The sequence below is a fragment of the Lepisma saccharinum genome, chromosome 16, assembly GCF_977018435.1.
Source record: "Lepisma saccharinum chromosome 16, izLepSacc3.1, whole genome shotgun sequence".
Lineage (NCBI taxonomy): Eukaryota > Metazoa > Arthropoda > Insecta > Zygentoma > Lepismatidae > Lepisma > Lepisma saccharinum.
This window is the reverse complement of record NC_139244.1, coordinates 35,410,023-35,646,780: the sequence shown is the minus strand read 5'-3', so window position 1 is coordinate 35,646,780 and position 236,758 is coordinate 35,410,023. Positions and strand designations below refer to the sequence as shown.

The following is a 236,758-nucleotide window of genomic DNA, read 5'->3' as shown; positions in this document are numbered from 1 at the left end:
GCTTATGATTTATCACTGAGAGTCTTTCTCTTAATTTAGAAATTACTAAATAATGGTCACTGGCACAGTCAGCACCTCTATGTGTATGAACGTCAATTATACTAGTATGCCTTCTCTTATCAATGAGAACACAACACCACATTATTTGAGAAAGGACCTAAATACATGGCTGTTCACTGTTTCAATAACCTTCCAAGTGACATAAAAATAATACAATCAGCTACCTCATATAAAAAGCATGTAAAAAAATACCTATTAGATCATTGTTTTTATTCTGTTAAAGAGTACCTAACAATAAATTGCAAATTGTAACATCCTAAATGAACTCCTAGGACATGTATAAGCATGTATTGAATTTTATCTATTATATGTATGTAAATTACTGTAAACCTTGCATCTAACAGCAAGAACAAGGAGAATCAATTATAATGTAATCAATGTTTTTTAAATGTTATGTATAATATCTTCACACTTGTACCTATTTGAAAATAATTATTAACTGTAATGTGCTGACATGTTCCATACCATGTGTGGAAAACAACCACTGTACAATGGTCAAAGGAATGAAATAAATCATATCATATCATATCAATATGATCTATCTGATTATGAGTTTTACCATCTGGAGAAGACCAGGTATATTTATGGATATCTTTATGTTTAAAAGTGGTACTTTTCACAATTAAATTCTTTGAGGTTGCAAAAGTAATCAATCTTATACCATTATCATTACTTAATTCATGAAGACTTTCTTTACCAATCGTGGGTTTAAACGTCTCTTCTTTGCCAATCTGTGCATTACAGTCACCTAACAGAATTTTCATATCATACTGAGAAAATTTATCAAAGACCTGTTCTAACTCTGCATAAAAATCATCTTTAGTATTATCATCTTTATCTTCCGTTGGTGCATGTATGTTTATTAAAATAATTTTACACCACCTACCCTGTAAAACTGCATATGATATCCTATCATTAATAAATTCTACTGTTTTAAGAGCCGAGATAATTCTATTATTTATGAAAAAGCCTGTTCCAAAATTATGATTTTCAGTACCACCATAGAAAAAAGTGTTGGCCGCGGTGGCTCAGTCGGTAACGCGTCTGACTACCATACTAAAGGTCCCGGGTTTGATCCCCGGCCGGTTCAAATCCGGGAACTTTTCTAACGATGGAAGAGGCCCCGGCGCCCACCCAGCATCGAATAACATGGGTACCTGGGGGAAACCCTGGGGGGTAAAGGGGGTCAGGGGCGTGATGCTGATCACATCACCCCCACTCACGACCGGATCAAGAAAGTGTGGGGCGTTACCCCCACACCCCCTATACGCCTTCATGGCGTGGTGCTAAGCACAGGGGAGCACTTTACCTTTTTTTTTACCTTTTACCATAGAAAAAAGTATAATTTTTAGTTTTACAATTCCCTTCTCCTGGCCACCTAACTTCCTGGACAGCTACTACATCTAATTTATACTTAACTATCTCATTAACTGTACACTGAAATGCCCCAGGCCAGTAAAGGCTCAGAACATTCCAGGTGCCTAATTTAATATCCTTATTCCTAACGTAGATCTTATCCTTAGTCCAGGGACCTCCCAAAGTAGTCCCCACCCCGAGATCCGAACGGGGGACTATTTTACCTCCGGAATATTTTACCTTGGGAACATCCATGTGCTTATATTGCTGTTTCTTGACATTTTTTTTTTTTACAGTGCAGAGTTGTCAGCTCTATGCCTAACCCCCAATATGAATGGAGGAACTACTACACAAGACAAACACAAACATATTAGACAGCACAATTACTACACAAGATGAACACAAACACTTTAGACAGGACAACTACTACACAAGACACACACAAACACATCACATCATAAAAGTAACGTTATTAATAACAAATCTCACTATTCCATATTTATTTTTATATATATATATATTGCCTACAACCTCCAATAATATAAGTTATTATCGATTTCTCAAGAATTCAACAATGAAATTTTTAAAATGAAGAGTTAAGTGACGTATATTTTCTGAAATAACATAAACCAAATTTTCCGTTGATGGTAATGGTTATTTCTATTCGTTCCCTTATTTATTTTATCATTATTTAATCCACATTGGTGGAAAGTAACATAAATAACCAAAATAGAAGTAGCGAATAATTTTATTTTATTTTTATTTCATCTAGGCAGTCGTAGTTTAACTCAGGAGCCCCCTCTATATCATTGTCACATTGAAGTATGTAAAGGCATAAACTTTATTGGGATCAAGGATAGGACGAAATCCATATGCTGTTGAAACATTTTCTAGTTATTTCATGGAGTCTTCGCTACACATGTAAGTTATTATTAACGATACACATACATTTTCTTCCCTTTTTGCTTTTGTATTTGTTTATCGCTTTATTTCTTTCTTTCATTTTTCCAATTGCTAAAAGGGGAGAAATGTAATGTAGCCTGGAGTTGTGCTTGGAGTATGTTGAAAAGAGAAAAATTCTAAGTACACAAACTTTTATGTTCTATTTCTGTCGTCATTTCTGGCAGAATGTCAGCTTCTTTTCCCAAAATGAACTAAAATTAAGGACTCATTTCCCGTGATGCTCACTTGGAAATATCTCCGAACTGCTTAACCACATATCAGGGTCGACATTGAAGGGTTGATCAAACGCAATCGATGCCAATAAATTTAGTCACTCACTATAGAATTTTCTGATGCAGCTTATTGTTATTGTTACTTTCTAAACTTGGAAGTTAAGTTTCTCTTGTGTGTGTTTGAATGTATGCGAGTTGAGTGCTTTTTCAGCGGTTCCCATGTTTTCTCGTTTGGCTGGTACAGTCACTGTCAATAAAAACGGGACACCTATATCCTGAAATACCCTCCTCCCCGCAAGGTGCTATATGCGTTGCCTAACTACGACGATAAGTGGATTTTAATAACTGTTCTTCAAAAGACACTAAAAAGTAAACGAATTGAGAGAATTCTGTTTTATTTTCCCTGCAGCTTTCTTTTCCTTTCTCGATAAAAATAAAACCTATACTGTAAAAAAAACTTGCTTCAGAGCATTTACAAATATGTATAAATGAAACGGAACTTGGATTAATAAAAGTTGCAATTTTTCACGTCCACAGAGAAAAATTCACGTAAGCGTCACGCAAAATTCCCGGACCTAATAATTCATGCAGAATGCCAGGAATTCCCGGTGAGTAGACAACATGGATATAACACATTGTAATGTTCATTTTCCTACCCTGTTTTGTCACGAAATAATGCAAAATAGACTCTCAAACACGAAATTTAGAGTTTTATTTACCGACGCGACACTTTCTGACGTCTGTGACTGTGCAACTACTTCAGTGTTCTATCCCTTTATCTACTCTCTCACTTCTTGACCTTTCTCTTACCTGCTGTTCCACCTGCACCAACTGCAGCCAAGGCACTAACGTCATCACGAGAAGGTCCTATTATCATATCCAATATGGATTCATATGTTGCCACATACAACCCGGATGCTGGAACATCTCTGTGGATATTCATATGCATGCTTATTTCAGTTGTTCTTAAAATTTCACATAATCACTGTTGTATATTACAAATAATACTATAAATCTTATTTCAGAAGTCACTTTTATTCTTCTGATGACCTTTACATTTAATTATAATCATAACTGTGGCAAACCATGGCATTAATAATTTGGAACAAATAATTGGCCAAAAAGTAGCTTGAAACTAACTGCTACTTGCCATAAATGTTCAGAAAATTTTAAGACTTTGATATTGTTTAAACACACTTGCTGGTGTTGGAGTAGCATTACATTTACAGCGTGGCCACTCTAGGACCATGATAAAATTCAAGTATAATTCCCGGTTTTCAAGGCGAGCTTTTCAAAAATTCAAGGGTGCAAGCAGATGCTTTCTCTATTCCAACCTTATCACCTCTCAACTCCCCCCCCCCTACAAACAAATACACAAATATATTAACAATATAAAGGGTTTGTGTGATTCCAATGTATCCAAAAATTCTAAATCAATTCAATTAAAATGGTGTGTGTGTGTGTGTGTATATATATATATATATATACATACACACCGCATGAGGCACCTAAAAGTACCACCGGAAATAGCGAAGAAACCAGAAACAGTAGCTATGTGAGGTTTGCGAGAAACAATAATATCAAATGGGGCTCGTAAATCGGAGGTATGGGGTGGTTCGAAAAATATATGGCCATGTGAAAATATGTAAACAAACTAACAAGTGGCCCACTTGACTGTCAGTACCACGGCATGTACAAGTATGAGATGTCGGAAGCCATTGGACAAGATGAAGACAGAACGTGTTAAAGGAAGAAAAAATACAGTAGACATCGTCAGCACCATGTATTTGACAGTGTTACAGCATAATGAAAATGACCATGACAGTATGTCGAAGAACCACTGCGTAAGAAGCGAAAACCTGTCAAAGTGTGTGTTCAAAGTGGTGGCCGTCAGCTGCGATACAGGCAACGAGGCACCCACGCAAAGATCGTTGCACAGAATGTAACATCTCGTAGGGAATGTCCCTACTGGCCACAGTAATGCGGTGTTGCATATCCTCTGGAGTTGTTGGCACATCCCGGTAGACAATGTCCTTCAGCTTTCCCCACAGGAAAAAGTCTAACGGTGTCAAATCTGGGGAACGAGCCGGCCATTTGACAGGCCCTCCACGTCCAATCCAACGATTTGGAAATGTATTTTCCACACATGCTGTAGCGCGTCTTGCACTGTGAGCTGGGCACCCGTCATGTTGGTACCACATTTCCCTCCTTGTCTGAAGTGGTATGTCCTCCAATAGTACAGGCAGTTCATGTTGTAAAAACTGTATGTATTGGTCAGCATTCAGTGTCCCTTGTATAAAAAAAGGGCCAATGAGATGTTCACCCACTATACCACACCACACGTTCACACTCCATGGGCGCTGGCGTTCCACTTGGCGAAGCCAATGTGGATTTGTCACCGACCAATAGTGCATGTTCCTTAGGTTGACATTTCCATGATTGGTAAAAGTTGCCTCGTCAGTGAAGAGGATACGTGACAAATCGGGTGTGTCGTCTCGTAACATCCATGTGCAAAACCGAACACGGTCCACAAAATCATTCCCGTGAAGTTCCTGATGGAGGGAGATATAATATGGGTGAAACTTGTGTGTGTGCAGAATGCGCAATACACTTCGCTGACTCATCCCAGCATCCCTGGCAATTTCACGAGAGCTAACATGCGGATTCACAGCAACAGCGGCGAGAACATTTGTTGCACCTGCATCACCTGTAGTTGGCTTGTTCCGCACACGTGCTCGTGGTGTTACACTTCCGGTGTCTCTTAATTTAATAAATAACTTACCAAACAGACGTCGAGATGGCTGTCGTCTGTCCGGATATCTCTCTGCGTACACACGGTAGGCTTCTGAGGCATTCTTTCGGCATTCCCCATAAATCAGGATCATGTCCGCTTTTTCTATGTTTGTGAACACCATAATCTTCGCTCTTACCACTACGACTGCTTGCTATGAAGTAACACGATCTCGTAGACCTGCTATCAAAACTTGCTCTGCGTAAAGGCAGTTCTGTCAGGCACCTGAGAAGTCTTACATGCCGTGGTACTGAAGTGGGCCACTTGTTAGTTTGTTTACATATTTTCACATGGCCATATCTTTGTTCCTATGTGCAGTAGATGGATGAGATCAACGGCGTTGTGTTTCTCTGTGTGTGCTCTTTTATATTATGTATGTTATTGTATATCGTTCCATTTAAAAAAATATGACTTTGCTCCAGATGCTCCATTTGTCGATATTTTTCGACCCACCCCATACCTCCGATTTACGAGCCCCATTCGATATTATTGTTTCCCGCAAACCTCACATCGCTACTGTTTCTGGTTTCTTCTCTATTTCAGGTGGTACTTTTAGGTGCCTCATGCAGTATATTTAAAATATTCAATATATGGTGTGGAGTTGACATTTGCCATTTCACATACACAGACTGGAAATATATCTACAAACACAAGTCACCAATGTTACGGAATATACTAATCTACGAAAAATTGTTAATTGTGTAAGGATTTCAAACTTAAATTTACCTAATCAAATTCAAGATATCTTATCTTGCAATAATCTTCCCTCTGCCAGATATTGTTCTGCAAAGCACACTAGCAAAGTAAAAGAATTGAGAGAATTCTGTTTTATTTTCCACGCATTTCCTTTTTTTATGTTTCTTGATAAACATAAGAGCTAAACTGTGAAACACTCGGGGCATTTGAAAATGTATGAATTCATTTGGATTAATAAATCAAAAAAAAGTTGCAATTTTTCACGTCTATGGAGAAAAATTTACATAGAATTCACGCATAATTCCTGGAGCCAAAAATTCATGCATAATTCCCAGAATTCAAGGAATTCCCGGTGAGTAGCCATCTGATTTAGTTCATCAAAGGTGCTTTGTAGATGTAATTGAAATTCCATGACCAAGTTTTGATGTGCTTTGGATTTTTTGTTCATGGATGTTCAAAGCATACAACCCAAAAAATATATGGTTAATAATAATAACAATAATAATTATCTAAGCTGGAAAGTAAAAATTGTTGGAGTAAATGTATGGAATTCAATACTTCAACAATTGCTAATGAAAGGGTTGTCATTTTCGAAGAAGTTTATTTTTTCCATATAATTTTACAACAGTCGTCATATCATCTAAATATCAGGATTTTTTTTTTTGATTTTTTTTTACATAACTTATTATCAATATTCTAATGTGATAAAGGCTGGTATTGTATTGCAGTTTTGGTTATTTTATGTCACTTTCAAACTCTGCAATGAGATTAATGGTGGTGACACATATGAAGGAACAAAGATAATGAAACATAAATGCCTTACTCAGGATTCGAATATAGAACTCCAGTTGGAATAGATTTTCATCCATGAATCACATGCTTGTATTTATAGGCTGTGATATCGCACATATCAATTTGTGTTCATATTACAATATGCTAATACACAGTTAGTGTGTTATGCCACCATGACATAGGTTGGCTGATATTGGTGATTGAATCTGAATTGATCCCACCCATTCACCCTTAACATACAGATCATTAACATTATTTTGACTACGATTTTGTTAGTATTTATGTGAATGTGCAATGTACTTGTAACTCACCTCATCAGCATGGGAAGAAAACCACGGTACAGACCCAATATTCCATTCTGTCTAATGACCTTTCTGAAGCACTGAATGGGGCTATGGCAGTGGCTGTCATGATGAAGAAGTGCCTCAGCAGGTGCCTCTACCTCCCGCAACAAAGAATAGTAGACAGTAAGAAGTCATAAGATCCATGATTATAAAATCATATGGAAATAAAGATACTTTTGACATACATTATCCCATTATTTCTTTGTACTTAACAAAGTCTACTTAAGTTTCTTTAAAAAAAATATATATTTCATACGTCATGATGTGATCAACATTAAAATAATTCAGAGCACTCAGAAAATGTACCTGAATAGATCTTCAAACTCTCAGGTTGCAATTCTGATCCTTCTTTAGGAAGTGGTCAAGATTATTAACAATCATTATATCATTCAACACAGGTTTGGAAACATATGGAAACTAAGATTAGATTTAGGAGTTCAGGAAATTGAAGGAATGCCATCTCATTAGTAGTTGCTGCGGTAAATGTTAGAAATTGTTCAAATGAATTATTTGACATTTAGCGGACGGCTGCTTGTGATGCTGGTTAGTGTCTCGAGATGAGAGATTTTTAAGGAACGTGCTTTTGCGTTCCAGCCTTTGGAACACGGGGATCAAACCAAGGGGTGTTCATCACTTCCACTAAATATAGTACTTGATGGTAGAGACGGCCCTAAAAGGGCCAGGTGTGTGTACCTAGCTTAGCATTTAGGTATTAATGTAACAATCATGTTATAGATTTAAACACTTCTTGTATGTACACATTGCTTGCATTATAGAATTATTTTCCTGTAGTTTAAAATTTAATATAACAGAAAACATCAAGAGACTTTGTGAAAACATTAATGACTTAATTTTAAATAAAAAATAATGTGATCAAATTTTTTTTATCTAAAATAAAAATAAAACAGACTGCCTCTTTTCACAGTTAAGTTGCTATATTACAACAATGTAACATTGACAACATCCATCATATAACGGATTCATTTTGTTTAAAACATTGCTAACCAGTGTTATAACTGTATCATTAGTCAAAATGAAAATAAATGTCTGATGAAGGGAGCGTGTGTTCTCCTGAAACGTCACAACAAAAACCTGTTTTCTTATGCTTGTAATAACCGTAAACTACAGGAAAATAATTAAACACTTCTGACTGAGCAAAGAGAATGGCAGGTTAGGGTGAAGTAAACTTACCCTGCTCGGAAAACGAATACATCTATAGCTCTAGCTGTTGCTCCTTCAGATGATTCCCAACAAAAGACCCCGTGCTATCCCCTTCACCTGGTTTTGTTCTATTTCCTTGACCTTCGCCTACCTTGCTAAAGGTAAGCGTCCTAGCCATTTTCTGTAAAACTCCTTATTTGACAATATTCTGAGCAAGTCCTTGCAGGATCTTTATTCGTTTGCCGGGCGGGGAATGTTATGAGTTAACAAAAGAAGAAGAAGAAGAAATTTGAAATTTTTAAAAAAAAATATATTTGGAAGGGAGAGGAAAGAGGAGTTTACAGGATTCTTGTTGGGAAACCTGATGGTAAGAGACCTGTAGGAAGGCCAAGACGAAGATGGAGGGACAACGTTGAGATGGACCTAAGGGAAATCGGTAGGGATGGAAAAGAGTATATAGATCTTGCTCAAGATAGGAAAAGATGGAAGGCCTGTGTTGCTGCAGCCATGAACCTTCAGGTTTAAGAAGGCTAGAGAGTTAGTTAGTTAGTTAGTTGTTATGGTCACTGCAATGAATTACAAAGATCTATTTATGTAGCACTGTTATGTTTGTACAATCATATGAAGTTGCATTGAAAATAGCTCAATACTTTTGAGAGGAAATATTAAACATTAATAATGCACCCTCAAAAAAGTATTTTTATCAGTTTTGGGGGGGAAATTTGGTTCTTGCATCAGTTCTATGGATGATAATTACTTGAGGTTTTGAAGGGAACAGAACAAAAGACCTGCCTTTGATGTCATGTGGATTACGTACAAATATTTTGTAATAAAAGCCTCCAAAAATCATTTTTTAAAGTTTTATGCATGTTCATTGTGCAGCATTTGATCAATTTACATGTGCAAGGTTACACAAATAAATTCTCTATTAATATAAACATCACAGTTTACAAAGTTTGTAAATCAACACTGTTTTTACTCAGTCCAAAAGTACATAGAAATGATAAATAGAAGACATAGTATATATATCTGTGTGTGTGTGTGTGTGTGTGTGTGTGTGTGTGTGTGTGTGTGTGTGTGTGTGTGTGTGTGTGTGTGTGTGTGTGTGTGTGTGTGTGTGTGTGTGTGTGTGTGTGTGTGTGTGTGTGTGTGTGTGTGTGTGTGTGTGTGTGTGTGTGTGTGTGTGTGTGTGTGTGTGTGTGTGTGTGTGTGTGTGTGTGTGTGTGTGTGTGTGTGTGTGTGTGTGTGTGTGTGTGTGTGTGTGTGTGTGTGTGTGTGTGTGTGTGTGTGTGTGTGTGTGTGTGTGTGTGTGTGTGTGTGTGTGTGTGTGTGTGTGTGTGTGTGTGTGTGTGTGTGTGTGTGTGTGTGTGTGTGTGTGTGTGTGTGTGTGTGTGTGTGTGTGTGTGTGTGTGTGTGTGTGTGTGTGTGTGTGTGTGTGTGTGTGTGTAACCATTGAGCTAAATTTTATGAGATTTGTTATTCTTAATTTTGTATTTATTGTGTTATTTGTACAGACTTGTACTATTATATATATTTATGTACAACATAGTAATCTGAGTAACCAATTATGAAAGCAATCTTTGTCTTTTACATTTGTAATTTAGTATGTTTATGTTTTTTATATCCAGATTTGCATTATTGTAGTTGTCTTGTTCATGTAGGGAGATTGAGTAACCATTTGGTACACTTGAATATGTGAAATTTGCCTGAGCTCACTGCATTGGTCTGCATTTAGATTAAGTGTTGATTGTTGTGATTTGCATGTAGTTTTCTAGGAATGGCTTATGTGCATGTATTCATTACTGTACTGTATATACACTATGTGCAAAAATTCAAGACGTATTGGAGAAAGGATGATAAAATAAACAAACTAGCTAAACTTGACTAGAAGAAAATAGTACCACTTTCTCTTTCTTTCATTACCATTCCATCTTACCTATGTCAGTTTGAAGTTGAATCTTGATTAATTCAGGTGGAGATGCAACAACACATTGAGCGAAGCCACCTAGCAAACCTGCCCAGTACACATCCCAAAAGCTGGGCTCTATGACAGGGGCACCGGTTATTCTCTCCCTGCGTTCCTCCAGGATTCGGTAGGTCATCCCGTACACTCCAAAAAATACAGAATTCACTAAGCCTGCAGATATTAATGGGAATGACAGGCCTTTGAAAAATCCATGCACCTAAGAGGACAGTTGATATAAATCAAGATTTTTTAATTTACACTATGAAAGGTTAATTAATTATGTAAATTGATAAAAGAGTTATAATTACCACAACAACACAAGGCTAGTATAAACAATACTTTTTCATTGATCTACAAATTGTGTACAGCATATATTATATGCATTATATTCTTTACATTCAACATGGGACAAGATATAATTTACCTGTACAGATAGCCGCCATTCTATAAATTTGATATAAAGTTGTAAATGCCTTATAAAGAACGTGAATGACTCATTCACCTCCTTAATAAAAGTGAATGGAAAAAAAATGCTGGGATTGATTCATATGCTAGTAAATTATATGCAGATCATTTCATCGACTCTCTGTGTCCAAGCAAAGCAACTGTAGATTATCTAATTTTATGATGCACAGCAATTGCTGAGATGAAGAATTTATAGATTTAAACATGTAAAGAAGATTTTTCTATGCATGACCTGTCCCATATCATTGTCTATTGTACTGTATATAATATTGAGGCTGCAATCAATCAATTAATCATTGCCTTTCTTACCAGAGACACTTTACCTAAGTTCACATATTAGTTCTCCATGATTTGGCATTCCAACATGGTATGCCAGGGAAACATTTAAAATTCAAAGCCTGTTTAGTCCCTTGATATGTAATGAAATTGTTTTTCTAACTTACCCCTTCATATTTATAAGTTGCTGAGATTGTCTCACGCATACTTGTGCCAAGAGTCTGTTCGCGTACTTTAATGGTGTCAGCAGGATGTCCACAAATAATTCCACCAACACCTAGAAAATGATTTTGCAGTGCAATTGACAACAGTTCTATACAAAGATGATATTCTGGAACAATCAAATGTTGAAAATGCAAAGACAAAGATTAATGATTTCAAATTAAAGTTATCTCCTATCTTATCCAGTTAAAAACTGTGCTGAATATATGCTCAAGATATCTTGATTCAAATCACAGATGTATAATCAATTGTGCAATCATCACTGTGCAACCACCTGTAGTCTCCAGGGTTGACCCAGTTGCTATTGTGATACAAGCATTTTGAATGGTCTGACAGAAGATATTCAGTCTAAGGCAATGGCATTCAAGCCAGATTTTTTTAAAAAACATGATCACCTCAGGTTCAAATGAATCTGCTTCTCCAGTGGTAAAGACCACCACGTGCCTCTGGTTGCAGCTGTCAAGAGTACATTGTTGAAAAAACAAGCATATGAAAAAATAATAATAATAATGATGTGATGCAGCTGAGGCAGTATTGACCAACTACTAGATTTTTTTAAATTAGGCACACACAGGAAATGCAGGCTCGACCAGGACTCGAACCCAGGTCTCTGGCATACCGTGTCATTGCTCTAACGTGCTAGTGCTATCACAACAGGATCTGTTGCCTTTGAAACACTGTAGACATTGACGTTGCCTGGTTCCTCCCTGCGTAGAGATGTTAATTCGAGTCCTGGTTGAGCCAGCATTTCTCGATGAAAATTCTACATACTTGAATTTTGTCTGCATAAATTATCTATAGTGATCATAGATGTTTGCACTGTGACTTCTTGGAAAAGCTAAAACTATAAATTATTATTCTTTTCAACTGGGATGTGAAAATATTTTCACATAATGTTTGAAGTAAGTTACAATACATTTCCTTTGTTTTTCTTTTCATCTTTTTGTCTATAACATTTCATAATATGATGAGTAAGTTTAAAGACATATTTAACATATAAGAAAATATAAAACACAAATACTGACATACTCATTTTGTGTTTTGTTGTTCTTAGTGTTTCCTCTTTTTCCGAATGGTGAGAAATTAACTGTTTTAAGACAACAGTCCAATGCAATTAAATTAATTTTGTTCAGCATCTTAATATTTTTTTAAACATTTTAGAAGAGACAATTATCTGGAGCAAAATTGTAATAATTTTAATAGTGATTGAGCATTGAAAATGTTGCTATATTATAATCTAGTCTTGCATGTTGCCAGTGCCATGCACTGAGAGGTAGTGAGTCTAGTAGTAATAGATAACTCAATCTTACTGTTTTTGAAAGTTATATCACAAGATTTATTGTTGTGTCACAGTTGCATTTAACATAATTTTATTTCATTATCATGTGCTCTTTCATCCCTCGATGTGGCTATGGAGATGGAAAAGAGCTTTTCCATTATTCGATTGGTTGGGGGTGGCACAGATCATAGAAGGCACACAAAATATATTTTGCCACTTCCTCACCTTCAGTGGTTCAAAGGCCATGGTTTCTGGTAGACGAGTCTATCGTTTTCCCTCGACACTCATCATTTCATTTGAGGAACTCAGGGGAGTGTTTTCTGCAGTTATTACAAAATATACACTGCAAATTTTACATATTGTAATTATGAGTGATAGCACAATGTAATAATATGTAGTTTTATTATAAATTTCCTTTTTCTCACTACGAAAGGTATAACAAGTACGTAAATAATAAACAAGAATCTCTTTCTCTCTCTTTTTTGTTTTCATAGTATTTTATTTCAAATGTTACTCTCACACCTGCATGTGTGAGAACTATTCAATGCAGTTGAATGAGCATACAATCAAAAACAAGTGTGTGCACTTTGTATAAATTTCACTGAAAAAAGGCAAAATAAATATTGTTGCAGAAATGACACACAACTTCTTATCAGTTTTCCATACTTTACTCTATTGCATGTTTGTCATTGCACAACATTTTTTTATTTATTAAAGAAATTAGTGCATAGTTTTATAAGAATATACATATAACTATAATGCAAATATCAATAAAAATTGATCTACCTGCAAGCCATCCTGAAATAAAGTCACACCCACCAGACATATTTTGAGGAATACTATAATAAAGTGTGACCCACAATTACATGTTTCAACAACATATGTGAAGGGTTCTTTTTTCATGTATGTGCACTGGATGCCTGCAAAGCAAATTTGAATAGATGTGTTAAAAGTATTTAATATGAGGTTTAAAAAAAAATATTTAACTACATTCATACATGGAGAGAACAAAAACCCCTTTGGACTAACTCTCGCATTCAGATTCAGTCCCTGGTGATGTTGATTTTTTTATCCTTCCATAGTAAGCCTGGTCAAAGCAGTTATGGAGTACACTGACTCAACAATTACGAGCAAGCCCTAAGGAAGGTATTGGGAGAAGGGGGAGAGGGGAGGAGTTGCATATTTACAGTGCACTTCACAATGCTTAACACTTTAAACTTGCAAAAAATAGAAAATACCCTACGTATTTGGCACATCACATGCTAAACAAAATACACAATGTATTCATAACTCCCTCTAGGATTTCGGAAGTCAGTAGCTTGGGGGCCACCTCATACAATCATGACATGAGAGCATGTCAGTGAAAAGAGTAAGTATCAAAGTTTTTAATCTACCCTACAATTGTTTGATATGTTCTCCCTTGGTGACTCAACAGATGTCAATCCCGTAATATAGCTCCTGCCACACATGTTCCAACATATCAACGTGGATGGTAGCAACTGCATCCATGATTCTTTGTCAAAAATCTGGTAAATCTTTTGGTAAAAGAGGTATGTAAACACAATCTTTAACATTACACCACAGAAAAAAAAATTACATGGTGAGAGGTTGGGTGAAATAACAAACTGCAGGATACAAGAAGCTTTCTGTACATCTGAGAATGCCAGGTTTGCACACTGTTGCAGAGAATGGGTAACTAAACCACGGTATGTCTTGAAACAAATTTGTACACCCAACAGCAAAAGAAATAGTAGGCAAATTGTCCTTTGCCATTTCCAATCCACAATAAGCAGAGGATAACATGTGCTTCACATCAACAGAATTCCATATTTTGAAACAACACAGGAAGTAGAATAAAAAAAATAGAAATAGTGATGGGACAATTTGCCTACTAGAGTGGATTCTTTTTAATTTAAGGTCGAAGGGGACACGAAAAGAGTCCGAATTATCCAAAACTTGAATTAACAAAAACATCACATCATTAAAGATGATTTCAAAGGGAATAAACTTATGTTTGAATTACCAAGAAATTTGAATTAAGAGTCCACTGTATTATCTTTGCCATTATCTGTACATTCCCCCTTCCCATTGACATGCTTTCATCCCTTGTATGAGGGGTTTGCTACTGAACGACTAAACTTCAAAATCTCAGATGGAGTTATGGGTAACACTTTACTATACCTGAGACGGATTCCTTCAAATTTACAGGAGAAAGTACTTACGGAATTAATTTTCTGGAGTGTTGTTGATGTTCCGGAATGTAGTTTTGGTCCATTTTAATGCAAATCCATGTGGATTTATACGAAAATCTCTCTCCAACGTGCTATTTCTGCTCCCGCCATTTGCTTTTTACGAGAGCGCGATATTGCTGCTGCTACAAGCCGATGTTGTCCGTATATGCTAAACTGAACGAAAGGAGTGCTAATGGAACCTAACCTAACAGGCCTAACCTAACCTAGTAGGCATACCTCGTAAGTAAAAAAGTCAATTTAAAATTCCTAAAGTGTTTTTAATGTTAAAAAAATTATTTCCGACGCGCTATTGCGATCAACGGTAAGCTACCGCCATGTTGTGTGTGGAAATAAACAAGAACAGTAAGTACTCGTAAATGTAAGAAATATACATTATTTTCGTTACGAATTCCATTATTTCACCTAAATAAGTGTTCCGGAATGCAGAATAGTACGTTAGCAATGTAAAAAAGTGCGAAAGGAATCATTTCCAGGTGTCTCAGGTATAGTAAAGTAGTACCGAGTTATGAAACATGGTGTGTTAAGCTAAAAACTTATTCTAAATGACATACTAACGAGGTTGCACACTATTCAATGATATGTAGAAAGATAAAAGGATAGGGTAGTATAAAATTACATGCAAAAATTGTAAATTCACTGCAGCATGTCTTGTGCAAAAAGAAAATTCAAAGCTTGAATTATCTTTCTTGGGAGGCATGTTAGAGAATGAATAACAAAGCACTGATATACCTTACAAGAATAATAATTTCAACAAGTTCATCAAATTTAAAATTGTCTGATTGTCAAAACAAATGTCCACTGAACTTATATTATTTTTTTTTTTCAATTCTTAAACCTCACATTGGATGACAAGTAAATGAACATGGCCATGAACAATTTGCCTAGTAATGTTCTTCAAGTCCATTGTACACTCTATTACAAAAGCTTGGTAAAGGAGACAGAAAAGCCACCTCAGATATGTAAAACCTTGTTTGAGGAAATTTCAAATGTTTCAAAATGTAGAAGAAAACAAAAAGGGGAAGAACTGAGAATTTCAGTCATAATGAAAATACATGACAAAATCATTTATGTTCAATCTCTGATAGTTTTTTTGTCCTCAGATTTGAATTTTTCTACTTACTGAGTTATGCAACAAAAGGAAAACATCTCATCATTTTTTAAGAAACTCTAGAAAAGAAAATTGTTACCAAAAATCCACAATTTATGCTGTAATATTTTAAATTGTTTCTTATTCAGTATTGATACCAAGATATATTGAATATGGTTGCCTCGTGACTGTAGGAGTTCATTCATTGGTCAATATAAAAGCTTCATTTCATAGTTCACACATAAATGTAAAAAATTTCTAAAGAAAAGGACAAGTCTAAAAACCTTTATACTCAAGCATCATAGATATGGGAAAAACTGCTTAGCGGTAATCCCAAGTAAAATGTAAATAAATAAATAAATACTCTAGCATCATGCATGTTTCTTGGGATACATCTCAGAAACAATTTGCAGATTTTGTACAAGAGAAACAAGAGAACTTTGAGTTACATAACTGATATGCTTAAAGAACAGATTTTATAGTTTCATAGTCTTTTTTCTTCAACATACCATTTCATAATTGATTGAGACTATCTTAGGATATAGTAGAAACCACTCTGACACATGGAAAAATAATTTATTAGACAAGAAGGTTGAATTATCTTCCTTGAGAGGCATATTGGAGAAATAATAACAAGGAACTGACATATGTTACAAGAAGGTTAATTTCATCAAGCTCATCAAATCCAAAAGAGAAGTGGGAGTATGTGAGTGAATTAATAATACGAGGGACGTTCCGAAAGTAACTTTCATTTCTTTTCACAGGGAAGCTTTATTACAAACAGAAGAATACAATGTCATAACAAAATACAATCTTTTGGCTATTTTTCCACATAGTCGCCACCAACATTGATACATTTGTCGTACCATGAAATCAATTTCAAGAAACCCTCCTGGTAAAAATCTGTGCCCAGCGATTTAAGGTAGTTCTTCACAGCCTGTTGCACCTCTTCGTTGCTTCCAAAGTGACATCCCGATAGTGCTGACTTCAACGTTTCTGCCATACTGGTTTGCACTCGAATGAGCTCGGGCATGTCGGTCTGCTACTTATCTCTACTCGTAGACACTCTCCGCAAGCGCCATCGCTCCTCCCATCGTGAATTCAGGAAACATTGTCTTTTGTTATGGCATGTGTTTTCTCACTTTGTAATACAGCTTTCCTGTGAAAAAAAATGACGAAACTTGCTTTTGGAATGTCCCTCGTAGTTTGTTAGTTGAATTAAAAAGCCCGACTTCTGCTAATTTTGTATTTTGTCTTAAATATTATTTTCCAGTACATATGTTACATTAGGTCATTCGCCGGCCTAACAGCTTGGCTACGAGAGGGGTTTAAATGTGAGAAGGGGGAATAATTAATGCTCCTTTGTCCTTCACCTATTTATTATGCACAGGCTGAACAGATAAGGGGCCAGATGCCTGAGCCAGGTTTGAACTACTAAACACTGGTACTTAAATTACTAGTGTCATCACTATACTTGATCTGGCCTATCGGGCTGGTCGTGTCGATGCCGTGTGGTCCGTTGATGGTGTGTACTTTGGGCACTGCCCAACCTTTGGACGTACACTCTCCACGAGTCGCACCACTTAAGCTACTAGCTTCTGACTCTCTCTGCCACTAACTTCTGACTGTCCCGGCGACCTCTCGTCACCGGGGACTTGGCTGGTGTTTGCCGATTTAGCATTTAATGCCGTCTCGTGACACATACACCAACCATTTTTTTCCTTTGTTAGTTCCTAACATGTGATCAGTCAGTCTGTATCTCTAAGCTTACCCATTGTAGTGTTACCAGATCTCCTTTTCTCCCCCAGAAATGTCCTACATTTCAAACTAATATCAGGCACCTGGGAGGAATTTGAAAAAAAAATCACAAATGTCCTACATTTTGAGCATCATATAATTTGAGTTAAGAAAATATGTTTTTGGACAAAAAAAAAAAAAAAAAGAGTAATCAAAGGAAGCATCATGCATTAAAATTCTGTACACTGCACTCCCACATTCAATAGTGGATTTAAGTTCGATCCACACTCTGCAAAAAATGTGGTGCCAGAACAAAGACTGATACAGAACAGTCATTGAGCTACGTGTAAACCACCCAAATGAAACTTCTGGAACCATTTCAAGTTATATTAAGGGCATTGCGTTTCATATTATTTCAAGTTATATGAATTGCTGAATATTTGTTTATCATTCCAGATAATAATGCAAATGTTGAGAGTATTTTCTTTAATGGCAGCACAATGTAGGGATGAAATAAATACACTTCTCACAGAGTCTGTAAAGGTTTGGTACTGGTTCAGTATAATTTCAAAGATTTCACAGTTCCACAAGTATACTAAATCTGAAATTTTAAGAAAAATTGCCCCTCCGAGAAATATGACTGAAAACAGGTGTGATAAGAAATGTATTTTTTTATTATTGACTACATGTTTGGGAATTTTATATTTAAGAAATCCTTAAAAAAATCATTATTTTCAAAACTCAAATGTACCAATTTTACATTATTTACTGCAAATGATTTGTGTCCTACATTTTGGAATAGGAAGTCCTACTTTTCCCTTATAGTGATCTGCTAACCCTAACCAATTGCAACAATAAATCCAACTGAACACAGTAGTAAAGGTAAGATAGCTTTTCCTATTCAGAAAATGTGAGGTACGAGGGCTATAACTCTCTTAATGTCTGCTCACTTGATATGCCACTGGAAGAGAAAACAACACAACAATACCACAATATGAAATCAGTACAGTAAGGTGTATAAATAATATCACACAGATTGTAAATCATGATGATTCCCTATTCATTTTTAGCTTACGATTTTGAGGATTCAAATTGTACTGATGCTGGTGCACAATATTCAAATTCTTTGTAGAAATTTGAGGAAATAATGCAGGCTCAACCAGGACTTGAACCACGTCTTTGGCAGAGCTGTCTTTTCAAAGTGCTCAGAATTGGAAAATGTATCATCACGGCAAAAGTAATATTTCAATTGGAACTAAAAACACAAGGATTCCTTGGTTTATTGCCTACCAAAATGTGAACTATAGTAAAATTTTAAGCATAGATAACCTGAATATTCTCAACCTACATCCATAAACATGTCACTTTCCTTGATGTTGATGTGTATATTGAGGAAGAGCATTTAATAACATACACCATATCAAACCCACCAACCACATTCAGTACTTACACTTCTCACCCATTCCACACCAAGAAAGCTTTCTCATACTCCCTTCCCTCAGAGAACAATGCCTCCTTCACCTCCCGACCGAATTACAACCTCGGCCACACCAAGCCCTGGTCAATCTTGGTTATCCTTCCACCTAGTCACAAAACAAATACCCTGAGCTGCCTCATACACCCCCACCTCAACAAAATCAGGCAACCATACCTTCCCTCCTCGCCATTCTACACAGTCATCCTGACACCAGAAACATCTTTCCTGATAAGCTCAGAGTTGTTTTCAAACATCACCCTAACCTCCAAAATAAGCTGGTGCACAATATCCCCTCACCACAAAACCATAAATGCAACCAAAAGGCATCTGCCATACCTCAAACCTGATGTATATCCTTACCTGCAACATCTGCAGTGACTTCAACCTGGGGGAAACATCCATGGTCCTCAACCTTAGAGTCGACAACGACAGTGACTCTACCTAAAACCTGGACTTCACTGTTGCCATCCATACCATCACAATATCCCCTTCAATTACTGCTTCCAGGTAGCGATCACCCACTACTCCAATCCGTGAACACCTCAATACAAAAAATATGGGAGAGATCCCACATATCAGCCATGAGTAAAAATGCACCACCTAGCCTGAACGAGGCCACCCAGTAACTTCCACAACAAAACCCATCTCTATCACCCTCACATTACAACCTCCTAAACCCTGAACCCCTCCCCCCTACCACCCACAGTTTTCAATGAAACCTCTACATCTTTAATCTGGACCTGATAACTCTCAACTCACTTCTCTACCTCTGAAGATGCGGCTGGGATTTTTTTTTTTCCTTTTTTTCTAGTGTCTGGCGAGTGTTTCCTATTTCCTTCATAAATGTTATTTAACCCCTTTTGACCCTCTATCTTTTAATTCACTACAAACAAGATGTATACTACAAATCAAAAGATGATAGATAAGAAGTAACATTACCAGGAAACATTATACCCAAGTTTTGATGTGTTATTTACATGTGGCAATATTCTATTATTTCATTCACAATATTTTAGAGTATTCCTAACAAATGTCAAAGAAGCACAGTAACAGAAAAGCTTTGTTAAGTTTATAAAAAACATATTTATTAGGCTCTGATGTTCATGTACAGTGAAAGAAGCTATAATACAAGCATTGAACAAAAATGAACGTTTTCCATATCAAACTGTGAAAATAAAACAGGGTAGTGCTTGGTTCGGTGAAAATCCCACTTCACTTTGAAATATTAATCTGTTCACCTCCTGTGTTGGTCCATTCTTTAGAAAATGTGTTAGATGAGATCGGCAACTGGTGTGGAAGAGAGGAAAAAGAGCATTAACACATATATACAAAATACTGTACTAATATATCACAATTGTACCTTCAGTCAGGTAAGCATAGTGTCTTATATGTATGGGTTCACTATTAGGTGATTAATCTAGCAGAGTTCTCACTCACAATGGTAAAGAGTATCCATTTTGCTTATGGAACATTAATTCTATAAGTTGCATTACATATTTCATGAATGAGTCCATATTTGTTTGTAATTCTCTTGGGCACACTACATTTTATTAAAGTTTACAAGCACACAAAATGGGGAACCAAAAATTCTACTTTCTCAGACACCTTGAACGAAAATCATATTGAAAAGAACAAATGACAAGAGCTAGGACTAGTAACTTATACAACACTTTAAAAAAACAAACTATTATAACAATGCTTTATTTTACTTTGCTTTTGGGCCACTTTTGGTTAATTACGAAGATGGAGATGAGTGATGACATGATGAAATTGATGAATGGACACTCACAAACATCCATGACCACGCTGGGATTCGAACCTGGGTGCAACAATGCTTTAAGTTTACACTTAATGTCACTCTACAGCAGTGAATAGCATTATTTGGATTACTATCACTCTAGGTATAATGGAACACTACTTTCATTTGCAGTTCTCTCTCCTAATTTTGCATTTCTCCTTTTTTGTAAATTGCTATAATTTTGGAAAGCACATATTACACAGAAAAGCATATTCAACAATATAAAGGGTATCATTTTGTAAGTTCTGAACTAGTGGCGTCTGTAGTTCAGGGGAGGGCTTCCAATTTTAAATTGGGAAGGGGTAGAATCACATATCTTGTCATCAATCCATGCATTCAAAAATGTACGCTTGTGCTAAATTTTCATGCTGTTACAACACTACAATAATGAAAAGTTGCTTTTGGATGCCTATTTGAAAACTACTGTCACAGTAAAAAATATTTCCAAAAAATTTGATTCAAATAAAAGGCCATATCAAATGAATGTCACTTGACCTAATTTTTTCCCATTTAAATATTTCTAGGTACCCTGGGCTCTACCCAAGTTTAAATTTTAACCTGCAGACGAGCCCTTATAAAAATACATTGTTATATTTTTTGTAATTTATTACCCATTTAAAAAAATAGCCTGCTATGACTTACTGAAGATGCATAACCATTTTTGAGTAGCAATTAGAAAATCATGTGTTCTTACATTGCGTATTTGTTGTGTTTTTGCATTTTATTATCTAATTCAGAGGCACGAATGTCTCACAATCTTAATTATATTAATAAACCCACAAAACAGAAAATAATACTGTACCATTCATTGGCATTTCATCGATCTGTGTGGAGTAGTACTGTTCAATATCACGCAGAATTCTGATGTCATCACTTTTGACGAAGTTGATGGCCACACCCTTTCTTCCAAATCGACCAGAACGGCCAATCCTAAAAGAAAGAAAGAAGGCTTTTATAGTCTTACTGGTTGCTATTCTATAGTATCTACTACGGATGGAAAATATTCCCATATGCCTATAAACAGTGCTCGAAAAATCTTTATCAGAACTAGGCGCTAGCTCTGAAATTCAGGTGCCAGGAAAACACCTACTGGCAATTGTGCATACTATAAGAAGTTGAGCATCACCGTATTCAAAACATTGCTAAATCTGTGAGAAAGCAGAAAATTAGGGGTTGGGGGACAAAGAGTAAAGAATAGTTACTGATTCTATGAAATGTTCACAACGTTGATAAAAAAAATCATAACACCATTAAGCCTTGTTTCCATGATATGAAAAACTCAACATGCTGAGTTTTCTTCATTTTAAAACATAAACTACACGTAACGTTTCAACCTTCTGGCAAGGTCTTTTGTACTTGGTACAGAGTCTGAAGAAGACCTTGCCAAAAGGTTGAAAAGTTACGTTTAGTTGTTATAAAATAAAGTAAATTTCTGCCTTGGTCAGCATATTGAATTTTTCAGGAAAATTATTTGCTAACTTACGCTGTACTGCAATTTGAACTTAGAATCTTCAAAATTTCGTACATGCAAACTTAAAGGAACAGCAATATTACAGCAAAAGATCACAGTCGCCATGGCAACTTGGCTACTGGGATTTTTCGAGCCCTGCCTATAAATATGCTGTAATTTACTGCAAAGTTCTGCAATTTTTACGAACGTAAAGGTATAATTCACATACAGTCAACTTTCGAAACAACGAGCTTTTCCAGTTCCCGGGAAAAGGGTCGTTATTGGAATTTGCACCAATTTTCAGCTTAAACCGAGCTCAAACAGACACAAAAATTCCTAGGAGATGGTACCACCATTTATCCTGGTAGTTATACAACCTGTTATGCACATGATGCATGTTGTGAGAAGGAAAATAGAAGATGAAAACGTTTTCATATAAAAGGATTTGAAATTATCTTATTTCCTTCTACTTGTGCACAGTCATTGATCTTCCACAAAATTCTTACAATTCCAGTTCATAAGAAACCAGTTTGCACTCTGACCTACGGAAAAGAAAACAATCTCTCGTTTATTGGAAGTGAAACTCGAAGAATCTTGACACCAGTCACACTGTCATACGGGTCTACTAGAGCATTGTCTGTTACAAGATTAACTGGTAAGATAAAATCTTTCGGGAGACACAACACAACCTTTGTAGGCACCAGACAAAAAAAGCAAAAGAAAAGGGGGGGGGGGGCCTGTAAATTTCGATTTGCTTCGACTATGTAAAATAAATCGTAAAAAAGTCATATTTTCTTTGCTTCAACCAACTTTATATTCATCCCCCTCCCCCCTTCCAAGGAGCAGTCCAAACTCTTCAACTTGCATTGTAATCCAGCCTGAAAAAAGTAACATGCAACTTGCGATCTGTTTGCATCCAATACGTATTCTAGGACACATTAAACAGTATTGTACTCGATAATCAGTCGGGTTTGGAATTGGATTTCAATTTAAACTGTATATTTAGTACCGATTAGCCCATCAGCATAAAATGAACTCAAAACAAGCTTTATAAAACCTGCACATTTTTAGATATCAAAATGGGAGATCGTTATTTACTCTCACGTTAATCGACGATTTAATGTTAGATTTAGGAGTATTTTCTATGTCAAACACCTGCTCCTCCAAAAGTTTTCCCCTTGAATAATGTTTTTTAAAATCTGTCTCAGCGTCCATTTTTACATTGAGTTAATTGCAAATTAGGATGAGTGATATGATGAAATTGATGAAGGGACACTCACAAAAACCATACATGAACATGACTCTCTAATCAAGAATATCTGTCATGATAGGTTCCCTGAAAATCAAGACTCCACTCTATTTTCTCATTCATGGAATGTCAAAGACCTACATTTGCTTTGTGGTTCAGCCTCAAATTCTCAATAACTGGTCAGTAATTAAAAATCTAATTTAAAACTAAGAATGTTTTACTGTAAGAATAAATTTCCAGTATGATATTAATGAACTGCCCAGTCAATTTTAAATTGATGGCATCTTGAAATGTAAGTTCAGGCATAAACACAAACAGTAAAATATCAGCAAGCTTCCACCCATGTTTAGGATGTCTAATACTCTCACCTGTGAATGTACAATTCTCTGTTGTTTGGCAGATCGTAGTTGATCACAAGAGATACTTGTTGAACATCTATGCCACGAGCCCAGACGTCAGTTGTAATGAGTACACGGCTGGAAAATAGATTTTCATTTGCAATGATTAGAGGCACATATTTTTGGTAAATAAAAAAGCAAAATTTCGGTACAAAAACTGAGTCAATTTCGGGTTCAAAAGCGGTAAATAAAATGAAATATCGGTGTTATAGCGGTGAAAAATTGGATGAAAAGTGGTACATAAAAATACATTTTGGTTTTAAAATTGTGAATATAATCCTAAATTTGATTTAAAAACTACACTTATTCCACAGAATTAACATTTCACTTCTAATAGCACATTTATGTAGTTATAAGAGTATTAAGTTTATTTCTGTGTAAAGGAGTCCATTTTTGCTTCTCCAATATTAACAGCAGAATTAATCAACTTTCCGGGAATTGCATAACTCACAGGATACTTCAGACTTCAGAGTGTCGCGTCGGTATATAAATGGTAAATTTCGTGTATAAGAGTTAATTTCGCTTTTGGAAGTTCATTTCGCATTATTTCGTGACAAAACATGGTCACAAAATGCATCACACACCTTTCAAAAACATGAAAAATTAACACTACAATGTGTTTTTTTCAAATTTCGTTTTTTCGTCAAAAACGAAATATGCATGCCCCTAGCAATGATGGATACAAAGAAGTACGCTAAAGCATCATAAATACATGTAACTACAAATGAGCATGAACATAATGGAAAGATTATTGTATCACAATTTAATCTATAAAAATACACTAGCAAAAACTTTCTATAGATTATATAAATTTATTTGACGAGCTTACACAATAGATTCAATGAACTTACATTTACACAATCCATGCATGTTTTGTGAGAAGCATAAAATGCAATTTAAATTATACAAAAAGTTTTAACATAAATTTAACATTTTAGGGTGTTACAGTGAAAATAAAGCTAATTTTGCACTCGACATATTTGAAATGTCTCTTATTATGTAATTTTTATTAGCTAGCTTATTTCTATTTCAAAAATAAAACGGTATATACAGCTTGTGGCTAAATTTCACAATCTTATTAATTTCTTAATACATTGACCTTTAGCTGATACACCTGTCATGATGTAAATTCTATCGAGTCAGGAGGTCCAGAAATGGACCAACCAGCTTAAAAAAGTTAGTATGAAAATATGTATGCAGAATTCAATTTCAGATCTAGGGCAGTTCCTGATGTCAGACACAGATTTAAAAAAAAAAAAAATAATCACTTCAAATGTTAATAATAACTTGCCTTTGGCCAGAACGAAATTCTTTCATGAGAGCATCTCTTTCTTTCTGAGGCATATCTCCATGCATCGAACTAACTGTAAAATTTGCTTCCCGCATTTTCTCTGTCAACCAGTCAACCTGTAACAAAATGCAATAATGAACACAACTGAATATTGAAAATTTTCTATCAAAACAAGTTAGTGTTACAAAAAGACGGAAAGAATGGGGTTAACAAATTAGCATCATGATAGGTTTACACACCAAGGAATATGGAAGAAGGTTGGAGAAATACACACCTTCAGCATGAATTGAAATTCACTTTTATTTGCAAAGTGCAATATACAAAGAATTTTAAATGAAGTACCATTTTGTCAAATTCATTAATTCGAACAAATTTATTTTCCCTCGAATCTTCTTTAATGACACATATGTTTTAGTTAATTCATTTTTTTTTCATGTCCCCTTGAAGTTTGAATTTAAGACAGTCCGTTATACTACATACATAAATGGCGTACATTCTAAAAATTCTAGGGTACAAGTAGACGTTTTCTCTATTTCAGCCTTACAAATTATCGCCTTTCACCACCCACACACACACACACACACATTGACAACATGAAGAGTCTGTGTGATTCTAATGTATTCAAAAATCCTTATTTAATTCAAATGAAAGGTTCAAGGTGTGGAGTTTACATTTGACATACTCAGACTAAAAATACATCTACAAACACAAGTCACAAATGTTACGGGATATAGTAATCTATGAAAATTATTAACCCTAGAACACTACCGTACGTAAAATTTACGTGTGCTTCATGCTAATTTCCCTCCCCTACCTCCCATATGGCACTCACCTACCCCTCCGCCTATGGTATTCCTGTATCATTCTGTCAGGCACGTGGCAGCACTGTGGTAAGGAGGGTGGAAGTAGTGAACGTCTTTAGTTTCTGCGTTATGTGGGACTCTGTATGCCAATAATACGTAGCGATAGTAACAGAAGAAAAATCTTGCACGTAATTATGACGTGCATGTAGTAATAACGCCATTTGTATTCACGTAAGATTTGCGTGAATTTTTCTATATCTCATTTTTCTATAATATGATCAACATAGCAGCGATCAATGGATACATTATTCACACTCACAACTTCTACAACAAACAGGGCAACTCAGAAGAGAGACTATTCTCACGAATTCAGTTCATGCTTTTTGAAGGTACTGGGTACTCAAATTCCTCCCCTACCTCCCACCCACTCAACCTTCTGCCTAGCAGTGCCTCAAGTTGTCTGTCGGACATAAGGCAGCACTGTAGTAAGGAGGGTGAAAGCTCTGATCGTCTTGATTTGGTTTGGTATGTTGTGCACTGTACGTCAATTTTACGTATCTGTGTAAAACCAGAAATATCTTTCACAATCAGATAGATTGTTCTGCAAAGGATGCTAACAAAGTAAATGGACTGAGAGAATTCTGTTTTATTTTCCATGCAGTTTTCATTTTTTTCCTTCCTCGATAAAAATAAGAGCTAAACTGTGGAAAACTAGCCACTGTGCATTAATAAGTATGTGTAAATTTAATGGAATTTGGATTAATAAAAGTTACAATTTCTCACATCTAGAGAAAAATCCAAGCAGAATTCACACACAATTCCTGGAGCCAATAATCCACATGTAATTTAAGGAATTCGTGGTGAGTAGCCACCCTGCACTTACCTTTCTCTTTGTGTTACAAAATATCACAGCCTGTGTGATGGTTAATGTATCGTATAAATCACAGAGTGTGTCAAATTTCCATTCTTCACGTTCCACAGCAACGAAAAATTGTTTGATTCCTTCCAGGGTCAATTCATCACTGAAAAAAAGAGGTATAAAATAATAAAGATTCCCTACTAAATATTTCTATAGCAAACACTACAAAAATACAGAAAAAAAAACCTCAAGCATTCATGTGATAAGTTCTTCATTTCTCATCCATTTCAATGCAAGTCTGCCTGTACTGAGGCTGCACACTTTTGTTACTACTTTCAAAGCTGTTTGTATGTAGCACATTAATATTCTGACAATATACAGAGGAAGCTTTGAAGAACATTAGGTATATATTCATGATGGATGTGGTAAACTCAGTTTAAAATTACTTAAGTGATATTTTGAAATTTCTTATTTCCGCATTGCACAATTTAATAATTTATAACTTCTACCACAAAACATGAACAACTTATATTATGTATCAATTATATTATATTATATAAGTTGTTCATGTTCAAAGGATTATGTAAAACAAACAACAATGAAAATTGCTATCAGATGGCATGAACACGATTTGGATATTATAAATTTAAACCCAAGAACAGGTTTGTCAGCTCACGTCACCAAGGAGATGATTAAAAAGAGAAGGGTTTTAAAAAGTGACGGGAAACATAGATTTGAATGTCTGGGAAGCTTCATTCATTGCAGAACAACACTGGAATAAATAAAATAATGAAAATGGTAACATAGACCCACCACTATGGAGTTTTCTATTTCACAAGTGGAGTAAGCAACCATCTTTAAAATTTAATGTAATGGAAAACATCAAGAAACTCTGTGAAAGCAATGATGATTTTTGAATTGCCTGATGATATTTGGGATTCATAATTTTAGAATTTCTGATCAAATATTTTTTTTATCTGAAATAAAAATAAAACAGACTGCTTGTTTCACATTTAAGTTACCATATTACAACAATGTAACATTAACAACATCCACTGTATATTCTTTTTTGTTAAAAACTTTTTAACCATTGTTATAACTGTATCTTTAATCAAACTTAAAATAAATATCTGATAAAGGGACTGTGTGTTCTCCTGAAACATCACAACGAAGAACTGTGTTTTTATGCTTGTAATAACTGTACTACAAGAGAAATGCAAAATAATCTAACACAGTCATTTTGCTTCTACAAAAAGTGGTTATGTGAATCTTTAAGAAGAACATAGATAAAAGAGAAATAAAAAAAACTGGTGAGCTGATCAATACTCTACCACAAAATGTGGAGACTTCTTTTGCATGGGGGGAAAACTATTGTGTTCAGAACTCAGCAACGATCTTGAATTTATTTTAGCACATCCTGGTGTGTTACCTGGGACAACAAAGGGGTGAGCGAAATGCAAGTGTATAATGCATCCTAATTAATAAAAAGAGTAACATTGCAAAAGGCTGGTTTTCAGTATGTTCCAATTATTATTAGACAAAATAGGCAGATAATTTTTTGCTTTCAATAAAAAAAACATGCAACAGATGACTAAGAATAAAATAAAAACCAGAACAACCACCCCTGAGGTTATAAAAAAGTAGCACAATATTACAAGTAAATTTCTTTTCTGCATATTTTTACCCCTTTTTAGTGTCTTATTTTTCTTATTTTCAAAGGCATTTTACTTCTACATCTTAGTTAATGTAAATACCAAAACTTCTGGACTTTTATCTATTTAACACAACTCCAGGAGAAATTTTCAAATTGGAAAGGAATAAAAACTTACCGTTTCACTAAAATTCGAATGGGATCTGTCATGAACTTGCTTGTCATCTCCAGTATTTCATGTGGAAGAGTAGCTGATATTAAAACAACCTACAAAATAACACAAAAGATGAATTCACAATCAACAATATTTAAATTGGAGAAAACGTCTATATCATTAATCACAAATATGATATGAATGTACAATAGGATTCTATGCAAACTGTGAATGTAGATACAACATAGGATTATCCAAAAGTGAAACATCACCAAATTTGACAAGCGAAGAAAAACCACAAGATATATTCTATTAAGATTTTTTTATAACTACAAAGCCCCAATCGTTGAAATACAGCAGAACTACAATATTACTGATCTACCATATTTTAAGCTCTGGCCTTGACACTAGCTGTCATTATGTGAAAACTGGCACACAAAAACTTGGTCAGAATCTTGATAGATTTCAGCAGCAATGATTTTCTTTTCGCTTGCTTGTACTCATACCACAGTTGTAGTGAAATGATTGGCAATGTCCTGTATTTCAGAGCCTAATAAGCAGCACTGTCAACCTGAAACCCATGGAAGGAAACTACTCTATACAATTACAATCCTAAATCATAAGTCTGTATATTATTATGCAAGACTCAAACATGATTTATATGAAAGTATGCAATATCTCCAGACTGAAAAGTAAAATGGAACCCTTGGATACACATGCTGCCAAACCTGTCTAGGCAATTAAAAATATCGTAGTGCAGTGCAACACATACCTGTACATCATTGTCCCCTTACCAAAAAGGATAATAATATTCTGTGAAATAATGACAACATTTTAATGTTACAATAATCGTAGAAACTTATATAAAATGCCCGCTTAATCAGTTTCAGACCATAACCATCTATTTAAATTTCCATATATCACTGTGTATTGGTAAGATACAGGGTGACAATTAATGAACTATATGAAATAAAATGGAAATTAGTGACAAACCACGTAGTACACAAACTGTATTGCACATGCAAACGGCACTACAGACATTCGGATTTAGGTTATGACATGTTCAATATGTGTGCCATCTCTGGCAATGATGTGGGGCAGACGAACAGCAAAATTCTGCATGACCGCTGAAGTGTCGAAACATCGATGCAGTCGATGACCTCCTGAATGGCAGTTTTCAGCTCGGCAATAGTTTTGGGGTTATTTCTGTACACCTTGTCCTTAACATAGCCCCACAAAAATGAGTCACATGTGTTCAGATCCGGGGAATATGGCGGACAAGCGAGTCCCCTTCCAGTGGGCTCTGGGTACCCCAGAGCCAGAATGCGGTCCCCAAAATACTCCTGACGGTGATATTTTCACTTGCAAATGGCTGACATCAACACGTTGTGTACGTACGCATACGAATACGAAGTTAGTGTATTTTCATTTATCCAAACTCTAATACTCACCAATAATTTTCAGTTGCAACCTGTAAACCTTCAAAATGATTGTCAATCAATTAAAACTTTCAAAAGAACATCTTTGTAGCCTTCATCACTTACCTGAGTTGCTGGTGGTAGATATCGATAAACATCATAGATCTGTTCTTTAAAACCCTTGTTTAACATCTCGTCTGCTTCATCTAAAACTAGCATCTTAATTGAACGAGTACGAAGTACCCTTCTTCTGATCATATCTGAATGCAGATGTGAGAGAAAAATCACATTTTAGAACTGTTTGCAATAAATTTAAAATTTATACTTTTAAAGGTAAGATATCAAGATGATGTTTATGAACAAGTAAGAACAGTTAATATTTGAAATTGGAAGAAGCATCCAATGGAAAGGAAAAAGTAGTAGCAACTCATCAAGTTTGCCGCGACTTGTAAAGAGTTTTGGCATGCAAAAACAGTAATAATAGCATTAAAAAAACATCTTACGTCACATGCCGGCAAGATTCTTGTAAAAAACCACAGAAACAGCACGATACGAGACACTTTAGAACTTTGTCCGAGCTTTTAACTCCATCTCTGAGTCATCATCAGGGCTAACACATTCAAATTGAAAAACCAATCTCCCTCAGCCATCAATCAAAACAACCAGGAACTTACCACACAGCAAGACCACATCTTCCGGCAGACACAGCAAGCAACATCATCGGAATCTCAACCATGTATTCTTGCGCCGTCTCTTGACCAGCCCTGATGATGACTCCGAGATGAAGTCAAAAGCTTGGAAAAACTTTTGAAGTGTCTCGTATGGTGTGTTTTGTGTTGTAATAATAGCACTACGTAATGCAAAATATCCCTACCACATTTGAACTTAGTTGTGTCACAAGTTCATTACAAACATATTAAGAAATTACGAGAAATATATATTATTTGTGAAAGCATAGAAATGATTGCACCACAAAAACAGGCACTTAAATGCAAAAATATTCTGATTAGTTTCTAAATTCAGTGGAATCCTGATCTTACATTCTGGGATTTTACATTTTCCCGCAATATTGATGGTTCTAACATAGCAAAATGTTATTATACATTTTCCCGCATTAGAAGTTTTTTCTGGCTTGGGCCCCTGAAAAATGTAAAATCAAGGTTCCACTGCATACATTAAAACACATTATGCATCATAAACAAATCTACAGAAGTATGAACAAACTATAAAATATTACAGTGTCAAAAAAAAGAATATTACCGAACACTCTTCCAGGGGTGCCAGACACAACATGCTGGCCATAATCTAGTTTCCTGATGTCCTCACCAAGGTTTGTCCCTCCAATGCATGCGTGACACTGCACATTCATGTAGTCGCCCAAGGCAAGAATAACCTGTAAAAAAATTACAAAATGTTTAGTGCTGGCTCAACACAGAATTTTTTTAGCCTTAACTAGCGATCATAACTAGTACCACCTGGCACAAAAAAGAGTGTGATTTAACGGTACTTTAGTATTATACGGACTACCTCATTTCAGACAGTTTGTTTTCTGGGAAAGCAAAAGAAAAACTTATGGACATAATACTGTAGGAACACTGTATTTGAAAGTTTACAATATATGTTAGGTTAACACACATACCTCTTTCACGTAATTGTTCCAGTCTGTTACCGTTTTATCGGCCATACCTAACTGCTTAGCACACCATTTCACAGTCCTAACATATATTGTAAACTTTCAAATACAGTGTTCCAATTATGTCCATAAGTGTTTCTCTTGCTTTCCCAGAAAACAGACAGTCTGAAATGAGATAGACTGTAAAATACTAAAGTACCGATTTAACTACAGTAGAGCGTCGATTATCCGAAGTAATTGGGGGACATGGGTGTTCGGAAAACTGGTTTGTTCAGATAATCGAACTGTACATGTTTATTTGCCAAAAAGAAGTACTGTACAGTAAATTTATTCATAAAAACAGGCATCTCTTTAAGTATGTATTACAAAGTAACGTACAAAGGCAACTTTAGTAGGAATATATAGTATGTGGTACAGTTTATTAAACAAAAATATGTACATATTACATACGCATTTTGCATGAACAATACACACAGTACACAAAATTAACGTTTAAAAAAATCCTTCATTTTGGTCTGTCTAAGCAAGCCTACACGCTTACGAGCAGCTAAGTCACGTACTTTTTTCATTACAGATATCTGAAAGTGAGCGAGTACACAGTTCGGTTAAGCGGTCGTTCGGTTGACCGACGTTCGGCTAATCGACGCTTTACTGTATGACTTTGGAGGAAGTTTTTCAATGTGGAATCCACAATCCGAATCCACGGTCCAACATTTTTTACAATGATCACTACAGATACTTGGAATTCTAATGAAATAAAAACTGCCTATAAAATTCTTGTAATTTCCCTGTGCTACCAGTTAAAAACTTTGATTTGATTTCTTATGTTTTATAAAATTTATTGATATAGATAAGAGATATTCTGCCGATCTGATATAAAGTTGTAAATCTTCCTTGAGGAAGATGAAATATTCATTAACTTCCATAATTAAAGTTTGTAACCACACGACAGCAATGGGTTTTGCCTTTGGAAAAATGTATATTTAACCATTTACGTTACATATATGTTTGTATTCATAAAAATAAGAAAAATGGATAATTTTTTGCACTATTATCACAGAATAGCCACAATTTTTTTTATCCCTTTCTTTGATTCCTTAACACACAATATGGCGGCCCCGAAAAATACCTACTATCGTGTTCATCACCAGTGGAAATTGTACATTATGCACGGGTAGCAGACGGATAGCCCCACGAACGATTCACGAATAGCCTCATGAACCATTATGCACGGTAGCTGACTGTTAGCCCCACGAACAATTTCCGATAAGGTTAGGTTAGGTTCGGTTAGACAAGCATAGTGAAAAAAAAGGGGTTGGAAACACTAACAGGGGCTTACGTCATCAAACGTACGCAGCATGCAGTTCATGTAGCGAAAGTAATGGCAATTGTGAGTCGGTGAGTTATTTCTCTTGAAAAATACACGATTTCCCGGTCAAATAGATTCCACGATGAAAGAAAATACCCTGACAAACGTTGGAAAGCTTGCAGAAACTAATTTCCGTAAGTAGTTTCTTCTGTAAAAATGAAGAAATGTGTTTCCGATATACGGAACGGTTACCGGAATTTTAAAGCATGAAAACACCAAGAACGTATCACAGTATACCCCAGAAGGAACATTGCGTTTATCAAAATTTCATAAACTTAGAATACAATTTGTGTAAATCAAAACCTACACCAAGTGACATAACAATTATATATGAAACTGCAGCAAATTTATTTTCTCCACACAATGGCTCAACTGTATAATTCTTCAATTCAACCAGTGATTAACCCAACTGTCCCAATTACTATTTGACAGCATGACCACAAGCCAATATTGATGTGAACACATTACTAATCTCAGGGAAAAATAAGTTGCAATCTAGGGACAAAATGAGATATCAAAATATTCCAACATATTTCTTTCTGTGTGTGCAAAGTTTAAATGTACAATATAAGTAAGGCAAAGATTAAAATTACTAAGCTTTGCACAGCAAATATTTTTGATAAATACCTTTTGAATTTGAACAGCGAGTTCTCTTGTTGGTGATAAGCAAAGTACTTGGCTTTCACGAACTTGCGTATCCAGGGACTGGAGGATAGCAACAGCAAACGTTGCTGTTTTTCCAGTACCAGACTGTGCTTGTGCTATAACATCCCTTCCCTTTACAATGGGCTTGATGGCTCTCTGCTGTATTGCTGATGGTTTCTCAAAACCTGAAATATAAAAATATTTTTATTATAATTATGGTGGAAATTTGGGTAACAATAATTAAAGAATTGGATTTTTAAGTCAGATTTTTAAAAGAAGGGGTTTAGTCTAAGGCTTGAATTGTTTTCTATGCGTAGACCTACCTGTAGAGTGACTGCAAATAAAATATCAGTGCTTAGAAATGAAGCCTTTCTTTCAGCATGGGTTCAAAAAATGGTTGTTTATGGAATTTTGACAGTTTTCGGGGTTCAATATCTCAGAAGATGGATCCTCATGAAAAAATCGGTAACGGCTCCATTTGTTTTATGATTTCTCCTAGCACAAAGACTAATTATCGTAGAATTTTGGAAATCATTGTCAAACGAAATTTGAACTTTCCTGAAAGTAATGAGCACTGTTTGGACTTGAAGAAAAAGTTATATATGTTGAAAAAAAAAACATGAAAATTACCTTACGCACTTTTCATGGACAGGATATTCTCCGTCGACAAGCGACAGTAAATATCATAGAAGCGTCGGAATGAATGTACAAGTAAATCGGAACCTTAGTAGAATGCATTTAGGGACTTTATTTTAATGCTAAAGGAACCTAACCTAACCACTAAAGCATATATTGAACAAATTTTAAGTAATCGCTAAAACTCCGCAGTATGTGTTAACAGACATACATCAAAATCGATCCATGTAAAAATTGCATTCGTAGCATGATGAAATCACAATAAAATAAAAGGAACTTGGGCCCCGAAAATTGCCACAATTCTATAAACAGCCATGTTTGAACCCATACTGAAAAAAAGGGCTGCATTTCTAAGCACTGATATTTTATTTGCATATACTCTACAGGTAGGTCTACACATAAAAAAAAATTCAAGCCCTAGACTAAACCCCTTCACCATAATTTTTATACTTTGGGTGCAATTTTGAGGAAAACATACTTCAATATCATAGAAAGTATACTTTATTACCTATAAAATTAATTTCCTTTCAGGCCTCTAGCTCTAAGAGTTTTTGAGATATTAAGGTTTCTGTAAAGTGCTACATGAGCTAAAAAAAGCCATACATGATGTTGGAAAAATGGCCGCACCAGAAGAACCAAGGACAGGAATTTTTTTTTAAAACATTGGTTTTGATCTCTGCAAAACATAATGGAATTACCCCTACTAAAAAAACAAAAATAGTATGACTTAACATGTACAACAGTAATTATAATGATGAGCAACAAATAGAACCTGCATGACCAACTCAAGTAAGCAGATTCATTACATACCTGTTCAAACTACTGCCTACCACTGTTTATAATTTAGCTCTTATAAAACATATTGGTAATTATGCGATATCGCCCGAACACCTCTCTCGTTTATTTCGTTAATTTTAGCATTGATACTTACCTATTCTGCATTGCGGAAGATTCTTTAAGGTGAAGTTATGTCCTTTTTCCATAAAATAGTGTCAACTTTTCATATTACAACTCATTATTTGTCTTCCTTGTTCCGCTTGGGTAACAGACAATATGGAATGCACTCATCATGGATCATCGTGCGTCGTGCTTGTGTTTTGTCGATTTGGAATGGGTATGCAGTGTTTCAATTTTCTTCACCGAAAAATACATACTTTCGTGTTCATTATGTCATCACAAATCATTGACGGATAGCCCCAAAAAAACATTCACGATAGCCCCACAAACCATTCACAGATCGCCCTAAAAATTATTCACGACAGCCCCACGAACCATTAACGGATAGCCCCAAAAACCATTGACGAATAGCCCCACGGACCATTTCCGGCAAGGTTAGGTAAGCATAGTTAAAAATAATAATTCTCGTAAAAAAAAAGGCAACTTTGGAAAAACTGGCGAGACCGCGTGACTTTCGACGCTCGCGCCATCTGCAGGTACATAATGGGGTAACACTTTACTATACCGGAGATGGATTTCTTCAAATTTACAGGAGAAAGTACTTACGCAAATCATTTTCTGTAGTGTTGTTGATGTTCGGGAATGTAATTTTGATCCATTTTAATACGAATGCATGTGGTTTTCTACGAAAATCTATTTCCGACGCGCTATTGCTGCTGCCGCTATTTGCTTCCTGCATGAGAGCACAATACGCTCTCGTATTGTCCGTATATGCTAAATTGAACGAAAGGAGTGCTAATGGAACCAAACCTAACAGGCCTAACCTAACCTAGTAGGCATACCTCGTCCCCGTGATGGTTTGTGGGGCTATCGTGAATTTTTGGGCTAACGTCAATGGTATTTCTGGCTCAAGGAACGACCAACGGTAAGCTATCGCCATGTTGTGTGTGGAAATAAACAAGAACAGTAAGTACTCGTAAATGTAAGAAATATACATTACTTTCCTAACAAATTCAATTATTTCACCTAAGTAAGTGTTCCGGAATGCAGAATAGTACGTTAGCAATATAAAAAAGTGCGAAAGAAATGATTCCCAGGTGTCTCAGGTATAGTAAAGTAGTACCTAGCAAAATAATCGAAATTAAGTTCTTATTTCCACACCCTCGATTTCCGAATTTCCCGCCGGTTCCGGGCTCCGCCCCTGGGGTAATCGACCTACCGCCCCCAACCGCTATCGCGGCCCCGCCTATATCTATAGACTCCCTGTTAAGGGCATGTTAGAAAGTGGCCGGATTCACCTGCCCCCAAATAAGCGCCAAATTTATACGTGAGCGCCAAATTTTAAGTGCAGATTCGTGATTAGGAGACCCAAATTAGTAAGTAACCGAAAATTCAAACAAATTGGAGAAATTCCCTGTATTGTTAAATTATACCGAAATCCGTTCGGGCGATATCGCATTATTAACAAATCACCAAAACCAAAATAGTTATTGCCGCTGAAAAAAAGGGGGCGAGTGTCTGGGCGCTCCTATTCTAATAGAATGAATTCATTTAAGAACAAGAGTTATAACTTACATGTAAAATATATTTTGGGACAACTTCTGACTACATTAATTTGGGTGAATTTTTTGCGGGAGGATGGGATGGTTGGTAAAGTCCGCCACTTACTTCTGCCTTAATCTTGATCCTAATATAATGATGCTACTTTTCCTAATAAGACTATAATTACATGGAACACTGTCCAACATTTAAAGTAATGAACCGATAAATCGTAATCACACAACATAGCCATATTGCGACACACTTAATGTGGCAAATAAGATGTAGCCTACATAGATGATATTTTTAACGTGCAAAATTTCGAGAGCATCCAAGAGGATAATAAATGGCACTTAGTTGTAAAGGACAAATGGAATTTGTAAGGGACAACGATATATGCTTGGAAAAGCTAAAACATCACAGCAATACAAACTTCTGAAGTTAATAGAGCGAGTACATCAAAAGCAGGTTACAAGCATAGGAATGACCCATGATGGTGTTACACTGCATAATTCAGTTCAATACATAATAACTTACCGTATGCATATATACCACGAAGAAGATCTTCCCGCAAGCCCATACTATCAAATGTTGGAATAACTTCAACATCTTCGCTTGTTTCAAATTCAACATTTGATAAATCCTCTGTCTGCACAACGCGTCTTACACGCACAGCCATTTTGCCCGATTTTTGCCTCCTGTTTAAGGAACGCTGGAAGTGAACCACGTTGGGTGTGAATGAACTAGGAATAGAGAAACACAGGAACGGACCAAAGTGTTGACGACGAAAAGATACGAAGTAGTAAGTATTCGTAAATAGTTTTCCGTTGTGTTAATGAACAGGACGAAATTAAAATACTGTAAGTCTATTCTTTAGCAGTGACTTATCTATTTGGAAATGCTTGTTGCGTGCTGAAATGCGTTGAGAATCTCAATCGACTGATTATTTCATTCATTCCCAGCAGGTGGAACAACGAACATGGAAACCGAGCATTCCAGTTACCTATTGATGGAGCTGGTCTCCCCAACAGACTGTTGTTGGAGTAAATATTGTAGACTCTCCGTATAAAGACGGCTTAACCCCCTTAAAAGAATGGGCTAAGACATGCGAGTAAAGGATATATTAGCATCTGCAACATGTGCCAAAATGACCGAAGAAAAAAGCAAGAATGGAGGACCTGAACTTGAAGTTGCCAGTGGCAGAAAGAAGAGCTTGGGGCCAAGCAACGCCAACGGAGCCAAAAGCCCCAACTTGACATCAAGTTTAAATTCAGATGGACCCCATTCTGGTACAGGCGGCAGCCTTAAGTTTTTTATGGGTAAGTACTAGCAGTTAAAGCGACATTTCCTGTATGCATGTTAACCCATGTGGCGTTTGGTTGTGTACTGGTTTCGTACACAGGACTGAACTTCAGTGTTACCTTGTGCCCACAGTCTTTGATGTAAGAATAACTTCATTGCAAGTGCAAGGTGTAATTTTTACTTGCCATATTCGTTGAAAACTAGGGTTTTCTCGTCTGGTTAGCCATAACAGGTACAGATCAGTGGCTCATCTGTAGTTTAAGAACCATAGCAGTTGTGTATGTATACTTTACTTATAGATAGAATGATACTTAGAATTTTCCAGTCTTTTTTGAAGGGGAGGGCATGGAAATCCTATTTTGTGTAAGGAAAATTACCTATATCAAAAAACGTTAGCAGTAAGAATATGTACTCTGTATGGGCTAATAACAAATACATGGCAATTCTGACATGTTGCCAATACATAGTAGTGTTTTAAATTTTGACCAGTGCACAGTCTACATCCAGACATGAGATAAATAATGTTGATACAATGAAGTTTAATGAAATATATTACTTAACTTTCACTTTGTAATCCTATATTGAAAGATGGACATTTTGGTACTAATTTGCTATGCTTCGGACACATTTCTTCATTTTTACAGAAGAAACTACTTACCATAATAAGGTCCTGTAGCATTGTCCACCATCGGGAAGGTGTTTTGTGTGACGTGGGAATGTTTCATGGCAGAAATTCATGTTCTTTGTTGTAAATTAATTCTCCAACGGACAATAGCCTTTGGCGCGTATACCTTCGTACATCATCACGCGTCGTGATTGTGTTTTGTTCATGTTCATTGGGTATCCAGTGTTTCAAACTGTTTGCAACGAAAGTTAGAAACATGACGTGTCATGGATGTGTGGTGAAATTCGTACCGGGTGTGGAAGATCCAGTGGATTTTTAATTTAATTGAACACAGGATCGTGAAGGACGGAAAGGAATGTCGAAAATCTGGCAGTGAATGTAAGCTACTCGTTAGAAGGAATGGGCTGTGGGTATATGCCTAATATGACGTGTCGTGGATCCGTGGTGAAATTCAGGTAAGTTTTCCATATCCTGGATACGGATTTCTTCAAATTTAAAAGTTTGGGTCTCATTTTGGGCGCAGGTGACTCCGGCCAATTTCTAACATGCCTTTAACAGGGACCCTATAGAGAAAGCCAGGGAGTCGGAGCAGAGGCAGGGCCGCGACGGAGAATAGCTAGCCCCACGAACCAATGGCGCGTGGATAGGATTGTTCTGTTAGGTTAGGAAACATAGTTAAAATTTGGTGTCGTGTTAGTATCAGGATCTAGAAATTGGAAATAATTGCGAACCATTGGCGCTAGCCCCATGAACCATTGGCACGTGGTTAGGTTAGTTCTGTTAGGTTAGGAAACATAGTTAAAATTTGGTGTCGTGTTAGTATCAGGATCTAGAAATTGGAAATAATTGCGAACCATTGGCGCTAGCCCCACGAACCATTAGCACGTGGTTAGGTTAGTTTGTCTCAGGCAAGCGAAAATACCTATTAGAAAGACATACTGGTAATGTGAAAAATTGCAATTAATTTCATCAAAACAATGTTGATATACCTTCAGGAATGTTCCGCGAAGCAGATACGTAAGTACGAATGTCAAAAATTGACAAAACGAAAAAATTAGAGGTGTCCGAAGGATAGTAAATTTTTACCGAAGCGGGTTCCTTGAAAATAGTCTGCTATGGAAACAATTAAGTTTCAACGTAGTATACGCGAAAATACATGGAGAGATGTTTACGAATTATGTAAGGGTTCAGAAAGAAATATATCAGAAAACAGAACATACCAGGAAAGTATTCATCACGTCACATTAGTAGATAAACTTGTTTGTAAACCAGTAACTTTATTTTGATCATTCAATCAAATTGATCTCCTTAGTAAATATTAAAATTAGCAGAATGGTGGTGTACACAACATTAATCAGGATAGTATTCACTAATAATAGTATTATTGTACATAGTATCATAAATATAAATGTAGTAACTGAATGGTTTGCGACATTTTCTAGTACAACGAGGGTGGTTTGTAGAATGTGCAACAGGGGCCAAAACGTCCCAGTTTTCTTTATTCCATTTCGAAAGAATTTCTTGCGAATTGTAAGAGCCATCACAAACCCAACAAAGCAAGCGGTAATAAACACAACAAGTGAAATACCACAGGCTACTTTGACGAGTGCTTCTCCCTGCTTCCCCTCTAGCGTTTGGAATCGTCCTTTCCAGGTAGTTTCGTCTTCCTTGGCCGGACTGTAGCACTAGCTTCCTCACTGCACAAGATGCCATTTTTCTGGAAGAAAACCAGTGCCAAACCTACCTCTAATCAAAGTCCGCATTCCACATGCTCTTCTACCTTGTCGTTCTCACTGTTGTACAACTAATGCTCTGCAAGTATTGAAGGAACAGTGTGGCAACGCCGTAGACAGCCCAAGAATGCCGAATGTCAATTGTTCATATCATAAAACATGGTTGTTATGTTTATGTATTTAGAATGATTGTGGTAATGAAGAATGTAATTTTGCAACATATATAGACATAAGTGTACAATTTTTACACGTGACCCCCAAATCTTAACTCCAGATACATTACCAGGACTGCATATTTAGTGAGTATAAGAAGTAGGAAGGGAATTGGAGACATTCTCTATATTCTACATACCTTTTCTCCTTTTTAGTTTCCACAATTTTCAACTGCTGACAGAACCTTTAGATTGGAAAATATTTCAAATCAACTAGACATGTCACCTAGACCTCTTTATATTCATGGAATTGAAAAGCTGGTGGGGCACTGGAAAATGGGGTGACAAAGTAGGGGATTCTGTACCAAAATAGTACAATTTGTGTAACCATCAATAAAATGTGAAGTGTAGAAACTTTAATACATATCATTAGCTATTGGTTATTCAATCTTCTGTAAATGTCCAGCTAAAATTCCAGTTGTGGGATTCTGATATTGTCATTTTGCACTTGCATTTTCTAAACTAATCTAATTTTATATATGTTTAGAGATGCATGCCCAAGATGGTTACTCATTACTTACTAGGTATATGTTGTGTGCAGAACAATACTTTCCATCCCATATACATGTTTCACAGAAAGTGGCCATCGATTGACTGTTGCCCATGGTATGCACCACTGCTGTCATCTGTGAATTTTTTTGTGCACCACAAAGTGATTTGATTGCAGGATCAGTTGATTTTTTTGGTGTCACCTGCTTTATAGAACCTTCTGGATGGCATAGAAGTGGCGTGCCCAGGGTTTTGAAAAAGGGAGAGGAGTTGCCTATACTTTTTTTTAGTAGTCAGCTATCATTTAGCCATCTTTTCCTGTCTTTGATGTTCTTTTTTTTTTATACCCCCCACCCTCTTTGGGCATGCCACTGTGGCATAATGATAAGGCCTTGAAATCAAGGGGCCCAGAGTTCAGTTCCCAGTGTAAGCACAATTGCACAGTTCTTTGGATCCCATTTCAAATTGTCGATTTTTAGTCTGCGTTCGCGACTTTCATGGATAATTGCTCTTACCCTAATTGACGTAGAGAGCTGGTTGTAATCTTGTTTGAAAGGACATGAAATAAGCTTTCCAACAGTGTTTCACATCACTATATTTAGAATAAAATCTTTTCAAGGTCATCCACTTTGAACTTTGGACCTTGAACTTTTGAAGATGCATATCTGGGATTTCCTTGGAACTGAAATATATTGTTAACACAAGGTTACACTATAACATAACTGAATTTGAAGTTGGGACGATTATGGGATAATTAAAGAAAAACAATTTAATTAGTATCAGTGTATTTTTCAGCCAGTCACTTCTAGTGGGAGTTTGCAACACTGCACTATTGCATTGCAGACTTGCTAATGTGCAATACTTCTGCAACTAGAAAGTGAAGAATTTGTGCAGGAGTCTTGTTTGAAACAAGTGTGGTAGAATGTTGAATAGATAGTGTGTTTAGTGTGACAGTTTTAATTTGAGCTGACTTTTTTTAAATAAGATACCTTGAAGGTTTTGAGATCTGTGGAAACCTTGACAGTCCATATTTTGAAATGAATAAGTATCAGCTGGAAATTAACACCAAAGCAGAAACAAACAGCGGATATCCACAGACAGATCAACACTTCAAACATTAATGAAGCCTGCAGAATTCATAGAAATTCTAGTCGAAAAAAAGGAGAACCTGACTGGAAATTCTTTCATGCCAACAAGCTTAATTTCTCAAGCATTTAAAAGAAACAGTTCATGATAGGCACTACATTGTACTTTGTGATTCTGCAGAAACTCCTGTGGTTTGCAAGATGCTTCACAGGTTTTCACTGGAATAATGGTCAAGCAACAACAATACATCCATTCACTATTTATTATGGAAATCACAATACTTTGATTGCCATACTTTGATTACTTTGGTTGCCATATCAGATAACATGATACAGCATTAGTTTACTTACTCCAGAAAGTACTTATTACATTTTTGAATGATAAATTTGGTTCTGACAACCTGGTCAAGATATTTTACTTTTCTGATGGAGCAGCAGCACACTAAAAAAATCGCAAAAATTTCATCGATGTTGCCTACCATGAGGATAATTTTTCTATGTTGAGAGACCGATTTCTATTCCAGGAATCCAAAAGGTTCATCCAGTACTTCCTTTTACAAAAGATGTCATACATATGAAACATTATTCTGCATGTGATGAATTTATAGAACATCATTTCATTATTTGTTCAAATGCCTTAGAATTTCCAGATATTACTGGATATTTTACTTGTGTATATAATAACAACTGGTGGCTAGTGTGTGTTCAGAAAGTGTCTGAAGACACCGGTGATTTACAAATTAACTTTCTTCAACCTCATGGCCATCAGGATCATTTGTATGTCCCCCTTTGGTCCAACTGGACATTTGTTGGGTCCCAACGTGCAATGTTCTAACAAAAGTGGACCCTTCCACTGCTACAAGAAGAACGTACACTTTAACAATGGACGAAAGCCAGCTTGCCGTGCAATGACTGAATGAATGAATACTGAAAAACAACCTGTGAACTATGGTGCATTTCTCAGGAAACAAACATTCTTGTCCATTTTAAATTACTATAGATAATCATATTATTCTTAAATGTAAACAACACCAGTGTTGCAAACTACCATTAGAAATGACCTGAAAAAACTACACTTACTAATTAAATTGTTTTTCTTTAATTATCCCATAATCGTCCCAACTTCAAATTCAGTTATGTTACAGTGTAACTTTGTGTTAACAATATATTTCAGTCCCAAGGAAATCCCAGATATGCATCTTCAAACGTTCAAGATCCAAAGGTCAAAGTGGATGACCTTGATAAGATTTTATTCTAAATATAGTGATGTGATACACTGTTGGAAAGCTTATTTCATGTCCTTTCAAACAAGACTACAACCAGCTCTCTACGTCAATTAGGGTAAGAGCAATTATCCATGAAAGTGTCTAGCGCAGACTAAAAATCGACAATTTTTTGTATTTTCAAGCCCCCAAAACTCTATAACTATGCCACACAGGAAGCTACAATTTTTCAGGATTTCATATCTTCATGAAGACTACCAAATAGTAGAGTTTCAGAAAATTCTGAGATGGTTGCATTGTGGACTTTGTTGATTTGGCATGGAATGACCCAATACATGCTGCTGCATTAAAGATTAGAGCAGGGGTTTTCAAACTTCTCCTTGTCGTGGCTCCTGTCAGTTGCATATGCCTTCCTTAAGTACCATGAAAGACCAACAAAAAAATCTGTTGATGTGTTTATATATACACATAATGGAATTATAATGTGTGATTAATACAGGTGATGTACAATTTTTAGTGTTTATAAGCTGGTGTCAATTCATTCAGCGATATGATATTCGTGAGTTAAAGGGATGAACAGAAGCTGTAAAAAAAAACTTTGTTTATCCTTTACAAAATTGGAAAATGCAAGGCACATCTCATACTGGATATTTATTAACCAATTTGTGCGTTTCAATAATACAGGGAAAAGATATTTGGGATTGACTTTTGATGTAGTTCACTAATATTATTGCTTCTGAGAGTATGTCATGTAAGTAAGTCACTGCTGAGGGTTTTGGAAGCAGGGACCCGATGTGAATATTGCAGTTGGTCCAGGTTATGTCAGGAGCTTTCTTACAGATAAGAGTCTGCAGTCCTCTGTAACATCCTGACATTGAGCTAGCACAATCTCTGAATATTCCAATATCTTCCTCTCCCCCCTAAAGTTGTAGTCAATTTCAAACAAGTCATTTACTGTTGGGTTCAGTGTGAGATCGTCACAAAGCAGAATACCTTAAAAAAAAATTGTTTTTAGCAATGAATCTCACATGGCAGATCAAGTTCGCATCACTGTTGCTCTCGGTTGCCTCATGTAATTGTTTCATAAATTACTTCTCATTAATTTTTTCCTTTAATTTCTCATTTATATTTTTGGCCAGACCACCTATTCTTCTAGTTGTGCTATCAGACGCAGGCACACTTGCTGCAGATTCACTAACCGTAATTCTCTCCATGACATTGGTTCTTGTCAAGGACATAAAAAAAAAACATGCTTATTTCTAAGTGAATTGTGGATAGTTTGTTTTGAAGATAAAGCTATTTTTATTAATACATTTTAAATTTTTGGAAGTTCTCGTGCCTCCCTTGCAAAACTTTGATGCCTCCCCAGGGAGAGAGACCGCACAGTTTGAATACCAGTGGATTTGAGGCACCCAAATTTTTTTCATATGCATGTCCAGTAAGGCTGGTTAACCATTGATCGTGGGCCATGTTACATTTTCTGCACACAAATAGTAATGCAGGACAATAAAGTTACATATTTTATAAGGGAGTCCATGTTTCTCTCTGTGTGGTGCTACTGAACTAACATCTGAACTGTGTGCAATTGAACTACCCAGCAGCCATTTCCAAGCATGTAACATTGCATCTGCTTCTTTACACACCAGTTTACTGACAATTTTTAAAAATTCCCTTTATTTTTAAACCTGCTCTCATAGATCTCACATGAAATACTATGTTTTAGCATAGAGCCTTTGTCATACGTGAAGTTAAGGATACAATATTAAAACACACTTTTACAATTAAACGTATAAATTAAGGGTAGGACAAATCAGTTTATTTCAATTTCGTTTTTCAGTAAATTTTTAATGTTTATAACCCATGTGGTATTTCTGTTTAATACAAATATATATATGTAATGCACCCATGTTTTGTACACTCCTGTTTACATAAAGTGGCAAATTTTTATAAGGTTGGACAGTTGACATATGTGCCACTTTATCTGAACAGGAGTGTACAATAAATGCCTTAATATGCAGCCTTTTTTCCTAAGACAACACAACAAATCAAACTTGCACATTATGATGAAGTTGAATGATTCATTCAGGCTCTTCACAAAACGATAGCCAGTTTATAGTAGATCAGTAGTAAAGTTTAGGAAGCTATCTCTGTAAACTTCATATCTATCCATTTCTGGTAAATATAAATATGCATCCATTTTTTTCCCCCACAAGTTTCGTTTGACCTTTTATATGCATGTTTTTTGTTGCTTGAAAGATCATAACTTTTTGCCATTAGTAAAGCACGAAACATATTATTGCCAGCTCAATGGCTGAGCATATTTTGTCAACTTTCCATCTTGCCACTAAAGTTCCCAGGTTCAAGTCCTGGCATGGGCATGGGTGTAATTTGCAAGTGTCCCTTTGTCAACTTCTAATCATCACTCTTCCTCATTGTCATGATTAGCCAAAAGAGGCAGGACAGTGGCATAAAGTTCCATTCATAATGGTAATGGGTTTCTTGTCTGCTCAATGGAGCACAAAGTTCATTGAAAGCCTGGGCTCAACGAAAGTTTTTTGTGTGCAAATTAAATTAATTTCAGTGTCATGGGATGTGACATTTTGTAAAGTTACATAACAACAATTAGTGGGTTTTTATGGTGTGAATAGTGTACTATTCATTCTTTAGGATGGAGGGATGATTACTTCAGAGTCTAGTGTATTTACTGGTTCCGCACCATGGCTGTGCAGTGTTCAGCGTCATTGTCAGGGCTCCAGCTACGGGATGCATGCAGGTTCGATTCTCCTAGGGGAAGCTAACAACTTTTCTCTGGAAATTTCGGCCAGTCTATGGGACCGTTGGCCACCCACAATCGTGAGGAAATTGGGGATCTATGAATGAGTAGCGTAACCCGATCATGGTCAGTCCTAGTTCATTCGTAACACACGAGACATGAGCATTTTGGAAATATTCAATCAACAGGCCATCACTGATTGTGCGTCTGTACAGGATTTCTGTGCATACAGGCCCAACATTTGATTTCACCACTTGCACAGCCCTTTCTGGGCATGCCGTTCACATACAGTGCCAGTGGAACACTGGATAGTACACCCTACCTTCCTGTGGATATTTTTTCAATAATATTCAGTGACCACTTTCACCATCAACATTGAAACTAGTAGTTGTCTGGAAGCCCACAAAACGGACAAGTAGTTGTAATCTTTTGTTATTTATATTTAAATGATGCCATAGTGCTTTGATTAAGATAGATATTTTTATTTATTTCAGATGGAAAATTTATTCTTGAGCTGTCGCATAGGAAGGATGGGGAACGAACGTCATGGGTGTCTGTGCCGAAGAAGACCTACTGGCCGCCATCTGCTAATTGCTCTGCTCGCCAGGAGAGCTCAGCATCTCTAAGTGGTAATTTTGATGCCCTAACATTGAAATCATAGTGTATTTGGTTGGCATGTTGAGATGCCAGATACTGCTGTATAGCCAGAGAAGAATGAGAAATAAATATATTTTTTTTGTAAACTAGGATCTTGCTGACAATTTTTTGGTCCAAAGATATTTTAATTTTTCATCATTGTTTTGAAATAGCAATCCAAAATATTACACAGTGATTTTCAAATGTGGAATTTTGAACTATCAAAGTTAGTTTTTTTTTCTTTTTTTGCAGCTATTGGTAAAGCATTTTAATTACAGTAATGAATTGAGTCATTTTACTTATACAACGTGCAAAATATAATCAATGATTATTACAGTTGAACCTAGATTGTTCTTCAGGGAGGTGAGTCTAAAGGACTTATAAAGTTGTAAAATGTGTAATCTGTGAATATAAAATAGAGTTCCACTTTTCTTTTGTGAGGGGGCGGGGTTGCTTTTATCATTTATGGCATGGAAGGACATATTTGAATAGGTATACATTTAGAAACATGATGTATGTTGACTAAGCATCAATGTTCTTGTTACAGATTTGCATATACAGTTTTGAATATTACAAAATGATAAAGTACTGTGTCTCTTATTATTAGTATTTTTTATTCCTTTGGAAATATTTCCATAGTTTCCTAGATATTTTTTCACAAACACCGAGCTCATGGTGATAGGACACATACTCTTAACAGATTCCCACTGATTCATGTTCTTGTGTATGTAACAATATCAGAATGTTCATGAACACTACTATGTAACTATTGAAACTATGCTATAGCAATCTGCCAGAGTTTTGCTTTAAGATATTCATAATTTTTTTTATATTTGTGGTATTTGGAAAAGTAAATAGCTGCTATTTAATTATAAAATCTCTTATTTCTACAAGATTATGTTGTAAAAGTAATGAACATTGCACATTTTTTTCATCTGAAATTATTATCCAGCATTTTGTGGACATTTAAATTTGAACCAATATTTTCTGATACCAACTCCACACACACACACACACACACACACACACACACTCTCTCAAGTCTTTGGGAACTGGAATGAAACATCATCAAAGGAATGAAAATCAACTCGAAAAGACGAATAACTATCATTCTGTAAAATTTTGACTAAATGTAAGTTTTGAGACTTGATAGGAAGCAATCACTGATTTATAGTAATTGACAACTTGCTGAGGTAAAATCTAATTAACTACCAACGTGGAAAGGGATTTCTAAATTTTACACATGAAATTCACAATATAAATTCAGTTTTACTTATGTTTAGACATTCATATTGTGATGTTTAGACGCTCATAGTGCGAACTATACTCACAAAAAACGTAAGTAAAACTGAATTTATATTGTTAATCTTGTGAGCAATTCGCACATAGTAAATATGAACGTCTATTGTAGTACGGGAGAAAAAGTGCGAGAATTCCAGAAGAAAAGGATTAAGATCAATAATACCATAAATATGATTTGGTTTCTCAAAGAATGTAAGAAATGGGGAATTCCAAACTTTCTTAAATGGGGATATAAACCACTGGGAATAAGAGAGGAAGAAAAGAGAAAGAAACTTGAAGTTAAAATGATTAACAAATGTATAAGGGAAGGATACGGGACAATAGATAAACTGAATAGGGAATGTTTGCATCTCCACTTAGAGCTAATCGGCAAATTTGACTGAGTGACGTGGAACAGTTTAGAAGAAAGGCACCAGAAATTCGTTGAATTCGTAAAAAATCAAAAAACGAACTATACTATATATACGTAAGTAAAACTGAATTTATATTGTTAATCTTGTGAGTAATTCGCACGTAGTAAATATGAACACATGAAATTGTGCTGCTACTTAATGTGTATGTAATACAGTGGAACCCGGATTTTACATTTTCCCGCACATTCAATCTTGATGGTCCCAACATAACAAAATGTTATAAAATTTTCCTAAATTTTACATTTACTTGCATTTTAAGTTCTTTCAGCTTGGTCCCCTGAAAAACATAAAATCAATGTTCCACTGTATTTAGCTTGAATAGCTATCATATATCAGCTTCAAATGTTTTCCTCCTTTCTTTTCAGTGTCGGATGACAATTCATCTGTTCAATCATCTCCATGGCAGAGAGACCATTGCTGGAAGCAGACCAGTCCCCAGAGAGGGATAAGCAGGGAACTCTCATTTGTAATGAAACCAGTTCAGAACATTCATAACATCAGAAAACTTTATCACTATTCACATAATCTGCGCAAAAAGAGAAGACGGCCGTACGATACGGGAAGTTTGCCAGTGTGTGAAAACGATAAGTATTTATGTAAAGTGAAAGTTGAAAAGAGGGAAGATATGTATTTATGTAAAGTGAAAGTGGAGAAAAGGGAACTGAAGCAACCCAAGTTAACAGAGGTGGTTAAGAAACTATGGGATAGAATCAGTGAAGCTGAAGGTGCTAGTGTTTCAAGTTCATTACAAAACAGTGTTAAAACTGAAGTGAAGTGTTCTTTTGCTAATGCTTGCGGTGGGAAAATGGACCCAAATATTATCTCTCCCCGGAAGAGAATCCTGAGGGAGATGGAGAAGGTGAGCCTGGAGGATTTTGGATCCTCCAAGCGACACAAACCTCGTTGCAGTGCCTTGGTGGAGTGTTCGACTTCCACGAATAACTTTTCAATGTGCCAAACACAGAGCGTGTCTCCGAGATCAAGTGCCAAAGGTGATAAATTGAATAGCAACTATAGCATAAACTCGTTATTGGGTAAGGGACCAAGTGCAGACGATGGGGAGACTAAGCCCTCGTTTTTGCGAACTTTGTTGAAATCGCCCAACCGGCCTTCGTCGAGAGGAGAGCCTGTGCCAGTGCCAAGTAGTTCAGGAACGTCCGTGCCCGTCGCTGCTTCATTCTCGCCTGATTCGAAGGCAAGGGGAGCCTCGAAATCCAACAGCAAAAAGACTCCACCGCGCCATGCGTCTTCATCCAGCGTCACGCATCTCGCCTGCTCCTCGCCAGGACTTGGATTGTCTCCGGATGCCAGAAGTACTCGAACGTCCGTTCCGTCCATTTCTAACTCACGACTGTCTCCATTCCTCTCTCCAGTGCTTAACTCACCCCTTGCTAACAGTGCTAATTTATTTACCCCGATTCCATTTCTACCTCATCACCCTTCGCTAAACAATCCATTTTATTCCAATTTGCATGCAATATCCAGTCCATTTCGAAGTTCTACATCTCCTATTTCACCTCTTTGGGTACATAATCCACTTCCTAGTCTTCCAAGGGAAGAAGCAGCACTCCGTGCTCTCTACCCAGGCCTTGGGCCACCCTGTCAACCCTCGTTGAGTCCCTGGAGCCAGTTGACACCACGACCTATTGAAGACCTGAAGAAAGAAGATGGAAATCCAGGTACATAGATTCTGTACAATTTGTATTTACTGTTACATTTTTCTTTTATCTGTGGTTGTTTGTGTGTTGTGGGGAAAGGGTGTCCTATAACATTATCAATCATCCACAACAACTCTTATTTAACGCATTAGCTGCCATGTGAGTCATGCTAGTTTTACGCCCGTGAAGCATATTTAACTCAAAACGTCTCTTTACCTTGGGAGCTTCATAGTGCACCGCCAACTCACGCTACCATGTTATAACATACATGTTACACAAAAGTGGCCCCATGGGCAGAATTTTGCAGATGGTTCGTGAAAATCTTATTTAGTGATGCTGTTATTGTTACAATTCATACAAGCAATATAAAAAGCATGGATGAATAGATGTACATGAACTTCTTTTACATTTATTTTTGCATTTAAATTTCACTTAAATCTGACAAGAAAACAAAAAATCATTTTCACTCATAAACAGTTCTCAAGTTTTTCCGATTTTGCATTTGGCCTTGAATTATTGCTGACCAGTCCCTCAAACTATGTCGAGACAATAGTATACGACAGTCATGTTATAAATAACAATGAACTCTATGAAAAGGAAAAAAACAATAAATATGCTGCGAGTCAGATATAACTCACGTGGCCTATGTATATATATACATGTGAAAATGGTCTTGGGTTCCAAAAGGTTAAGAATGCTAGAGAGTTAGTTAGTAACAGTTTTTTATCCATTTTTCTCCCCAAAGTTATGATTTTGGAAAATTCTAAACCCAGTGTAAATATCTGTTCGACTTTTGAAACACACTGTAGTTCAAATTAGGTGTTACGTACATGTATATAAAAAAAATGTGGTCACTGATTGGTGCAGTTGGTTGCAAACATGTTCACCAGAGGTCAGTTGTGTTCCAGTTGCAGCATTCTGATGTTACCTTGTGGCTTGTACTATTCTAAATTTATCATTATTTTCCAATTGATACACTCCATTGGTTGCTCTCATGTGAGCTTTCATATTTTTTATAGTTTCAGACCGTCTTTTTTTAATAAAATTTAATTGCTTATTCTGTTTCAGATGTTCCTTTAAACCTTTCCAAGAATGCTGGTTGAAGCTGAACTCTTCGTTTACCTGTGACCAATAGGAGAAACTTGAAACATCTGATGCAAGTGGGTACTTCATAGATCTTTGAAGTGGTACTAAAAGTAATCCATGGCATTTATTATATGGGGTAAAAGGAGTGGCGATCGCGACTGGAATGTTCCAATGCAAATACTCATTTACCTGTGGAATATTAGCATTTCATTCTTTTGAACCATTTTTATCTAAAGGAAAATTTTGCATTCAGGATGGAAAAATTTAAGCATACGCAAGACTATTGTGCAGATACGTTTTTTGATGGCAGCTTATGTTGATCAAGTCAGCTACATTTCTCATTTTGCGCAGAGAGATTTACGCTAGTATGACTAGTGCTCTATACGTTTGGTTGTATGTAGATTTTTTAGCAGCACAGCATTCTGAACCCAAATCTTTTAGCAATACTGCACTCTGAAGCAGCTACAAAATTGTTTTTTGCTGCCATTTTCTTTACTTTGAATATTTAACTGGTACACACTGACCATGTTTGATGCAAGGTATCAAGTTCATTTATCGCCGAGGACCAAGATTTTGAAGGTTAACCAACATTTTGAGAATGCTAATTCATAGCTTACAGCTTGTGTGCATTCATACTTATTGTAACAAAATAATATATCACTTATGTGTGTTTTATTTATACTTGTGCTACTTTAACACATTACTTCATCAGTGCCAATCATCATACATAAGTGTTCATATGTTATTTGTATTGTTACGATAAATTACAAATGTGCCTGCTCAGTGGTAGAGTGCATTAAGTGGTCAATTTTCGAACTTGCCACAGACGTTTTTGGTTCAAATCCCAGCATGGAATGTTGCACTCACATTCGTGAGTGTTCCTTCATCAATTTTATCCAATCATTTGAATTGAAATTTTTGCCACTACTGATATAAAATTTACCGATAACAATCTAATATATAATTGTAAATGTTCTTTCAAGAACATGATTTGTTTATTAATTCCTATAATTAATGCATTCAACCAGGTGACTTCTGTGATTTTTGGACATTTACTTTACAAACTGGGGTCATATTTGTAAAAAATAATAACAAAGATATTTTTTTACACTAAATTACAAGGCCATTTTCATATATATCAGAACAGAAAAGTATCATCACTTTTACTGAAAAATCAATACCAATAGTAACAAGGTAGTGGTATAATATTTTGCATTTTCAACTTTGATGATACTGGTTATCATACTGCTCTGAAAAGTCCGTGGTTTGAGTTGAATTCTTGGGTAATGCATGGACATTTTTTTCTGATTGTTTCTTTTATTAAATGAAATTTCTCAATTCATTTATCATGTGGAAATGATTTATCAATACAGAAAAAATGAGATGGCAGTAAATAATTAGTACATTTAAAATTGTTATTTGAGATAGTGTAGATTTTACATTTCCCACATTATTATTATTTTTCAACCAGTGAAGTACTGAATTTCCATTCATGTATGCAAACTTAGATATATACTTAAATTGTGCTGAGTATACACAGTCCTTTTTTTTCCAGCACAGAGAAAAGTTGAGTTCAGTGGCAGAGTGGTTAGCAAATAGTGCTACAATGCCAGGGGTCCCAGGTTCGAATCTTGGCCTGGGCATGGATGTCCGTGAGTGTCCATTCATAAATTTCATCATATTGTCCGGTTCGTGACAATATCATCACTCAGCCCCTTCTTCTCAATTAGCCAAAAGTGGCACAACAGCGAAGTAAAATAAGGCAAATCAATCAATAAAAAGTTAGGTTCAGAATGCTAAGTGCTGGTTAACTTTTGTTATGCACACTGTCCTTGCCATAAGTGTAAAGTTGGAAGAGGCAGATATGTAGTAAAGCCCAGTGAATTTAACCTCATGCTCTTCAGTTTTTTTTGTTTTTTTTTGTTTTTTTTTCAAATGTAATACGTAGCTCAATTGAGTTCATTTGTAAGCATTTTTATGTATAGTTGAACATGTTCTTATCAATCACTGCCGAAAGATATTGCATTACATTTGATAAAGGGTCATTAGTTCAAGTTGAAAAACCTTATATGCTACGTGGTACTATTTCATGCAGTAAAATTATGCACAAGTAATTTCTCCACATCAAAATTATTTCAACACTTTTCTTCAGTATTAACAGTAGTATTGAGAAGACAGTGTATTCGCGTGGGCAGCATTTGAAGACTTTTGCGCCCCTTATCCCAGCACAAACCACAACCATAAATCGTACGGTTTTAGAGCCACAGATAAGAAGGGGCTGCTTGTTAGTTTCCAAACCTCTGGACGCAAGGAAGGTGGCATGGGTTCGTGTAAAACATAATAGAGGGTAATGCGAGGTTCAGTATGTAGCACCTCTTTCAGATGTTGGCTGCAGCATACCGTGGTTTCTGCTGGGGCAGAGATATTTTAAGACTTAATATGGATTGCTTTGTTGTGAGACGGATTGTTTGGTAGTGCCTCTTGTGCCTTTTCAGTAATGTATAAATTGCCTTTAACAGGGAAAGTAGGGTGTGCTTAGAGTGGCAACAGTAATAATCTGGTTATGAAAAGATTCTCTTGACCTATTGACCAGGTGAGTTGTGGAAAGGGCTCCAAGCCTTTGAGAACTGTCTTCAGGATAGATAATGAGAGTGACGTTATATCTCGAAAGCTCAGAATCCTTTCCAGAACTCACCTGGTTGATAGCCCGAGAGAATCTTTTCATCATTTGTTAAAACCATTTATGCTCTTCAAAGCAGTATTTTTCCTTTTTTTGATTGTATATCATATACTCTTGCACCTCTAAAATGAAGAAAGCAATCATAATGATTAACTTATACAGGGCCAGTGTAAACGATGTTCTCAATTTGAAATGTATGTTACTCATAAAATGTAAAGCTATCTCTTCACATTGCATGAAAACTTAGAGGTTATGTGATCAGCACCAAGCTCTGGCTGCCTTTGCACCCCCGCTCCTCTAGGGTTGTCCCCAGGTAACAGTTTATTAGAAGAAATAAGTTATTTCTACTGGGCTCACACAGGTGTTTGCAAGTTACTGTCTGCCTGAGAACTGCAACAGAATTCCTGTGCTCACGCTTATATAGACCCTGAGTGATACTGGCAAGTGGTGCTCTGTGGCTCTACTTGATGCTGTGCAAAAGCATGGAAGGTGCACATGCCCTCAGTCAGCCTGCAGTAAAACTGCATGCACTTGACATAACACTAAGCACATTGAACGTGTACCTGCTTAATCCAGAATACAATCCTGTGCTAACCAGATACAATATACAATAAATTACCAGTTTACAATAAAATTGATAATATGCATTGTAGGGTTTAGTTAAGGACATTTCCTTTCTGGCCTGAGGACAAGAAAGCTCTCATGATGCTGAAGTAAGGAAGCTGTATTTCTAACCTGAATTCAGGACTGAGCTGAGTATCAGTGGACTGGCTTAAGAAAGTACATATCCAGATGAGGGAGGGAGTTTTGTTTAAAGTCAGCATTTTACTTTTTCCACATTTTTTATTTGGACATTTTACTGAATTTGGTTTGTCTGTGATGCTGGTGAATTTAGGCATTAAAGTATTTAATACAACATTGAATTCTATCAGTATATACTGTATTTCACTGCATGAGCATCTCAGATTTTACATTTTGCCCATCTGAAAATGAAGTTAACACATTAGATGTTATTGATTTGTGCATTATAGTCGAAATATTACTATGAGAAAATTTACGACTGTGTTGCAAAGTACAAAGTTACAAAATTTAATCATTGTGTCTGAAGAATCTGCGATGTTATCATTGGTTTCTTTGTCTCTCATGCCGATGCGATGAATGTCCAATGAAAGGTTATAAACCAATTTTTGGACTGAAAAAGCAGGGTACGATGATTTTGCTGTTAAATACGGTAATCTTAATTTTGAGTTCAAATAGGACAGCTTTCTTTCATTTCTAAAGGAAAGTATCAAATCATCAGAAATTATTTTTGCGTAAGTGAACTTTACCTTAAAAAGTTCATTACGTTAAAGTGTAAATTATTTTCCCTGCTTTCTACTTGTGGTATTCAGATAGAGCAGCCATGATTGTTGGAAGTAATATACATTATTAGCAAATATCATTTTTTTTTCATGGAATGACCTAAGTAAAACTTGATTTTTTTTCTGTGTGCCCATTATGGTCATATGTTTTGTTTGCCCAACAGAAAAAGTAACATTTAAGGTTTTCCAATCTTGCAAAGTTTGATCCTAATCTTCGGGAAAAAATTATCTTTAAGTGCATTGTGTATTGCACACTAAATACAATAACATTGTAATTGTGAATGTGTTTTATTTTTATAAATGCTAGGACATTCAAGGAGTGTGATTGTTGAGAGTTTGAATGTCGTCTTATGTAAATAGTACTTTTTCTTGCTTCACTCTGTGAATGAAAGGTGTGTTGAGCATAGTGATTTTTTGAGAGATTAGAAAAGAGTGGGAGAGACTAGAAGAGGTTAGGATTACTAGCTTCTCTTTGTTGTTTGTACTTTTCATCACCTCTTTGCCTTTTGATCATTTGTCCCTCAATGTTTATGATTGGTCCTTGTCCCGTTGTAACTATTCCCATTACATATATATCCAATTTCACCCTAGATTTTATTTTCCTTTTTATTCTATACTAGCTTCATATTTTTTTGTAAATACCTTCTTTACATTGTGAATTTGTTGATTGTAGATATCATTTGATTTTGTTTCTTTTTTTTTCCAATCAGTTCAATTAAAGTATTGATTATAAAGATCACTAAATATTAATATTAAGGAATGTACTTCTTGCAGCTAAAAAACTTGTTATTTACTCAGAGTTTAGACACACACACGTGTCTCAACCATATTGCTTAATACTAGTATTTAATTCAAAATACCTGTGGCTACAAGATAATTCTACAAAGGTTTACATTTGATTGTAAAGTGTTTTTAATTTGGAAAGGAACATCTTCATGGTTTGGTTCATGATTTCAATTCAGTTTCTCTGTTTCGTAATGCTTCATTCACTCTGTTTTTACTACTTATCGTATTTACGCGTGTGTAATGCGTACTATAGGTTTTTGATGGGGGAAAAGTGACAAACAAATACTATATAAGACTCACCATCTTTCTTGAACACATTTTTGAGGAAAAAGCTTTATCATTCAATTTACAATTAGTTTTCAGTATTTCAAAAAATAAAGTAATATGTAGGTGTACTTTCAACAAATAACATACCTAATCTAACTAGGAAAGAATACATTTTAATCATCTTTGTCACACACCGCAAGGAAGCAAGAAAGAAATTGTCTTAACTCGGAACAGAAATATTTCCAGAAATCAATGTAATCGAAAACTGAGTATCGGTGTATAAGACGCATCCTGTTTTTCAGACCTATTTTTGAAGGAAGAAAGTGCACCTTATATGCCAGCAAATATGGTATATCTTATACATAATGTGCACTGCAATTCAGGTTCAAGAAATGGCTTTCTTAGTTGTAGGTTGTAAAGCTGTTGCTATGCCGATCAAGAGCAAATGACATTATACCTACTCAGTGAGTCACAAAACCCATGTCACCTCACCCCTCCTTTCACTCCTGCAACCATATTGTTTATTGTGTAGCAGGAGAAAGCGAGATCAAAATTACATTATGGATTTGCAGTGCTCAGGAAGTTATTTTCTATTATTTCTTGCTCAACAAGTACAGCGTGCTGCTTTTCTCGGTGTCACAAAATGTTCAATTACAAAGTGAAAAATCATATGAAATGCCCATTTTATTTTTATAGTGTTTTTTATTATTATTATTACTAAAGAAATCCAACCTACAATTTGTATTTGCACCTGTTTATATATCCATGTTATATGCAGTGACATAGTGTAAACATGCATGGTTTCATGTTGGCTGTCCAAATTGTTCCATGCATAATACACACCACAGTTTTTGGGGGCAAAATTTTTAGAAAAAAGGTGCGCATTTTACATGAGTAAATATGGTATATCAAAATGAACCAAATTCTTCACTTATGGTAGTGCAAACATTTAGTCCTGGGTTTGTTTTTTTCGTTAGGGATGGACTGATAAGAAAATTTTGATATATTAAAATATAAATCATTTAGTACATAATATCAATGAAGTATTTACCCTCTCTATCAGTTTATACTGAACAGTTATTTACTCTGGAAAGTATACTGCTTCATTAAAATTGTGGAATTAACTGTTTTTTATGTAAAAAAATGGTTTCACACAAAAAATTGTCATGAAATGAACATTAGCATTTCATGGTAACAAATTCTTAGTCTATGAACTAGATCTTTTTTAACTTACTCTATAGGATACAAAACATTTGTTTTTGAAGAATAGTCACAATCATACACAGAGAGTAAATAAATCCATTTCAAAATGTGGCAAGAAATTTTAATTCCATGTAGTCCACATGTGTTTTTATCTTGGTCACTTTATGCTCAAATACTTCCTGTGCATATCACCAACTTATGAAGATACTCTTATTTTCATGGTTCTTTTTTTAAAATTGCATCGTGCGTGTGGAAATTAAGGTTGAGTTGGTACCGATACCGATTGTATTGACTGATACCAGTTGGAATTTTATCACCAGTACCAATCGGTACTTTTCCGGAATGAGATGTCTCACTGAGTGTGCAAAATGTTTGCATAATACGTTCATGGAGTCTGAATATGCAAATTGCACCATTGCAACAACATGGTCGGGAGAAATGAATTTGTGATTATTGTGTGTGAATTTGAATATTCTAAAGCAGAATTCTGGTATGTTGTATTATAGTTTGAATAGAAAATTTGTCTTGAGATTGATAAATATCTTGATTTTTTTTTTTATTTGTTGTAATTCAAGTCTGTGGGAATCTGTTGTAGTTCATCAGTGGTATTGGTTCAAAGTCGTGTCGGCTCAACCCTAATTTAAAAACTTAGTTTGATCAACACATAACTGAGCACTGAGAACTTGTAACAAACAGGAAAGACATATATGTTTAATTTGCCATTGTATGGAGCATTGTGAATGAATAGAATATAAACGTTGAAAAATAAAAATTTTTATGTGCCTTGGTAACAGTTTTGTGAAAAAATAAAGTTGCAAGTTCTTCAGTTTGCAGCCTTAATTCAGAGCCTTCAGATGTGTGACTGAATGTGGCCATAATGGACAAGGAAGCCTAGATTATCTTTTATTTATTCTCCATACTGAATTTCCTGGTGATGCATATTATGCTACAAGAGTGTGTAAAGTTTCTTTGTAAATTTTCTTTTATGTACAAATATTTTCCTGTGCAACTACTGTAAAGTTTGTTTCTTAAATGTTTTTACAGACTTTATTGGTAGCTTAATCAGATGTCCTTTATAGTTTTGGTATCTGCGTAATGAGGGAAAGTGCATTATGCGTAAGAAATAATTTTGTTCATAACAAAACCTGAAGGTGAATGGCAAAGTTCTATCTCAATTTATAATAAATTCTTTGTTATAAAATGGCATATAGATAAAGTAAATAAGAAGTGTTCATGTGTACTTTCGGTATGGCTGTGCAAAGGAGTGAGAAATAGTTTTCGAATAATGTGTGCGAATGAATGAATGTGTTAAAGTATATGAAGGTGCGAGTCACTTGTCTACTCTTAGTGGATCTGAGCTATTTGAGGTGTAAATTGTTGTATAATAAAGACACATGTTTCAATACAATGTGGGAAAGGGCTCAGGTGTAGTTTAAATAAATAAATAAAAAAAAGCATTCTTCATCTAAAGAGAAGAAATGGTGTTTGTTATTGTAAAAAATGCTCCATGAGAAGCTGTGCCATCTTGTGACATTATTATGTTAACTTTGATAGACAACTCTTCACTTATTTATTGTGATATGGTTTTGTAAACAGAATTTCATTGTACATGAAAACATAGAACAATAATAATGTATAGAAAGTTTAATAAATGTTGTAATTTTCATAAGAACATATATATTTTTTTTTTCATTAAAACCATAATGAACATTTTCTTAACATTAGAAATATAAGAACATAAAAATTAGATGGGATGAAGTGATAAATTGATAGACATTCCTTTATTTGTTTGTTAGTAAATTTGCCAGTATTTTTGATCTAATATTTCAAATTACTTGTTCTTATTTCTTATAATTATTTATGGGCTAAGAATTTCATACGAATTGAGTTTCCATGGATTTCGTTCAGATGTGGGGCATATTTAAAAAAATGCACACATTGTTAAACTGTAACAGAGCAGGTACTCCATTTTTAAGTTAATACACTTGAAGTATTTAATTGGAGCGTATACCCAGCCCAGTGGAGGAGGTGCTGCACAACATGTAGTTGCCAACCTAATATCTTTTTCACTATTATCCAAGACAAACTAAAAAGCTGTCGTTATTTGTGTATTTTACTTAACAGGAGAGAGAAAATCTGTTCCATGCATTATTTGCACCGAAGTATAAGTTTGTCATATCATAATAATCTTTTCATTTCCTAAGAAGACGAAAAGGCCCACATCTACCACCACGTAACGTTCTCCTAGGAACAGGGATCGAACTAGGGACCTTTAGGTGTCCCAATGGGTGATGTAGCTCTCTGTTCATTCATCCTCTATTCTAGAGCATCTCTCTTCTGATGGTGAGCTTGATGGTAAGGTGCGAGAGGTAATAACTATACACTTGATGGCAAAACACAACACTTGAGTTTAAACCCCTACAGACTGGATAAGCGTTGTGAATGGAAAAACCTGTCTTTCACTGTGTGGAAGTGCTCCCTCAAGGTGTCAAACCATGGACTTGGTTAAAATGAGGTGTCCGTTTGTAGTACAAGTCTGGAAGCCCAGACTTCACTCCCTTCTCCTAGACTTTTAGTTTGTACTTCTGCACCCTCTGACTTGTGATTTAGAACTGACCTCTCTCTCTCTCCCAGACATTTATTCAGCTTGATTTTACTAAGTCTGTTTACATGTTTACGTTGCAGATGAGCTTAAGTAATGTCTGACACTGCATTCCTAATTGGCAAGTTCCTATGTGGAAATAATGACTGAATAACTGGGATTTGAAAGTTCATTGTATTGATATTTCTACAGATTGTTACGATATTCATTCACCGTACTAATTTCCAGAGCAGACCAAAGTATGTGGCCACCAAAAGTTCAAGATCTAATTGTAAGTTATTTTGTGATTATTTGCTGCTGCACTTTGACCATCTTGCGAAGTTGGGGATGAGTGATGAAATTGATGAATGGACATTCACAAACAACCAAGCCCGAGCGGGATTCGAACCCGGGATCATAATAAAGATAACTATATTTGCTAAAATTACTCATATTTTGTATTCATAGATCCAGTCATCTAATAGGCAGCAAGTGTTTGGGGGGGGGGGGGGAGTGCTAGAGTAGTCTGCCCCAGAGCCCCAATCAGTCTCATTATGCCCCTGGTTATGAAATGTCCTTATGTGCATCGGACCTAAAGTCTGCACAACACCTGTTTTACTGGTCAATTTTCGGTTAGATATTCGAAATAAACATGTCAAGAGCAGGAAAGAACCACTTATATACAGGGTGTCATTAAAATGGCGCCCGGGGACCACAGAAACGTAGACTATAGAGGAAAAGAAAAAACAACTTCCTCAGTTAATTTTTTTGTCGTTGGTGCGTCGTTTCGACGCTACGAACGTTAAAAAAAGAGCTCGTTTTGCCGGCTGTATGCTGGCAACCCAACATAACATTAAATCTCATCGGTGACGTCGCTTCCTGTTGCAAGTGTACCAGTGTTGCAAGAAACGCACATATTCTGCGAAAAATGGCATACTACCAACCAGAAGCTAGAGGGGAACGTGTCCATTAACCCAAAGGTAAATAAAGCAATGATACAAAAACGATGGAAAAATAAATAGATACGAGGGTCACTATTTATATTTTGAGCCTAACAATGAAAAAACAGGAATTTGGCATTGAAAACTACTTTATTGTTTTTCGAAGTATTCCCCTTTATGGTCAATACACTTTTGCATTCGTTCGAACCATTTGTCAAAGCAGTTTTTCCAATCTTCTTGAGACACCTCCATAATATGGTTTTTGAACGCATCAACGGCGTCTTCCGCCGACGAAAATCGTTGTCCACGCAATTTATTCTTGACATTCGGGAACAAGAAGAAGTCATTGGGTGCCAAATCAGGACTGTAGGGCGGATGACCCATCAATTCGATTTTTTGACTGTTCATAAAGTCGGTTGTTAGACGAGATGTGTGACAGCTGGCATTGTCTTGATGAAGAATGATCCGACGGCGTTTGTTTGTTTTCCGTATTTGACCGAAGACCTCTGGCAAACAAATTGTTGTGTACCATTCAGAGTTGACCGTTCTACGTTCCTCAATAGGCACATTTGCCACATGACCAGTTTTCCCGAAAAAACAGGCGACCATTTGTTTCGATGTGCTTCGAGCGCGAACAACTTTTGTTGGATTGGGTTCATCTTGAAACACCCATACAGTCGACTGCTGTTTACGTTCCGGCTCATATGCATATATCCATGATTCGTCACCTGTTACAATCTTATATACGTCTTTTGAAGTACCACGATTGTATTTATTGAGCATTTGTTTGCACCAATTGACGCGAGCGTCTTTTTGAGTTTTTGTCAAATTGTGAGGGATCCAACGAGAACATACTTTTCTCACAGCTAAATGATCATGTAATATTTTATACATGCTGGTGGAACTAATGCCTATGGTTGCCTCAATCTCACAGTATGTCACATGACGATCTTGCAGTATTAGGTTTTGCACAGCATCAATGTTTTCTTGAACAACAACTGATTTTGGACGACCTTCGCGAATCTCGTCGGTGAGCGAATGGCGGCCACAATTAAATTCGTTATACCAGCGTTTCACAGTGGCAAAGGATGGGGCTTCATCGCCAAATGTGGAAGTAAGTTGATCGATGCACTCTTGTCTTGATAATCCACGTCGAAAATCGTAAAAAATCATCGCACGAAAATGTTCACGAGTTAATTCCATTTTATTGTTGTCGCGCAATCTCCAAGGCAATATAAACAACACAAATGAAGCTATTGACAAAACATTTGAAGTACGTTATGGTCAATAATGCCAGACAATTCCGTGCAAACGTCAAATCGCGCCTAACTTCAAAATATAAAAAGTGACCCTCGTATACAAAAGAAAGTGGTGGAATGGTAACTGGGAGAGAAACGAAATCTCGCCTCATGCGTGTCCAAGGGCGAACCAGAAATTCCTATCTGAAGGGCAGGGAGGGAGGAAACGCCTCCAAGGACCAAGAGGTTTGTAAGCTAGCATTCACCGTGCATGCGCTACCCAATAGACCGAGCGACACTATATATTTTAAAAAGGCCAGTCCAAGCGACACGTGCAGCTTGTCGCGTCACTTCGTTTCGGAAGGTTGCAGTTATTTATAAATATTAGTTTACAAGAGACAGGTGTCGCTTGCTTCGGTCTGGAAAGCTCGCAGAGAAACCCTGCCGCGGTTGTAAAATGCGGCTTGGAAAAAGAGGACAACCCATCTCCAGGACCTTGATACGGCGGTCTACTCCCTTCTTTTATCATTTCTCATTTTGGTTACATCATACATTCCAAGATCGCGGGACGGCACACGCCACAAAAAATTGTGTGTCAGCTTCAACACAGGGAAATACGTAGTTTATAATACTATATTGTCTGTTTTTTCCCTTTATTGTAATGGACATAAATGAAATATTGGTTTTAGTTTAATTTAAATTAATAGTACATTAATTGTACTATTAGTACATATATTTATTTTTTCTGTATCTTATTTTTTTCTACTGTAACAGTGATTTTCGGGAAATGTTATGTAAAATACGAATTGTATATAAAAAGTATTTAACGAGGATTTGTTGCAAAAGCTGCCTGTGAGTCCGCTCTATTCTGTGATCGCGCTTGTACAAGGAATAAATGAATAATTCGAAGCCGCGAGGCCCTGTGCGATGACGCGTGTCGTACATCCCTAACTGCGTCCCTGTCACCGCTCTCCTAAAATAAAAATCCAACTCCCGAAAATGCTGTACGTCTATTATAGTTATACGGCGCACGCTTTTAGAAGGAACATGAGTTCGGCCAATACCCAGCCAGTGCTACTGCAAGCGGAAGGGAAAGACAGAGAATTCGCTGTGTCCAATAGTTAACTATTTTTGTGTAATGCATACACAGTATGAATGAGTACAGTGAAATAATATAGTGAATATTTCTACACAGGATTATAATATCATATCACTGTAGCATATGCGAGAAACCCATACCTGAAAGAAACTTGAAGGTATTTATTCATCACCGCTCTCCTCGTCTTCCTCGGTCTCCGTGTCACTGATTTCACTCATTTCCGAGTCACTCTGCACCCTTGGTGCCTGTATACTACTGGTGCTAGGTTTTGAGAGTGACATTATTTAAAATATAAAGAACACACGGAGCACACACTATTGCACGAAAGGGCTGTCTTTAATCTTTTCACAAACTGTTCTTTGTGGCGCACGAGTGAACGATAAGCGAATAATATTACCCCGTCCTTGCTACGAAAACGGTGAACTCAAACTGACCCAGACTTTCAATGTTCAAGAACGCCCAGAACAATGAAGGGTCATTGTTTATATCGAGGCGAATTTAACATCCACAGTTTTCCCTAGACACAACAACTCAGCTGCGTGAACACGGTGGCAACGAAAAAACAGGCGGAAGGAAATGAAAGGTGATGTTTCCCTTGTTTCTTCAAGGAACGATAACTCCGGCTGTAGGCGACGGAAATTCATGGGACTTGGACAGTCAGGTTCAAAATGTATTTCTTCATCTTATGGTGAGCCTTAATGTGGCGAATTTTATGAAAACTTCTTGCGCGCAAGAAAAATACAGAACACGGCTTTTAACTTCCGCGCTGCAGTCTCCTAACTGTACAACGTTGCACTCCTGCCATTGGCTCATCGCCACGCACACCCTCTGCGTGGCCCCGCCCGATATCGCTTCTAAAAGCGTGCGTCGTATAGCAATATTTGTCATGAAAGTTAAATTTCCAGAAAAGTTCAGGCCGAGACCACCCGGACTTCTAACGACGTCCATGCACTCAGGCGCGGATCTACGGGGAGGGCGATAGCCCCTCCCAACTGCCGGGTTTTTGGATATACAGGGTGATTAAAAAAGAATATACGTATTTCAAACCAGTATGCTGTCGAAACTACTGATCATTGAACAGCACGGCGCACCCTGGCGGTAGATAATGTTGCCTACTTTCAATCAATTGCCGCTAGATCACTCGTGCAGCGCTGTTTGTCTTCACGATCCCATTATTTCAGTCAGAGTGAAAATGGCGACTCAGCAGCAGTTGGCCTTCGCGGTCACCGGATTTGTATCCCTGCGACTTTTTCAGCTGAAAAATCGGATCACTACTGCTGTAGCATCAGTGACGATGGACATGCTTGCCCGAGTTTGGAATGCATTTAAGTACCGGTGTGATGTTGTGCCGCTGATGGAGGACATATTGAACATCTTTAGATATTCGTAAGTAAGTGTCAAAACTTTCAGTTTTTTACTACTTCTATTTTTTCAAATATACCTATTTGAAACACGTATATTATTTTTGAATCATCCTGTATTATTATTTCTAATGTTTTTGAAGACTCAAATGTTCTTTTATTGCCACGTTTAATGTCGAGAATATTTTCAAAGTTTGATTTCAATCAACTTTATCATCAGCAGTGGCGGTCCCTCCATGGAACAGAGGGATCAGGCTGTTCCCGCCTACTTATCGCCCATTGAAGCTATTTAAATTATCTATAATAACATAATAAGAACACTTCTTTCTCCCGAAATCAACATTTTCAAAAGTAACGCCGAAGAAGAACATTCACCGTGACCGGGCGTTTGTTTACTTCACCTAGCCTCGTCGTTCATCCCTCTGCGGCCTGATGCCGAGTATTTCCGACCATGCGCGAAGGTAAACGATCCTCACCACGAATTCTTGCTATGTGCTAAAGTTTAATTGCGTCGTAGTGATAGTTTTGAGTGTAGTAAGTCCATATTTTCCTAATTTCATTGCAAAATTGCGTCTGTCATTCATAACGAACTGGAAAAATGTTCTATAGTCTAAGCGTCTGCTAAATGCTTTGGCTAAATGCTGCGAAATAGCTTCCGAGGGGACAGCTCGCATCCATCTGTTACACCAGCCCCAAGCCAAGGCCCAAGACGCACGCAGCGGCAGGACAAGAAAGCGAATGTTGCGAGCGTAGGGTTGCGAATGTTGTATGATCGACCGGCTGAAGACGAAGACGAAAGCTTTTAGTTCATTGAACTTTACAGAAAAGACAGCAAACCAATACCTATCCTAACTGGATTAAAGACTAAAACGAAATCATACACAAGGCATTTTCAAACAAGTTACTACAACTCTGTAAAATGATTAACTGGGTACTCTACCAGCGACAAATTATTGTTGTCTTTGTTTGTTCCAGAGAAGGGAGTTTGGAACAGTTCTGGTTTTGTCACAATTTCTACAAATCTAGCGGACGTCATGAAAAAACTCGGCCATCTGAATGGAATTATTTAATTGAATTACAAGAATACTCAACTCTACAAAAAAAAAATGTCTACGTAATCTACAAATAGAGAGATGAAACACGGTTTGACCAAACATTTATTTCCTCTGATCACTCATAAATTGCTTTCATTATTTTTTTCTTTGTTGTCCATCAACAATTTTGTTTTTAATGTTTTCATTATATCATATTTGCTTTAACAATGTTATTGTCATAATTTTAACGTGCTTCATGTATGTCACTTCTGACAATTTGTAACACATGTATCGTATATTCATTTAGTTCATTTCAGTAAGGGTTGAATTTTACTTGGTCTACTGCATTATATTACGACAGGCATGGGATGGGGGGGGGGGGGGGCAAGTGCAGGTCATTTGTTCCCCTGCCTGATTTAGCACCGCACGCCACTGATCATCAGATAGGTCAATCGAAACTGGACCTACAGTTTAAATTTGGATCCGAACAACGGTGCGATGTGCCTCAAAATGGGATCGAACCCGATACCCTTCGAGAGAATTGCTCTATCTCCCTGATTGCCCATCCAAACAATTTCAATAAATAAATATTTACGGTCTTGAAAAATACGGATGTTCAATAAATCAGTGTAGAGCTAATCTAGTTTTTACTCGCACGTTTTTTTCTTTTACACAATAATAGCCATTTATTCCAGCCCTGGCTGGGTACCTATTGTTGTGAAACAATACTCTAATCTTTAAAACATGAAAGTCAGCATGGTTCCTTTTTACAGTACGATAAATTGTTTATACGTATAAAGCAGCGCCAGTGTAGGTTAGAAAGGTGAGGTGGGCTACCCGACTGAAATTCGCCCCTCCCAACTGTAACTTCTGGATCGGCAACTGTCAGCACTATACCACATTTTGAGCTGACTGGTGTACAGTTGCTACTTCTAATCTTACGAACATTTCCAAACTACAATATTACGCTCATTTGTTCTCTATATTGAACAACGAGGAAAAGAGAAAAGCAAAACCCTTTGAAGTACACACAAACCGTAAATTAACATTTCCCTGGTAATATAAAAGATAATAATTACACTGTAACAGCTGTAACGATAGCTTCGCTGAGTGAGGCTCGAATATAACATCTGTTTTCTTTCTTCTGATGATTAGCGCTCTTTCATGAAGAAGATGTTGCTGGGGTATGAAAAAACTATAAAAACGCCTCTGCATCGTGTTGTTAGTTCGTCTTAGGACGTTTTTAAAATGTTGTTGGTGAATGTGGTTGGGCTGTTCTTCCTGGCACAGCTTGTCGTGTGTCAGGATGACGAGTTCTACTACGACACGTTTCCAGAAGGTTTCCTGTTTGGAGCCGCCACGGCTTCTTATCAGGTAGAGGGAGCTTGGGATGAAGATGGTAAGTTACCTTCAGTGGTGTATTCTAAAAATTTGACCTGGTTAACAGCAACAGCTCTTATTATTGTATACATATATTTATTATGTACCCAATCTAGATTAATTAGATACAATGGAAATAAAACACCAATGCAACCATGCGAGTAAAACAAACATAAGTCAGGAAACTTCAAATTTTTCGGCAACTCTATATTTTTCCAAACAAAATCCCTTTTTACCTAAAATTGGACCTGGATTTCCCTTCACCAAGATAAATTTACCTTCATGTAGCAACACTGGAGGAGGAAACTAGGCAAATTTTCACCCATAATAGAGTTGTACCCTCAAACAACATTGCTTCAATTTGAAGTTATCATATTCATGCATATTATTGTGGCTGAAATGAAATTATATAATTTTTGATTGACTTTCATTTGCCAGGGGAGACCGTGGCCTCCCCTTGCCTCTCCTTCCGGACGTCCATGACTGCCTCTGCCATGCAAAGGGTAATTCTTGGGGGTTTCATCCTGCGCCTCTACTAGCATGTTCCTGTTTCCGAAGAGTACTAACGTACGTATATTATTCGGTATCTGACAGAATATTATGTCAATGGCAAGGACAAATATGTGGTGTATGGTTGCATACATACACAGAAAAAATATTTTTCCGATATCTCGTAGCTCCTAAACAAGGTTTCAACTAGAAAAAAAACAACATTAATGTCATCTACCCCTACACGCTGCCAAATTTTAAATGTTATTGGTGGTTCACGGTGATACCGCAAGTGCACGTGTATTTAACAATAGGCAATAGTTACACAATACTAAAAATCATGCTGGTTTCAGCATAGATTTGTATGAGAAATGAATGTTGTCTAGGGCCTTGCGTTCCCTAACAACACCTGGTTAAAGGAGTCCCTTTTGCTCGGACCCCCTCTACGAACTATCACTTTCTGCCTGATTATTATAGTAAAGAACGACTCTGCTTTGTTGGAATATCCACAAAACTCTCCGACTAAAGGTACTTTACAATTAAACTAAAATTTTACGAGTTGTTAGTAATGAGCAACTCGCTTGTACCTGCGGAGGAAGGGAACGTTCTCGTGCTGTGCGAGCTTCTCACCTACACACTGCATGAACGCGATCGACGAAGCCTCTTGCATCGCCCCTTCCCTCCATTCTGCCCACGTCCTAAGAAGTGAGACTACATCTAAAAGTGCTCCCCTGTGCTTAGCACCACGCCATGAAGGCGTATTGGGGGTGTGGGGGTAACGCCCCACACTTTCTTGATCCGGTCGTGAGTGGGGGTGATGTGATCAGGATCACGCCCCTGACCGCCTTTACCCCCCAGGTAGCCATGTTATTCGACGCTGGGTGGGCGCCGGGGCCGCATCCAACGTTAGAAAAGTTACCGACTGAGCCACCGCGACTACACCTATTCCAACTTATTATCGTTGTGTTCGATGCCCGGTGGAGGCACATAGTGGTTCGGATCCAACTTTGAACTGTAGATCCAGTCCCGATTAGTCTTACTGTGCATAAAGTGGACTTAAAAACACGAACTCAATAAATCAATCAAATGTATTATTTTCGTTCAATGCATTAATATCAGTGGCGATGCTAGATAAAGGGCAACTAGGGCACTGCCCCACAACAATTTTAACATAAAAAGTTCATCTGAAGAGACGATCGGTATATAACTATTTTTTCCCCTCCACTCCTACGTTGCTGCAACCAGACGTACAGGGTGTGCACCCTGTGCGAGGCTAATATATTTCTGCGTCCTGTTGGAGAGAGTCAGATCTCAGCTCTGCCCTGAGACGTGACGTCACTGACTGATCCAAAGCTTTACAGCATATGCAAGGGACGGTACCCCCTCACAATGGAAAAGCGCAAAATTCGTAGCCGTCTCTGGGCAGTAAACGAGGTGCCCTGCCCATTCATGTTTGCCTCATTCACCGTTCAGTGTTTCCAACTCTTGGCAGGCACTTCATTCGTTCTTCCAGCCTTCGTACTTTCACCTTCCTCAGTAAGATGCAGCAATAAGCTAGAAAACAATCCCTCGAATGCTTTTCTTCGCGCTTGTTCCGGCGACCTAAATAGCTGACAACACTTTTTATTGTCCAAACTAGTCCCTCGGTGTTTTCAAAAAGATCCTCCTTCCTTTCCATTGTATACGGATTTGGATTTGAGTTAGTTTAGTGTGTGAGTTTGCGTTGCGTTCCATCTGTGTGCGTATTGATCGCTTATGAAATAATTAGTTTTTTTCGCGAGTGAAAGAGTTTAGTTACTGTACGTGTGTATTTATTTGTGTGGTTGTGTCTGTGTTCCAGACAACTTGACATGCAGATTATCTTCGTAAGTATAAACGAACTTTTTTTTTTGGGGGGGGGGGTACATGGACAATGAAAAGTGTTGTAACTGAACTTAACGGTGCATCATCTTCCTAGTTAGTTATTGATATTAGATCGGAATTTGTTACATTTCATTCCAAATAGTGACCCATTGTTCGAACAATTTACTTACTCTATGTCAAGGAACTCTTCTCAAGAACCTTAAAGAAAAATTTAGAGGTTATCTGCCCCCACCACCCCCCAAAATAAAAATATGCCCTGCCTGCCTGGAAACGCACGCGCCGCCCCTGATTAATATAATTGTATAATATAGAATTTGCAGTAATGCAAGCAGTGAAAATATAAAGCAAGTCCGTCAGGTTCGTTCTGAAACAGAAACAACGTTAAAAAAAAGAAACATAACGTGAATCGAGTGTTATTCCATGTCGAGAACACGAGACATTACGTCCGACAATCTTCATCTCGTATTTCTCTTTGACATTCCCGCTCAATTTACCGAGATGTATACCCGTAATTGGTATGCAAGCCGCACAATTGCAATGTTGGTTGGATTGTCTATACACAAGGCGCTTGGTGGTCAGACATCGCCAAGGAGTCATTCCATGCCAAATCAACACAGATATGTGCAATTTTTAACCTGACCACCTCCGATTTTCATGAAATTTGGGGAGTTGAAACTATGCATAGAACTTAGTAACTACGAAAATTTTTAGTCTCGTGCGTCTTGTAATTGTTAAATTATTCAAGGTCAAAATTTGCAGAATTTGCCTTTTTTGATCCCGCTTAGCTATACTAAATGTGCTGTCACTCCGCCCCTATTTCACCTAGGAAGCTCAAATCAAGCTTATTGTACAGGGAATTGAATAAGCTTTCCAGTGATATATAACAAGCCTACCTTTGAATAAAAATATAATTTTGTCACGTGACCTTGACTTTTGACCTTGAATATCTCAAAACATGGCATCACCAAAAATCGTGAAAAAAATATATTTGGTTCCTCATACCATACTATAAAACATACCAAAAAATCATTTTGGGACTGCAATGGGATCAGAAGATACAAAATAATATGTGTAACTATGTGACTGATAAAAGCCCGATTACATGAACTATGAAGAGTCAAATGTCCCTTAACACTCCCTACAAAATGTGAAGGAGTTATCCTGGGTATAATTGGTCATGAAAGAAATAGGTTAGGCACAGGGAGATCCCTAGCCGTGTGTGTCATGCGCAGGTCCGGCATATTGTTGACCGCCATATTGAATTCAACGCAAAAATTTCAAAGGAAAGGGGGTGATGTGATATATCAAATGAGGCTAGAATTTCACGAGAAATGAAGTGACGAAGCTTTATCCAACATATATTCAACCAGCAAGAATTTATTACTGCATGCTTGTAACCATTTTCTCCTTTTCGAGGTGTTAAAAACAAAGCATTGGAATGCTCCTAACGTGTTAGGAACTCATCGAGATCACGCTGACATCTTGGGAGAGAAAGAAGTATACGCACCATTGCATATTATTTTAATCAGCTACATTCACCAAATAGTTGAATAGTGAAGAATATTGGGAAAAGTATCTCAAACAATTACGTGACACTTCCTTTGGAATGAAAAATTCTTCAGTGACGAGGCAAATTTTTATGTTCACGGTGAAGTTAATAAAAATAAAATGCAATACCTGTGATTTACTCAGTCGAATGGTTGTTGCTGGTAAGCTAATTATGTGGTATAATGTATGGCGAACGGAAATGGTTGGTCCATATTCAACAACGGAACCTTAAATGGTGAGGGCTTCTTGGATTTGTTAAGTGAACAGGTTTTTTCACCCTTGCTTACGGGATATGGCACTTTTCGAGAGTTTTGAAATAGGACAGAGTGTGACCACACTATATAGGCATTTTCGCAATTTCTTCATGGTAATTTTCTAGGTAGATTGATGGGCACAAGGGGATCTATTAAAAGGCCTGCACATTCCCCACATCTAACATCTTAGGAGGACTTTTACCTTCAGAAACATTTGAAGAGAATGGTGCATGCACTAAAAGTCCCTGATATTGACCATCTGAGAGAAGGCATAGTTGCTGATTGCGATGTTGTTGCACATGCTACATTACCAAATGTTCTATGCGAGTGTGAGAGACGTCAACGATGTGTTCACAGGAACATTGACAACATTATAATGTGCATATATCGTAAGTGAAAGATATGTGTATAACTTTTTGCTGGCGTAAGATACGTTGGAAAATCCTTCGTCACTTCATTTCTCGTGAAATTCTAGCCTCATTTGATATATCACATAACCCCCTTTCCTTTGAACTTTTTGCGTTGAATTCAATATGGCGGTCAACAAACAATATGCCGGACCTGCGCTTGACACACACGGCTAGGGATCTCCCTGTGCCTAACCTATTTCTTTCATGACCAATTATACCCAGGATAACTCCTTCACATCGTATCGTACCCAAGGTATTGGGTAAGAAGTATAAAGTCTTAGCATAGCAGGTATCAGAGAAAGGAATGCTGAATAAGTAATCAGGCAAAGGTCGGGTGATTGACTTGGAAGGCGTATGTGGCATGAGTGTTGGAATTGTCAGGAGGTGTGATCAGTTGGCGAGAATAGGAGAGAGAGTAAGGTCTGCGGATTGTGAGAGAGGAGCAAAGTGGGGAACGACTATTGGACGATGGTGTGTGACAAGAGACAAGTGATAGTTGAGAGGACAAGCTAGGAACAATCTCCATATATTTGTAAGGCAAGTAATATCCTTTCCTTACAAATATATGGAGATTGTTCCTAGCTTGTCCTCTCAACTATCACTTGTCTCTTGTCACACACCATCGTCCAATAGTCGTTCCCCACTTTGCTCCTCTCTCACAATCCGCAGACCTTACTCTCTCTCCTATTCTCGCCAACTGATCACACCTCCTGACAATTCCAACACTCATGCCACATACGCCTTCCAAGTCAATCACCCGACCTTTGCCTGATTACTTATTCAGCATTCCTTTCTCTGATACCTGCTATGCTAAGACTTTATACTTCTTACCCAATACCTTGGGTACGATACGCTCCTCTACCCCCTAAAGAAAATCTTTTGATTTTCACCTAAAGATGAAAGATTTAAAGTTGTATTCCATATCGATCCATTCTATGGAGAGATTTCTTTTTATTATAAAATATAGTATACTAAAAATATTGTAATAACATACCATTACCCAGAATATATGTAAATGGAATAATATAGGTCCTGAAAATATAAATATATCACAAGTCTCGATAGAAAAAAAAAGAGAAGAAAAAAATACATGTCTGCATAAAGCATATAAAAGGTAAACACTGGCACGTGAGTTTGTTATGCTAACTTGACAATCTGCTCGTGCGCGTATTCATTGAGAGGCTTACGCTACAAATCTGAGTTCCAATACTACATGATGACGTAGCGAAGTCCGTGCATAAGCATGCAACACTCTGACACCACGTGAGAAAATTATAAAAGCATTGTTCCACAAGAATGGATCTTGTCAAAATATATGTCTCAATGACACACTAGCGAAGTAGTGTAATCGATCCTGCAAGCACTGACACTGCACAACACTATGAAATATTTTGAAGTTAATATTTACAAAATCAGCAATGTTTGTGATACCCATCCGAGTTACACTTGCACACATATGTCATTATCGATGTAAATTCCACCGTCTCTTACTTTATTGTATCATTTAAATATCGCTGTCGTTTTTATTTATAATATATGTCAACTATCACAGTAAATATTTAATTAGGAAACTTGAAGTTATTCAAAATATATACACTGTATCAGTAACTGTCCTTGAATAATAATATATGTACATGAATTTATGTATTTGAAAATAAGAATATAATAGTGTTCGATAGATAAAATCACAGCACTAACATTTGTCCATAAAATTAATGATTGAGTTATCCTGATTCTCACAAAGAGTTCAAGTAAAATACCATAATTTTACTCTTGTTATCATCACTTAATAGTCTTTGCGCATAGCAATGAAGTTTCTTCTTGAACCAAACCACGTATATATGTATATATTAGTTCCTTGTGGCCGTGAAAAATGTTTTTCACTTTGATGCATTAACTTTGCAGCTACAAATATTGTCATTGATGAAAAACGTACAGTAGAGAACTGCATATCGTCGAATTGTGAATGTGAAATATTTAGTTGTACGTAAATATTCCTTCAAATCGATGTATGTATTATCAGCGTTGAATATCGGGTCTCACTACTACTTGACTTCAGTAGGAGTTAATTAGAATAGAATGAAGGAGATCCGTGTTAAACGATTTGGTGCTTATCAACTGATTTCGCTGAACTGCGTAATTAAAATTGATGAAAGGTATAATTGTAATTCCTGTTTCCACGTGTCGAAAAATTAAAAGAAAAATCTCAGAAATAAAAATCTTGAGAAAATCTTAAGAAGGTTCGTATATCAAAATAATTTCTCTGCGTCCTTCAGGTGTAAATCGTGTTGATTTCTTATTTCTCCAAGGTTTTAGCTGGTGACCATCTCTAGACGTTGACATCTGTGAAAAAGCTGAACTGAGGACTGTTAACATGGTTTCATAATATTGTTAAAATGTTCATTTCACCATTAAAATTTGAATTATCTGTGAGGCAATTCAGGTAGGTTTTGGAAAGGAAATTTGCTTCATATACCGAACAGGCATTTCCTCCTGATCGTTAGTGTAATGTTGTGTGTGAGAGAGAACTTAATATGTCGGTATGTGTAGAGGTTTTGTTGAGACAAGGGCGCCTCTAAGTCACCCTTATTTTAAGAAAGTAGTACTTGTAAATATTACAAGTATGAAAAATCTTGTAGTTGAGGGTTGTTATATTTGAGGAAATGGAATTTGAAAAGGAGTACCGATTCAGTCATAACATTTACTCTTACTATAAATTACCCAAATTCTGATTAATGCCATCCTTTACACACCAAATATAATTACAATCTGGAGAAGAGAAAATAAATAAATATAACTACTAATAATTACTAAAAGCAAATTGAACTTTACATATGAATGTAATGTAATGCTGTAAATACTCTTGAAGATTTAATGAGTGTATACTGTATACTACTGCAAAATTTAAATTACGTATAATTGATTTCTGAAAATATATGAATGCTTAAATTAACTGAAAATATTTATAAATAACAATTGAATTGAATGAAATACTTTAAATATTACTAAAAATACTGTGTCGAACGATCGTCCTTCTGTTAGTATAATTGTTAAAAATAACGTCATTACTAAAGATTAATTGTAAAATACACAACTTGGTGATAGTGTCCATGACAATTGGAATACGTAAAATAATATTCTAAAAATCGGAAATTTCGTTGTCCTTTATAGATTCTTTCTCCCTTAATGATATTGCAATCAACCTAAGAATACAAAAAAATATGGAGAGAAAAAAAAAAGAAAGTTGACAATTGGTAGTGTGTAACTATATGCATATGCATCTAACATTAAATAACATAAAAATAAAAACTTAATTGCAATTTATATTCCAAATGTTGCCAGATGAAGAAATAAAACAGACATAAAATTCCATGTTCCCTTGTATCTTTCGATCTGATCAGTTCCCCGGCTAATGTGGAATGTAAGATATCTGCTGTTTAATTTGCAACGTGTTGGTTACTTCATGTTAAGAGAGAATTTTGCTCCTGTCGATGTAAATAGATATCGTTGCCGGAAGAAACGAATAGAATGCCTCACTTGCATATTTCTTCAGTTGTTCTGTCTTCCTGAATGTTACTCCAGTTTCCCCATTGCTTAAAGAGGAAGGAATTTTCCCGGTGCATCCGAGTTGAACTTTATCCTTTTGCTGATGAAACACATTTTACCATGAAGGCAGTTGAAATTGACTTTGGATATCGCTTCGAGAAGTATGAAATACATGTGAGGGAAATTTTAAGTGGGAATTTTACAAGATGGGAAATTTCTACCATGCGGAAAAAAAATAGAAAGTACTCTAACTAACTTGATTATAATATTCAATAAACTAACTGAGTCGTATTTGGAATGAAGTATCCCAAATTAGATGGATTAATGTAACTTACATGTTTAATGAAAGATACTTTACTTCTTCAAAACTGTCGTAATTCATCTCATGACTGTGTCGTTAAATTGTTAATAAAATGTGACAAGCGGCTGCTGATAACTCACGATCGTAGCTGTAACTTCTCCTATGCTCTTAATTGACTTATTACTCTTCATAGATTTCAAATGTAAAGTTATATAAGAAAGATATACAAAAAATTTAATCTCAATGTAAAATGCGTATAATTATAAAGGTAATCTTAATATTTATATTATTTCCATGTGATACATTTTATTTAAGCTTTATAATTATCCAAGAACCAAAATATTCACTATTCTCTTCGTATTATTATTATCTATATTATAATTCTTATTCTCGCAATTCTTATTTAGTTATTATTGATCTGTAACTCGTTTTTTGAATAATTTACTGGCTGTACGCCTAGTCAGCTCTTATTATAACTGTTCTCTTTATTTAACGTTATTTAAATCTTATAAAACTGATCTCATATTTCTGTTATTTATTTAGTTATTAAAATTATAAATGTAATTAACTTAAATTTAACAATTGAAATATTAAAATGTGTACTTGTTTAAACCCTATTTTGACTAACCACGCTAAATCATAGAGAATTTTAATTCTCATTTTTCCTTACCGAATGTGTTTAACACATTTTATTCATAAAAAATACTAAAGTCTATTATCGACTTACACTACTTATCTTTTGTAGTTCACAAAAGATTATTTCCATCAGTTCTCTGCAGGCCTACAGAAATCTGAGGAAAATTCCTTGCGCGCAATTTATATTCATCAACATTCCCTTTGTTCACTATCCGTGAATACAATAATATTAATTATTATTATTTTTGCGCGTTACTGTACTTGTTGTTCATTATTATGAAACCTCGATGTCTACGTGTTATAACTAATGATTTTAGTGTGGTAATAACTAGTTTTACACTTCCGTGCAATTATTAAGGGCTAAACAATAATATTTCACATAATTTTAGTGTTTGTTAGTTTAAAAAGAATATTTGCAAGACGTAAAATTTATTTAGTGCATAAGAGTACTGAAAAGGAAGTTACGTACAGGGTAAAAGGTATGTTCTCACTCATTCACTCCTGACTGTTCCTGTTCTTCATTCTCATCATCAGCATTTACATTCTCATCGCCGCTACCGTGTTCCGAAGCATAGTATTTCTTCAATCTCTGGACCGAAATTGAGTCTACGACTGTCTGTCCCCGTTTTGTCTTATATTCCACTTTGTAAACATTGGGATTTTCTTTTGCTATAATTTTACAAGGTCCTTTATATATTCCCGAAAAGCATTTAGCTGTGTGTACACGATGACTGCCATCGTATACTAGAACCAATTCTCCTGGCGTAAATTCAATGGACTGATGACGTTTATCGTAGTACTTTTTTGCTTGTCGGTGGCGTTTCTGTAAAGACTCATAAGCTGCTGCTCGTGCTTTTTCGAGAATCTTGAATCTCATCTCGTTGTTTACATTCACACTGGGTGTTAAATGTAGTCCGCTCTCCCAGACTAATCTAGGCGTAAATCCATGAAGAAGAAAAAATGGACTGTTCTTCAAATTCTCCTGGTAATTAACATTGTACGACCACACGGCCGATTGCAAGTATAAAAGCCAGTCTGTGTGTTTTGAGTTCACGAAGTTTTTCATAAGTCCCTGTAAAATAGCATGTGATCGTTCCAATAATCCAATTAAATTGTGATTAGCTGCTGGAGCGAATTTAAGTTGGATTCCACATTTCTCCGATAGTTCTTTAAATAAACTAGCTGTGAATGAAGTACCTCTGTCCGTATCTATACGAGAAGGACATCCAAAGCGTAGAATTACATTTTCAAAAAGGAAGTTAGCTGCTGTCTCACTTGAAGTATCTGCTACTGATTGAGCAATTAAAAATCGAGTACCATGATCGATTGCACTTAGTATATATTTATGGCGGAGCAAACCACTTGGTGGATACGGTCCGCTAAAATCTAAAGCGATTCTATCGAATGGTTTCTGTGAGTTGAACGTTAAAAGTTCTCCATATGGTGCTCCTTTTATGCGTTTATTCTGCTGACAAATTACACATTCCTTGACCATTTTCTGAATATGGTTCTTCATGAATGGAAAGTAAATCCTATCCAGTGCATTTTTGTATGTTTTAGTGAAGCCGTAATGCGCTCCTCCAGCTGGTAAACTATGTAATGTCTCAATAACAGTGTTGCGAAGTGACTTTGGTATGCATAATAATTTTTTAGTCGTAGCGCCCAGTTTATGTTGTCTATAAAGAAGTCCATTTTCCATAACATAATAGCAAGCTTGCCTCTGCAGGGAGGGGTTGGGTGGGTTGTTGCCCCTCTCGTCTTCTTTTCCTTCCAAAATATTAATGATATTTCCAAAAAAAGAATCCTCTCGTTGGTGTATAGCAACATCAATTGTCTCATCTAACAATAACAATGTACGTGGCTCTGGAAGCTCCTCGTCTTCATCCTTTGGATCATGTTCTGTTTCCCTGCTGATAGCATCCGCGATATTTTGTGTAGTTTTACAGTGAATTGGCGTAAAATCGAACTCGGCCATCAACGTGTACCATCTAAATAATTTGTTTGAAAGTTGCGTTGAGGAGCGAATGAATGTGATTGCTTGGTTGTCGGTAAATAATTCGAAATGTCTCCCAAGTAAAAATAATCTGAATGACTTAAATGCGTATATGATTGCCAACAATTCTTGCTCGATGGTTGAAAGTCGAGTTTCATGGTCTTTTAATCTGGAATCATCGGAGAAGCAGGAGCTACTGGTCTTATTTCTAAACCGAACAGGGTAAGCTAGTCTACACCCATTCTGCCATTTGCATTGCTCACTTCAGTCTAGAAACGAATCATGAGTCTATTTTAATGAATAGTTAGATATTTGTACCTGCCCGTTCAGGGCTGTCTCTACCATCAACTAGTACTAATAGTACATCCCTATTTAAGATCTCCGCGTTTAGAGGAACGCTACGTGGTTAGAGATGCGTGGCTTTTCATCCATTTTTACGGAAATGTGATGAAAAAATTAGAGCAACGTGGTTCTTTTGGAAATGAAAAGCGTCATGCCTTGTTTTCCTAAACAGACATGAAAATTGAAAGGGTAGGCTGCGGATTTTTTTTCATTTAATTCACTCTGAAATAAATGCAAATCGAAATGCATTAATATCATGTTAGACTTGTTTCTTCGCGGAATTTTTTACTAACGGGGGGTTATTTTTTTTAAAATAAGGTACGTCACCATTGTTAGTAATGCCTTATGTCATTTATAGAGTTGGAGGACGAGCTTGATACCACATTGGATAGGCTCATCATTCTCGCCAATAATGCTGTTGGTCCATCTTTTGATGTGGAGGGCCTACCTTGTGCCTCATCCACCCCAATCAGAAGTCCTCCATTAACTAGAAGCCGCGCACGCGCGCAGGCTCACTTTCAAATTGATAATCGTCCCACAGTTCTTGTGGACCCACCCAATAGGCTAATCACCCGCTGCATTAAAGCACATTACAATGCGGAGGAAACGAAAATAGAATGTTTCCTTTGGTAGCCACGGGCAATGAGGCAACAGCTCTGCGCCCTTGCTTCGTCGCGGTTTTCCGCGTCGATGCGATGTGGCATAAGGTACGTCCGTCATTCCGCGCGCCGGAAGGTTCGATGTCGGACATTCGAGTGTCATATTCCGCCCAGAATTTGCCCAGCACCTCCACCACGTAACGCAACTCCCATGCTGCGTTTGGGATCGAACCTAGAACCTCTAGATTTAATTGGGTGATGTAGTTATTTGTTATTCATCTCTCAGATGGTTATCACTCGCTTGGCCTAAATGTGATAAATGCAAGAGGTTACCTTTTAAAGGAATGGCGATAGAAATTAACTTAGATTAGATATGGGTTTTATACTCTCCATGACTGAACCGATATGGATTGGTTAAGGAAAGGATATTACTTGCCTTACAAATATATGGAGATTGTTCCTAGCTTGTCCTCTCAACTATCACTTGTCTCTTGTCACACACCATCGTCCAATAGTCGTTCCCCACTTTGCTCCTCTCTCACAATCCGCAGACCTTACTCTCTCTCCTATTCTCGCCAACTGATCACACCTCCTGACAATTCCAACACTCATGCCACATACGCCTTCCAAGTCAATCACCCGACCTTTGCCTGATTACTTATTCAGCATTCCTTTCTCTGATACCTGCTATGCTAAGACTTTATACTTCTTACCCAATACCTTGGGTACGATACGACATTTTGTAGGGAGTGTTAAGGGACATTTGACTCTTCATAGTTCATGTAATCGGGCTTTTATCAGTCACATAGTTACACATATTATTTTGTATCTTCTGATCCCATTGCAGTCCCAGAATGATTTTTTTGATATGTTTTATAGTATAGCATGAGGAACCAAACATATTTTTTTCACGATTTTTGGTGATGACGTGTTTTGAGATATTCAAGGTCAAAAGTCAAGGTCACGTGACAAAATTATATTTTTATTCAAAGGTAGGCTTGTTATATATCACTGGAAAGCTTATTCAATTCCCTGTACAATAAGCTTGATTTGAGCTTCCTAGGTGAAATAGGGGCGGAGTGACAGCACATTTAGTATAGCTAAGCGGGCTCAAAAAAGGCAATTTCTGCAAACTTTGACCTTGAATAATTTAACAATTACAAGACGCACGAAACTAAAAATTTTTATACTTACTAAGTTCCATGCATAGTTTCAATTCCCCAAATTTCATGAAAATCAGAGATGGTCAGGTCAAAGGCTGTGTTGATTTCGCATGGAATGACTCCAAGGGCTTACTTCAATGATTTTCCAATAGTATCGTTACAACCCAGAAGTGTCTGTGACTGTACTTACAAATCGGAGGGGAACGGAGAGGGGCAGAGGATAACTTATCTTTTAATCTCTTGTTACTATTTCCAAATGCATTGTGTGAATGGCCTCCGAGATACTTATACTTATGCCCGACCCTGTGGCCGAGTGGTTAGCACATCGCGCTGCGACGCCAAGGGTCCCGGGTTCGAATCCCGGTCGGGCTTGGTTGTTTGTGAATGTCCATTCATCAATTTCATCATTTCATCACTCATACCCATCTTCGCAAATTAGCCAAGAGGCACAAAAACGCGCAGTAAAATAAACTAAATCAATCAATCAATCAACTTATACTTATGTACGGGCCTCACACCAGCTTCCGTGACGTCACAGGATTAGTCAAGTATAGTCCATTTACAACATTTAACAAAGTGCATTGTAATATTTAGTTTTCTGAGTGAATAGTCCTCTCTTATCCGTTCAGAACGTTGCTTTCACCTGAAGAACATTTCAAATGTTATATGACATGAGAAAATACGTAAACAATATTGATAAAAGTAAAAATCAATCTTTACCGTTCTGCATAATGCATATTTTTCAAATTACCAATGGAAAGAAAGGCGATATAGATAAAATTTCATCCTACATTTGGAACTTACTGTAATTTCGTAAAGAATTATCATCGTTAGTATATAATTGCTGTGGAATAAAAACTTACGGTCCAAGTTATGTATGCAATATAATTTTGTAAACGTTTGATATGTTGATTGATATGTTGTTTTAAGTCCACAGTAAGGCTAATCGGGACTGGACCTACAGTTTAAAGTGGGATCCGAACCACTTGTGCCTCCACCGGGTATCGAACCCGGGAGCCCTTGATTACAAGGCGACGACGCTACCACTGCGCCATCGGGGAGGTTGTAAACGTTTACGTACATAAGGTTGAGGAAAGAGCTTGTAAAGTTGGAATTTCGTATTAAACAAGCCTTCCAACTTTGGAAACTTAATTCACGTGTCTAATTTGAATAAATGTTTAATTTTCTAAAAATCTGGTAAATATTTGGATGCATAAGTTCCCGTGGTTTGGTTGTAGGTTACATTTTTTAAAAAAACATTTTTCGCATCAAAATCTTACATGCAATCAAATTAAATGTATTTCACGCTGGTTGAACATAGTTTTTTTTACTAACGTGTAATTAAATGTTGTATTACATATAAACGCATACATTTACTTGTAACTGATCAGGACATAAGTATGTTTAATTTGAGATAATAATTATTATTCTTACTGTGAAATAAATACATTTACAGAACAACTCACTCATTCAATACATGTACGTATTGCACCAAAACACACGACTAATCTTTTGACGTCATCAGGTTGAGGCCCGTATATGGAGTATACACAAAGTATATGCGTCTTGGAGGCCCCGCTCCAAACCGGGTGAGGAAGGAGAGGTAGATAGAGTGAGCTTGATCCCTCTCTGGGGAAAAAAGGTTTGCGAAGTGGAAAGAATTTGAGACGAAACTGCGCTTTTCAAGCGCAACGAGACGAGACCATATCTTTCAAAGTTTGTAGAAACGCGACCAAATAAGAGTCGGATCTCTGTAAAATTCCAGACGAAAGAAAACGAAACGAGTGTTTATATACATCGAGGTGAATTCCAGTATGTGACACGCATTTAAAACTGGCTACGAGAGAGAGAGAGAGAGAGAGACACTGAGAACAAGGTAGACTGGCGTCATGAGACGAGACAAGAGACTTCCAAGTATGGTCTCGATATATCATCTCTACTCTGCCTTCTCGGTATTTTAGTATTGTCAACTTTGAACTGCATACATTGGTTGTAAATGAAGTAGTAGCAACATACATTTATATTTGAAGCTACAATCTATGATCACCCCCACGCCTTCTGTCATAGGTTCGTCTCATATAATGCTTCTCTCAAATCTGAAACATCTGAGAGGAGTCATTGATCTGAAAAGACACGCACAGTTCAGAGGTGTAAAAAGTCCGCAATATTGAAACACCTTGACTGATTTTGTTCAAATCCAATACCAGTACCTAGCTGTTATGAAAATTACAGATCATCAAAATATCTAATTTTAGCCAGTTGGCATGGCGAATTGTTCCATTTGACAATCCAGCCCTCTCCAATCATTTGAAAGTCTTCATTGCCAAACTTTAGCCTAGCAAATGCGCTAAAATTAGTGAGTTTTTGTTTCTGGAACTGGATATCCAGTAGGTATGCCCTAGTTGGCGCTGGACTGGCTACCAATTTGCTAGTTTTCGCCTCACACGATACTTATCAGCGTACTTGTCGATAGACTTTTGTTCCCATACGAGGGAAGTTGTAATGGCGGCCGCGTGAGATGTAAACAATGTATCACTTCACATTTTTAAAAGCCGATAACTATTCAACCGAGAGGAATAACGGTTCGTATAAAACGTTATTAGGTACAAAACAATGGCGCTGCTTAAATACATACTTTAGAACGTTTACTGTACACGTATGGAATAATATTTTAGTTGTTTCAAATGTAAACACCGTGCACTCAGCATAGATGGTGTAACTCAACGCGCCTTTCATGCTGTATACGTTATATATTGCTGGGGTAACACTCGGAAACCACAGACAAAAGCGCTGCTTTGCACACTCACAGATTATCTTCACATGACGAAACTTTGCTCTGATTGGCTGTTCCACAGAATCCAGTCTAGGAAAGCAACCTATTCCTCCAAACCAGTCAAGCAGTCAGCCAGGCGGCCATGATTACCTTACCTTACCACATGGCGCTACAGCTCCTCATGGGCTTTGGCCTCCTCAACTATGTGCCTCCATCTATTCCTGTCCTCTGCAATCTCCCACCATCTTTTCACCTTCATGTGACGCAAATCTTCCAGGACACCATCTAGCCATCTTGTCATTGGTCTTCCTCTTCTCCTTGTTGAATAGATTTTTTCTTGCATCACTTTCCTTTGCATTCTATCCTTTACCATTCTCTGTACGTGACCCAGCCACCGCATTCTTTGTGATTTAATAAATCTCACAATATCCTCTTTCCCTAGTATATGGTTAATTTCTTCATTAGTTCTTATTCTCCAGAAATTATTTTCATTAACCGGTCCATATATTTGCGTATCACGCTCCTCTCAAATCTGCGCAATGCTTCCTCTTCTGTCTTATTCATTACCCATGTCTCTGAACCATATATTATTATAGGTCTTATTAACGTTTTATATATGGTAATTTTGAGATTCCTGTTTATTAGTTTGCTCTTTAATAATTGCATGTTTGCATAATATGCTCTATTCCCCAGGTATATCCTTTCCTTTATCATGCTATCTTTTTTATTTTGTTCATTTATGATCAGCCCTAAGTATTGGAATGATCTGACTCTTTCAAATTCCTTCCCATTTATTTCTATTCTTTCCTCTCTATATTTGTCAGGTTTTTGGATAACAATCATGTACTTTGTTTTATTGACATTTGTTTCTAGTCCTAACCTATTTGCAGTTTCTTCTAATTTCTGATATGTTTTCTTTAAATCGTGTCCTGTTCGTGCTATTATTGCAATGTCATCTACATATGCGCATATTTGAGTGCTCTTTGTAAAAATTGATCCTCTCTTATCTACCTTTTGAATGGCCACGTGTAATGCTAGTATGAAGAGTGTGGTTGACAGTCCATCTCCTTGTTTGACTCCTCTGTAATATGGAAATTCTCTACTTGTTTCATTCCCTATTTTCACTTTTGCTCTGGTCTGTTTCATTGTCATTTCTATTAAATTTATTAACTTGATGGGGATTTTTAATTCTTGCATAGCTCAACTCAGTTCGGGTCTCCTTATACTATCAAATGCTCTTTTGCAGTCAAGGAATAGAATTAGGCGGTCTATTGCATATTCATAGTGTTTTTCAATTATCTGTTGTATAACGAATAATTGATCTGTTGTACCCCTCCCTGGTCTAAATCCACATTGATATTCTCCTACTATAGCTTCAGTATATTTCTTCAGTCTTTCATTAATAATACTGGTAAGGACTTTGTACACCACATTTAGCAGCATTATTGGTCTATAGTTACTACATTCCGTTCGATCCCCTTTTTTGTGTATTGGGCATATTATTCCAACTTTCCATCCTTCCGGCATTTGTTCTTCTTTCCAGATCCGTTCCAGAAGTTTATGGATTTCAATTTTCATTGTCAGTCCTGCCATCTTTAGCATTTCTATTATTATACCGTCTGCTCCTGGTGCTTTGTTATTTTTCGCTTTTCTAATTGCTATTTCTATCTCCTCCATTGTTGGTGGGTCTTCAATGCTTCCCTCATTGTATCCATCTATTCCTGTTGTTCCCACTAGTTCATCTTCTTTTCCTAGTTGTTCTTGATAATATTCTGCCCATCTCTCTAATTTTCTATGCTGATCTCCTATCACTGCTCCGTTTTTATCCTTATAGCCAATTTCCTTTGGTTGGTATCCTTTATTTACTTTTTTGATTGCGGTATATACTTTTCTTGTTTCATTTTGTCTACTCAAGTCATCTATCTCCATCAGCTGTTTCTTCATTATCTCCTTCTTTTTCTGTTTGCATGTTTTATTAGCTATATTCATTTTTTCTCGATACCTTTCGACATTTCCTCTCGTTTTTCTTTGTATCATTTTTTGTCTAGCTTCGTTCTTTTCCTTTATTATTTTCTCACAATCCTCATCGAACCACATTTTTCTCCTACTTGTTTATCTTCTCCTATTATTTCTTCTGCTACTTCTTTTAGAGTTCCTTGTATTTTCTCCCAGTGTTTTTCGGTTGAGCTCCTCTCCTCTGCTGTCCAACTTTGTGTTTTTTTTTAGCTATTGCATCTTGGTATCTTTGTCTGATTTCTTCTTTTTTTACATTTCTGCATATTCCATTTTATTCTTTTTAGTTTTTCTGTCTGTTGTGTTGTTCTTATTCTCTCACGAACTTTTACTTTCAAAAGAAAGTGGTCAGAGTCACAGTTAGGTCCTCTGCAACTTCTAATATCTGTGATTGAAGAGGAATATCTGTGACCTACCAAAACATGGTCGATTTGGTTTGTTGTTGTTCCATCTGGGGATCTCCAGGTCCCCAAATGTGTATCTTTATGTGGGAAACACGTGGTTTTTATTATCATTTTGTTTCTAATTGCAAACTGATAGAGTAGATTGCCATTATTATTGCTTTCTCTATGTAAGGTATAGACTCCACTTATTCCTTTTCTCCTATCCTCCTTGTCAATTTGTGCATTAAAATCTCCCATGATAATAAGTGAATCATATCTAGGTGTTTCTTCTAATGTTTCCTCCAGCTTATCATAAAATTCTTCTTTCTCTTGATCACCTTTGTCTTCTGTAGGTGCATACACTGTTATAATTGTTATGCTTCTGAATGATCCTTTAACTCTGAGCTTGCTTATTCTATCACATACTGGCACAAACTGCAGTATACTTTTTCTTGCTTCCTTAGTTATTATGAAGCCTGTACCTCTCTGCCCTGTCCTTTGTTCTGTTCCACTATAAAACATTGTGAAGTCTTTTTTGTCTACTCTACCCGTTCCAACCCATCTAATTTCCTGTACTGCTGCTATCTGTATACCATTTTTTCTATTTCTTGTGCTACCTCCTGCATATTTCCTGGGGCTAGCATTGTCTTTATATTCCACGTGGCCATATTCATGTCCGTTATCCGTTTAGCTGGTCCGTCATCATGTTTATCCACTTTCCGAGGCACAAGTTGTGGTTTCTGAACTATTGCTTTTTTCCGGATAAGGTTGTCAGCCTCACGCCAACCCCCAACCTGAAGGACCAGGTAATTTTCTGTTAGGGTTTTCTTCCCTTAGCCTTTATAGATCCCTCTATGACTACAAGGCAGCGGTATTTGGGACTAGGAAGGAATATTAGGATAGGATAAGTAAAGATGGGACGTTGTAGAACACCTTAGTCTGGCTTCTCTTCTGAGACCTGTCCAGCATGGGTGACCCTGAGGCGGCCATGATTGCTACCTAGAAAGTTAGTTCAGCGCCAACTAGGGCATTCCTACTAGAAATCCAATTCCGTGTGATAGGGGCTTTAATCTCAATTTCTGTGTAGTAATCTGGAGATTTGAAAATAATGGTAAAAGGTAAAAAGTAGTTGTTTTTGGACGCCATCATTAAACACGTTTACTTATTTCGCTCAAGTACTATAACAGAGTCTACGTATCTAGTCCATGGGCGTGGCCAGAAACTTTCGTGGGGGGGGGAGGTCGAATCGAAGATGTCGAGGACACCCCCTCTCCTAAAATATATAGTGATAAAGACCAGTGGAAGTATGCAGAAGTATGTCAAGGGGGATTTTAAATTTTAAAATTGTTGCATTATCGGCAGGGTTGGCAAAATTTGTGTTTTTTTAAAAAAAGAACAAAACAAACTGTTTTTTTGCTTAAAACATGTTTTAAACAAAACAAATTCAACCTTTTCCCAGTAAATTATAGTTAAAGTCGTTAAAGAGAAAAAATACTCATTTTTATGAGTACAATGGCGACAAGGACAGTTTATTTACCTTTGGAGATAAGGTTTACCATACTGCAAGGTAGGGGTGTGCGGGACAGAATGTTTTGGGTCGGGACGGGAAATTCTTTAAATCCCGACATTCGGAACGGGAAAAATTCTCAATTTCCCGAAAAAGTCGGAATGTGTTCGAAATTTCCCAAAGCTCTTGAAATCTCGAATTCTACCCGTTTTTGCACTTCTGGTAAAAAAACACAACGCAGAGAACATCTAAAATTGACGACGTTTTAAAATGACCATTCGGAATTTCCAGACTGCTTGGGATCCCAAAAAGTCGGGAAGTTATTTCCTGAAGTCGGGATCGGGACAGAAATTTTCTTTCCCGATCCCGGTCCCGACTTTTCGGGATCCCGCACACCTCTACTACAGGCATAGGCACCGACTCCATGGGGCTTGGGAGGAGGGGGGGCTCGAACCCCCCCAATATTAACAATGTGGGTGCAGAGCCCCCCACATAATTTTGCTTAAGATGATCTAATGTAGCCTATTATTTTGCTTCTCTTGTAAAGTTTACTCTGAATTGTGCCACATGAACTTAACTTTTAATACACATTTAAAATTTTCTAGACCATCAACTTTGGGGGACTGAAACCGCTAAACCATCAACTTTGGGGAGGCTATGACCAGAAACAGACTAGAATGACAGCACTATGTTCCTACGCGTCAGCAAAAATTTGATGCGGCTGGTGTTATGTTACATCCGGTGTAGCGGGCCACGAGCGGTTTTATTGTTGAGTCAGCAGAACGTGTCTGATCACCTTGAAGACATCGGAAGCGGGGGGGGGAGGGGGTCAATGGATTTGTCACGTTGTTTCTTGATGTATGCTAACCTAACACGTGCGTATGTTTGTGTGTGTGAGTGTGTCTGTGGAGGAAATGCGCGCGCAACCATTGCGTATGATGGAAAGATATGAAGAAATGATTTAAAGATGGCGCCGAAGGTGCTTTACCCCGAAAGTTTAGCGGCTAAGGTTATTGCTCTGTAAAACAAGAGGCGTCGAGGGTTCGATTCCTGGTAGAGTCAATATTGATTGATTGATAGATTGAGTTAGTTTTTTTAAGTCCACTTTATGCACGGCAAGACTAATCAGGAGTGGACCTACAGTTGAAAAGTGGTGATTCGGACCACTATGTGCCTCCACCGAGTATCGAACCTGGGACCCCTTGATTACAAGTCGACGATGTCAATATTGAATGATTTCGATTAGCCTGTGTGTAAATAAAGCCAACAAAATGGTTGAGTTCGAAAATCGAGTTGGGTTAGTGGTTAATGTTGTCACCTGGCAATGAAGAGGTCGTGGGTTCGATTCTCTAGGTAGTTAAATTAGGCCAATTGTTTAATCCCGCCATTATAGGTTCCGATTAGTCCATCTATGCATAAATAGTGATTGAATAAAATCAATATGGCGGCCTTGGGGTAGTGGTTAATGTTGTCGCCTGGTAATGAAGAGGTCGCGGGTTCGATTCTCTAGGTAGTTAAATGAGGCCAATTGTTTTGTCCCGCCATTATAGGTCCCGATTAGTCCATCTGTGCATAAATAGTATTTGAATAAAATCAATATGGCGGCCGCGTTTTGTGTTTAGCGGCGGCGGCGGCGGCGACCGGGGCGCGGCGCGGGGCGGGGCGGCGCGGCGCGGGCGCGGGGGGTGTTTTTTATTCCGCGAGATGTTTCAACCAAGTGGTTGAGGGTTCGATTCCCAATGTTGGTGAAAATTGGATATTCAATTGTATTTGTTTAAAAGTTTCGATTAGCTTTTTGTGCACAAAGAGAAAATGAACTAATTGGAAATAGGATGTTTATGCTGTAATGAAAAGGTCCCGGGTTCGATTCACAATGTCAAATTGGCTGATAATGATGTTTTTTTTTTTTTTAAAAAAAAAGAAGTGTGTTGAGTTCCCATTAGTATTTAGGCAGGAACAGATATTAAAAATCAAAACAAAATGCCTTTTGATTACAACGCAAAGACTTTACCGATAATGTATAAAGATAAATTAGAATCTGTTGTTTTGCCGTGTGGGGCCCCAGTACCGATTAGCTTAAATGCATAAAGAGTAGGTAAAATAAGCAAGATGGCCGTCACTATTGTTTTGTGATCAAAGAGGAGTCACAGGTTCGATTCAATCAAAGGAGGCAAGATTCTATGTTTCAATTCCATGTAAAAGTCTAAAGTTATGTTTCGATTAACCTCAATGCATAAAGAGGAATTAAACAAAAACAAGCAAAATGGCGACAGATGTGATAAAAGAAAAATTGAATTAGTTTTTTATAGTGACAAGAAAAAATAGCGAATCATTGTTAGAAATAGAATGAAAATAAAGATACTTGCCTTTGCGTGTCCAGCGCTGTGCAGAAAAGCTCTCATGCTTTATCTCCGACAAATCCACAATACACACTTTTTCATTATATAGTTAATTATTAATGTTGTTATTAACACCGAGTTTTACCAGTGTGAAGAAAAGCTCTCATGCTTTATTTTCGACAAGTCCACAATACACACTTTTTCATTATATAGTTAATTATTAATGTTGTTATTAACGATTGTTACCAGTAAAAATATAAACCATGAGGATTTTTAAAGGGGTGATAAGTGAAAAAAAGCCAAGACATATATTTTATCCCTGTTTATTACCAATATTTACAAAATTCAAAAGAGCCGCACACACACACACACACATACATATGTAAAATGTTTATATTGTGTCACCAGTTTATCAGCATGTTATTTAACAAGTTTTTATTCTTCAAGTTTGTTCACTCACCCACATAAGGAATTGTGTCACTATCATATTCATTTTCTGCTGCAACCACTGAATTAAAATGTTTCACTATTTTTTCCACAAGCATGTTCTCGCAAAAAACAAACACTTCTTTGGAAAGTCTTTTTCCGTCGATGTTTTGTATAGACAAAGGCTCAGGTTTTGTACATCCATGTAGATGGGAAAGCACAAACTTCTCCTTATTACATGCATGGACAGGGGAAATATCTGTGCAACCGAAACATTGTTCGCGAAGGTCGAGAATGCAAGATTCCACACAGTTTCCAAAATATGATTTCAGATACGGCGACACTGTTTCACACATAACTTTCGCATGCTCGATGCACACAAATATCTTCATAAAGTTCCGCCACGAACTTTCTGCGATGAACACTATCTCCAGGGAACCGTAAGCTGGTTTCTTCCTTATAATGATCTGACGGCGATTGTACAGTGTGGTTATCAGCAATTCATGTTGCTCACTTAGTGGGTAGGAAACACGAGGCTGCTCACCTGGAATAGCGATGTAATTGTCGATTACTGGAAACAATTCCTGAAGAGCGTGCCACTCCTGCAACTGTAGTTCAACACCGGCCGCCCCGCTTCTGTGTAGCCTGACCACAGGTTGGAAATCCAGATGAGAGGAAAGTCCGATTGAGATAACTTTTGTTTTCGAAGCATTCAAATAGTAGACGTGATCAAATAATATCGACTGGCGTATAAGACTAGTTACTTGTTTTTGTTCTTCAGGTAAATGCTGATCGCTCTCTTTCTGAAGAACCCCCTTGAAATTAGTGTACGGTTGAAATCTTTTTTTCAGCGGCATCGAAATAGAGGATTCCATGACTAAGAACTGCGAGATACTGCATGTCGCAGCGTGCAGGTATACATTTGAAGAAATGCGTGGGTGTGTTTTTGAGACGCATGCGCGCGTAGCAAACCAAGCATGTGCTGGACAAAAAAGGTGGAGGGGGCGGGGCATTACAAAGATCAATGGTGAGAGAAAAATCAGCAGAATATCATAAACGTCATATTGAGGAAATATTGGATAACAAATATTAATTAATTTAATTAAAGCATCAACCGCATTGTCGATCTGAAATTAGGTTTATAGACAGGGGGCAAAATGGAAAATATCGACGATGTTCTAGTATTGGATTGTTTCTGTATTTCCATCGGTATAATCCTCCACCACATTTGAAGCATACTGTTTTATCCTCTTTTTGAATGTAAAATAATCCTGCTTCGGACAGAGCTTCTACAAACGGGAATTCTTTTGATTGCCAGTTTCTGAAAGAGGACAATCTAGCATTGAAAGATCCCATCTCTGGATATTGCGTCATTGTTCTGTAAAGACACAAAACAAGATAAATATTATAAGTAAGCTGTTGTAAACTGTAACGCTACAAAATTATTAATATACTATTAGGACTATATGTAATTTGTATAAAATTTCAAACAGTATTTACTGTCAATATTTTCTAGTATACGTACCGAGTATTATAAATTTAATTTACGAGTCAGCAAATAAGTTGTTATAATATTGTCGTTTTTTATCGGTACTGGGAATAAAATTTGAAATTTATGCATGGGTTTACCAGAGGCTCTATGGAATAAATACAGAAAACAGTAATGCCCACAGTACACAGACCCGTAACTTTGTATCTGATGAGTGTTGTACGTATAGAATTTAGAGTTATTTTCCAAAAATCGCAAATGGTTATGCACATGTGGAGGTTTTCCGTAACTATCAAAAAATTCCCCCCGGGAGTTACTGTCTATGTAAATTGCTACCCAGTGCTTCCCGGGGCTATCTTTGGGATCTGTATTTACAATCAACGCTGCTGGTAGTTCCACATGTACAGGTAATTCATTAGCTGCGAAAACCCCAACATGATGATTGTCAAAGGCTCTATTTGATATTAACCCGTGAAGCAAATTTAAAGTCGACAGCATTGCTGGACACTAAATAGTAATATTGTGCAACTCACCTTGTTATACAATTAATCCAGATGAATATCTCTTTGATTATTAATTTCCATGAGAGCGTCACATTCAGAGTAGATAACACAAGTCACAGTAGATTCCAAAGCCGATTTCAAGTGGACTTCCAAGCTAACAGCCCCTTGCCGTTGAAGACTGCAGTGGGATATGGCACTTGCAGCTGCGTCTGGTTTTATATCGAAAACAAGTAATGCGTATCCCTGGGGGTATTCCTCACGCGATATATTGTTTCCTTCATCCATATAGTGTATCCCTGTTCCAGAGAATAATGTGTGATATGCTGTTATGTACTTGTTGTTTTCAAAGTCTGGTTGAAGTGGTTTGCCGGGAATTTGGACTCCATCAACATATAAAGTAAAGAAGTTGTAATTGAAATGTTGAAAATTGAATGGGTTTGTAGACAGAGTGCCGTTGAATGCATCGTTGGTAACAAACCCCACAACTAATCGTTTCGGAAGACGTCCAAGTATCATATTGTCAATTGTTTTTGAAACAATATCTTTTGGAATAGTTACAGCTTTAAGTTGTACTCTTGTTAGAGGGTATTTTGCTGTATGTTTTTGCAATATGCGATTGTGACTAAGTTTGATGGATGAACTGACCGATACTTTTCTCACATATAGTGTAGCATCCAGAATTTCCACTTTGCCTTCACTGTCATCTAATCCCATCAAGCAGAAAGTGTTTTTCGAAGGAATCAGTTTTATTCGCATTTCCACTCCATTGATCAAAAATTTCTCTTGATTGAAAATATCAGAATGCAAGTAACCAAACATATCAAATGTTTTACTCTGTTTTGTTAGTTGGTTACGTTTTGTAAAGCCTTTGTTGTCTTCCGAAACGTTATCAAAAGCGCCTGCTGTATCTTTGTACCACAATGCACTTTGGAGATGAGATGATTTTGCAGATATGTCATAGTTCAGTGCTTTTTCAAAATAAGACCTGTATGGGTGCATGTGAGATGGAAACGAGATGAGTTTGTTATTTAAGTAGATTTGTACTTCGCTGAACATTGCATTGAGAAAATCATTGACAGGTCCAATTGTTTTATCTGTGGGTAGCAATAACTGACCATTCGCTTTTACAATTCTGGCATCTATATTCAACATTGTGTGTGCTAAATCCATATAATCATCACCATGTCCAGGTATTACAAACTCGGTGGGGGCATTATCTGCCAGAGAACTAACAGGTTTGTATCCGATGGTGTGGTGTTCTAAGATGCTTGTCTGAGTAGGTTTTACCGAGAAAATATCCAATTCACTTTTAAAACACTCACATGATTTCTCCCTAATTAGCGCCATATCTAATCAAAAATATCTGATGTTATTTGAATTTTCTTACTGTTGCGTTTGGTTGTTTTCTTGGTGTTTGTATTGGCACTGGATCTCTTCTTTCTCTGAGCGATCCTTCCAGTTCGCTGTCCCGAAGCAGAGTGATTCCTTTTGAAATGTTTATGCCCCTGATAACCTGAACCAATCATTTCCTTTAGCTTTGTTTCAGCTTTTCTTTTAAGATTTGATCTGGCATCCGAAATTCTGGATTGTAGTGACTGTTTTAGGGGTGTTTTGTCTACAACATCACCTAACACATTTACCCCTGTTTTTAACATTTCTTTCCCTACAGCTTTCGCTCCTTTTTTGATAAGAGGCAAAGCTGACCGAAAAAGTCCTCCAAGAAAACTTCCAATGCCATGTCCTTTTTGATAGGCAGCACCGTAATATATGTTACCCACACCAGATCCAGCTTGTTGATGGTAGTATTGAAAATATGGGTCATTCATAATCAGAGCTTTTCACCACAACGTCTAAAATGAAGTTTCAAACACACTAGTCCGAAGGAGAATGGGATGTGTGCACCAGTGCTATCCCTTAAGTCAATTTCTATTTGTTCGAAATTATGTTTCTGCACTGGGATGTAATGTGGTGAATCGAAAATTTGCACACCATCACTTCCAAAAGTATGTTCCATAGGATTAATGTTTATAATACGTAATAGAGGGGCGACAGCATCTCCCACCATATGTGATTCCGCAATATCTGTGTAAATATACATCTGGGAAGGAATTTCTCTCACAACATTTGGAGGCGAGCGTCCAATTTTTACTTCTGATAGATCATCGGTCGGTTTAAAACCTAATATCCGTGCCAGTTGAGGTGACAATCGTACATTTATGTTTCTCTGCTTGGTAGATATATCAACAGTCACATGTTTGTACGCAGGATGATTTCGGAGACTAAAATTTAATGTTTCAGAATATTTATTGATTTCTGCAACAATGCTGTTTATAGATACATAGCCTTCGGATATTCGAAGTTCGTTCCATTTGACATCATCCATAGATTTATATTGAATATAGTTGTTAAATCTTGTAATGTTTAGTATTGAATAAGGATAATGCACTTCTACCAATGCCATCTCCCATTTGTTGGTGTCCAACTCCACACGGTTCTGAAGCTTTGTGGTGTAATTAGTTAGAGTATTACTTGGGAAATATTTCATGGAACTGTTACTAGGCAAAGTAAGGTAGAAAGCGTTTGCTTTTCTCATGATGTGTTATGAAGGTTATTTGTACCACTGATGAGAATACCTACAAAAATTTATGCCTCTCTCTCTCTTTTTTTGACTCCAAAAACGATGCGCTAATCCAACTGTCAAATAATCTGGAGTAACCTTTCCAATGAACTAACAACTTTTTACTGGCTCCTTTACCTTTGGTCGCAAGGATTTTATCAATTTCATGCATATCCGGTAAGCGGACCAATTGCAACTCTTCCGTATAAAATGTTCCATCGATTTTCTGTCCTTGTAGATCTTTTAATTCATACACTTGAGGATTTCTTTTCAAAATACGTTCCACCACAAATATTTCTCTTGTCCAATTTTCCATGTAACCTTTGTCAAAGCGTTTTTTGGTTTTTGTTATTCTCACTGTATCTCCTATTTTGAATGGCATCTTCAATGACAATAGTGGAGATGAATCAGATTTGAGTTTTTTGTCATACATATTGTGCCATACTTTCAAAACCTCCTCAGGAGTAACATCTGCTGGTGCCATTTTAATACTCGAGTGAATTTTATGATTATAAGCTTTCAAAAGCTTTGGGAGTACATTAACGTAACAGCTGGTTCTTTGCTTAGTAAAATACTTCCACATGCGTTCCTTTAAAGTTCTGTTGAATCTTTCAACAATACTAGCTTTAATATCAGGATTCTTTGTTGTAAAATAAATTACATTTTGTTTTTTGAGATATTCCTGCACAATACTGTTGGTAAACTCACGGCCTTTGTCAGTTTGTAATTTCAAAGGTTTTCTTTTGCTTTGTTTGAAAATTTGCTGGAAAGCCTTTTTTATACATACACCAGTTTTATTTTTTACAGGGACAGCCCAAGCATGCCTGCTAAAAATATCGATAACTGTGAGTATATATCTGTACCCTTTGTTGTGATTCCGCAAACTCTGCATGTCATTCAAGTCAGCCTGCCATTGGTCATCGATATTATGCACAAAATAAAAGTTTCTCGGAAATCGACGCTTTACAGGTCTATGCAAAGTGTATGCAGTTTGCTTTGTCAACCAATGTTTGATTGTTGACAATGGTATGGATTTTTTTACAGCTTTCCATAGTGTTGAAGCTGTAGAATAGGATGCTGGATGAGATGGATTGTACCAGATATTCTCTAATATTTTTTCGCTCATGGTTTGTATCTTGACCAAACTGGAACAGTACGTTTACGTTTGTGCCCTGGAAATGATGATACAAAAGAAATTGGTTCCTTTTCTTCTTCTTCTTCTTCTGTTAATTCTTGTGCCTCTTCTTGATTAGCTCCGGACAGCGGAACATGGCGTCCGGGGTTGCCAAAAACAATCTGTTGAATAAACTCCTGTCTCCGGGGGTTTCCAATATATTCTTGAGGAATATTAGATAACGCCAGAGCTCTATTGAATAGTTGCCACCCAACAGGATTGCTTGTTTTTCGTGGTCGAATTATATCCGATACTAGATCGACAATATTTGAGCCTTCAATTTTATTATTGTTAATAAAAACTGCCCCATATTTATCCCAATCAATATTACTATTATGTAAAAGACGTTCATACAACAGTTCGGCTTTTCTACGATACATGCTAGGTGTAGCAGCTAGAATTTCTTCTTTCATATCAGTCAACTTCTCAGTAGATTCTGTAATCGGTAGCGACACAGGTTCTCTTTGTTTTCGAGTAATAGACAGAAATTTTTGGAGCACAATACTGACGATTCCATTTTTCATCATCCGAAAGACTTTTGAGATTCAAAATTACTTGCATATCCTGATCCAATTGCGATAAGGATGTAGACGGTGCAGACATAACAGGATGTCTCATGTTATCCATAAATTCTTGAGGTATTATAACCAATTTTTTGGCATGCTCCATGTTCAGATTTTTTTTTCACTTAAATAAACTTGATAACACACCTCCTATTAAAGGGGCTAATAACGCAGGTAGAAATCCTCCGTGTTGCACTAGTATCTGTTTCTTCTGCTTTGTAGAGTGTCTTTTGGCAGAGAGATTACGTATCACCTTCTTGTACCGGCTCAATCTTGTTTTCTGAGGTGTTGAAAGAGGAACATTCCCTTTTAGAACATTGTAACAACACTCACAGATTGAATTAACTAAGGAAGAATCAGCAGCTTGTAATATCGCTGTGCGAAGAGCTGGTTTAGCATCCGACAAAACTTGGAGCACTTTAGCGTGTTTCACTCTTGGAGCCATGATGACAGAATAAACGACTAGTGATTATGCTTGCTTTTTTTGTAGGAATATATACATAATTGATATCATCGTCGGGAAATATCCGCGACCGAAAACGTACTTCTTCCGGAGTGTTCTGCTTCAGATCAAACAGCAAATATCCATGGGGTTCAGCGGTGGCATTGTAATATGCATCTTTTATAAAATTTGGATTCTCCGGGTATACTTGTCTAGATAAATAATTAATTTGGGCTCTGTCTCTTGGATTTTTGAAGCATACAATATAATGACTATTTAAAGATATATCCCTATTCCCTTTTCCCTGATGGAATAGATTTTGAGTGATAAAGAAAAGACTAATATCACGATGATGACACCCTTTTGTAAATAAATCTGTGACTCTTTGATCGCATTCCCTCATCTGATCATCGATAATAATAAGATGAGGTCCAGAATTTGGCACAAATTGGTCAATATTAGGCATTCCTTCCCGAAATTGTACAAAACCAGGGAAATCATTGTATGCAGATTGCCATTCCCCGTAGCACACCAAAATATTGTTGAATTTTACATTTACCATTTGGGGTAAACACTGGAGAAAATGCTTCACAAAATATGTCTTTCCACATCCTGATGGACCAGCCAATATTGCAGAGAACGGGTGCTTCCACAAGCACTCCATTTCTCAAACTGTGAAGAATGTTTTAAATTACATATAATATAAAAGTCGAATGTTATGAATATTTTTCTAGTTGTTAGATTTTACTGATATGTTGTATCTTCAAATTACATATATATATATTATATTGTATTGTATTATATATATATATATATATATATATATATATATATATATATACACACACACACTTCATCAATAAATAAATATGCGTGTGTGTCTGTATATATATATATACACACACACATACAGACAATTTTCTTATAGTACAAAATTCATTTTACAACAGCACAACAAATGCCTGATAGCATTGTACGCATGCGCGTTTGTAAACCCCGCCTACATATTCCGAACATCAGCGTTGTGTTAGATAGCTCTCCATTGTTTCAACAACGATAAACAGCTTGGTGGCCCAGATCAAATTGGTTCTGGAATCTACTGTGACGTGTACCGTCTACTTTGAAGTATAAAAAGGTGAGTTGCACAATATTACTATTTAGTGTCCAGCAATGCTGTCGACTTTAAATTTGCTTCACGGGTTAATATCAAATAGAGCCTTTGACAATCATCATGTTGGGGTTTTCGCAGCTAATGAATTACCTGTACATGTGGAACTACCAGCAGCGTTGATTGTAAATACAGATCCCAAAGATAGCCCCGGGAAGCACTGGGTAGCAATTTACATAGACAGTAACTCCCGGGGGGAATTTTTTGATAGTTACGGAAAACCTCCACATGTGCATAACCATTTGCGATTTTTGGAAAATAACTCTAAATTCTATACGTACAACACTCATCAGATACAAAGTTACGGGTCTGTGTACTGTGGGCATTACTGTTTTCTGTATTTATTCCATAGAGCCTCTGGTAAACCCATGCATAAATTTCAAATTTTATTCCCAGTACCGATAAAAAACGACAATATTATAACAACTTATTTGCTGACTCGTAAATTAAATTTATAATACTCGGTACGTATACTAGAAAATATTGACAGTAAATACTGTTTGAAATTTTATACAAATTACATATAGTCCTAATAGTATATTAATAATTTTGTAGCGTTACAGTTTACAACAGCTTACTTATAATATTTATCTTGTTTTGTGTCTTTACAGAACAATGACGCAATATCCAGAGATGGGATCTTTCAATGCTAGATTGTCCTCTTTCAGAAACTGGCAATCAAAAGAATTCCCGTTTGTAGAAGCTCTGTCCGAAGCAGGATTATTTTACATTCAAAAAGAGGATAAAACAGTATGCTTCAAATGTAGTGGAGGATTATACCGATGGAAATACAGAAACAATCCAATACTAGAACATCGTCGATATTTTCCATTTTGCCCCCTGTCTATAAACCTAATTTCAGATCGACAATGCGGTTGATGCTTTAATTAAATTAATTAATATTTGTTATCCAATATTTCCTCAATATGACGTTTATGATATTCTGCTGATTTTTCTCTCACCATTGATCTTTGTAATGCCCCGCCCCCTCCACCTTTTTTGTCCAGCACATGCTTGGTTTGCTACGCGCGCATGCGTCTCAAAAACACACCCACGCATTTCTTCAAATGTATACCTGCACGCTGCGACATGCAGTATCTCGCAGTTCTTAGTCATGGAATCCTCTATTTCGATGCCGCTGAAAAAAAGATTTCAACCGTACACTAATTTCAAGGGGGTTCTTCAGAAAGAGAGCGATCAGCATTTACCTGAAGAACAAAAACAAGTAACTAGTCTTATACGCCAGTCGATATTATTTGATCACGTCTACTATTTGAATGCTTCGAAAACAAAAGTTATCTCAATCGGACTTTCCTCTCATCTGGATTTCCAACCTGTGGTCAGGCTACACAGAAGCGGGGCGGCCGGTGTTGAACTACAGTTGCAGGAGTGGCACGCTCTTCAGGAATTGTTTCCAGTAATCGACAATTACATCGCTATTCCAGGTGAGCAGCCTCGTGTTTCCTACCCACTAAGTGAGCAACATGAATTGCTGATAACCACACTGTACAATCGCCGTCAGATCATTATAAGGAAGAAACCAGCTTACGGTTCCCTGGAGATAGTGTTCATCGCAGAAAGTTCGTGGCGGAACTTTATGAAGATATTTGTGTGCATCGAGCATGCGAAAGTTATGTGTGAAACAGTGTCGCCGTATCTGAAATCATATTTTGGAAACTGTGTGGAATCTTGCATTCTCGACCTTCGCGAACAATGTTTCGGTTGCACAGATATTTCCCCTGTCCATGCATGTAATAAGGAGAAGTTTGTGCTTTCCCATCTACATGGATGTACAAAACCTGAGCCTTTGTCTATACAAAACATCGACGGAAAAAGACTTTCCAAAGAAGTGTTTGTTTTTTGCGAGAACATGCTTGTGGAAAAAATAGTGAAACATTTTAATTCAGTGGTTGCAGCAGAAAATGAATATGATAGTGACACAATTCCTTATGTGGGTGAGTGAACAAACTTGAAGAATAAAAACTTGTTAAATAACATGCTGATAAACTGGTGACACAATATAAACATTTTACATATGTATGTGTGTGTGTGTGTGTGCGGCTCTTTTGAATTTTGTAAATATTGGTAATAAACAGGGATAAAATATATGTCTTGGCTTTTTTTCACTTATCACCCCTTTAAAAATCCTCATGGTTTATATTTTTACTGGTAACAATCGTTAATAACAACATTAATAATTAACTATATAATGAAAAAGTGTGTATTGTGGACTTGTCGAAAATAAAGCATGAGAGCTTTTCTTCACACTGGTAAAACTCGGTGTTAATAACAACATTAATAATTAACTATATAATGAAAAAGTGTGTATTGTGGATTTGTCGGAGATAAAGCATGAGAGCTTTTCTGCACAGCGCTGGACACGCAAAGGCAAGTATCTTTATTTTCATTCTATTTCTAACAATGATTCGCTATTTTTTCTTGTCACTATAAAAAACTAATTCAATTTTTCTTTTATCACATCTGTCGCCATTTTGCTTGTTTTTGTTTAATTCCTCTTTATGCATTGAGGTTAATCGAAACATAACTTTAGACTTTTACATGGAATTGAAACATAGAATCTTGCCTCCTTTGATTGAATCGAACCTGTGACTCCTCTTTGATCACAAAACAATAGTGACGGCCATCTTGCTTATTTTACCTACTCTTTATGCATTTAAGCTAATCGGTACTGGGGCCCCACACGGCAAAACAACAGATTCTAATTTATCTTTATACATTATCGGTAAAGTCTTTGCGTTGTAATCAAAAGGCATTTTGTTTTGATTTTTAATATCTGTTCCTGCCTAAATACTAATGGGAACTCAACACACTTCTTTTTTTTAAAAAAAAAAAAAACATCATTATCAGCCAATTTGACATTGTGAATCGAACCCGGGACCTTTTCATTACAGCATAAACATCCTATTTCCAATTAGTTCATTTTCTCTTTGTGCACAAAAAGCTAATCGAAACTTTTAAACAAATACAATTGAATATCCAATTTTCACCAACATTGGGAATCGAACCCTCAACCACTTGGTTGAAACATCTCGCGGAATAAAAAACACCCCCCGCGCCCGCGCCGCGCCGCCCCGCCCCGCGCCGCGCCCCGGTCGCCGCCGCCGCCGCCGCTAAACACAAAACGCGGCCGCCATATTGATTTTATTCAAATACTATTTATGCACAGATGGACTAATCGGGACCTATAATGGCGGGACAAAACAATTGGCCTCATTTAACTACCTAGAGAATCGAACCCGCGACCTCTTCATTACCAGGCGACAACATTAACCACTACCCCAAGGCCGCCATATTGATTTTATTCAATCACTATTTATGCATAGATGGACTAATCGGAACCTATAATGGCGGGATTAAACAATTGGCCTAATTTAACTACCTAGAGAATCGAACCCACGACCTCTTCATTGCCAGGTGACAACATTAACCACTAACCCAACTCGATTTTCGAACTCAACCATTTTGTTGGCTTTATTTACACACAGGCTAATCGAAATCATTCAATATTGACATCGTCGACTTGTAATCAAGGGGTCCCAGGTTCGATACTCGGTGGAGGCACATAGTGGTCCGAATCACCACTTTTCAACTGTAGGTCCACTCCTGATTAGTCTTGCCGTGCATAAAGTGGACTTAAAAAAACTAACTCAATCTATCAATCAATCAATATTGACTCTACCAGGAATCGAACCCTCGACGCCTCTTGTTTTACAGAGCAATAACCTTAGTCGCTAAACTTTCGGGGTAAAGCACCTTCGGCGCCATCTTTAAATCATTTCTTCATATCTTTCCATCATACGCAATGGTTGCGCGCGCATTTCCTCCACAGACACACTCACACACACAAACATACGCACGTGTTAGGTTAGCATACATCAAGAAACAACGTGACAAATCCATTGACCCCCTCCCCCCCCCCGCTTCCGATGTCTTCAAGGTGATCAGACACGTTCTGCTGACTCAACAATAAAACCACTCGTGGCCCGCTACACCGGATGTAACATAACACCAGCCGCATCAAATTTTTGCTGACGCGTAGGAACATAGTGCTGTCATTCTACTAACAGCAAAACGCATGATTTATTACTAGTATATACTAAGTATGTAATTATGAGTATTGTTAAAATTTTTTACTAAAAAAGAGTTTCAAAAGACGATGTGCATGAACTAGGGTAGTGGATTGGACGTTCGGGCTACAAATGGCTCTCGCATGACATTCAGAACGAGATCATTGATATATTAGGGAGATCTCTTTCGCGCTCCGTGGTAGCAGATAATAAAAGTCGGAAATATTTTGCTATAGACGGTGTTAAAGGCTTAGCTACTGCGGAGCATGCGCACTCGTTGGTCCCCCTCGAACATCCGGTTACGCTTAAGGTGCTATGGACGTTAATATGAAAAAGCAAGGTGGAGATTATTTTACAAAGAATAGGGTGTCAACTGTGTAGTATATGGTTTCACAGTTCGATCGGGAACACATTTATTGAGTCAAGTATTACTTCGTAGGTTTCCGAAGGACGTAGAGAGACGAAACCTGTTGATACAAGCAGAACGAAGAAAGGATTGGTACACGAAAAGGATTTGTACGACTTGCATTTTTTTAAAGCATGTTGATCGTTTATCTGCGTATTGTGTTGTGGTGAAAAGCACGCCTCTTAGTGAGGTTTCAAACCAAAGCGACACGCGACAGCAGTGGTTCGTACCAAAGTGACAAGCGACACAGGCCCATTTAGTCTATAAATAAGCATTTACCGCTCATGGAAAATCAAGTCTCAGGCGGCACAATACACGCCATTGGAAATCTGAGCGACACGTGCAGCTTGTTGTGTCGCTTCGGTTCGAAAAAAACAGCTCCTTTACTCTAAAGAAACAATTCACCTTACATACGAGTACAACAGACCGAGGCGACACGATGCATGGTGCTAACAAAACAACAGTCCAGTCCAAGCGACACGTGCATTTTCTCGTGATGAATTGGTTCGAATGGAAACTTTCAGACTGCAGCGATACGTGTTTCTTGGAAACCAACATTCAAAAATAAAAAAAAAACACCTTCTGAATTAAAGCGACACGACAAATTGGAGGTGTCGCTTGTCGCTCGGACTGGACCGTTTTATCAATACCGTGCATTGTGTTGCCCCGGCCTGTTATTTGCACAAGCGTGGCTGGTGAATGGTTTGCTTTAGATCCAATGCTTCTGTGCGAAATCCCGTTATCGCTTGTCGCTTGAGTCTGAAAACTCCCTTGTTGTTTGAAGTATATTCGTGCAAGTGAAAGTGGCATGCCATATCATAGGTTTTCCCTAAATCCCTCAGGCGGAAAGGCGAGGTTGAAAGCACATATATTGACTTTAGCATTTGTTATGTGTCATTACTTCTGCAGATTTGTTGGCAAAGATTCACTTAAGCTTTACTTTACTTTACTCTACTTTACTTTATAATATAATAATATCACTAGTTTTATACAATTATTTTTCCCTCACTTTTCAATTTACAAAATAATTGAATATATCTAAACTTTTGTACGTTTTGACTTCGTCGTGCGTGTACATGAGACACTTGTATGTAGTATGCTATACAACTGGCGGCCACAAAGACACGTCATATTTTAATAATCTGCTCTGCAGTTGATCATCCGACGTCCATTCCTTCATAGTAGAACTTTAACAAATACCTTTCTTGACTATCGTCGCACAACTAATGAAAACAAGCGCCCATTTCTTACTTCGTATGCCGGTGCATCTGCACTTGCAACAACGGGGACTGGCCTAAACCGGAAGTTCCAGGGGGACCGGGCAAGACCTCGCCATTGTTTATGTTTACATTTTTAACACGGTCTATTATGGTTGACGAAACTTGTGACATATCCATCCATGGACAATTAATATTCTGCATTCGAGCTGTGAATAAAAAAATGATATTTTTGAGGAATTCATGGGCTTTTATTAGGGGTGTGCGGGAGGGGAAAAATTTTCAATTTCCCTACTGAGTCGGGAAATGTTCAAAATTTCCCGAAGCTCTGAAAATCTCGAATTATACACGTCATTTTCACTTTAAGTGATTTCTGAATTAAAAACTAACAATTTACTTCAAGTTCCAGAAATTGACAATGCAGAAAACGTCGAGAAATAACGACATTTTCAAATGAGCATTCGGTATTTCCCGACTACATGGGATCCCGAAAATTCGGGAAATCATTTCCCGAAGTCCGGATCGGAACGGGAAATTTTTTCCCGATCCCGGTCCTGACTTTTCGGGATCCCGCAGACCCCTAGCTTTTATGAGATTCCGAACACTGAGGCGAAGCCCCCTCCCCCCCCAATAATTTTGACAAGTCGGCGCCCTGGACTGCAGGGACAAAAGTTGTGGGTAATAGCTCCCCTTTTTCCGCCACTACTGAAGTAGATTAGGATTTATATTCATCTAAATTTGAAGAAACTAAATATTATAGAATTACTATCCTCGTCCTGAAAAAATCACGGTGAAATATTTCCTGCTGCCTGAACAGTTTATATAGCAGAAAACAGCCTGCAGTGTCATAATAGATTCTCCAGATGAATTTATCTTTCAAAGTACAAAATTATGTTACCAAAAGTAAGCATCTGCGCTTCATTCAGTTATACAGACCAACGAATCGTATCGCAAAAGAAAAAAAATCACGTCATGATCACAATCACGCATTGTGTATTTAGTTATTAGTTTCCATTTCAAGCTTCCACCAGACTCAAACTTACAGGACGATACGAAACAAGGAACTGAGAGGTTTCGATTTCTACAGTAAAGCACGAGTTAAAACACTTTTGTTTTAAACATGCCAACCCTGATTATCGGTATTTTAAATGGTTATTATTATTATTATTTTATTATTATTACTACTACTACTAATAATAATAGTAGTAGTACTAGTAGCAGTAGCCGTTTTAGTTTAGTATATTTTAGCATCCAATAAGTGTATGATATGGCGCAGGAATGTTTTTTATTTGGGGGTACAAAATTCAGCCTCCCATATTATATATATATAAGTACCTATACCTAGCAGGCACGTATCTATAAATACATTTCGGGGGGCCAACCAAGTGTCGCAATAATAATCAAAATAAATAATAATAATAATAATAATAATAATTAGAATACGTATATTTAATTAAATATGTAAATTAATTCATACTGTTTTGTTATTATTACATGAATAGGTAAAAGATAGTAAATAATAGAGATATAACAGTACGCCCTCATTATCTAGCTTACGTGTAGTTAATATCGCCAAGATTTGCATAAAAACAAGAAACACACGAATGTCCTGTTATTTAATGCAAAATTTGCATAAATATTTTTTCTTTGTTTTTCTTAGAATTTTTTAACATATTTTAAACCAGATAACAATTCAGAAATATATAAAGCTCTCGAACTCGTTCTGGGTTTATTTGGATTTAACAGAACGGAAAATCAGGAGTTTGAAATGTAAAAATTGCGAACAAAGATACATCTATTCATTTTAATGCAGGTTGTGATTAAAGGGTTTGATTGATTGATTGAGTTAGTGTTTTAAGTCCACTTTAGGCACAGTAAGGCTAATCGGGACTGGACCTACAGTTTAAAGTGGGATCCGAACTACTATGTGCCTCCACCGGGTATCCAACCCGGAACCCCTTGATTACAAGGCGACGACGGAGATGAAAGGGGCTGAGGAGGATCTTGAGTCACCCCAACCAGGAATAATCATCTCCCACCCACTGGATATAGAAACCACATTATTGAATATATCATACTTAATAGAGGTCCAGTTCAGTTCATTCTGTTTTTAAAGTCCCATAGCTACGCATAAAAATATCTTTAAGCAATTTATGGCAGATGTGTACCACATCCAATGCCTTTTAGAAACCATGTATTTGGTATTTTCTCAGACATCTATCGGCCGTGGTATTAAAAAATAAAAATAAAACTAACAAGGGAGGTTATCTAAGTGTACCCCTCCGATTTTAATGAAACTTGGCAGTTGTATAGAGTGGTCCAAAGGAAGAAATAGGTGTTTTTTTCGGCTAAAAAACTGTTTTAGGGGGGAAAACCTCCCCTCTAATGTCAAGATGAGGACAAATTGAAGGGGGGATCTGACCCCTGTGTCCCCCTCCGATTTCCATGAAACTTGGAAGGTGTATAGAATGGCAAAAAGGAAGAAATACGTATTTTTTTTGTTTTGGCTAAAAAACTGTTTTAGGGGGCAAAACCCACCTTAAATGTCAAGATGAGGACAAATTGAAGTAAGAAACCGACCCTTGTGTCCCCATCCGATTTCCATGAAACGTGGCAGATGTATAGATGGGCCCAAAGGAAGAAATATGTGTTTTTTGTTTCGGCTAAAAACTGTTTTAGGGGACAACCCCCCCCCCCAAATGTCAAGATGAGGACAGATTGAAGTGGGGATCTGACCCCTGTGCCCCCCTCTTGTGTCCTTGGCTATGCATATCACCTAGATGATATCTAGGTGATGCTTGATAGGGTTATGGTACCCGTGTGAGGTTATTTTGATCCTCCGTTACCCTGCGTTAATCTGTCTATTGTTATGCCCACCCCTATCCGGGAACAACGGTGTCTATGAATTCGGCATCTCTCTACAATTGCACTGCGTTTGGTACCGACAATTCTACAGTTCTGTGCTGTGTGTGTTCCAATTATAATTATATGAGCCTCTTGTTCCTATGCCAGATTTATGTGGTTTCGGAGTCAGATCCCCACTTCAATCTGTCCTCATATTGACATTTGAGGGCGCTTTATAACCCCTAAAATAATTTTTTAGCCGAATCAAAAAACATGTAATTCTTCCTTTGGCCCCCTCTATACACCTGCCAAGTTTCATTGAAATCGGAGGGGGACACAGGGGTCAGATCCCCACTTCAATTTGTCCTCATCTTGACATTTGAGAGGGGGTTTACCCCCTAAAACAGTTTTTTAGCCGAAACAAAAAAAACACGTGTTTCTTCCTCTGGGCCTTTCTATACAACTGCAAAGTTTCATGGAAATCGGAGTTAGACACAGGGGTCAGATCCCCATTTAATTTTGACATTTGAGGGATGGCTTTGCCCCCTAAAACCGTTTTTTAGCCGAAACAAAAAAATACGTATTTCTTCCTTTGGGCCCCTCTATACAAATTCCAAGTTTCATGGAAATCGGGGGGGGGGAACACAGGGGTCAGATCCCCTATTCAATTTGTCCTCATCTTGACATTAGAGGGGAGGTTTTGCCCCCTAAAACAGTTTTTTAGCATAAACAAAGAAACACGTATTTCTTCCTTTGGACCCCTCTATACACCTGCCAAGTTTCATGGAAATCGGAGGGGGACACTTAGATGACCTCCCTTGTAAGTTGAGATGGTTCCCGATCAACAAGTAGGATGTCTAACTTTGAAATATTTGTGAAACATTTGACAAAGCATTTATTTGTTATGTAATTATCTGTACCTAATGGCACTCTTCAAGCACTGAAACTACTATCATTACAAAACAAAAACGAAATTCTTCGGATCTCAAAGGAAGCAAGGAGAGCCAGCCATACGCTCAAAAGTTATTTTCCATCTCAATCTTTGGTGGACAATGTGAAGACCCGACCAAGGTATTTTTTTGAATATAGTGGTATTAAATGCCGATACATGCGTGTGTTTTAGAGTGGCATGTCAATTTCTCGTTTATGTGAAAAGGTAAACTATAATATAAGCAAAAGCATGTGCGCGTCACAGTTAAAGATTTTCGCATCTACAAAGAGAATCCAAAACACATTCCCACCTCGCCGGCCTCTGTGGCAGAGGGATTAGCATAGCACGCTATGACGCCAGAGGACCCAGGTTCGAATCCCGGCCCTGGGATTAATGTTATTTATGAATCTCCATCAATATCATCACTCATCCTCATCTTCGAGAAAAGCCAAAAGTTGCAGAAATGCGAAGTAAATGAACCAAATAAATCAATCACACATTCCCATCTCATTCAAAGACCTTGTGAATCCAATCCAAAATCTACGAATGGTACCTGCAATGCATTTATCTCCTGCATTCATCTGGTTTGTGTTGCATTCGATATCAGAATTAGATTTTTAAGCAATTTATGTCCAATTATAAGTATACCTAATACATAGGTAAAAATAAAAAAAAATCGCAAATTGCACCTTTTTTAAATGTCTAGGAAAAGTTTCATTTAACCTAGGAATGATATCGCCATGCGATGAGTGGAGAATTGTCACAGCTTCATCTCGTCTCCTGTGTGGTGAGGTCTTTCTCATCCTTGTTTGTGCTTATTTTTGTTTCGGTTTCCACTCTGAACTTATTAAAACTTATTACAGATGCAGATAGGCTATTCGAGACTCTATTTTCAAAAAAAGTCTTAATATGTAGATTTAAGTATAGTTTTCCGAACACCCTCTTACAAAGTTATTAAAAATATGTGTGTGAGGTGCAGGAATACATTGTACCCCCCCCCCTCCCCAGTTGGTCTGTCGTGTCTCGTCTCGTTCGTGTAAGTATTATTTCGTTTCGGGAAATTCCATTTGAAATATTCAAAGATAATGGGATCACTCATATACTCTTCTCATGAAGATTTGTATCTTATCTTCGAATCAACGCGACCTCCCCTTACCCAAAGGAGCATTCGTCTGCAGCGTGATTTTTGATGGCAAATCTGATTCAATCGTTCCACACACATTTTAAACAATTTTCATCTCCTTAAAGAGGTTTCCAAGAACATAGGTCAGTGAACTAACTAGTAGCAAGCACAATGTAGTAGAATAAGTTTACAATGGTTTGAATTTCTGTGGTAAGGAAGATAACACTTGTAAGTTATAAACAAAATACACTTTTTTTTTATTGGGTGAATTGAAAGTAGCTATGTTCTTCTAACAGTAGCACCTTGCGTCTGCTGTCAAATTACCAAAGGTGGGGGGAGGGAGTACAGGGGGTACAACTCGATTTACGAATTTAGGGGGTACAGTACCCCCTTCAAAAATTTGAGGGGGTACAATGTACCCCTGTACCCCCCCCCCCGTTCCTGCCCCACTGGATATGAATAATATAGATCTAGTACTTGTTACAACCAAGATAGTTACTTCTAACATTACTAGCAGTAGCAGTAGCAGCAGCAGCAGCAAACGCAGTAATATGAGAAGCTTCGGAACGTGTGAAAGTTACAAATTAACAGAGTTTCAGTGTTGCCAATTATGAAAGTTTCGTACCAAATTCTGGTAGCGTCGTCACCTTGTAATCAAGGGGTCCCGGGTTCAATACCCGATGGAGGCACATTGTGGTTCGGATCCCACTTTAAACTGTAGGTCCAGTCCCGATTAGCCTTACTGTGCATAAAGTGGACTTAAAACACCAAATCAACCAACCAAATCCTACCAAATTCGATATCTCAAGACCATTTTTAAACAATGACGCGAAATGAGGTGAAATAAAGTGCTTTGTTTATAAATTGCCATAAATTGAAAAAAATACATAGACATTTCCAGGGGGGTCGACTGACCGGTTCTACCCCCTGCCGACACACATGATCTAGTCGCTTTATGAATTTAATCTTAAAACCTCTACATTTGTTACAAAGTTGGTGGCACCTTCATTGTATTTGAATTGCTCTATATTTTTCAAGAATAAGTAAATATCTTTTTTCTCAGCGATGAGAGAGTACAAACTGATTGATACATAATGTAGTTTTACCAAAACGTGATGGTTTAATAATAATGCAACGAATGTTGACAGATAGCAACTCGCTATTTTTTTTTTTTTTACATTGATGGTCTGCATCTGATAGTCTTTTCGCCACACACATCCAGTACTTGAAGTGGCAATTCCTAGATGTGGAATCTAGGATCTAGAATTTTATTCTGGGAGGGGCACAGAATATTCTGCACACATATGATAAAAAATAACACTGGAAATATAATGTGCAATTTTTTCAATATACAGAGAGGTCCAAAAAAATGTATTCACTGTTTGTAATGCAATGATTTCGAAACAAACAGACTTACAGGTACTAATCTCATTTGGACGTGTAGTGTAACTGTTTAGTTTGTCACAGGTAAGTAGCGCTGGCAATTTGCCAGCCGGTCTAGCGTGAGACGCATTCTGAAGGTTGCACAGTGGAAAGTGTACATTCCAAGACTGCTACACGCGATCAACGAGGACGATCCGGATCGTAGGGTCGAATACTGAGAATGGTTTGAGCACATGATTCGCGAGGATAGAGAATTTGCAGGGACAGTTGTGTGGTCTGACGAGGTGCAATTCAAACTTAACGGTACTGTGAACTGCCACAATTGTGTCTACTGGTCTCCCATCGATCCTCACGTTTATGTGGTGAAGACAGGGAATCTACCGTGGCCTAACGTGTGGTGTGATTTGTCATCGCGTGGTTTGATTGGTCCATTCTTCTTCTTTGAGGGTACCGTAACCGGTGAGGTGTATCTTGAAATGCTTCAGTCAAGAATTTTGCCTGCCATCCGAACCATGTTTGGCGATGAAATGTTTTACCTGCAGCAAGATGGAGCCCTGCCTCACTACCATTGCGATGTCAGGTCATACCTGGATGACACTCTGCCCGGATGGTGGATAGGTCGACGCGGTGCTATTGAGTACCCATCTCGGTTCCGTGATTTGACACCACTGGACTTCTACCTGTGGGGGACCATCAAGGATGACATGTATCGACAAAACCAACTACACTCAACGAGCTACATGAAAAAATAATAGCATCATGTGCTGCCATTATGCCAGATACACTGACGGCCGTAGTATGGTCTCCAGTTCGGTGCCATCGGAGTTGTTTAGAAGTTGCTGGTGGTCATTTTGAACATCTAACATAACTCTCTCTCAGTGTCAAAAATTGTACCCACAAGTCAATTTTGTCAGAAGATATGAACTATCAAACAGTGAGTACATTTTTTTGGACCCCCCCTGTATTAAGAACTTTCTGTATGCATCTAATGGTTTTGTTTTAGGTCGAATTTGTGGCAAGATAAGCTAACCGGGACTGGGCCTTCAAAATGGAATCTGCCCCATGTACAATGTTTCTTCACTAAGGGATTAACCCAGGACCCTTTATTTATAACGTGATAGCCAGTGGCGTAGTGTTATAGTATGCCCGGCATTCCCAGATTTAAAATTTCAAAAATGCGTAAATGCTGTGAATATAAAGTAAAACGTGACTAATTTCATATAAGTTTGACCTTCATGGCATTATAATAGCTATTTTTCGGGATCCGCTTGCAACGCTCCACTAACAACACTCGTTCTAGCATTTTTTTTCAATGCCTTTCCTGGCTGGATGCTGAGCAGGTTCGGCGTAAAGGACTCTATATTCCTTGCTGCCTTTCTGGAGGGAAAGCTTGGATCTCTACAGCACGCGCGTAAATGGGCTCTCTTACGCCAGCGTACGAGAGGTCTACCGTGATTGGTTCATGTGACCCTTCCTGCCTTCTGAAGCAGACAACAGCGGCAGAATTCCTACCCGGTTCTTCGCGCTCATGCAACTCGTGCTATGTGATGCTACAATACGCAATATTGACTGACGTAACTTTACCAATCTCAAATATACTGCTTCTTAATGGCCACTGCATTGTATAATTTATCGCACGAACAGCGATGTGTATTAGAAACTAAAAGATCAACACAGTTTTTGTCAAATAAGTTGGTGAAGTCCTCGTGGTAGAAATTCAGCCTGTGGCTGCTCTACCACTTAACCTGCAAAACTATTAATTTTTTTATTGTATTTTTTTCGTTATTATTTAACTACTTAATATTGTGTGAATGGAAATGTTTAGCATTCATTTGAAAACTCTTAACATCGAATGGTCTCTGGACAAAATTATTTTAAAATGTTTATCAGCATTCTCAAGATGTAATAAACAGTGGTTTGAATTACTAATCGGCACTGTTACGTCAGTAGAGTGTACGATAGTTGGATCATCAACCCACCTCGGTGTCAGAGTGTTTTGCACACCATGCCAAGACGACAGAGGTCCCTGGTTCGAATCCCGGCGTGAGCACATGTGTTCTTTGTGAGTGTCCCTTCTTCAACATCATCACTCATATTCATATTCGCGATTAACCAAAAGTGGTAGAAAAGCGAAGTAATATATACCAAATCAATCAATCAATACTATAGATATTGTTTCTGTATGGTTAAATGAGAATTGGACTTCATCCTCCGAGAAATCCCGAGAAATTGGTACGTATGTGCCCCCCCCCCTTTATTTGGTTGTACTTTTACGATTTCATCTTTAATTATGAGTTCATGTCATTGTTGATTGATTGATTTGGTTTATTTTACTTTGCTTCTCTTCCACTTTTGACTAATCGCGAAGCTGAGAATGAATGTTGACATGATGAAAAACCCTGGCTGGGATTTGAACCTGGAACCCTTGGCATCATAGTGCAATGTGCTAATTACTTTGCCACGGAAGCTGGATTCAGCTCATTGTTGTCTCTGGAGAATATTTACATCCCCCTTCTTCTACATTTAGTTATAATGGCATTTAATTTAACAACTCTTGAATCTTGATAAATAGTTAAACATTAAGTATATTTTTATATATTGATGTATGAATGATTTTATGTTACTGGAATATAATTCCTATCATATTCATTTGGTAAAATAAGTTGATGCAATGAGACTTCATTTCAGGTAAAGGAGAAAATATCTGGGATCATATGCTGCACATGTATCCGAACAAGACAGACGATGGCTTGAATGGAGATATTGCGGCAGATTCCTATCACCTCTATGAAGAGGATGTTGCCCTTCTGAAGGAAATGGGGGTTAGTGTCACTCTCAGGATTCAACAATTTTAGCAAGGATTATGGTTCTCCATTTTAAGATTATCGTCATATAACTTCTCACCCTGCTTAACATGTAAGGTGTGTTGGAATATGAGAAGACGACTCTTTTCTGTTGCCCAGAAATCCACTCACTCCTTCAAATGAACGTCAGGTAGCTAATTTTATAGTTGTGAGCTTTGAATCAAAGGCATTGTTGTTAAGCAGTTATCTGATTTCAGGTCCAGCAAAGAGGCTTCTATTTAATTTTACAATTTTTTTCTAATTTATTTCCAAATCTTTTCATTAGCACCAATCATATGTTGCATTGAATGCAGTAACATGGAATAAAGAATTTGATAGCAATACTGAATTGGTTCAATGTAAATACTACGTACATTAATTCATCTGTTTAATATTTAGACAAATTAATAGTCACTATCAAAAGTAGGGTTGAGGTGGATGGACAGTGACTGATCAGAGACTGGTTTCTTTTTTTTTTAACTGTTAATTCATGATTCATTTTTTCTAAAACATCTGACATTTATAGTGAAGTATTCGCATAGCAGAGGTTAATACTGATGATAACTTTGTTGGCAAGAAAAGTAATGATTGCTACAACAGCAACCTCTCATGTTGTTTTCAGTGATTCAGTTTTGATTATCTCTTTCAGTTGGTCGTTGTCAATTTTTGATGGATGCTCATGACCCTCCTCATCTTCGAGACTCATATCGCAAGTACAGAATTTTTTGAAACACTTGCACAATGTACACCAAAAGACGCTTCCCTCACCCCATTTAGCAACATTTTGAGTTGCTTATGTGGCACTGTGACCAAATTTGAACTCATGAAGCAAGACAATGTGCATTTCTTTCTTTGACAGTGTCATTGTAAATAGCCTATAATCGAGATAAATCAAGCGATAGAAAATCATTCCAAGGCAGATAGATTAAACAATAAATAAGCTTTAAAATGATATATCAATGGATATGTATTAGAAATAGTTACTTGCAAAACACACATGATAAGATGTATTAGAGAAACAATGCTTGCAAAACACACAGTGAAACAATTTGATCATTATATTTGCATCAAGCCTAATATTTATATTGTCACATTTGAAAGCATGCAGTTTGAATAGGTACTAGTAAAGAGACCACATGCAGAATTCAATACACCTTGCAGCTAACAAATGCTTACTAGGCAGAGTAACTCAGTTATTTTTTATTTCTTCCACTGACTAATGCTTGTGAGTATGTACGATCCTATATAAGTAGCTTGTACAGGTCCAGAGTTCAGTTTTCTGCTGAATGGTTACTGCAGAACATGGTCTGAGAGAACTGACCCCTGGCCTAGTACTACAAGGAATCCAAGTTCTCTTTCCCATCCAAGTAGTCCAGGAGGTGTAGATGAAGGAGGCTATTGGAGAAGCTTCAAGATTAACCTTCCTCCAATACTTGATCATAAACCCCCCCACCCTTTAAAACTTCATAAAATCAATTCTGTCTCTCCAAAAGACCTTCCTAACAGTTTGATGGTGGTGCCGTAACTGAGCAATCCATTACAGCCTTTTCATGGCTACTTGGTGAGACCATGATGGTAGAGCCATTCTATGTTGTGAAATGAATCAAGTTGATTTTTTTTACTCCAACAGAAATGCTCTGTCTCTTTCTCTCTTTTTCAATGTGTCATATTGCATTAGTTTAGCACTACTGTCAGACATGAAGAAGCTTCTTCTTAAAGCATAAATAAATTATTATCACTTCAATTAATAACCAGATAGAAAATTCCAATTCATCACATAGTAAGGCTAAAAAGTCTAAATCAATGTATAATTAATATATTGCCATAATTTCATTGTGATAATAATTTTCCCACAACAACCAAAGAAATCTCCAAACGAAATCACAAAATATCAAGGACTAAAAACAAGAAAGTATGGGCTGGGCACAAGGCATTAATACTGAGTGAGTAGAACTTTTTTTTATGTTTGTTTGTTTCTTTTTGTGAATGACACATATTTTGAGTCAGTAGAATATATGTGTATTTTCATGACTTTTGTAAATCCCGCTCAAACAACTGTTCTATTTTCAGGTCCATTTCTACAGATTCTCACTGTCTTGGACGAGAATTCTGCCAACAGGTGACACTGATGTCATCAACCAGGCTGGCATTGATTACTACAACAATCTTATCAACCTGTTGTTGGAGAACAATATTGTTCCATTTGTAGGTTCCATTTATGATTATTTGTTTATTTTGATTCAAATTTCCTTCAATCATGGATTATTTCTTACAACATTGTCATAGTTCTTTCATTGAGGTTTACTTAAGTTTTATTCACTGTTCCTTTGTTCGAACTGCATTTTCCTCTTAAGATCAGAAAATGTAATAGTTATTATCTTGTTTGAAATTTATACTTTATGTTTATTGTTTGTAGGTGACACTTTTCCATTGGGATCTACCACAACAGCTACAGGACATTGGAGGATTGACAAGTCCAGTTTTAGTGGACTACTTTGCAGAATATGCAAGAGTTGCTTTCAGAGAATTTGGTGATAGAGTGAGTGAAAAATTACGTTTAACAAATGTCAATGCAATCAATTTCAAATGAAGTCATCAAAATAGCAAATGTCAATCGGTTATTCAATAATTTAAAATTATTCTTATGTACATCTAGTCAATCATGAATGGTAAATATTGGTATTAGGCAAGCCATTAATTATAGTTTTGCATCAATAATAGATGTGAGTCTGCATACAAAATGTATATTAGTTTCATGTGATAATGCTATTATTATTAATTATCTTAATTATGAAGGATTCCCACATAACCAAATGGGTAAACCTTTCAACCTATTATTATTGTTGTTGTTATTATTATTTGAAGTTTCTGTTTTGAAAATGCATAAACATTGTATAAACATGTAATATTGCTTCTGATAATGCAAAAATTATAAATAATTATACAATCCCCTGCATGCATCTTGAAATTACAACAGTTAATCTTATGAAAATATTAACTTTTTGATGAGTGCATTTATCCGAATTTGAAGGCATTTGTTATTCACAATATTACCACTGAATTCCTGTTATATACATCTCTCTTTAAAATTTCTGGTGCCTATTATCGTGAATTTTAGTGCCCTTTCCTGGCTTGTTTGGGTTGTTTTTGGTTTCTAGAAATTGGGGCTCTAACTATAACTTACACTTATTTACTTCTTAAAATGTTCTCCCTGTAGGTGAAATTCTGGCTAACGTTCAATGAACCACAGACACAGTGTATTTTGGGATATGATCAAGGAGGAAATGCACCAGGAATTAATGCACATGGCATTGGTGAATATCTATGTGCCCACACAACACTCCTTTCACATGCTAAAGCCTACCATATTTACGATGAAGAATTTCGAGCTTCACAGCAAGGTAAGTAATGTAATTAGCAATTGAAGACATTACTTCATGTTACTTCATATAGAACTACAATGAAATATGTTTTTCATGCATGAAGTGAATTTTTGGACCTTTGCATTACATTTTTTAATGATTACTTATTTAGTTTTCTTTTTCAAATTCCAGTTTGAGATGAAGCGATTCACTACAACTTATTTTACTTCAGTTTTAGGTTACTAATCATCAAAGTTGAGAAGAGTGTGCTTATGTACCACATCCTGTCTGTCTGTCCATCCAACTATATTTCCATACCAGAACATACTACAGCTATAAAGACAAAATTTAATGATTTGAAAAGCATACCAAATAGTAGCAAAATGCATAATAAATTATCTTGACAAGACAAAGTCCCTGTCTTTGAGAGACAACAATAATTTTCAAGTTTGTTAAGGACAGGGTGATAAAATTTAGTGAATCTTTAAGACTCAGTAAATTTTAATTTAATGCATTCGTAAATTAACACAACTTTTCTCTCCATCTATCTACAGGAGTCAAAAATCAAAGTCAACAAACAGTAAAGTACCTTTACATTGCAATATCTATGAAACAATTTGAGCTATAAATATGAAGTATGATAAAATGGATTTTTTTCAGAATACCAGCTTGATGGGTTATTTGCATTCTCGATTAGCTCTTTCCTTGAACTATTCTAAAGAACAATAAAAACTGATAAGTACCTAATTAATTCATTGTTTTCTACCCAATGGAAGGTTTTTCACTACAAACTGCAGTTTTTCTTGCATATTATGTTCACAAGAACATACTCATTTCAGGTCAGGTTGGCATCACACTGAATACTGGCTGGTATGAACCAAAAACAAATTCCACAGAGGATCTGCAGGCAGCAGAAAATGCTGTTCAGTTTCAGGTAATGGCTTATTTTGCTCTTTAACAAGCATTGCAAACTACACAGGTTATTTACTAAATTTAATCAGTGTCCTCACTCCTTCTTCATCCATAATATGATACAGCAAAAGTGGCAAAGAGCATATAATATTGACAGATGTAAGATATTCCTTTACTTTTGACAACAACATTATTTTTCACAATTACCTTAACCTAGGATCATCACAATTTCACCTGCTACATATTTGGATCCATGACTCTTCTTATGTTGTTCCTTGAGCACTCCCTTCCCCAGATGAAACAACAGGATAAAAATTTGGAAGTTCAGAATTCATCATCACGTACATTGTAGAGAGACCAGTCCATCGCTGAAATCCGAGGAGATGGTCACCTCATACATCCTGTAAACAATGCGTAACAAATCCACAGCAGGTAAAATTATTTTCAAGCATGGTCATGACTACTGTTTGTTTCAGGTAGCCCTTTTGTGGGCGTCTTCTATTGATGATAATGAAATGGAACCTTGAGATGTGTCAAGCGATAATTGAGACTGCAGAGGTGTCAGAGTACCAGATGACCTGACCGTTATGGACACGACTGTTCAGTGGATGCAATGTTCATTCAAACAAGAGGTGGAGAGAGTCGATATATGACATTACTCTCACCAGACAATATCCTAATTTTATATTTCATGGCATGGTAATAACTAGCGAACAGAACCTTATGTGCTAAAAAACTCAGAAATATTTATTTTCTTTGTGTCATAAATGTTGAAAATATGTGATAAAAACAGGAAAATATGTGACAAAAATAAAAAAAAAAAACTTTTGGTAACAAAAACAAAATATTACATGCATTTTAAACACCTGAAGTCAGTTTCTAAATGCTCCTCTTAGCGAGCTATTTTTTGGAAGAGTTGTAGTCGATCACCATAGTTTTTATTCTTCCAAATTCTCCATTGTAAATTTGTGACGATTATCTCTAAAAAGCATCTTATATTGTGAGAAAGATTGCTCTATGTCACTAGAAACAATTCTTGCATATTTGAAGCACGAAATGTCACTAAAGCTTCCAAAGCTTCCTCTTCCTCTACTTCACCTTCCAAAACACGTGCAATTTGGCACAGGGTTTGAAAACCTTGGTTTTTCCCAAAAAAAAAAATCTGTACATTTAGACATTAGCACTCACTTGTGCGTTAGATTCAGTGAGTTCTTTCAGTTTCGTTTCTACTATACAGACTTCACCCACAGAAGCTGCCTAAATGTTCACAGACGATTCAAACTTTCGTATGGAATTAAAGAGAAAGGACAGGTTTGTTGAGATGTATGTGAATTCAACTTTTAAGGAGGGATCCTTCAACAGTTCTTGCAGAATTTCTATAGATGATGCATCTTCTTTGTCGAGATAATTTACAACAGATACAAATTTATCAAAGTTCTGGGCATAATGTACAGCTGCATCCAACCAAGTGCCCCATCGCGTAACTACAGGTGTAAGGGTAAGGGGAATCTCAGGACATTTTTGTTTAAAAATGTCTATTCTTCTAGGTGACTTGATAGCCGTGGTTGTATAAGGGGGGAACCCCCGAAAGTTTCGTAAATCAGGGTTCTTTAATTTGAACAGTGGAATATCTGCGGACACAAAAGCTCTGCACAAGTCCATTGAAAAAGCAGACAATTTTGATGGTTCTCCAGAAGGAGATTGAATATGTTGCTCGATAAGTGCCTGTTTGCCGCTCGAATGCGAAGAAGCAACAACATGCTTGTTGCTATCTAAATGCTGCATAATTTGCGAACATTGGTCAGCTGCGATAGATTTACCACACGGTTGGCAAAATAATATTTTCTCCCAATAGGATCATAGGCGAGGCATCAGAAGTCTGCCAGCGAGCGTGCTCAAAGACAAAACAAACCTAGCACTCTCTCGATATGAAAGAGGTGCGAAGAATAAACATTTTTCTTGGAGGATTTCGAGGTAGCTGAACTCAATAAGCGATTTTATGTATTTAAAATGAAAATTCGCAAAATATGTATTTACATACTGAAAACTGGAAAATATTTGTTTTTATGTAAAATATAATTTGATGTGTTGACATATAAGGCTATGATCAGAATTTTGGCAAAAACGAGGGTCTCTATCTTATCGCAGAAAAAACATTTATTTACCTAAAGTTCCGTTCCCTAGTAATAACAGTGTAGGAAGCCATATTTTAATCTATATTGACGATGTGAGAAAGTTTGTAAATGTACTCTCTATTTTATGCATGCACTTCATTTAATTAAATAAAGACATACATATATATTGGATTGATTATATTGGATTGAGTTAGTGTTTTAAGTTCACTTTATGCACAGTAAGGCAATTGGGACTGGACCTACAGTTTAAAGTGGGATTCGAACCACTATGTGCCTCCACAGGGTATCGAACCTGGGACCCCTTGATTACAAGGCGACGATGCTACCACTGCACCATCGGGGAGACCATAAAGACATACAGTATTTCAATACAACTATGACCATACACACACAATATAAAATTTTGCCCCCAAACTGATATTTGTATTTATTTTTTTTCAGTTTGGCTGGTATGCGCATCCAATCTATTCAGAAGACGGGGATTATCCCTCAGTAATGAGAGAGCTCATAGACCAATATAGTGCAGAAGAGGGAAGGAATCGATCAAGGCTTCCAACATTCACACCTGAGCAAATAGAATCCATTAAAGGTAAACAGGAATATAAGGGATTGACCAATATTAAAGTTTTGAGCCAACATTGATAAAGTACCAGTATAAAATTACTACCTCTCTTACACTGAGGTGTATCTTAATAATTTATTCCTCTTACCGGCTCTCTGTAGGCATGCAATATCTAAGGATTATGGGTTCTTTTATAGCCATTTTTATTTTTGTCAACCTCTCAATGTATATGCTCAGGGGCATTGCACATTGTCATTGTTGGTACTTCACTTCTCAGGCCAGAGTTCAAGTGGGCTTCCTTCAAATAGATTCAGGTAACCTTTTCAGCACTTCCAAATAACACTGTAGATTCACTATTTGTCCTTGTGCAATAAATTCACAGTGAATCAAAGAAACACGCAAGCATAGTCTTGATGTGTGAGTAAGACTGAGTGCTTTTTTCAGCTGGCTTCATGACCAATGTGTAGCAATTAGGTCAGTGATTCATGTTTATCAGTAGAGTTGCCAGGTGCCAAATTTTCAAAGCCTATATTTGAGGAAGTTCATCATCAAGAAACATTGTAAAAAATGGCATGAGCATAAAACAGACAAATTTGACAGTATCTGGAAACTTTTCGCCAGCAGTTGTTATAACATAATAATCAACCCATTCTATGTTTATGTACCAGGAACCCATGATTTCCTTGGTCTCAACCATTACACAACAAACTATGCCGAAGCAGGAATAGCAGGACCAAATCCATCTTGGGAAAGAGATCAGACGAACATCCAGAGTTTTGATGATTCTTGGCCAGAATCTGCATCTTCCTGGCTTAGGGTGAGCAGCATTTCCATTTTTATCAGATCCATTATTAGAGCCAGAATTTTTATGTACAATAACAAATACGAAATATGGTAATCGATATTTGTAATGAAATATGAACTTTGCAAAGCATGTTTATTGCAAATTTTCACTCAAATTCTAATTTTTGATGAAAATATATGCATTCATCCAACTCTGAATAAATACAAGGAAGTGAAAATTATAGTTTACAAATATTAAGCATTTTGAACAAAGATATGACATTTTATTTCTCATCCTTATGGAAGCTAGAACAGGGGAATGTTACACAACCTTTATAATGCAATGTGATCAAGCAGAACCTGTGTTGTTCTTGTTTTAACAGTCTGAAGATACTAAAAATCTCATGAACCATTGAAGATAGGAACTCTCTGGGAGCTTTCACAGTATAACTTGTTTCTGCAAAAAAATCTCATAGAGCAGGAGAAACTGACAGCAGAAGGAAGCTCTAAGGAAGCATGGAATCAATACTCATTTATTTGCATTGTGCACAATGTGCAGTGTGGCTGTAGCAATTTTTAGGTCTTAAGAGCCAATGTAAATATAATTCATGTTGTTTTACTTGTAGACAAATTGATTTTGTTACATATGGTGGAGTTAATGAGGGGGCAGGGGGGATAGGAATTTCCCTCCAAATAGAGCCAGGTGTATCTGCAATAGAGGTAAATTTTCAACCCTGACAGGTATAATTATATCCCCCTATAAATAAATCACATTTGTAACAAATATTTCCAAAATGTAAACTTGGTCATGAAGCAAGAATCATTTTGATCAAGAGTACAATTGCTGAAAACGCATAAATGTATTCCAAATCTCATGATATGTACCCAATTAACAATCAAGAGATTCTCAACAATATATAAAGTATATGTAATTATTGGCTAAATATGGAGTAATATGTTAATAATTTTTATATGGAAGGAGTTTTAAAGATGGAAAAATCTATATCATTTTAAGACTTCTCATTTCATCATATTCACATTAAATACTTATACAAAAGGAAGATAAGAAAATGTTAATTTATTTTGAATATTGGCTCTATAAATTTGTAATGAGGAGATACTAATAAACATGTTGCAACATGCAGTAAGAATTAGTAACGTGGATGATGTGAAAGATAAGTATTTGTGTAAAGATAGGAATGAGACTTGTGTGATTTTCAATATTGTAAGATTTTGTTACAGTTATTGTTAATAATATTATGTATTTATCTCCTCTCAAAATGAGAGTAAGGTTGATATCTTGCGATAATGAAGGCCACAAAATATCAGCCTTTCTTTACTGTGTTTCCTAAACGTTTAATATCTCCTACTTTATATATTTTAGTTTATCCGCCCTTCTGGCTCTTTTCCTCATTGTATTACTGTGTGTGTGTATTTCCTTGTTTTCACCTGAATCGAGCAGTAACTGCATTTTCTTTAAAGAGAATTTGCTAAAGCATTTTTCTTTCAGATTGTTCCTTGGGGATTCCGTAAGATCCTGAACTGGGTCAAGACCGAGTACAACAACCCACCTGTTTATGTGACTGAGAATGGAGTTTCTGATAGAGGAGAGCTCAATGACACCAGAAGAGTTGACTACTACAGAGTAAGTTCTTTAGTCCTTTTTACCTAAATTAAAATCAGGATCACCAGATAAAATGATAAGTCATCATGATCATGTGCTGATGCTCATACAACTCATTATCTTTGTTCTATTCATTAAACATGTTGTGAATATTGTAACTTGCCTTTACAGAGTTATATTAATGAGATGTTGAAGGCAGTCAAGTTGGATGGCTGCAATGTCCTAGGATATACAGCATGGAGTGCCATTGACAATTTTGAATGGTTGAGAGGATACACGTAAGTTTAATCTTTTTTTTCTTTTTTACTTTTTCTGTGTCTTGCATTGTTTGGTTACTTTTCCCACTTCTCTATTGAATTGAGAGGTTGAGCAAGTAAAAATCCATGGTTTTTTAAATTAATACTATTGCCAGATTTAAAGTAAGTAAGTTTATTAAAAATATTTTTGTCATTAAAAGCAATATAATACAATACAGCTATTTCTGTAAGAGACATAAAATTTAAACTTTGTTACTGAAAACAAATATTAGTACATATGATTTGATAATGGCAATGTGAAATACAAGGTGCCCAGTAATAACTAATTCCGTAGTATGCACAATTTGGTTTTGAAAATTTTGAGCATGTGGGTGTATGTATAGTGGGATGCACAAGTATGGATTGGTAAATTGTCCATAACTATTTTCATGAATTTTTCCCTTGCATCTTACATGTTTTTAAGGACTGGATTTTTATGTATGCTTGTGCAGAGGTTCTCAGTACCTTAATAAACATTTTGTTTCAACTCTTGAAGCTATCATCATTGCATGAAACAAAGCTGATAACCATGGTAATGGACAATTTGCTTGGTAATACTTATGCATCACACTGTATGTATCGGCATCACTGGTGGGAAAAGGGGACTCCTTATTGTCCAAAAATAACTTATCAGCAAATCAACAGCATTACTTTTTGAAGTAACTTACCCAACTCTCAGTGTGCTTGTTTGTGTGTGTGTATAAAACTTAAAATTGAATCATAACTTGAAATTTTATTTTCAATTTTCCAGGGAAAAGTTTGGGCTATATTTTGTGGACTACAATGACCCTGCAAGGCCAAGAACTGCTAAGGAATCATCTCGCTTGTACAAACAAATCATCGCTGACAATGGATTCCCAGAGCCCACATCAAAATAGATATGAAGGTTAAATATTGTAAACTGTAATGTATTTCATTAAAAGCATTGATTAAGATGTTTTTGTTGTTCTTCTTATTTGAGATACCGCTTGTTAAAACAAAAAGAAAAAGAAAAATGAGTTAATGCAATAAGAAAGACTATTGTTTCATTTACTATGCATTTCATGAATTATTTTTTTAAAATTTATTTATTGAACGATTGTAAATGGAAGTATAAAATAACAGTAATATATGTTTGCTTACCTCTTCCTTAGAACAAACATGTGTACTAAACAATTTAAATCTAATATTGGTGCATAAATTAGCTCTAAGTATCACCCAGCCTCTAATCACTGGGTGGAGCCAGCTATAGAATGTAAAGGTGGCTGCAGTGTGATGCTCATTATATTCTTTCCTCTTTGGCTGATACCATGACTCTAATGACCTTCAACTGCAACTTCATGAACTGTGCGAAATGGAGCCAGATGTTAATTGACACAGCCAAACAAAATCGTGAATTTACCACTGGGCTGGATTGCTTACAAACAAATGGCTGATGTTTAGGTATTTAGAATCAACATTGAATAGTGGAAATATAATAAAAGACAAAATTTAAAGTTCAGCTGGATGTTAGGCTGGAGACAGCAAATAAATTTTCAAAATATTTTATTCTTTCTAAAAACTGGACAACCTTAGCCTTCTGTAAAAAATAACGTAGGAGAGACTTACCACCAAGTGAAAATATATTAGGACAAAATATTAATCTTTGCAATCTCCTGTCCTGAATGAGGGTCAAAATATCCCAGACAAATTTACACACTGTCCAAAATCTTGTTGATACTCCTACATGGTTTCATGATGGGCTAAAAATATACTTGAACAAGGTTACATGGTTTAATGGTGAAAGGGGGTTAAAATATCCTAAATAAGTTTATCGTCTGTACAAAAGCTTATTATTTTGTGGTTTTGTGGCGAAAGCAGGCAACGATATCTTAGGACAAGTTTACCCTCTGTACCAAAGATGATTATTTGGTGGGAGGGGATAAAAATATTCTTGGACAAGTTTATTCCCTGCACAGAAGCTCATTATTATGTGGTTTTGTGGAATGAAGGAATGTATTACAATTATGGGTGTATCCATGGGGAAAGATTCCCTTTTCTAAAATCATTACTTGAAATTTGAATCACAACTTGTTAAAAAGGGCAAGACCAGACACTAAAATACTTCCTTAGAGACAGTGTAAAAGACTCTCGTTTCTCAAAAACCCTAAAAAAAGTTTTTAAACCCTGGCAAATGACAATATGTTGTGGAGGTGAAAAGTTTGTCTGGGGGCATTAAATTATGCATATTTGATAAGAACCGGTGTGGTTTGGCATATATACTGCACAGGAGCAGTGAATTCTAATGTATTGTATCCACTTCGAGAATGAATTATAAACAATGTCTTTACCTTTCCACAATTTTTCGCTACACAATAAGCAATATTGTACTTGTTGCCAAAACACGGCAAATTCTTTTGCTAGAGAAACCATGAATGAACCGCCGTGGTGCAGTTTGTCAGTTGAACCTCCACCAGACACCCCCTACCATAGTGAAAGCATTGAGAGGCAGGCAGAAAGCTCGGTGGGTATAGAGAAAATACTAGGGCTGATCCGATACCGATGTATCGGTATCGTCCAATACCGGCGGTATCAGCATTGATGAGTATTAGTTGATTTTATTTTACCGATACCATCTGATATCAAAGATTTTTAGTGGCTAGAAAAGCGGGAAAAGGTAATAGCTCGTCTCAACATTTGTTCTTTTTAAAAGTTCGTTCACCCTTCCTTGGGACTGATTGGGAGACCAGCACAGGAAGTTCCATGGAATCTCCTAGAAACACTGGATAAAATCCCACCCTCCTGGGAAGCAGATGACAAGATCAAAGGCATGGGTAAGTGAAAGTTGAACCAAAACGTGACCATGAGGACATGGAAGTGCTTAGTTAATGCTGTAGGAAATAAACCATTCATTGCCAATTCTTGCTTGAAGCTCATGGTGGTATGATAGATGGATGTTTCTAAATCACCCACCGGGCTAATGCCAGATCAGGTAGTCAGGGAGTTCTTGGAAAAGAGGGATGAAGTTCACTGTGAAAGTAGCTTTGTTTTATCTACGTTCAAGTGGGGAAGAGGAATCAGAAATTTATTCTTGTCCTCTTGCTTCTGTGTCAGTGTTTTGTGTGACTGGTGGTATCGGCCAATGAGGGTTATTTATTTCTTCCGAGATTAGATAGGGAACATACGACTTTGAGTGACAGTATTAAGGAAGGTTAGTTTTTGAAGTCCACTTTATGAACAGATAGGCTAATCGGGCTTTTTCTTGTGGGGGTACATTAAGGAAACCAGCTGAGAAATTGGATCACTACTGCTGTAGCATCCGTGATGATGGACATGCTTGCCCGAGTTTGGAATGAATTTAAGTACCGGTGTGATGATGTGCCGCTGGTGGAGGACATATTGAACATCTTTAGATATTCGCAAGTAAGTGTCAAACCTTTCGGAGTTGTACTACAACCTTAGTGACAATGAAGTTCGACCAGTCACAAATATAGGAGTGCGTTGTGAAAGAAGGAGAACACATGCATATGCTGAACATATTTTATTCAGCAGGCTACATGGAACAAAGGAAAACATAAATTTCCACTGCAATGCAGCAATGTATGGTGTCCACACAAAGTAAAACATTTTCGTCCATCTACACGTGACATTGAAGTTCGACCACTGTTAGAGGGGATCCTGTTTACCATGGTGTGACGCAGCCCCGTCGGCGAATAACTGTGGCAATACGTCGGGGCATGCTGCGGACGAGTCGTTCAAGGTATTCCACATCGATGCGGTGCCATTCCTCCTGCAGGCAGGCGATAAGAACAGCCACTGTCGTGGGTCCCCTCTGTTGCACACGTCGCTTAAGAACACGCCACACATTCTCAATGGGCGAGAGGTAGGGACTCGATGGTGGCCATGGCAGACTTCGCACGTGATGGCGAGTCAACCATTCTCTTGTCAGCCACGCTGTATGAGGCCTGGCATTGTCGTGTTGAAAGATGAGACGCCGCCTGTGGAACAGGTGCCTTCGCACTGTGGGAAGATGCCGCTCCAGTATGCGTGTATAGGCGTGTGCATTCACAATGCCCTCACAGACGTGTAGTGGGCCAACCCCAGATGCCGTCATGCATCCCCATACCATCACTGACGCAGGTTTCTGTACCCGACGTGCATAACATTTTGCTTCATTCTGTTCCTCCTTCCGACAAATGACTGTTTTCCGTATTTTCCCGTACACAACATTGAAAATGGATTCGTCCATCCACAAAACCCTGTTCCACTGCCGAAATGTCCATCCCCGGTACATTCGTGCCCACCGTAGTCAATTGCCTTTGTTCAACATGGAAAGGAAGGGTTTACGTTTCGCCTTGTACACTCGGTAACTGCATCGCTGTAGGTAACGGCGAATGGTTCTGGTTGACACTTCAATGTGAAAGCGTTCTCGAGTCCACAGTCGTAATTCGGCCACAGAAACATGATTGTTTGTCTGGATATAGCGCCTGAATATCCGTAGGTCACGCACGCTCAGCAGGCGTTTTCGACCGGGGGCCTTACCTGGCTCTGTAGTACCCGTATTTTGGTGGTGTTTGATAATGCAGTGGACGGTTGACTTGGGTAAGTTCAGTTGGCGCCCTATTTCCCGTTCACTGAGTCCATCCCGTTGCAACTCCACCACTCTTCTCCTCACGGTGTTGTCAATAGGTTTGCCCCTGGCCATGGTGATGATGCACTGTGGTTCCTCGATGCACAGCATGCGCTTATATACGGCGGACTCCCTTATCGTGTCCATGACGTCATGCTTCCGTCGAATGCTCCACTATCTGGAATTTCCGTATGGGTCTGGTGCCTGGTCGAAGTTCAATGTCACGCGTATTGTTCCCCGTTTTCGTTCTTTACGTGACCTTGGGTGCAACATGCTGGGATCACGATTCTTGCCTGCTCACACGCCTCCTCTTACACACATGCGTCACTTCTGCGGGTCACCCATTCCACCGCCTATGCCTCTGTGCATTTAATCACGTATTCCTTTCTGGTCGAACTTCATTGTCACCAAGGTTGTACTTCTATTTTTTTCAAATATGCCTGTTTGAAACACGAATATTATTATTGAATCATTATTATTATGCCTAATGTTTTTGAAGACTCAAATGTTATTTTATTGCCACGTTTAATGTTGAGAATATTTTCAATTTTTTTTTAAAATCAACTTTATCATCAGATAGGTCAATCGAAACTGGACCTACAGTTTAAATTTGGATCTGAACAACGGTGCGATGTGCCTCAAAATGGGATCGAACCCGATACCCTTTGAGAGAATTGCTCTATCTCCCTGATTGCCCATCCAAACAATTTCAATAAATAAATATTTACGGTCTAGAATAATGCGCATGTTTAATAAATCAGTGTAGACCTAATCTATAGATCGACCAGAAGGAAAAAAACCTTGGGACGGAAAGTCCCCGCGCAGCTTTCCCTTCTTCCCTCCACCTCGGGCCATAAGGAAGCATGGTCAACTCTCCCCCTCCCCTTCTCGCGGGAGTACGGTGCACAGGAGTCGCGGGTCTGCGCAGGTTGTTTTGTTCGTGGTTCCACTATAGTTTTTACTCGCCCGGTTTTTTCTTTTACACAATAATAGCCATTTATTCCAGCCCTGGCTGGGTACCTATTGTTGTGAAACAATACTCTAATCTTTAAAACATGAAAGTCAGCATGGTTCCTTTTTACAGTACGATAATTGTTTATAGGTATAAAGCAGCGCCAGTGTAGGTTAGAAATGGGAGGTGGGCTACCCGACTGAAGTTCGCCCCTCCCAACTGTAACTTCTGGATCCGCAACTGTCCGCACTATACCACATTTTGAGCTGATTGGTGTACAGTTGCTACTTCTAATCCTACGAACATTTTCAAACCACAATATTACCCTTATTTGTTCTCTATATCGAACAACGAGGAAAAGAGAAAAGCAAAACCCTTTGAAGTACACACAAACCGTAAATTAACATTTCCCTGGCAATATAAACAGGTCCGTAGCTAGAGGGGGGCAGGTGGGGCAACTTCCCCCCTGTGAAATATACAGAACACAATCCTACCTGGTATTCTCACTAATCTTTACAATTGTATCATGTCTTACTGTAGCTACTTAACAAAGACACTTATTGATTTTGTGATTTAATGAGGTGTGTGGGATTCCTAATAATGTCGTACTAGAATTGGGGGGGGGGGGTCCCTTCCTGATTCAGACTTTGGGAAATTATTTCATAATTTTCAGTATCTAGAACAGTTATGACATTTTGAGAAGTCGTATATTAAAGGTGCCTAATGTGTTTGGATGTTTTTCTTGGATGTGTCGCTATGAAGTTTGTACTACTTAATTTTTTGTTTCCAAAGTCTACCATTTGGTAATAGTGATTCATGCAGTAGAGATAGGGAATGGATATTTAATTTCTGTTACTTAGCTTTGCTTTTCTGCCACTTCTAGCTAATCGCGACAATGACTGATGACGTGAAATTGATGAAGAGGCACTCACAAACAGTGTCGCAACCACAGGAGGCAGGGGGCATTGTCCCCCCACCCCAAACCTTGAACGGAAGTCCATTTTAGGGGGGGGGGCAAACATTTAAGTAAAAAACGACTAGCAGAATCTAAGAATAGTAGGACAAATGGATACTCAAGATGGAATTAGTTTTTTCTTCCAGACGGGCAAGGGAACTTGCAGGAGGGGATACAGAGGGTCAATTGCCCCCGTTGGTATCAAATTTTCCTGTTCGCTTTGCTCGCAATGTCTACTATTGTTATAGTCCACTTCAGAGCCATAGCTATGGGGACAAAACGGTCTAAATGAAATAAAAAATGTGTTAATGAAAGTGCCATGGTGCCCTGTGAAATTATTTGCACCCTAATAAGTCAATATGTTTTCAGTTTGAAAAATTTGGATCTAAAAATTTTCTTGCTCTCATCGATCCCAATATGATTGTTTTCTAGGTATAATGCATTCTAAATTACCTGAGAGAGAAGTAAGACCAAATATGTAGCTACTTCAGACTGTTGCTGCTATAAAGTTTTGTTTCAAATGCACGAATAATTCTTTTGAGGAAAAGGAGACAAAATTTGTATTATTTTTACTGTCGATTTGTTATGAGGCGGTAAAAAAAGGTAAAGTGTTCCCCTGTGCATAGCACCACGCCATGAAGGCGTATAGGGGGTGTGGGGGTAAAACCCCACACTTTCTTGATCCGGTCGTGAGTGGGGGTGATGTGATCAGCATCACGCCCCTGACCGCCTTTACCCCCCAGGGTTTCCCCCAGGTACCCATGTTATTCGACGCTGGGTGGGCGCCGGGGCCGCTTCCACCGTTAGAAAAGTTCCCGGATTTGAACCGGCCGGGGATCGAACCCGGGACCTTGGGCATGGTAGTCAGACTGAGCCACCGCGGCCTATGAGGCGGATGAATTGATTATGTAATGTATGTAATGTATTCTCATAAATAATATATATATTAAAGAAACTTTGAATGCATACACAATTAGCGTTAACATGTTGCATACTTATGTATTTTCTTATTTTACGTCGTACCATGTTGCATAAATAAAATATATGTTGTACATGAAAGTAATACATGTCATATGTACAAATAGAATTATGTTCATCACGCATTTTGTGTCTTTCAAAAATACAGTTGTGTGCTTGTTTTCCAGTATTGAATGTGTTGGAAAAATATTTTCAAATCATTTGTTCCATCACAAATGCTTTAGCACCGACTTGTAACCCCTTCTTGCGCGATTTTTAATAACGTCTTTGATGCTACTATTATTACTACCACTACCACCACTGTATTAAAATTATTATTATTTGCATGTTTGTCCTGGTACTGGCCCCCCTCCAGACAAAAATTCTTGGTTGCGCCCACTAGCGTACATAGGATTTTCTTTCTGGAGGGGCTGGAATTGTATAGGTGGATGCTTTCAGTGATGCAAACTTATAGGGGTCCGTGGGAACATATTTCACCTAAGAATTTGTCGTGTTATTATTATTATATTTGTTATTGTTATATATTTTCGTATTAAAATCAATAAATAATATTTTTAAAATAGCGAGTATGGTGTGTATTAATATACGCATTATGTATGTACAGTATGTATGTATGTATTATGTATCACATAATACATGGAAGGGAGAATTTGAGATTTTTTAAACGTATAAGAACCCAATGTTTTTCCAAATTTGGCATCCCTGACTGCTTTCTAGTGGGCCACTCTCAAAAATGTCACCTGGGGATAATTTTATACGGCTTGAATTTACCACTCTGGTTTTTCCAGAGTTTATGGTGCTTTTTCTTGAAAATGTCGATTTCTCAAAATTTATGAGGGGCTGTAGCGTACGCCACTGGTTACGCCTATGCTCACAAAGAATACTCATGCCAAGGCTCGAAACTGGGACCCTTGGCCTCGTAGTGTGTTATGTAACCATCCCACCCTAGAGGTTGGCTGGTGAAAGATGTAGGATAGCTTAGTTGTTCAAATTAGTATCAAACATGATGAAAATGTGATAGTGTTTCACATTTATTATTTTTGTAGTTGGATTCTCATTAGATTCCTTTGTGCGTAAAAATCTTGCATGCTGGAAACTAGAGGGAAACATTATGAAGCACGATTTGTAAAAAGCTCCCTTAATCAGCTCTGCAGAGAAACTCAAAGCTGTGTAACGAGTGCACTCACGGTCCCCGAAATGACATGTCAGTCATACCCCGGCACGGGGCCAAACGTCGTTATGTGTACGGGAGACCGGTCGTGACTCTTACGGTCCAGGTTTTCAGGTTCGATACTGAGACGGTCGTTTATTGTCGTACTAGTGCGAGGCGGAGATAAATACCTTGAAATGTTACACTGTTTTGTTTACCTTTGATATGTAGATTCGAACAATCATAACTCACTAATACCATAATATCAGATACCTGAAATACATCAAATAACAACACTGACGAATGGTAAAAAGTGAATATATATTGTAACAACAAAAAATATTGCAATCAACAACTGTTTACATAGCCTCCTCAAACGCTCACTCATTCACTCTATCTCTCTTTCACACATCTGAGGTATTTTTACATTTGAAGTATAGATACAAATCATGGATCTCATTAACATATCATTCCTTTTTAGTTTTAAACCTTTATGAGAATTTAGGATATTTGTCTGCCAGCTCCTGTGCTCTTTTAAATTAATTTATGTGCCAGTCCTCGGAAAGCGGTTAATTAAGACAATGGGGTCTGCGTGGTTAAATCTTTCGTTCGAAGGAACGTATGCATCCAGTCGTAAGCACGACATTTAACAAGTTTCTCGGATGGGGGAAATACACATAAGCCTCTCTCGTCCAATGAGAACAACTATTCCATTACATAGTGATGAAAAACTTAATCGGCTCCAGCTGCCGGAATACACAAATCAATCGTCGGCGCGAGCAAAAATTACATTAATAACCACTATGCAACAAATAATACTACTTCACGCGCACGACCTTGCAATATAAAATTACGCTTTCCACAATTAAAAAGGACTCATCAGTCAAGTATTGACAAATTAAATGGCGCGACGGGGCGGTTTGTTACAAAAAAAATGGAGCACACTTTGACAATTTACACTAAATATTAAAGTAATGAAATGGAGCTTCTAACTATGAATGCAGACAATTAAATTAGAACATCTGAACATGTAATTACCCTTCTTTTATATAACAATATCAAAAATTTATCAGACACTGAAGTTAGGTTCGGGGTTCCTGAGTCACTTTGCAAATAAGTGAGACTTAGGCGTTAATAGTACGGTGTTGATACTAACAAGGCACGTTTACATGGACATAGACCATCTGAAGAATACTCTACCGGACTCTGCTTCATTGCGTGGTCATTCATCTCTCCTGGACGCGGGACTTGCACACGGTTCCTTTGTGGCGAAATTGTTCTTCGCGGTTGATCGCGACGAAGGATAATTGCGACGATATGGTGTACTTGCACCTCCTTAGCACTTCGGGCGTTCCTCTTGTCACTAGCGTCGGGTGTACGTGGTCACGCGCCGGTCCGGAATCTCTCTAGTGTCGTAGTGTCGGGCATCAATTGAACGTCGATCTGGAATCATCTCTCTCTGGTAACGGGCTTCGATTGGACGTCGATCTGCAGTCGTCCTTCTCTCTCTCTCTCTCTCTCTCTCTCTCTCTCTCTCTCTCTCTGGTAACGGGCTTCGGTTGGAACGTCGATCTGGAAACGTCCTTCGGGCTTTGGGCAGTGTTTGGCTTTGGTGTCGTTTTTGGCGTTGGCTGGCTGGCTTCATCGGAAGATAGTGATGCATCGTTGCGGGGCCAGGGAAGTCGACGAACTCCCTTCTCTATCTCCTTTAGCCGCCCATTATTATGTAGTCCACGCTTGGCAAAAACAAGTCACCGCGTAATACTTCACCAAAATAATGCGCACACTGGTAACTCTCTATCTGCAATTCGCTCACGGTACGTACGAAAACGAAGTCCACGGACACAAAACAATAATCACGCGAGAGTGTAGCGCGCAGATGCTCTCTCTATGAAATCCGGGTAAAAACTGTGTCTGGAATCGTAGTACTCTTGTTTTTATATCACTTTCGAATTCGTCCGTTAAGAAGCAAGCTAAGGTGGCTTGGCTTCGGTTTCCGAGGAGATGGAAATTACCTCTGTCCATTGTCTTGAAACGCGGTCACCAGCGCGTCCTCGATCCTTGCAGGCTTGGGCCCCAGCTGATTTTCCTGATCATCCGTGAAAAATGGGTTCGCCCACCCGCTGTGACTTCTAGCACGGTCCCGACACACATAATCCTTCCTTTCCTCCGTGTTGGTGCGGCTGTCACTCAGGAAAAACCCGTCTCCCAACTCCCGTCGTCTGGCTCGGGTACAAATTTATCCACAAAATAAAATCAAACCTCACACTTTTATATTTGAACATACCATGAATCAATAAACAAAAATAATTTATATCTAACTGTTTTCACATGTCACTAGATACCGTGACAGCTGTTGGTACATATTAATCGTCTATTAATATTATCGACCTGTAAATATCCCGACTAGACTTCATCTTTGTATTCTTTGGCAGCCCGGAAAGGTCATTATCGAAATACTGTTATTTGATGTTGCTCGAACTTTTTTGTTCGTTGGAGTTTCAAGATATCGCCCCTTTCCTGTTACTTATAGCTTTTGGGGGAGGGGGGCAAGTGCACCCTGCTATATCTGCCAATGCGACACAATATATTAAAAATTGACTCCCTCTGGGATTGACTTTGCCTCCCCCCCTACTAAGAATTCCTGGCTACGGGCCTGAATATAAAATATAATAATTACACTGTAACAGCTGTAACGATAGGTTCACTGAGTGAGGCTCGAATATAACATCTGTTTTCTTTCTTCTGATGATTAGCGCTATTTCATGAAGAAGATGTTGCTGGGGTATGAAAAAACTATAAAAACGCCTCTGCATCGTGTTGTTAGTTCGTCTTAGGACGTTTGTAAAATGTTGTTGGTGAATGTGGTTGGGCTGTTCTTCCTGGCACAGCTCATTGTGTGTCAGGATGACGAGTTCTACTACGACACGTTTCCAGAAGGTTTCATGTTTGGAGCCGCCACATCTTCTTATCAGGTAGAGGGAGCTTGGGATGAAGATGGTAAGTTACCTTCAGTGGCATATTCTAAAAATTTGACCTGGCTAACAGCAACAGCTCTTATTATTGTATACCAGAGGCGTGGCGTGCATGTAACGGCTGTTACCATGGACGTCCGCAGGATTTTTTCCAAGGGAGGGGCAAGCAAGGCATTTTTTCCAGGGGGGGCAAAGGACACATATTTCCCTCCAAAATAGTGATGCCCCTCAAAAAACACTGTTTCAGTCTGAAATTATCATGTTTCTTCAACGAATTTATAATAATTAACTTAAATTACTGTGATTGAAATGAAATTATGTGTAAATTATATAAGTTTTAGGTACACATTCATTTTCCAGGGAGGGCCGTGGCCCCCTTGCCCCCCCTTCCGGACGCCCATGCCTGTTACCGCAGGTAACAACAAAATATAAAGAATTGAAGAACCTGTCTTAAAATATTATTACATACATAAACTGGTAGTATTGTCGTAAAGTAAATATTGTAGACTGACATTTTTTCTGACACCGGCAAAAGCGAAGAGGAGGACTGATCCGGTACCCTCCTCAGGCAACATGAGGAGAGGGCCCTGAGCCCACGCAAGGAAGAGTTCGCGTTGCGGCAAAGACTGACGGCGGGAGGAGGAGGCGGGTTATTGCCATGCCTGTTTAGCCGCAACAGTTGCCTGTGATCCTTACCGGATACGATCAGTGTTGCCATATTCAATTTACAGAAAAGAGCTAAGTCGCCTAATCGGGTCTATCTTACTCTGAAGGTGTCCACTCACACTGGGGAAAAGCAAACTACGAAGTGATATTTTGTATTTACACTAAATATAAGCAATTACGAAAGTCCTCTTTGTCCTTCTTCGACATCATGGGCGAGAAGGAGAGTAGAGGGATGAGGATGGTCAAGGGGTCCGCTGTCCTAAAAATGCCAACCTAAAATTCTATATTTCACACATATAATATTATTTCGGTTACAGGAATTTGTGATAATTGTTGAAAGGGCCGATTGAGATTGACGTACGTTGTCGCAAGAATGCGATAATTTCGGATTGGAGCAATGTTTTTGAGGTAGCAGCACAGTTTTTGGGTGAAAACATTACTTAGAAGCATAATTTCCCGATTGTTATCTTAGCATGCTCTGAAGTGTCAGGTGTCGCAGGTTCGAATCCTCAGCAAGAAATGGTTATTTCAATGTTTGTTGTTATTCTTTTACTTACATAATTATAAAAATTAATTATTACATACACAAAATAATAATAATTTTTTTTCAATAATTCACCATGCACCCTCATAGTCACGATTACGATTATCCTATAAAGCGAAAGCTCTAAAGGTAGCAAGGAACGTAAAATATACGAAATAGTAGTGGTGTCAGAAATGAGATTGCTGTGGATTTAGCGAAACATGGGAGTGGGAGTAGTTAGGAAACAGATGAAGACTAAATCTACTCTACATACGTCTTATTTGAAACGAAAAGTTCCGCGATTTGGGCAAATCTGGATTCAAAAGAACTAAGATGGCAACAGTCGTAGAACTGGACTTCTTGCAGTGTAAGGTTCCGAAGGAAATATTGTCTATCGGATAGGCGCCGATGCTGAGAGGGGAGGGGGCAAGGAGGGTGCTTCACATGTTACAAAAGTAAACAACTGTTGGTGGGAGGAACTGTGCAGTGCGAGTTTTGTGAGTGGTGTCTTTCGTCCTTTTGTTGTTTTCGGGCATTGTCAATTAATTAACAAGCGGCGTTAATTACTTCGATGTTTCTGTAACTATCAAATTACGTATTTCTTTATTAGGCTACTGTTTATTGGGAGCGAATTTACAATACCGGAAGTATCTTCAATTGCTTTCAAATTCGGCATACTCACTAATTTTGGCCTCGTAATCATGAATCTGCAAATATTCCGGTATTGTAAATTCATTCCGTTTATTGTGTCAACAACCAATGTTTGCGATTTCACTTCAGTGCTTATCCCAACAGTAGACCTAGTGCCCCGGTTCTAAGCCCTCATTTGGGGCTCGAATCATCATGTGGGGCTCGTCGTAGCCTTTTATGATGTATATTTTGAGGACAGAGTTGGCAACACTGTGGGCCCTTACTGTAGCCTTTTATGAGGGGGGTCCATTGCCCTCTGTTTACGTCTGGCAAAATTGCCGTAGATTTTCTGACAGTGTTGTCAACCTACTGGGTTTTTCACTGTAAATTTTCATTAAAGGGCCTGAGGGGCCCATGTACCCTTTATGTTTGGCAACACTGTTGGGGGCCTAGTGTTGGCGACCTGTGGGCCCTTACTGTAGCCTTTTATGAGGGGGGTTTATTGTTTTTTTTTTATATTTGGCAACTCTATTGGATGTTTTTTTTTTAGGCTTGGGTTTTGCCAACTTATTCGAAGAAAATTCCACTATATGATCTTTCACTGGCTAAGCTAACCTACAAATAGGAATTGGCAGCACTGACGAGGCTCGAATTATCATTTGAGGCTCGAATTATCATTTGAGGCTCGAATCATCATTTGAGGCTCGAAATCATCATTTGATGCTCGTCGGTATTGCCAACCCACTTCACAAAAATTCCACTATATGATCTTTCACAGGCTAAGCTAACCTACAAATAGGAGTTGGCAGCACTGACTTATAAACCCACTGGGTCCTCTTGGCATGTTTTTTCATGATGTGTTGCTAGGCTATTGGGCATCTTGGCGTATACAATGTATATATTTTGAGGGGGGGGGTTATGGCTTTTTATGCTGTACGAATACTGGGAGCTTGACAGTGACAACCAACAGAGTAGGTAAACCTACATCCAGGAACTGGCAACACTAGTTTCTGACAGTGAATTTGAAATAAAATATTAAACAAAATACATGAGTAAGCACTGTGGGTATTTTTTTTTAAAAAGAAGAAACGGACAAATAGTACCAGTGTTGTGCCCCCAACTCCAACTGGGCAACTGGGGGAAATAATTGTACAACAATTTGTACCTAATTATACAATACTTGTACCTAATTGTACAACATACATATACACAGACATAAAAGAGAGAGCCTTCTCGCAACTTACTTTATGTACAATTTATATGATTTTACAACTGTGAAAAAAATAAATGTGTTCCGTATGCACACATCTATTCTTATTTTTCGAAGTTGAATGAAAGCACATGTTTTTACGTTCTCGTAATACTAACCTTGCTCCACTGATTTTAAATTGCTTCCATCCGCTTTTTTTTTCTGTGTTATTTTCGTATGCACGCAACATTCGCTTTCAATAGTATAATGAAACACAGAAGGAATGTTAGTATAACAGGCTCTGAGTTTACAATTTATTAAATTAAACAATAATTTATGTAAGAATATACTTGTACTTACCGAACACAAAATAATAAAAGCACATGTGAATGTTTGCGTGTGTTCATGTTATATGACGACTGAGTAAAAAAATAATGTTGACCCCCCGAAAGATAAAGTTCCTAGTTCGACATCAGATGCATGCAAATTTTATGTTTTGCTCTCCAAAATCTTGATTTTATGTTTGTGCTATTTGTCATACAGCAGAGGAGGAGGAGAAAGAGGGGGAGAGGAGAAGAGGGGAGAGAGAGAGAGGAGGTACTATCAGCGCCATCTATTAGCAAACAATAGAAATAAAAAGTAGGTCAAACTTTTTCAACACCCAAACATTTTGAATGTCTTCGCTTAGTAATACGATCTAGCTAAAGACGTTTAAAAGAGTACTCTTAGTCGACGAAGCTAATTGCTAGGGCCCTTATATTACTAAAATATTCTTTAATTTGCATATTTCTCATACCGCCATATGTTGTTCTAGTTGACTTCTTCCAAGAAAAATGCTAATTAGCGAGAGTTAATTAAGCAAGGCAAGTAAAAGAAGCAAAATAGAACAACATATGTGCCGGCGTGAGAATATGTAAAAAATCGATTCAGAGGTGGATCGAATTAAAATTGGGGGATATTTTGCATTTTTTCCCTATAATGTACAAAACATTTACCGTACATAATTCTTTCCATTTACAACAGTATAAAATAAGAGGAATGTGTGACAATATCCATATTAACCCATCCGCATACCATTTAAATGACAATTTTTTTGCCATGAAATACCATTTAAATTTGGCTATCTCCCGTGAAGGTTGCACAGCAAGACAAGATGTCAAATATTGTGAAAACTATTCAAGCAATTTTATATATTGAAGTGGAAGTACAGTAATAAGTTTGCACATATGCAGTTTACTTGAAAGATAATTAGAAACTCACCTAATAAATTTGATCACACACACCTTTGCATTCTATTTCCATTCCTCAACTTTTTATATTTTTCCTGCCACAGCCACCTCTTCCTCACTTTCACTACATTCTTCAGTTTCACTAACACAAAATGAACCCCCGTGTTCACCTCCACTTCCAAAATCCACATTTTCCTCTTCATCGCTATCGAAAAGCAACTTTTCAATCGCAGAATCTTCTACAACATTCTTATGCAACATGTTTGCAAGACGTAACAAATGAAGGTTAGTTTACATGAGAAATTACTGAACAAAACACACTTGAAATGGTATGAAAAACTTAGCAGCCCAAACATACACGTCATAGATTTGAAAGCTCATACAACCTCTGCCATCTATTGAATGAAAAAGAAACTACGTGATGAAAATCGGGAACCCGTCAATTCGACGAGTAGGTAAGCGGATGGGTTAATTAGGAAGGTATGTTGTATGCTAGGTTAGCTAATTGTGTCTTCTACAGCTTCACTGTATAGAGGGAAGATGGAAAAAAGAGAGCTCTACAGAAACTGACGCTCTTAACAATATTGTACGCCCGTGAAAATTACATATAAATAAGACTTAAGCGTATTATCTGCTTTCATGTCAGATTTTGCCAACCTGTGAGCTGTAGTGTTTAGGTGACAAGCGACCTGCTCAAATATGATACTGTTGACAATATTGTACGTCCGTGAAAATTATATATAAATAAGACTTAAGCGTATTATCTGCTTTCATGTGAGATTTTGCCAACCTGTGAGCTGTAGTGTTTAGGTGACAAGCGACCTGCTCAAATATGATACTGTTGACAATATTGTACGCCCGTGAAAATTACATATAAATAAGACTTAAGCGTATTATCTGCTTTCATGTGAAATTTTACCAACCTGTGAGCTGTAGTGTTTAGGTGACAAGCGACCTGCTCAAATATGATACTGTTGACAATATTGTACGCCCGTGAAAATTATATATAAATAAGACTTAAGCGTATTATCTGCTTTCATGTGAAATTTTACCAACCTGTGAGCTGTAGTGTTTAGGTGACAAGCGACCTGCTCAAATATGATACTGTTGACAATATTGTACGCCCGTGAAAATTACATATAAATAAGACTTAAGCGTATTATCTGCTTTCATGTGAAATTTTACCAACCTGTGAGCTGTAGTGTTTAGGTGACAAGCGACCTGCTCAAATATGATACTGTTGACAATATTGTACGCCCGTGAAAATTATATATAAATAAGACTTAAGCGTATTATCTGCTTTCATGTGAAATTTTACCAACCTGTGAGCTGTAGTGTTTAGGTGACAAGCGACCTGCTCAAATATGATACTGTTGACAATATTGTACGCCCGTGAAAATTATATATAAATAAGACTTAAGCATATTATCTGCTTTCATGTCAGATTTTGCCAACCTGTGAGCTGTAGTGTTTAGGTGACAAGCGACCTGCTCAAATATGATACTGTTGACAATATTGTACGCCCGTGAAAATTATATATAAATAAGACTTAAGCGTATTATCTGCTTTCATGTCAGATTTTGCCAACCTGTGAGCTGTAGTGTTTAGGTGACAAGCGACCTGCTCAAATATGATACTGTTGACAATATTGTACGCCCGTGAAAATTACATATAAATAAGACTTAAGCGTATTATCTGGTTTCATGTGAAATTTTACCAACCTGTGAGCTGTAGTGTTTAGGTGACAAGCGACCTGCTCAAATATGATACTGTTGACAATATTGTACGTATATTGTATTGTATAGGAGACTAGAAGCATATAATTTGGCGAAAAAAAAAACCCAAGTAAGGTCATAGAGAATAGTTAAAAAAAAAGTGAACAATTATATTTTGCATTGCACAGCATTGGATATTAAATAACATACCCCCAAAAAATCTCTGCATTATGCGTTCTGTAAAAAATTGCCCTACGTGCCAAACTGCTGTGTCAAGTAAACATTTTCAAAGGCACTGTCGTACTTGTGTGCCGGGAAAACAAATATGTGCGACCAAACTGTGCTCTAAGTATGGAAAAAATATTTCTATTGCCAACTTCAAGCGACACCAGCTTACTTGCAAGAGCACTGGAACATCTCTACCGCAACCTTCCAAGCGAAAGGTAGAAGTAACCTCCCTCGATGCATCGCCACCTGCCAAACACGTCAAGCTGGCGAAGAAAGCAGACCGATTTGCGTTTGAGCATTTATTAGAAGACTTTAACATAACATCAGACAGCTTCTGCGATGTGCGTAGTTTGCTGGAGAGCGAGCGAGCTAAGATAATATCCATCCTCAACGATGCATTGGCTACACACTCCACTAAATTCTATGCTGTGCTATGCTGCAAGTATAAGAAACCGTCTGATGAAATATATAAATTCTTCCATGCCACAAAAGCAAAAACACTGCATCAGGCAGATGTCACTGACCTCGACAGCATCTACGACAAGTTTGTCGAGGAGCTTGTGGCAAAGCACGAGGAGCATCAGGCTGAAGGCTCGGGCGGTTCGCTGTGTGGCGACCCCCACAAACTTCGTCTGAAACTTAACAAATTCCTGCCACTGGCAGGGTCTAGCTATATTGCCCTGCCACCCGAGGTTGAAGCAAGAAAAGCTGTTCTCAATATTCAGAACAAAGACACCAAATGCTTTCTCTGGTCGGTGCTGGCAGCATTGCACCCTGTTCACTGGAAAAACCACTCGTACCGTGTTGCACACTACAAGCAGTATGAGTCGGAACTGGAGGATGCAATGGCCGAGATTGCCTACCCTGTAGAAGTCTCGCATATTCGCAAGTTTGAGGTTCGTGCTCGTGACTTGTTGGGCCTACAATTAGCCATCAATGTTTACGGTCTCACCGAGAACAAAAATGAGGTCCACCCCATCCGGGTGAGCAACGTGAGCAACAACAACGAGGTACGAGAAATCAACCTCCTGCTCATCAAGGACGAGACACAACACCACTACACCCTCATTCGCTCGCTCTCTCGGCTTGTTTCGACCCAACGGAGCAGTGATAGTCACCACGTCGAGGTGTGTCGCAGGTGCTTGTCTACATTTCATAATCGAGAACAGCAGGATTACCGGCGCATCAGAGGTCCCAACATTGCTGCTGAGAAGCTAGCTCGCCACATGTTCTACTGTGGTACCAACAAGCCTGCACGAACTATCCTGCCCGAACCTGGTGCAGTAGAGTGTTTTCGCATGCACAGTGCTATGGTGAAGCATCCTGCCTATATTGTAGCAGACTTCGAGGCCTTTCTTCAACCTCTGTCTAACTGCCATCCCAACCCCGAAACATCCTCTACTATTCCTTTCCAAATCCACGAGGCCTCGAGTTACTCCTATGTTGTGGTGTGGCGAGACCAACATATTGCCTCCGAGCCCTATGTGTATCGCGGTCCCGACCCGGTCAAACACTTCCTGGTGAGAATGCAACAGGAAGGCATCAAGATAGGGAAGGTGCTGTTGGCCCCCAAGCCCATGCTGCCTCTGTCTCCGGAAGACAAGCATCAGCACGAAATGGCTCTAAATTGTCCTGTTTGCAACTCAGTCTTCAATGATGATAACAAAAAGGTCCACCACCATGACCATTATGGGACCGGAAGCTACATTGGCCCGTGGTGCAACAGGTGTAACTTGAGAGCCAGGGACCCGCGCTTCATACCGGTCTTTTTTCACAATGGCTCGGGATATGATTTCCATCACTTGGTCACACATCTAGGGTACGACAATGCAAGAATCAATGCCCTGGCACAAAACGAGGAGCGTTATATTAGCGTCAGCAAGTGGGTGCCGATCCCCGACTCAAAAAGCAGGAGCATCGAGCTTCGGTTCCTCGACTCTCTGAGGTTCCTCCAGGCAAGCCTCGATGCTCTTGCTGGGAAGCTCAGAGACGACCAACTAGCCATTACCACATCAAGTTTCCCGAACTTAGATGTCACACTCATCAGACGTAAAGGGGTCTACCCCTACGAATACGTCACAGACCCTTCCAAGTTCGAAGAAGAGTTGCTGCCTCCCCAGGATAAGTTCTACAGCCAGCTGAGAGGTTCAGGTATTACAGACGAGGAGTACAAGCATGCTCAGTCTATGTGGGTCGAGTTGGGTTGCCGAACTTTCGGTGATTACCACGATGCATACCTGAAGCTTGATGTGACGCTTCTTGCCGATGTGTTCCAGGCGTTTCGGGCGACTGCGATAAACATTTACAACCTGGACCCTGTATATTTTTACAGCCTTCCTGGACTGGCATGGTCGGCCATGCTCCTGCTGACTAAAGTTAAACTTTCACTTATCTTCGATGTTGATATCATGCTTTTCATCGAGAGAGCTATCCGGGGCGGCATGGTCCAAGTGTCGCAACGCTTCGCACACGCCAACAATCACCACATGGCCACTGGTTACGACCCCTCCCAACCATCAAGCTACATCATGTACACTGACGTGAATAATCTTTACGGGCACTCCATGATGCAGCCACTCCCAACAGGACAGTTTGAGTGGGTTGATCCTTTATACCACGACATCGAAAAAGAGTGCGACGAGTTTGGGTTTTTTGCCGAGGTGGACCTTGACTTCCCCGAGAAGCTGCAGGATACATTCTGTGACCTTTCGCCTGCTCCGGAATTCAAGTGTCCACCTGGCTCGGATCAACCGAAGCTCGTCATGGACTTGGAGCCCAAAAAGCGTTATGTGCTACACTACCGGAACCTCCAGTGGTTAATGCAGCAAGGGGTCTCGGTCAAAGCAGTTTACCGCGTGCTCTTGTTCAGGCAGTCTCCATGGTTGAAGCCGTACATCGAACTGAACACCAAACATCGCACTGATGCCACTTCGGAACTTAATCGCGATTTTTTCAAATTAATGAACAATGCGGTATTTGGGAAGACCATGGAGAATGTGCGAAATCGCGTTGATGTGAGGTTGGTGACGAAGAAAACACAGTGTCGTCGACTTGTTGCAAGCCCGCTGTTCAGGTCTCGAACAATTTACAACAAACAGATGTCTCTGGTTCACATGAACCGGGGCGAGGTGCTACTCAACAAGCCCATCTATGTGGGAGCTGCAGTTTTGGATCTGAGCAAGTTGTGCATGTTCGAGACATATTACGACATACTACGTGCACACTACAACCACAATATCTCGCTCCTCTACACAGACACAGACAGCTTGGTGTACCATGTTCGCACGGCCGATGCGTATGGTGATATAGCCAAAGTTCCAGCTCTTGTCAAGCTCTTCGACACATCGGGCTATCCCCAGCTAAACCGGTATGGAATTCTGCCCCGGAACAAAAAAATACCCGGCAAACTCAAGGACGAGAAAGACGGGGATGTGATTGTGGAGTTTGCTGGACTTCGTGCCAAAGCCTATGCGATCCGGGCTGAGGGTTCTGTAACAAAAAAGGCAAAGGGTGTAAGCAGGCAAGTGGTTCGGGAGCACCTCAAGTTTGAGGATTACCTCGAGTGCCTCAGAACAAAATCGCCCATTCTACAAAAAGAGCATCGTATCCAAAGCGTCGATCATGTGCTTACAACTAATATTGTCAGGAAAGTTGCTCTGGATGCACACGACGACAAGAGGTGTATTCTTGAATGTGGGGTCCACACACTTCCGTGGGGCCACTATCGCCTCCAAACTAGTAAGGCCTGCCCAGAGTGCAACAAAAAATAATAGGCAATGCAAAATGAAAAAAAAAATCAATTTTAATTTACTTCAACTTCCTCGATTACATGCATGGCACAGCAAAATTAAACTTCTGGGAAACTGCTTATTGTAGTTTGTACTTGTGTATATAAAATTCCACATTTCTTATTGTGTGCTATTTTTTTAATTTTTTTTTTTGTATCTAAAACTGTTCAGTTACTCTTTCATTCTTGACGTCATACACAAATGTTTTCTCTGCAATAAGAATGACGCTGCACAGAGTATCTGCAGGCAAGGCGTCGCGGAACTCGCATACGATCTTTATGTTGGTACGATCGTTGACAACCACCTGCTTCCTCTTAGATGTGTTGATGACGAACATGGGTCTGCGAGCTATGAACTCGTTGGGGTTGTAGTACACGTCCACATTGCTGGAGGTCACTCTCTTGTAAGCTGTGTACGCCTCGTAAAGTTTCAGGTAATCGTTGTTCGTAATGTTTAGATTGTAGTTCTCGCGTGGGAAAACTTCATTCCTGCCATTTTTGAGGTAAACATTCTTAATTTTGCAATTATCGAACTGGCTAGAATCTTTCTCTTGGTTATTATCTTTCCCTGTCTGGAAGAGCACAACGGTAAACTCTGGCATATCGTACCGGATGCTGTTGAACTGCGTAGTAACATCAAATTCAAAATGGCTGCCGGAAGCAGGTTTCTGCACGCACTGGTAGCCGTAAAATTGGATGGGTACTTGGGGGTTCTTCAAGATGTCGGCTTTGTACTTGAGACCGTAATTAGATTCGTATTCTACCACAGGCATGCGCAGCTCCATGGACTGGATGACGCACTTGGCTGCGTCGGGTAGTGTGTTGGCAAGTGCTGCACCGTCTGCACCCAAGGTGCTGTAACGCATCAGCACATCGTTGTCGTTGGCGCTTCTGCGAAAAGTGACGCGTAAACCACCCTTCCACATAATCTCCGTGTAGTCGGAGAAGAAGCCTGGAAGCAAGCGCATGGGAAACAGTACTGTGTGGCTTCGAGTTTTGATTTTTGTATCTGCTTCGAATCCCCCTGCCTGGTAGTATGCTGCATCGGTCTTGGAGAGTTTCAGTGTTCCCACAGCTGTAGAAGTAATCCCAGGGTAGTCAACCCTATCGATGACGGTGCCATGCTTTCTAACTTCCACTTGCGAGAACAGATGCGGCACAAAATTGTCCACAAGTCTTAAATTTGCATTGGCGTTAAATGCTTCGCCGTTGTCTCTCTTCACCACATCAAACTTGATATACAAATCAGCTCTGTGAGGGTGAATGAACCCATCCCCAACGTCCACATCGTATTCGATCTCCCTGTTCGGCTCGTTCAAATTGGCGAACGTGCGGCGATTGGGTGGGAAAGATTGCAACTCGTAACTTTCGATTTGCTCCATGATTGTTATTTATTATACGTTAATCTCCACGACGGCGGTGGTAGTAGCTCCGGCAAAATTCACCACCTCATTTTTTTCGTTTGTCACTGCCAATTTTATGTTGTCTATGCGATTACGAGATATAGGGAAGTATATCGGTGGTGAGGGTGTGTAGATAATCGGTTCCATGAATTCAGAGTTTGGTTTGAACGTAGCGATGATACCTGTTTGCTTGTGGCTGCCTGGGATACCATCCGAGGATTTGGTGATCATGCCTTCTGCCACATTGCAATGTATGTTCAGAGTCTCGATGGCTAGAAATTTAGGAATGTTGGCACCGATGTGCTTGATGCCAGGTTCGAGCTTTGTGTTGTTCTCGAATCCCAGAAGCTCTCCAACAGTGCCTAGGTCTACTGTTTCCGTAGCAGACACAATTTCAACTCTGTGAGTTACAGAATTTTGAGATAGCAGTACATTTCTTGGCAATTGGGCTTGCAAGGTAGACAGATTGTACTGTCCTGGCATGATAACTATTTTTTTCATTTCCAACAGTAATTTTGTTATTGTGCTCCGTGACATTGGGTATCAGGTACATGCTGTAGAATGCACGAAGAGCAATAGATTTAGGATAGATGATGTCGTCATGCAACGCGAGTTTCAAGACCGAAGTCTCGCTGGTGAGATGGAACACTCCCATGTTGTTTTAGGTACCACAATGCTTTCTGAAAATGCTCCACTGAGGGGTTATTTATTTTAGACATGTATGCGAGAACGGAAAGGCATAGGTGGCCGCAGTTAACATCGGTGAAACCCTGGATGCGTTCGTCATTGTAGTAGAGGTTGGCAACACTGAGATACTTCACCAACCTGGCAGGCGGTGTGCCACCGAACGAATCGAAAACAAATGCTTTGTCATCGTCAATTTTGAGGTAGCATATCCAATGTGTACCAGGATTTTTGTAACTGTCCAGGTTGACCACGCCATACTCCTTTTTCTTCACAGCAGAGGGTAGAGAATCGGACATGAAAACACCCCTAAAGTTCCTTATTCCCAACAGTTCGATCAGAGATTCAATATCGAAGTTGGACAGGGCTTCTTCTTTTTTTTATATTTCTTCAAAGCATCGAGGTTGTTTTTTCGCTTTTTGGTCACACCTTTCCCCTTCTTTTCCATAGCCAGGTTGTGACGTTTCTGTTCTTCCAGCTCGGCCTTGTTCTTTTTTGCATCGATGACGGTTTTGGCAATGGCAGCACTGCCTCCTGCCAAGCTGCCCACTGCACCCAAAGCTGCCAAGATGGCCGGAATGCTGAATATGAAACCTCCAATCTTCTGCTGCTTCCGCGAATGCTGCAACTTTTTCAATTGTGGAGTGCTGAGCAGCAATTTCATTCCGTGTCCTTTAGACAAGCATGAACGTTTCTTCTCGCGTTGTTTCTTGGTGAGTAACCCATCGAGGGCACCCAGCGTTTTCAGATTCGAATATGGTATCTGGTACACGACGCCCTTGGCCTTCATGATGTAATTTTTTTTTACGGTATGTTATTTTATATATGTTCAGAGATTTTTTGTTTTCCCTCCCGTGTAATTTTTTTACGGTATGTTATTTATATATACTTTGCAGCTATTAAACAAATTCGATTATGTGCTTTGTTTTCTTACCAAGAAGTTCTTTTGTCCCCTTGTACACGATTCGAGTTGTGTTCTCGATTAAAATGGATAGCTTCTCGTCGGGTAACATGCTAGCGTATCGATCTGGTAAAAATAGACTGTATTGTCCGTTGAGCAACAGACGTACTTTAGGACCAAACTGGGTTGCAACAATTGAACCAGAAGTTATTGCATAAGGTTTGTCCACTTCCAATTCCTGAATTTTTATATATTCGACTGACAAATTTAGCATTTGTTTTAATGCCTGGACGTCACTAATTTTTTCACTCATATCGAAGAAATATTTTTTTTGGTCTCGTAGATTTTTTACAGTGTGTTATTTATAGAAAAAAATTTCGGCATTGCCTAATGCGATCAAGTGATCGATGATCCTGCTGGTTTCAGCATTTGAAGCATACCAGTCGTCTGTATATCGTCTCCTCCCCTGTCTCCACTCGTGAAGTTCGTCCATCTTATCAGCCAATTTTCATCAGCAGCCCGAAAAAGAGCATAGGGAGAAGAAGAAGATTTTACACCGCTTATTTTTCTCAGATGATCCAGAAGTAGCATTTCACAGGGCAAGCGAAATTGTGGTGTTATTTTAACTAAATCAATAAGCTTTTTAACATCCTCGTGACTATCGTCGAAAGTAAATGTAAATATTTTGTATAATACTTCTGTTGGTAAGTCTGTTATATGCGTAGACATTTTTTTACTGTATGTTATTTAATTACAGCCCCCACCCCAATTTTCGTTTTGTATTCATGGCAATGGTCGTGCCCAATGCTGCAACCCGTTCACCCAGCGAGGCGTCTCTGCTGACGAGTCTCCCGAACGCGGCATGCTCCAATTTTCTATCAGCATCGTGACGCGCATCTAAATTCGTATATGTGTTGTAAGCAATGTCGTGATCCTTGCATGCAGCATCCAGCAGATTTACCCCCTTGTCTCCTCTCTCCAGTCGCCGTTCCAGTTTAGTACCCGGTCCGCAGTATTGGTAACCTGGTAGGTGCATCTCGAAGGGTAGCTTGTTGATGATGTCGTTCACGAGACCTCGACCCTCGGCCACATTCCAGAATTTGGGAGGCAGGGTGTTGATGATTTTGATAAGGTAACCTATACCTTTGTTGTCGTTGACAATAAAGTTGCTAAGCTTGGTGCTAATCATGTCCATGATGCCCACCTTCTCGTTGTGGAAGTTGCGATTGCCTGCATTTTCTTCGCCTGCGATAACCAGCAATCGATCTACAAGCTTCCTAACGTCGTCTACCCAAACAAACTCTTTAGGTAGGGTATTGTAGAGTTTGACACCGCTGCCAGTCTTGAGCTGGTTCCATATTGGCTTGATGAGGTTCCTGTATTTTTCTCCACTGCTTGATTTTACGCGATTCTGTGTTGCATCGTTGTTTTGGTACAGGGCATCCGTCATGATTAAAATTTCTGTGTAACTTTGGTAATCCTCGTCTGTGTAATCTTTAGGTTGCTTTTTGGTGATAAGTTCCCACAGGCCCACAGTGCCAGGATACCTAGTCCAGCTGTTCTTCTCGCCCAAATTAATTTTCACGTCGTCACCTTCGAACGTAACTTTTGACTTTCCAATTTTCCAAACCACACCCTCGTTAGGTTCCACAGAGGGGTACAATCCAAGCACCTCGTCCTTTTCAAATTTCCCGGTGCTCAGGTAATCTCTCGCCAACGGACCTAATTCAACTACCTTGTCCGAAGAGGTACTGCCTAGAACCTGACGTCTCAGAGGTGCAGCTCCAAGTTCGAACGGGGTAGTGTGAATACTGGATATCGGTGTAGGCACAGCATAATTTCGAGCAGCAAGTGGCACGAGCTCGTTGATTAAATCTTTATTTTGCTCGGTAACATCTTTGATGTCTTTACCTAGTCCACTTATAGCATCAATAATAGGTTGGTCCTGTCGCTTTTTCTCTTCGTAAATTCCGCGATTCTCTGATTTCCAACCCCTGAAGCGTTTGGCCAGGTAGTCGCGCAGCTTCAAGTTGTCGTCTGCGAGTTTGCGTTTCATTATTTGTTATTTATAATACGTCAAGACGTTTCTTGTAACGTCGCAACGTTTAGAAAGTTGTTTATTTTGTTTCTGTATTTTCCGTCATTGGGTTTCCTCGTCATGTCTATCGTGGCGAATCCGAAATCATCTTGATTCCAGCATGAAGAGCAAAATTTGGAAAACTGATTGTAGTTCATGTCCCGCCTACATAATCATCGTAAGCATGTTTTAAATTGGTGTGGTCTTGACGAAACAAGCAAATAAAATTAGCGTTGTCTCGGAGAAGCTGCTTGGGAATTTTAGAAAAAGTCTGAGCAAGGTAGAAGCAGTCCATGCCTCTGTGCCGCCCCTGTGTAAAAAAATTGCGAATTTCGTTATGGTTCTCCAGGATGACATCGTCGAAGACCACCACCGAATTTTCATGGCAGCAGTCTAGTGGCATTACTTCGGAGGCAAAAGTAGCTATGCTCAGCCCTTCGTACAGTTTTGTCAGCTGTTGATATTTTGCTTGCTCCAAACTTTTGGAAAAAACATACAAGTGCCTGTTCTTCCAATCTAACCAGTCGGGAGCAAGAAGAAAATTATCAATAAGTAAAGTTGTTTTCCCACACCCTGAAGGTCCGACAATAAGGCAGCGAATGTTGTCCGGCAACAATTCGCCGTTTTTCCTAGCCTGACGCTCCGAGGGAAAATCTGGCAGTCGTCTCACCACATCCCAAGCACCTGTTACACAATCACTTCGTTTGCGTCGATCCAACTTTTTTCCTCGAGTCCCAACCATTTCACCAACAGTTTGTCACCTTTTCTACGTAATACTTTTTCGATAAGATACGTATTGGGGTATTTTGTTTTGGAGAGTTCCTCCTCGTAGAATCGCCCTTTCAAAATTTCGTCGCGATTATCTTTTATTATATACGTGTGACGGTTACCGGGTAACAATCGAGCAACGGTGAAAAGTTCTGTACTCCAGTTTTTGGTAAAGCCTTTTTCAAACATGCGCTTAAATTTACTAATTCTTACTTGGTCTCCAATTTTGAATTTCGGTTTTTTGTTAGTGGGCCGGTACTTGGGGCAATAAACAGTAGAGATCAGTCGTGCTTCATCAGACTTGCTGACATCGGCAGGCTTCATGCGTATCGTGCTATGCAAACTGTGATTATAGTTGTTTACGAGTTCCGGAAGCACATTGACCCACTTGTGGTTACCTTGAAGCGTAAATCGTTTCCACATGCGTGTTTTGAGAGTACGGTTAAAACGTTCTACTACGCTGGCTTTGATGTGACTGAAAGTCGAGTAATGTTGAATATTTTGCTTCTGAACAAACTGTTGAAATATCGAGTTGTAAAATTCTTTTCCGTTATCCGTTTGAAGAAATCGAGGTCGCCTGCCACTTTCATTGAAAATAGTTTTGAATGCTTCCATTACGCACACACCTGTTTTAGCCTTGAGGGGCAAAGCCCACGCAAATTTTGAAAATGTATCTATAACAGTAAGAAGATACTTGTATCCTTTGTTGATTTTATGTAAATTTTTTAGGTTGCCGCTACTCATTTCCACAAGGTCAGCCTGCCAAAGATCATCCAAGCCTTTGGTCACCACCGCCAGTCGTTTGTAGTTTCGTCGTGCAGGTTTATGAAGCTCGTTCACGATACCCTGCCTAGACATGGCGCGAAAATAAGAATATAGCCTGGATGGGATTTCTGGCTGCAGACAATGCTGGGTTTTCTATGTACAGCTTGTCACCTATTTCTATGTCGATAATTTGAGTGGCATCTTCGGCATAGGCAGTCTCGCGACTTTCGGGGTGTGTGAAATCGACCAGCTCAACTCCTCTTATTTTAGGCTCATCGCCAATGTTCGTCACGGTCATGATTGGGTAGTGGGTTGCGTGAGGCAAAGACCAGTAGGAAACCTTGACGAACTGAAGTGTGCCAGCGAGGAAAAATTGATGATAGGCTTTTGCAGGAGTCAACATGTAGAGTTTGTAACCTGGATTGAAAGGGGAGGAGAACTCTCTGTTTGGTATGCTGTACAGTTCGATGACAATCGTAGACTTGAGATTGTCGATGCTGGCATTTAGAGTGTTTACGTTGGTTCGAACCTCAGTCTCCACATCCTCCAATCTGCCATTCACCGATTCCAGGTGTTCCTCGATAGCATGAACAACAGTGTCGTAGTTTGGTTTGATCTTTACATCGACAATAAGGCTCTTGAATTTTTCATTTAAGTCATGTAGTTGGGTGCTGAAATTAGCTATAGTCGATTCCTGACTTGCCTCGATACTCCCAATTTGCTCTTTCACGCTGGCAATAATCTGCTGCAGGCTTTCTACAAGCGTCAACTTGGAGCTCTGTATTACAAGGTCGTGGACCTGGGTTCTAATTTCCGCAAACAATTCATGCAGCTCGGTGATGTTCTGGTTGGTAGGTAAAGTCGCGACAGACCCCCGTATCGATTCAATTTCGGATTGGATGTTTTTGATGTCGTCGGATTTGAGTATTCGGTTGAGAGTTCTCTTCACGCTTTTCAGTTCCTGAGAGGTAGGCAGGATGGCCACCGTGTTTTGGAGCGATTCCAAAGCTTTTTTCACCGCGTCCAACTCGGAGGCATCGGCAGCAGCACGTATGCCTTCTTGCAGTTGTGTTATGTCATCCTGGGTGGGGGTAGATTGCTGCAGGGTTTCCAACTTAGTCTGTATGTCGTCGATCAAGTGATGGAAATGAGACAACTCGGATTCTGCATTCAGATTTTCCAGTTTGGCGATTTGCTGTTGGACGTTGGCCAGTGTATCCCTGATGCCCGGCAGTTTGGTTTCCAGCTCATCGTGAACGTTCGCCAGATCATTTCTAATGACAGCAAGAGCATCCTCAATATGGGTTATGGTGCCTTGCAGCTTCCCGAAATCCTCGTAGGTTTCAAGTTGGAGTTTGATGTTGGCCACGCTACGGGCAATGGCGTTCAGTTCGCTAGACGACGGTAAATTGTCGATAAAATCCTCCAGTGTTTGGAGTTTAGTTTTTACTTCGTTGATGGCCGCATGCAAAGCATCCGTTTGAAGCTCAGCCTTGATGCTTTCCAACGTAGGGATTTCGAAAGATTGAAACTGTTCGCGCAATTTAGCAATACTAGCGTTCACGCGATCGTAGTCGCCTTGTGTTTTAATGCTTTGGATGATAGTTTGCAGTTCGGTCTGGATGTTGCTTGTTTGATCCTGCAAGCGTTGTTTCAGCTGTTCAACGTCTGAGGTTTGCGTTTGTTGCAGCTTCAGAAGTTTGTTCTGCAGATTGCCCACACTCAGTGCCAGCTTGTCGAGATTGTCTATCGACGCGAGGTCGGTGTATTTTTGCAGCAGCGATTTTAGCTCTGCATCAATCTTGAGTACAGGGTCCAAGCACTGAGACTGCAAGCTGGCTATCTCGGACTGGAGGCTGGAGTTGAGCGTGGACTGGAGGGCCTGCAGATCGCTTCGCAGCTTCTTGACCCTGACGTCGAGCATGAGAAGCTCGTCGCCATGGTCGTCGCGTTTCGTATGGCCAAAAATATCGTTAGGCATTATTGTTATTTATTATAGGATAGCTAATTTTCATTTCTATGAAAAGAGGGATGAGTTTGTCGTAGTCGTCCAAGAGCTCTATGTACAGGCGATCGCCAGCAGATACATCGTACGTGGTGGTACTGTTCATCCTATCGTGTTTGATGCGATAGATGTTCTTGCCGGAGGAAATTTTGGCCTCTCCTTTATTCTCGGGATTCATGTCAAACTGCAGTTTGCCGGAGATGGGGAATTGGTAATAATTCAAGTTGTTGTTGAATATGTAGAAAGTCTTGCCCACATCCTCGTCGTACTGGGTCAGGATGCTATTCAAGTGTATAATCAACAAACCGTTGAGTTTAGATAATAGGGAGGGCAACAGGTCCAAGCTCGCAGGTGGCGACGGTGCACTTTGGGCGAATGCCTCCATAGCCTGCTTCCTGAAGCCAAACAGGTTCATAGGCATTGTTATTTTATTTTATATTTAGCGATTCGTTTTCGAGCAAGCCAATTTCAGCGAGTTTAGTGTTTTGTAGAGCGAGTTGGCAACACTGCCAGTGAAGTTAACATACATTATCAAAGACACATCGTGAAAGGCTACGTTTTGTTCGGGCACACGTACACTCACACACACACAAAAAGCTAAAAATTATACACCGTGAAAGGCTACAACAAGTTGGAAACACTGCTGGTGGGGTTAACATACACCATAAAAGGCTACGCCTCGCCCCCGAGTTGGCAACACTGCTTGTGAGGTTAACATACACCGTGAAAAGCTTCAAAATATCATATAGTGGAATTTTTGTAGAGTGGGTTGGCAACACCGACGAGCATCAAATGATGATTTCGAGCCTCAAATGATGATTCGAGCCTCAAATGATAATTCGAGCCTCGTCAGTGCTGCCAATTCCTATTTGTAGGTTAGCTTAGCCAGTGAAAGATCATATAGTGGAATTTTCTTCGAATAGGTTGGCAAAACCCAAGCCTCAAAAAAAAAAACATCCAATAGAGTTGCCAAATATAAAAAAAAACAATAAACCCCCCTCATAAAAGGCTACAGTAAGGGCCCACAGGTCGCCAACACTAGGCCCCCAACAGTGTTGCCAAACATAAAGGGTACATGGGCCCCTCAGGCCCTTTAATGAAAATTTACAGTGAAAAACCCAGTAGGTTGACAACACTGTCAGAAAATCTACGGCAATGTTGCCAGATGTAAACAGAGGGCAATGGACCCCCCTCATAAAAGGCTACAGTAAGGGCCCACAGTGTTGCCAACTCTGTCCTCAAAATATACATCATAAAAGGCTACGACGAGCCCCACATGATGATTCGAGCCCCAAATGAGGGCTTAGAACCGGGGCACTAGGTCTACTCCCAACATTTTTTTCCTGATTAATAACTTTACCAAAATCTAGTATTGAATTGCAGTCGTACCAGAATAATATTATACGAACTACTTGGAAGACATGGGGGGGGGGGGGGGCATGAGGTGGGGAGGCGCCCAAGTCTTACGGCTTCTTCCTTATATATATATTTGAGAGAACATTCTGTAAGTTTTTTACAGATTTCATTTTTTGGATTTAAAATTAGCTAGAAAATTTGGAATATCTAATGCTTCATTATTTATATTTGTTGTATCATATACAACATGATGTAAAATTTCTTGTTTTTGGTTTAATTTATGAATTTGTTATTCATTTTATTTTTATAATTAGGTTTTATATATATAAAATTTAGGTTAATATATTTAATTAAAAGTAATTATAAATTTATATTATTAAAAATCTGTAGAAAAATAGAAAATTTTATAAAAAATATACTATACACTGCAATAAATATTTACTTTTTATATGTTTCTTCTCAAAACTATATAATTTTAGGTACTTAATTACCAGTCGTACCAGAATAATATTATACGAACTACTTGGAAGACATTGGAGAAGGGGGCATGAGGTGTGGAGGCTCCCAAGTCTTATGGCTCCTTCCTTAAATGTTCTACTGAAAACCGGTAATACTTTTAAAAATCTCACGCCATGCAACTGTTGTATACATATATTTATTATGTACCCCATGTAGATTAATTAGATACAATAGAAATAAAACACCAATGCAACCATGCGAGTAAAACAAACAGAAGTCAGGCAATTCTATATTTTTCCAAAAACAAATCCCTTTTTACCTAAAATTGGACCTGGATTTCCCTTCACCAAGATAAATTTACCTTCATGTAGCAACACTGCATCCATGGAGGGGACAAACAAGGCAAATTTTCACCCATAATAGTGTTGTACCCTCAAACAACATTGCTTCCATTTGAAGTTATCATGTTCATGCAATAATTAACATACACTGCTGTTTGTGAAAATTGCAACACCAAGAAGGAAACGTATAATTGAAATGAACTTTATACCACAGATTAGGTACATGCCAATACACAAATGATTAGGGTTACAGACCTGTACATGGTCTCTGACCTTGAGAATTCAGTATGGTGTGAAGCCCCCATGTGCTGCAAACAGAGCCTCTACACGTCGTGGCATGGAATCAAGGAGGGCCTGGATATGTTCCTGGGGAATCTCCCTCCACGCAGTTTGTATGCGAGTCCACAAACCATCAACAGTGGTTGCTGGAGGACCATGACGAAGAAGTTGCCGACCAACCATATCCCGGACATGTTCGATGGGCGACATGTCAGGCGAAAGAGCAGGCCAGTGAAGCAGTGGTAACTGTCGTTCTTCGAAGACGGCTTGCACATTCCTCGCCACATGTGACCGGGCATTGACCTGCTGAAATAAGGCATGTGGAGTTGCCTGAAGGAGGGGCAGTGCCTCGGGCTCTAAAACCTACCTGATGTAGCGGTTGCTGTTCAGATTGCCTTCAATACGTAGGAGGCGAGATCACATGTTGTATCCAATGGCACCTCAAACCATCACACTTGGCGTTTGTCCGCTATGCCGCTCAACAATGCAGGCTGCCAGATTGCGTTCACCACGGAAGCATCTAACACGTATGCGGCCATCACTGTAGGACAAGTTGAAGCAAGAATCGTCTAAAAACACTACATTTTGCCATTCAGCATGCCAGCGACGGCGTTCACGTGCCCATTTCAGTCTGAGGCGTTTGTGGTTTCTGGACAATGGAAGCCGACGCAATGGCATGCGTGCCACCAGTCCAGCCTGCAGCAGACGGCGTCGAATCGTCGACGCAGACAGGTCCACAGCCGTTGCAGTGCTCCAGCGTCGAGCCAAGACTGTGGATGAAGCTGTACAGTCCGTTAAAGTCATGCGGACAAGATGGCGGTCATCCCGTGCTGTGGTCACATTGCGTGGTCCAGTACCTGCCCGTCGCTGTGTACGACCCTCTTCTATCCACTGGCTCCACACACGGATCACTGTCGTAGCAGCATGCCCTGTACGAGCCGAAATGTCACGGTATGACAAACCCGCTTCCAGGAGACTGATCTTTCTGCACCATACGAACTCACTCACATGCTGATATTGCGCCCTTTGACGTCGACGAGACATACCAGCACTTGCTTTCAAGTTTCCACTTCCCTTGACGCCTCTTCACCGAGTGAGCTTGGCGTAACACTGACCTTTCCGGTCACACAAGAGAGGGCGCTGCTCGGCCTACATGCACGCCATCTCTCTGCAATCCTAATCACTTATTGCTGGTACACTGTTCTACACATTCTCCGAGTTTGGATTAATTTGGGTCATTATTTCTGGGTGTTGCAATTTTCACAAACAGCAGTGTATATTATTGTGGCTGAAATGAAATTATATAATTTTTGATTGACTTTCAATTGCCAGGGGGGACCGTGGCCTCTCCTTGCCCCTCCTTCCGGACGTCCATGAGTGCCTCTGCCAAGCAAATGGTAACAATGCATTAATTGAGTGAAAAGGTTATTCTTGGAGGTTTCATCCTGCCTCACTACTAGTATGTTCCTGTTTCCGTAGAGTACTAACGTACGTATATTATTCGGTATCTGACAGAAAATTATGTCAATGGCAAGGACAAATCTGTGGTGTATGGTTGCATACACACAGGAAAAATATTTTTCCGATAGCTCGTAGCTCCAAAACAAGGTTTCAACTAGAAAAAACAACAACATTAATGTCATCTACCCCTACAAGCTGCCAAATGTTAAATGTTATTGGTGGTTCACAGTGATACCGCAAGTGCACGTGTACTTAACAATAGGCAATAGTTACACAATACTAAAAATCATGCTGGTTTCAGCATAGATTTGTACGAGAAATGAATGTTGTCTAGGGTCTTGCGTTCCCTAACGGCAGCCTGGTTTAATGGAGCCCCTTTTGCTCGGACCCCTCTACGAACTACTATCACTTTCTGCGGGATTCTTATCGTAAAGAACGACTCTGCTTTGTTGGAATATCCACAGAACTCTCCGACTAAAGGTACTTTACAATTAAACTAAAATTGTATGCATTGTTAGTAATGAGCAACTCGCTTGCACTTGCATTTCTTGGCGAACAAGGTTCCGAGTTCGAGTTCCGACCAAAAAGGGTTCATTGTGTATGTTCATTCATGCCTTTAATGTAATCATAAATCGTCGTCATGAATAATTTAACTTCAGAGGAAAAAACTGAGGTAATTACAGGCGCGTATATTCTAGGCTACTAGGCTATCGCCGAAGCCCAGATTAAATACGGGAAATAATCGACTAGCAAATGTGACTGATGTTTCACTCTCAAACAACGACCGCGGGAAAAAAATGATATTATAAAACCCGCGACTCCTGTGCACCGTACTCCCGCGAGGAGAGGAGGGGTAGAGTGGATCATGCTTCCTTATGGCCCGAGCTGAGCGGAAGACAAGGCTGTGCGGGGATTTTTCGTCCAAGGTTTGTTTTCCTTGTGCTCGCTCTATACATGGGGATGGGGTCCTTTCCTTTAAAACTACCACCAGGCTTCAGCGGTTAAATTCTTCCCCGACCAGCGCCTGAAGGCGGTCGGTGACGTATTTGTAGTGGCTTCTTAGACAGGGAACTCTTCGTTTTACAACGGTGGAAATCGCTCTGAAGGAAGTTTAAGAAAATTAGGTTTCTTACTGCGTGGATTTTCTTAAGTGTATTGAGTGATTGAATTACGTATATATGTTTTGAATGATCTGTGCTGCGTTGTATAGTGAACGAAAATGAGTGACATAATTAACGAACTATTTTCGAAACAATTTACTCGGCTTTTGCATTAGGGTAAACTTCAAATCGTGAAGATATGCAGACCTGTGGCACCGCAAAAAAGAGAAGAATGGATTTGATTTGTTATTTTGCGTTGCTTTTCTGCCACTTTAGCTAATCGCGACGATGAGGATGAGTGAAGATACGATGAAATTCATGAAGGGACATTCACAAAGAATATCCATGTCCATGCCTGGATTTGCGATCCCGGGTCCCCTGGCGTCGTAGTGCGCTGTGCTAATAACCATTTTACCACAGAGGTTGCCAAGAGAAGAATGGAGTTCCTGTTCAAATTAAATATTCAAGGTAAGAAGTTTATTATACGCGTATATTTTATTCTCGCACGTAGGCCTACCTAAATATTTCACAATATGGGCCTCTATATTTTATAAATAACCATGAAATATTTGAAATGTTTTCCTTATTGTTTCTATATTAATGAAACAGTGATATTTTTATAATTATTAGTAAATTGTAATGTATGTATTTTAATCGAAATGTCACATCACCTTAAAATCCAAGAAATTGAACGAAAAAGAGCCTCTCATTTGAGCATTATGATAAGAAGAGATAGCCCAGGTTTTGAACCCAGCATACGCCACTGGGTAATTACTAATAAAAACAATAACAAAACAAATTTGATCTTAAAGCCCTGGCTTTGCGTTACATATTCCATCATGGGGACTGACACTTTACGTAGGTGTAGACATGCTTCGTCCAATTTGATGATATCGCGATTACATAATGGATGTGCAGCCACTTAACTGAACCCCCAAAAATTCCCATTTTATTACTAAATTCTAAATTACCATAATATCACATAGTTTACCTATTCATAATATGCGCCGCTTTGGTGCACTTTGTGGACTGTTTCGTTCATTTGTTGTTTTAATTAATGTTGCATTAATCAACATCAGGTTAATCGCGGCAGACAAAGTGGAGGGAAAATGACAATAAAGCAGAGCGAGGGGGCTCTTGGTTCCCGATTAATGAAACTTTGTCTACGTGCAACTGAGTCGCTGCGTGAAATCGCTGAAAATGTCATTTATTAGTTTCTTAATTTTGCGTATTTTATATTGCTTTTATAGCACTTGGATCAACTAAGGCGATGAGGATGATTAATGAAGTTATGAAATTGATGATAGGACATGATGATCCATGCCTTACACAACATTCTAAGTTGGGCTAATGAATATCGTTTCGTCTTATGATTTGTCAAGTAGTGTTTTTTTTAACTCCGATCTTTTTCAAGGACTTCTGGGTTGACAGCATGTGTTGCGCGATGATGATTCGATGAAAACCACAATTTCAGTGAACTTTCTTGACAATGACTCTAATATCAGTACAGAGAACATTTCCTTACGAGTGGCTGTGTTTAAGAAACCAATTCCTGAAACTTTTTCTGGAGGTCTCACAGCACCCAGTTGTTGTTTGTTGTGGCTGGGCCTGAGGGTATGACTCACGCTGTTGTCAATTCGCGATTAAAATTAACCGATATGCCATCTGGTGGGATTTTCAGGAAGTACTCTAAGTAGGATACGTTGTGTTGAAGTCGTTTAAAGCATGGGGAATATGCGAGAGAGTAAGGTCTACTGTTCAGGTTTTTTCTTCTTTGCTGTAAATCGTTTTATGGGTCAGAACAAATTAAAAGTTTTCACGTGTTTCCACCCCGTGGAATCAACAAAATGAAATTTGTTTATAAATCAGCGAAAACCTAATTGACAGAAGATTGGTATAGGGGATATAACACTGATATCCGGCAAGGAAATTGCGAAGAATGCACGAGTCTGCTTACTTTATTTTTCGAGAGATAAATATATATTACCATGAAAGTAAAGTTTGAAATTGCACTTTATAAATAAAGTTTTTTTTTTTTTCGAAAAATCTGAAGCGTCTTACCCAATGCTTCCATATATTACCGGTATTACGATGTGTGAAATTTGGAGCAGGTGCAACTCGATTAAGAGAGAAGATGAAAATAGTTTGAGAATGAATTAATGTCAAATGTAAAAAGAAAAAAAAGTGGACATCCTAATGTTACTGTTTCATTCAGTACTATGTCCTTTTTCAGTGAGTATAGCCTGGTCATGAAATCGTGAATATTATTATTAAACCAGCCTTTCTCTTTCGAGAAAGAACTGCAACGATATGTTGGAAATTTTCTCCTGTCCCAGCTTTTCAAGTACAAGTCAATTTGAATTTCTTTATTTTCAAATAATTTTCGAGAACCCCAGTTACAACATGACGTGCAGATGATACAGCACTGCTTTGGACAACCAGTGCGTATACATAGTTTCGTCTGCATTTTCCGTGTTACTTTTGCCTATCATAATTAAATGCTTCCTTCTCAGTACAGCTTCACGTTTTGTTAGAGTACCTGGAATTCACATCGCATTCGCAATATTTAAAAATAATGCGTAATTTAAACTTTTCTGCCATACCAGTCATGACAACACGCTGCTATTTTGTACTACTGCTGAATGTAAACAAAGATTTATCCTACTTAGAGCGGCCATATTGGAAGCGACACTAGCGCTCAGGTGGTAATTTTAATCGCGAATACTCAATCGTTCCCGAGAATCCAGGTCCGCCAGGCAAACCTAAGTGACAATTTTGTTATTTGGGTTGCATAGACAACATGCTTTAAGATGTTACGATATCGTAGGTCTCGTGGCCCAAAAACTACTTTCTCTGACTGTACGTAGGTACATTATAATTCTTTCACGTGATGTACTATAACATCAAGACCGTAATTTTTGTAAACCGGAACATAGTAAGTGAATACTCCTCTACCGTGGCTAGATAGTAAAGTAGATGTTTAAGACGAGACTTTTGAACTTCAGACATCTTATGAGCAATAAAACGTGCATATGAATAACTATCAACATTTTTTCGTGTTAATTAAAAGAATATAATTAGTAGTTACAAGTTCGGCATCTGTGTAATTCATATTGGCAAGAGTTTCATACATCGCAGACACATTTCTTCAATTTTACACAAGAAACTACTTACGGATATGAGTTTCTCCAAGGTTTACAATGTTCGCCGAGGTATTTTCTTTCATCGTGGAATATATTTGACCGGGAAATCATGTATTTTTCAAGAGAAATAACTCACCGACGAAAAATTGTCATTGCTTTCATTTGCTTGTCCTACGAAAACCGGATGCTGCGTACGTTTGATGACGTAAGCCCCTGTCAGTGTTTCAACCCCCTTTTTTTTACTATGCTTGCCTAACGTAACTAAACCTAACCTAACCTTATTGGAAATGGTTCGTGGGGCTATCGGTCAGCTACCGTACAGAATGGTTCGTGGGGCTATCCGTGAATGGTTCGTGGGGTTATCCGTGAATGGTTTGTGGGGCTATCCGTGTATGGTTGGTGGGGCTCTCCGTCAGCTACCCGGGCTATACGTCAGCTACCCGTGCATAATGTATAATTTCCACCGGTGACGAACACGATAGTAGGTATTTTTCGGTGCAGAAGGTTTGAAACACTGCATATCCACAACGTGAGTCAAGATGTGCCCGCCATATTGTGTGCTCCTGAAGCGAAGAATGGAATAAAAAAAGGACTCAGAATATGAAAAATTGCGTTTGTTTTCGTGTAAAAAGCATAATGGCACCTTGAACTATGTTCCGCAATACACAATTGGTAAGTACGAACCATGCGAAATACAAAATATCTGATCTTAATGTGTATCCGATATATGAAACTGTTACTTTAATATTACCATACACAAATTCTTAAATGTATTTCACGGTGGTTGAACACACTTTTTTTACTAACGTGTAATTAAATGTTGTATTCCATATAATCGCATATATTTACTTGTAACTGATCAGGACATAACTATGTTTAATTTGCGATAATAATCATGATTCTTACTGTGAAATAAATACATTTACAGGAACTGTTTTTAGAACAACTCACTCATTCAAGTACGTACTTTATTTCGCCAAAACACACGACTAATCTTTTGACGTCATCGGTCCTTTATCGTCATCAGGTTGAGGCCCGTATACGGAGTATACACAATGTATACGCATCTCGGAGGCCCCGCTCCAACCCGGGTGAGGAAGGAGAGGTGGATAGAGTGAGCTTGAGCCCTATTTGGGGAAAAAAGGTTCGCGAAGTGGAAATAATTTGAGACGAACTGCGCTTTTCAAGCGCAACGAGACGAGACCATATCTTTCAAAGTTTGTAGAAACGCGACCAAGAAAGAGTCGGATCTCTTTAAAATTCGAGACGAAAGAAAACGAAACGAGTGTTTATATACATCGAGGCGAATTCCAGTATGTGGCACGCATTTAAAACTGGCTACAAAGAGAGAGAGAGAGAGAGAGAGAGAGAGAGAGAGAGAGAGAGACTGAGAACAAGGTAGACAGGCGTCATGAGACGAGACGAGAGACTTCCAAGTTTGGTCTCGATCAGTGGCGGCTCGTGGTGAACCAAAGTGGAGGGGCGACAGGTCACAAATTTGCTCTACTTGTAATGTGAGTTTAATTGATTAATTTCGTACAAAATACAGCCAACATGATAAGAAATTGATATATTCGTCTTTACCGAATATCATGTTTTGCACGTTTGCACATATTATGATTAATTAATAATTATTTAAGAGTAATGCGAAGATTACGAAAGATGGAAGAAGAAATAGAATTCTAACATATTTAGTTGTAGCATTTTTTAACTTAACAGAGGGGAAAATTCAGAAGAAGGGATATTAGTTTTTACACAGCTTGATAAGCACAATGACGAATGTTTACGTGCATTGAACGTGAAAGTTACTAGTAAAAATGTTACATAAAAAACGTTTCCTGTCCAACATGACTAATTGATATGTGAAATAGGGCAGCAAAGTAAATATCTCACTGGAAAGGTGATATCTGCGTTACCAGAAGCTCAAGCTCTACAGTAAAAACTTCAAACTTGCCAGAAATCTTCTTCAGACATGCTTGTTCTAGATTCAAATTCGATCTAGGCCGGCCTAGGTTTTTTATGTTTATTTTTTTCATCCAGACTTCTGGTAGAAAAACGTCGCACTAACAAGTTCTCCACATAGCTCATCGCAACAAACGCACAACTACAGCATACTACCGAAAAAGCTTCACTTTTCCATGGAAAACGAAGAATCAACAAGCAAAGAGAATCGAGTATTCTCTTTGCAACAAATGCCAATGCTATAGTCTTCCCATGCAGTCATTTTATTGCCAGACAATTTTGCCAAATTTTCATAAATTCGTAGTACACAGGTTCCTGTAGCGGCTCTTGGTGAGTTTAGATGACTAGTTTCTAATTTATTTAACAGACGGCTTGAAAAGAAATTGTGAAACTTTGTCACACTATCAGGGATTTTTCAAAACGTGCTAATCAAAGCATGCAATTAAATCTAATTTTGTGAGTAACACAAAGCTGTAGCCGATTTCCGTGGCTAGCATACAGCATTACAAAGCCATGGATCCTGGGTTCGAATCCCGGCCTGAACATGGGTGTTCTTTGTGAGTGTCCTTCCATCAATTTAATTATCACTTATCCTCATCGTCGTGATTAAGGAAAAGTAGCAGAAAACGATGGTAAAGAACAAAAATCAAGCACCTGTCTGTAGCTTTTTCAGTTACCGATATTTTCTTTCCTCATTGGAAATTGCGTTATTTATTGCTCTACTCTTATGTCATAAGTGAATAAGATTATGGAATACAGAATTATTTTTTTCAACGGATGGTAATTTTCTTTCTAAAGTTAACTTCATTGCTTCTGGCAACTCTTCGTTGTTTACCGTTCTCTGGAGAGAGGGCCAGTTTCGCCTAGGGGGTGGGTTTCCGGACGACAAACCCTCCTTCCTCCCATGCACAGATCCCGCGCGTGTTATTCACACAGTTCCCTCGCCTCTCTTACCCCTGGCGGTCGCGCCTGAGAATGCTCTACGTCTCGTAAGGTGGGAGGACGGCGCCCCGCCAGATTTCTCTCGAAATACTGTATTCCCCCGCACGGTGCAAACTTCACAATTGTCGCGGAAGTATGAATACAGAACCGACTAACCAACGATAAATAAGCAACGGAATATTTGCAATTCAGACAATGTAAAAGATAATATACCGTGCGTTCATTTCGATCTGCAGCCGAGAGATCGGGAGAAGCGTGGCGGGCGGCGCTGACGGAGATGCCGACATTTGCGGCCTGTAATGCCCGCTTATTTTTATAGACATATGCAGACATTTATATAAATATTGCAAAACGATCACTAACCTGTGTTATAACACGCAAAAGTTCTTCTGTAATTCATCCAAGTTCTGCTCTTATATACACAAAAAAATACGCTTTAGAAACGATGTTAAGAGCCACAGATAATAAAACATTTTAATCATAGTTTTGACCAGTAACGTCCTGCTTAAGTTTATATCCTTGAAAGAGTTTTGTGCCGATGGGGATCGTTTGGAGGTTTTGAATGTGCAACACTGTATCAAGATTACGCTGTAGAAGAAACCGTTAAAAGTCAATAGTGTTCGTGAGCTTCCTTGCAATCCGAAATCTCCGAGCTCGAGTTTTTGTTCCTTCACGACTAGATGAAGACAGAGTTGTAAATATAGTGGCGAGCAATGTAAACCAAGAGCGTGTTAATTTCGTACTGTGCGCAAGAGTGTTATTCTTGGTTACTTGCAGTTACTTGTTTGTGTTATTGTAGTGTGTATGTGTGACGTGTCAGTGAGGCAATTGGAATGCCAGCCGCAAGATTCACGTTAGAACAAAGATTTTTTTTATGTATGACACGTACCTACGTGAAAACAAACTCGTGTCGAGACGTGTGTAGGTAATTTGTACAGAAATTCCCATGCGTTTCAACTCCACACAGAGATACGGTTAGACATCTTGTCCTTAAATTACGAGAAACTGTATCGTTAAATTTTAAAACACCTAAGCAAAAACGACGGATTCTAACCGAAGCAAAACTCGATGATATTGGTGCAGCGTTAGAACGTTCTCCAAACAAACCTCTACGCCGTGTTTCACAAGAGGTGGGCGTGTCAAAATCATCGGCACATACAGTCACTAAGCTACTAAAATTAAAACCATACTCTTATAACACAGGCTAGTGCTCGTTTTGCAATATTTATATAAATGTCTGCATATGTCCATAAAAATAAGCGGGCATTTAAGGCCGCAAATGTCGGCATCTCCGTCAGTGCCGCCCGCCACGCTTCTCCCGATCTCTCGGCTGCAGATCGAAATGGACGCACGGTATATATAAATGTTTGTTCACTTGTGATTACACACGGCAGTGCGGCGTCCGTATCCTCCTTATGAGCGGCCGCCTCTTGTCTCGATATATCATCTCTACTCTGCCTTCTCGGTATTTTAGTATTGTCAACTTTGGACTGCATACATTGGCTGTAAATGAAGTAGTATCAAAATAGGTAGTACCACATATAAGTATATTTGAAGCTACAATCTATGATCACCCCCACGCAGGCGCGGTTGGCCTTATAGCGCACAGGATCAGTGAACCCCCAGTAATATACGGCATTTAACTCGAGAATGGACAATAAACAATGTCTTTACCTTTTGACAATTTTTCGCTAAAATTTCTGCACAAGAAGTTATGTATTTGTGTCCGTAACACGGCAAATTCTTTTGCTCAGAAAGAGAAACCGCGAATCGGCCGCCCTCGTGCAGACCCTCAGCTGAACCCCCTCAGGAGAGCTCCTGCCATTGTGAAGGTTCGGGCGGCAGGCAGAAGCTCGGGGTAAGCTATATGGGCAAAATACATGGCAGAGAATACTGAGGAACCTCGATCTCCAACCAACGGTCATGCGCAGTTCGTGCTTTCTCAGAAGCAGTGTTGCCAATCTCCGAATGCAGGATTTCCCATTTACCAGTGTAAAATTTCCCTTTTTCGACCTAAATTTCCCTCGATTTTCAAAACTCATCTGAAGCTGTATCTTTGTATTACTATAACTGTTAATCAGGACCGTATATAAGGGGGTTCAGTGGGTTCAAACACCCCATTGAATAAAATACTAGAAACTGATCATAGTTTCATAATATAATTATCCTAAAATAAACATTTGAATTTTAAAATAAAACACTAATGTATTGAAAAAATCCGCAAACCAAAAAAAAAATTCGTCTGCAGCGCAATGATTGTCGGACTTTGAAACCCACCCATTGTCAAAGCTTAGCTAGGGGTCTGCTGTTAATATTTTTCTTTTGACGCCTGTTTTGCCTGAGGAACAAACTTTATTATTATTAAATATTTATGAAAACCATAAAAGTGTGAAGTAATGGGCAGATATTCTCGAACAAGAGAAAGTAACAGGGGCGCACCGAAGTGGGGTCGGGTACTCTACGTTTTTCAAATTTTCCTGGGCAAAAACAAAGAGAAAATTTTCCCACTCGCCTCACTTGGGATACAAACATTTCTATGATATTCAAGGATTTAGGAAACAATTATTATTACCCAATATGTTGCTAGTTTTCAAAGGAAAAAAAATTGCTCGCTTTTCTCACAGTGCAAATATTTCTGAGACAATCACAAGTTCAGGAAACAATGTTAGCTTTATGTTGCAAATGTAGCGTGTACTTCTCAGCATTTCCGCGTTGACATTGTGTTTTTGTCCTTTCGCATGCTTTTCCAGATCACTTTTTCCTCAATTTAAAACAACATCGCATGCTATGCACCTACACTTACACTCGTTACCTTTAACTGGTTGTAGCCAGCCTTTGAACTGCGGGTCTTCCTGCCATTCAATACGAAATTTTTTCACATGTTTCCCAGATATCTTTTCATCCGCAGATAAATCCTCACGACGTTATCTAACCTTTTTGGGAGTTGCAGGTAGCTTCCTATCAGTCACCTCTTCCATTCTCCTTGCAACGACACAGGACACACAAAGTCACACACACAGGGAGAAAGAAAGCTTACTGAAAGAAAAGTGTCACTGTTGCTAACTATTCATTTGGAAAAAGTACACGCTGAAAAAAAATATTTTCGAACTTTTTAAAAGAACGAAAATGTGAGTTTAAATTTCCCTTTTTTTAGCTATTTTTCATTAAATTTCCCTTTTCCCTTTTCACCCTCAAATTTCCCTGTGCCGAGGGAAATTTCCCTGCTTTTGGCATCACTGCTCAGAAGCAGCAGCAGAAGCCAGAAGGCACCGTCCTCGCTGCGAGTGAGGCCCAGCTGGTTCCTCCCTTCCAGTGTTGCCCTGTGAGGTTCAAGTTTGAAGCGCATTCATTACATATTCTATCTTCTCTGTTGAATAATTTTTGTGCCGAACTTCTTGGCATAAATGCAAAATTATGGCAGAGAAGGATGAGTAGAAATGAATGAAAGCTGGAATTAGACACGATGAATTAAAATAAAAGAAATAGGACTAAAATAACTCGTGCATGCATTCAGACTTTTTCCTTAAAGATGGAAACACTTCGGATATGTGAAACTAAAAGAATGAACTCGTGCATGCATTCAGACTTTTTCCTTAAAGATGGAAACACTTCGGATATGTGAAACTAAAAGAATGGCGCGATCTTAGACAAGAAAGGAAGACGTGACAAACCATGTCGGTGTCAATGTTTCAAGGTTGTAAGTTTTCGAAGTGCTTGGATAGTTGTTGCAAAGTATTGATGCTCCAAAGGATGGACTATGTTACGTCATTTGATGCAGTGTAGGTGTTGCTGTCTGCGCAGGTAAGAAATGACCGCTAAAATGCATACAATTAACGGAAACATACCTTCTCGTCTGTTGAAAGAAAATTAGAGATAAAGCGTGTGCTGGTCGACCAACTCCAAATTTGAAGAAAGAAAAAAAGCTGTAGCGTTCCAATGAAAGGGTCTCAGGTTGCTAGTACGTACATGCCATTGGTTGCCATTTCCCTTTAATAATTGTAGGACCATTGTGATTAGTCGTTTTATAATTTTGTAATTTATGAACTTCCGGAAGGGGAAAAGGGGCGACACCCGCCTGGAAAATTAATGTCAACCTAAAACTATTTATTACACACATATAATTTCATTTCAGTCACAGTAATTTATGATGATTATTATAAAGACGTTGAAGGGACTGAAGGAGTGTTTTTGAGAGAACAGCACTATTACAAGGAAAAATGTGCCTCGTTTGTTCCCCCTGGAAAAAAATGATCTTGCTTCCCATTCCTGGAACAAATCCTGAGGACGTCCATGACGTCCATAAAGCCCGAAATTTCTTTCATAGATGCACAATTTATTGTACTTAGTTTTAGTCCTAAATTTATACGCACACCTCTACTATGAACCCTCATTCTATGAAAAAAATATGTACCAATCTTTTAAGCCCCGCCCCCAAATCCCTTTGTTTCCCGAAGAAAGTCAATTTGCGGAAACTGAATATGTGTCATATGACTTCGGTGAACCCCCAGGAGGGCCTCCTCCATGGTGCAGTGGTAGCGTCATTGCCTTGTAATCAAGGGGTCCCGGGTTCGATACCTGGTGGAGGCACAAGTGGTTCGGATCCCACTTTAAACTGTAGGTCCAGTCCCGATTAGCCTTACTGTGCATAAAGTGGACTTAAAACACCAACTCAAACCAAACCAAACCCCCAGGAAAATAATGCACGAGCCGCGCCTGTCCCCACGCCTTCTGTCATAGGTTCGTCTCATACAATGCTTCTCTCAAATCTGAAACATCTGAGGGGAGTCATTGATCTGAAAAGACACGCACAGTTCAGAGGGGCAAAAAGTCCGCAATATTGAAACACCTTGACTGATTTTGTTCAAATCCAATACCAGTGCCTAACAGTTATGAAAATTACAGATCATCAAAATATCTAATTTTAGGCAGTTGGCATGGCGAATTGTTCCATTTGACAACCCAGCCCTCTCCAATCATTTGGAAGTATTCATTGCCAAACTTTAGCCTAGCAAATCGCTAAAATTAGTGAGTTTTTGTTTCTTAATAAATTAGTAATCTGGAGATTTGAAAATAATGGTAAAAGGTAAAAAGTAGTTGTTTTTTTACGCTATCATAAAACACGTTTACTTTCGCTCAAATACTATAACAGAGTCTACGTATCTAGTCCATGGGCGTCGCCAGAAATTTTCCTAGGGGGGTCGAATCGAAGATGTCGAGGACACCCCCTATCCTCAAAAATATTGTGATAAAGACAAGTGGAAGTATGCAGAAGTATGTCAAGGGTGAGGTTCATTTTTAAAATTGTTGCATTATCGGTATTTACTACTACTACTAGTAGTAGTAGTAGTAGTAGTAGTAGTAGTAGCAGTAGCAGTTTTATTTTAGTATATTTTAACATCCAATAAAATAAGTTTATTATATGAATAATATAGATCTAGTACTTGTTACAACCATGATAGTTACCTCTAACATTAGTATCAGTAGCAGCAGCAGCAGCAAGCGCAGTAATATGAGAAGCTTCGGAACGTGTGAAAGTTACAAATTAACAGAGTTTCAGTGTTGCCAATTATGAAAGTTTCGTACCAAATTCTGGTAGCGTTGTCGCCTTGTAATAAAGGGGTCCCGGGTTCGATACCCAGTGGAGGCACATAGTGGTTCGAATCGTACTGTAAACTGTGGGTCCAGTCCCGATTAGCCTTACTGTGCATAAAGTGGACTTAAAACATCAAATCAACCAACCAAATCCTACCAAATTCGATATCTCAAGACCATTATTAAACAATGTCGCAAAATGGGGTGAAATAAAGTGCTTTGTTTATAAATTGTCATAAATGGAAAAAATATATAGAAATTTCCAGGGTCATTTACATTTGTCACAAAGTTGGTGGCACCTTCATTGTATTTCATTTGCTCTATATTTTTCAAGAATAAGTAAACCTCTTTTTTCTCAGCAAAGAGAGAGTACAAACTGATTGATACATAATGTAGTTTTACCAAAACGTGATGGTTTAATAATAATGCAACAAATGTTGACAGATAGCAACTTGCTATTTTTTTTCTACATTGATGGTCTTCATCTGATAGTATTTTTGCCACACACATCCAGTACTTGAAGTGGCAATTCCTAGATGTGGAATCTAGGATCTAGAATTCTATTCTGGGAGGGGCACAGAATATTCTGCACACATATGATAACAAATAACACTGGAAATATAATGTGCAATTTTTTCAATATTATTAAGAACTTTCTGTATGCATCTAATGGGTTTGTTTTAGGTCGAATTCGTGACAAGATAAGCTAATCGGGACTGCACCTTCAAAATGGAATCTGCCCCGTGTACAATGTTTCTTCACTAAGAAATGAACCCAGGACCCTTTATTTATAAGGTGATAGCATTACTAGATATTTGTGAAATAGAAGTAGTTCTTCGTTATTTGTATATACAATGATTACAGAAAGGGATGAGCTTGATAATTCATTTCCTCAGACGAAACTGTCACAAACATGGGAAACAATTAACCTAGAACCTAGAACCTAGAACCAGTCAATGTTATTGCCTTGTAACCAACAAGTCTTAGGTTCGATTTCCAGTGTTGACTTATTTATGTGTCTAGTAAATTTAGTCCCGATTAACATATTTGTGCTAAACTTTGTTTTATTCTTTTGTTATCTGAAAAAGGAATGCTCGAAAAAAAATTATATGTTGTAATATAATATCATCTTAATTAATCATCCCTTGTGGGAGGGCACGTGCCTCCATGCCCCTCCTGCTAAATCCACCAATGGATGTGGGGATACTTTGTCAAGTTTGGGTATAGGTGAGGGTATGCTTGTATTGAATCAACATGAACACAATGCAATAGGTGGAGGATGCCAATGCAAATTATCCCAGCTGGAGGGATGTTTTACGAAAATTTTATTGAGTGATAGATAACATCCCCCAACCCCACTTCAAAAACTGCATGTGCCACATTGTTATATTTAGGCTTTCAATACCAATTTAACTGTTTCCGTGCTTGGTATACCCAGCCACTTATCTATAGCAACTCCCTTAATTTTTAGTTTTTCTCTTCGATGAGGCTATGTATCTGGATATTAGTTTTACTGAGCTCTTCTTTGAAGTCACTTCTAAGAAGTGACGATTGTCGTTTATTAAATATGTGTGCTGAAATAAAACCTAAGCTAGGGTAAAGAGTTCCATCCTACATTTTTTGGAAAACCTTTCGTGAATGCATTTAAATTTTATGATTCTTACTTGGTTTTCAAAATCAAATTTTGGAAAATACTCCATAGTTCTATCATTTGCATAATTTATTGATGTATGTGAATCTGACAGTAGGTGTAATTGTAGATAAGGAAAGCAGTTGTGGTTTCTTATACTAATGTAACATGTCTCAAGGGCACCGACTTTCCAAAATTTCTGTGGGTGCATATCAATGGTTAGATCTGTAATTATCAAGTATTGTATACTTTAAACAACTTACATGCACAATGATTGCAAGAGGCAATGATATTATCAACACGTTACTAAAAGAAAATACCACATTCATACAAATTAAAATGAAAAAATCTTCATAAATGCAATAATTTTAATTGTATTGCAGAAAGAACTATGCAAGGATTTTGTTGTGAACAGAAACTACAAAATGACTAACTTTATGTACCAAATAATAATAATAATAATCATGACATGTTAACTTTCAATATAAAACACATTCCTTCTTACGTCATTTGTACTTATGAATTTGTTTGCAATTTTGGTAATGTCAATATTTTTAGTCATTTCTTTATGAACATGCAAAATTGCCAAATCATTCAATCTTTTTTGGGTCATTGTTGACAGCAAAAACGTTTTCAATCGTCTAAGTGCTGAAAATGACCACTCAGAGGTACAAGAAGTAACAGGTATAGTTAAAATCACCCGTACAAACTTCACAAATTCTGTGAGCATTTCACGCATGAGACAACTGTTTTCTCTATTTAAAATATTTGTAATGTATGACAAGTTGGCCACTTTTTCCTTGTTCATTCTGCACACATCTATAGAAACATGTCCCTGTGCAATGTTAGCTTGTCTTTATCAAAGTCTGTACAATCTCAATGTTTTAATTGCTTATTATTTTTTGATAATGGCAAGTGAGAAATATTTATTTTATTTTGTTTTTATCAAACTAAAAATCTTGTGGGTGCGCCGCACCCACAAGATTATTTATATGTGGGTGCTTGAACCCCGGAGCACCCACGTAGCATGACATGTCTACAACCTTCACAGAAAAATAGTATAGATTAGGTTGGCAACACTTTTGAATCCTGTTCTGACGTCAACAGAAAGAGTTAGAAAAGTGATGTTAAATAATCAAAAATATAAATACAAAATGCAATAATGATGATAATAATAATAATAGGAGTAGGAGTAAGGTACCAATAATAATAATAGGCATAATATAGCAATAATATAAATATAATAATATTAAGAACCAACCAGTTTATTATACTATAGATATTGTTTCTGAATGGTTAAATGAGTATTGGACTTCATCCTCCGAGAAATCCAGAGAAATTGGTACCTATGTGCTCCCCCCTTTATTTAGGGGTAATTTTACGATTTCATCTTTAATTATGAGTTCAGGTCATTGTTGATTGATTGAGTTGGTTTATTTTACTTTGCTTCTCTTCCACTTTGACTAATCGCGAAGATGAGAATGAATGTTGACATGATGAAACACCCTGGCTGGGATTTGAACCTTGAACCCTTGGCATCATAGTGCAATGTGGTAACTTCTTTGCCAGGGAAACTGGATTCAGGTCATTGTTGTCTCTGCAGAATATTTACATCCCCCTTCTTCTACATTTAGTTATAATGGCATTTAATTTATCAACTCTTCAATCTTGATAAATAGTTAAACATTAAGTATATTTTTATATATTGATGTATGAATGGTTTTATGTTACTGGAATATAATTCCTATCATATTCGTTTGGTAAAATAAGTTGATGCAATGAGACTTCATTTCAGGTAAAGGAGAAAACATCTGGGATCATATGCTGCACATGTATCCGAACAAGACAGACGATGGCTTAAATGGAGATATTGCTGCAGATTCCTATCACCTCTATGAAGAGGATGTTGCCCTTCTGAAGGAAATGGGGGTTAGTGTCACTCTCAGGATTCAACAATTTTAGCAAGCATCCCCTTGATTATGGTGCTCCATTTTAAGATTATCGTCATATAACTTCTCACCCTGCTTAGTATGTAAGGTCTGTTGGAATATGAGAAGACGAATTTTTAAGTACATTGGCAACCCATTTCTTTGTAACAGTTCACTAGTTCTGATCAGGCCCATAGCTAGAGGGGGACAGGGGGGGGGGCAACTGCCCCCCCTAAAACTATGCCTTGTTCCCCCTGTGAAAAATGTAGAACACATTCCTATCAGGAATTCTCACTATTCTTTACAATTATATTCTATATTGCTCTAGGAACTTAAAAAATACATTTATGGATTTGGTGATTTATTAAGGAAGGTGTGTTGGATTCCATAATGTCGTACCAGAATTGAAAAAAAAATCCTTTCCAGATCCAGATTTCGGAAAATGATTTCACGATTTTCAGTATCTAGACATTCTAAGTGGTCTTGTCTTGGGGAGGGCATTATTAAATGTGCGTAATGTGTTTGGATATGTTTTCTTGAATGTATTTCTATGGAATTTGAACTGCTCAATTTTTTGTTTCCCATGTCTACCTGTTGGTAATTGTGATGGATGTGGAAGAGAAAGAGGGTGAATATTTGATTTTTTTTATTTGTTTTTCTGCCACTTCTAGTTAATTTTGACAATGAGAATGAGTGATGATATGAAACTGAAGAAGTCCCTCACAAGCAACACCCATGCCCAGGCTGGAGTTCGTACAGGAACTCCTGTCATCGTAATGCATTGTGTAACCACCCCACTACCAGGTCGGTTAGTCAAACATTACTGGGTCAATTATCAAACATTACGAAAATGTGAGAGTGTTTCATATTTATTATTTCTGTTAGAAAGCAATAAAAATTGTGGTGTGATACGAGTTACACTAGGCATCTTTTGGAGTGTATAGAAAAGGCATTAAGAAAGTTTTGCAATACACCTTTAATTTTTGCAATCTTTCAAAATACTTTCTACTACACACTATACACTTCTTTATCCTTCGAAACCAGTCATCGAACCAACTGGTTTCCTCAGGGAGCTGGGCACTCTCGTCATTCCACGCCCTTAGAAAGTCCTCTCTGTTGGAGACCTACTCCTTTAATCTGTTATTGACGCGAGGGAACAGTGCAAAATCACATGGAGCGAGGTCTGCACCATAGGGAGGATGCTCCAGGACCTTCAGCACAGTACGTGGCAAAAACTCTGTGCAAACTTTGGAGTGGTGGGTAGGAGCGTGTTGGAGAAACTAAGTGTCTGGCCATGAGAGAGCTTGAATTACTCTGGGCAGGCACTCCTCGGTGTACCACTTTGCGGTGACTGTCTTCTGTGTTTCCAGCACCCCCCGTGCCACAATTCCCCTTACAGTAAAGAAGGCAGTCACCATTCTCTTCTTATCGGATCATGATTTTCGCACAGACACGGGCGTGTTTCTATCTTCGAAGAGCCAGTCTTTTTTTTTTTGGGGGGGGGGGCTTTAGTGGGCATCAACTGTTAAGATGCTGTTGATGTAGCGAGATGTTCCATTTTCCTCAACATGCTTCAACGTGTCACAACGTGGTACTGATCACATCACCTTCAATTTGGCCGAGATCGAGAATGTGTGGAGATCTATCCCCACATCCCCTAAATGTGTCTTCCTGGCACGGTGCCATATGCATGGTGAACTATACCTTTATCTTTTATTTATAACCTAATTATTCCACAAAACATTCTATCAACTCTTCTGCTGTGGAGTGGATCCTCCTAACTTAAGCCATTCTCTGACTAGCAGGAATCTGTATCAGCATAAAAGAAACCCTGATATTTTGGGTTTGAATGTTTCTGCTCAGTGGTCGTGATAAGTGCCCCAGAGACCTCACGCTGCGAGGATGGAGTAAGGTGAATGAGGCCCATTTTTATAGTTGGTTTCGTACCACAGTCATTAATGAACATATTTCTCAAAATGTAAAGTGAATATAAAACTTCTTTCTATGCAACTTAGTTGCATAATGATGCCACCGTAATCCAAGAAGTCATTGATCAATCAAGGGGTTCTTACTTGTTTTTTGGGTGCGAAAGAAATGTGTTTCAAAAATAAAACAATACAGTTCACACAATATTTTGCAAAATGTTTAGCGTAACCAGTAAGCCAACATTGTAGTGATGTAAGAGACTCCCATTTGAAACAAATATAGGATCTGTGGTAGACTGAGAGACCCATGTTTTAATGTCCAAAAAAGGTAGTACAAATTTTTACAGAATTCATCAAAGTGTAGATAATATGTAATCATTATTATTTAATTTATTTGATTTATCTTGCATAAATAACACAACACATTAGTGTTATTGAATTCTTATTAGATTCCTTTATGCGTAAATATTTGGCTTACTGGAAACTGCAGGGAATAAATATGGAGAACGATTTATAAAGGGCTCCCTTAATGAGTTCTGAGGAAGGCCCAAAACTGTTGGTATGTATTAATCGCCTATTAACATTATCGACCTGCAATGTAGGTGCCTCAGATTCAATTTTCAGTAGCGGCACATTTACATTTCAAGTAGATACAGTCCCGATTAGCCTTTTTATGTTAAATTTTATTCCCGAATTTTTTGTTGCTCGTTGCAATTTCATGATATCATCCCTTTCCGGTTACTTATTGCTTTGTGGGGGGGCACGTGCTGCTGTGTACCCCCCTATATCTGCGAACGCGACACAATACAATAATATATTAAAAATTTGCCCCCTCTAGGATTAACTTTGCCCCCCCTACCAAGAATTCCTGGCTATGGGCCTGGTTCTGATACTAGAAATTCATAGTTTTTCTCTTTTCTGTTGCCCAGAAATCCACTCACTCCTTCAAATGAACGTCAAGTAGCTAATTTTATAGTCGTGAGCCTTGAATCAAAGGCATTGTTTTTAAGCAGTTTTCTCATTTCAGGTCCAGCAAAGAGGCTTCTATTTAATTTTACAACCTTTTCTAATTTATTTCCAAATCTTTTCATTAGCACCAATCATATGTTGCATTAAAAGCAGTAGCATGGAATAAAGAATTTGATAGCAATACTGAATTCGTTCAATGTAAATACTACGTACATTAATTAATCTGTTTAATATTTAGACAAATTAATAGTCACTTATCAAAAGTAGGGTTGAGGTGGATGGACATTGACTGATCTGAGACTGGTTTCTTTTTTTTTAACTGTTAATTCATGATTCATTTTTTCTAAAACATCTGATATTTATAGTGAAGTATTCACATAGCAGAGGTTAATACTGATGATAACTTTGTTGGCTAGAAAAGTAATGATTGCTACAACAGCAACCTCTCGTGTTGTTTTCAGTGATTGAGCTTTGATTATCTCTTTCAGTTGGTCATTGTCAATTTTTGATGAATGCCCATGACCCTCCTCATCTTCGAGACTCATATCGCCAGTACAGAATTTTTTGAAATACATGCACACTGTACACCAAAAAACTCTTCCCTCACCCCATTTACCAACATTTTGAGTTCCTTATATGGCACTGCGACCAAGTTTGAACTCATGAAACAAGACGATGTGCATTTCTTGCTTTGACAGTGTCATTGTAAATAGCCTATAATCGAGATAAATCAAGTGAAAGAAAATCATTTCAAGGCAGATAGATTAAACAATAAATAAGCTTTAAAATGATATATCAATAAATATGTATTAGAAATAGTTACTTGCAAAACACACATGATAAGATGTATTAGAGAAAAAATGCTTGCAAAAAGCACACAGTGAAACAATTCGACCATTATATTTGCATCAAGCCTAATATTTATATTGCCACATTTGAAAGCATGCAGTTTGAATAGGTACGTACTAGTAAAGAGACCACATGCAGAATTCAATACACCTTGCAGCTAATAAATGCTTACCAGGCAGAATAACTCAGTTATTTTTTATTTCTTCCACTGACTAATGCTTGTGAGCATGTACGATCCTATATAAGTAGCTTGTACAGGTCCAGAGTTCAGTTTTCTGCTTAATGGTTACTGCAGAACATGGTCTGAGAGAACTGACCACTGGTCTAGTACTGCAAGCAATCCAAGTTCTCTCTCCCATCCAAAAGTCCAGGAGGTGTAGATGAAGGAGGCTATTGGAGAAGCTGCAAGATTAACCTTCCTCCAATACTTGATCGTAAACCCGCCCATTCTTTAAAACTTCACAAAATCAATTCTGTGTCTCCAAAATACCTTCCTAACAGTTTGATGGTGGTGCTGTAACTGAGCAATCCATTACAGCCTTTTCATGGCTACTTGGTGAGAACATAATGGTAGAGCTCTTCTATTTTTTAAATGAATCAAATTGATTTTTTTTTACTTTCAACAGAAATGCTCTGTCTCTGTCTCTCTTTTTCAATGTGTTGTATTGCATTAGTTTAGCACTACTATCAGACATGAAGAAGCTTCTTCTTAAAGCATAAATAAATTATTATCACTTGAATTAGGAACCAGATAGAAAATTCCAATTCATCATATGGTAAGGCTAAAAAGTCTAAATCAATGTATAATTAATTTACTGTCATGATTCCATTGTGATAATAATTTTCCCACAACAACCAAAGAAATCTCCAAACGAAATCACAAAATATCAAGGAACAAAAACAAGAAAGTATGGGCTGGGCACAAGGCATTAATACTGACAAGGGAGGTCATCTAAGTGTCCCCCTCCAATTTCCATGAAACGTAGCAGGTGTATAGAGGGGCCCAAAGGAGAAAATATGTGTTTTTTTGTTTCAGCTAAAAAAAATTTAGGGGGCAAACCTCCCCCTCCCCCTCAAATGCCAAGATGAGAACAAATTGAAGTGGGGATTTGACCACTCCGATTTCCATGAGACTTGGCAGGTGTATAGAGGGGCCCAAAGGAAAAAATACATGTTTTTTTTGTTTCAGCTAAAAAAACGGGGATAAGGGGGCAAAACCCTCCCTCAAATGTCCTCACCCAGGTTTCGACAGGTCTTCCAATACGCATGGTATAAGAGTGGGTATCTTCCCGAAAGGTCACCTCCATTTGAGAATCCAGTGACATTCTGTTTTGGGTGGTGCCAATATGTTATGTTTGTGGTGCAGTGGCAGTAATCAGATGTAACCAAATATTATGTTTACATCATTTTTTTGAGGAGTACCATTACTGTGACGAGTATGTACATTGACACCGTGGAAGCAACAATGGGGGCGGTTTTTAATGTGATGCATGGGTGCTTGTCTTTACTTTGTGTTGGCAGATCGGTTACCATAATGTTGTTTTGTGTTACATGTTACTTTCTGGTGGTAATAAATGTTTTATACATGCTGTGTATTCATCTATGGAACTATCCTCTTGTGTCCTTGGCTATGGATATCACCTATATGATATCAAGATCATGCTTGATAGGGTTATGGCTCCAGTGTGCAGCTATTTTGACACTCCATTACCATGCTCTGGTCCGTCTATTGTTATGTCCATGCTTATTCAGGAACAACGGTGTCTATGAATTCAGCATCTCTCTAAAATTGCACTGCGTTTGGTACCTACAATTCTACAGTATTGTGCAGTGTGTGTTCCAATTATATATGCGTGTTCTTCCTATGCCAGATTTACGTGGTTTAGGGGTCAGGTCCCCAGTTCAATTTCTCATCATCTTGACATTTGATTGGGGGGGGGGGGTTGCCCCCCAAAACAGTTTCTTAGCTGAAACATAAAAACACATATTTCATCCCTTGGGCCCCTCAATACACCTGCCAAGTTTCATGGAAATCGGAGAGGGACACTTAGATGACCTCCCTTGTGAGTAGAACTTTTTTTTATGTTTGTTTCTTTTTTAGAATGACACATATTTTGACTCAGTAGACTATATGTGTATTTTCATGATTTTTGTAAATCCCGCTCAAACAACTGTTCTATTTTCAGGTCCATTTCTACAGATTCTCACTGTCTTGGACGAGAATTCTGCCAACAGGTGACACTGATGTCATCAACCAGGCTGGCATTGATTACTACAACAATCTTATCAACCTGTTGTTGGAGAACGATATTGTTCCATTTGTAGGTTCCATTTATGATTATTTGTTTATTTTGATTCAAATTTCCTTCAATCATGAATTATTTCTTACAACATTGTCATAGTTCTTTCATTGAGGTTTACTCAAGTTTTATTTACTGTTGCTTTGTTTGAACTGAATTTTCCTCCTAAGATCAGAAAATGTAATAGTTATTATCTTGTTTGAGATTTATACTTTATGTTTATTGTTTGTAGGTGACACTTTTCGTTTGGGATCTACCTCAACAGCTACAGGACATTGGAGGATTGACAAGTCCAGTTTTAGTGGACTACTTTGCAGAATATGCAAGAGTTGCTTTCAGAGAATTTGGGGATAGAGTGAGTGAAAAATTACGTTTAACAAATGTCATTGCACTCAATCTCAAATGCAGTCATCAAAATAACAATTGTCAATTGGTTATTGAATAATTTAAAATTACTCTTATGTAGATCTAGTCAATCATGTATGGTGATGTGAGTCTGCATACAAAATATATATTAGTTTCATGTGATAATGCTATTATTATTAATTATCTTAATCATGAAGGACTCCCACATAACCAAATGGGTAGACCTTTCAAACTATTATTATTATTAGGTAAAGTGTTCCCCTGTGCTTAGCACCATGCCATGAAGGCATATAGGGGGTGTGGGGGTAACGCCCCACACTTTCTTGATCCGGTCGTGAGTGGGGGTGATGTGATCAGCACCACGCCCCTGACCGCCTTTACCCCCCAGGGTTTCCCCCGGGTACCCATGTTATTCGACGCTGGGTGGATGCCGGGGCCGCTTCCAACGTTAGAAAAGTTCTCGGATTTGAACCGGCCAGGGATCGAACCCGGGACCTTTACTATTATTATTATTGTTATTATTATTTGCTACGCCCTTGGGGTACGTACTTAAATGTTATTTATACCACGGCTACAGATATCTTAATCTCAGGGGGATAGGTTCTTTAATCGAGAATTCCAAATAAGAAAGTGTTTTATAGCCAAGAGGATATAGTTAAATGAGGATCTATATTCTGGAAACTATACACAATACAGAGAAAATATATATAGCAAAGCTTGTATGTATGTATGTATATATATGCTGATTCCAAATTTATGTCAGTTATATTCTTCTTATACATATATGAATAATTGAAAGGAAATCTTCTTCTTTCTTCTCGTAATTTCTAGGAAAAGGGCTTCTTCTTCTTCTTTTCTTCCTTCTATTATGGGAAAAGGCTTCATCTTCTTTTATATCTTTGATTATGGAAAAGGCTTCTTCTTCTTTTCTTCCTTCTACTTTTGGAAAAGACTGCTTCTTCTTTTCTTCCTTCTACTTTTGGAAAAGACTTCTTCTTCTTTTCTTCTTTCTATGTTTGGAAAATACTTCTTCTTTTTTTCTTGTTTCTATTTTTTTAAAAGACTTCTTCTTCTTTTCTTCTTTCTATGTTTGGAAAAGACTTCTTCTTCTTTTCTTCTTTCTATTTTTTGAAGAAGGCTTATTCTTCTTTTTCTTCTCTTTGAAAGCGTAATCTTATTTATTACTTATATGTGCTCGCTTTCCCCGTTTCTTTGGCAAACAATACAAGCTATACTTATAGAAACAGTAGGGTCGACTAAACTGACAGTAGCGCCACCTCCTATGTAACGACCAAAAGGGGAATAGCCCAGGATCGCTAACAGCAAGCGCTGCCTATGGCCCAGTGCATCTAATAAGAAGCGCAACCGTAAGTGCTTCGGGGCGTCTAATTTGACACAGCGCCACCAAGGGATGGACAAATACAAAAGCTGACGATGTTCTCCTCGTCAGAGTTATTAAATTAAATTTTGATCACTAGGATCAAAAAGAGATACATTTCTGAATTCATTTGCTCACTTATTAACTTTCATAATTGTTTTATATACGAGCATATTCTTATTTATCTTAATTGGCTATATACAACATTTTATTCACTCCTTCTATAATTTTTATACTCTTCCTTTATGTATTTTTCATTTACTATAATATATATAATCGCTCTTCTCCACTCCTATTTTCTACAATGAACTCTGCTCTTATTTATATGGTGTGCTGCCATCTATTGTCGCTCTCGGGAAACATTTCTTTCTTGCATTTCTCATTGTGTCGTCGGAACTGGCACGTGAAGTTTCTGTTTTGAAAATGCATAAACATTGTATAAACATGTAATATTGCTTCTGATAATGCAAAAAATATAAATAATAATACAATCCCCTGCATGCATCATGAAATTACAACAGTTAATCTTATGACAATATTCACTTTTTGATGAGTGCATTTATTTGAATTTGAAGGCATTTGTTATACACAATATTACTACTGAATTACTGTTATATACCTTTGTTTAAAATTTCTGGTGCCTATTATTGTGAATTATAGTGCCCTTTCCTGGCTTATTTGGGTTGTTTTTGGTTTCTAGAAATTGGGGATCTAACTATAACTTACACTTATTTACTTCTTAAAATTTTCTCCCTGTAGGTGAAATACTGGCTAACATTCAATGAACCACACACACAATGTATTTTGGGATATGATGAAGGAGGAAATGCACCAGGAATTAATGCACATGGCATTGGTGGATATCTATGTGCACACACAACACTCCTTTCACATGCTAAAGCCTACCATATTTATGATGAAGAATTTCGAGCTTCACAGCAAGGTAAGTAATGTAATTAGCAATTGAAGACTTTACTTCATGTTACTTCAGATAGAACTACAATGAAATATGTTTTTCATGCAGGAAGTGAATTTTTGGACTTTGCATTACATTTTTTAATGATTGCTTATTTAGTTTTATTTTTCAAATTCCAGTTTGAGAAGAAGCGATTCACTACAACTTACTTTACTTCAGTTTTAGGTTACTAATCATCAAAGTTGAGAAGAGTGTGCTTATGTACCACATCCTGTCTGTCTGTCCATCCAACTATATTTCCATACCAGAACATACTACAGTTATGAAGACAAAATTTAATGATTTGAAAAGCATACCAAATAGTAGCAAAATGCATAGTAAATTATCTTCACCAGACAAAGTCCCTGTCTTTGAGAGACAACAATAATTTTCAAGTCTGTTAAGGACAGGGTGATAAAATTTAGTGAATCTTTAAGACTCAGTAAATTTTAGTTTAATGCATTCGTAAATTAACACAACTTTTCTCTCCATCTATTTACAGGAGTCAAAAATCAAAGTCAACAAAAAGTAAAGTACCTTTACATTGCAATATCTGTGAAACAATTTGAGCTATAAATATGAAGTATGATGAAATGGATTTTTTTGCAGAATACCAGCTTGATGGGTTATTTGCATTCTCGATTAGCTCTTTCCTTGGACTATTCTAAAGAACAATAAAAACTGATAAGTACCTAATTAATTCATTGTTTTCTACTCAATGGAAGGTTTTTCACTACAAACTGTAGTTTTTCTTGCATATTATGCTCACAAGAACATACTCATTTCAGGTCAGGTTGGCATCACACTGAATACTGGCTGGTATGAACCAAAAACAAATTCCACAGAGGATCTGCAGGCAGCAGAAAATGCTGTTCAGTTTCAGGTAATGGCTTATTTTGCTCTTTAACAAGCATTGCAAACTACACAGGTTATTTACTAAATTTTAACAGTGTCCTCACTCCTTCTTCATCCATAATATGATACTGCAGTGGCAAAGAGCATATAATATTGGCAGATGTAGGATATTCCCTTACTTTTGACAACAACATTATTTTTCACAGTTACCTTAACCATCTAGGAACATCACAATTTCAACTGCTACATATTTGGATCCATGACTCTTCTTATGTTGTTCCATGAGCACTCCCTACCCCAGATGAAACAACAGGATAAAAATTTGGAAGTTCAGAATTCATCATCATGTCCATAGTACAGAGACCAGTCCTCTGCTGAAAGTTGAGGAGATTGTCACCTCATACATCCTTGAATATAAGTCTGAAAACAATGTGTAAAAAATCCACAGCAGGCAAAATTATTTTCAAAGATGGTCATGACTACTGTTTCTTTCAGGTAGCCCTTTGTGAGCGTCTGCTATTGTTGATAATGAATTGGAACCAGTGGCGGTCCCTCCATGGAACAGAGGGAACAGGCTGTTCCCTTCTACTTATCGCCCTTTTCAGCTATTTAAATTATCTATAATAACATAATAAGAACACTTCTTTCTTCCGAAATCAACACGCTGAAGAAAAACTTTCACCCTGACTGGAAGTTTGTTTACTTCACCTACCCTCGTCGTCCCGAAGGTAAACGATCCTCATGGAGCCACTTCCCACCGCGGAAGCTGAACTCTCAAGCTGTTCCCTACGAGACACAGCGAATTCGTTTTCCTTCGAGTTTTTGCTATGTGCTAAAACTTAATTGCATCGTAGTGATAGATTGGAGTGTAGGAAGTCTATAGTTTCCTAATCTCATTGCAAAATTTCGTCTGCCAGTCATAACGAACTGGAAAAATCTTCTAGAGTCTAAGCGTCTGCTAAATGCCTTGGCTAAACACTGCGAAATAGCTTCCAAGGAAACAGCTCGCATCCACCTATTCCACCAGCAAGACAAGCGCAGCGCAGGACAAGAAAGCGAATGTTGCGAATGTTGTATGATTGACCGGATGAAGATGAAAGCTTTTAGTACATTGAACTTTACAGAAAAGACAGCAGACATACACCTATCCTAACCTAATTAGAAACTAAAACCAAATCGTACACAAGGCATTTTCAAACAAGTTACTACAACTCTGTAAAATGATTAACTGGATACTCTTCCAGTGGCGAATTTTTGTTGTCCTTGTTTGTTCCCGAGAGGGAGTTTGGAACAGTTCGGATTTTGTCATAATTTATACAAATCTAGCGGATGTCATGAAAAAACTCTGCCATCTGATTGCCATATTGAAATACAATGCTCAACTCTAGAAAAAAAGATGTCAACTTAATCTACAAATGGAGAGATGAAATCGGTTTCAACAAAACATTTTTTTTCTTATCAATCATAAATTGCTTTTATTCATTTTTCCTTTGTTGCGCATCAACAATTTTGTTTTTAATACATCTTGCTCAAGATAGGGAAAGATGGAAGGCCTGTGTTGCTGCAGCCATGAACCTTCGGGTTTAAGAAGGCTAGAGAGTTAGTTAGTTAGATGTTTTGTTTAGTTATATCATATTTGCTTTAACATTGGTATTTTCATAATTTTTATCGTGCTTCATGTATGTCACTTCTGAAAATTTTTAACTTTTGTTTCTTATGTTTATTTGGTTCATTTCAACAAGGGTTGAATTTTACTTGGCTTACTGTATTATATTCCGACAGGTATGGGAGGGGAGGGGGCAAGTGCAGGTCACCTGTTCCCCTGCCTGATTTAGCACAGCACGCCACTGATTGGAACCTTCAGATGTTTCAAGCGATCATTGAGAACTTCAGAGGTGTCAGAGTACCAGATGACCTGACCGTTATGGACACGACTGTTTAGTGGATGCAATGCCCATTCAAACAAGAGGTGGAGAGAGCCGATATATGACATTACTCTCACCAGACAATATACTAATTTTATATTTCATGGTATGGTAATAACAGTGTAGGAAGCCATATTTTAATCTATATTGACGACGTGAGAAAGTTTGCAAAATATCACATTGGTTTGCAAATGTACTCTCTATTTTATGCATGCACTTCATTTAATTGAATAAAGACAATCAGTATTTCAACACAACTATAACTACACACACAATATATAAAATTTTGCCCCAAACTGATATTTGTATTTTTTTTTTTTTCAGTTTGGCTGGTATGCGCATCCAATCTATTCAGAAGGCGGGGATTATCCCTCAATAATGAGAGAGCTCATAGACCAATATAGTGCAGAAGAGGGAAGGAATCGATCAAGGCTTCCAACATTCACACCTGAGCAAATAGAATCCATTAAAGGTAAACAGGAATGGACCAATATTAAGGTTCTGAGCCAACATTGATAAAGTACCAGTATAAAATTACTACCTCTCTTACACTGAGGTGTATCTTAATAATTTATTCCTCTTACCAGCTCTCGGTAGGCATGCAATATCTAAGGATTATGGGTTCTTTTATAATCATTTTTATTTTTGTCAACCTCTCAATGTATATGCTCAAGGGCATTGCACATTGTCATTGTTGGTACTTCACTTCCCAGGCCAGAGTTCAAGTTGGCTTCTTTCAAATAGATTCAGGCAACCTTTTCAGCACTTCCAAATAACACTGGAGATTCACTACATGTCCTTGTTCAATAAATTCACAGTGAATCAAAGAAACACACAAGCATAGTCTTCATGTGTGAGTGGGACTGAGTGCTTTCTTTCAGCTGGCTTCATGACCAATGTGTAGCAATTACGTCAGTGATTCATGTTTATCATTAGAGTTGCCTGGTGCCAAATTTTCAAAGCCTATATTTGAGGAAGTTCATCATCTGTCTTATTTGTCCTGGCCACATAAGAAACGTTCTAAAATTTGACATGAGCATAAAACATACAAATTTGACAGTATCTGGAAACTTTTGGCCAGCAGTTTGTATAACATAATAATCAACCCATTCTATTATGTACCAGGAACTCATGATTTCCTTGGTCTCAACCATTACACAACACACTATGCCGAAGCAGGAAGAGCAGGACCAAATCCATCTTGGGAAAGAGATCAGACGAGCATCCAGAGTTCTGATGATTCTTGGCCAGAATCTGCATCCTCCTGGCTTAGGGTGAGCAGCATTTCCATTCTTATCAGATCCATTAATAGAGCCAGAATTTTTATGTACAAAAACAAATACGAAATATGGTAATCAATATTTGAAATGAAATATGAACTTTGCAAACCAAGTTTATTGCAAATTTTCACTCAAATTCTAATTTTTGATGAAACTAAATGCATTCATCAAACTCTTAATAAAATACAAGGAAGTGAAAATTACAGTTTATAAACATTAAGCATTTTGAACAAAGATGTGACTTTTTTTATTTCTCATCCTTATGGAAGGTAGCACAGGGGAATGTTACACAACCTTTATAATGCAATGTGATAAAGCAGAACCTGTGTTGTTCTTGTTTTAACAGTCTGAAGATACTAAAATCTCATGAACCGTTGAAGATAGGAACTCTCTGGGAGCAATGTTTTGCTTTCACAGTATAACTTGCATCTGCAAGAAGCTCATAGAGCAGGAGAAACTGACAGCAGAAGGAAGCTCTAAGGAAGCATGGAATCAATACTCATTTATTTGGTTGTGCAGTGTGGCTGTGGCAATTTTTAGGTCTTAGGAACGAATGTAAAAAACTTTCATGTTGTTTTACTTGTAGACAAATTGATTTTGTTACATATGATGGAGTTAATGAGGGGGAGGGGTATAGGAGGGGGTATAGGAATTTCCCTCCAAATAGAGCCTGGTGTCCCTGCAATAGATGTAAAATTTTCAACCCTGACAGGGATAATTTTATCCCCCTATAAATAAGTCACATTTGTAACAAATATTTCCAAAATATAAACTTGGTCATGAAGCAAGAATAATTTTGATCAAGAGTACAATTGCTGAAAACACATAAAAGTATTCCATATCTGAGAGATTCTCAACAATATATAAAGTATATGTAATTATTGGCTAAATATAGAGTAATATGTTAATAATTTTTATATGGAAGGAGTTTTGAAGATGGATAAATTTATCATTATAATAAGACTTTTCATTTCATCATATTCACATTAAATACTTACACAAAAAGGAAGATAAGAAAATGTTAATTTAAATTGAATATTGGCTCTATAAATTTATAATGAGATAGTAATAAAGATGTTGCAAGATGCAGTAAGAATTAGTAACATGGATGATGTGAGAGATAAGTATTTGTGTAAAGATAGGAATGAGACTTGTGTGATTTTCAATATTGTAATATTTTGTTACAGTTATTGTTAATAATATTATGTATTTATCTCCTCTCAAAATGAGAGTAAGGTTGATATCTTGTGGATAATGATGGCCACAAAATATCAGCCTTTCTTTACTGTGTTTCCTAAACGTTTAATATCTCCTACTTTATATATTTTAGTTTATCCACCCTTCTGGCTCTTTCCCTCATTCTATTACTGTGTGTGTGTATTTCCTTGTTTTCACCTGAATCGAGCAGTGACTGCATTTTCTTTAGAGAGAATTTGCTAAAGCATTTTTCTCTCAGATTGTTCCTTGGGGATTCCGTAAGATCCTGAACTGGGTGAAGACTGAGTACAACAACCCACCTGTTTATGTGACTGAGAATGGTGTTTCTGATAGAGGAGAGCTCAATGACACCAGAAGAGTTGACTACTACAGAGTAAGTTCTTTAGTCCTTTTTACCTAAATTAAAATCAGAATCACCAGATAAAATGATAAGTCATCATGATCATGTGCTGATGCTCATACAACTCATTATCTTTGTTCTATTCATTAAATGTGTTGTGAATATTGTAACTTGCCTTTACAGAGTTATATTAATGAGATGTTGAAGGCAGTCAAGTTGGATGGATGCAATGTCCTAGGATATACAGCATGGAGTGCCATTGACAATTTTGAATGGTTGAGAGGATACACGTAAGTTTAATATTTTTTCTTTTTTCTTTTTTCTTTGTCTTGCATTGTTTGGTTATTTTTCCCACTTCTCTATTGAATTGAGAGGTTGAGCAAGTAAAAAAATCGATGAAAGTTTTAGGTGGTTTTTTAAAATTAATACTATTGCCAGATTTAAAGTAAGTAAGTTTATTAAAAATATTTTTGTCATTAAAAGCAATATAATGCAATACAGCTATTTCTGTAAGAGACATAAAATTTAAACTTTGTTACTGAAAACAAATATTAGTACATATGATTTGATAATGGCAATGTGAAATACAAGGTGCCCAGTAATAACTAATTCCGTAGTATGCACAATTTGGTTTTGAAAATTTTGAGCATGTGGGTGCATGTATAGTGGTCTGCACAAGTATGGATTGGTAAATTGTCCATAACTATTTTCATGAATATTTCCCTTGCATCTTACATGTTTTTAAGGACTGGATCTTTATGTATGCTTGTGCAGAGGTTCTCATCACATGAAACAAAGCTGATAACCATGGTAATGGACAATTTGCTTGGTAATTCTTATGCATCACACTCTATGTATCGGCATCATAAGTAGGAAAAGGGGACTCCTTATTGTCCAAAAATAACATATCAGCAAATCAACAGCATTACTTTTTGAAGTAACTTACCCAACTCTCAGTGTGCATGTTTGTGTGTGTGTATAAAACTTAATATTGAATCATAACCTGAAATTTTATTTTCAATTTTCCAGGGAAAAGTTCGGGCTATATTTTGTGGACTACAATGACCCTGCAAGGCCAAGAACTGCTAAGGAATCATCTCGCTTGTACAAACAAATCATCGCTGACAATGGATTCCCAGAGCCCACATCAAAATAGATATGAAGGTTAAATATTGTAAACTGTAATGTATTTCATTAAAAGCATTGATTAAGATGTTTTTGTTGTTCTTTATATTTGATATACAGCTTGTTAAAACAAAAAGAAAAAGAAAAATGAGTTAATGCAATTAGAAAGACTATTCTTTTATTTACTATGCATTTCATGTATTACTTTCTTTAAATGTATTCATTGAACGAGTGTAAATGGAAGTTTAAAATAATAGTAATATATGTTTGCTTACCTCTTACTCAGAACATACATGTGTACTAAACAATTTAAATCTAATATTGGTGCATAAATTAGCTCTAAGTATCACCCAGCCTCTATTCACTGGGTGGAACCAGCTATAGAGTGTAAAGGTGGCTGCAGTGCGATGCTCATTATATTCTCTCCTCTTCGGCTGATACCATGACTCTCATGATCTTCAACTGCAACTTCATGGACTGCGTGGACTGGAGCCAGATGTTAATTGACACAACCAAACGAAATCGCAAGTTTACCACTGGACTGGATTGCTTACAAACAAATGGCTGATGTTTAGCTATTTAGAATCAACGTTGAATAGTGGAAATATAATAAAAGACAAAATTTAAAGTTCAGCTGGATGTTAGGCTGGTGACAGCAAATAAATTTTCAAAATTGTTTATTCTTTCGAAAAACTGGACAACCTTAGCATTCAATAAAAAATAACGTAGGAGTGATTTACCACCAAGTGAAGATATATTAGGACAAAATATTAATCTTAATGATCTCCTGTCCTGAATGAGGGTCAAAATATTTACACACTGTCCAAAATCTTGTTGATACTCCTACATGGTTTCATGATGGGCTAAAAATATACTTGAACAAGGTTACCCCCTGTACAAAATCTCATTATTACATGGTTTAATGGTGAAAGGAGGTTAAAATACCCTAAATAAGTTTATCCTCTGTACAAAAGCACATTATTTTGTGGTTTTGTAGCGAAAGCAGGCAAAGATATCTTAGGATAAGTTTGCCCCCTGTACCAAAGATGATTATTTGTAGGGAGGGGGATAAAAATATTCTTGGACAAGTTTATCCCCTGCACAGAAGCTCATTATTATGTGGTTTTGTGGAATGAACGAATGAATTACAATTATGGGTGTATCCATGGGGAAATATTCCCTTTTCTAAAATCATTACTTGAAATTTAAATCACAACTTGTTAAAAAGGGTAAGACCAGACACTAAAATACTTCCTTAGAGACAGTGTAAAAGACTCTCGCTTCTCAAAAATCTAAAAACAGTTTTTAAACCCTGGCATATGACAATGTGTTGTAGAGGTGAAAAGTTTGTCTGGGGGTGTTAAATTATGCATATTTGATAAGAACAGGTGTGGTTTGGCATATATACTGCATAGGAGCAGTGAATTCTAATGTATTGTATCCACTTCGAGAATGAATTATAAACAATGTCTTTACCTTTCCACAATTATTCGCTACACAATAAGTAATATTGTATTTGTGGCCAAAACACAGCAAATTCTATTGCTAGAGAAACCATGAATCCACCGCAGTGGTGCAGTTTCTCAGTTGAACCTCCACCAGACATACCCTACCATAGTGAAAGCATTGAGAGGCAGGCAGAAAGCTAGAGTTGGGTATAGAGAAAATATTAGGGCTGAGCCGATACCGATGTATTGGTATCAGCCAATACCGGCAGTATCAGCATTTATGAGTATCGGTTGATTTTCTTTTATCGATACCATCCGATATCAAAGATTTTCAGTGGCTAGAAAAGTGGGCAAAGGCAACAGCTCGTCTCAACATTTGTTCTTTTTAAAAGTTCGTTCACCCTTCCTTGGGACTGATTGGAAGACCAGCGCAGGAAGTTCATAGAATCTCCTAGAAACACTGGATAAAACCCCACCCTCCTGGGAAGCAGATGACAAGATCAAAGGCATGGGTAAGTGAAAGCTGAACCAAAATGTGACCATGAGGGCATGGAACTGCTTAGTTAACGCTGTACGAAGTAAACAATTAATTGCCAATTCTTGCTTGAAGCTTGTGTTGGTAGGATAGGTGGATGTTTTTAAATCACCTACCATGCTAATGCCAGATCAGGTAGTCACAGAGTTCTTGGAAAAGAGGAATGAAGGTCACTGTGAAAGTAGCTTTGTTTTATCTACGTTGCAGTGGGAAGGGGAATCAGCAATTTATTCTTGCCCTCTTGCGTCTGTGTCAGTCTTTTGTGTGACTGGTGGTATCGGCCAATGAGGGTTATTTATTTCTTCCGAGATTAGATTGGGAACATACGACTTTGAGTGACAGTACTAAGGAAGGTTAGTGTTTGTTTGAAGTCCACTTTATGAACATCTAGGCTAATCAGGATTGGACCTACATTTTAAAGTGGGACCCAACCCACTATGAGCCTCCACTGAGTATCGAATCCGGGATCTATTGATTTTGTTTAAGAGGCGACGGCGTTACCACTACACCAGTGGGGAGGCCCCTCTAAACATTTACGTACACCACACCGCTATTTACAATAATAATGTACATAAAATATTTATCAGGAACTTTACTTTTCATCAAATGGACGTACCATCATCATTATTCATTTTTTTTACTTTTTTTACATTAATTTCCCTGCCATGACAGTTGTTTTTCACAAATTTTAGTGGTCTTAACTATACATAAGCTAGATGATGAATATTTGCTGCTTTATCTCTGATTTTATAGCATCCCTGTGTATCACACTGGATAGTGATGAGTGCTGGATCTACAAGCCGCAAAACCCCATGGTCTGGGGGAGGGGGGGGAGCGGAGACAAGTAAGCCTTTAGGGGGCCCTCAGCCATTGGCATAATACAGGGTTTGTATATGCCTATGTAAAATATAAACATAGTTACTCAGAGTACAGAAGCAAATCTACAGATAAAGGTAAAGTTTTCTGTGCATATAGCACCGTGCCATGAAGGCACATTTAGGGTATGTGGACCCCTCATATTTTCGATGTTCGGCAATCTTTGAGGTGATGTGATCAGTACCATGCTGCGGCCGCCTTTAGCCCCTTCCCCCCCTGCCGGTACCATTTGATTTGAGGCTGGGTGGGTCCTAGAGCCGCATTATGCAGGGACAAAGCTGAAAAATTCCACCTTAAGATCACCCACCCTGTGTTTCCCGTGTGGCAGTCAGACTATAATCAAATTAGACTAGAATTTCACAAGAAATGCAGTGGTGAAGATTTTGTCAACCTATCTTTCTTTAATCAGGAAAAAGTTACGACTGCATGATTGTAACAAATGTATCATTTTCCAGGTGTAAGGAAACAGTGTCATATATATACATATATATATATCACATCACGTTCTCTGACATCACCCCCTTCCCATTTAAAAAAAAAATAGTTGAATTCTATATGGCACCACCAATATGGTGGACGTCCGCTTGGAACAAAACATTGTGGTTCCCCCTCAGTATAACCTGTTTCAATCATGACCAATTGTACCCAACCTAACTCCTTTACTTTTTAAGGGACTTTGGAATCACTCTCTAGACCCTTATATGTGACTTTGTCAACATGAGATCAATAATCACAAACACATGCATACTTTATATATGTATATACGTTTATATTTATATATATATATATATATATATATATATATATATATATATATATATATATATATATATATATATATATATAATATGTGCGTGTGTGTGTGTAAAAGTAGGTAGGTAGAGGGATCTTTGGTAATATTTTGCGGGGGGCACAATCTTTGTAGATCCGGCACTGGTAGTGTAATGTCAGCTGAAAATCTGACAGTTCTTCTTGAACAATGTCACAAACTTGGTCTTGACATGAAAAAATCATGAGTCAAGGTTATGATGCGAGTGGCAGATTTAATGGTGTGCAATCATGAATAAATCAACAATACCCAAAAGGAATGTGTGCGCACTCTGCCAGTCATATGGTAAATGTAGCCTTATCTTCAGCCATGTCGAACTCCACCTTAAGAAACTGTTTTTGGTACAGTAAGAGAAGTTGTTTTTTTTTTGTCAGAATAATACATGCAGTGGTGAAATACTAGAAACAATATATTGCATTGTGTACCAGGCAGTAAAAAACACTATTTGTCAGTGTGTGCGTGTCTAGTAATTATTATTATTAATAACATTTAATAAGATAGTATTATTAATATATCACTGTTATAACACTGTTTTAATTTAGAACTTTATGGGCTTATGACATGCATTGGGGAATGGGCACCCCTAGCTGAACCCCAAATTTTATTTTTGATTACGCCCCTGTTCATATGATAAATTTATTGGATGCTAAAATAAACTAAACTAAAACTGCTATGCTACTACTGCTGCTGCTACTACTACTACTACTACAGTCAACACACTAACGTTGCCACAATGTTGTATGTATGTTGTATTTATGATGAATGTTGTATGTAGGGGAACAACGTTGTGATAACGTTGCATCAACATTACAAAAAAACATTCCACTGAATACGCTTTAGTTTGGATGGTCACCACCATCACCATGAGCGCCTCAAGCGTCAGATCGGAGTGTTTTGTTTAATCTGAATTTGTATGTGCACTGACCACCAAACCTTATATTTCCTACGGCGTACACTAGATGGCAGTGCAACTCAAATGCAAAACAAACATAACTTTTAGTAACACAAATAAGGATAACTTCAATTGTAATTAGTGAAAAAAATGTGTTTTATTATCCTTCGAAAGATGTGTGAATATTGAAGTTGTAAGGAAGATCAGAAAATGAAATATGTTGAATACAAGTGAAACTCCCATGATAAATATTTTTATCCCAGACTATATAATCAGGAGCTAAGTGCTGCAAAAAGAAACTTATTACCAGGTGTAGTTTGAGATTTGTTAATTGATGAAAATCTCCAGACTAACAATTGTCTATTTTGGTGTAGCAGGAAAAGTTTCTATAATATGTAAAGAGAAACTGTGACGTTGCAAACATGAGTTTTTCCTGTTACACATATGTAGTAGTGATGGGTCATGGCAGTTCCTTTTCGGGAGGCAGTTCACCGGAGCTCGCTCACCGAAAGGAGTCGTTCACCAGGAGTCGTTCAAAGGAACGACGAGGCCACGGAGCATGCTCTCGGACGAGGCAGTTCCTTTTAGAAAGGTAGTTCATTGGAGCTTGCTCGTTGAAAGAGTCGTTCACAGGAGCTACCATACCAACACAGCTCCAAGTTGGTTTCGTTGGGCGGGGGAGGGGAGGAATCCGCCTTCGCGCAAGAATGGAAGAAAACATAAACAGCTACTAAAGTCACTCCGGCTAGAGTTTGGACTTGAGGAACCCCAGACTTTTCGTCTCCACTTGTGCTAGTGTGAAAAGGGGGGGGGGGCAAAAGCGGTGTTGCCAAACGTCTGAGAGTCTGATTTTTTTTGTCCAGTCGTACAGGACATCTTTTCCTGTCAACATGCACCCTTCGCTCGCTCGCATTTCAGGCAGAGGCAGGGAGGCGGAGACCCACGCTTTCGCTTGCTACCCCTAGGCAACCGGCTTCGCCGTGCTTGGCCTTTTTGGGAGTGGATTTTCTCGAGGAGGGGGGGGGACGATGAGCTACGTCGAGTTCCGATTACTCAATATTATCCATCCTTTATAGTTTATATTAATTTCATTGTTGTCTACATAGCGATATCAAATAGTGAATTATATATTGATTGGAAGTGAACGAACATTATGTGTTTTACTGATATCCTCACAAGAGTATCTACAGAATGTTTAGTAAGATCCTGAAATTTAGGTTGAATTCAGAATTTATGTAATATTGAATGGGTGATTGGGTCGAGGGGGACTCATGGGGCTGCAGTTCCCTCCCGAAATTTTGAGAAATTCAAAAGTTTCAACTAAAAGTATTTTTTTAAAAAATCAGGAAAACCAAATTGGTAACTGAAGAACCTCTTAAATCATCATCCCTCCCTCATTGTTGAGCTTCTGCAGCATTGCTGTTGTAAACAGAGTTGCACGCATAACTAAGCGGAAAACCGCCACTATCAACAACCAGCAACAAAAGGCGGGATATCGCTCGCTCTCGCGCTCTTCTCTCCCCCTCTCCCTCTCTCGCGCAGGTTCGTAGGAGTGAGTCATCGACTGGGAGCGTTGGCAGCATACAAGCAAAGCTCACGACTCCTGAGGAACTACCACTTGTCATGGCAGTTCCTTTTCGGGAGGCAGTTCACCGGAGCTCGCTCACTCAAGCAGCCGTTCAAAGGAACGATCAACTCCTCTCGATGTTGGTTTCGTGCAGCTGAAGTGAGGGGGGGGTGGGGGAGGACTTGCTGGAGTTAGCTTGAGTGAAAAGAATTAGGAGAGAGGGAACTCCGCCTACTACTCCACCTACCACAAGAAAACCAGAGCACGTACACAGCAGAAACAAAACAAAACACGGTCGCTCTCTCTCGCAGTCATGAGTTATCGACGGAGCTGGAACTGCAGGAGCGGTTGACAACGTACACTCAAAGCTCACGACTCCGAGGAACGACCACAGAGGAACTGCTCGTTCACTCCGAAGGAGCGAACAGTTCACAGTTCCCAAGAGGGAGTCGTTCAAAAGGAACGACTCGTTCACGAACGACCCATCACTAATATGTAGTATATACAAAAATGGTTTGGCAAGATTCATAATAGCTTACCATGTGAAATAACCATATTTTAAATTTGCATTGTTATATTCGTAAATTACACAGGCAGCAAGGTAATGTTGCAAAAAATAACCCCCCTTGACAAACTTCTGCATATGCCACTGGTCTGTCACAATATTTTGAGGGGTGTCCTCGACATCTTCGATTCGACCCCCCCCCTACAAAAATTTCTGGCGACGCCCATGGTTCGATTGTAATGGTAACGGGACTTTAGGGACACCCTTTGCAAAGTAGTGGCCATATGTTACTTGCTGCAGTTCTATGTTAGGTCGATACAAGGCAGGGGCGCGCCGACTTGTCAAAATTATTGGGGGGGGGGCTCTGATCACTGAAATAAATTAATGAATGACTCACTCTCTCCCTTTTTTAAGTTTTGGCCTCAGTGTTCGGAATCTCATAAAAGCCCATCAATTCCTCAAAAATATCAAAATTTTTATTCACAGTTCGAATGCAGAATATTAATTGTCCATGGATGGATATGTCACAAGTTTCGTCAACCACAATAGCAAAATATTCCCGACTTTTAATTTAATATCTGCTACCACGGAGCGCAAAACAGATCCCCCTAATATATCAATGATCTCGTTCTGAATGTCATGTGAGAGCCATTTGTAGCTTGATGTCTCATCCACTACCCTAGTCATACACATCGTCTTTTGAAACTCTTTTTAGTAAAAATTTTAACAATACTCATAATTACATACTTAGTATATAGTAATAAGTCACGTGTTTTGCTGTCTCTGGTCATAGCCCCCCCCAAAGTTGATGGTTTAGTGGTCTCAGCCCCCCAAAGTTGATGGTCTAGAACATTTCAAATGTGTATTTAAAGTTAAGTTCATGTGGCACAATTCAGAGTAAACTTTACAAGAGAAGCAAAATAATATATTAGATCCTCTTAAGCAAAATTATTTGGGGGGCTCTGCCCCCACATCGTTAACATTGGGGGGGCTCGAGCCCCCCCCCCCCAAGCCCCATGGAGTCGGCGCCTATGATACAAGGTACCATTTCTTGTAAATTTTGACGGTAATCTGTGATCGTAACTGCACGTGCGGAATATCATTGCAATAGGAAGGATGACATATATTTCTTCCAGCGCGCAAGTGTAATATTAGGCCCGATCGATGCACCGTTTCGTGTATCCCGCTATGGTTGTTCGAAAATGTTGACGTCATCTTTGGACGTAGCCTATCTGCACCCATGGTGTATCATTTTAAGTACAACAGACCTATTTATTGAAATAAATTTGTATTTAATGAATACCACGTGCAATTTTGCCACGAGAGACGTTAAAAAATCGGCCTAAGCACAATTTTAACACATTTTTTTGCTAATGGGGAAGGGATGATTGAAAATCGGCCTTTTGAAGAAACGATCGTTTCCCCTGGAACCGTAAAGGTCGTAGAATCGAGAGTTGACAATAAATTCTTAACAATATTTTAAGTATTTGCAATAGTTTTCCAAAAACAAAGAAATGCCTTAGTGCAAGATGATCATAGGACGAAAAAACACACCATTGCAGGGTTCCTTTCTTCGTCATTATCACATTAAACTTTGGAGCAAGTGTTATCTGTAAATTTGACATACACACAGAAACAATACAGTTTTGTTATTTGTCAACCTTTAGACGTATCCGACAGAGATTATTTCCTCTACTACAAATAAAGGTATGTCCTTGAAAAAATGTCAGCGTTGAATAGAAAGTTTTGTGATGGACTCATGAACAGATTTAGAGGAAAAGAGAAAGTTTTCCGAGAAAGTAACAAGTCGTCACTTAGCACAAAATTAGTGGCGATCAACTCCAATCGTTTGTAGTCTAAAAAGAGATCGCCTGATATAATATAAAGTCACTTAGATTTATTTCTATTAACACGACAAAAACATGTAGGTACGAAAACTTACTAGAAACAACGTAGACTTATTGATTAAATAAAGCACAAATCTAAATTTTCAAAAAATATATATAACGTAATCGTATATATAACGTAACATAATCTGAGCTCACTCTGACAACGCTCCTTCCACAACAATGATTTCTCTCATGCTGCCGTATACACAGGCACGTATCCAGAGGGGGGCTCAGGGGGCTCGAGCCCCCTCCGAAATGTTTCGATTTACACTAGATAAAATGAGTTTTTTTGGCTTGTGTGTGTGAAATAAAATATTGTGATTATAATTTAAGGAGAGATATGATTATCGAGGAAAGTATTAACAAAACGTTTTATGTGCGGAACATTCCAGAATATAATATGAATATAAATACGCGGATTCAATTCCACAGTTGGTCTGTACAACAGAATAATTCAATAAGACTTCGGGAGTAAGTGTGACGATGTTCATTGACAGTTTTATAAGATGTAGAGATTCGGGGAGGAAGGGGGTGGGAGAGAGGACTAGTGATACATTTTCCTGGAAAGTGCTGAAGTCTACCACTAGTACAAGTTCGGGTCCAAAGCTGAAGACACTGCCGACTGTGTAGGGCTAGTTTTGGGTCATGAGCCGAACAGATCGAAGGTCTCTAAAGTATATATTTCAGCAGTAATGGGCATTGGAGCATCATTTTTTTAAAAAAAAGAAATAAGCTGCACACATCGACTGAAAATCTAAGTTTTGAGTCATGATTTATTAGTGACCGGACCAAGTTTCGTGTATGCAGTCCGAGAGTTTTGTGGGTTAAAAAAGGACTTTTAAGTCAACTGTTTTGGAAAAACACTCAAACACTAACTACCACAAAGGGGCAGCCATGAAGGCCGAAAATTTTATGAATGTCGAGAAGAGAAAGCAAGAAGATGTTGCATATGTGGAAATTTTAGTGGATTTTGGGTCACTCATTGCAAACGACGTGTGTGTGTGCCTTTGGTCTCAATTCTTCCTAAATCTTGACGATCCAAGTCATAAGGATGGAAAAATTAGGATTCGTTTCGAAGGCAGGCGACAACACCATAAAGGATCATATCCAAACCCGGGAGAACACATTCGAATAGATTGTCCGTTGCAGAACAGCTTCGTGAAACGGACACACATACACATACTGAGATCGTTTCGGCACAAACACAACGTTCGTACATTGCAACAGAGGAGTTGAGTGATAAAAAATGTTCCGATATCACGTCCTAAAAGAAAGAAGAAGAAGAAAAAACAACAGCTTAAACAGTGGCACATTTAGGAGATAGTTGCTCTCCATTTTTGGCCCCACACTATGGCTTTTTAATGCTAACCTTTGTCTACCAAGAGAAAGTTAACTTTTCTTGCCCCCTCCCCCCCCCCCACCGTTTTGGAACTGAATCGCCAGCATCGACCTTAAACCTTGCGAGGTTCTATCTATACGCCTGTAAATAAATTATGTTTAGCCTCCCCCGAAAAGAATTTCTGGATACGTGCCTGCGTATACACTATCTCCTTAGAATGTGATCATGTCGCTCGTGACACTCTAGAAATCAGCTATAGAGAGCACCATAGGCTAATATTTTAAATACTGTCAAAGTGGCATATAAGCTTAATTAAAAGTGAAAGTGAGTGCGGGGCGCAACCTCGACCAAGCGCGATTTAAAGTCTAAAATTAAGAGATCACATGCCGAGTTGATGTCTAAAACTTATAATAAACCTGGCGACAGCTACAAATCCCAATGAAATAATGACGGGGAACTCTTGTTCTTCCATTCCTCATTCCTTACGTAAGGCTGTCACAATAACTTATTAAATGCAAAAACTGTCAAGAAAGAATTTTAGAAAAATAACGAAGTGTAGCAAGAGAGAGAGAGAGAGAGAAAGGTTGGAAGTAGCTTGACATCTAATATTGGCCTCTCTCAGGGAGATTTCAGATCGAAGCGTCATGCGACACACGACAGGTGGCAAGCGCCACGCAATAGGTAACAAGTGACACGGAGATTTCACACCGAAGGGGCAAGGTACAAGCGACACAGGTCCCTTCAGTCTTACAATAAAACAAAATGTTCGCTGCGCATGCGCAGTATTAAGAATACTGTCCAATCCGAGCGACACATGCAGCTCGTCGTGTCTCTTCCGTTCGGAAGATTGCATTTATTTCTGATGGTCGGTTTTCAAACGACACGTGTTGCTCGAAAACTCCCTCATAGAAATCCAATCGCTAAACACATCGCTATATTGTATTTTCGTTATTCGAAATAGCTTTTCTACCTCATTAGGCGAGGACAAATTATGATTTGATGATCTAGATGTGTGGACAAACAGGATAAGAACCTAGAAATCAACGACCTGTTAGAAGTTCTTGTTAAAAATACTACTAAAGAACAAAATAATTCTGACTTCATTCATCTACTCCGTCGCTACTCATCAAAGACGTATTTAGGGGGTCCATGGGGTCCGGAACCCCCCGAAAATCTTACCAAATACAAAAATTAAATAACGAAAATATGCGTTGTTTAACATTTGTTGTATAATCGAGGGTTATTTATTTCAATTTGTTTGAAGGCAGTAAATATTTAATTTTTATAATACCTTTATTTAACATTAATTTGATGTGTGTTTGTGTCTAAACAAAAGCTAACGTAGTACAATAACTTTTTTGTTGCTTAACAACATAATAATTTTATTGGAGACGCTCGACACTAAACTATCCTACCACACTGTTAAGGACGTATTTAGGGACGAAGCCCAAGGTTCCGGAGACCCCCTCCGAAAGACTTACCAAGTACTAACATTAAACAATGAAAATATTCTTGTTTAGCTGTATAATCGAGGGTAATTTATTTCCGAACTTTGAATGACAACCAAAGGTATTAATCTGAAACTTTAATTTCGTTAACTGAATCTAACATTCTTTCTTGTTATGTAATAAATGCTCAATTCTTTATCTATTTGCTACCGATTTCCTTACCAGGGTGGTTGCCTTAATACAAATTTTAACGATCTTAACTACATGCTAGATAGTAAATACATGCTTTTATATCTCTATTCTTACACCGTTTTTACCTATTAATGTAATAATAGCAATACAATATTAATTTAATATTTATTAATTATTATTATTATTATTCCATATAATTATTTTAATGTAAACGTTTGTATTATTTATTATTATTATTTCTGAGACACTTGGATCGGACCCCCTTCCCGAAATAAATTTCTAAATACGTTCCTGCTACTCCTGTCTGCTAATGTTCAAAGATTTTGCAAAAACGTTCCAACACAAAGCGTTATGTAATTGTCACAAATGTAGCCTCATTTGGAGAAGAGTGGTGTTCATTAACACAAGCTGCTATTTTCTGCGCTTACGGAACTTGTGCCAAATGATAAGATTAGGTTAAATTGTCCTTCATATTGAACAACAACGGCAAGAAAAGGAAAGTGATTGTGATACACAGAAACTAGAAACGATAGACATTCGCCTCGTACAATGTGAAGGTTAATTGCACAAAAAACAGAGAAGCGACAAGAGATTTGTCGAACAAAGCAACTGCCTTCTTTCTTCCGGTGATTAGAGCTTTTTTCACACACAAGATGTTGCTGATAATGGCGACTATAAAAACTCGTCAAAGCGTATCCCCGGTCTGCGTCTTCTCTTCATTCCAGTGTAGGGACAACAACGTTGCTAAAATGTTGTTGGTGAATGTTCTTGGGCTGTTCTTCCTAGCACAGCTTGTCGTGTGTCAGGATGACGAGTTCTACTACGACACGTTTCCAGAAGGTTTCCTGTTCGGAGCCGCCACTGCTTCTTATCAGGTAGAGGGGGCATGGAATGAAGATGGTGAGTTACTTGCATTTGTTGTAATTTAACAATTGCCTTTTGCCAGTATTCCGAAAGTTACTTTTTAAAAGTAACTGCGTTACGTACATAGGCGTGCGCAGACCCTCTGATTAGGGGGGGGGTCAAAAGCCTTGATGAAAGTTCAGTCGGGAAAGAAAAAACTAATATTATCTCACTGTTTAGTTTAATTGAATTGATGGGTGTATATGTATATAATGCAGCAAAGTAAAGGCACCATAACGCTCTCTGATAATTTACAATGCATTACAGAAAATAATAAAATTCCGAGCGAAGCGAGCAAGAAAATAGTTTTAGATCCAAATTTTTGCAAACTGAAAACAATATGGATTAAATATGGCACAAAAAAACTCACGGGGGTGCCATGGCATTCTCTTTTGCAATTTTTCTCATTTAGATCGTTTGGCGTCCAGGGCCAACTCCCGCCGAGCCCTAGCTACGGCTCTAAACTTGAGAAGACTATAAGAAAATCAGACATTGCGAGCGAAGCGAGCAAGAAAATTTTACGTAATATATTTTGATTTGTATAAAATTTGATATTGGGGATGGGAATTGCCCCTTGGTGCCCCCCTGCATGTGCTCTTTGTCGTCTGGAAGAATTAATGCAAGAAAGACGTGAAAATAATTCCATCATGAGTATCCTCTTGTCCTGCTAAACTTAGAGATTCTTCTAGTCTTGCTTTCTTTACCTCAATGTTTGCCCTCCTAGAATTGATTTCCGTCCATGGTTGGGGAGGAGCAATGCCGATTGCGTCATTGCACCCCCTCCCCGCAGTTGCTTTGAACTTTAATCGGATTGAAATACTTGATTTTCTTTAAGAGTATAATATCGTTTAATAACGGCAAGATTTCTCTATACTAAATTTCTAGGTGAAAGTATAATAATGTAGGGACATGGACGTCTGGAAGGTGGGGTAAGAATTGCCCCACCTCCCCCTTTAGAAATCGAATGTCAACCTAAAAGCATATATTTCACACGTATAATTTGGTTGCAGTCATAATAATTTACATTGATATGATAATTTCAAATTCAAGTGGTGGTTTTTTTAGGGGACAACACTATTATCGGAGTAATATACCCCATAGGAAAACACCTTGCTTGTCTCTCCATGGAAAAAATCTGCGGATGTCCATGATTGGAGGGGGGCAATTGCCCCCCTCCCCCATCCGCACGCCTATGGTTACATATACAGTTACTTGGTTCACAACGTAACTCAGTTACAAATTGCTCAGTTTAAAAGTAACTTATTACAGTTACTGGAACTTGAAAAGTAATTGTCAACGCATGCAAGTTACTGTAGCAGTTACTTTGTGCTGGAATCATCTTGCAAACAAATTACGCACAATTTATGATCACTGAAGACTTAGGGCTTCATTTGTTTTATTTAAGTCTCTTGTGCGTACATAATATACAGTGCGTTCGGGGCCGAGATAGCGTGTGGCAGCAGACGGCGAGGCATGGCGCAGATGCCGGAATTTTTATCTGTAACGTCCCGCTTATTTTTACGCGCATATCTTTACCATGCAGACAATTATATTTATATTGCATAACGAGTACTAACCTGTGTTATCAAGAGTTGTTCAAAATGGTGTACATCTTCATATAGTATTACGAGTATTATTACAATAATAAAAATGTAAAGTGGAACAAAACACAAGTCTTCACATTCTATTAGAGTACAATTGAGCAATTACAATAAAACGTGGACGTTCTACATCTAGCATGCAAAACGAACCTACTTTCATTGTCGTAGGAGGTTTCACAAATATCCTTTCAGCTTAGCATCCAGAGAAGACACATAGTTGGAAACAGGGTTGCCAAATTTAACTCTACCCACGCATTACAATTTTCAGGATGTGTCGTAAAGTAATTGTAAAACTAACTGTTAATAACGTTACTTCTGTTTAAAAAATAAACCCTGTTCCAGCTATTTACTTTTAAAACTACTGACAGATTTAATAAAGAAAGTAACTGTTACTTGTAAGCTACGTATAACTAGCCTGTCAAGCTCCTATTGTGTGAAACGTTGATGTTGATTGGATCGTTCCCAGTGAAGTGCACTGAGGAGTAGCGAGTCTAGCATTGATAGATCTTTAAAAATCGCAATATTTATTGTCTTGTCGAAGTCAGCGACACTACTTGTCATGTGCTCCTCACTCCTCAGTATGATCAGCAGGCGAGCTGGAAGGAGCTACTTTAACTCTAGCAGCCTTTTCGACCGCATGGGCCTCCCCGATGGCGCAGTGGTAGCGTCGTTACATTGTAATCAAGAGGTCCGGGTGCCGGTGGAGGCACATAGTGGTTCGGATCCCACTTTAAACTGTAGGTCCAGTCCCAATTAGCCTTAATGTACATAAAGTGGACTTAAAACACCAAATCAATCAATCAATTTTCCACCGCCTGACCGGTTTCAGGTAGACAAGAGCCGCCGAAAGAAAACGAAGATTTCCATCCCATTCCCTCGCCTCCAACCCGCCTGCCGGTGCAAATATTGAAATGACGTGGTTTCAAGTAACCTAATCCAATGGTTCTCGACCTTTGCGAGCAAGCGGGCCGGTAAATTCGTTTCTTAAAAGTCGATCCCCTGATCCGAACAATTTTACTCGTAAATAGGTTTCTATTTTTCTTTTAACTTTATACATTAATTAATATCTACCATTGAAATTTAATATTAATAATTAAATTATGGCATAATCTTTATGTCTAGGCTTGTTAATAAAAGTTGGTTTAATTTGACAACGATGCCTTTTGTCCAATGTCATTAAATCAATTTGGTAAGTACTGATTTTCATTGGCATGTTCCACTTTAAAGTTTAAACAGTTCAATTAATCAGAATATTTCCACTTCAATATACGTATTTGTTAATGAAAATTGCCGCGCAAACTAAATTGACCATGGTGTTCGACCGTCAACCTCCAAATTTGGAGGCGAGACGAAACGCTGCTCGCTCACAACCACTGTTACGAAAGCATTTTCTGTTATCGCAGTGAAAATCCGAAGGAAATGTTATCTTTCCAGGTGGTTGCCAGATCGGGCTGCAAGTCGCTTCACCCTTCCGGCCCTAACTCTAGAACGGTCCCACTTTTTGTAACTCAAATTTGGAGGCTCCACGAGTAACAGTCCTCTCTCAGCGGCTTTGATTTCTTACCACCGAATGAAAAGCCATCTTTCCTTGCAGCTTGGACTGCAAGTCACACACTTCAGAAGAACTTCTCGCAGGCCAGTATAATTTACGGCAAGGCCCGGTACAGGGCCGCGGCCCGTCGGTTGAGGAACACTTAGTCTATCGCCTGTAGGAACAGAGGATTAATTTTCCTCGATTTCCTTTCATTTCGACCGAGGAACTTGGCGGAGTAATTACACTCGTAAGGCTTATTATTTATGAAATTGATATTAGAAAGAAACGTAATATTATATTTAAATATACTAATCTCTTGATCACAAGTCCGAGATCTATTTAATACATTATTATAAGCATAACAAACTGAAATTTGTGTATGCGTAGTTGTGTGAAGTGTGTCTTGAACTTTGTCTGTAGAGAAATAATTCAATAATATTCCAGTGAAGAACTGTACAAGGGTCAAATTTCACAAAACTTATCAGTTTTATCGATGCGCTAAATTTTCGCATTACTTTCCTGGTTTTCGACCTTTAACTTCGACGATGAAAATGCATTTTGCCATTTCATATCACTTTCCTGGTCTTCGAACTTTAATTTTGACGATGCAAATGCCTAACGAACTCGTGAAAGTAATGAGGAAAGTTAACATTCATGTTATAATCGGAATTTGAACTCAAGATCAAAGAACGCTTTCTTAAAATTCCTTGTGTGTCTGTCTGGGTGTTTACGTGCATAGACACAGCCAAAAAGTTTTTAACGGAGGTCAGGCTGCTGAAAAAGTATTTTGAATGTTAATATTGGCAGGAAAATGGGGCAAAATATTACAATGACTTTTGAAAAATGAAGTTTAATGAGGGTTATGAACCCCACAACACTCCTTTTAGCATCTCTGTTGTAGGTATTTAATTGTGAGAGCAAGAACTCACCTACCAGAAGTTATAGAAGGAATAACATGAATTAACTGTCTAATAATAACAACTATTCAAAAAGTTGCTCCATCAACATTACTTAGATATGTAACCAACTGTGGCCGCGGTGGGTCAGTCAGTCTGGCGAGAGCTGCGATACAAGGAAGTTGTGCGAACGCTCGCTCGTACAACTCCCGATCACGCGTACGCGTAGCCAGTGCTTTACGTAAGTGTCTTGTGGAAGTTTAATACATAGACGTCAAATGGCGATTAAAAGGGTCAACACTCTGAAAATTAATTTCAGCAACATCAGAGACAAACCCACGTCGACGGGATTACACCAATGGATAAACGACACATTGAAACTAACACCGGATCAGGTCGTGAGTATCGAGTTAGATCACTTTAGAAAATGTTTGTATCTGAAGCTAGTTTCGAAGCTTGTGTGTGAACGGTTGTTGAATCAATCGAATGGATGTTATTTGTATAATGATTCGGAAGGTGCCCATGAGGTTTTAATGACATGGGCTGACAGTGCAACAGTAATAGTTCGACTTCATGTGATCCCAAGTGAATTAGACGATGACCCGATACGAGTAGTGTTGAACCAATATGGAACCATACATACATTAGTAGATGAGAAGTATAATGATGATCATATATATCCAGTACGTACAGGCAGAAAAATTGTAAAGATGACCTTGACCCGTTCAATACCTTCTTACGTGTCTATAAGTGGAGGGAGGTATTGGGTCACACATAATGGTCAAGCTAAGACTTGTGCAGCGTGTGATTCCCAGGAACACTTCTTCAATCAATGCCCCAATCGACAGCGATCTTCAGCAAGAGTGGGTGACAATTCGTATGCAGGAAAAGTCCGACCCATCCCGTATAACCTGAAGAGCACAGAAGAAGTGATCACCAGTGAGCCTACAATACTCTCGGGTGTAACGACCAAGAAACAAAACGAACCACCTGCATGTGTCAGTGATGAGACAATACAGGGTGTTCCACAAATGTTGACCAGAAAAGAACAAATCGCGTCAAATGAGGAAAGTACTGAAGAATTTATGGAGAGTTCAGTGTCAACCAAAGACGAGGATCCCAGTTTGCCGATCACCAACACTTTTAAGGAAAGAGAACCAAGGGAAACACTTGAAGATGCACCTACAACAGATGAAAATACCTTGCAGATGACTACCAGGGACCAGTCTCCAGCACGTTCATCAGTGCAGATCACATCATCACCTCTAGTGGGGAGGCAGAGACGGAGGAGGAATCGTCGCGTCGAATCGATCAATGGCCCTCCAGCAAAGAAACCAAGTGAACAACGTTCCCCTTCGCAAGTGAGGGATAACCTGTCCCAAAGTGTACCCAACAATCTGGAAACAACCCTTGCTCGTGATGATAAACATAAGAAGAATGGCTCTACAGAAAGTCTGTAAGTACTTTTGTTATCCAACATTTGACATAAAAGATGTGTTATTAACTAGAAGTGTTCATGTTCCCTTCTCTCACCCCCTTTTGTTGGTATTGAGTGTAAGAGATGGTTTTGTTTACGGGTTAAGTTAAAAGATATATCTAACAGAAATGTTAGTAACGGGTACTTTTTGGTGTGTATTTATATTACTTGTCACGAATAACCTAGATTGGAATACCATAAATGATATGGCGAAAGAGACAATATTTTATTTAGCCATGATTAATATGAATAAATTTCAGTATATGATGTTTGATCAGGTGATTGGTGCGAAATATTCCATACATCGCCAGAGTATAAAGTATAGCTATTTTTTTTTGTTATATTTTAAGAATCTTTGTGTGTAAGGTAGACCTAACAACAGTAAAACAATGTATATATTTAACAGTATTGTAAAAGCAATTGTTTACATATCCATAGTGATGCTTACCATCATTAGACTTGCTAGTATAAACATAAACAAACTACAAAACAAAACAAAACAAAGTGCATTGGGGGACTTTCTAATTCAGTCCGCTATAGATATTGCTCTCATTCAAGAAGTAGCAATAACTAATTATGAGTTACCCGCTAGTTATATTGTCTATAATAATTCCACATATTCAGCGCAAGGAACAGCTGTATTAGTTCGAGACAATATACCTGTATCAAATGTAGAATAGCATCCGAGTGGTAGAATTACAACTGTACAAGTGGAAAACCTGTGGATATGTAATCTGTATGCGCCTTCTGGTAGTAATCAAAGGCAGCAACGCAATGAATTTTTCGCAACTGAAGTAGCGACGGAACTTCAAGGTAATAAGCAACATATTATTTGTGGAGGCGATTTTAATTGTGTTTTTTTGCCAAAAGACCAGCGCCCTGGATTTAATACATCCAATGCGCTGCAACAGTTGGTAACTGGGTTTCAATGGAAAGCTGCATGGGACACTTTGCACCCAACAAGTGCAGGCTTCACATATGTAAAGGATGGGGGTGCTTCACGGTTAGATAGATTTTATGTTTCACCATCAATTATCCCTAATATCACTAATGTTAATATGGTGCCAACTTGCTTCTCAGATCATAGTGCAATTATAATGGCGGTAAATATGCAACTGCCAAATATACAATATGGGTATGGATATTGGAAAATGAATGTATCTTTATTTGATGATCCACTTTTTGCTGACAAATTCCAAGGGAAATGGAAGTATTGGGAACGATTAAGGGCGAAACAAATAAATATAATTAAGTGGTGGGATGAATATCTAAAGCCAGCTATCACACGATTTTGTAGACAATATAGTAGGGAAAGGAACCAGGATTGGAATAATAAATACAATTTTTATTATAAAGTGTTGAGAGAGCTAACTGATGAAGGGGTAAGAGGGGGAAAAGTGCAACAGAACATTAAACAAGTACAGGCAATATTGTTGCAATTACACGCGCAAAAAAGAAGTGGGTGCAAAATACGTAGTAAACTTTTACCTTTTGACCCTCTTGAAATGGCCAATATTAGTCATGTTCTACATGAACGTAATCGTGGAAAATGCCAAACGATTCATAAGATAATAGACGAAGATAATTCTGAACATAGTAATGTGACTGACATAAAGGAAATCTTTTACCGCGCTTATCACTCTAGATTTCAAGGAACAAGTTATGATCCAGCTCAGGAACAAATATTTTTACAACAAGTTCCGGAATTTTTTTCTGTTAATGACAACTTGCGGATTGAAAAGACCTTTACAGCTGCTGAGGTGTACGAAGCGATTCTGGGAATGAAGAATAACTCATCGCCAGGAATAGATGGTATTCCCATAGAATTTTATAAAAGATTTTGGTCACTTGTAGGTAATATTGTGACAGACTGGATAAATGCAGTATTTAATCAACACTGCTTGGGAAGGACGAGCAACACAGGTGTAATCGTCCTGGTCCCCAAAGTTCCTAACCCTACGATAGTAAAACACTATAGACCTATATCTTTGTTGTGCACGGATTATAAAATTTTTGCACGATGTTTACTTCGTCGTCTTTTTCCCTATATGGAAAGAATGATCGGTGTCCATCAATACTGTTATGGTAATAATAGATCGATCTTTACTGTTTTACAGACAATTCGTGATGTCATAACTAGTTATAGACATACGAACATACAAGGTCACCATGGTATAGTGGCATTGGATTTTCAAAATGCTTTTGATACTGTACAGCACGAATTTGTATATGCTGTATTTTTAAGGATGGGTTGTAGTCCAAAATTTGTAAATGCGATTAAGAGTTTATATACTGATGCCAAATCGTGTGTAAAAATCAATGGTTTTTTAACTAAGACATTTCCTATACAAAGGGGTGTCAGACAAGGTGATCCCATGTCTATGATAAGTTTTTGTGTAGTGTTAATGCCATTTTTAAAGGTACTTGAAATGCAATTGCAGGGGTTAAATATTCACTCAACAACGATAAAATTATTAGGTTATGCTGATGATGTCACGGTGTTTGTGAATTTGCCGACAGATATGGAAATACTTGAAAATGTGATAGAAAAGTACAGCTCGGTGGCTGGCCTAAAGCTTAACTATAATAAAACTCATTGGATGCCCTTAGATGCTACAAACCACTTGTATCAAAATGATAAAATTCAAAACGTAAATGCATTGAAAATACTTGGAATAATATTTAACCACTCTTTACAAGAAATGATTGCTCAAAATTATTCAACATGTATTGCTGGACTGAAAAGTGTGCTTAAACAAAACAAACTTCGTGCCCTTAGCTTGGTTGCCAGGGTAGCTTTTGTAAATATTTATGCGAGTTCAAAGCTCTGGTTTGTGGCACGAGTGCTTCCGATGAGGAAATTGGATTTTGTACAGATAAGGAGTGCGATAAACTGGTTTGTTTGGGCACACCAAATGTTGCGGGTGAGTCACGAGAATGTATGTCTACCGGTACGGTGCGGGGGGCTTGGCTTGATTCACGTGGATTTAAAAAGCCTGGCTCTCCGAGTACAAGCAGATATGTCAATGTTAGTAAACTTCCCAGACAGTTTAACGGGCGTGATACTTAAGCAGATTTTGGACACTATACCATTGCAGTCTCCGATCGCTATAGCAACGGTGCCACCGCAGTATAAATATTTACAAGAATCAGTGCTAGAAATTTGCTATCTACTACTTTCAGCGAAACCTCTTGAAATACCAAAAGTATCTCAATTATACCAGTCACGTTGTTTGGCAACATTGCCTAGCTGCAAGATAATGATTAATCAACCAACCCATCCCTGGCACAAAATATGGAACAATGTTCACGCACCACATTTATCGCCCTTGGTAAAATCTGCGTGGTATTGTGTGGTGCAGGATATAGTGGTGACGGAAGAGAAATTACATAAATTAAAACTGTTACAAGACCCACTATGTGGTAGGTGTAAAAAAAATGGTTCGATTTCACACTGGCTAAGTGAATGCATACGGACACGTGAAACATGGAAATATCTATGTGTGTTATTAGGAAAAATTTGTCGCAGCCATCCCAATGCGTTTACTGTGCATAACATAATGTTACCTACGTTTTCGTATTTTCCATGTACTAAATTGCGTAGTGTACAATGGTTAGTTGGACATTATATATTGTTTGTCTGCATATATAAAGGTATAGATTTTCATGATCAATTTTTAATATATGTTAAACAGGTATATCATAAAGTGTCTCAAGATAAAAGAACAATATTATTTGCACATTTTTTAAAGGTGCTGATGGAATGTTAAAAGAACTATTGTTATCCAAAACCTGTAAAATTACTGTATGAAAGAAAAATGGTAAATTACTGTGTTGTATAAGAATGTAATTTTGAGAAAAGTTGGTGTCAAAAGTCATCACAATTCAGTAGTAACGTCTACTATTAAAATTTATAGAAGTGTATTTACAAATGTGCATATGAGCGAGTGATTGCATTTGTTATATAAATATGTTCTTTGTGATACTAGCAATGTATAATTTGTATTGTATTTGTAAAGCAATGCAATTTTTGTAGTGATTTTTCTTGTAAATGTATCTGAGGAATAAAAAAAAAAAAAAAAAAAAAAGTCGGTAACGCGTCTGACTACCATGCTCAAGGCCGGTTCAAATCCGGGAACTTTTCTAACGTTGGAAGCGGCCCCGGCGCCCACCCAGCGTCGAATAACATGGGTACCGGGGGGAAACCCTGGGGGTAAAGGCAGTCAGGGGCGTGATGCTGATCACATCACCCCCACTCATGACCAGATCAAGAAAGTGTGGGGCGTTACCCCCACACCCCCTATACGCCTTCATGGCGTGGTGCTAAGCACAGGGGAACACTTTTACCTTTTAGAACTCATCTAGTATAATAATAATAATAATAATAATAATTTATTTCCGTAAACCTGCAATACATAGGTATGGAAAACGTCAAGGATTACATGTGTATTATTGAGAGTTCTTCTACAAATAGTTTAAGATACATGATTGTTAAGAATATGGTATATCCTTAAAAAGTTACATAAAAATTATCATACACAAAAGGAGATATTACTGGACAGAATTTCATACATGAGGGCATATATGTTACAACTAATACAAATATATATATATATACTTGTGGATTACATGTGTATTATTGAGAGTATATCCTTAAAAAGTTGTCCTCCTCCGTAGCCGAGCGGGTTAAGGCATTCACTCGTCTTGAGATCGTTCGCTGCGGGACGGCGTAGGTTCGAATCCGGCTCTGGTCGGAATTTATTTGGCCTATGTATAGGGCCAGTGGCAACCCACCATCGTGAGGAAATTGGGGAGCTCCGAATGAGTGAGCGGTAACCCGGTCGAGAAGACCTACTATAACGGCTGGGGATACGTCGGGCTGACCCCCTGACTATTCCAATACTGGTCTAAGATCTCCACGCTATACCAGGTGATGGAGGAACAGTATGGGAGGGAGACCAGCAGTCGGTAGGTAAGCCAAGGCTCTCAAGGGCTGTCGTGCTGTGGGTTGTTATTATATCCTTAAAAAGTTACATAAAAATTATCATACACAAAAGGAGATATTACTGAACAGAATTTCATACATGAGGGCATATATGTTACAACTAAAACAAAATACAGTGTATATATATATATATATATATATATGAGTAAATATGGTGTAATTACATATGATGGAAATTAGAGGTAGCCTATCATTAGTTAATTTCTAGACCTGGATTTTCCAAAAATTGAGTTAGACTATACACTGCTTTGTTTAGCAAATAGTCTTTTATAGCTAATGTCTGTTTAATTTGGGGTGTGAGTATTTTAATATTGGGAGATTATTATAGTACCATATTCCAGAATTCAATGGTGTGTTTTTTGATAACTGCAGTCTGTTTTGTTTTAGGTGATAGTCATTTTTGCTTCTAGTGTTGTGTTAATGCATTTGGTAATTTTTGGTCACTAGACCAGTATTTGAAACAAATAAGATGACTTTGTTTATGTATAGAGAGAAAACAGTCATTATTCGTTGCTCTTTAAAAGTTTCTTTACAGGAAGTTCTATAACCTAATTTAAACATAATTCTCAATGCCCTTTTTTGAAGTCTTAGTATTCAGGAGATTTTAATATGAGAAGCTCTACCCCATGCTACAATACCATATTCAATATGAGGGTAAATAAGTCCATAATAGATAGTTTTATTGATTTCAGTTACATCATAGACGTAACTCGGCAGGTAAAGGGGGACTTACCCCCCCCCCCCAAATGTTCAGGTTTATTAAAATTTAGACGTTAATGGTATACTTCCTGGAACTCAGGAGCAAAGTAATGAGTAATTTAGTGATTTCACAAATGTAACAGCACGCTAAATAGTCCTAGATGCTATTTTTATGGGATAGAAAGATTTTTGATTCTACCCCGCCTCCCAAATTTAAGATCAAAGTTCGACTTCCCCCACAAAAAAAGTCAAACCCAAAGTTCGACTCGCCCCCCCCCCCCCCCAAGTTAAACTCAAGTTACGCCCATGTCTAGTATAACATTGAATGCAAATCGTGAAACTTCATAAGGTTCAGAAATTTGCAGACACGGATACACGTAACATTTCAGAAGAAAAAAGATGTCAAATGCTGGAAAAGATGGAAGTATTCAAGTATTGCTTTCCAATGATGTTCAGTACTTGATTTAATCAATCCTTAGCCAAACACAAGTGAGTGATGACATCAAAAAACACAAAATTTAAACATATTATTATCAGGGATTATTTCATGCAATTCTTAAGATAGTTATAAATAAATTATAATATTTTTTTTACTGTATTTGTATGGTTCTGGTCCTAGGTGTAACTCCGAGATTATCTTTGGTGGGGGGGGGGGATTCATCGATGATATATCAGTGAGAATGTATTGCATGGGTGCATGCGCTCTTGCCTGTCTGGAGTAGTAGTAATAAGTGCATGTATCTGCAGATATAATATGACTGTTAAATAAATGACTACACTGCGAGTGAGGCAAACAAGAAAATTTTTAGAACTATTTATTCGCAAACTGATAATGCATATTATTAATTAAACATTGCGACAATACTATCATTTCACAGTATCCCACGATGTGTACTCTTTACAATCTTGCTTTGCTCGTTCGGTGTCCTCTTTACCTCAGCACATGCCCCCTGCCCCCACCTGTTCTAGCTTCAGTTAGAATATATGCATATATAATAATATAATTTTAATAGTCCTATGTTGTGAGTGTCTTCCAAATTCTGCTGGTGTTTTCAAATCTCTGTTTAAACAATGATTCACAAAATTAATTAAAGTAATGAAACTCTCTATATATTTAGAGCATGGCCATGAAGACTTTGAAATATAGTGGGAAGTTTGGATGCACCTTTGATAGATACCTGGTATTGCTTTTGAATGAAATCGGTCAACGAATTTCATATTGAAGTCTTATACCCTTACAAAACTTTGGAAAATATGCTTGGGTACTGTTGAGAGTGTATCTTTCAAATACTAAACGAGAGACTCTAGGGAATTGTGCCTCTTTGCCTTAATAGAAAACGAAATAACATGTGTAAATAAATGCATGGCATGTTAGCTGCAAAGGGAAGGCAAGGAATTTTCACTTCTAATTTGAGGTAATGCTTTATTTTCAATTATTTAAAAATTGAATAGCATTTATTTCACTTTCTAACACAAAGAGCATAATGAAAGAAGGGAATTTTTTCTCTCCAAGTTTTCCAGCAGGCAGTGGCAAGCACTGTCCTGCCACCACTGGTGTGCCTATGGTCAGATATAAATTTGGGATTTAATGTAAATAAAATTTATTTTTTTGTTCTATTCCTTATACTTCCTTTGCTTCCTCTGAAAAGTTGAAAAAAATTAAATATGCCATTATGTCAGGGAACAGACTAGATTTTACTATATCTTTGCAAACTCATAATAACTTTCATTTAATAGGGTACCAGCAATTTCGCAGGGCCTCAAACATTAACGCTTTTCTATTTATGTCTGGTTCAGCACCCCATTTGTCCTTAGCACCCAGGCAAACAACCCATGCAGACCCCCTCCCTTTTAAAACTCTCTTCCTAATACATAATTTCTTTGACAAAGGTAAGAACTGTTAGAGCCACAAAAATTGTCACATACATCAACTAGAGATGTGAATGAATCACTTAGGTTCTTCATGAAATACTTGCCGTTTTATATCGAATCCTCAGTCAGTAAATTTGATATTGGTACTTATGAATATCCGTTGGAAGAAATTGTACCTACATATAGTGTCACTGCTCTTCTACTCACCACTTTCGGTTTCTTTGTCTGGTTTCATTTTCTCTATCTTCTTCAGCCAATTTTGCAGTAAAGTTTCAGACATTGTTACACTAAGCAGAACGACAACACACGAACTGAGATGCTACATTGAGACTGACCTAAGGCCAATGGCATTTGACTGTTCTCTTCTCTATCACTCCAAAATTATCCATCTCTCCCACATCTCTTGCTAACCATAGAAACACAATTCACTACAAGGAGTCAAACCTGTATCATTGAATTTCTTCACGTACTTTTATCGTACATTTTTCACATGAAAGAATTGAAAGGAAAATGCAACGAAATGTAAATGTCATTGACTCAGGGGTTGAATTTACAAATCTGTAATGTATTTAAGAAATATTTATTTAGGTTCTCAAATGCTGAACTGTCAACACTGTGTGCGGTATGTGCTCCCTTGAAGGGGGGCGAGAAGTCAGTTTGACATTTTCCAGATGGCAGTGTCCCTTCCCTAGAGCTGACCGAAGCCTTGTCAAGGGAGCTGGTGTTTCCTGGAAATGACCATGCTGACCATTCCACCCTCCTTCTTTGACACTTGGGTTGTAGTTGACTGAAAGGTGCATTGGACTTCGCTTCTTGTAGAGCTACAAATGGTTCCTTTATGTTGAAGTATTGTCATTCTATTGTTCATATAAAAATCCATATTTACACCCCCCCCCCCTTGCGGAGTGTTCGTCAAAATTTGGGAGGGTGTTGGGAGTGTTAGGGGTGTGTGGATAAATCACTGATCGCCGCCTCTGAATATGCATGCAGTCATGTCCAAACAGTATCAAATTGTGACCCTGGAAATATAACACATAAAAATACATTTAATTATCTTTGGGCCGCAAGGTACTCTTTGTAACAAATTGTTGCAATGTAAAGATATAAAATATGAATTGAATTAATTTGGGTACAAGAAGGAAAGAAAAGCAAGCTGTTTCTTCACACTTTGTTTCACAGTGACCGTTTTCTCAGATTATAATCCATTTCTATGTAATAGAGGTAAATAAGATCCTTTTGTATTGCCAGGAAAAGCACGATTTTATTAGCAATATCTGGTGAAATGTTTAAAACATTTCCAAAATTTGCCCAAAAATATGCACAATGTTTTGTTCAAAATATGAGTTGAAGCTAAAATATGCATCCAATAACCTATAAATCCAAGGTCAACACATTCACAAAACCTAGAAAGGCAAATGTAAGGTAAAGTTCCCCATACATATATATATATATATATAGCATCGTGCCATGAAGGCACATTTAGTGGATGTGCAGGTAGGGCTACACACATTCTCGATGTCGGCCATTTTGGAGGTGATGTGATCAGCACCATGCTCCAGCCACCGATATCGCCCCCCCCCCCTTTCCCCAGGGTTGTTCCCAGATTACATTGATTTGAGGCTGGGTGAGCCCAAGAGGGACAAGGCCAGAAAAATTCCTACCTTAGATCACACACCTGGAAATCGAACCTGGCCGGTCTCCCGTGTGGCTGTCAGACGCCCTACCAAATAGACCCAGAAACGTATTAAATTAATTTTTGCATGGAGAAAACAGATCAGGATAAAAAAAAATATATTGTTATCAAAATCCGAGCTCTTTTCATGAATGCTATAATGCAGTAACAACCACTAAGGAGAGGCGAGGCAAGTGCTGCTTCCATAGTTTTACAGAAGCTCTCATAGAACATTTCATGTAGGCTATTTGTTGCTTTCTTCATGTTCTATGAAAAGATAAAGTGTTTTCAAAAATCTAAAACTGCAATTTCGCTTTACTTAGAATGTTTTTAAGCTTCCATTTCGACTGCACTGGTTCTCTGCTGAAGAGATAGAAGCGAATATCTGTTTAGATTTGCTACAGCCTACCCGTTGTGTACTTAATGTTGTTTTATCACGTTTTCACCATACATAGAACTCTGGTCAGTGGACACAAGAAGAATAAATCTTTTGTGCCTTCCTCCTATGCATATATATGTGCCTCCCCCATTTTGGTGGCAATATTACAATTTCAACTATGATTTTCAGCTCAATTTGTTGTTGGGTTTTAGAGAATATCATATTCTTCTTACGCTGTCTTCAGCAATAACTGGAGTTACATTTACCAACAGTTAAACATGTTCTGAAATATTGATACAAGCATGCATGATTTTATGCTACCATAATATAATTCAAAGTATCCTTCATACATTTTGTGTTATGAGTTGATTCAATTGAACTTCATTTCAGGTAAAGGAGAAAATATCTGGGATCATATGCTGCACATGTATCCAAACAAGACAGACGATGGCTTGAATGGAGATATTGCTGCAGATTCGTATCACCTCTATGAAGAGGATGTTGCCCTTCTGAAGGAAATGGGGGTTAGTGCCACTCTCAAAATATTTTTACTACTAAAATATAAAACTATATTAGAGTAATAATCTAAGCATATGGTTTTATAAAGGTCTTGTAGATTAGAGGAAGATGAAATTTCAATAGCTCCATCTCATTTACCAGAGACGATAATATCCAAATATGTAAACAGCACCTGTTGGATTATTGTGTGGGATGATGCTCCTCTGTGCACAACATTCACCTTGATTTAGTCTCTTGTAGAACTTACTCAACAAGAATATAAATCACTGACACTGACCAGTATGATAACATCAAATCACAGATTTTGTAACCATGATCAGGTTTAAGATATCTCTGATATATTTTGTCTTCCAGTGTCCATTTTGATTTGATGTTTTCTTTCTTTAATCCATGGGAGGTAGTGCATATGTGGATTGGACCGGAAACTAAAGCAAAGTTAAATCAATTCTTGTCAGGGCACATTAGAGTCCACAAACTTCAATACCTTTTAGGTGGTCCTTAGCACCTCCATGTGACATGTGTTCTATTCCTGGAACCACAGGTACAAGAATTTCCTGCAACTTTTTCTTTCTACCCACAGTGCCACTTCTCACATAACTTTCTGTGCTGAAGCTCCATTTTGTTATAATAATGGCTGTCTCAAGAGTTGTCACATGGCTGTTGGACTAATAGTGCACATGTCTTTTATCGGCAGAATGTGGATTCAGATGATTTTTCCATGTAGCTTTCATGTCCCCTGATCCCTGTGTTGTATGAAAAATTGTGACTGTTTGGTGCATTTCTTTTTTTTATTCCATTCCATACTCTGTCCCTGTAATCTCTGGAGCGGGTGAATGAAAATAAGTCTCTGCACAAGTGGTGACTCAACCAATGAACTGTAAGAGGGGAAGTGATTGCAGCTACCAGCATTCTGTAGCAGCACACACACACACACACACACACACACACACACACTACTTTTCTCAGTCAACTCGGTTTCTCCCCTTTTCTTCTATTTCTTGGATTCATTTTTTGTTCATGTCGATTAAGTATGCCCTGGTGTATATCATGCTACTATGATAGGAAACATGTATGCAAGTGTGATGTGGAGGAACTTTTAAAATTGTTTCATTACTGTACCAAGGCAAATTGGAATGAAATCTCTTCTTCAGTGATCTATCCAAACTTCGCTATTTTCAATAGAATTATGTTCTGTTTTTGAATACTTCATTTCTATTATATAAGTTTCATTATTTACTACTGTTTCAGGCATATACAAGTAGAGATATATTTGGCCAAATTTTGTATGCTTGCATGAATTAACATGATGACAACGAGAAAGTTGGGGGGGGGTGATTTTTTTTAAAGTTTCCTAGCTAGGGGATGGCATGTTCCCACTTTAAGCACTGGCTTATTGTATAAATCAATTATACATACTTATGACTTGATTAGTAACAAGAAATAGCATATCCAGTTCACTGTATGTTAAGGCCAGGAAGTGAAAACCAATTAACATCGATAGTGCGGTTGGAAAGCATGAAAAAGTGGAAGAATATTTCACTTCCGGCGGAGAATGTGACCTTTGGGGGGGGGGGGGCGGATACTACATTAATTCCTGAACCTAAAACGACCCAGACCATATTGGCCACCATATCTAATAATATTTGATAAAGTGGGTCTTTTTGATTTCTTATTATGATAATACAGTTATAAACTGCAAATTAGGTGGAAATAATATGTCATGAATGATAAATAACTGCAATGAACAGGAATAGAATCTTGGTCATGACTGCATTGCAGACAAAGGAGGGCTTAAAAACTTGGTGTCTGGTGCATTTTAGGTTTGGGTATTAATGTAGTATCTGCCCCCCAAAAGGGCACGTTATCTGCCAGAAGTGAAATATTTTCCGGTTTTCCGACCCCACTACGAGTTTACCTCCTGAAAAAACAAAACAAAATATCAGGAAATAAAGTCAACAAAGTGTGGATGTTATTATTCAATACCTAAATATTTGTTTGTTGTTTTCGCATGATATATGCAAGTACATGATTTTTCTGTAAATCCTTCTACGATAAATCGTTTTATTTCCAGGTACATTTCTACAGATTCTCACTGTCTTGGACAAGACTTTTGCCAACAGGTGACACTGATGTCATCAACGAAGCTGGCATTGCATACTACAACAATCTTATCAATCTGTTGATAGAGAATGATATTATTCCATTTGTAAGTTCTATTTATTGTTAAATTTGTTAACTTGGATTCAATTTTCTCTCAATTGTATTTGATACAGTGATATGATGATTATCAGCAAGTGAGGAATGTAAGATATGGACTTATATTTTCAGATTTCAATGATCAGATGTATGGCAAAGGGTGAAATGGGCGAGAGGGAAAGATTATTGCTGATTCTGGTCAATCTTCCTGTCCTTTTTTGTATAACAATTTATAATATAGAAAGGTAAAACGGGATTGTTTGCTGCTGAAAACAAGAAGCCACTACCATTGTAAAGTGATATCCTTCTTATAAATAACTGACATGATCACATGAAAGCCCATTTTGAGTATAAATTTCCAGCTAGAGATATTGCATATATTTCATTTACTGAAGAAAAATATATACAAAAAAGTTTCATAATTAACCTATTTGCCGGTGATTAAGACACTTTTTTTCTTTAAAAATAGGTCTGAAAAGTAGGGTGTGTCTTATAAGTCGATAGTCAGTTTTTGATTACCTTCATTTCTGGAAACTTTCTCTGTTCTGAATTAGAAAATTAGACAATATCTTTCTTGCTTCCTTTTGGTATGTGACGAAGAAAATTAAAATGTATTCTTTCCTAGTTAAGTTATTTGTTGAAAGTAGACATACATATTACTTTATATTGAAATACTGTAAATTAATTATAAATTCAGTGATAAAGCTTTTTCCTCAAAAATGTGTATGAAAAATACGGTAATTATATAATGTTTTCTTTTCAAGCTTGGTAAAAGTTATTGCTTATATTTTACCTTCTTGTTTTATGTAAGAATATAATAGTTTTGTCTGACATTTATGCATAATGTTTTAGGTAACTCTTTATCATTGGGATCTGCCACAGCAGCTACAGGACATTGGAGGACTGACAAGTCCAGTCATAGTTGACTACTATGGAGAATATGCTAGACTTGCCTTCAGAGAATTTGGAGACAGAGTGAGTGACAATTTATATTTAATAATTTGCAATTATTTATTTAGGTAGCTTTAGGTAGCATTATCAGTGGTGTGTGTACTAAATTTTGGAATTAGGCAAACAATTGTTTTTTTTTGTTTTTTTTTTAAATGCACAGTAGTGTACTGACAAAACATTGGAAATTTAAAGAATATACTGTGCAAAAGTTGGATCTTAATCCCTAATTTCTGCAGGAAATAATCACGACTTTCATTCAATTTTAACCAAACCTGACTGAGGTTAAAGTTTCATATTTCACAACAAAATCTGGTAAATTATATTCATTCACATTCCAGTCAATACAAGGAATTAAACTCAAGAACAAAAATCAGGAATCAGATTTGAAATACTTGGATGGATAGAATATTGCAATGAAAGAGTGTGCATGTGTGTTGGGCTGGCACAAGGAAAGAGAGGAGAGGGCCTTGACTTAGGAAATTTCACTTCGTAATATTAGAGGGGCCTCCCTGATGGCGCAATGGTAGCGTCATCACCTTGTAATCAAGGGGTCGTGCATAAAGTGGACTTAAAACACTAAATCAACCAAACAACCAATCATAATATTAGAATATTTCCACTGAAGTGATACAAACAATTACAATGCAAGAATGTAATTTTCTTTGTAATATGTATCCTCTGAATTATGGTTTGATATTATATTCTTAGGATTAAGTTATTGTTTTGGTTTTATTTGAGGAATTGATGGGAGTTAAAATTTCCCATTTGGACAGTATTTCCTAAAGAAAATAATATTATACATGAAAGATGATAATATGTAGACAGACTGGTCAAACAGAGAAGTCATAACTACTCTTATGAAATTGACGGGCATGCTACAGGAGCATGGAGTTGGTTTTGTGACTACAGGTGGTTACCACAAAATATTTTGTTCACATGAGAAATATTATACCTTTGGGTATCCTCTTGTCTCTTTAGACTAATGCAGAATTACGAGAAGGGAACTAAAACTAAAAGCAGTGACCACACTGCCCTGTGAAAAATAGAGATGAAGCTGAAAAACATGTGTTTGCATTAATATTGATGTTATTCAAATATTTGATGATGATTATAAAAGTTTTACTGTGAGTGTGTGTGTGAGAGAGAGAGAGAGTGAGAGAGTGAGAGACTCACACACTCTCTCACACTATTTGAGATAGCCTTTGAGGATTTCAGTCCTTGCAGGTGTTACTGAAGAAAATGCCAGAATAGGAAAACTCATGTACTAGAGAACAAGTGGAAATGTAATTGAGATTGGTGTTGATATATTTCAGCACATTTGCATCCAAAAGGTTTTAAGAAAAAAAATCAAGAAAGGAGCATGGATGTCTACAGGAGTGACAAGGGTACTATTTCTGCACTGGAAAATGAATGTCAACCTAAAATTTTATGCATATTTCGCACATAAAATTTCAATTTAAAACAGCATTTTGCTCCTCTCCCAAAAAATCTTATGTTACAACTTTTATCCTCTTTAATCATCCCCTTGCATGTTTTCTGTCTCTATCCTGCATTCAATGGTGGCAATATTTGTTTAAATATCTGACACCATTAAAATTCAAGTGCATGTATTGTGAAGTTCTTATTTCGAATTTTGCAACAACTCCCATGAAATATCATTTTTCCTAATATCAGTAGAAGGCGATCAGCTGCTTTCTATTCAGCTGAGTTTAAGTGTCTGTCAATGTTTGCCCTCAGCAATTTTTTTCTTCTGTTTTCAACAAGGATCTGTATAATTTCAAAAATTTGGATGCCATTAGACAAAGAATATAACTATGAATAACATTAACTCATATACTTAATTTTTCTTCCTGTGTAGGTGAAACACTGGCTAACATTCAATGAACCATGGACACAGTGTATTTTGGGCTATGATCAAGGAGGAAATGCACCAGGAATTAATGCACATGGCATTGGTGAATATCTATGTGCTCACACAAGTATCCTTTCACATGCTAAGGCCTATCATATTTATGATGAGGAATTCAGAGCTTCGCAGCAAGGTAAGACTATAGTTTGGAATTAAAAACCTCATAGTACACTTCGAAACATCATATTTGACCCCCCTGAAAAATTTCGAAGTCCGGAATTCGTAAATTTGGCAGCATAGCGCTTCAGAGCCAACTAAGGGTAGCCAACTTTGCAACATTTCTTCTTCCTGAATGAAAACGCTCTTGTTCATTCTTTCACATTCCATAAAGTAAAGATACCCTAAAGCAGTAATAAAATATATCAGTAGACAAAAAAATGTTAAGTAGAAATACGAATGTTGAAAATATTTCAAGATTCTTCGTTCTGAATTTGAAAATAGGAAAATGTATGTTTGATTGATTGATTGATTTGGGGTTTTAAGTCCACTTTATGCACAGTAAGGCTAATCGGGACTGGACCTACAGTTTAAAGTGGGATCCGAACCACTTGTGCCTCCACCGGGTATCGAACCCGTGACCCCTTGATTACAAGGCGACGACGCTACCACTGCGCCATCGGGGAGGCAGGAAAATGTATGTGCATTGTGAAACACTGAACAGGTTTTCATCCACCTGGAAAGAATTGCGGTTACATTTGAATGCAAGAAGGCAAATTTATGATGATTTTATGCGAAATGTTTAGTAAAGATACCTTGCACAACGCCAAATGATTCTGCAAAGTGTGTTTTTTCCTTGGTTCTTGGCAAAAAATGGTTCGAAACTCCGGCACAATGTTGCTTCAACTGAGATTAACGTGTTTTACTGAGGTTTCAGTTAGCAATCTACTAGAGTAGTTGGTTAGATGACAGGAATTTCCCTTTTTTTTTTTTTACTGTTTTCGTCAAGATCGAAACATCGTAGGTTCAAATCCCACCCTTTCCTTATTATTTTTTCCTTTTTATTTACCGAGTACGAAGTGTTCTTATAACGTAATATAATATTATATGATATTACTGTAAATATTTATGCGATGCATGCTCAGTGGCGGCGATTGGGTATCAAAACTGATGGAGCAAGGTGGGGAGGGGGAGGGCAAGGACAGTTTCTTTCCCTTGGTAGATAATGTTTAGCATAGTGCTGGGTCATGTGCCCCTCCACACTCCATAATCGTCGCCACCATGCTTCAAGTAATGTTTCTACTAATGATTTTAATCTTTCAGTGATTGGCAGAATTTTAGGAAATACTTTTCCTTTCATTCAGCTGTTATAAGTTAACACATATTAAGAACTTACATGTCAACTTTCTGCATCCGGAAATGCTGGACATAAATCGCATAAATATGAACGGAAATATCCAAGAAACGTAGATAAGCATTCTCGTCCAAAGCCGTTTACTTCCCGATAAAGATTTTGCAAAGAAGTAGGTTTGAACCTATGACCTTCCATTCCATAAACAAACGATCCCCCTAACCACACGGTTCACGTTATTTTATGCACTCGGTTCGGATCCCACTTTAAACTGTAGGTCCAGTCCCGATTAGCCTTACTATGCATAAAGATGACTTAAAACACCAAATCAACTAATTTATCTCCTTCTATGATACTGTAGTCGGCCAGCATCCGAAAATACAGTTCTGCTTTGCGTACACCAGAGTATAATTGCATTTAATATTGTGACTAATTTTACTTTAAAACTACAGATTAAATCGATAATTGTGTCCAGAAAAAGAACCTCAAAGTAGATCTTCACACAAAGTATTTTAATCCATTGCCAAACATTTCAGTTACGAATAATATTATGCTTTTCCATTGACCGTATTTTCGATTCATGGTGAATTTGCTAAAAGGGCCATGTCAAGAAATCTAAATATGTATGTTTTAGTAGTAAATGCATTTAAAATGCACACAACAGGGGAGGAGAAAAATAAACCTCAGAAAATAAGTAAAAATGCAACAAAAACTGTTAAAAATACTGACAAATAAATTAAAAGCCAAAAAAGGCCGAAAAATGCAAACAAAAATGTAAAATAGAAAGTGTTTTCCGGCTCTAACTGAAGGGAAACGGACATGATATCAGGTTTAGCATTGTTTTTAAGGGTCAGAAAAAAAGTTGATATTTCATCAACTTCCGGACCTAATTAGTAATTATGACCATTGAAAATGTTGGAGTTAGCTTACTTAAAATTTTCTTGCTGAGGGATCCTATCGTCCCATATCTCCACTTCATAATATAGAAAAACATCAAGTTCATATTTCGAAAATGACTTGGAGTTTTCCACCATGAAAATATATTTTTCATAGTTTGAAGTTCGTTAGTATTATCTTTCAAGATTTCCATTGTTTTAATTACACACATATTTTATATTTCATACGTTCCTCTCTCTTTTCATACAGTCTTTGGAAAAAAGCTGAAGTTTCTTTTCAAACGGGGTCTGGTCCTTTTCGCTCTCCTGTTCCTACTTTAAACAAACAACAAAATACTTCTCAAAACACGGAAATTTTTCACAATTTACAAAATTTGACAAAACGACAATAGATATGTTCAACATTTTTCCCTTTCAGCGTTTCTCGATTTTATCTGAATTCGTTCCCTCATGAAAATTGCCATGAGGAAATTATAGATATGACATTATGTGTGAATTGGTTTCTTCAAACTGGTAGCAAATTTTAACATGAGCTACCTGGAGAAGAGGTAGCATGCTTGGTTGTTATGAGGGAGGTCGTAGGTTCGATTCTCCACCTAGGCAGGATTTTTTTCAGGAGTATATCGTTGGGTATAAAGTTTATCCACCGTGCTAAGAAGTTAACATTGGTCTCTGTATTTCACGAGGTGAAAGGAAATAGTATATCTTTGTATATCTTTCTTCAGTATATCGAAATCAAATAATCAATATTTTAGGTGTCAGTGAAGAACAAACAATACATAACTTAAATAACATTACATTTTGCATCCTGAATACATATATGTGATTTGTGAATTAATCATGATGTGTGTGTTAACACAACATATGAACAATAACTAAGAAAGAAAAGTTTTAACTTTAAATCCTGGAAATCTCCAACTTCTAAGGGGAAATATGTGCAGAAGGGACGTCCCTCAAGTGTGCATCGGATTCATTTTTTAAATATTCTAATATCAACGGTATCTGTTCAGCAAACAAAAAAAGAAAAAAAAGAAAGAGGAGAGGGTGGGATTTGAACCCGCTACCTTTCACGCTTGATGAAAAATATGGATAGCAGCGCCTAACCAACTGCTCTACGTTAACTTCATGACGCTATACCCTTAAAAACATGTTGACGTTTATGAAGACTCCCACCTTCCTGTGTTTCAAGCACATTTTCTCGACAAGTCGTGCAAAATATATGTTTTTGAGAACTATTCGATATTATGCAAGGTATTGTAAATAAAATGTCACATAAACTCCTCACAAATTTGCTTCTTTCTGCACAAACGTGATTTCAATTTCCTCCAGGTGGAGAAAAACTCTATTCAGTGTTTCAAACCCCCCAAATTTCAAGTCGAGCAAGCAGAATCGTAAATATCCTTCAAGGTTCTTTTTCCAATTTATTATTTCTGTTTGATTGCCTATTATAATAGAGGTTTATAGTTTCTAAGTTCATGGAAAGTGTTAAATTGAAAACCTATCACCGCAGCGTTTTTCATCTAGTGGAAGGACCTACTCAAAGTTGGCTACTCTCACCTGGAGCTGAAGTGCAATGTTGCTAAGTTTACGATTTCGGGACTTAGAATTCTTTCGGGGCGGTCAAATAAGATGTTGCGAAGTGTACCTCTGTGCAGGCACATATTTAGAAATATATTTTTCGGGAGGGGGTCTGAACAAAGTATCTCAGGAATAGTAATAATAATAATAATAATAATAATAATAATAATAATAATAATAATAATAATAATAATGGTGTTTAAATTAAAATAATTAAAATATATAAATTAATTAATATTATATTATTATTATTACACAAATAGGTAAAAAGACAGTACAAGAATACATATGTAACAACATGTATTCAGTATCTAGCTTACCTGTAGTTAAGATCGGCATAATTTGCATAAAAACAAGTGCCCTAGATGTGTAAAATAGATGAAGAATTCAATATTTATTGAATAACAAAAAAGGATGTTAGATCAGCTGGTGAAAAGTAAAGTTCCTGATTTATATATTATGGATATTATCATAATTAAGTAGTAGCGTGCAAGCATGAATCTTTGGTACTGTCCTTCAAAGCCCAATGATACCAATATAACCCTTGCCTTCCAATAAGTTCAGAGGAAATTAATAACCATCGATTATACAACAAATGCTAAACAACAATATCATTATTTAATTTTAGTACTTGGTAAGTCTTTCAAGGGGGCAACCCTCCCCTTTAAATACATCCTTGCCTCTGTGTTACTTCACATCAAGCTACAGAATATTATTCTCCAGGTATAACGTGAACTTTTGACATTTTCTATTTTAATCTTTACTTATAATCTACTTCGTTTTTTGTATATTAATTATTTGTAAATACTACTTTGAGAAAAAATCTTTATTTTCACTTGCTTGACACTAGTTTTTAATTATTGAAAATATTTATAACATAATTTCTTCGAGTTACTGAATATTTCTTCTACTCTTACGTCTGGACAGAATTAGGATACTTTACAAAATTTTATATTTATTACGATAAACCTAATATATCAGATTGAATAATATCTGGACTCATTACACATAGAAAGAAAAATTATTACTTCCTCAGGAATGCAATTTTTCAGTTAGAATTATCCTGCAAACCTTACATTTTTCTATTTATGAGATTAATTATTTTTCACTTCTTAGAAAAACTGTTTGTGTACAACATTTTAGTGGTTTTTACTTCCACTACTTAAATATGCATCGTAATGTAGAATAATTATATTTCCATTTTGTTTCATCTTGTCTTATGGTTCCATATATATTTTTACAATGTATTCTTCTTCTTATCATCATTTTATGTGAAACAAATGTCTTTTACTCATGAAGTAAGACACCTCCTGAAATATCTTTCTGTATATATGTTTGGATGCTAGAGTACATCACTTCCAGAAGAAGAAACTATAGCAATATTCAATTGATCTCTCACAAATTTCAGGTCAGGTGGGCATCACATTGGATACTGCCTGGTATGAACCAAAAACGAATTCCACAGAGGACCTTCAGGCTGCTGAAAATGCTATTCAGTTCAGGGTAATTGTTCATTTTGCTATGTATGATTTGTTAAGAGACTCTGAGAGACATTAAAACTAGTAAAGTGACACTAAATTGTAATGAATGGAATGAAGACAGCAGTAGAAACATATCAAGTATATTTCTACAGTTCAATTTCACTAACTTGCCAATAGTGAACAAAAAAGTGAACCAAGTACAGAATCTTGTAGAAGACAAAGTTGAAATGTCACCAAAAATTGTGCTGCTCCTGATTATTTTGAGAGAATTGTATTGTTTTCCCTTTTGTATGTGTATTCTCAGATACTGTTAGTCTGGAAAGAGGGCCAGAACCAAATTCAGAACCTTGTTCAAGTGTGTTGAAGATACTGTAAAGTTGAAATGAAGCATTACATATATTTGGAAAATGTATGCTAGTGATGCAAGATCCACATCAGCATATTTAACATCTGATCAAAACAAAGGTTCATTCAGTCTACACTCAAAATATTTCCATACAAACTTTTCATTTTTTGTTAATGTATCCATATGCAGCAAATTATAAGCAATATTCATAAGGCTAACAAAAAGTGATGTGTCTGATTAGTATATTAGGACAGTAAATTAAACTTTAGTTGAGTAAATGAATTTAGTCTTGAATTTTGAAGACAATTTTTACAATAAATTAGTCTAGACTTAGTGTAAATTGGATTCTATTGTGAAAATATTTCAATACCATATGAAACTGGATTTGGTCATTCATTATATATATATATATATATATATATATATGAACCAGAGAGTACAGTAAATATCCCAAGTGAAAGAGGCAACTATTTACAGCCAATATGAATATTTGCTATTTCATGGTTCAATTTAGTGTAGCAGGCCATATTTCTTTTCATATTGTCTCATTTTGAAAGGGGTTATAATTAAAGAAATTCAGTATTTCAACATCATTGAAACAACACACATACATATTGGCCCCCGGCATGATACGTTTATTGTTTATTTCAGTTTGGTTGGTTTGCCCATTCAATATATACAGAGGAGGGAGATTATCCCCCAATAATGAGAGAACTCATAGACCAATATAGTGCAGAAGAAGGAAGGAACAGATCAAGGCTTCCAGTATTCACTCCTGAGCAAATAGAATCCGTTAGAGGTAAACAGTAACTTAGATTATAGCACAAATATGATTGATTGATTTAGAAGTTTTGAGTCTGTTCACAAGCATGGCCATTTTGAACTCTTCAATGTATACAGGGAAAAATCCGCTTATCTAAAACTCTTACCTTTTGGGTTAAAAAGGGGTGTAAAAAGTCTCTTGAGAAAGGTTTGATTGATTGAGTTGGTGTTTTAAGTCCACTTTTTGCACAGGAAGGCTAATCGGGACTGGACCTACAGTTTAAAGTGGGATCCGAACCACTATGTGCCTCCACTGGGAATCGAACCCGGGACCCCTTGATTACAAGGCTACGATGCTACCACTGCGCCATCGGGGAGAAAGGTTAAAAATGCAAGTTGTAGAGATAATTTAAAAACTACCTAAAAAACAATGGAAGAGTCCTGTTCTTCTCAAAAAACTAAAAACGTTGGCTAAGACACTGTCGTCGTCTCCCATCATAGCTGACAAATTGTTGGGAAAGCAAGAGGAGGAAAAAAGTAAACATCAAAATACCAGTGTCTTATTAAATTAATATTATATTCAGTTTGCAAAGAAATAAATCCAAACTTCTTCTTATTGCCTTGTAATTATATTTGCAATTATAACATAAAAACAAATATTGCATACCATTACTTCACCAACAGTGAGAAAGTTCATTGACAAATATAGGGGTATAAGGGGTACCTTCCACGTAGGCACTCAAAAGTCAAAATCACTTCCACACAGTACACCCTGGACTGCATTTTGCAGATGAAGGAGGCTCTGCGACTGGCACTATGGCCAGTATAATTTTGTGTGTGGTGTCCTGTTTTTTGTCCTTGTGAGTGCTGAGTTCCCGCTTACAGCCTCAGCTTTTAACAGGTCAGAATATTTTAAGATTTTTAGTTATGCAACGTTAGAGTTGTTATTTGTAATGGTAAGGGGCAGGCCCCCGTATAATGTGACAGGTGCAAAATAGCCTAAGTGCTGACACACCCAAAATTTTAAATTCAATTCAAATCAAATCATTGACAAATACAGTACTGAGCGATGGCCAGAATTGGAAAATAAGTGTTTGGAATTTTGATGAAGTGTTCATGAAGATATATACTACAGCTGCATTAAGGGAATACAAATATTCTCAGTATTTATTTACATTTATGAGATAATAATACTTTGTTATCATGTTCTATTATATTTGAAGCATATCTGCATCATTTATACAAAGTAGTTCTATTATAAATATTAATCATATTGCATACCCAATAGCAAAATTGTCCATAAACACTGGCAGATATAGCAGGAGGGGCACAGGGGTACATGCCCCTCCAAAAATGGAAAACTAAGTATTTTAAAAAAAAATATTGATAGCATTCTATTACAACAAACAATCTTCGATCTATCCATTTTCAGACAGTGAAAGAATCCAGTAGTCACTTAAATAAGTTGACACCAGAAATCAAATCTAGGATTTTTTGGTTATAAGGCAATAACATTAAATAATGGACACAAAGTGAGAGATAAATATTTCTCATGTTTAAGGCAGTTTCACCTCATGAATTCTCAAGCTTATCCCCTTTTTGTAATCATTGTTAATAGAAATAACTAAGAACTACAAAAATCTGCTAATGTTATCACCATATACTCAAAGGGTCCTGGGTTCATATCCTGGTGGAAGTCCAGCTTGTACTTTGAAGGTTCTCAGTTCTGATTAGTTTATCTGACTACAAATTGATCTTAAAGAAGCCCTTGTAATTGTCGTGGCATGCACACACACACACACATACTCACACATTTATATATGAGGTTGCGTCAGCGTGGAGAAACATTTTCACATTATATGTATTTGCAGTGTTACGATGTGTTGCTATAATATGCGTACAGCATAATCTGTGTCCCTCCTAGAAAATATTCTAGATCCGTTTATGTCCATAATCATTTTCATTCAATCAGTGTGATGATCATGAATTGAAATAAAAATTTCAATAAGCAGAGGACAACGTAATTCCATTCCTTAAAACAACTCAGGGTGTAGAAGAAAAAAGAATGATAAAATAGTGATGGGCGATTTGCCTCCAATTATTCTTTGCCATTGGCTGTCCATATTAACAATTGTATGTATAGCATAATAACTGTACTGAATAGTAACGAATTGTAAATTACTCTACTGAAAAGAGAAACAAATAATGACACATACCTAGGTATGCATATTGAGCCTTTTTTCATGGTGAACTATGCCAGAATTAAGAATCAAATAATTTCATTATTGAGGAGTGAATCAGCTTGATCCTATTGATACCTTATAGAATAGGGAAGTTGCTTGTGAGTGAATATTAAAGAGAAGTGTAAGTTAGGATAATAAGGAGAATGAGGAGGTTGATTAGCAAGTTCAGTGCACATGGCACAAATTCTATTCTTGCTGTAGGCAGAGAAATTTCTAGGCATGGCTCTGTTGGTCACACTAAATTCGAAGCAACTTATCTGTTAACACTTCTGTAACTGTGGCAGCAATTTGGACGTATCTATCAGTCATGATTATGAAAATTAACATAGCCACCCAATAATCTCAACACCTACTACCCTTCATTATTTCCAACACTAATAGGTGTGTCATATTTTTAAACATAAGGGCATCATTGCAGCATCCATGGCCACCTTTCATTCTAACATAAAAATATAGCCAGGCTGAGAATAACAACCATTTCATTTTGTATGACAAGTGTTAACTATTTTCAATTGTTATTAATAATAATAACAATAATAATAATAATCTACACATTCTATGTCAGGAACACATGACTTCATCGGTCTCAACCACTACACAACAAACTATGCTCAAGCAGGAATAGGAGGACCAAATCCATCTTGGGAAAGGGATCAGACGAACGTCCAGAGTTTTGATGATTCATGGCCAGAATCCGCAGCTTCCTGGCTTAGGGTGAGCAGTACCTTTAATCTTCCACACTCGTTAATTACAGTGAAACCCTGATTATACGTTCCTCAATGTTACATTTTCCCGCATTTTAAGTTTTCTCAGCTTAGTCCCCTGAGAAACGTAAAATCGAGGTTCCACTGTACTCATTAACTAAATGAATGATATTCAGCGAACAACTTCTCCCACAATTCATTGTGCAAAATCACACTCCACCACCATATTTCAGTTCAGATCCTGTGTTGAAAATATGCCAGGTAAGCATTGTGCATATGATCTTTGTCAAAGTGATACATAGTATGACTATCATGATGATAGAGGAACGTGTACGTATAAAATATCACAAATTTCTCACTTTAAGAAAGTTTATCATACACTTTCCTTAACATGTGTGAATCTGTTTGCCCGACTTCATGCTGTTTCCTACCAAAGTGCACTGCATGATGACATCACGTTGAATATCATCCATTGTGAATTTATGTAATATATATTAGTATAGTTATTCAAAGCAGTAAGTCTTCAGATGAATGTGGCACTCTGCGCACACTATACAAACTGATTATTCAGTAACAGATGCAGCTGTAGGGGAATTACTATTCATTTTGATTTGGTCATAATAAATAATGAAAGCTATTCAGTGAATTATTTATCTTGTAGACTACGGTTATTACAAGCATAAAAACACAGTTTTTCATTGTGACGTTTCAGGAGAACACACGCTCCCTTCATCAGACATTTATTTTTAGTTTGACTAAAGTGAAGTTTCTTGTTAATTTTTAAAGTAAATGTTTTCTTAATGCCATGTAGTTTTAGAATGATTTTAGCAACTAATAGAAACTCTTTCTTTTATTAATAGGCAAGATATTGTCTGCCTAAACTGTTATGATTTACTGAAATTTATTTATAAGGGGCAGTCAAATGAAAATGGGCCAGTCACCAAAAAGTTTAATTGAAAATGAATTACCTCACAATTAATCTCCATAACTGTTAAGACATTTATCCCACTGGGAGATAAGAAGGGCAATTCTATTCTTGTAGAAGCTTGTCAGCTATTGGTGGATCTACAACCTTACCAGTCACATACACACTCATCCAAGTTTGACCGATGGCCATGAATGTCTCTCTTCACAAATATCTATTTTGATTATTTTATGTAGTTTTTCTGCCTTGTGTTAATTGTGATGATGAGGATGAATGAGAGCTAATGAAGTGATGATGGGACAAACCCAAATCATGCAACGATTCATCCATACCTGGCCAGGGATTAAACTTGTAACCTCTGGCTTTGTAGCACATTACTCTAACCATTTCACCATGCATGCAGGCAGGCACAAGTCATTTAGGCATTGTTGGAAATTTTGTGACTGATTTGAATGAAGAAATACGTATATTTGAATATGAAAATTCAAGTTTGTCTCAGTGGTAACAACAGGAGAATATGATGAAACAATTGAATTGATTTGCTGCTTCAAGTCCGCTTTATGCACAAAAAGACTAAATGGGACTGGACCTACAGTTTAAAGTGTGATCTGAATGACTGTGCAATGTGCCTCTACTGGGTATCAAACCTGGGACATGAAACAATTCCATGAAGTGAATTGAATTAGGTAAATGTGCTTTTTTATTTGTAATGTTTTTTATTACATTGATTGATAATGTTACACATAACAATCCAAATGTAAACAAATGGGACACACACACTGTGTGCGTGCGTGTGTGTGTGTGTGAGAGAGAGAGAGAGAGAGAGAGAGAGAGAGTCAGTGCAGACAGGAGACAGACAGCTAAAGAGAAGAGAAAGCTGTCACACTATTCCTAACAAGTGAATCCAAACAGAAAATTTTAATTCACATGATTCATATGATGTGATTGTTGACATAGTAGACTAGCAGGGTGGCAGGTAGTTCAGACCCCTATAACTTACAACTGACCCTATTGGAAATTCTCATTTCACATAAATAATTTGGACACAAGAATCAATCACATTTGACCTCTCCCCCTTCCCATGAATACATATGTAGTTAAACTAGGTAACTACAATTGTAGATTGATTTCAAGGCATAAATTCCATGTTCATTGAAAGAATAGCTAAAAGACTTTTCTCTTTCAGGTTGTTCCTTGGGGATTCCGTAAGATCCTGAACTGGATCAAGACAGAGTACAACAACCCACCTGTTTTCGTGACCGAGAGTGGCTTTTCTGACAGAGGAGAACTCAATGATACTGGAAGAGTTGACTACTACAGAGTAAGTTCTTTCATTCTTCTTATCTAAATTGAAATCAATAACAGTTTCCAATACAACCATAGACAGTGCTAAGATAATGAAACAAATAAATCAAACTATGAGAACAGTCGAGATAACAATTTATTATAGAATATCAAATAATAACTGATATGGACAGTACAGCTCTTGAGAAAGATTTAAAATCTAAATTAGATGAAAGAGTGATCAAAAGTTGTCATGAGATTACTTTCAAAAGTTTGTTTTAAGGCGAGTACTACAGTTTAAAGTGTAATGTGAACTACTGTTCAATATGTCTCCACTGGGAATCAAACCTGACAACCCTTGATTACATGTGATAACTTTCAAGATAAATGAAGATTCTGGGTAAGAATCCTGATGTCACATTTTCCCCCTGCATGCCATGTTTAAACTTTCACATTTCTCAGGACTTACTGAGTTTTTCTTCTGTAGAGTTACATTATGGAAAACTACACTGATGGAGCTATTTAATGCAATCGACAACAGAAATCGATAAAATTAGACTTAACAGGTTTTTCTCCTGTACTCTTCAAGGTCATGATGATCTTTATCTCTTGTTCTATTTGTCATAGAATTAACATTTCTAAATATGTTCAGAAATTAAGTACAAGTAGCAAATACATAACTACAGTAACTTGCCTTTACAGAGTTATATCAACGAAATGCTGAAGGCAGTCAAGTTGGATGGCTGCAATGTTCAAGGCTACACAGCATGGAGTGCCATCGACAATTTTGAATGGTTGAGAGGTTACACGTAAGTTTATCTCTTTAATTGCAAAATTAACATTGTAACATACATACCTCTTTGCACTTCTTATTAATATACAGGATGGTCCATATGTATGGAAACTCCTGTTTAAATGTAAATTTGGATAGGGAAACATTATCCGAAGATATGTTACCAATATGGCAGATATATTTAAATTCATCATCTTGGAGTCAACTTCAATTTCTTAAATGGAAAAGTGAGATAGACTTTCACAAGTAGCAGGATGGTGTGCTTAATTTCACCATAACTTCATCCACGATGCTGTTTGAACCCCGAACATTTTCCATTACAGATAGCTTGATAAATGATGATGTTAATTCTACCTATTTCTCTTTCATGTTTTGTCAACTTGAAACTCTTTCTGGGTGGTGTTCACTGAAATCACAATTAGAATCATTTTAGACATTCATAATGAAACATATTCGGGGATCAAACAGAATATTGGTCAGAAACCCCAGAAGGGTTGTGGAATTTTTCCCACTGAGAATATTGTCCTAAATAATACTCCTTTCCACCAAGATTGTCAGCAGAAATTTTAAGGGGCAGACAAGAATGATCTTTCATCAGAAGTAGAACGTTACTTTTAGTCATGAGCGTTACAATAAGTTTTGTAGAGAGGGTCTTCAGGGAACCATATATTCTTGCCTGATCTGGTTTCTACATTTTCACTCTACTTTTGAAGCTAGAGCAGCTATCTGTGGGATACCATCGAACTATTAGTTACCAAAGTTAGTTAGTAGTATTATAAATGGAACTCTATCACTCTTCATTCTGAATCAAATGTGACTTCGCTTGCACAAGAAATGAATGAAAAACTATTCAGTAACATTATGTATATATTTTGGAAGCACGAGACCAATCAAAGCACAAGGTTTGTGCAGTGCAATACATCACCCCCACTTAACAGCAGCAGCCCTACACTCAAGAGGGAGTAAAAAGGAGGTGAAAATATGTGTGGTGAGACTTTACCTCCAGACCTTCTCTGCACTTACAGGGATCACTTTTCTCAATTATGTATTTTACACATTTTTTGATATAAATTACATTTTTGTGTATTGATGCACTATTCAAAAATACACTGACTCAATGCTTTAAAAAAATGTTTCACTTTTTCAGAGAAAAGTATGGGCTGTATTCCGTGGACTACAATGACCCTGCAAGGCCACGTACTGCCAAGGAATCATCTCGCTTGTACGCACAAATCATTGCAGACAATGGATTCCCAGAGCCAACCTCAAAATAGATTTAAACATAAAGTCTAATGCTCTGAGTAATTAAATGTATGATTCAATTGTATAGCGAAATGACCTGTAAAAAATTTGATTAAAATAGTGAATAGAAGAATCTATTGTTGTTTATATTCAAACTTTAACCTGCTCAAAAGGAAGTCAAAGAGTTAATCAATGTGAAAAACACTGTTATTGTATTTAATAAGGCACCTTATGAATTAATTTTATCTCCATTCTTCATCCAACAAACATAAGGCGTGGCTGAAGTCATACAATAATCATTGTTTTCAGAATACATTTGGAGAATCTATGTTCTGTCCTATGGACTTGTCTTTTGATCTGGTTGGTCTAAAAATTCTAATTTAGAGTAAAAAATCTAGCTTTTTTGATTACAGTAAATCTGAAAAACATATCCAAATTTTGTTTTGAGTAGCTTTCCCACCATTTTGAAAACAATAACGGTGGATTCATAAAACTAAGTATAGCCCATAAGTTGATCCAATTGGCCAACTGAACTTGCATTCTAAGATAACCCATGGTGCAACAGCCTGCGAGGGCCAGGATCTGCCTAATGACTGCCAGCCTCACGCCCACTTGCTGAGGTGAGAGATCAACCAACCAGTTACGGGGTGACGTGTGGTCAGCACGACAAACCCTTACTTGTTGTAGGTTTCCATGATCGGGTTACGCTACTCATTCGTAGGTCTCCAATTTCCTCACAATGGTGGGTGGCCACTGGTTCCATACACAGGCCGAAATCTCAAGAGAAAAGTTGTTATGTTCTCTTCAGGAGACTGGAACCTGCGCACGACCCATAGCAGGATCACAAAGCATGACGCCTTAGACCACATGAACACAGTGCAGGATGCATTCTAAGATACAATATAAACTGTCAGAGTCAACAGATGAGAAAAAGCTTCCAGTTGGAAAAATCTTGCCCTGATCCTGCTGTGTCAGTTTACATGCCTCTCAAAATATCCACATACCAATCCCCCTCCTCTCCTTTTGTGTGAGCAGTCCCGAGTTCAATCCTCAGGACAAGTTCCAAAATTTAAGCATTTAACCAGAACCGTGAGGATGATTGGGGAATAATTTGAATGCAATAGCAGTTAGTGGACTTGAGTTCAGGGATGGGACTCAAACTGCTGATTGTACTTCATCAATAACAAGCTTCCTGGCAGGCCTTATCCCTCAAAGGGTTCTTGCACCACAGATTAAATATAATATATACAGATTGCACACACACACACATATATATCTTAAAATGCTAGAATCATATTGTATTTTAGCAAAATCGAACATGTTTCACTATAACTACACAGTCTTCTTCAAAGAAGAAATGGAACTAAATTCACAGTAATTTGAAGTCCTCTATATAGTATATTTTTTAAACATTTTTAGTTGGGGAGCTAAATTTCAAATATTAACTATAACTCTCATAACAATTGAGTTGAATTTATTTGTGTTGTGGGAATTTCGAATTCTACTTATGTTAGTCTAGGTTCGGTGAATCATGTGGGGGCAGCACTTGAAGTGGGAAATTTTACCTGGGGGAAGGGGGAGTAGGTGGGTGGTTGAGCCTTAGCTGAATGATGATCCTATGGTTTAACATAGTGACAATGAGACAGCTGGGGGAGGAGTTTTGCGAAACTTTTGCTAGCTACAACGATAGGATCTGAAGCATTAAAGTGGATTGAGTACTCTCTCACGGCTTCTACAAAAAGTTCTTCTTCATTTATCATGCTCATTTTCTCACACAACAAAACAGTGTCTGC

General features: G+C 37.7%; 5 protein-coding genes and 1 pseudogene across 7 annotated transcripts; 4 read left to right on the top strand and 2 right to left on the bottom strand.

Annotated features, from left to right (window-relative positions):
- Window positions 1-7,245: 7,245 nt before the first annotated feature.
- On the bottom strand, window positions 7,246-16,079 carry LOC146000021 (solute carrier family 25 member 45-like). Its single transcript, XM_083137327.1, has 5 exons — window positions 15,956-16,079; window positions 13,370-13,503; window positions 11,250-11,359; window positions 10,312-10,558; window positions 7,246-7,312 (listed from the first exon to the last, which is right to left on the bottom strand). The coding sequence occupies exons 2-5, from the start codon at window positions 13,407-13,409 to the stop codon at window positions 7,296-7,298; spliced, it is 414 nt and encodes a 137-aa protein (XP_082993453.1). The 5' UTR covers window positions 13,410-13,503; window positions 15,956-16,079; the 3' UTR covers window positions 7,246-7,295.
- Window positions 16,080-20,195: 4,116 nt separating this feature from the next.
- LOC146000393 (eukaryotic initiation factor 4A-III) lies at window positions 20,196-37,646 on the bottom strand. Its single transcript, XM_083137978.1, has 10 exons — window positions 37,464-37,646; window positions 33,837-34,039; window positions 31,468-31,600; window positions 30,334-30,467; window positions 28,814-28,902; window positions 27,009-27,147; window positions 25,323-25,438; window positions 24,002-24,109; window positions 21,737-21,864; window positions 20,196-20,423 (listed from the first exon to the last, which is right to left on the bottom strand). The coding sequence occupies exons 1-10, from the start codon at window positions 37,603-37,605 to the stop codon at window positions 20,407-20,409; spliced, it is 1,209 nt and encodes a 402-aa protein (XP_082994104.1). The 5' UTR covers window positions 37,606-37,646; the 3' UTR covers window positions 20,196-20,406.
- Window positions 37,647-37,672: 26 nt separating this feature from the next.
- On the top strand, window positions 37,673-59,414 carry H (transcriptional corepressor hairless). 2 transcript variants are annotated; one of them, XM_083137976.1, is made up of 5 exons: window positions 37,673-37,728; window positions 37,889-38,245; window positions 46,863-46,997; window positions 49,085-50,398; window positions 51,446-59,414. In XM_083137976.1, the coding sequence occupies exons 2-5, from the start codon at window positions 38,032-38,034 to the stop codon at window positions 51,478-51,480; spliced, it is 1,698 nt and encodes a 565-aa protein (XP_082994102.1). In that variant the 5' UTR covers window positions 37,673-37,728; window positions 37,889-38,031; the 3' UTR covers window positions 51,481-59,414. The 2 variants fall into 2 exon arrangements, with proteins under 2 accessions (XP_082994102.1, XP_082994103.1); XM_083137977.1 differs by having other exon boundaries at window positions 37,703-37,786.
- A 7,844-nt stretch (window positions 59,415-67,258) lies between these two features.
- LOC146000020 (myrosinase 1-like) lies at window positions 67,259-123,345 on the top strand. The gene is made up of 11 exons (XM_083137326.1): window positions 67,259-67,413; window positions 112,616-112,749; window positions 114,841-114,975; window positions 115,187-115,309; window positions 115,988-116,171; window positions 116,972-117,066; window positions 119,621-119,768; window positions 120,410-120,558; window positions 122,035-122,169; window positions 122,320-122,426; window positions 123,196-123,345. The coding sequence occupies exons 1-11, from the start codon at window positions 67,263-67,265 to the stop codon at window positions 123,320-123,322; spliced, it is 1,488 nt and encodes a 495-aa protein (XP_082993452.1). The 5' UTR covers window positions 67,259-67,262; the 3' UTR covers window positions 123,323-123,345.
- A 10,571-nt stretch (window positions 123,346-133,916) lies between these two features.
- Window positions 133,917-188,321, top strand: LOC146000554 (myrosinase 1-like). The gene is made up of 11 exons (XM_083138300.1): window positions 133,917-134,067; window positions 172,673-172,806; window positions 178,735-178,869; window positions 179,081-179,203; window positions 181,352-181,535; window positions 182,336-182,430; window positions 184,652-184,799; window positions 185,453-185,601; window positions 187,064-187,198; window positions 187,349-187,455; window positions 188,195-188,321. Exons 1-11 carry the CDS (start codon window positions 133,917-133,919, stop codon window positions 188,319-188,321), a joined length of 1,488 nt encoding a protein of 495 aa, XP_082994426.1.
- A 12,195-nt stretch (window positions 188,322-200,516) lies between these two features.
- On the top strand, window positions 200,517-235,031 carry LOC146000019 (myrosinase 1-like; annotated as a pseudogene). Its single transcript, XR_014443456.1, has 11 exons — window positions 200,517-200,710; window positions 216,239-216,372; window positions 218,439-218,573; window positions 219,416-219,538; window positions 221,373-221,556; window positions 226,594-226,688; window positions 227,664-227,811; window positions 230,583-230,731; window positions 232,833-232,967; window positions 233,633-233,739; window positions 234,871-235,031. The product of XR_014443456.1 is annotated as a myrosinase 1-like (transcript).
- The last annotated feature ends 1,727 nt before the right edge of the window (window positions 235,032-236,758 follow it).

What these genes read in the sequence shown, in the direction of transcription:
- LOC146000021 (XM_083137327.1), bottom strand. Translation starts at nt 13,409, where the DNA reads ATGTCTGGTGGGTGTGACTTTATTTCAGGATGGCTTGCAG. An exon ending in TATTTCAGGATGGCTTGCAG is followed by an intron (nt 11,360 to 13,369) that starts GTAGATCAATTT and finishes ATCATTTTCTAG; the next exon opens with GTGTTGGTGGAATTATTTGT. An exon ending in CAACTTATAAATATGAAGGG is followed by an intron (nt 10,559 to 11,249) that starts GTAAGTTAGAAA and finishes CTGTCCTCTTAG; the next exon opens with GTGCATGGATTTTTCAAAGG.
- LOC146000393 (XM_083137978.1), bottom strand. Translation starts at nt 37,605, where the DNA reads ATGGCTGTGCGTGTAAGACGCGTTGTGCAGACAGAGGATTTATCAAAT. An exon ending in TTTGTAACACAAAGAGAAAG is followed by an intron (nt 25,439 to 27,008) that starts GTAAGTGCAGGG and finishes ATTTTGTTACAG; the next exon opens with GTTGACTGGTTGACAGAGAA. An exon ending in AGAGAATTGTACATTCACAG is followed by an intron (nt 21,865 to 24,001) that starts GTGAGAGTATTA and finishes TCTTTCTTTTAG; the next exon opens with GATTGGCCGTTCTGGTCGAT.
- H (XM_083137976.1), top strand. Translation starts at nt 38,032, where the DNA reads ATGCGAGTAAAGGATATATTAGCATCTGCAACATGTGCCAAAATGACC. An exon ending in CAGCCTTAAGTTTTTTATGG is followed by an intron (nt 38,246 to 46,862) that starts GTAAGTACTAGC and finishes TATTTATTTCAG; the next exon opens with ATGGAAAATTTATTCTTGAG. An exon ending in GAAAGAAGATGGAAATCCAG is followed by an intron (nt 50,399 to 51,445) that starts GTACATAGATTC and finishes ATTCTGTTTCAG; the next exon opens with ATGTTCCTTTAAACCTTTCC.
- LOC146000020 (XM_083137326.1), top strand. Translation starts at nt 67,263, where the DNA reads ATGTTGTTGGTGAATGTGGTTGGGCTGTTCTTCCTGGCACAGCTTGTC. An exon ending in TCAGAGAATTTGGTGATAGA is followed by an intron (nt 115,310 to 115,987) that starts GTGAGTGAAAAA and finishes TTCTCCCTGTAG; the next exon opens with GTGAAATTCTGGCTAACGTT. An exon ending in CTGCATCTTCCTGGCTTAGG is followed by an intron (nt 120,559 to 122,034) that starts GTGAGCAGCATT and finishes TTTTTCTTTCAG; the next exon opens with ATTGTTCCTTGGGGATTCCG.
- LOC146000554 (XM_083138300.1), top strand. Translation starts at nt 133,917, where the DNA reads ATGTTGTTGGTGAATGTGGTTGGGCTGTTCTTCCTGGCACAGCTCATT. An exon ending in CTGCATCCTCCTGGCTTAGG is followed by an intron (nt 185,602 to 187,063) that starts GTGAGCAGCATT and finishes TTTTTCTCTCAG; the next exon opens with ATTGTTCCTTGGGGATTCCG. An exon ending in GAAGAGTTGACTACTACAGA is followed by an intron (nt 187,199 to 187,348) that starts GTAAGTTCTTTA and finishes TTGCCTTTACAG; the next exon opens with AGTTATATTAATGAGATGTT.